Below are 203,793 nucleotides of genomic sequence, written 5' to 3' on the forward strand. Positions count from 1 at the left end.
GGAATTCCATTGAAATTATTTGGAAGAGGATTTTGGAAAATCAATCCGAGTTTGATTGATAATTCAGACATTCATAATAAATTGATAACTGTTTTAAATGACTTAGAAACCCGTGAAATGTTTTCGCGAGATTTGAACAAATGGTGGAATCAAACAGTGAAAGTCAAAATTAAGCAAACTTATAAATCTGAAAGTTTTCATTTGAATCAGCAAATCCATCGTGAGAAAAATTTTTACTATACGTGTTTAAAAGAGATTATTATAGAGCAAAGTAATGGGCGACACGTTTATGATGAAATGATTTTTATTAAATCCAAACTTTTACAAATTGAGCATGATCGTTTAAAAAACTTTTCGTTGAAAATACCTCCAACATCTCTAGCTTCTGAAGAAACTCTCTCGCTTTTTCAAATATCATCCAGTATTAAAAAAAATTACACTGATAACTTACTACATCTTCGTACAACTAAAGGTATTACTTCAGATTACAAAGAACTAAAACCTTGTATTGAAAATTATTTTACAAAAATTTTTGCAAATGAATCTTCCAATAATTCGAATAACAATTTTCCAGTATTAAATAATATCAATAAATCATTAAACTTGCAAGACTCCAACATGTTAATAAGACCAATTAGTAAAGATGAACTAAATACTATTATTAAACTATCAGCCAAAAAAAAGAGTCCCGGTCCTGATGGACTCACATACGAGTTCTACGAACATTTTTTCGATGTTTTGAGTGATCATTTACTTAAGCTATTTAATAGTTATTTGAGGGATGGAGTATGCCCGGAACCAAGTTTTTCAGAAGGAATTATAGCCTTAGTTCCAAAAAATGGAGACCAAACTGACATTTCAAATAAAAGACCAATTAGTATGCTTAACTGTGATTATAAAATTTTCAGTAAAATTCTAGCAAACAGACTACACGCAGTTTTACCAAATTTAATTGGACCTGGCCAGGCAGCCTGTAATCCAGAGAAATCATGTATATATAATCTTCGTTTAATTCGCAATATCTGTCTCCGTGCTGAGCAAACAAAAAGGTTAAAAGGTCTTATATTAAGCATTGATTTAGAAAAAGCATTTGATAATGTTAGCCATGACTTTCTTTGGGCTGTTCTCAAAAGTACGGTTTTCCAAATGAATTCATTACATGCATACAAAATCTTTACAAACACGCTTCATCGAAAATTCTTTTCAATGGATTTTTAACAAATACGATTTTAATATTAAATTCTGTTCGACAAGGTTGCCCTTTGAGCATGGCTCTATTCGCGCTGTACATTGAACCACTGATTCGTTTGATATATGACAATGTTCAAGGTTGTTTCATAGCAAACACTTTCATAAAAGTGATTGCTTACGCAGACGATCTGAACATTTTTGTTTTAAACGATCACGAGTTTGATACTGTGCTGGAGCTCATCAACTATTTTAGTATTTTTTCTAAAATAAAATTGAATGCCAGGAAATCTCATTTTTTGAGATTAAATAACTGTCGTTCCGGCCCTCACATGTTAGAAGAAAAAATGAGCTTAAAAATTCTGGGAATTGTTTTTTATCAGGACTTTTCTAGAACAGTAGATAGTAATTATAATTCAATCATACCAAAATTTAAAAATGTATTAGCACAACATTCAAAGCGAAAATTAAATCTAGTTCAAAAATGCATAGTGTTAAACTCCTACGCTTTGTCCAAAATCTGGTACATTGCCCAGATATTTCCACCCTCGAACAAACATTTGGCAGACATTAGAAAAAGTTGTGGTTGGTTTATATGGACCAACTTTTTCAAAGTAGATAGAAATCAGCTCTATCTTCCATTAGAAAAGGTGGGCTTGGATTAGCAGATCCAGAAGTAAAAGCGCAATCCTTTTTGTTAAAAATATAATTTTTGCATTTAATGATGATAAAGATAGCTTTATGTTAGCACAAACCCGTAATAAATCTCTTACTAGAAACGCACGAGCATGGCTGGATCTCGCGTCAGAGTTGTCTCATTTTAGTTATTTGGATAGCTGTAAATCATTTTATAACTTTCTTTTACAAAAAAGGAATACTATTCCTAAAGTTGAACGTGAGAATCCAGAATTTTCATGGGAAATAATTTGGGAAAACATAAGCAAAAATTTTTTAAGTTCCTATGCAAAAGAGGCGTTATACATGGTGTATAATAATTTAGTCCCAAATAGATCAAAAATGTTTCGTTTAAAAGTTAGAGGAGTTGTAGATAACCTTTGTGAGATTTGTAATAACGTTGACAGTACAGAACACAGGATAAAAAATTGTAAAAATACCAGGCCAGTTTGGGAATGGGTGGAAGAGATTATTAGCAAGAGATTGAAGTTAGTAGTAGAAGATCCAGAAGAAATCATGCAAATGAGTATAGTAACATCAATGAAAAGAAAAGCATGTTTATGGCTAGTAGCAGAAGTAATTTGTTTTAATCTTAAAAATACCAATAACGCAACAGTAAAGGACTTTCAGCACCACATTAGAAAAATCAGATGGAACTTTCGAGAAGTTTTCAAGAAACATTTTGGGAATCTGCTAAATATTTGCTAAGATCGCTATTTTTTGTTGTAAAATATCTCCGTGAAATAAAGACAATCATGTGAAAAAAAAAAAAAAAAAAAAAACATATTTATTTTCCCCCCTGATTTTTCGGGCCGTTGTATTATTTTTGATTATCTACCTCTAAACTGCTTCAAAGTGATTTAGAATTTTTAAATACAAATGAATTTAGTTATTTAATAAGCAATTAACTATTCAAATAGTACAAAAATAGGGTCGCAGCACTCGAATTTGATGTTACAAACAAGAAAAAAAAATGATTCGAATAGGGGAAGGTGGGGCCAGACGACCATATGGGGCAAGAGGAACAATCGCTCGTACAGCCGTAATTTTTACAATTTTGATTTTTTCCAGTATGAGGAATTGTTGCTAGCAATGCAATTAGCTGATTCTACTACCACATAGCCGCCAAAACGACGTAAACGCCATGGGGCATAAGATTTAATGACGTTTTTATCAAAACCTTCGTTTTCTTATAATACTTGGAAAGTACAAAATAAGGTTTTAGGGTTCGTTTTAAGGCTCATTTTATCAAAATGCAATTTTTCCTAGATCAGTAGTGTCCCTACCAATGACTTGCACCTATTATAAAATATGATTTAACTTTTGGTTATTTTTGTTGAGAGCTTTTAAACAATCTTGTTCAGGTGGGGCAAGTGTACCATATGGATTTTTAGTATGGAAAATACGAATTGCTGCATCAACATATTTTATTGGGAAATAAATACATAAAAGTACTTTAAAACTGATAAACAATTGTTTAAAAAAATTGTCCAAACATAATATAGTGATATTATGAAAATTTACTTTTTATCATCCAAGTAATTTTTTTTTCGTAAAACGATCAAACTTTTAGTAAAATATTATTATTTAATCTAAAAATGCAAGAAACGCTTTAAATACATTCCAATCTGATGTATCTAAGTGATAACAATTCAATTGTTAGCAAATTAACATGTTGTTTCGTGCATTGTTCCTCTTGCCCCAACGGGTTGTTCGTCTTGCCCCACTAGTTGAGTAGAACGTACGGAAAATCTAAAATTTTAAAATCATTTTTTTACTTTAAAAACAAGATTTTTTTTAAAACTTTTTCTATAAAAGTCTTAGTCAAGACCTGGAATAAGATGATTATAAAAAATCAGACGGATTTTTTAACGGTTTTAATGGGTTATAACGAGCTTTTCCTTAGTTTCACTTGCCCCACTTTTCCCTATCCGAAGTCCTTCAAAAAAAAGTCTAATCGAAACTTCGAATAATCAAGGCTTCGGATAATCGAGTGTGGACTGTATCGCAGTTTTAATAAGGTTTTTTTTTTGTTTTTTTGGCATTTTTAGCAAAAACAATCTCAAATGATTTTTTCTGCATTGTGTATCATAATAAGCATGTTTGAGCTCGTCTAAACATATTTTGATTTTTTATGAAATTCGGATGTACAGTACCCAAAAAACAAACAACGTCAATATTTTGATATTTTGAAAACTAATCATTGCAAAACAACAAGACAGGTAGGTGATGCATTTTTAAACATTTTTATTATTCAAATGTTGAATGCACCGCTTGTAATTTAAATTTTTATATTTTCTATACTTAGAACAGGCGAGTTGAAACTATTTTTAAGGCTTTGGCGTCCGTGTAAGTTGGACATGCGTTGGACGTTAATAAGAATCGGTGATCGAACGTCAGAGTGCTGAAGAATCAACCTTAGGACAGGTGTAAAGAGCATATTAAAACACTTTTTTAATTCTTGGAACGATGGCTTGTAATTTTAATATTTATATCTTTTTATTTTTTTGCAAAGATTTTTCGATAATTTAACCTTAAAGATTGGCGAAAGTACATTTCGATTTCAAATTCAAACTTAACATAAAAAAATGAATAACCAGATTCAAGTGAAAGAAACAACAGCATGCAAAAACAGCTCCAATGTCAGTGTTCCACTGATCGGAATAAACCAGTGGTTCTCAAACCTTTTTCAATCCATTCCCCCCTAGGATAATTTCTATCTGGAGTTTTTTTTAAAAAGGTCCAATAACCCAAATTTCCAGGTTTTGCTTTTTGGGTGTTTTGAAACCGCCTTGAGTCAGGGGTATTGAAAAACACCCAAAAAGCAAAAACTGAAAATTTGGTTGATTGGACCTTTTCAAAAAAAAAAAACAAAAACAAAAAAAAAGACTCCAGCTATGAACTTTATTCCCCCTTCATTTTTCAACTTATTGGTATCAATGCATAAAATATTTATGTTTGTAGAGTGTTTATTTATATTTTTTCAAAAATAAAAAGGCAAATAATATCTTGTTGTTTGAAAGAAACAAAAAATCGCAAAACATTGTTTGATAACTTTTTTTTACTTATGCTTGGAAATGCTTGTATCCTCACAAATATATAAAAAAAATTAAATGTTAAAAAATATTCATATTTAACCAGATTTTTGAAGGTCTTTTTTGGAAAAATCTAAAACTATCAAAAATGCAAAAACAATCTTTTGCAAAAATTACTACAGAACGGCTCATAAAACTAACATGAATTCTCCTTTAAAAAACGAAACGCATCTCACTTCGTGACAGTTAAGCAACTGTATTTAACAAATCCTCATGTTTCAAACAATATGAAAATCCACATGAAATAGCAATGATTTTTTTAGTTTTTGCCAGCTATAAATTTGAAATCTCTTAAGACAAAATCTAAGAAAAAGCTGTTGACAGTTATTAAATAAATTCACAAATTGCATAAGAAATTAAAATAAACGAATGTATTATAGATTAATAGAGAGAGCCAGAAAAGCATTGGGTGTTTTGGCAAAAACGTTAAAAAATGAATTTCCATTGCATCCTCATTCCCCACCAGAATGGCCAAATTCCTCCCCAGGGGGGAATTCCTCACCGGTTGAGAAACACTGGAATAAACTAAATCAAGATTAAGATGTTTAGTATTTTCACAGCACTTTCGTATGGTACCTTGTTATTGTAATTTCTGGCCACTCAAAAGAATAAATTAACGATGTTCTTTTCATTTGTTCTTATCGTTCCATATCTCCAAAGAAACAATCTTATTTTTGGCTCATATTTTGTTCATTTTATTACCCTGATGTTGAGAGGTGCAAAGAACGGTTCTTCGTATGGTATTGCGTGTGTGTGTGTGTTGGTTGATTCTAGTTGATCACCGCTGGCGGTCGTCGTGGGAGATGTTGTTCCGACCCACCCAGCGGACTTTGTTCGTTGACTGTGTTGACTTAGAGTTGTTGCTGTGGTTGTTGTTGGTTCCGGTTCCGGTGATCCGAGGTTCTCGAAGACACTTCTTACCAGGCGTAGTTGATTCCGAGTCCGTTGCTGTAGGTCATGTGGGCGACGGTCGGGGCAGCCGAGTAGGCAACTCCGAGCAGAGCTGGGGCAGCGGCGACGGCCTTGACTCCTCCGTACACGGCTGGGTGAGCGTAAGCTGGGGCGGCATAGGCCGGGGCGTGGTAGGCTGGGGCATGAGCGTAGGCAGCCGGGTAGGCAGCGGCCACGTGTCCGACGGCCAGTCCGGGGTTGCTGATGCGCACATCGGACTTGCTCACCGACGAGTACGGGGTGTCGATGGTCTTGGAATGGGTCGAGATCTGTCCCAAGTTACCGTAGGTGCGCAGGATGTTGGACTGCTGGCTGGTGATGGCCGGGGTGTGGATTCCGGCGTAGGTCGGACCAGCTGGGTTCAGCGAGTAAGCGGCCTGGCACACGGCAACGGCGGCGGCGAAGACGACGAACTGTGGAAAGAAAGCGAGAGCACGGTTTAGAACTCCACGGTTTTGAGCCCAAAATTCTCCCTCAACTCACTTTGAACATTTTGAGCGGTGTTTTTGTTTGTTAAATAAATAAATAACTTAAGGGACTATGCAGTGCAGAGTGCAACAAGTAACTGATAACTTTATTGCAAAATGTGATCGCTTTATATAGTCGCGCTTTTGCCTCTTTGCGCACACCTTACTTTTCGGGCTGGCACCGTTTAAGCCCGAGTCTGAAAAATGAGAATTAAAAAAAGCAACACCCCGTGCGCGTAGATTCGGAATATCAAAGTCGTCGTACGACACAAACGCGCAAAACAAGAGCATTTTGCGCGCAAGATCGGATGTAAGGCTTAGTCGGGCTTGCAGGGCGGTGGCTGCGTATAGCGCGTTAATGCTGAGTAGGGGAGACAGTTGATCCTCGAATTGAATGCGTTGATAGTAATTGGTTTGATATCACAAGCTGGTGATGATGTCGATTTTTGATTGATGATTATTTTGCTATTTTTAAAATATCATAGCAATGAACTTCTTTTTATTTTGTATCTATATTTATGGAAAACATGCTCAGAAGTTTTTGTTGCAATTTTTGGCAATTCAAGTTTTTTTAGGTAATAACGTTTAAATTTGCATTTTTTATGTGTAATTTCTTATCAATAATCCACAATAAAAGTTTATCGAAAAAAGGTTATATTCAACCACCAAAATTTTCAAACTTCCAAAACTCACCTTTTTTTAATGTGAACTAAAATGGCGTCAAGCATTTTACAACACTTTTTTGTTCGCCAAAAAAAAAAACTTTTTGCGGTGCTGTTTATTGGAATTCCACAAAAAATGAAAATATTTATGATCGATCCCAGACATGCTAAATATGATTTCAAACGCAGGAAATTGCGTTTCTAATTGTTTTCAGTTGGTTAGACTTCTATTTCCTTCAAAATTTTGAAGTTTTTAGAAAAAATATTTAACATTTTTTAGAATTTTGAATTTTTTATATGCAACAATGTAACTGTTACATTGGATGTATCAAAATAAGTGGCAAAATCAAATTTCTATCAATGTCACCCAGGGCTATCAAAGTCACCCCAGTTTACGGCACTTACTTGAAAATTAATTCAAATTTTACATTAAATATTGGTCATCTTAACATAGTTCATGTTTATTTGGACGATTGGACGATAAAAGGATGTGTGATAATTTGATTACTTGAGATGTTTTTAAAGAATCTATGACATTTCCCCGATACCCACATTCTCGAAAAGACATTTCCCCGAATGCCAAATCTCCGAAAAGACACTTTTCCGAAATGTCATATACCCGAAAATCATTTCCCCGAACAATCCATTTCCCCGAATGGCCACATCCCCGAATGGCGACTTCCCCTAAAAACTATTTTCCCGAATGGCCACTTCCCCTAATTTTCCACGTCCCCGAAAATCATTTTCCCAAATGACCATATCCCCGAACGGCCATTTCCCCGAACGCCACTTTCCCGAACCCGGTCAGGCGGGTATGCCCGTTGCCCAGAACCGCGCGGGTTCGGGAAAGTGGCGATCAATGAAGTATCATGTCCACAATTGAACGTTAAAAAAAATCCGAGTTTTTTTTACGAGCGTTTTATTCCAGCTTCACTTAAATTTTGAATATTATCCTGGTTTGTGGAGTTAAAGGATTCGAATTCCGGATTCTGAGATTTAGTTACTCCAACTGCATTTCAAAAAGAACTGACTCCGCCGAATCCAACAAAAACTCCGACTATGACAAATTATGTAGAGAAGGAGAACATCTTGAGCCGAGTACATATTTCTAATGAACAAATCTAAATAGCTGGGTGATGCTTAATACGTTTGCCTATTTTTCTCATTTCGTCGCAGTCGAGCTAACTTGTCGTACGTCGATTTTGGGCCAAATTGAATTAAGAAAGCCATTTTGTGCAGCATGCCTCATCTTTTGACCTACATAGATACCCAAAATTCGATTTCAGTTCTGAGATATTCAATAAAAACCGAAAAATGTCGTCTCGTACTAACTTGACACACTCTGAAAATTGCTGTAAGTGCGACAACAGGCCAAAGAGGTTTCAGATCAGAATGCGTTTGACACACGTACATGCCCGACTACCGTGAACGTTCGTAATTATAACTCGGGACCTCAGCAACCAAATTCAAACAAATTTCAGGACAATGCACAGAATGGTCAATCAAATAAAACGTGTTTGTTATTGTTTACATAGCGTGCTTTATTTTTCGTTTATTCAAGGTCAAACACTAACACGCGTTTTTCTCGGAACGTCAATAAGCGACAAACGACAATATAGCACGACAGCGTCGATTTGATACATTGATCATTTCGCTTTTTATGCATTTAGTTGAAAATCAAAATACACTCCAGACTCGGTTATCCAAAGGCCTTTTCAAAAGTTCACTTCGGGTAATAACCCCTAAACTACTTTAAAGTGATTTAGTAATTTTAATCCCAAAATGGCGGTGATGAAATATTAAAAAAAAATGCATTTTGTAATTCCATAATCAACTATTTAGATTTAACTAAAAAGTTAAACTAAATCTAGAACAAACTGATTCCTGTCCAAGTAACATTATTTTCCAGGAGTTCTACAAGAGCTCTTCAAGATAGTTGAAGAAGTTTTGAAGAGAATTTTATCCTACCGCGGTCCAAACTGCTATGCTGTAGCTATCTTGAAGAGCTCTTGTAGAACTCTTGGAGAAAAATGTTACTTGGGTGCGCTTCGAGTCGTCGCTTAAAGATATCGTTGCTGTGCAATCCTTACCACGTGGATACCGTTTTGAAAAATTGTGCTTTGCTGAAAATTGCCCATACAAAAAAAAATTTTTTTTTTTGAACGGGGATGATCTCAAAACCCCGCTTTTTTTAAGTTTCCGCGTGGCTTATGAATGGCCTTCTACGGCTATTTGTTTTTGTTTTCATATTTAAACACACCTAGGAAAGTTTAATATTAAGGTCATACTTTTGTAAAAATATCCCTAAAAACAATTTAGTTCACCCAAACAGCGGTCGCATGATTGTGATGCATGGCGGCATGAAAGTATATCAGAATCTGCATGAAAACTGTCCTCATGCATTTTTTGCGATATAGGGGTATGACATTTTTGCCCGTTACCGACAATTATCGACATTACCGACGGCTTTTTGGTTGTATTTCACAAAAAAAAACCTTAACAGAACGAGGATTGAACCACCAACTTCTTGGTTATTGATCTGACACGCTACCACCGCGCCATGGACGCTTGATGAAAAGTGAGTGAAAGAGCACCAACATATACTTCTCTTTGGAGTGTTGTTCGGGGATGGGCCAGCGTTATATGTGTTGGTGACAACTGCAGATCGCTGAAATTTTTACACGCGGGCAAAAATGATCTACGGGCTTGCTGCAAAAAATGTTATAAAATATGACATTTTCTGTAGCAAATCCACTGTTGCAGATTTTGAGATATATTTTTCCTTTGGGTGTTTATATTGCGCAATTTTCACTAACCTGGACTTCGCACTAAATTATTGCTATCGAACGCACTATTGCGACTTGTCAAACTGGCTTGGGAAATTTTAATTTTCTCAAAAAATGATCAAAGCGAGCCGATGTTGCTCACCTGTCGATCGCAATTTTAAAGTGCGAATGTCCAGTTTGGTGGAAATTGCGACTGGAAATGTAAATAAATAACTGCTGGTTGCCTAGTTTTTGGAAATTTTGTTGTCAAAAGTACGACAGAAAAGTGCGGGTTAAATCCAAGTTACAGTGCAAGAATCAATATCTAAGTTAATATCATTCGGGAAAATGGAACTTTCGGGGAAACAACCATTCGGGTATGTGTTAATTCGGAAAAACGACAGTTCGGTAAAATGGCCATTCAGGTAAATGACATTCGGGGATATGGATTTTTCGGGAAAATGATTTTCGGGGATGTGGAAATTTCGGGAAAATGATTTTCGGGGAAACGGCACTTTCGGGGAAATGATTTTCGGGAATGTGGAATTTTCGGGGATATGGGATTCTGGAATGTGGGATTCGGGAATAAGGGATAAAACCGTTTTTAAAAACCATTTTTTGTTTATTTTTATTTTCTCTTGCACCATATCATACCTAGCATTGAATACCTTAGACCGATGCAATTTTTTTTTACCCTGAAATAACAAGCCATAATCTCAACATTTGAATGAAAAAAGTGTTTTAAAAAGCATGTTTCACTAGTTCAATTGTTTTGAAAACTAATGATTGTTTCCAAAAAAATGTAAGTTTTAAAGAAAACAAAAATTATTAAGAAAATAACCTTTTTGGGGTACTGTACATCGAAAATTTTCAAAAATTCAAAAGATTTTTGAATAAACCCGAGCTTATTTCTCTGGACTTATTCGAATGATTTGAAAATATTTTTCTTTAATATATTTTTCTAAAAAATAACAAAATTTCAAGTGGTTTTCTAATTTCTAACATTGAAAATCGGTTTTATAGCTTTTGAGAAATCAGCATCTGGAAGTAAATTGCTTTCTGGGAGACATTGAAAATAAATAATACAGACTAGACTCGATTATCCAATGTTTCGATAGTTTGAAGTTTGATAATCCGAAGGCTTTGGAAAAAAAATCCTGGACTCTGTTATATTTTCTCTGCTTAAAGTGGCTGTATCTCTGAGATGAGATTTTATCGCAAAAATTACGTGGTAAAGCAAAACTAATTTTTGCAAAAGAGGTTACGCTAAAATACATTCTTTAAGTATAAAAAAAAATCATATTTCCCCAGTCTCCCCTACCGGCTCGTAAAAGGGGCGCTAGAACGAGAGAACCCCCCAAACAGCGCCCATAATCCCTTCGACCCAGGTGCTGCGCTGACTTGCTCGGTCCCCGCGAAAATAGAGTTCTAGAATATCACCTCCGAGATCGGTGCGTAAGTTTTGATCGAGTCGCGAGACGAAATTTAGTGGTGCAGCACGTGTTTGCCGTTGCACATGCATGCTAACCAGACCTCGCCCGCGTGATTACTTTCAGGAGGCGACCGCGATCGGACAGGTTTTGCAGTGTGGTGACTTTGCCGCCGGGACCACGAGGCAAGACCACACAGACAGACACATCGAGGCTCCGGTATGGGAAAGGGGAGGACATTAAAACAATCAGTTATGCAGAATTAGCATTATTAGACGAGATATTTGTTTATGATTGGTTGCGGCCTGTTTGAATCGAAGGGAGTGTGCTTGAGCAGTGCGTTTTGGGATTTTGAGCGAGAAATAGGTAGATTCTCATCTGGGAGTTGTATGTGTGTGAGTCATAAAAAATATAAATTCAATGGAATAATGTAGAAAGGATCATTTTTTTTAATAATTAAAAAAACTTATTGAATTTAAAGAAAATTTACTCTACCAAAATTGAAAAGCCTAGTGGTAACGCTTCCGCCTCGTATGCGGTAGATCGGAGTTCAAATCCCGGCTCGGACCAACTCAACCGGTGATCTTTTCCCTCCTGGATTCGATTGCTTAGTAAAGGGAAGGTATCATCACAAGCTGGATCTTAGCACGACACCTTAGGGAAGGCGACCTGTGGAATGTTAACATTAAGGATCCACTATACGCCAACATTTTTTTCTAGAGTTAAAACAATTTCCGTGATATGAGTCGAAGTTCGCGTGTAGTGGCCCCAATACTCTTCATGGGTCATGGGAAAAATATGCTATACTTTACATTAAAACTTTCAAATTTACCTATCAAAAAAAATGATTTCCGATTGCAATTAACACTTTTTTGTAATTGGGTAATTCTCCGTCCACTCACACGAAATCGGAAAAAGTTGCCCCAAATCCTCTTCGATTTGCATGAAACTTTGTCCTAAGGGGTAACTTTTGTCCCTGATCACGAATCCGAGCTCCACTTTTCGACATCTTGTGATGGAGGGGTGGTACTACCTCTCCCAAGTAGTAAGAAAAACATCGCTCTTTATTTTGTTGTTAAACAATTGCTGCATAAGTGTTTTTATTCGATAATTATTGAACAAGTGTCAAAAAATGTGGTCAATTGTTCACATTTTGACCAAAAAACCATTGTTCAACATGGCTGTGTAACACAAATGCCAAATCTAGCAACGGATTACGAACAGTTCATTTTGAAGTTTATTCTGACCTCAAAGCAACATGCTTGTAGAACTCGAAAAGCAAAATGACATTTGCAGACATGATGTTTCATTTCAGTTTGCTAAACGTCATAACATAGTAGATTTGACCTTTGGCTTCGGCTGGGATTTCTCGTAAACTAGTTGTTTATGTGAAGTTCGCGTTCGTGTTCTAAACACCGAGCAAGGACATGTTGACGAAACAAGCAAGGATAGTTCTAAAAATAGAAACAGCTTATGTTCGAAAGAAGTTTTGGCAAACTGTTAGTGAACTTGGTAAAACCTAGATGACCGCAGACTTCTTATTTACGTTTAGGTCTGCTCATCCAACATAACCCCTCGTGGAAAGAAGCAGACGCGCGCCCTGGCTTGACATTTGGAGTGATCTTGGGTTCGATACTTGCCGTGAGCATTCTTCATCAAAAAGAAAAACTGAAAATGCAGCACCGGGAACTAGCAGCAGTAGTAGAGTAGTAGTATCAAGCGTCTATCACTCTATCACTCATATTATTATCATTCATAAATGGCGCATCCCTGTCCAAACAAATAAATTACCAAAAAACTAGTAGTAACAGTATCGTAAAGCGACATTACTCACAAATAAAGGATTAAATTAAGAAAAAAAAACTTTTGAGCGAACACCTTGAACGTATTTTATGAAAAGCCTGTTTAACGTTCTTGTCTACCACGACATGTTCTTGAACGGTTATTAAAACGTTTGCCTAACTCCCTCCTGCATCTTAAAGGCAGAATGTTGTTAAACGGTTCTAACGACGTTATCCAACCCGGTTCAGAATCTTATAGTCAAAAGTTCTTATGACATGTTCAAAAAACGTTCTCTATGCAAGTAGGACGTGCGCTGGTAAAACTTAATTAAACCACGCACATTTCTAACAGGTTAAGAGATGTTCAACAACAGAAAAACGTGCGCTTTTTCCAGCGTTCAAGAGTTCTCAGGGACGTTGGGAAAACATAGTAAATGAGTTCAACAACAAGCGTACTCCGAATTACGAAAAAACGTATTTTTCATTGAGAAAAAAATACAAAAATAATTTCAAAAATTCTTCAATTTTTCGTAGCACGACTGTAAACAATGTTGGCATATGTCATTTTGTGGCAAATTTAATGCATTTTTCGAATAAGCAATAACGCAGAAGGGTATTTTGCCTTCCTCACTGAGGTAAGGCTATAATACTGCACGAAAAATGAAACCAAACGAAACCGGTTGAAATCGAGATCTGGCAACCCTGTCTTAAGTTATGACCACTTAAGTTATATTTATGTACTTTTTTAAAACCGGATCGGAAACAATTTTCATCAACCGACCTTTTGTTCGAAAGGTAATCGAGAGACCTTCCAAACGAGTCCGAATCTGGCAACCCTGTTTAAGTTATGACGTACTTTCCAAAAAAATAATAATTCGATGAAAAATTATTACGGATCAATTTTTAGGAATTAGTGAGGAAGGCATCAAGCACATAGGTGGATTAGGTTAGTTTTTTCTTTCAAACCGATTTTTTCCATTTTTAAAGTTCGCGTTTTTTCTAACTTTGCCTGGTTATTGTTTAGAGTGTACAATGTTCTACAAAGTTGTAAACAAATACAAAAAATGATTTGTAAACATAAAGGGTTTTGCGTGTAACCATCACAAGTTATCGTGATTTTACGAAAACATGTTTTGAAAACAGATATTGAAAAATTTACTTTTTTTGTTTCTCTTTGTTTTGTCGTCCGTGTTTGTCACGGGCAATGCTTGAAAAGGGATCGATCACTGAACGGGATTGCTCGATATTCGATAGAGCTTTCTGTCAGCGATCATTTCCCAAAACGATATTTGATCGCTGACACACAACGCCTATCATGAACGTCATTGCTTGGCGACGGTCGGTGAACGTAAACCCGAAGACGAAACGAACGAAAAATGAGCACCACTCAAGCAGCCGCCCGAACGAGACAACGTGCTCTTTCTCTTTCTCTCGTTTTTGTCTCTCTCTTCCTACTGTATGCTGCGTGGTGACAGAAATCATATGATTGCTATCATTGGAGAGATGATCGGAATCTCGGTAGAATGTCAAACGACCGCTCTCTAGTCGATTTTGCTGCTGGAGGGAAGTCAATGATTGTGTAGAACATAGTTACACTCTGAAAATAACCGTGCAAAGTTAGAAAAAACATGAAAATTTCAAAATGAAAAATTTAGTTTCAAAAGAAAACATTACCCTTCTGGGTTTACGCAACTTCGAAAAGTATATTAAATTTCACATAATAAGAAATGATCAAAAAAAAAAAAAATACAGTCGCATGCTTTTAAAAATTCAGAATTCTGATTAAGCTATTAGATTGGGCGTCCAATTGTACATAAAAGTCCCTATGACACCAAATTTCTTAACCATCGCCACTTCTGACTGTAAATCATTGAAAAACACGTCTATTTTCGAATGTTCAAAAATGGAAGGGGTCGTACCGCCCCTCCGTTCCTAGATATCGAAAAATGGAGCTCGGATTCGTGATCAGGGGGTCAAAAATTAATCCTTAGGAGAAAGTTTCACACAAATCGATTTCGTGTAGTTGGGGGGAATTTCCCATTTTGGTATGCAAAAAAAGTGAATGCATTTTATTTAATTTTGTTGCAAGCGAAAAAGAAGTTGTACACTGTTGTGCTTTTTCTCTGTAAAAATATATCATGAATATCATAATCTTGTTAAACAGAAAGTAGGTAGATCAGTTGGATCGTATCATTGAAACCAAAATTAAAACATCGATTATCCGCCCATTTTATTCGATGCAATTTCAATCAACTTCGTCAATTTTCCTTTCTAACAAACTGCAGAAGCATAAATAAGGGCATTAAACTAATTAAGTGCAATTAACTCTTAATACGCTATTCGCTATAAGCTTCGAAAGAGATTAAGAGCGGTGGATGTCATTGAGTCGACGAGAGAGAATAGAACTAAGGAGCCCACGCGGCGCAAGCAACAAGTGCAAAGTGAGCTCAACGGGATTGGAGCGACGAACCCTTTTGCACTTTTGCACTCATAGGGTGGACGCGTGGAAGCCGGCACGCGTGGGATTTGCTACAGAGCAATCGGTTTTGTGTTAGATTTTATCGTGCAACTTGTCGTGAAGTGTCCTGACACGAATGTTTTGTCACCCTTGAATTGAATATGATTAGTTTGATTATCAGGATACCTTATTGTTGCATTTTTTTTTTCTATTTTGTTTATATTTTCAACTTTTGAAAACATTCTATTACTTATAATTTTTTTTCTGCAAAAAACCTAAGTCTCGCTTTTGATATTTTTAGCTTTACTCCATTTTGAATTCTTGAAAGTCAAAATACCCTTCCCTAACCTCCACATTTTACAAGCAGAAATAAAAAAAAATCAGGCGTGGTCCCAATGTAATTCCTAATTCAAAATCTGTCAAAGCCCAAGCGACCAAGCAATTCACGTGCTCACGTGCTTCAATAGCACAGCCTCTCGTTCAATTTCGCATGCATTCGTCCGGCGGGCTCGGAACAGGCCCAAGTTTAGCCGGTGCCACGGGCCGGCTCCACGACACGGTGACGGTATCTGACTTGTTAGCAGACACTGGCGGCTCGAGAGCCCGCGCCGATGAAAGGTGCAACTCAATAAACAATTATTCTCTCGAAAACCAGTCCAAAGCTGCAAGTCTGCAGAGAGAGAGAGAGAGAGAGGAAAAAAAGAAAGAAATAAAAACAATCTGAAATTGCCGTCTGGCTTGTTAAAGTTCAATAAGAGCAAATTAAGTTAAATATTTTTTGAAAAAAAACTTCTTCAAGCATTTTGCTCTAAATATGTTTGTATATTTTTTTTAATGGGCCAACATAACATACACCTACCCTAGTGATACAATATGCAATGCATAGTGATTGGGTTAAGGTGCACTTCTTAGTATGCGTAAGTGTCACACATTTTTGTGCGATATGTTGATATAGATTATTTTTGGGGTAAGTTGGGGTTAAAAGATTATTGCAACGAATGTGTTTTACATTTTCTTCTGAGGGACTGTGGAGAGTTTCTTCAAAAACTATATACTAAACAAGTCGTATCAGCATATTGAAAGTGTGTTCTACGCAAGTTTTGAAAATTATTTTAAAAAACTTAATAAGTTTTCCATCACATTTTGACAACATGATTCATTTTTCTTAGGTCATTAAACATATTTTTTGAAGCTTTTGGATATTTTTTTTTTAATTCTTTTTCCTGAAATTTTACTTCTTTTCCCGATCTGTTGTTATTTTAAAAAATAACAGTTTGTTTGGAAAATATAAAATGATTTACATGTTATCCAATTCAGCCCAACGACCCCGAACCTGATTCAGCTACAAAGCAACTTTCAAGTGCAATCGTCGCCGGCAGTGTTCCTTGGCATGTTGGGCGTACACCAGGTTACGGTGTTCTGTGTCGTTCTCCCTCTCCACAGTCAGCGCCCAACCAACTCTCGATGATCTAAAAACAATTTCCAACGCAATAAAAGCATTAGAACTTAATTCAGCTGCTTGTCGCGCTCCAAAGCCGGTTTGTTGACCCCTAGACATTGATTGAACTGTCGCTGACAGTGGAGCAATTTATCACCACCTCCAGCTCCCAGCATCCCCCACCACTCCTTAAGATCATCCTACGCCCAAGGGCATCATCTGTTTCACTGTTCTACTACTGACCTACACGCAGGAGGTTCCCCGCTGCGGGTCCATCTTAGTTGGAGGTAATAAATCTCAATACTAACCAAGCCCAAAGCGACTTGAAAATGTGCGGAATTGCACATCGCGGTCAGCAGGGAGTTACTTTTTAGGAGAGTTGCTTGCGTTCTGGTTACGGGTCGCGATCAGGTTTAGGGTAGGGTAGTCATCAATGAGACACTTTTGGTTTTCAACTTTCGACGATTTTTCTCATTTTTTCATCAGCATGTTTTAATGAGCTTTTTGTTGCATTTTCTTTCTTTTAGTGTGTTCTAACATTGACCAAAATATGAGATTGATCCGACATCTACAGCCAGAGTTATTCAACTGTCTCATTGTAGACGCACTTGGCAGGAACAATGAGACAGCTGGGGAACAATGAGACACTCTACGAAAATCAATACTTTTCTAGTAAAACATCATATTTTTGTATTGTTCCATTACAGGTGACTTGCCTTGAACAGTTTAGAGCAATTTTGCCAACATGAAACTTTAATAAACAAAAGTTATGCTAAAAAGTATTTAAATTTTGTAAAATCCATACACACTTCGAAAAAATCGTGTAATAGGGGAACTATACCCTTTCTCAGCCTATTTCTATTATCGGCCTATCAGCACTTTGAACATGAATTAAAGCTTTCATAAAGTGTTTTTGACTGTTCCAAAGTATTAAAAAGCTCAAATAAAAGTGAGCAAGCAACTTTTCATTGTTGATACATCTGAAAATGTTGATTTAATAGTGGAAAACGGCAAAAGTGATTAGAATTGGTCGAACGGCTTAGTGTGATTAAAATGGGTATATGTCCCCTATTCCGTCTTTTTGATGCACATAACTGGAGCGTCAAAAAAGACGCAACATTACGTCTGATTTTAAAATTACACGACCCAACCGCCATGGTCCAGTGAGTGTAAAATTACAGCTAACGCAATTTTGTCGGAAGCATTTCTTGTTGGATTTTCAAATGGTTCTTATTGGAATAAAACATCGCGTTGAAGATTATAACTTTTTCTTTATTTGTACTTTATCACTATAAATTATCGATTTTTTCACCTTCACTTTTCTTCACTCACTTTTTTGTCTTTTCGGGCCTGCTTCGGAAAACCGAGAAATTCGTTCTCTTGATCTTGATGTCCGAGAACCTGGCCATCTTCCATGAGGCCGTCTACGCTAATTAGGTCACTTAAATGGAGATTTCTTGCTTGTTGGTTGTGCTGACGGTTCTGGTTCGGTTCACTGCGCGTTTGCTGGTCAACTCCGCTCTTCTTCCGGGTCATTTCCAGTAGAATTTGGTCGGCGGCTATGATGGAACCTCCACTTGTTCAGAAAACTTTCCGGAACACAGAACCAGTATCAGCTTCAGAAGCTTGTACTGGAGAGTGGCTCCGGAGAAGAAAACAGGTCCAAAAACCCGGAAATTCCAATCGGAGCAGGTTTCGAGCCGGGATCTTTCGAGATTGCCTCTTCCACTCTAAAATATAAAAACAACAACAGATATTCTGGTTACAATTTCAATTTCATGGAAAATCGATAAAACTTACCTCAAGAGATGATTTAATTGTCGTTTTCCTTGAATTCTAGCAGGTTTCAATGTGATTTTAGCGTAAAATGAAACAGCCACCTTGACAGCAGCAATTATTTTTGAGTCTACAAACATGGCTGACGTTTCTGCAGAGGCTTTGCACTGTCAAGTGGAACCGTGTAAAGTTCGGATAAATGTAACAGAAAATTACATCAAATAACACGCTCCATCTATGTGCATAATAATTGACCGAAAATTGAGCCATAATTAATTGAATCTTACATTTTTTATGATGTAAAATTGAGTTTCAACATCTACAAGATAATTTTTACAAGCTACGTCGGAAAAAACATAATATTACATCAAATAATTGATTACATGATTAAAAATTACGTTGAAACCATGATTACGTTAAATGTAAAATTCATATTTTTTTAGTGTGTATATTTATAACAAATAACTTTGTATGTTTGGTTGAATGAAGTTAAAACTCTATAAATATGCCAAAAATCACTTTCAATTCATGTTTTGATAGTTTTACATGGATTTTGAAATGTTTAATGAAGAAAAATCAAAGTGTCTCATTGTTACCCATGGGCTAAAATGAGTGAGGAACAATGAGACAGCCCTGGATTCTGGGTATATTCTAAATTTTGGTCAAACCTAATGAAAGGACATTGTAGCCCAACTCAATCCCTACGGAACGTCGAAAGAAATTTGAAGAAATATTAGTTTTGGTGTAAATGGCAGCCTACGAGCGAAAATGTATTTTTTGTCCTTAATTTACTTTTACACCCCAGAATCAAACATTTATGAATAACTTTTCAAGGGAGCGTCCATAACCAAAGCCACTTTTATAGCAGACATGTATCCAGTTGATACACCTTTCCCCCAAATATGAGCCTGATTGATTGAAACTACGACTTGTGAGAGCCATTTTATCATTGTTCCCCGTGTCTCATTGATGACTACTCTACCCTATGTCCGAATTTTAATTGGGATGCGGACGCAAAGCAAAAAAATATTTTTTGGCAATGAAAGTCCAGTGCTAGCCCATAATGCAATGAAATCGTGCTAGCTATTGCATCAGCTTGCAGCACAACTGCATACTGAACGACAACCTTCGACTGATACTGTGTCAACGGATCGACCACACCCTGCTGACCACCAGAAGGGTCTCAATGTTACGTAGCTCTGGTCAGAATGAGATCATCAAAGGTTTTTGGAACGAATATAGGACAAAAATAAGGAGGAGGAGGAAGCGGCTCTGTGACTTCATCTTTTCGCTGAAATCGCGACTTTGAGTTGTTGGTTTGAGATGTGTCGGCCGAACATTTCAGCCTTTTGAAAAATGATATTTTGTCTCTTCAGTCCTGAAACACATTTTCTCAAAATGAATATGGTGCATTTCTAGAGTTTTTTTTTGAATAGGTCCTATAAACATATGAAAGACAATAGTTTATAGGTCCTTTTAAACAAAAACACTGGATTTGCACTATAAACGTGAATATATTACTTCGTGGTTTTCAAATTCATGAACAAAATTCACGATTTCGGGAATCGACTTTTTTCTGTGCACAGCTACAAACATGATTCCCTACAATTTTGCGTATTTTTATCCAACTTTTGTGTAGTTTAACTTCGATTAAATTATAAAAAAATACAAGGGGAAATTTCACCAAAACCTTTACTTTATCCACGTTTTATGTTGCTTGGTGCCTCCACAGTATATTAGGTTGTTACAGTATACAGTTCATTCAATATATTAGGTTGTATTTACAAAATTCTTTTCATCAGAACAGTAATTTTTAATTCCTTTTTAAAACAACCCAATATCCAACGACGGTTCGCAAGATTGATCCGGACATCATTTCCATTTAAATATCTGAGATTCAAAAAAGTTTTTAATTAACATTTAAGTGATCATAACCTTTGATAGGGTTGTCAGATCTTCAATCTTTTTATATATTGTTCCGTATCTTTTTATAGTGATTTCTTACAAAAACCATTATATTTACAATCTTCCGGACTTGGGTCAAAATAGTTTTTTTTCAGCATAACTTTTGAAGTACTTTTGTAAACATCATAATGTTAGTTAACGTAGCTTAGTGGTAACGCTTCCGCCTCGTAAGCGGTAAATCGGGGTTCAAATCCCGACTCGGACCAACACAATTGGTGATATTTTCCCTTCTGGATTCGATTGCTCGATTGCTAAGGTAGTGTATCATCACAAACTGGACCTTATCATGACACCTATTCCCTTGGGAAACAACAATGAGAGAGGTATTCCTCGATATTAGCTCCTGAAAAGTGCTAAAAAGTGCAAAAAATGCTTCACTGCAAGAAAAAGAGGCGGTCCTCACCAGCAGGATCGATAGATTTTAAGAAGCTAAAGAATGCTGATGCGCTACCTGCAAAGCCAGGCAGTTTGAGCAAGGACGCTCAAAATTTGTCTGGAAACCAGTAAGCTACCCTCCCTGTGAACGTGAGCGAGAAGGAACAATTTAAACGACGGGAAAAGTTGCCACCCATTTTTGTGAAAACTTCGTCATCGGATTCGGTGCGAAAGTGGCTGACCGGGTTTATCAAATCTGGTGCTTTACGAGCTTCCATCCGCTTGTGCGCTGATGGACTCAAAACTCTGCTACCTACCAGAAAGGATTACAACTACGTTCAGGATTTCTTAACAACACAAAGATTTAATACTACAGTCATGACGATCTAGGTAAACGACCCATGAAACAGGTCCTCCGAGGCCTGTACGTGCTGAAAGAATAGCTCAAAACTCTTAAGTTGAACGTGATCGAAGTCTTCAAGATGACGAGATACAACAAGGACATCAAGTATCGTGATCAACTGTACCTGGTTAATTTCGAGCAAGGATCGACAACGCCGTCTGAGCTGAAAGCAGTTCGGGCAATTTTCAACAACATCGTGACTTGGGAACGATATCGTCCAGTGCACCGTGACGTGACACAATGTTCGAGTTTGCAGTTTGGACATGGTGGAAGGAACTGTTTCATCATGAGTCGTTGTGCAACCTGCGGAGGTGAGCACAAAACTCAAGCTTGCAACATGATCAACGAGAACATCAAAGCGGAATGCTTCAATTGCGGTGGCGACCATTCGACCAAGAATCGAAGCTGCCCAAAACGAGTTGCGTTTGTAAAAATTCGGCAGCAAGCGACGACGAGGCACCAACCAAATAGCCGCAAAACACCACCAGCATTCACGGACGTGGATTTTCCTGCTTTGGCGTCACCAGGAGCGGGATCTGCTCGAGTGGCTTCCAAATCTGCAGCCATTGCCGTTGAATCAGCGGCAAAAATTTGCAGAGAACACAACACCTCCTGGCTTCAGTCAGCAACCGAGGGAGAACCAACTAGCATCAACGGATGAAGGCAGTAGTGACCTGTTTTCACCAGAAGAACTTCTGAACATTTTCATCGAGATGATAACAACACTGCGTGGGTGCAAAACTCACCAGGAACAAAGTAAGAACCCTTGGAGCATTCATCTTGAAATACAGTTCGTAGTTTACTCGTTCTAATGATTTTGAATAATTCAAAAAAAATATTTTAGTTTTAAGTTTAATCAAACGAAAATACAACAAAGATGAAGAGCATTAAGCCATACCACTTAGAATGTAAATCTGGAGTTTTTTTTTTTTGAAAAGGTCCAATAAACCAAATTTCCAGTTGTTGCTTTTTGTGTGTTTTTTAATACCCCAGACTCAAGGCGGTTTCAAAAGAAACCCAAAATGTAAAAACTGGAAATTTGGTTTATTGGACGTTTTCAAAAAAAAAAAAAAAAACTACCAGAAATGAAATGTAATCGTTATAAGAAAGTTCAATGAGACATATTTAATTTAAGAAAAAATCAAAATATCGTACACAAATTCTGACCTTTTAAAAATCTGCGGAGAGAGTCGAAAATCCGTATGGTAAGGAAATATTCCGTAAGCATGGCTAAATTCCCTCCAGAGGGGAATTCCTCACCGGTTGAGAAACACAGTGTTAGAGGATTCGATTCTTTGCAGGGGGGTAGTGTCAGAGTAAAGGGATACTCTACTCGCCCATCACCATAATCTTGCAATAGTATTAGTGAGTAGCCCCTGTCTGAAAACTAGCCCCCGCATTAGTGTTTGTGAGTAGCCCCTATCTGAAATCGCCTGCTGATGTATTGGTAGGTGAGGCCTACTGTTTACATATAGCAACGTCAAAACGGTCAAACTTTATTTAAAATGGAAAATTGTTTGCAGCAGCGTGGCGAAAAAAAATGTGTTCTTGCGTAATTATTGGGTGACGGAAGTGTCGCAGCTACCACCAAATGTCCGTCGTGGTCCGGAAAACGGTGGTTCATTCAAGATGGAGCACTCTGAATGGTTTTTTGAAGCCGAAATAAAAAACCTCAACCTGCTCGACCTGCACCACTGGCTGAGGCTGATGACGGTTGTTTCGATCCAGATTCGCTGACGGATTGGCTTTGAGGGAACCCGTACTTGAAATTGTCCTCTTTTTAGCCGAAGTTCTTGTTATGTTGTCATTTGAACAAAAATCAGAGTGGATCGAAACACGCGGTTCGGTTTGTTGATATAATTTGAGGAATTTGACAGATGCGTTTTTTTTGTTTTCTTCTTTATCTTCTCTTCAGCGTCAGAAGTTTTGGTTTCAAGAAAATGGCCATCATCACAGGGGCCTGATTCTTTGCGAACGGTTGAGTAATTTTACAAGACTGCACTCAAACAAGATTACCTATCAAATTCATCAAAAACTTTATCAAATCTCGCAACTCCCTTTTCATCTAACCCTCAACACACCACTGCCACGCTCCGTTACCGTAACACGTTCAGCTTCGCCATCCCTCACATGCCACAAGTAACGTGTTCAGCACCCATCCGCTCATGTTTCAAACGTCAATCCACTCTCACCACTACCACTAACATCATAGCTCCCAACCAACGTCTGAGACCGAGCCGAACTTCGGATCTACGTTCAGCTCAGTCCAGTTCGGTGTTCGCTAGTCGCTAGTCGCGCGCGAGGGTGGTTATCGTCACGGTCGTAGAACTCAGTAGCAGTGTGAAGTGCGAGGTGAAGCCAAGTGAAGGTAGAGTTCGTGGCTGACCCCTGTAGATTGGGTACCAATTGGGCCGCCCCCCCTTTGCTAACTGAACCAATACCAACGATATCGCTCTTTGTGGGTTGTGTGGTATTGTCGTGGAAGGTTTTGCAGACTTGGACGGATAGCTGAACGCGGGGATAAGTCTCGTCGCGGGATCGCGCTGGATAAGGAAGTGCTGCAAGAAGTTGTCTCTCCCGCGAGGGGTTCGTGAAGAGTGAGTGTGGAGTTGGCGAGCAGACGGAATTGATGTGTCCGTAGTCTGGTTCCCCCCTGTGTACTGGTACGTGTACGTGAGTGTGTGCAATTGAAAGTAATGGCGAATGCTACTGGTGGTGCTGTGGTGCTTAAAAGTGCACTTTTTCTGCTGATCTTGCTGGCCGACTGCTGTCGTGTGAACTATGCGGAAGGTGAGTTCTTTGGGCGAACGTTTCGTGGGCACGGGGGTTACGTGTAGCTTGCGGCTGTCTCGTCCAGCTGAGGGTTTGCTGAACAAAACTAGCTTCAACGGGAAGTGTGGGAAGCAGCGGATAGTGTGTGGAGCTGTGCAAGTGCACTTTTCCAAACTAGTCTACTGGGGTCGTCTTATTTTCAACCACCACTAGTTGGTTTTGCGTGGTGAAATGTTCTTAAAATATAAGAAGTGTAAAATTTTCTTCGTTTTCTTCTCCGATGGCCAACTAGCTGGCTCAGATGGTTGTTGTTGTTTTGTTATTCGCGCAGCAGTAAAAGCAAAGAAACCAACAAAACCAATAAAAGAGTGTATCGCAATTTGCCAAAGCGAGAAGGAATGTCTCGTACTACGTAACAGCAGCGGACTCGCTGAACGAGCCTACCTTCTTCTGGTCGGTGGTGTGCGCAATCTACGCAATAGTTGGATATAGAGGAATCGAACGCATACACCGGCATCCGCAGCAAGAAAGAGAGGTTTCGGGAGATTCGAGAGTGTATACAAGGCTGAAGGAAACGTGTTGCCTGTGAGCCTGAGAGTAATCGGACAGTCCGTCAACCACCACCTTCAACTCCTCACCGGGAAATGCACCGCCCAACCCCTGCTGATTGTCAGTCGACTGATATCAGGCAAACTCAAAGTCATGCGATACGTATCGATTTCTACCCGTCTCGTCCAGCTATCCTGGCGTGCCGGAAACACGAAATCAAGGACAAACAACAGGGATTGCTGACTGAGATGCATGTTCCATGATAACCCACTATACAGTCTATGGTGTGAAGCAGGGTGGCGTCCCACAGTGATACATATTTTATACCGGAAACGTTGGTGGTTAAATTAGACATGATTTGCGTCTGAAAGAATCGATAAGCATACATTTTACATGATATCTCAACAGATTATTAAGTTTGTCTGGAATAACGTTGTACTTTGTAACACACTCTTAAAACAAATGTTTACAAACATTTAAATGAGAACCTATCAAACTTTTGATTAGAGCTTGAGTTTCACATAAGATCTGAATCATATACTTGATTGAAACAATCTAGAGTCAAAAGCAATCTTATCTCTCTATAATGCTTTCGATTTTCATTGTACAATGAGGTCATTCGTCATACAATCGTGAGAACCTTTTGTTTACTAATTGTGCAGTTGATTCGATATCTGCTTTGCACAGCATTCATCATTTAATTTTTGCCTTCCTCACGTTACTGAGGAAAGGCTATAAAATCACTCGAAAAATGAACTTCTCAATTAGATCTCCTAGACCCACCTTCATATATACCTATCGACTCAGAATCAAATTCTGAGCAAATGTCTGTGTGTGTGGTGGGATGTTGATCAAAAAATTGTCACTCGATTATCTCGACATTGGCTGAACCGATTTTGTCCGTTTTGGTGTCATTCGATCCGTCTTGAGGTCCCATAAGTCGCTATTAAAAATTATGCAGTTAAGTTAAGTACTTCAAAAGTTATGCTAAAAAAACGATTTAAGCAACAGTCCGGAAGATTGTAAAAAGGGTGGTTTTTGTAAGAAAACCCGTCATGCTATACATTTTAAAAAAGGTATTTGAAAGACCTTTCCTACGCGTCCAAGACATTGAAATCTATCAAAAGTTACAAGCACTTAAGTGTTATTTATACGCTTTTTGGAGGCCGGATGTCAGATATGTTGATGAAAACGTTGTCCGGATCTCTCATGCGACCTACCGTTGGATAGGTATTCAAAATAGCTTTCCAAGGCGCCCAAAACATTGAAGATCTGACAACCCTGTCAAAAGTTATAAGCACTTAAGTGTTACATACGCACTTTTTCGAGGCCGGATCTTAGATATTTTGATGAAAATGCTGTCCGGATCTTTCATGCGACCTATCGTAGGATGGGTATTCAAAAGACCTTTCTGACGCATCCAAAACATTGAAGATCTGACAACCCTATCAAAAGTTATAAACACTTAAGTGTTATTAACGCACTTTTTGCATTTTGGATAGCACCCTTTAAATGTGAGGAAGGCACCAACCACCTAAGGTGGATTAAGTAACGTTTTTTTTTTGTCTCGTTTAGGTAGAAGCGCCTTGTAGTTAAACATTTAAGAGAATAAACCTATTGATTGATGCAGGAAAATTAATTACAAGTTATACATATCTCACCAAATAAAAAATCACTTCCCATCATAGTGTTATTCATCTTAAACACACATTTCATACAAAGTAACTAATACAGAGAAACCTCGTTTACGCGGTGCGTTCCGTTTTTCTAATTTGTTGATTTCTTCTGGAACGACTCAACATTTTTGCAATCTTTTTAAAGCAATTTATATGTTTTGTTCAGATCTAAAAAAAAGCTTTTTGAAGCTTGCAAAAATATGGTATGGTTTTAGAGAACTCGACGAACTAAAATGCGTAACGCCACCGCGTAAAAAGAGGTATCTCTGTATATCACCTTATTTAAGCTGATATCTGTTAAACAAACTTAACAACATTTCGAGAATAGTTTTATTTATTGTTTCACGATAAAAAAGCAAAAAGTATTTTTTGTATATCTTGTTTACGTTAATGAAAAAGGCTGGTGGAACAAGATGAGACTCATTATGTACATAGTCCTACGTATAATTGCGCAAGTAATTTTTGGATGCTTCTTTTTTATTTTTGTTATAATTATCAATTATGTAAACTGTTTCCAAAGCACTCTTTCTTTTTGTACCTTTAAATGCCAACTATGATCGTCAGTTGTTAACCACTTACCGCGACACAAAAATTATAATTCGAAATAACTTCAACAATAACTTGAGCGTGGTCCACTGGCCGGCAGCGAAGTTATGGGAAAGTAAACTTTGTATCAGACTTGATTTATAATGAAACAGCTTAGCTTATTGGTCCCAAGTTGCTTTGTTAATTTGATTTTTGTTACCCGCGGTGGATTTTATTGAAATAATTAGTTGACATCGAACTATCAAAAATTTTCTACCACAGTTTTTTGTGTAATCAATGTGGTAGATGCATTGGTGGATTTTTGACAGTTCGAATTATTTCAAGAAAATCCACCGCGGTTAACCAATATCAATTTAACAATACAACTCCGGATTTTAGGTGGTGTTTGCCTTCGCATTGCTTCCAATTACCTACCCTTTCCATTATGGCAGAGAACAGGGAGTTGGGCTGTGACAAATTCACTTATACGACATTTTCATAACTTTTTAACGATGGCACTACCTGAATTGGTGTTTAAAAACACCCTGAACATGAAATTAACACGAAAAGAGTTATACGTGACTCAAGTATAACGACATATTCGACGATTCCTAATGATACATTGTATAAGTAGTAGTCATAAGTAACGCTTGTCGATGGATGATTTATGGGAAGGTAAAAGCACAGACAGTCTGTGGTAAAAGGTCTGGAATATGCTTTAGGCAAGCCATTTTCCCAATTGTATAGAATTATTATTCTCAATTCATTTATGTAATAGATTTTGACTGTTTAGAATCTTCCGCTTTGACAGTTAACAAAAAGGGTGACAAAATTTGATTCATTTTTTTTTAAGAATTAATATTTTTTAGCTCGTTTTAATTGGTAAATATTCATATTATAATTAATTCATTTAGGTTTGGAACTTCTTTTAGTTGTGTGTAATAATAACTTAAGTAGATCATTTTATTTTTAACTTTTTGCAAAAATGGAAACTTGCAACAGACTAGCATACTTGCACTAAGATAAGTCACCCTCTCACGACCAAATCTATCACACACATATCTTTTCATCAACACTGCACATCGCTGTGGCGGCGCTACCGGGTTTCTGCACTCTCCTGCACACTACAGCCAAACCAAATCAGCAGAGTCTGGTTGAGTGTTGTGTATGTGTGTATGAAAAACGTGGAACGTGGTACCTTAATGAAAACATCCATCCACCGACCTGATCAGATGCTAATGAATTCAAAGTCAAAGTGTGTAGGTGCCTCATTTTTTTTCTTCTTTTTGCGCGCTCGTTCAAATCCATACAGAGCCGCACTATCATCAGCCAGGCAGCCCAAGCAAAGCCGGTAGGTACCTTGCACTAAGACAACCACCAAGAACCAAGACGTTGAAGCTGTCATCATCGTTAGAGACGTCCGTCGTCGTCAGCGGTGGCGTTTGCGTTTTAGCTTACACACGTACGACTAAGGTATAGCAAAATGCTTCAACTAAATTGGTTGCTCTCCTGTATTTACCGTTGGTACAGCTGGGGTTTTTGCTTCCGAACCACTTTGAGATGGGGAAATTGAAAAAAGCTAGTTTACTGGAAATATTGAACTAATCGATAGTTGCAGGTTTTCGGGAAGATGGCACAACTAAAGAAAGTGTATGCACTTTCATCGGGCACCTATATTGACTCATCAGTTCTTAGACGTGTCAAAAAGTAACATGTCGCATAACTAATTCTTCCTCAATTAAAATTATGAAGATTCACACGTCGAAAGAGTTGTTAAATGAAGTTTTCAAAAACTAACCTCATCCACCTATGTGGTTGGTGCCTTCCTCACTCCTTACTTAATGATCTAAAGTCATGAAAATGTACAACGTACATGAAGATCACTTAAGTGATCATAACATGAGACAGGGTTTCCAGATATTCTATCTTTTGGACTCGCTGGAATGGTATTTCAATTACCTAATCAACGATGGGTTGTAATTTTACCCACAGGAAAGTGAGATCCGGCTTCAAAAAAATACAAAAATATGTCTTAAATGTTCATAACTTGCGACAGAGTTGCTAGATCTTCCAACTTTTGAACTACTTATCGAAACTTAAAAAAGTGACGTTAGGACCCTAGATCGCGTCGAATGCGGCCCGTTTGAACAAACTAAGAAAACTAAGTGACAATTTTGATAGACAGACAGACATTTGTTTAATTTTTGGGTCTACGAGCTTTTTGTAAAATGTTTTATGAAGGAACTGAGATAGTTTTGTTTTATTTGTATTTATCTGAAAGGCATTCCAAAGACCTTTCTTCGATGTAAGGGTAAAACATTTTTGCAAATATTTAATAATGTTGTGAATGTGCCAAAAACCTATAAAACTTAAAAATTTAATTGAACGCTTCATCGAAACATCTAAACAGCAGTACCTAAGTAACCAAAGCAACGAAAATGGCCCAACAAATCATGTAGAAACCGTAGAAACATACACTAATAATTATAATTAACTAGCCTGGCCCTAGTGATGTCTTACAAGAAGCAAAACAAATCAGTCTTATTACTTCTGTGACACAAGAATTCAAAAGTACATACGGCGACACTCGAAAAACGCAACGACGATGCAGATCTTGGCACACACATAGCGAGCGCACTCGTGCGGTTATTAATTCCATTTCAGCACAACCAGAAGCAAGAGACACAAAAGACAAAGAAGAAGACGCAAAGAAGAAAAATGAAGTGTAATCATCGCACAGATCTCCAGGGTTAATTGAGCGAATGAAACTTTGTACGACGAATACGACCATCAGTATCGGAAAGTCGCGCACAAACACAGACGCAATGCTGTGTAGACTTCTATTCTAGACTTGATGTAGAGACGCGTTTGCAACACTTGAACTTAGTATTAGAGGAGAGAAAAAAAAACATGAATGTAAACAAAAGACAGAGTTATCGAGCAAGAGAGTTGAAAAAAGCGCAGTAATTCAGTGTGTGATGCATCGTAATCGGTCTAATCGTTTCGAGGAAGCTGAATTATGGTGCAAGATTCCTCCTGCTATTAGAGACCACAAGATGCACCACATTGCATTGCGAGGAAGAAAGTAAAAGCTGCATACAATAGAAATTAGCTAGACAGAGCTGCGCTCTGTGTGTGCGATGTGCAAGTCTGAAACACACAGAGTTAATAGACCTACACACACACACTCACACGCGCGGCTAAGATTGATAGATTGGATAGAAAGGAGAAAAAATAATCGTGGATACAACAATAGCACGAACAATGGCCTCAGGATGTGTGGTTGTGTGTATGGAGTGCATATATTACACTGCGGTGAATGAATGCTTTATCGTCTATGAAAATCGAATGGGATTAACGGAAGGCTTGAATTGTGACTGATATTTTTCTGCCTATTTTTCAATTCAGAAATCTTATGGTTTTAATGAAAACAATCATAGTTCAACAAACCTCAATATGTTTGTTTTCTGATTTGTTTATTTATCAATGGTTATATGTTTTTTCCTGTCATTCTTAAACGACGAAATAGCCTACTTTTCTGTACCAAAAATAACAGAATCGAATAGCAACACTTTTCAAAATAAATGCTGAAAAATTCTACTTTTCAGCACTCAAATGGGTGCTGAAAAGTTAAACTTTTCAGCACTTGTTTCGAAAAGTAACACTTTTTAACTTTTTTTTTCATTTAAACGATCTATTGAAAATTTGACATAAAATTTCACTCAGTGTGTGCTTTTTGGAATTGCAAAAAATGTTGTATGGAACTCGTTGCAAAGCTTGATTTTTTCAGCACTCTTCGTATTTATCCAACTCGATGAACCTCGTTGGATAAATGTACGACTCGTGCTGAAAAAATCCTCTTTTTGCAACTTGTTGCATAAACTACTATTTTCATTCTTAGGATTATTCCGCAAAAAAATATCTACGGCCTTTCGTCCCATTTAAACGCGTGTAATGAAAGGCCATAAGAACAATGTCGTACCACCCCTTTCAAATGTTGCTCAAGATTTCCTATATTTTAAGTAAATAGAAGTATACAGTAATTTTTCTAGCGTCACATAAGCATTTTTTAACAATTTATATGATAATGGTGCCATTTTATAGCAGAAAATGTGACCAACAAGAGATACATTGAAATAGTGATTGGAAAAACATGAAAAAAATAGAAAGGCAAAATGTAATGATAGGAGGTGGTATAATAGACTAAATACTACCAAAAACAAACATAAACTAAACAAGATAAATGGGTAATTCTCTACCAACTCACACGAAATCGGGAAATGTTGCCCCAACCCCTCTTCGATTTGCGTGAAACTTTGTCCTAAGGGGTAACTTTTGTCCCTGATCACGAATCCAAGGTCCGTTTTTCGATATCTCGTGACGGAGGGGCGGTACGACCCCTTCCATTTTTGAGCATGCGAAAAAAGAGGAGTTTTTCAATAATTTGCAGCCTGAAACGGTGATGAGATAGAAATTTGGTGTCAAAGGGACTTTTATGTAAAATTAGACGCCCGATTTGATGGCGTACTCAGAATTCCGAAAACACGTATTTTTCATCGAAAAAAACACTAAAAAAGTTTTAAAAATTCTCCCATTTTCCGTTACTTGACTGTAAATTTTTTTGGAACATGTAATTTTATGGGAAAATTATTGTTTTTTTTCGAATCTACATTGACCCAGAAGGACCCTCTGAAAATGCAGCGTCATCAGTGCATAATTGGCAAAGGGAGCACGTGGTCGTAAAAAAATATTCGGAGTGAAAAGTGATTTTTTTTGTGTGTGCCTTTTGTTTCGCATTTTTGTCGTGAATTGTGATCTAGTTTTCGATAAAAACGATCCGAGTTCGTTAGGTTTATCGTGTAACAAAATTATTTTGATTCATTAAGAACGTCGTGTGGTGCGCGAGTCTTTTTTGTGTTGAAAAGACCTTCCCATAGCTCCGTAGCTCGGAGGGCTCGACGTCGGTTGTTTGTGTGTTAAGCCCTCTCCATAGCATCGTAGCTCGAGAGGCAACAAAAATCAATACCTTATCTAGCTAACAGAAAGAAGATCGGAAGGCACTTGATGATTGAGTTCGTCGCTTCTATTCCGTAACAAATTCATGAACTAAATGATTATATAATTAAAAATCAGACTACGCTATCATTGCAGCATTGCGTTTAACACCTCATTTTATAAATAAATATTATTTGGTTTTATCTTTCCACAGCCGGCTGTCTAAGATTAAACCATTTCATTTAAAATTTAACAACAAATAAACGGGAAATGTCTCATCCGCAGCAACCGATTGTTTGCCTTCAGAATAAAATATAATACCTTTCAACAAACACTATGATTTTGGGTCGCATCATCATCTTCTATGATGAATCCTGACCAAACACCCTATCCTACTAACAAGTTTTCAGGTTCCTGGCGCTCGTGGGGTGTAAGCACAGAGTAAATCAGCTGCCCTAGTAGCAACCTGCGCTAACTAACATTCCCGTCCCTTAAAATCGAGATCTACAAACTGACATGGCGGGCGCCGTTGGTGGCCAATGACTGTTATCTATTCGCAACTGATCTTGTTCTGGAAATCATGGTGTTTTATCTTTCTAGCGCATTCAAACATGCGGTTGATAAGGGAAATACCACTTGATAGTCGAAGCCTATGATCAGTAGTGCTGAAAGGATATTACGGTTCTGTTCAGCAACGGAGAAGGACAACCATGGGTGGTCTCTCATGCTCATGCTCATGCTCATCTACATTGGGGTCATTTTTTCATTTGGAACAAAATTTTTCATTTTAAAATTTCGTGTTTTTTCTAACTTTGCAATGTTCTACAAAATTGTAGAGCAGACGATTACAAAATTTTTGATATATAGACATAAGGGGTTTGCTTGTAAACATCACGAGTTATCGCGATTTTACGAAAGAAAGTTTCTTTTTGCGTTTCTCTTTGTTTCGTCGTCCGTGTCGCGGGTGACCATGAACGGCCATGATCAACGACGACCAACATTTTCAAAACTTTTTTTCGTAAAATCGCGATAACTCGTGATGTTTAGTAGCAAACCCCTTATGTCTATATATCAAAATTTTTGTAATTGTCTGCTCTACAATTTTGTAGAACATTGCAAAGTTAGAAAAAACACGAAATTTTAAAATGAAATTTTTTTGTTCTAAATGAAAAAATTACCCTTCTGAGTCAATGTAGATTCGAAAAGTACATTAAATTTCCCATAAAATGACATGTTCCAAAATTTTTTGCAGTCGAGTAACGGAAAATGGGAGAATTTTTAAAACTTTTTTAGTGTTTTTTTCGATGAAAAATACGTTTTTTCGGAATTCTCAGAACGACATCAAATCGGGCGTCTAATTTTACATAAAAGTCCCTTTGACACCAAATTTCTATCTCATCACCGTTTCAAGCTGGGTGCTGAAAAGACAGAATGCGTAACGTGATTTTCGAATGCTCTCCACTGCTCCTCACTAATACATCTGCACTACAGCTGTAAACATAAACAAAGTGGAAGGCTATGTTCAAGCTCAAGCGTGAAATATTTTTTGCTGCGGAAATAACTTGTTTTGATTTTTTTTAAATCTGTTCATGTTGAAATTTTCGTTGAAAAATTAAAGGCTTCGCACTTTTTTTGTTCGTAGACTAATCGGTGGGCGGCCAAAAAAGGCCTTTTTTGATTTCCACGTGACGAAATATTGCGTCAGAAGTGGGTGGAATTTTTGTGAATCAGAAGAACAACCGAATCGAAGTTCCGAGATTGTGTATCTTCACGCAGAAAAAAGAGTTCCCAAAATCGTGAACAAGCGTTCATGAAAAGCGGAACCACGAACAAAGTGTTCAAATTTCATGGTACGTTTTTCAAAATCGTACCATGGGATTTGAACACTTTGTTCGTGGTTCCGCTTTTCATGAACGCTTGTTCACGATTTTGGGAACTCTTTTTTCTCCGTGTTTGAAGCGCAATAATAATGTTGGAGTAATATTATTCAATATTATTTGGCATGCGCCATTCATTGATAATTCGTCGCTAATATTTCAAAAAACGTCATAAACGTAGGTAGACATAGCGCTTATTAAAATGTTAGCGACGAATTTACCCAATCTCGATTTCTACCCTCTTTTTAAGATTTGTTTACGTCGAATACCGCAAAAGCTCGACTCCAGCGACAAAATAAATTATAGATCGATTACAATACTTGCCACTTCTTGGTATCATTTTGCGAACAGTAAATTGGTTCCACTTTGACAGTTCTAAATTGAGGCCGCTTTGCACCCAGGTTTCAAGCTGCAAATTATTGAAAAACTCCTCTTTTTTCGCATGTTCAAAAATGGAAGGGGTCGTACCGCCCCTCCGTCACGAGATATCAAAAAACGGACCTCGGATTCGTGATCAGGGACAAAAGTTACCCCTTAGGACAAAGTTTCACGCAAATCGAAGAGGGGTCGGGGCAACTGCTGTGTGAGTTGGCGGAGAATTACCCAAATGCAAATTAAAATACTATAAATGAAACAAGAAAAACAAGAGAAGTAAAGTTTTTAGTAGAACAAAAGTTGCTCAAAATAACAGAACACGAGAAAAATAAAAATCTTCAAAAACAAATTTGGGCAGTAGAGGGTTAAAGCAGGGGTGCTCAAGCTTTTTTTTTAAATTTCTAATTTTAGTCCACCTAAGGTTGCGGGCCAGATGTCAAAGATTCTCGCTTACTTTTTCAAAAGGTCCTATGTACATAGGAAACCCATTGCGCAATAGTTGTTTTTAAAAAGTAATCGAGAATTGTTTATTTGATAAAATGAAATAACGATATTTCAATCTCTAGAGCTAAAAACGACTATTTCGTCTGATGACATTCCAATTTGTTAAAATTTATAAAAATCAGCATTCCAAAAACAATTGCAAAAAAATGCTTTTTACATTCCTCAACAAACAATAAAATCAGGTTATACAATATATCTGTAAGAAGTGTATATACCTAGGTTTATACCAATGTCTAGTTAAAGTCGTAATTCTACAAATATAATGAGACTGAAAAAAGATAAGATGTTATTTATATTTTAAAATGTGACATATACTTGGTAAAATAACGTATTTTTTTGATTAAGTGCAACTCTTATTATAAATTATTTCAAATTGATTTATCAACTCTCAATTTCAATAAAATTTAATAAAATGATCTGCCTGAATCAGATGTTGGGCACTCAGATTCTTAGTACACATGTCATGAATCCCGAGGTGGAAGGATGATTAGCAAAGTACTCCAAAAGTTATGCTAACAAAATGATTCCATAGAAATTGAAACGATACAAAGAGGGTGTGTTTTGCAAAAAAAAAAAGGTCATGTAATACATTTTAAGAAAGATGTTGGAAATACTTTTAAAATGGTTTTAGAATGTTTTTCAATTGATTTTAGGAGGATGTCATCAATCACCTAGTGTTGCTGTGGTTTAATGTCAATGGCCAATCAATTTAAGATTGTTGCAAATATTTTTTCTGCTATCTACTTTATTATAAATACCTGCAACCTTACTAGAAAACAACAGTTTTTCGATTATTTGTAAAGAATGTTTCCACTAACCAAGTAAATACTTTCTCGGATAACTCTATTCTTCAAATTGGAAAGCACGGGTTGAATTCTCAATTATTGTTACTCTTTTGCCATCTCGACTTTTAGTCGAGAGACATAAACTACAACAAAATAGCAATATCATCATTGAAATGATAAAGTTTCATAAATTATTAATTCATTTAATTTAATCATTTCAATGCAACACATTTGTTTCGTTGTTTAAGCATTTTATACAGTTTCTAAGCTAAGATATGGAACACCTTTCAACAGCTGATTTATTCAACGTTGGGAGAAAAGTTTGCTCGCGTTTAATGGATCTAATAAATCAACTGAAGCAGAATGTTTGTGATAATCATAGCAAGAAAATATGAAAAATCTGACAGAAGATAATGTGTGGAGGTTGAAGATCTATTGAGTGGAAGTATGTATGTATGTAAGTATGTAAACTATGTATCAGAAAAATAAACCTAAAAATAAAAAAAAATAAAAAATAGAGGATAACACAAAATAAGTTTTTTTTTCATGAGTAATTATTTTTTAATTAAATCTTTATCAATCCATTTGACGATAACATCTAGACCGACTTGACTAAACTGTCGCACTTTTTTATGATGTACGCCAACCTTCCCGAAGCGGATATTGGACGAAGTCTTCTTCCTCAGACGTGCATGGCCACCAAAGTCTTCCACGGGTGTCACTCTTTTTTTTCCGTATCGTGCCATCCAGTGGTGATGATGACGAACGTGACCTCTGGTGGTCTTTAATTGAATTCACTTGAAGTTACGCGAACTGTTTTGCCTTGATCCCCCCGTCGTCGTTGTCGGGGGGCACAACACTGATGGTTGAGTAAATACGCCGAGAAAGCAAGTGAAGTTCAAAGCAATAACTCAACTCGATTAGACATTCAAGATCGCACACGTTCGGTGAGAAATGGGAGGCACGTTTGCATTGGTTGTTCCCGTTGAGTGACGATCAATATTCTGGTTGGTTGTTTTATATTTGTTTAGAATCATCATTAACAGCTGAACGCTTGTTTGAAGCCAATTAGTAGCCTATTGTTAAATGTATAGCAAATTTGCATATGGAGACGAGCTCGTCCGGAGTCGATGGAAAGTGAATCTAAAAAAGTCATCTTTGGAATTTCAATGTATTTTCAGCACGTAAAATAATTGTTCAGGGTAAAAAAGCTTCCCAATTTTGATCAACTTCTGGAATTGGGATTCCTTTTCATTCTTTGCTCATGACAGGATTGGATAACAGAGTGGTTCAAATTGTTTTTTTTTTTATTCCAGAGCTAGAAATTGGCAAAATTGAATGGAAATGAACTCGGATTGGGCTGCTCGAGGTTTTGTCCAATTGAGCCAATATTTGAGATTTGGGCTAAGTACACCCATAAAATTCAGCCCTGTAAAGATAGGTGAAAGTTAAATTTGAACCACTCGAACAACTAAACAGTTATTTAATAACTTCATCTGGGCTGCTCCACCCTCAGCAGTTACTTATGTCAACAAAACGAAACTGTTGCACAAAGCTGCTTGAATCCATCATCCACCCGTAATCACCAGGCCAAAGCCAAACCTTTTTACTCAAGCTCAAGCAACAAGGAAGAAACTGTTTATCTGCCCTCCTCCACAGTCCATCCAATTACACCATCACCACTCTACTGACTGCTCGAAGTACTCTACTTTGTGCATTATTTTGCTATCTTGAAACCAAAACAAAACCATTTTCCCCTAATATAACATTCGTTGGCCTTTGCCGCAAAAGTCGCGGCTAATTCGCGCGCAGCTAGTCTCTCGTGTGCCCCTTTTGCCAGAAATCGTCCATTCTTCAAACTCAACTTCATCGCCGCCGGGTTGTCATTTTCGAGCTGGTCGTTGGCAGACCGCGATGAATTGACGAACGGAACGTATTATTGCATCATGGCTCTTTTTTTTTTGTGTAACACATTTACTACTGCTGCTGCCCATCGTGGTCGGCGTCGTTAAAGTTGCACGGTGGTAAATTTTAGGTTTAATTTTGGAAATAATCTTTTTATTAATGTGCATGAAAAGGTAATTTCAGAATGGTTTTTCTTTCAAAATAATAACTTTTTTTTAATTGCTATGAAAAAACCAAAGCTCTCAAAAAAACATCATTAAGGAATCGAAATTTTCATAAATCTAGAGTTTTTTTTCAAAATTTGTTTAAAGTTTAAAAGTGCCCCATTTGATCATACATGCATTTTTATATCGTTTTTAAGACATTATTGAACTGTATATCAAAGCTGTTGCATCGTGTCTAAAAGTGAGTATAGACAAACTAATAGGATATTTAAAGAGCTTTCTGAATAAAATACACTGAAACAAAAATATACAAAATTTCTACGATATTTTTATTATTTTTTCGTATTGAGGTCAAATTTTAAAGTGATTTTTTTGTAGAGTAGCCTAATATCGATGCCTCTGTGCTCTCTTGTACTAAGCTTGCAGTTTTCCTATGTAGTTAGCTTAAGCCAGGGGTGCCCAACCTTTTAGCCCTGCGGACCTGATCTTATGTTTCTGAAGCAGTGGCGGCCCGGTACTAATATTTTATAAAAGTTGAAAAAGTAAACAAACCATTTTTGGATTGTTTTATGATTGTTTTCTTTTAAAGTAAATAATTATAAAAAAAAAACTTATGTTGCAAATAAGATTCATATATCTTGATTTAACTAAAGAATGAAATATTGTTTTTGACGATTGCAATTTAACCCTCTCCCGCCCATGGTTACTCCAGAGCACCAAAACTTTGAACTCAAATATCTCGGAACTGATACAACTTTTCATGGTGCTTTAAGTTGCAGGTGTTCATGTAGAATGTATACTAACATCTCCCCAAATTTCATCAAATTTGGTTAAGCACAAGAAAAGTTACAGTGTGAAATGTAAACAAAAATGGGCCAATTTTAGGGAAATAAATAAGACCTGTTTTCGAAAGCCCGTAAAAATTACCAAACACAAAATTTTATGTAACAAAAAATGTTTTGCTATCATTTGGACCTTGGATAAGAACCCCTGTAAATAAAATTGTGAGTTTGGACCGGTTTTAAGTGTTTTTCAACCTTTTTCATTTGGTGCACCAGAGCACCACCTAGGCATATGAGCAACTAAATATTCAGGAGCACTATTTTCTAAATTACAGAAAAAGCTTATTTTTATGAAAACAAAAGTTTATAAACGTTTTGACTATTCATAAACAAGACAAAACATTGTTATTAGACCAATAGTTTTATTATTTTCCTCATTTTTCATGAAAATGGTTGTTTGTGGGTTTTGAATGAGCCAATCAAAGAAACATGAAAATGCTGAGATTTTAGAATTTGTAGTTAATACTTCAGAAATATGGTCTTACAGCAAAGAATAAGTTGTTTTTAACACATTTCGAAGCGTTTTCAAACAAATGAACCAATAGATTTGAAGAAAACGAGATTTTGTGGTTTAAAAAAAAGTTGCTCATCTTCCTGATGGTGCTCTGGTGCACCACTTCAAATTCTACTTTTTTGCCCCAATTCGATGTTTGTGGGTCAAAGTAAAGTATTTCCTGCATTATTGTACCAAAATTGAGCCATTTACTATTTTTACGATAAGCAAACAGCTCTGGGCGTTAGAGGGTTAATACCTTGAAATATTTTTTTTAATTTAAAAAAATCATTAAAATTTCAATGGTTGTTGTATTTATTTTTCATTTTAACTTCCTCAACACTAGAATATAAAAAAATCAATGAGACATGATAAAATTTATTCAAACGAAATTTGGATTCGAATATGAGCAATTCCATGTCAAATAGGGAATCGGTTGTACCCGACCCTCTCCGATTTCAATGAAACTTTTTAGACATGTTATCCTAGGCATATATAAGCCATTTTTGTGTATATGGAGCCAGTTACACTCGATAATGACATTTGAGAAGGGCGTTAGTGTTTTAATTATTTTTGTATTTCGTAATTTGAATATTTCTGTATCTCGAAGCCGTTGCATCGTATCATAATGTGGTCAAAGACAAACTTGTAGGAAATTTGACGAGCTTTCCGAAAAAAATACACTGAAAGAAAAATACAAGCCACTTTCATGAGATTATTTGATTTTTTAGTTTAAAAGTCAAATTTGAAGGTGAGCCCACGATTTTTTTCGTTCAAAATTTTTGTGAAAATAGCCTAAGATGTTACAAAAAGACTCATGAAAAATGCAGGATGGAGCAGCTCACCTAAAAAAATACAAAAGCATTTACTGAAACTGTTTTTTTGAAAAGTGCTCTAAACATCAAAATTTTCAAAAACCAAACTCAAGAGTCGATTCTCCAGACAATTTTACATAAAAGTCTCCATATTGACCATGGTCCTAAGTCCAATCCTTGTGAAGTTACAGCGGTTTTAAAAATAAAAATGTTGAAAAAATAGGTCTTTTGATGGTTTTTGGCAATTTCTATATGAAAGACTTGATTTTTCAGTCTCGAAAGTATATTACCGGAAAGCTCGTCCAATTTCCCATAAGTTTGTCTTTGGCCACAATTCAATTTTTATTCAAATATTTAAAAAATATTTTAAAATGATTTAAAACACACACAAAATTTAAAAAGTGTCAAAAATATATATTAAATCATTTTCAATTTGTTATTTTTCAAAATTTAAAGTTTTTGAAAAAATATATGTTTTGCTTCCTAATTTCTTGAATCATTTTGAGAAATTTTATAAACATTTTTAAAATATTTGCAGCGATCTATTTTCAGTATTAATTTTTGCTTTTTGAAGCTTTTTTCAAAAAAAAAAAAAACTTTGTCGCTGAAAAGTTGTTTTGGAAAAATACATAAGTTTTGATTACCTATTTATTTGAAAAGTAGAAAACTGATAAAAAAAAACTTCAATGTGAAAGAAATTTAAATTTAGTGTATTTTTGTACATTTTTAGACAACAGTCCAAGTTTTTTCATAAATTTCACAATTTTACGAAATTGATAATTTTGTTTTCTTGTACCATTTTTCAGTTCAAAAATTATAAGAATTAAATTGAAACATGAAGAATGTTGTTATAATATTTTAAAATTTGATCTCAAGCCTTTTGTTTTTAATTTAAATCAATTTATTTATTTAATATTTCATGAACAGTCTTAAGGGCCGTTCATAGAACTATTTTGAAAAGCCGTCGCGGGCTGTATGAAATGGCTTCACGGGCCACGGGCAAACACAGAAGGTCAGGTACAATCCATTTCTGTTTTGGAATGGAATATGATGATGATTATTTTGTTACAGTTTTGCTTAAAAGTCCCCCCTTCCTCTTCAACCTAGACCATGGTCAAGGGAAATCAAACTTTGAACAACATTTGAATAACCCTAATTTTGTCTGCAAAAAGCTATAACTATAAACATTATATAAATATAGTAGATGCATTTTAAAATAAATCTAGAGCTTTTTTGACTTTCTATAAGCTATTGTGATTCATATGTTTATAGGGCCTATTAAAAAAAACCCTAGATATGTTGCAGAAATAAAAAATAGAATTTAATAACATCTTTGTAATTTATTGTTATGTTACGCTTGATTTTTTTGCTTTTAAATACATTTGGCATTTGAAGCTGTCATGATGTTTTTTAACTACCATTGTACAATAAAAAACTAAATAAAATCATACAAATAGTTCAGCAACTCCTATGGTGGCGCTTGCGTCCTTTTTACAAACCAAAACTAGATTTAAAGTTAAGGTGATTTCAATAGAAACATCAGTGCCCCAGTGCAGAAAAAATCTACCTATTCTAGGTTACTCGAGAAGTTTTTGATAAAATTATCATGTTTTCAAACAATCAATTTTTGAATGGGTATCTCAAAAATAAAAATAAAGAAGATATAGAGAGACAAATATCTAAAAATAATGATTTAACTAAAATCAAGCCAACAAATATTTTTACATATTATTAAAGTTTCAATCTTGTGTGAATTTCAATTTTGACCTCCGATTCTACCACAGTGCATCGTCATCGCCGCTGATCCCCTACTGTCTGCCCAGACGTAGAGCGTCTCATTTGGCCACAAAGTCCACAAGGCACTGCAGTGGTGGTGGTGGTTTTATAATTACCTTTCGTCCAAAAACTGGGCCACCCCTCGACCCCCCAAAACCTTATCCCTCCTGCCTACATCTTGAACTGTGGAGATTTACATGCACGCTCTTTTGAATTGCAAGACATGTGCTGGCAATGTAGGTGCAAACAAACAAACAAACATTTACATTCAGAAGTTCACATTCATCCGTCACTGATTCAGCTGGTCCGGAAATGTTTGGCCCGCAGAAAGTGCATCATCGTGTGGACTTGTGGATGGGTCGCACCTGAAGGTTCCAAGCGCTGCTGTTTATTGTTTTTCACTGGCTTTCACCGGGCGGGGAGCCGACCCTTTCAAGTCCCACTATCTATGCAAACTGCAACTGGTTGGTTATGTGGTTTGATAAAAGATGTGCGTTTGTGTGTATGAAATGCAAATGGATGTAGATTGCAAAACAAGATTCTGACATGTCTGGTCACACTGCTCGACTCAGGAAAACTTGCCACCCACATAGAAACAACTCCAGGGCCATCCGAGCTCTGGAATAACCGGACGTGTTCATTATGGAATGTGCAATTGAATTCGGGCTGAGGCTTTCTTCGACAGAATGCACATTATGAGTAGCTCCAGGGCGAGAAAGTGTTCGCAACTAGTTAAGATTTTATGATTGAAGTTACATAAAATTTGGATGATTTGAATTTTATTCGTGAAATGGTTTTTTTTTCACCAAGTTATTTGATAAGCATATTTCCTCAGAAAGAAAGGCAAAAACGTAAAATTTTTTGAAATATTTAAAAACATCCACTTAGTTTTCCTATCGGAAATATTATGCATTACCCGAGCATGTGTTAGAAACAAGGGAAATGCATAATAATATCATTCAATGGTATCAATACCATTTTTTTGTTGAATCTCGAGGTGGGCAAAATAGAGCGAGTCGTTCAAAGATCCGGTTCCCTATAATAAGTGAACGAATCATGACTAACTCTTTCGTTCTCCAATCTTTTGAAGGAACCTTTCCAAGATGAAAAGATTTTTAAACTTGGGTCTATTGCTTAGCTTATAAATGTAATTCATTGTATTTCCAACAAATTGTACTGTTAAATTTGTTTTTGTGAATTGAAAATATATTTTCAAATATTTCTGCTAAATTAATGCCAAACTTGTCAGTATTGTCCCACGGTGTACTTTACAATAAAAACGTTACTTAATCCACGCTTAGGTTGTTGGCGCCTTCCTCACATTTAAAGGGTGCTATCCAAAATGCAAAAAGTGCGTAAATAACACTTAAGTGCTTATAACTTTTGATAGGGTTGTCAGATCTTCAATGTTTTGGACGCGTTAGACAGGTCTTTTGAATACCCATCCTACGATAGGTCGCATGAGAGATCCAGGCAACGTTTTCATCAAAATATCTGAGATCCGGCCTTCAAAAAGCGTATAAATAACACTTAAGTGTTTATAACTTTTGATAGGGTTGTCAAATCTTCAAAGTCTTGGATGCGTTGGAAATTTCTTTTAAATACCTTTTTGAAAATGTTTAGCATGACGGGTTTTCTTACAAAAACCACCCTTTTACAATCTTCCGGACTTTTGTTAAAGTCGTTTTTTAGCATAACTTTTGAAGTACTTAACTAAACTGCATAATTTTTAATAGCGACTTATGGGACCCCAAGACGGATCGAATGACGCCAAAACGGACAAAATCGGTTCAGCCAATGTCGAGATAATCGAGTGACATTTTTTTTATCAACATCCCACCACACACGCAGACATTTGCTCAGAATTTGATTCTGAGTCGATATGTATACATGAAGGTGGGTCTAGGAGGTCTAATTGAGAAGTTAATTTTTCGAGTGATTTTATAACCTTTCCTCAGTAACGTGAGGAAGGCAAATCGGGCAGGTTAAACAGGAGCTATTTGAGAGCTGAATCGAAATGTTTCGTTGGGAGATGAGATTTCAGAAAAAAAAATCAATTAAACAATTATGCCCGATCAAACTTTGGCATTTATAGGTTTTATGGATTGAATCAGTAAGAGTTTGCAGAATATTTGCTCAAAATAAAATATTAGAATCTGTTTAATTTTAACAGAAACAAACGCAATTTCGTAAAATTAATGGATATTTTCTCCAAATTCCTTAATTTGAATTTAGGTACACTTCAAATCCTTATATGCAAACTTTTAGGTTCGTGTAGAAATCTTGACATGGAGACCAATAAATTTCTAGCGAATCTTTTTGTTTTAGTTTTTTTTTCAAATAATTTATTTAAGTCCAGTAAAAACCAATCACACCGTTCTTCAATAAATCTTTTTCATCAAAATTTAAAAAAAAGAGCGAAAAAGCCGTTCAAAAGAGCCTCTCATTTAAATGAGCGAGCAAAAATGAGTGGCTCCTTAAAAATAGCGGTTTTGCCCACCTCTAGTTTAGTCCTATTCAGTTGGAATCATGCATCCTCAAAAATCCCACGAAAAATGCCACGCTGCCCGGGGCTATAGCCATTCTCGTTCAGGTTTAGTTTGTTTCTCTTTCTTATAATTTTCTGATACTTTTGCCTGCAGCTAGAACAAGTTGATGCAACAGCAGCTCGTTTTCATCAAGCGTTGATAGCTCAGTTGGTAAACGGGTAGCTAAAATGGTGTCTGCAGATTACCCGTCATGGGTTAGATTCCAGTAATCCTCTAGTTTTCTTTACCTGATAATTTATGGCTCACCAAGCAAGACTTCGTTTTCCTGCCTGTTCAATTGTAAACTTATAGATAATTTTAATTGTTTTTGCCCAATGAAATTTTTATTCATTATTATTTATTTATTTATTTTATTTATAAATAAGCCGGATAGTTGTTATTTGTCTGATATTAATTTGCCCTTGGAATTGCAGAATTTGTTATTACTTTGGTCTTCACCATAATTTTTTTTGGTATGATTTCAATGTATTTTACCATCTATTACTTGGCAACTAAGGGCACTATTTGGTATTTGTTAATATGCCAAGTAATACCAAAATATGGTATTTCCATGTTATTTACCCCTGCTCGGGTAGTTCGTAAATCAAATTCTCCATATATTTGTAACATCTATCTAACAACAATTGATTCATAGAATATTTGAATTTCAAAATGAGATACTTTGTTGAGACTTAAAAAACAATCAAAAAATGTAAATAGTGTTGCACTTAACTTATATTAACCAAGTTGACAAAAAAATATTAATTTGAATTTTGACAAAGCAAGTTATTTTTATTAAACTATTTTTAAACACATTTGACGTTGAAAAGAACCCCAGTATCCATAATCACTGTCAATAATTTTCACCAGATATTAGTTTTTTTTTTCAGATAAAAATTATATCATGAAATTTCAAAGATCACCCAATTTCGTGAAACGAAGCACCTTTACAGATTTTGCGAAAACCTGAAACTTTCCATCCGCGTCGTAAAACCAGTGACGCAATCACGACTCCTCATTCGCACAAGCCTTCATTCTTTGCTCGGAATAAACTTGAAGCTTCCAGCTTGAACCCCCAACGCTGCGCACTGCACTGAAAGAAACCAACATAGCAAAATGAAATGCTTTTTCACGTGAGCTACTCCAAAAACCAACACGATAATTTCACATGCTTTTCCTTTGACTTTCACATGCTTTTCATGTGAGATGAATGTGGAAATCACTCAGAACCAGCTGATCGCTCGCAAAAAACAAATTCATTCTCATTTCGCATGGTGTTCACATGAGATGCAAATGAATTGCACATCGACTCGCCCCAATCGACTTGTCCATTGATTTTGAAGTGAAAGTCACGTGAGATTCAAATGAATTGAACTTCGATTTGCTCCAAGCGACCTTTCCTTTGGTTTTGAAGTGGGAAGTCACGTTAGAATCATATGTTTATGTTTTGAAAGCTGTGAGCCGAAAAAATCGGTGATTTCATAAAGTAAGATGGCGACAAAGGCAAATGCTCATTGTTTGAGCTCTAAGCTTAAAATATTTTTTGCAATAAAAATCCATCTGTATTATATGTAGAAAATGGAAAAATCATGGTAGGTACTAACAAACCATTATTTATAGTACCGGTAATTTATAAAATAGATATTTCATCACTTTTCCAGGGAATAAAGTTTCGGAATTAAATTCTTAGAAAAAATACGGCCAGCCGAGGAAAAAAGACATTCTGGGACAAGTTCTGGGAGCAGTTTCCGCCAGTGCTGATTCCCACGATGGCCACATGGTACACAACCATCCTGGCTGCTACTCCTATGCGGATTGATGCTTTTTTACGTTGACAAAAAGTGGCCAGGATCCGCACCGTCGTCATCGTCATTAAACATTGTGAAATCAAAGAAGACCAGTGTCGTGATTATTTTCTGTTTTATTGCATGAAATTTCAAAAAATATATAAATTTAAAAAAGCAATAAATAAATTTTATTACGACCAAAAAATCACTTGAAATCGAATAGAATTTCATTTAACATTCACAAGAGCATCATTGTAGTTTCAAGTGTATTGACACGTTAAGCTCACGTGTTTTTCTATTGAATTTACCGCGTCGCGAGATGAGAACTTTCGAAGTGATTTGCACATGACATTCACATGCCAAGTCGTATGGGGCAGATTCACGTGTGAAACATGTGATATTGCTATGTGCCTTTCTTTCAGTGTGGTCGGAGCTGAGTGGTAATTCCCAAAAAGTTTACGACCATACCCGCACCAAAGACAGGTTCTTTCAACTGCTTTGGTAGACAACGGAGCGAATCGACGAAACGTGACTCAGTGTTGAGCAGCTTTCACAAGTTGTTCTTAACTTTGACATAAGTTTCAACATTTTGAAAAATTCTTACAAAACCAGAGTAAAAATAAACTAATTTTCTTTTAGATTTGAAATTCTTGCAGTTCACCTCAATCTCGCTAACGAAACACTTCGAAACCACGAAATGACCCATTACTCGTGAAACAAAGGCAAACAATGAGTTGCTGAAACAAGCCACCAGAAGCCATCTGACGAGAAAGTTGCAAAACTTCAAGCCCACAACCTTCAACTCTTGGCGTTTCGCCGCGGCTCAAACGCAAAGTCTTGTTGAGGCCTTTTCGTCGAATCATTCGCCGATGATTGGCTAACGTTATACGTTAGTCGCTTGAAGGTCGTCACTGCATTCTACCATAACGTAAGTTGGAAATTGGAGGCTTGTTTGAGATCGAAATATCGCCAAACAGAAAAGCTTATTAAGAAAATTTAACAAGAAATAATTAAAGATCCAATAAAAATAAAAAAAAAGTCAGTGATGCACAAACACTAAATTTTCTGAAACAAAAAAAAAACAATACAAAATGGATGGCGACAACAGGTGTTTCCGGGTTCTTCGTGAGTGCCAAAATGGTATCGATGGGAAACCATAACCAATCATGGTTTGATCAATATCCACCAAATGGTGTCGACTTGACCTGTGGCATCAATATCATGGCCACTCGAAACAGCCGAAATGAAAAGTTTGCTCAATGTTGAGGTCAAAGTCAGCCGATTTGATAGTCTGTTTTGCTCAGTTTTTAATCTTTTGCGAAAATCTTTACTTCTTCATTAGAAATTCACGTTTACGATGCAGTTCAGAGACTTTCACTCTCCAGAGCAGCGTTCTCACGGCCTCAAACAAGCGAAATTCATTGAGTTTCGCCGCCACAAATTGATTCGCCTTATCCAACTACAGTGGCGACCCACAATATCAGCTGATCGTCGTCAGTCGCAACAAACAAAAAACCGGTACGGAAGTTGAAGAAAAATTGTCCGCCTCGAAGACTGATTAGTAGAGCAAATTCATAAAACTCTTTAGCGCGCACTTATTGCTTCCGGTAGCAGCAATTTACGCCATCACCAACGTTGCCTGGCGTGCACGCTAAAGTGAAACTAACCTGGCGCGGGAGGGAAAATGGCGAAGGTGTACATTTCACCCGGCAGCTTTTTGAGACAATGGCAATCGGGGGTTGCAATCTTCGCGATGTCTCTAGTTAAGCTTTTATTGCGATGATGGTGTTGGTGGATGGATAAGTTCAGATGGAAAGTAAGTTGCCTTACTTTCAGTAACAAATAGGGGAAATATACCCTTTCTAATCAAACACCTATCTTCGTCATATGGAGAGTTTGATGCTCGATTAAAACTCCAAAAATTCTATTTAGGTTATAAACTTACCAGCAACGGCACCGCCTCGAGTACGAACGCAAATGTATGACCAAAAAGATCAAATTTAATGCACTTTTGATCATAATGTCTATTTTGCGAGACCATTTCTCATCATTTTGTAGGCACAGTATGTTTTCACTTGCGCTAACGTTTTCATAGCGCTTAAGATATAAAAAAAAACTTTCAACTACCAACTAGGGACCCTAAATAGGGAGACTGGTCGAAGTGAATTTGACGTACCCAAACAGACACGAGTTTGACGTATCCAAACGAGCATTTGCCTTTACGCCCAGCAAAACTTGGCAGTGTTGGCCAGCTCAAAACATACGTTGCCAGATCGATTTAGCAATGTTCGACCAGTCTCCCTATTTAGGGTCTCTACTACCAACATGTTCTTTTGAACATTAGTCACTCACTTTAAAAATAAATCTGAAACATGTAAATAATCAGCAAGCGCCATAAAAAAAACAAACGCGCCAAGTCTTTTGACGTTTGACTTTTGACGCCCATTCCAATCGAAGGCTGAAGAAAACCGAGAAGCGAAGGCAAATAAAGAACAAAGGGTGGCCACCAACACCACCAGCAGCGCATTTTGGAGTGAGCCAGTGCTGGGTACTGAATAGTGGTTCGCAAAACGGCCTCAATATTGAACTGTCAAAGTGGAACCAATTTACTGTTTGCCAAAAGGAGAGAGTATTGTTATCGATCATTAAAAATTGTTTATTTTTTTTTTTTGCTGGAATGAAAAATGTATGGCTTTTGAGGACCTGGAGTTGTGGGGAAGAAAAATTAAGAAAATTGGAGATTTTTTATAATTATGAATGGAAGTTGTTTATGGAGTCGATGCGGTTGTGTCCATCCAGAAGCTGTCTTTATTGTTTGATTCCGTTTTTAAACCTACTGGGATTTAGTGAAAATATTCTCTTGTTGGATCAGCTTCGCTAGAATTAGCAATGTTTTTTTTGCTGGATCAGGAAGAGCTGCAAGATTTCAGAATCAGCCAGGGAATATATCTGCGACATCGCAGAATGACACTCTCGCCGCAGTTCTTCGGCAAAAACCTCTTCTAACCGATCGAAACTTGAAAACATACACAATTTTCCACCAAAAAATGTCGAAAACAAGACAAAATAAGACATGTACTACTGATTATAAAACAACTCATTTACCAATAAAAAAAGTCATGCTTGTGCTTGTACAGCCTGCTGCTTTGTAGATGTAAACAAAGTGGGATCATTCGAAAATCACGTTACGCATTCTCTCTTTTCATCACCCAGAGCCAGTGATGCCAGGAAAATTTCTCTATAAATGCTACTTTTCGTGAGTGCTCGCTAAAAAATTTCATCACAAATGGCAGCACTAAACAGACCCAAAAGAGCGTTGGAAGAAAAACGAACTAAGTTGAAAATAGAAAAATGGGCGTGGCGCAATGCATTCTCCTTTGATTAGAATACATTTGGGAAATATTTTTTTTAAATGCTTTCAAAAGGAAAATAATAACTTTTAGTAAAAGTGAATATAAACAGAAAAATTCACAAAAAGTTGCTCTACTCGTTGGTGTACTTGGTTTTGTAAATATCAAGGAACACTCCAGATTATCCAGCATCATTCAAACACGATTGCTTGAAAGGCTTAAAATGGGTATATTTCCCCTAGTTGATGGCATCAATTTTTTATGTCTTCCTTGATTTTGTTAACGAGTAGTGCTCACTACAGATAATTCATCATCGATATACCTATGGCTTGACACTGATTTTTACACTATCCTACAAATATTGACAAGTATGACTGCGAAGGATGCTTTTAAATATTTAATTCAGTTTTGGTGAAACTTTATAATTCAGAAAAAAAATCGATGGATTTCAAGATATAGTATCGAAATTTTCTCATTTTGAGCAGCTTTTGTTCTACGAAAAACTTAACTTCTCCTATGTATTTTTTTTGTTTCATTTTTAGGATTTTAATTTGCATTTATCATGTTTAGTTTACGTTTGTTTGTTTTTGATAGTATTTGGCTTATTCAAACACCTCCTATCGCTATCTTTTGCCTATCTATTTTTTTCATGTTTTTACAGCAGCCACTTTTTTCAATTTTTGGTTTGTTTTCCACATTTTCTTCTATAGAACGATACCATTATCATTTAAATTGTCATATTATTATTTAATGCATAAGTCTGCTTAACTACAAAAACTACTGCATACTTATTTTCATATAATATAGGAGAAATGTTAGTAAAAACACAGACAAAGTTGACCCCATGGTTGATGGTTCTGAAATCAGGGTCCAGAAATAGTAAATTGATATGAAAATATAATCACTATATGTAAAATACTTCTACGAACATCACAAACAAAACCATTTTTTGATTGAAATATTCTGAATCAAGATTTGAATGTTTTTATAAAACAAACATGGCTGACAAATGGCCAATCGGCTTTCAGAGCCATTTTATCCTCTTTCTTCCCTTTGCCTTCCCCACTGAGCATGGTTATAATCCTGATTTTAAACCCTTTCAGGCCTCTTGGGTCATACTACATATAACCCAAAATTGAAAATTTCCAAAACTAACCTATAATTTTTGTATAGTCGTAAGAATCATTTTCCCATCATTAACCCAAAATAAAAAATGTTTTTTTTTTTTTAAATCAGGCCTTTATTGGTCAAAAAAGAACTTTTCGAATACCATATGTGATCAAAAATGTTATGGGTAATTCTCTACCAACTCACACGAAATCGGGAAAAGTTGCCCCGACCCCTCTTCGATTTGCGTGAAACTTTGCCCTAAGGGGTAACTTTTGTCCCTGATCACGAAACCGAGGTCCGTTTTTTGATATCTCGTGACGGAGGGGCGGTACGACCCCTTCCATTTTTGAACATGCGAAAAAAGAGGTGTTTTTCAACAATTTGCAGCCTGAAACGGTGATGAGATAGAAGTTTGGTGTCAAAGGGACTTTTATGTAAAATTAGATGCCCGATTTGATGGCGTACTCAGAATTCCGAAAAAACGTATTTTTCATCGAAAAAAACACTAAAAAAGTTTTAAAAATTCTCCCATTTTCCGTTACTCGACTGTAAAAAATTTTGGAACATGTCATTTTATGGGAAATTTAATGTACTATTCGATTCTACATTGACCCAGGAGGGTCATTTTTTCATTTAGAACAAAATTTTTCATTTTAAAATTTCGTGTTTTTTCTAACTTTGCAGGGTTATTTTTTAGAGTGTAACAATGTTCTACAAAGTTGTAGAGCAGACAATTACAAAAATTTTGATGTATAGACATAAGGGGTTTGCTTATAAACATCACGAGTTATCGCGATTTTACGAAAAAAAGTTTTGAAAAAGTTGGTCGTCATCGATCATGGCCGTTCATGGTCACCCGCGACAGACACGGACGACGAAACAAAGAGAAACGCCAAAAGTAACTTTTTCAAAACTTTTTTTCGTAAAATCGCGATAACTCGTGATGTTTATAAGCAAACCCCTTATGTCTATACATCAAAATTTTTGTAATTGTCTGCTCTACAACTTTGTAGAACATTGTTACACTCTAAAAAATAACCCTGCAAAGTTAGAAAAAACACGAAATTTTAAAATGAAAAATTTTGTTCTAAATGAAAAAATGACCCTCCTGGGTCAATGTAGAATCGAATAGTACATTAAATTTCCCATAAAATGACATGTTCCAAAATTTTTTACAGTCGAGTAACGGAAAATGGGAGAATTTTTAAAACTTTTTTAGTGTTTTTTTCGATGAAAAATACGTTTTTTCGGAATTCTGAGTACGCCATCAAATCGGGCGTCTAATTTTACATAAAAGTCCCTTTGACACCAAATTTCTATCTCATCACCGTTTCAGGCTGCAAATTATTGAAAAACACCTCTTTTTCGCATGTTCAAAATGGAAGGGGTCGTACCGCCCCTCCGTCACGAGATATCAAAAAACAGACCTCGGATTCGTGATCAGGGACAAAAGTTACCCCTTAGGACAAAGTTCCACGCAAATCGAAGAGGGGTCGGGGCAACTGCTGTGTGAGTTGGCGGAGAATTACCCTTATACAGTTTACTTAGCACTAACTGAACCGATTATGGTCAAATTTTGGCATTCGATTCGGTTTAGGGTCCTATTGATTTTTAAGAAGTTTCGATAAGAAATTCAAAAATGAAGTATAAAAATGTGTTTTCGCAAATATCCAGATGTAAGTAACTATTAGTCTCAAACACCATCATGTTATACATCGATAGGTAGACTTTCCCAACAATACAAAAAAAAAACAGAGATCTGGCAACACTGTCTCAAGTTATGACCACTTAAGTGTTCTTTACTTACTTTTTCGAATCCGGATCCGGATGACCACTTAAGAGCATAATTGCATAAAAGGGGTAAATTTACTCCGCAGTTTAAGGCTCTGGAAGGCATCATCGCCAATCGGCCATTTGGCGGCCATGTTTGTTTTAGAAAAACATTCAAATCTTGATTCAGAATGTTTCAATAAAAAAAGGGTTTCTTTGCGTTGTTTGTAGAAGCATTTTACATGTAGTGATTATTTTTCATTTTAATTTACTATTTTTGAACCCTGAATTCAGAACCATCATTGATAGTAATTGCCCCAAAAGTGAAGGACACCATCTACCACCTTAAATATTTGTCAGGAAATCTACAACAAATGGTTTGTTTAGTGTTAAGCAAACACCATGCGATCACTATCAGTTTGCGACATCTTCTCGGACTTTGCCAGCCAACCTTATCGCATTATTATTATTTTCCCACTACAACTTAAGGGGAATAAGCAGCTAATAACTGCATGAGGCGCCACGCGGGTTAAACAGTCAATCAAACAGATTCCAGTTGTTAAAGTCGCCGTCGTCTGTTGATTATTTGCTCTGTCTAGAATCGGCCGGTTCTGCTCGCTGAGGCTCATTACACGCGCCGTCTGTGTCCAGCCAGATAGTTTAATTGTACTGTTGTACTGGCTGTGAAATGGCGATTGATACGTCTCATTATCACATCCAATGGAAGTGACGGCGGTGTCGGAGCCGCTTTTACTGACAGATTGGCGTTAATTACTTGCGGTACTGCGGTACATGTAAAGAAAGCACTTGACATCCTTATCCAAAAAATAAAAAGATCTGGCATCCCTGTTGTGAGATATCGCCACTTGAGTGGAATTCGTAGAATTTGTATGGTTCAGACTTGCTTTCAATTGATATGCTTTTACTAAACAAACTTTTTCTGCTTCCCTTCTAGATTCCCTCGACCGCGTGAGGCGACAATCAGACCCAGCTAAGAAACCCTCCTCGGCAGAGTCCCAAACGCCAGATCCAACACAAATACCGGGCGGTGGTAAACCCGCGCTCAGCGAGAACAAAACCAGCGCCACAAAGCTTAAACTTCAGAATGAAAACCTCACCGGCAAGAAACCGCTGATCGCGGCCAACGGTACGCTGTACACGTCGGCAGACCACCTGCTCGGTGCCAATGGAACCGGCCAGCGCAAGGACTACACCCTGGTGCCGTTCAAGCCGGGCGCGGAACCCATAACCGTGCCAACTCCAACGGCCATCAACACCTCGCTGGACGTCGCCAAGAGCAAACTGCTCACGAAGCTGACGGCCTCCGAAGGATACTCGACGAACACGTCCACGACCTCGACGACCACCGTCCCGGATCCGCTGAGCGATGCCATCAACATCGACACCGTCGAACGGAGCGAAGCCGACCTGAACACGACGCTGCAGAACTTCAACATCACCCAAACCCAGGAGGACTACCACACGTACTACAACAGCGTCTGGACGACCGATAAGAACGCCAGCGAAGCGTACTGGAAGCGGCTGGACGCGATGAACGTGAGCAGTCTGCTGTCCAACTCGCACCGGAGGGCCACGGTGAGTTCTTACGTAACATGGGGCGCGTCACATAAATTACGAGCTTTTGGCTCTGATAGTGCAGTGCAGTGTGGCTTATCTACCTACGGTTGCAATGTGGTCGGTCGGCCGGTCAGCCGCGGTTTGTTTGTTGTAAATTGTACACAAGCCCCCGGGGATTAAAGCTGGCGAGGGACAGACGGAATGGCAAAACGAGTGTGGTGTTTGTTTTGGAATGTTGAACATTGTTTGGATTGGGTTTAATTCAAACAAATTGGTAGCGTTTCGGTTCGGATATCATGTTGTGGAGGTATCATACTTATTTAATGTTTGTTAACAACACCGTTTTATATTAGGTATATAAACTATAAAACTGTTACTTAATCCACCTTGAAGTTTTTGGGGTCTTTCTCATATTTTTGAAATATAGGTATCCATTAAATTTTATCCAGGCTTCAAATGTTTAATAGAAGTGCTCAAAAGTCCAGAGCAGGGTGTCTTATCTTTTGACCCACGGGCCAATTTAGGGTTTTCTGAAGCCGTGGCTGGCTGAATTTTTATTATTAAATTTTTGGGTGAAGAAAACGATACAAAAAATTAAAATAAAACTTATGCTGTGTTAAAGCAACATTTTATTAAATTTTCACAAAAATATAAGTTTGCAATAAAATACCATTTTTTGTATTTTGGACATACTATGCAATGCATCAACATATTCCGCATTGTTCTCCAGAACGGTCCAACTAATTTGGCTCGTTTTAGGATTGTTTTGTGCCTAAATTTATGCTTAACAAAGTATACTATTGAAAACAATTCAACCATTTCATTGTCTTAAGCATTTCAAGTAAAACATTTTTTGTATTTTTGAGACATCGCTGGACCTATTTTCGACCCACACTCTGATTGGTTGAAATTTCGACAACTCGAATTACAGCGGTTTTACGCCTTTAAAATGTTAGACTTGATCTGGGGGTTGAAAAGAGAGAACGAGTAACGTGATTTTCGAATGATCCCACTTTTTTTTTATTCATAACTTATTTTTATTAGGTCCTTTAAGGTTTTACGACCAGGTTAGGACTGAGGATCAGTTTACAATCAAAATATAAAATAAAAATAAAAAAAACTCATTACACTCCATACTTGGAGATCATGTAACTGACGAGGGTTACTTGGTCCAAGCGGGTCTTGCAGGTTTTAAATCTGCCGATGTACTCGGAGAAAATGCCCCACAGCCCAGCAGAACTGTAGAGCATCTCCCCGGCTTCCTCTTTCGTGGCACCACCGTCTCGGGAGCTTCCTTGGCTTCTTCCTGCGGGGCGAGGTCGATCCTTCGATTTTCCGTCCGGGACTGCACCCGGCAACGGATTGAACGCCGGAACTGCTGGACTCTGCTTCTCCGCCTTCCTTGCCGGCGGTTTCTGTTTCGACGCCTGCTGGCACCTCCGGATAAAGTCCACACGCATAGGGCAGCTGCGGTCCGTGGCTTCGTGGGCTCTAGAGCAGTTGGCACACCACTTCGGCACGGCTTCTTGGACTTTGCACTCGTCCGTCTTGTGGGGACCCCCACAGTTGTTGCACCTCCCATTCAGGTGACAGTTCCTGGTTCCATGACCCAGCTGCAAACAGTTCCTGCACTGGGTCACGTTCGGCCGCTTGTTCCGGTAGGCCTCCCACCGGATGATAGTGCTTGCCACAACTTTCATTACAGAGAGCTTCTTCAGATTGGTGTATCCCTTGGGGAAGACCACAATATACGGAGTTTCGTCCTCGGTGGACTTTTCCTTCTGCTTGATGATATGCACCTCCAGCGCGTCCAGCTTGGGATCCCTATTCAGAAGGTACTTGACCTCGTCCGGTTTCAGTTCATCAGGAAAACCACGAAGAACTTTCTTCTTCTTGAGTAGCTCTTGCAACTTGTCAAAATCTTTGACAGAGAAGCAGGTCACCTTGGTTCCAAATCGGGTTAGTTTGTAAATCGGTTTGAAACCATATTTACAACTTTCCACTATCGCCACGAGCTTGTAAAAATCCGTGGTGTTCTTCACCACCAAAGGTGGTTGCTTTTGTTTACCTGCCGACTGGCCGGGTGGTGGATCCGCCGGGGTGTCCCCTCCTCCTGCTGGGCTGGCATTGTTGTTGTTTTTGTAATCCGCTAGCGGGCTGAACTCGAGGCTGAACTTGTTGTTGTTGAGCAGGGTCTTCTCAACTTTTTCTCTTTCGATACCGATTCCAGTGACCTCGCTGGACTTCTTCCGCTTCCGATTCCCGCGGACGGGATGAAAATCTTCCTCCTCGGAGGATTCCTCCACCTCCATCTGTCAAAAACTTCCAAGCAAGCGAGATGACAACACGAGCAAAACACGTCTTAACTTGTCGCTGGCTGGCGACTGAGTGCCAATGATCCCACTTTGTTTGCATAAAAAAAGTAGAAGGTGGTTCAAGCACAAGTGTGATTTTTTTTGTCTTGCACTTCGATAATTTGTTTCGATAGGGGAGTTTGGGGTAATATGGACAGTGGGGGTAATTTGGACACCCCTTTAAAAATCACGTTTTCTTCGGATATAAAGTGAAAACGGCAATTTAAGTGATAAGGCTAGTACTAGTAATGGCCTAGGAGTATGGACAAACCAAAAAAATTGGAATAGGTTAAGTAGTTTTGGTATAATATGTAAAAGTTTCCAAAGGCCGGTTGGCACTGCCTTAAATTCTAATATTTGAAGGTTAGGAAATAAGGTTTTGCAGGAGTTATATGACAAAAAAGTGGACATTTTTTGTTTAAGGAGGATGCTTGGACGATGCCTGAGATATGTACGTATAAAAATTGTGCATTTTATCCATTTTTATCATCAAAAATCGCAATTTATGATAGAATATGCTATGGGGGTAATTTGGACATGGCTTGTGGGGTAATTTGGACATACCTGAAAGTCTACCTGTCAGGCAACAAAAAAGTAACTTTCATGGTTGGATGAGTTTTTAAAGGGATTTAGATAAATTTAGAGGGATTTAATATGTCAAAACAATCAAAAATGAATGTGAGCAAAGAGAACTTTCACAAAACCCTTATTTTTTAATTTAGATAAATTCATTCCAATATTCGAATTGATGAAAATCTGATTACTGTACATTTGGCGTTCAACAAGACTCTAATGTTGATTGCTTTTAATTAATTTCTTTGACATTTCTAATTTCTATGCTGGTTTACAATAATATTTAAATTTGAAGGGCTACAGAATGTAAAATTAAAAAAAATATATTTTCAGGCTAATAAATTTTATATAAATATTGATTTATATAAACATAAACGATACCTTAATTACTAAAAACAAGTATAGTGTGCCTGATCCAGAATCAATGTTTAAATCATTTCAGTATTAATGATTAAATTATATACTACACTGAACTATTTGTTATCTTCCTATTGAATTATAGTTCTATCACAAAATCATTATTTAAACCTTTGATGAAATATTGTGAGCAACACTTCAAAATATAAAGCAATTACCAAACCAGGTTGAAAGATAAAAAACATGCTCAAAAAATCAAATGTTAAACTTATTCTTCAACATGTGTCCAAATTACCCCACAAAAGGTGTTCATATTACCCCACAAGGTATGTCCATATTACCCCACAAAACATGTCCAAATTACCCCACAAGGCATGTCCAAATTACCCCATAGAGGTGTTCATATTACCCCCACGCAAAAATGTGGGGGTAATTTGACACCTTTAACTTTGCGATAAAAATGGGTTTTTCATCAAAATTTATCGAAATGAATGACATTTTTCCATCAAATATGGTCTCTATTATCCTCTGGTGTCATCCACATTCCTTTATAATATCCATACAGCCCGTAACAGAGCAATTTCCTTAGGGTGTCCAAATTACCCCACACTCCCCTACCTGTTGTGCGTATTTTTTCAAGTTTTTGATTTAGTATGAATTGTTTTGCCCGAGGTTTTGCCAGTTTCTGCACATTACTCCAATTGCGGCCGGATAAAAGAAGTTTCTTCGGGGAGACTTCTTTTCGGGAGACAAAGAAGTGTGTGGAGTTTTGCGAAGACGGTTCGAACCAAAATTTAAGCGTGAGCCTTTTGGACATTTCAAGACGTTTTTTTACAAGAATACAGAGCCGTGCTCACCATTCGGGCGGGAATAATTCATGACGACGACCTCCAGATGGGCACTGACTAGGGAATTAACCCTTACAAAAAATTAACAAACCAAAATTGCTTTTTACAATAATTTCTCAAATGATCGAATACAATACTTGCTGCTTCTGGCGAACAGTAAAATGGTTCCGCGTTTGAGCCGCTCTATTCACCTCCCAGTTCTTGATTCAAAAATTTTCTAAATATTGTTTTCAAAAAGATCGAAAAATGTAACGAGTGGATTGAGAATCGAACCATTAGTTGCAGAGATATCGAAATTAGAAAGTGAAAGGTTTTTTTGGGTGAGACTTAACGTGAAAACGTCCATCATTGTCATGATTTTTCATTCAAAGATATAAATTTTGCGTCGCTTTCAATATTTTCACAAAATTTCTTCAACAAGTTGTTTAAAATATTAGTTATGGTTTATTAGATGAACTCAATCGTTTAGACTAATTTGTTAGGGAATGAGAGCAACACAAAAATAGCAAAAAGCTTAAACAAAAACCACCTCACTCAGTTTGAAACATTGTAACATTTTAAAAGACATGAAGTCTTACGTTGCTTAATTGAATATATAAATAAATAAATAAAATAAAAAGTGCCCTACACATGCTGATTCCTTTTGGTAACGATTATCCCATTCCTTGTAAAGTTATGAAAATCGTCATTAATCAATGATTGCCAACTATTAGTCTTAAAGACGTCAATTACTGTGCCACAAAATTATATAAATTTTGAAGCTCCATTGATTTAGATCAAAAATTCTTTCAGTTGCTTCAAGAAGGTAACAACCGGCACATGCTGATTCTTTTTGGTGCTGAAATTCGTTAAATTGAATACAATACAGAATATTTTGTAGTGATGATCAATTTTCTTCGAAAATGATCAACGGCTTCACCTTAAAAACTTCAATTTTCCTGTTTCTTTTTCTTAAAGCCACTGTTTCCCAGCAACCAGACAATTTTAAATTTCACTTAGACAATGTTATTGCAAATTTTCTGAATTAAAAAAAACAATATGTTCAGAAATGGTCACTCATGGTCACTATTTTTAAGAATCGAAAAACTGCAAATATTTCGCTAAAATGAAACTTTCGGTGGCTACAGCTTGAAAACGGATCCCTTAATAAAAAAAACTGTTGATCAGATATTCATTCAAAAGTTACAGATTTCCGAATATTTACGTACCATTTTTGTATGGACAGCAGTGAAAATTGTATGGAGACTTGTAGAGGTGAACCGATGATACAAAATAGCTTCTTTGGTCATAGAGAAGGCCCCCAAAAAGTTTGAGCCAAAAAAAATAAGAGTAAATTTCATTTCCGATTTGGTAGGGAACTGCTGATGTCCAAAACCGCTAAGTTTAACAAAATCATTATCGTATTTTTTAAACAAGTGATTGCATATCAGCTATACGGGTGTCTAATGCGTTTTCCAATGATTTTTTCATTGAAATCATCGACCTCGGCCAGAGTCGAGGGACAATACTTTGAAAAATATTTGCATCGGCCTTATGTAAAAGTGTTCATCATTCCATCATAGTTTTCATCGAATACAAATGGGATCTTTCCATACAAAATGCTATGAAAATATAAAAAAAATCCATGTATTTAGAAGAAATTTTCTGATATAATTCCTGTATTCGAACTTTTGAGAAAAATGAGCGCACGGAAAAAATAATTGGTCGACTTTTTTTACTTCATTTTTATTACAAAGATTAAAAATAATCAATTAAGTTAATTCTAATCTACTTTCTTTTAGACCGTCCTGCTGACATTCGACTTCCCGTACTACGGCTTTCCGATCCGGAACATCACGATCGCCACCGGCGGCTTCCTGTACACCGGAGATTACGTGCACTCGTGGCTCGCCTCGACGCAGTACATTGCGCCGCTGATGGCCAACTTTGACACCAGCCTGTCCACCAACTCGTTCGTCAAGTTCCGTGATGATGGTAGGATGGTTTCTCTTTGAAACCTGTATGAAATTCTAACGAGACTTTTTTTCTTTCTCACAGGTGAAACCTTCACCGTGGTCTGGGAGAACGTGTCGCTGCAGGATCGGCCCGAGAATGGTTCGTTCACGTTTAGCGCCACGCTCAACAAGTCCGGCGACATTGTGTTTGCGTACAAGACCATTCCCATCGACATCCAGCAGATCTACGACGACAAACATCCGGTCAAGGTTGGCCTGTCGGACGCTTACATCATCGACAAGACCATCTTCCGTGAGTTGCTGTTTGTTGCTTGGGTTGAGGCGTAGATTACTAATTGCTTGTTTAATTTTACAACAGGTACTAAGCAGAAAACGATCTACGAGTACCACCGGGTCAACTTTGGCCGGTCAAAGGTCCAGAACGATACGCTCATCACGTTGTACGCTCAGCCCACGTGCTTCAGCTATAAGGACTGCCAGTCCTGTATGAACCACGAGGGTTCGGACTTCAAGGTGGGGTTTTCCGTTTGATATCAAATAAAGATTACTAAGAATAACTTCTCTTTGCAGTGCATTTGGTGTCCGACGCTGAACCGCTGCTCAACCGGTGTCGACCGTAAACGTCAAGACTGGATCCAGAAGGGTGAGTTGACCAAAATTATTCGCAGAACCTCAGCTAATCCCCCGCATCTCGGTTTAAGGTTGCGACAAAACGCAAATCATGGAGATCTCCGTGTGTCCGGCGCTCGGCTCCAAGGGCAACAACTACGGCGAACCGGTCGAGATCAGCACCGAGGGCAACGACACCAACGGAACGTACCGGCACGAAACGGAGATTCAGCTGTCCAAGAGTGGCACCAACAAGAGCGGAGCCCCGGCCGGGGCCGCCAGCCACGATGACAGCGTCAACAGGGTGCCCGCCTTCCACACCGGCATGGAGCACGAATCGTCCAGCAGTAGCCTGCTGGTGACGGTGCTGGTCATCTGCTGTCTGGTGTTGACGTGCGGCGGCTGGGTGCTGTACGCGTACCGGAATCCGCACACCAAGAGCGGCCAGCTGCTGATCAGAGTGAGTTGAATTACTGTGTTAGGGTGATGAGTTACTGATAAAAATGACGTTGTTCTTCTCTCTCTCGTTTTTTTTCTCCTTGTGCAAAACTTGTCGAAATAATAAAAAGATGCAAAAGGTTTGTGATCACATGAAAGGATCATAATTTAGTTTGACTCATTTCATATTTATCTTTTTTTTGTGGTACTGGCGCGTTTGAAACTTTTTTTTTATTATTTGTATATACAATGTCGCCATCATTATTCACTCCCAGAGAAACCGAAAAGTCAATTTTATACAAGCGAAATAAATTCGCAGAACCACATGATAAGAAATTCGGCCAAATTTTGTAAAAGGATATTATTTATTAGATCTTTTATGAACTAACAAAATCTTTGACTAACTAGATGGTGAAATTTAAAAAAAATAATTTTGAAATATTTTTTTACGTTTTGAATTTTACAAGACATTTTAAACAAGTATAGGAGAAGCATGGGGACCATCCATAAACCACGTGAACACTTTATTTAAATTTCAAGCCCCCCTCCCCTTGTATGGACCGTGGACATTCGCCTACTCGGTTGCTATACCCTCCGATATTTTGGTCCAGGAATCGTCAAATGATAGTTTTTTCTATCAATCATTTAAAAAATGATATTTTTAATTTTAATAATCGATGATTTTCAGACATCAGACCTTCAATTTTTTTCTTGTATGGTTATTTCTCAGTCTTAAATTCACCTCTACAAAATTGTACATATTGTTCATTCATCCATTACAGTTATCAATCCTCAACCGAACAATTTAAATGTTATTAACCCCCCTTTTTTTCCTCCACTTCTCAGTACCGTCCCAACAAGTGGTCCTGGCGGCGGGGCGAGGCACGCTACACGGCCGCGACGATCCACATGTGAGACCGGCGCCAGCAATCTCCCCTGCAGCAGCAACGTCACCCCCAGCACCCGGACTACCACCGGCCGCTGCTGCACCTGGTCGGCCACGAGGAGGAACGTCTGCTGAGCTATCTGTACCACCTGGACGAGGCGTCCGGCTTTGGGCCGGACGGCGGTGACCTGTTGGCCGGCAGCGGACTCGAGGTGTCCGACTACAGCTTTGCACCGTCGGCGGCGGCGGCAGACCTGGGTGACTGAGCGGGGGGACCGAGCGATGAGTGAGAACGGATGAGTGTGATTGAGTGTGGATGAGTGCGTGAGAACCTCTTTGTTACGTTTCTTTTAAATTCTACGCGAAGACAAAAAAAATACTTAAAATCCCAAGAGAGAGCGAGAGAGAGAGAGAGAGAGAGAGTGCGAGTGGTGTCCCTCTGAACTGAAGAGGAGGGACGTGTCCATGGGATGCACCCTAAACTAACTTTCCCTGCCCCCTAACATCACCGAGAAAAATGGCAATTATTTAATTTTTATGTGTTTTTCGTTGTCTATTTCCCTATTCTAACACAGTTGTAGTGATATTTACACCTTTATTTTAGCGAAAAATCTGTCCAGTTGTATTGTGTAAGGAATATAGAATTGTAAATGTTCTTCTTTTCTTCTTCCATTTTCTGTTAGGGTAATTTTAAAAACATATATTTTATTTCGAAAACAACCCTACTTTATACGCTGTATTTCCCCACTCTATCAAATAATGTCATTTAGAATGTAGGCGATTAATCAAAAGAAAAGAAAAAAATAGAAACGTGTGAGTAAAATGACATCAGAAAATCGTCGATTTGATTGGAAGAAAGAGAAACTTGTCGAGGTAACAAAGGAAATGTGATACCGATTCTTTTTAAAGACATTTTAAGGGAAGAAAAGAAGTGTAAGTTATAAATTTGGCCCCCATATAATGTGCAGCGTTTGGCAAACCGTTCCCTCCAAAATTATAACCCTACAAAAACAAACACATACTACTGAGGAGCAGTTTTCCTCGAAACGAGCATTTCCTGAAAAGTTAGATTTTTGTGTATTTTTAAAGCTATACTGAGTCTTTTTAGGTTTTCAATTCTCAATCCTGTTGATTTGACAAAGTCAAACGAAAAGATGTTTTTAAATATTATTATTAATATCTTCACCAAAGTTCCATACACTTTTTTCATCGCTTTTTTAATTTTTAATTTTTTTTATTGGTTTTAGAAGTGACAGTTCGTCCATAAAAAACAGTCGACTTACTGGTTTCGATCTTAGCTATCTCAATATTGTATAATCTATCGTTGTTTTTTCAGTCCCTTAAAAAATCCTACATCGAAGCTTTTTGCCTTTCTTACAAAAGAAAGGTTTAAGGTTTGCTTTTGGAAAAACGCTTTTTTCAGAAATCTAAAAAAATTCGTGCACGGCGAGGAAAATCCTATTACTAAATTGAAGGTTTAGATGCGCTCTTTCGATTGAATTTTGGCCCGAAACCCGGAACTCAATGTCTGATTTTTGAGAGCTCTTTTTCTGAAATACATGGCCGATGTCTGTATCCGCTCTTAAAAATTTGTGTCTTCCATCACTGGAAAACCGCTCGTAAAACCCACAATTTTTAAAAGCCAGATCTGTAGCCGTGGGGTCGGAGACGAACATTTTATTTTTCGATTCACAATTTTCGACCAGTAAATGTGGTCAAAGCCATTTTTAGAGGTATTTTTTGGACTATTTTACAGATAACACTATCAAATTTAAAGGATTCAGTTTCAAACAAAAAACCATTCGAAAACATGCGCCATAAACTGTTTGGGCCCAAAATTTGAAGCTTTTTCAAAATGTATTTCCAGAGATATAGCGATTTTAGTGTTTTTCGTCTTATTTTTACCCTATTTTTTCCTATTAATTTTTTGGATTTATACAAAATCATATACTGAACATCAAATTCAAAGTCCCAGCCCATTCTCGATCGAAAGCATTTGGTATGAATTGTATTCGAGTAAATTTTGGTATTGATCAGACGGTTAGTTCAAAAGTTATAGCTGTATGATTTTTCCCGGCTCGTTCTCGCTCGACAAGTCGTCAAGTCGAAGCTTCAACGCCAGCGCTTCAACGCCAGCGCTTCAACGCCAGCGCTTCAACGCCAGCGCTTCAACGCCAGCGCTTCAACGCCAGCGCTTCAACGCCAGCGCTTCAACGCCAGCGCTTCAACGCCAGCGCTTCAACGCCAGCGCTTCAACGCCAGCGCTTCAACGCCAGCGCTTCAACGCCAGCGCTTCAACGCCAGCGCTTCAACGCCAGCGCTTCAACGCCAGCGCTTCAACGCCAGCGCTTCAACGCCAGCGCTTCAACGCCAGCGCTTCAACGCCAGCGCTTCAACGCCAGCGCTTCAACGCCAGCGCTTCAACGCCAGCGCTTCAACGCCAGCGCTTCAACGCCAGCGCTTCAACGCCAGCGCCCAGCGCTTTTACGCTTGCGCGTTTTACGCTGCGCGTGAAAGTGTTTTTTCTGGCTTCTCATAATTGATCGACAAAGTGCAATAGCGATACATATTTTTTTTAAGTAAATCATAGACTAACATTATAGACTGAGTACCCTTTATTATTTTTCTAATAATGTCAATCCAATATGTTTTTCTTAATTTTATTTTTTATGTCTTGCAACAAATAATGTACTTCTGAAATTTAAAAAAATGGCATTTGAGATTTAGCCTTAAAAGATTCGAAGCTTTAGGTAAAATTCTCACTGGATGGTATCATTATGTTTTTGAAAAAATAATTGCACCAATATATTCACCTCTAGTGATATTAAATCGGGTTTTTTTCTTGATTAAAGCTCGATGAATCCCTTTCTCGATGTTCCCTTGGATTCCATTAACATGGGAGTTTGACATCCATTTGTTTTTGTTTTGCTGTACGCTGCCATGACTCTCACCCATAAGGCCTTCTACAGAGTTGTTTTATTTCATCTGAAATCTGCTTTCTGCTTCTCGCAAAAGTTGTTTATCTTGCGATTTCAAGATGGTCACGTGACCGCCTGACATCGAGCCAACATATTTTGCAGGGACTCTGACAGCTGCCACCAGCGGCTGTGGCGACATTTTAACGACGTTTTTTAGGGTTTTTTAAGGTCCAATAAAAAATATGAGTATTTTGTTGCTTGTTGAATGATGATGACTGAATTGTTGCTACTTTGGTAACACAAAAGTTTAAATCATATAAAAATGCTCTAAGATCTATTTACTCGTTTCGAGGAGGGATGTCCAAAAAAACAGACGATTGAAGTCACAATATTTATTACCTGTACAAAATTTGTGCAACACAGAAAAAAGCAACTATTTAACAGGACAGATTACGAAATCCTCCCATTTTTTTTCTAGACCATAAGACTTTGTGCAACAGGAAGAAGACACGGTGTACTCGTTAGGAGAGCGCACTACAAATCGCAATTTAAAACGCATGTGCAACATTTAACAGAGTGGACAAATATACTAATCCACTCTGGTTCTGCTATTTGATCGCGCTTAGCTTAGAAACAAAGCACACACACACTTAACTGTTATGCAAATATAAATCTAAACGTAAATTAAAACTATTAATAAAATCAATACAGAACGAAACAAACCCAAAAACAACCTATAAACTTTTCCGCCGTTGTCTAAACCTACAAACATGAAAAAAGCCTAAAATATCTTTATAGACTGCCTCTTTGTTCGCTATTTGCACTGTTAGAGAGCGGGTAGTTGGCTTAACTAAGCAAAACAATCATTAAAAAACGAATGCTTTCACAAATGCTGCAAATTGTAGATCTGAATGATACTCAAAACTCACAAGATAAATGAAATCAAGAAAATGAAAACCTACTTTAGAAACGCATTTTGCTCGAAAAAGTAGTAAGTGATAAAACTGCACTGAAGCAAATTCACACGTCAAACCCTTTACACGAGCACACAAAAAAATAAAAAAAATAAAGCTTTTTCCAACAATCATCCACTAGCTTGCGTGAGATTTGCGCCCATTTTAAAGCCTCACTAAATCGAATCAAACAACGGTGTCCGTTCAGACTTTCATAGTGCCTTACGATGATAGAAATTTGGTCCCACTAAACGCGGCGTGACGAGCTTGTGCTCCTGCTTTAAACAAAATAATGCCTAGATTTTTTCCCCTCTCAGAGCAGCAGCAACTTGCATCTTACTAGACTAGAACCATATGCAATTGGTAGCCACGCAACAGTGTAGAAACATATTTAACCCGCCCGCGCGCACATACAACACACGTACACTAGTACTGTTCACACACATGAAAAAAAAAACAACAACAGAAAGAAAGAGAGAACATACTCAAATGAAGCAGACACGTACGTGCAGCATAAAAATGTACTATTACACGAAGAAGAGACAAACAATACACGCAATCTATGCCCAGAATTTTACTTTTAGTGACGATGGAAAGTAACATTAGGTAAACATGGATTATGATAGCCGGATACGGTGGAAAATAGCTAGATTTTTTATGTTATCATAGAACGGAAAGAAATCCCGAAAAATCATAGTGCATAAAAAAGTAGAAAATAATGCATGAAGGCCGCTAAAAAGTCAAATTTGAAGCCCACATACACAGCAAAAAAAAGTTGAATTTTGGAAGGTTGAAAATTGGGTAGGCTGAATATTAACCGGTAGGCCGGGACCGTGGTGTAGGGGTAAGCGTGATTGTCTCTCACCCAGTCGGCCTGGGTTCGATCCCAGAAGGTCCCGATGGCAAATTTTGAGACGAGATTTGTCTGATCACGCCTTCCGTCGGACGGGAAGTAAATGTTGACCCCGGACTAACCTAAAAAGGTTAGGTCGTTAGCTCAGTCCAGGTGTAGGATTCGTCTCCCTGGGTCCTATCCTGGTGGAGTCGCTGGTAGGCAGTTGGACTCACAATCCAAAGGTCGTCAGTTCGAATCCCGGGGAGGATGGAAACTAAGGTGTAAAAAGAGGTTTGCAATTGCCTCAACAATCAAGCCTTCGAACACCTAGTTTCGAGTAAGAATCTCGCAATCGAGAACGCCAAGGCAATGCTGTAGAGTGAATAATTTGATTTTGATTTTGATTTATTTTTTTTTGAATATCAACTCTTTTTCGAGTAATATTACATAAATATAAAAATGTTCGAACGCGAATCAGTTGAACACGGAATGTCAGATCGAGGTGCTTTTTGTTGCGTTAGGTTCGTGTAAGCCCAAGGAAGGTTTATATGCTAAAAAATGGCCACTTTGGTCACTCTAGGAACGATTCCGGAGCATCTGCAGATTGCATGCGAATATTTACGTAAACTCAAATTTTGATCACAGGAGGCTAAATAAGCAAACAAGCTATACGTCAAGAAACAAATAAATGCAAAACGAATTTTGTCGAGTTAGGCTTGTATTACATAATTTTTTTTAAAAATGTGAGCCTGATGAATATTCATCAATTCCTAATATAATATTACACATTTTTTTCGACACAAAATCTGTCACCATTTCCTGATGAATATTACCATCATTTTTTTCGTTGTGGTTTATGCACAATCCCTTAGGTACTTAGGAAAAAGAGACAAATATTTCATAAAAAAGTAGTCCGTTTCGATGGAGGAAAAGTGGAAAACTTGGTCTAAAAATAGATTTAGAAATTTGGTGTCTTCGGGACAAATTATCAGGGTCAATAGGGACATTTTTTAGCATGGTGGACAATAGGGTGGCCTGAATTTTAGAGATGTTCAGAATTTTTATTTTTGCGGGATGACGAGATAGCGTTTCGGTGCTTTCAGAAAAATTGTAGGAAACACCATTCTGTCCAACTTTGCCTACACAGAATAAAAATGATGGCAATATTCATCAGGAAATGGTGACAGATTTTGCGGCAAAAAAAATTATGAATTTTACCCCAGAAAATGATGAATTTTCATCAGTTTTTGATGAATATTCATCAGGTTCACATTTTTACACATTTTTTATGTAATATTACTTAAAAATAGAGGTAATATTCAACCTACCAAATTTTCAACATTCCAAAATCCAACTTTTTTTTCTGTGTAAGAGCACAAAGCTCTATCTTCAAACGGGAAGTTGTTAGAGTCATTTTTGTAATTTAGGTTAAGGTGCTATGAAAAAATAGTTTTTTTTAAATTTATCAACTCAGGCTGATAAATTAACGTGTTGATGTCTTCTAGACATTTGAAAAGAGGGTAAAGTTTGACCTCCCTCTACACAGAAAAAAAAGTTGAATTTTGGAATGTTGAAAATTTGGTAGGTTGAATATTACCTCTTTTTTGAGTAATATTACCTAAAAAATGTGTAAAAATGTGAACCTGATGAATAGTCATCAAAAACTGATGAAAATTCATCATTTTAAGAGGTAAAATCTATTTTTTCGACTCAGAATCTGTCACTATTTTCTGATGAATATTACCATCATTTTTTTTTCTGTGTATAGGAAGCATCTGAAAGGACACATTCTAGAGTACATTTGCTTAAAATATATCGAAACAAAATTTAAAAAAAAAACATTGTACAACTTATCATACGTTAAAGTATTACTCGAATATAAAATTTCAGCATTTACTTAGAAAATTTTACCAAAACCCTACTAAATGTTTTCTTTTTCCAATTAATTTATTAAGACCAAAAAATCACACCATTCTTAAAAATAACCTTTTCATCAAAGTTTTGAAAAGAGCCGTTCCTAATAAAAAGCGGTTTTGCTAACCTCTAGTTTTATGGGAACCCAAACTAGACCTAACGCAACAAAATTTGATTCAGTCAGTGCTGAGAAATTCACGTGAAAAAAAATCCCAGAATATGGGTATTTTTTCGGAACCTCGCTTTACCTATTGATAACTCAAAGGTGAAGTTTTATGGGAATATCGAAAAAATGCATGAAAAACAAAATTTCATACGTTTTGTCTGCAGGGAGCGCTACTTTCAAACACGTACGATTTAAATACAAGGGATTGATCGAACGAGAGGAATCACAAATCCGCATAAATATTTCTGTTAACCGAAAAACGATCTAAAATGAAAGTGGCTTATTTAATTGTCGGTGTATAGGACACCGCACTATTTAATCATTTTCTGACTTACATGTAATTTTTCAGCCCAAAATCAGTTATTGAGTTGAAAATTAATGTTCAAATCTGGAGTTTTTTTTTAAAAAAAAGGTCCAATAAACCAAATTTCCAGTTTTTGCTTTTTGGGTGTTTTTGAAACCGCCTTGAGTCAGGGGTATTAAAAAACACCCAACAAGCAAAAACTGAAAATTTGGTTTATTGGACCTTTTCAAAAAATAACTCCAGAAATTTTCTTTTCTTGATTTGTATGCACCTACGTCAATGACCAAGATTGTTTACTTTTTACTCTTTGGCTCAAAATTGCTTAAAATAACCATAAACCGCGTTTTTCATCTTGTGGAAAACGGAGTATTCTTTTCTGGGCACCCTAGTCTACACACATCCTCACAGAAATTTGCTCAGAAAATTATCCAGAGTCGATATGTACAAATACATATTAATAATAAGTTTAATTTTCGAGTGAAAATTACGGATTTATACGATTAACCTAGAGAGGTGACCAGACTATGATTTTAAGAAGCTCATATTAATAGGTAGAATAGCGGAGATAAATAACAAGAAAATATTCTATAAATGACGAGAACATAACAACTTACGATAATGTAATAACAAACTAATAACATCGAATGATATCACATTGCATTGTTATTGCAGTCATGCTATTTCCTACACATGCCTCTTTGCTGTCTTGTACTAAGCTTGCTAGGATTCCTATCTAGCTATCATGACAGACCACAGAGACGTCGCTAATCATCCCAATAACCGTCATCCATGGATGTTGTTATCGCGACGTTATTCTCGCCTGCTCGGATAAGGTTAATTGAGTTTCTTTCATTCAGTAAAAAAAACATGTTCTTGTAACATTATCCTGTGAAACTGGGGTTTTTTATTTATTGGTATATAGCTTTGGAGTGGTATTTAAAAACATGTTTGTTTAGTTTGCCTGGTACTTCCAAAATCTACTCGATTTACGGTTCTCGTCGATTTAACCCTTTCTGAATTTCTTACTTCTTTGCTTGCTCTAAGTTTTTTTTTGTTTTGATTAATAACTTTTGTGTTATCACTATTGACAGATTTTTTTTTTTTAATTTGTGGATAGTTCAAACAACTTGAAATGCTTTTCATTTTAGCGTACGCAAGGGTGTGACTCAAAATGTAAATGGTATTTTGAATTTTCTGCAGATGGATTGGAACAATTTTATAGTAGGTACCTGAGAATGAACAAACTAAATGAAAATTTTGGCAACAGCCACATCTTAATTTGCGTCGTCTTTTATGAATTTTATAATTGTTGAGGGTCTTTAACAAAAAATATTGATTTTGCGTAAAATGATCTTTTTCCAGTTGTTATTCTTTGTTTAGTATTTGATTTTTTAACATTTGTTTTTATTTCCTTACTACTAGAGCTATTTGCGTTTTTACTTGTTTCATTGGAATCGGAATGCTAAAAAAATCATTGTCATATTCAATTAGTTAATTTTCTTTAAAACATTTGTCTTCAAAACCGTTGGACCAACTTTCTTTTCACTTTGCTTTTCTGTTTTCATTTGTCTTACCAGCTTTCCCCTCTAAAATTTAAACTTTCGTTCCGAATATTTACTCATATTACATTTATCTTGTTTTTATCACTTGAATGTAATGCTAAAACACATACACAATATTTAAATAAAAGCAAACTTTTTTGTTTTGTTTTTCCTCCAGCGGGACCGGTATTATAGCCCGAGGAACCTAGAAGGTATACTCACAGTTGAATAAACTTGGATGGATTTAAAAGTACGGCTGCACTTGTTTTGCTTTAAACGCCGGCTGGTTACACAAACTTACGAACGAGGATGAAAAATCACAGATACATAGATCATACCATACGTTTAAAATTGATGTGTGATTTGAAAATAGGATAAATTAAGAAAAAACTGTTTTACGGTAAATATATTTACGATTCACTTTATATTTTGAGCTCATAATGAACGGAACTTGTCAAGATATATATTTTTTTGAATTTCTATCTTTTTTTAAGTTTAATATTTTGTTCTTAAAGAGTACTGGTTTGTCTGCAATCGACGTTGAATGGTCATATTTTTGTAAGAGATTTTGCTTTTTCCAATGACTTCCGTACAGTGTGTTACCTTTCTTTTCTTTTCACAACAGTTTGATCATCTACCAACATCAAATTTATCTAAAATTTAATATCACACTATAGTTTACTAGTACATGTACGCTAGATGTGGGCTGTTTGTAATATTAAATTTCTGTTTGTATCGTTTTTTCAAGGATTTTTCAAAGGATCAGCATCTCTAAAACTTGACAACGTTAGGATGTTTTAAGTACACTGTGACTTTTGTTTTTGATTAAATGATCATCAATCAAATGAAATATGTTTTCCCAATTTTGCCCAGCTTGTACTCACCCCGCTTATCCAAATGACTTCTTCTTGAGCTGCTCGTGCTCGGACTTGGCCTGTCGCAGCCAGTTCTTGAGATCGCGCGTCTTCTCCAACAGGTTCACCGTGTACCGTTGCTGCGTTTGCACCGGTATCGGGTGGGTGGCCAGTCCGGAGCTGCCCAGCCCGCCCGGCGGCTTCGGTGACGACATGACGATATCGCAAAAGTGCTGCGACGGATTGTTCAGGTAGTCCAGCTCCTCGTAGCCGCTGCCCTGGTGGGAGGGATCTACAAAAAGAGGAAGGTATCAAGAGGTTGATGGTTCAAGCGGCAGTCTCATGCGACATACTTAGAATGTTCCAGATGTCCTGAATTTCGTTGTGGAGATGTTCCAAGTACTTGTACGTCTCGATTGAATCGTTTGCTCGGAAGGCGTGACCGCGTCCGGTGCCGTGCTCCGTTGGCACGTCGGTGCTGCTGAAGCCAGAGCTGGAAGGTTATTCTTGTGAATTTATTCGAATAAACTCAATTGGGTACTAAAACCCTATGTAAATTTTTATGTACAACGGTAAAAAACACGATAAAAAACCATTTCTGATCACTTTTTTTCATTTTAATGCAAAATTTTTTTTTGACAAGACAACATTTTTCCGATGGATCAACTATGGTCCCCTTGGAACGAGCTGTCAAGTAGGAGCTTTTCTGTCAAGAAGGACCGCCAGGTTAATTTTTCAAAATTGATTTAAAAATCCATTTTAAACTCTTTGTGCTCGTACAAAGGGTCATTGTACTCAGAAAAATAAGCTTTAACGCTGTAAACAATAATATCAAAAATCTAAGCTTCATTTTAGGACCCAATTCTTCACTTACCTCGAGTACGACGACAGATCGCTGAGCGTCTCTTTGGGTTTGGGCATGCTGATCTCGATGGCTTCCGGCAGCGGTGGCCGCTCCTTTTCCGACAGTTTCTGCAGCGATCGCTCCAGATGCCGCAGCCGAATCACTTTCTCTCCCAGAAGGGCGCGGGTTCGATGCAGCGACACCTCCATCTCCGTGAGCTCCTTTTCTTCCTGCGGAATTTAACCATCTATTAATTTTGGGAAAAATATAGACAATACAACACTTACGCTAAATATCTGATCCATGGTGTGCTTGTTCTTCATCGTGTGCTTCACCGAGATGTCCCGCTGCTTGCTCTTGAACAGGTTCTTCTGCGCCCGCAGCGACTCCTTGGCGCGCATCACCGAATCCCGCTCGAGCAGGATGCGATGCTTGAAAAAGTCCAGCTCCGAGCTGGCACCGCCGTTGTTGTCCAGATCGCTGAACGGATACCGCAGGTGGTAAGGCGCATCGATGTTGCAGTCCGGGATTTGGTCCTCGAGCTCCTCGAGTTTCTTCAGCTGGATGCGCAGATTTTCGACCGGAGTGCATGGACGTTCGCGGTCGTGCTTCGACGAGTTTAGCTTGGACGTAGACGCGGACTTGGTTTTGGTGAAGAGTTTCCGCTTCTGCCGGGACACCGGAACGCTGCCCTTCTCGTGCTGCTTGTCAAACTCCGAGTCGGAGCTGAAGTTTTCGTCGCGCACGTTCGCGAAAATGTTCCGAATTTGGAAGTAGTTCTTCGAGTAAGTCGTCTCGCTTTGGCTTGTTTCGGCGTCGGTATTTTGAAGGCGGTTGTTGTTCAGAATGAATGGCTTGCGTGGCTCTGAAGTCGGAGCGGAAGAAGCGATCTGCTGCTGCTGCTGCTGCTGCTGGTGAGGACCTCCGTTGTACGGGAGAAGCTTGTTCTTGTGCTCCAGCAGGTAGTTGTTCTTGGCGGCGAAGCGTTTGGACGCGGCCGATGGCGGTGGAGTGCTGATCGAGGACTTTTCAGAGTTCATCATCAGCGAAGAGGGTCCGCCCATGTTGGACTTGCCCTCGTACGGGTAGTGCGACGTTGGTTTTGAATGGGTTCGATCGTCGGTTTCGTAGCTATTGCTCAGAAGGCTTTGCTGTTGCTGTTCACGGCGCTTCTTGCGTCGTTCCAATGAAATCCTTACGTCGGTCTTCAACCTGGTGTATTTCTCCTTCAAACATTTGTATTTATCCTCGAGCAGACGCTTCTCACAGCGAATCTTCTCGTACAAACGATCTTCACCGGTTTCACGCATTCTCTGACGTTCAACTTCCAGTTCATGAGCCAGTTTGATCTTCATTTCAGTTAAATTTGTTGCGTGTTCCTTCTTCAACAACTCCTCTTCCGTCTTCAAATCACGCTCAAGTTCTTCCACGATCTCGTCGTGGTTCTTCTGCAGCGTTGCCATCGTTGATTTGTGCTCATCGGTTACCTCCTTTACCCGTCTATCAAACTCCTCTTGCAGTGTTTCCCTGTAGATCCTGTACTCTTTCTCATTCTCCTCCTCGTAATCAGCCTTCATCTCGCTTAACTTTACTTGATAAAACTCCTTTATCTCCTCTATGTTCTTCTGGTGGATATCAGTCAGCTTATCCTTCTCCTTCTCCAACTGCTCCTCACACCTCCTTCGTTCCTTTGCCAATTCGTTCTGAATGTTAGCTTCCTCCAAAATCCTCAAACTATTCAACTCTTCCTCTAGCTTAGTCTTGTATCGTTCCTTCTCATCCGAGATCGAATCCTTCAACAGTCTTATCGAATCATCGCTGACCCGTTCCACCGAAAACCGCCTGACCACAGTTTTCGTCACTTCCGCTTTGCTATCAACCTCTTCACTAACCTCCGAGTCCCCTTCCGAGGTCTCCGTCGAGCTCTTCTTTTCCGATTCTTCCGCAGCTTCTTCATCCCCGTTATCATACCCTTCAACCAGTTCCTCAAAGTTGATCAGCGAGTCATCCCTTACCGCTTCCAACTTGTTCGACTTCAACTCTGCGTTCAAATCGATATCAAACCGCACACTCTTCCGCTCATCCGACAGATCTTCGTTTGGCGTTCCCTTGTTCCTGATGTACGTCAAACTCGAATCCCTCAAGATGCCCTTTACTTCCTCTTTCTTGCCAAACTCCAAGCTATCAAATTCCGGCTTTTTGTTCGACTTCAAAAACTGCGACCCCGTCCCAGTGATCGTAAACCCATGGAACGACCCTCGCGTCCCAAGCTGCCCCTCCGACCGATCTCTCATGCTGGACCCAAGATTGAACGAGATCTTCGGCGACATCGCCAACTGCTCCTCCACCTTCCGTTCCCCCAGCACCATCTCCAACCGCTGACTATTGTTCTCCTTGTTCGAATCTCCACTCTCCTCGTCCTCCTCCTCCTCCTCCTCGTTACCAACCTCCTCTCCAACTTCAACCTCCTCCTCGTCCCCCTCGTCACCAGCGTCTCGATCCTTTTCCGTCTCCCCTCGCTTCCCATCAACCTCCTTCACGCTGTCCTCCCGATCGGATTCCACCGATCCCGAGCCCGACCCCGCGCCAAACAGAACCTTCCTAATGGCACCACCACCAACATCAACATCAACCGGTGGTCCGATCGCACCGGCAGGTGACTCAATTTCGACGCCGACGCCGTCACCACCGCTGGAGCCACCACTTCCGCTGCTGTTGTTGTTACTGTTGGTGCTGGTCGCGGATTTCAAACTTCGAAAGCCGGAATCCGCTAGCGATGTCGAGTCGGACCGGTCTAGCGAGAGGGCCTTGCGCGTGTCGACGACCTTCTGGCGGTACAGGACGTCGATCGGGTGTTCCCACTGGGATTTGCGCGTATACCGGTCGTAGTAGTAGTACGCCTTCACCTGTTTGCTGTAGCTGGAAGGTGGAAGGGAGATGAAGGGATGGTTAGTTTTTATTGACAATGATTTAGTACAAAATTGAAAATTAATACATTTCAACGACTTATCTAAGCGGTTAATTTTACACAATAGGCCTGGCCATTGTTTCCAATACTATATACTCAGAGAGTAATTCTCTAAAATCTCGCTGATTTTTTTTGAGACTTTTTATTTTGTTTTTTTTTTTATATGTAGATGAAACTTTTACAACTTTTACTTTTACTTTTACAAAGTAGGTATTTAACACTCAAACGCTCGGGTAGTCATTTGACTCCTATTTTTTTTTCTTAAAAATCTCATAACATTTGATACAATTGACCAATTTGGATGCTTCCGGGTGCAAAAGATCCAGATTTGTCTATATTTTCAACTGTCAGACGGAGGACAAATGTGGTCCATTTTTACCGGAGATATTCCGGATTCTGTTGGGGTACCTCGGGCCTCCTAAATGGATATTTGGCCAATATAATAAAAACTTTTCATCAGAATAAAATCGGAAATGATGCAAAACTTCAAGGAATCATCCTAAAACATCATCCTGCATAGATACATGACATGCTGAAGACCTTCGGGCACCGGAACAGGTTCTATCCGGAAACGGTTCACTGAGCTGATGTCAATTGTTGCCCAACTGGAACCGGCTCCGCTGCCCCGTAGGACTTAACCATGTCAATTATTTTTGCAGGATGATATATTAGGATGATGCCTTGTAGTTTTGCATCATTTCCGAAATTTTTCTGTTGAAAAGTTTTTATTATATTGGCCAAATACCCATATAGGAGGGCCGAGGTAACAGAATCCGGAATATCTCCGGTAAAAATGGACCACATTTGTCCCCCATCTGGCAGTTCAAAATATAGACAAATCTGGATCTTTTGCAACCGAAAGCATCCAAATTGGTCAATTCTATCAAAAGTTATGGGATTTCTAAGAAAAAAAATAGGGTCAAATGACTACCCGAGCGTTTGAGTGTTAAGTGGCAGTATTTGTAAATTCTGCTCGGTTTGTTCTAGAGGTCGTATCGAGGTGCTCCGATTTGGATGAAACTTTCAGCGTTTGTTTGTCTATATATGAGATGAACTCATGCCAAATATGAGCCCTCTACGGCAAAGGGAAGTGGGGTAAAACGGGCTTTGAAGTTTGAGGTCGAAAAAACATAAAAAAAACTTAAAATTGCTCGCATTTCCGTAAAACTTCATCAATTCCAACTCTCTTAGATGCATTCGAAAGGTCTTTTGAAGTACTTCAAAATGAGCTATAGACATCCAGGATTGGTTTGACTTTTTTCTCTTAGCTTTTGCAAATTACTGTTAAAAATTGATTTTTTTAAAACCTCAATATCTTTTTGCAACAGCCTCCAATACCCATACTTCCATAGGTCAAAAGATAGGTAATTATATCTCGGATTAGTTTTCAAAAAGCCGTAAGAGCCATTGGTAAACAAAGTCCTTTTTGCATCGGTATTCGACCTACTTACGAAAAACCAAAATCAAAAATGCTCAATATGTTCATCTACACGTCCTTCAAGTGCCCCATACTTGAAATAAATGAAATTTTGTTTCATTTTCGAGAAAAACGAAAATTAGTGTCAGAGGTCACAGTGGCTCTTACGGCTTTTTGAAAACTCACCCGAGATATGGACTATAAGCCTACGGTATTAACTTTTTGGCCAATCGCAGTTTTTCTCATAGTTTTTCGATTTTTCTACAACAAACATTTTACAACGTTAGTTTTTGCCCTGTAGGCCTCCATAGCGGCACTTGTTGATCTCAATTTTGTCATATTTGGAATCCTCGGAAAATTTCACGTTAGTTAGAAGTATTGCAGTTGTAAATTTGATTGGAAAAATTGCCATTTAGAATGAATTAATTTTTTTTTATAATTTGTTGGATTAGGGGAAAACAGGTTTTCGCCTACTTGATACAGCATTTGACGCATTGATCGCAGGGTAAATAAAATCAATTTCTTTTTTCAAAAATGTTTTATTTAATTATTTTTTAAATCAAATTCACCACTCCAATACTTCTAGCTAACGTGAAATTTTCCGAGGATTCCAAATATGACAAAATTGAGACCAAAAAGTGCGGCTATGGAGGCCTACAGGGCAAAAACTAACGTTGTAAAATGTTTGTTGTAGAAAAATCGAAAAACTATGAGAAAAACTGCGATTGGCCAAAAAGTTAATACCTTAGGCTTATAGTCCATATACTTACCTATCTTTTGACCTATGGAAGTATGGGTGTTGGAGGCTGTTGCAAAAAGATATTGAGGTTTTAAAAAAATCAATTTTTAACAGTAATTTGCAAAAGCTATGAGAAAAAGTCAAACCGATCCTGGATGTCTATGGCCCATTTTGAAGTGCTTCAATAGACCTTTCAAATGCATCTACGAGCGTTGAAATTGATGAAGTTTAACGGAAATGCGAGCAATTTTAAGATTTTTTCAGTTTTTTGGACCTCAAACTTCGAAGCCCATTTTACCCCAATTCCCTTCGTCGTAGAGGGCTCATATTTGGCATAAGTTCATCTCATGTATAGACAAACAAACGATAAAAGTTTCATCCAAATCGGAGCACCTCGATACGACCTGTTACACATTGGTGAAAAACTCGCTCTTAAGTCATTTCACATCATAAGTTTTTTCATACAATAACGTGATTCGAATTCCCGGACGCTTCGAAACCCGGACACCTCATCTTATTTTATCGATTATTTGAATATAAGTTTGCATAATAATTGTTTGGAATTTTTACATCAACTTTCATTTCAAATTGGTTTAGACGCTGTTAGTCAATGCCAAAACAATAAAATAAAAAAATAAAAAATAAAAATATGAGTTTACCAAAAATGAGAAACATTTCACTGAAATATTTCAGAGGCGTGCGAAGCACCGGGAAGCCAAAGCAGAAAACTATGGTTCTGATTTCCTTAAATTCTAGTGAAATTTTATACAAAGAATCGAATGTTTTGATGTTAACAGCTTTTTTGAGACCTAAAGAATGCCATTTACTCAAATTTCAATTCAAATTTGTGCCGTTTGTAAGAAAAACCAGTGTCCGAATTTCGAAGCAAAAATGTCCGGATTTCAAATCAGCTTCTTTCAGCGTCCGGGATTCGAAGCACATCAAGTCATTTTAATTCTAAAAATTTGCATAATTTCTCTTAAAACTGACTGTGTATACTACATCCTGACGATATTTATACATTTACAACTTATTACATGAATTTTTGCCAGCTAATACAAGAATGATTTGCTACTAAGTGTCCGGATCTCGAATCATGACGTTATTGCGGGCAGGTCATTCAAAGTGAGCATGTGAATATTTAAAAAAAACCCGTTTCTTGACAAAAGGATTTTTTTATGTGGTGTCTTTGGCAAAGTTGTAGTTATAATTTAATTTAGCATTTAAAATATGATTTTTGAAATTTGGTTTATTTTTTCCGATTTTTTCCATTTTTTTCAAATTTGCATATCTCTAGTAATGTACCAGATTTTACACCATCCTAAATTCTTTTAATACCCTGAATCATATAAAAAACCTAAAATAAAAAAAAACGAATTCTGAGTATTAAACTATGAGTGAAACAAATATTATATTTAGGACCTAACTACTTCAGATCTTTTGAACTTAAGTAAACTTTTGCTCTTTGGTGTATTTTAATCAAATCAAATTTGGTGAATTCTACCAAAAGTAACGAGATTTTTAAGAATAAAAATGGTTGGTGCCTTCCTCATTTTTAAACAGTAATGCTATCTAAAATAGTAACAGAATAGCGGACTTTTCAGTGTTCTATCAATTTGACTCATTATTCATACCATCGGATTGGTTATTCAGATCTTCATAATTCAAGGCTCTTATGTGCTTACAACTTTTTTTATGGTTGTAAGATCTTCAATCTTTAAACTCATTGGAAAGGTCTTTTAAATATCTTATTACAAAAGCCACCATTTTTACAATCTTCCGGACTTTGGACAAGTTGCATAAAGAGGAGTCGTATATTTATCCAACGAGGTTCACCGAGTTGGATAAACACGAAGAGTGCTGAAAAAATCAAGTTTTGCAACGAGTTCCATACAACATTTTTTGCAATTCCAAAAAACACACACTGAGTGAAAATTTACGTCAAATATTCATGTATTTTGTCAATAAATCGTTTAAATCAAATTTTTTTTGAAAAGTGTTACTTTTCGAAACAAGTGCTAAAAAAATCAACTTTTCAGCACCCATTTGAGTGCTGAAAAGTAGAAATTTTCAGTATTTATTTTGAAAAGTGTTGCTATTCGATTCTGTTATTTTTGGTATAGAAGAGTAGGCTATTTCGTCGTTCAAGAATGACAGGAAAAGTAAGTAGTTTCACGACGGAATTGCAAAAAAATCGTTTTTAGCATAACTTTTGAAATACTTAACTAAACTTTATAATTTTTAAAAGCGACTTCTGGGACCCCAAGATGGATCGAATGAGACCAAAACAAACAAAATAGGTTCATTCAGTGCCGAGATGACCAAGCGCATTTTTTTTATCAACATACCACCACACACAAAGACATTTGCTCAGAATTTGATTCTGAGTCGATATGTATACATGAAGGTAAGTCTAGTAGGTCAAACCGAGAATTTCATTTTTTGAGTCATTTTATAGCCTTTTTTCAGTGAGTTGACGAAGGCAAAAAGGAAGATATTTTCAGTACGACCCATAAATTTAACTGGAATAACTGGATAACTATGATAAATATGAGAGTGCGGTAAAAATCGAGTTTTGTAAACTTTTGCATAAAAAAATCAATAGTTTAACGAGATGTCAAAAAGAGGTGACGGTGTGTCGCTTATTTCATTGTATATGATCCTTTAGATTTTTTTCTAATGTTTGATTGTGGAAAGAGGAACCGGACCTGGCAGGGTAGGGAACAAATATTTGCATACTCTTCGCACATCCTCTAGCGCAACGACTACCGACTCATTTACCGACAGTCGTCTAGAACTGATGTCCTCATTAAAGTTCATCTCTGTGTGAATGTGCTCTTCCGCAATATGACTTTGTCGAATAGTGTGTTCCTTGCCAAAAAAAAACTTTTTTCATTGATGACTTCCTGAGAAATATTTGCAGTTTTCATCGATTGTAATTTTTTCTTCAATTTTTCATTTATATTACTCGTTTACAATTACATCCCCTCGATGAGTTATTGGGTTGGGTGTGTCGGGCAAAAACCCAACGAAAAACCACTCACCCTGAAAGGGGAAAAAACATGAATAAAAAGGGGCACAGCCCGTATACTATTTCAACTCTGCAGAGGAAAATAGCCTCCACAAATTGCTGTATGCATTTTAGATGCAGCAGCATCCAGCGAAGACAAGAGAGGTCGTATAGACAAAAGTGTGTATCATGTCCTACTATTTGGGCCAAAAGAAGAGAGATTGGGAGGTGGGCTGTTTGTCAGCACCGTTTGTTGAATGGAACAGAAAACATTGCGAAACCGCCTCTAGCCACAAGCCTTTTAGTTCTTGGTGCTGGAGGGATGTTGGAAAATGCTGTAGAACCCACCGGGAAATGCGGACAAATTGTGGTGGTGTCTGGTGCGGGCTTGGAACGACGAAGACGACTGTGGAGCTTTTTATTGTTTTGTGGAGATAGGGATTTGGGACGTGCTTTTTCGCTCTTAGATTGGTGACATCTGAGCGGAAATCGATAAAATGTTGAACATCGTTGGTTAAATAGTTTAAAATTTGCGCTCTTCTAAAACAAATACTGGAAATATGAATTAATTTCTGTCAGGTTATCTCAGAATCTAGTCATTATTTTTATGAAACTTTGTCTTTGCATAATTAGAATTTCCAAAAAGTTTCCAAAAAATTTCTCGAGAAGGTCATGCAAATTCTTTATCTTGTCATGAGAAGGGATTTGCCGAACAATTCCAAATTGGTGTCTTTGGCAACGTTGTAGACACTGTTCAGAATATTCGATATGTTTAAGGGTGTATCTCAGCATCCAGTTCTCTAATCAATAAAGTTCAAACAAGGAAATGTTAGAACATCTTTTGATTTGTTTATCCACAAACACATACCATGCGTCTCCATCAAGTCATTTTTAGTAGTAGAAGCAATGGAGTCACATGGTAGCAATGGTTCAGTTCATTAACTTGACACAATTTTAAGTTTTTTTTTTTTTGCTTAATGAATCAAAACTGATAACAACTTTATTTGGCCAAATTACGATTATTAAACAAACTCAACTCAGCGAACTCGCTGGTAGTACTTCGAATCAAACTCCGTGCAAACTTTGCGAGTATCCTCTCGTAAGGAGTGGGGTGCGCCGTTCCCATTAACACTTTTTACTTCGTTGCGTTCTCAATTAGCGTGCAAATATTTGCCCAACCCCATCCTTTTAGTGGAGAAGCAAAAAAAAAAACATCGTCTGCTGATGGGTTGAGGTCGGCCGGCAATGCGATACCTCCGGGGAGACCTTCAATGTCATTAGTGTTGACTGTATTTTTTTTATAATATTTGCTCGTATTAATGCAACACCCCGCCCTGCGAAACATCCTGCAGAGCCACGATGAGATCATCATCGAGGGATTAGATTTCAGCTGTAGCTTCAAGTTGAGCAAGGAGCTTTAACTGCAAGAATTTCGAAGTTTAGTTGAAGAAATTACCCCAAACCAGCCATCGATTCCGCCGAGTTGAATAACTTTGGCCGGTTTCGCCGACCGGACATGTCGTAGAGCGCACAGGATTCTTATCCGCATGCTCCAGATTTGTTGCTGTTGCTGCTGCAGCTCGATGCCATGCTGCTGCGAAAGGTCAGCTGTACATAGGTTGTCCCTTATGTGCATCGCGAGGCTCACCGGGTCAGATGCATCTCCGGCGCGGATGGTGGCGGCGGTGCATTGACTCTAGTACTGGCGTTTGAATTCGTTTGAATATGTTATATTTAACTGTGGAACTATTTTCCATCGAAAAAAAAACTAACAAAGTTTTAAATACTCTGCCATTTTCCGTTTATAAACTTTACATTTTTTGGAACATGTCAATTTATGGGAAATTTAATGTACTGTTTAAATCTACATTAACCCAGAAGGGTAAGTTTTTCATTTAGAACAAAAATTTTCATTTTAAAATTTCGTATTTTTTCTAACTTTGCAGGGTTAGAATGTAACAATGTAAAAGTCCTTTTGACACCAAATTTCCATCTCATCACCGTTTCAGGCTGCAAATTATTGAAAAACACATCTTTTTTCGCAAGTTCAAAAATTAAAGGGGTCGTACAGCCCCTCCGTCACGATTTGGTGTCTTCGGCAAAGTTGTAGGTATGGATACGGACTGCACTGGAAAAAAAATGATACACGGTAAAAAAATTGGTGATTTTGTATTTAACTTTTTACCACTAATAGGGGAACTATACCCTTTCTCAGCCTATTTCTATTATCGGCCTATCAGCACTTTGATCATGAATTACACTGCCGTTCTACGCATAATTGTCCCATGTTCAAAAAAGTGCAACTGAGAAAAACGCGATTGAAATTTTTCGATCGATTTCTGTATTTCTACGCATAATTGTCCCGTGGGTTCCTATTCGCCCTATGTGTCCCTAATCGCCCCAGTTAGCAGTTTATCACCCTTATTTGTGATTATCTTGCTATACAACTGGTAAACAAGACATAATGCTCAGTAAAACTGATGATTCCGTGTAAGAAAATACTTGGTGGGACAATTATGCGTAGAAGTTCAACGATGGGACAAACAGACTCAGTATTGTTTTTAATGAGTTTGCGAACAAAGTACCAGATTTTATGTGTTTTTCTTAAAGTACACATAAAACTAAACTTAAAAATGTCATAAAGTCAAAATCGTCCAAAATTGACATGGGACAATTATGCGTAGAACGGCAGTACAGCTTTCATAAAGTGTTTTTGACTGTTCCAAAGTAATGAATAGCTCAAATAAAAGTGAGCAAGCAACTCTCCATTGTTGGAACATCTGAAAATGTTGATTAAATATTGGAAAACGGAAAAGTGATGAGAATTGGTCGAACGGCTTAGAGTGATTATAATGGGCATATTTCCCCTACTTGATTTGCAAAAAAAAAACTATTTTTAAATTTTTTTTTATTTTTTGATATGTTTTAGAGGACATAAAATGTCAACTTTTCAGAAATTTCCAGAATGGGCAAAAAATCTTTGAGCGAGTTATGAATTTTTAAATCAATACTGATTTTTTAAAAAAATCGAAATATTGGTCGCAAAAATTTTTCAACTTCATTTTTCGATGTAAAATCAAATTTGCAATCAAAAAGTACTTTAGTGAAATTTTGATAAAGTGCACCGTTTTCAAGTTAAATCCATATTTAGGTGACTTTTTTGAAAATAGTCGCAGTTTTTTATATTTTAAAATTAGTGCACATGTTTGCCCACCTTTGGAAAAAATATTTTTGAAAAGCTGAGAAAATTCTATATATTTTGCTTCTTCGGACTTTGTTGATACGACCTTTAGTTGCTGAGATATTGCAATTCAAATGTTTAAAAACAGGAAAATTGATGTTTTCTAAGTCTCACCCAAACAGCCCACCATTTTTTAATGTCGATATCTCAGCAACTAATGGTCTGATTTTTAATGTCAATATATGAAACATTTGTTAAATTTTCCGATCTTTTCGAAAACAATATTTTCAAAATTTTCAAATCAAGACTAACATTTCAAAAGGACCAAACATTCAATATTACGCCCTTTTGAAATGTTAGTCTTGATTTGAAAATCTTGAAAATATTGTTTTCGAAAAGATCGGAAAATTTCACAAATGTTTCATATTTTAACATTGAAAATCGGACCATTAGTTGCTGAGATATCGACATTGAAAAATGGTGGGCTGTTTGGGAGAGACTTAGAAAACATCAATTTTCCTGTTTTTAAACCTTTGCATTGCAATATCTCAGCAACTAAAGGTCGTATCAACAAAGTCCAAAAAAGCAAAATATAGAGAATCTTCTCAGATTTTCAAAAATATTTTTTTCAAAGTGGGCAACTACGACTATTTTCAAAAAAGTCACCTAAAACTGGCTATAACTTGAAAACGGTGCACTTTATCAAAATTTCATAAAAGTACATTTTGATTGCAAATATGATTTTACATCGAAAAATGAAGTTGAAAAAATTTGCGACCAAAATTTCGATGTTTTGAAAAAATCGGTATTGATTAAAAAATTCATAACCCGGTCAATGATTTTTTGCACAACCCGGAAATTTCGGAAAAGTTGGCATTTTATGTCCTCTAAAACATATCAAAAAATAAAGAAATAAAAATAGCGTTTTTTTTGCAAATCAAGTTTTAATGATTAAAAGTTAAATAAAAAATCACCAATTTTTTTTACCGTGTATAATTTTTTTTCCAGTGTAGTCCGTATCCATACCTACAACTTTGCCGAAGACACCAAATCGATCAAAAAATTCCTTCAAAAGATACAGATTTTGGAATTTTTATCTATCATTTTTGTATGGACAGCTGCCAAATTTGTATGGAAAATTATATGGACAAACTAATGATGCAAAATGGCTTCTTTGGGCATACCGAAGGCACCAAAAAAGTTTCAGTCGGAATAAAAAATACTAAAAAAAATGAATGATCGAAATCCTAGAGAACTGCTCATCTCTAAAATAAATACATTTGGAAAACTTAAAAAATTATCCAAAGTTTTTTTTTTATGTTGTTGATCCGGCCTCTAGTAGTTGAGATAGGCATTTCAAAGAATTGAAATTAGGCTGTTGCAAATATTTTTTTAAGCTTTTTTTCTCTAAAATAATTTTGATTTTTTTTTCAATTCCAACCAATTCTAACATGGCGTTCAAAATGGCGGTGTTCAAATACTGAGAAAATTTATTTGGTATGCTAAAAGGGGACCATCCATAAACCACGTGGACACTGTTGAGGGGGTATGGCGATTGTCCACGATCTTTTTTTGTATGGACAATTGTCCACGAGGGGGGGGGGGGTAACAGATTCCCAAAAAAGTGTCCACGTGGTTTATGGATGGTCCCAAGGCAATCAACAACTATAATTTCACTAAAATGGGTCGCAGAACTCTAATTTGATGTTAAGAGTAAGAATATTTAAAAAAATAGAAACACAATATTTGTTCGTGATTCGATTATCCTAGAGCGTCCAATTTCCCGTCCCGGGAAAAAAATTCCCGGGAATTCCCGGGATTTCCCGGAAAAAAACATTTCCCGTTTCCCGGGAAATTTGTAAATTTCCCGGGAATTCCCGAATTACAAGCAGAAGTATACATTTTCCTACCTTTTTGGCACCAATGTTTTGAAATTATACAAAAAATAATAATTGGAGATTTGATTTTTTTATTTCCATCTACTGTTTATATTAACTAATCAGCTTGTTTGTAAATTTTAGTGGTGGGCAAAACCGCTCATTTCTGTGAGCCGCTCATTTTCGTTCGCTCATTTAAATGAGCGGCTCTTTTGAACGGCTCATCCGCTCATTTCGCTCAAAGTCAGAAAATAGACTGGAATGAACTGAAACATGTGCTCAAGATATTTAGATTTTTTTTTCAAACGACCAATGGAGTGTCCATGAGTGTCACACTTCGTATGATTTTTGTTGATTGATAATTCAAAAATACATGTTTTCATCGCACTTATTCTGAACAGATTGGAGATCGTCCATAAAACATAGAAAACCGTCGATTTGCTTTATCCTTTTTTGGAAAGCATTTCAAATATAAACGTTTTATATGAAAAAAGAAAAACATTGATCTCTGAAATCCACAAATATCGAAAACTTTTTTCATAGAGAGGTAAACAAACTTGAGTTTTTTTTTTCAGATGCAATTAATAAATTAGTCTTGAAATGCAGTTTTTTGTTTAATAAGAACAACTTTAATTCATGACAACAAATGAATGATCAAAACAAGCGTCAAAAAAGAAGATCTAAAAAAATGCCTTAATAAATCTATTGAACAATTACCACAAAAGAGTACCAAGTTTGTGTGATGTGCTGTGGTAAATTACATTTTAAATCATAAACGGTCCAATACATGGATTAAAACCGCAATCTAGCATACGAACTATGTTCGAATGCGTGTAACAACTTCATGTACATAACATTTGAGAAATGTATCGATATTTTCATAATGAGATCATGCAACATCGGGCGACAGTCAGCTGATTCAAAATCACAGGCGCTCCGACACAGGCTAGCAACAAGCATAAAGTGCGCCAAAATGTTGGAATTTGAGGCGACCGGTGAGAACCTAGTTTCCCCTCTTTTCTCCACAGCACCGTCACCACCAGCGCGTGGAAGAACGAACCGAACGAGAGCGAATGAGCGAGAGCGAAATAACGAAAGAGTGAGCGAAAACGACGCCGTTCGACGACGTCGACGACGGCGCGAGCGACGCTTATCAAGCGCTCCGTTCGTTCTTTCCGTTCATTCGCTCTCGCTCATTCGCTCTCGTTCGGTTCGTTCTTCGACTCGCTCTTTGATTTGACGGTTCTTTGAAAAGAACCGGTTCATAAAATGAACCGCCGCTCATTTTTTTTGAGCGGTCGCTCATTCGTTCTTTAGCTTGAGCCGGTTCATAAGAACGGTTCGATCAAAAAAGCCCATCTCTAGTAAATTTCATGTCAAGGTTTAATTCAGATAACATTTATTTCTGAAGCATTCACCACTCGGAATATTGTTTGCTTATATGTTGGACAACAAAACTTACGCTGTTATGGAATGAATATAAACTACTTTATTTTTGACAACCATTTTTAATGTTTTTTTTTTGTAATATCATTTGAAATGAGATATTTACATCTTCCGGCCAAGATCAACATTGAGATTTGTTTGACTTTTTTTTACCTTGAACATGTTGGATGGAAATTGAACTAATATAATTAAATCTTTAAAAAAGGTTTTGTGTAAGAAGAATTTGTTTCTAAGTATTCGAGAAATTACAGTTTGAAGTTATAAATTTATGAAGCATGTGAGCTACCAAGGGCGTAAGAGGGTTATATATGAAAAAAAATATTGTTGAATTTCAACCACTTTTAAATGCTCAAAATTATTTTAATCTAATTGATTTATTAGGCTGAATACCATATAACTAAAGTCATATCATAAAACCATGAAAAACCATTAAAAAACAACTTCGTATCAAATTTTCAAGTAAAAAATTGTGTTTCAAGTTAAAAAGCGCAAGAAATTAGATTTTAAAGGTAAATTCAACAATTATTTATTTATTCACAAGTTGATTGTTTTGATTTTTTTATTTGAACTTTATGGTCACTGAGACAAATTTAAAAGCAATTTTATGGTTGTGGAGCATAGATTTTCACTGTCCAAACACTTTGATTTAAAAAAATCCTTCTCAACAAAAATACTTATAATATTTTCTTTCATTTGGGACGATTTGAAAGATTTCAAAATTAGAAAGTTTATATATTTGCTCAAAGTTGCATGATTTTTTACAAGCAGTCAAGCCATTAATTGATCCTCACACTAATTTTGACTATTAAAGTTGCTGTTCTATACAATTTCGTTGCAAAAGTTTAATCAGAAACAGGTTAGAATAATTTTCGTAAAATTTAAAATTTCCCGGGAATTCCCGGGATTTCCCGGGAAATTTGTTGAAAATTTCCCGTTTCCCGGGAATTTTGTAACCCCGGGAAATTGGACGCTCTAGATTATCCGAAGTCCCATACAAACCTTCGGATAATCGAGGATTCGGATAACCGAGTCTGGACTGTATACATATCGACTCGGAATCACGTTCTGAGCAAATGTCTGTGCGTGTGTTCGTGCACCAAAAAATATGCACTCGATTATCTCTGGGCTCACTGAACCGCTTTTTACCGTTTTGGTCTCATTCGATTCGTCTTGGGGTCCCATAAGACCCATAATACTATGAAGTTTGGAAAAGTACTTCAAAAGTTATGCTAAAAAATGATTTTGGCTAAAGTTCGGAAGATTATAAAAAGGGTGGGTTATGTAAGAAAATCCGCCTAGTTATATATTTTTGGAAAGGTATTTTAAAGGCCTTTCCAATGAGCCTAAAACATCGGAGATCTGGTAACCCTAACAAAAGCTATGAGTACTTAAGTGCTTTCTGTATACTTTTTGGAGGCCGGATCTCAGAAAATTATTTCCAGATCGATCATACGACGGAACTATTTTAAAATATGTATAATAGGGTGGTCCAAATCCGGACTTTTTTGGGGCTACCCCCTGAAATCAAAGATTGACCCATCACTAGGCTAAATTCCAAATTTGACCTCATTCTGACCACGGGAACCCCTCCCTCCAATCGCTTAAAGTTTGTATGGGAAAAATCGTCAAAATGTATGGAGAAAAGCAACTGTTTTACTTTTTTACCTGTGGAAGGCGCCATAGTTATCCGATTCTTACCATTTCTCAAATGTAGAACCTTCATTAAATTTAGAACAACTTTCCCGAAGACACCATATTTTTAGGATTTTTTCCCGCGAAGTTATTAGCGCCCAAAACTGACAATTTTTGCGCGGCCAGCTGTAAGGGGCTACCTAACAACGATGTATATTTCCATATTTCAAATTCGTACACGCACGTGCTCTCTCTCAGGTTCAAACTCTCTCACGAGCTTGCTCGCCTGCCTGCCTGTTTACCTACAAGCGCGCGCTGTTTCTCTGCTTGGATTTTTGTCGTCGTCGTCGTTTTCGTTTGATATCTGCTGCGCTGCGTTCCTGGCATGTTTATTATAATTTTCAAGATATATTTCGATATTTATTTCGAGAAATAAAATTAAATGTAATATGTGATTAACAATAGATATCATATTATCAGGGCGTGTGTGAGAGAATACAAATTTCGATAAATTCCATACAAAATATTTTAATCTGCCGAAAATATAACAAACTTCCTTACAACAAATTGCGGTATATTTTGCCTTTGACGATTATTAGAAGTTTATGTCAGATTCCGAAACATCCAAAAAGTGCAACGATGTCTAAAAGAAAAGCCTCAAAAATAGAGATGTTGAGCTAGCTAGTTTTATATCTGGAATCAAATTGCCTTCGAATGGTCGGATGATATTTAGAGTAAACAATACAAAATTTGTATTACCTGAAGATTTTTTTTAAATAATTGAATCATTCTTTCTAATGAGCATATACGAACAACTGCTTGTAATGCTTGAAAAAAGGCTTGCTTCAATTTTTTAAATGAGCCTTTGCCAAGGCTGCCTTTTATTCAAATTTTATTTTTTCAGTGCACTTTTTATTAAATTTTGACATAATCTAAGAATTTATATGCTAAATATATCTCAAAACAAACCTGCTATTTTATAGGATAGCAAACAAAAACGACGACGACGACAAAAATCCAAGCAGAGAAACAGCACGCGCTTGTAGGTAAACAGACAGGCAGGCGAGCAAGCTCGTGAGAGAGTTTGAACCTGAGAGAGAGCACGTGCGTGTACGAATTTGAAATATGGAAATATACATCGTTGTTAGGTAGCCCCTTACAGCTGGCCGCGCAAAAATGTTCAGTTTTGGGCGCTAATAACTTCGCGGAAAAAAAATCCTAAAAATATGGTGTCTTCGGGAAAGTTGTTCTAAATTTAATGAAGGTTCTACATTTGAGAAATGGTAAGAATCGGATAACTATGGCGCCTTCCACAGGTAAAAAAGTAAAACAGTTGCTTTTCTCCATACATTTTGACGATTTTTCCCATACAAACTTTAAGAGATTGGAGGGAGGGGTTCCCGTGGTCAGAATGAGCTCAAATTTGGAATTTAGCCTAGTGATGGGTCAATCTTTGATTTCAGAGGGTAGCCCCAAAAAAGTCCGGATTTGGACCACCCTAATGTATAACCTTATATTCTATATGAATGTGAGGAAGATACCAATTTTGCCCGTCTCTCTCCACTTTGGTCAGAATCATAGGTCTTAACTTGCTGAGCCGATGGACAAAAACCTATAGATTTTTTTTTCTGATGGCACATTCCTTTGAAAAGCTTGAAAACTAATGTCCCGATATTAAATAGTTAAACTCGTGTAAAATTTTCACATCCTAGTAAAATCTGCCAATAAAATCACTATTACGGGAGCGTTCTTTTATTACGTAACGCAGTTGGGGGTACAGGACCGTAGACAGGAGGGTGGGTTTTGGCTACTATCCTGGGGGGGGGGGAGGTGTGGTTAGAGGCCGTGTTACGCTCCGTACAACAAGGAGGGGGTCTAAAAATACGATTTTATGCGTTACGTAATAAAAGAACCCGCCCTACTGGCCATCATATATGTAATATATAATATAATTATTTTAGTTATTCAAAGATAACTCCACCTTTTGAAAAAAAAAGGGTAAGGTATTTAAAAAAACGACAGTCAAAATTTTCAACGTCATCCAGATATTTATTTAAGGAGTTTAAATCAAATGAAAAATGTTTTTTAATTATTTCGTTGCCTTTGCAATAAATTGTACATCATTTAGAATGGAAAGCATAGATTTTATTTTTAGATTTATTATTAAATGGGGCACTTCAGACTAATTACCAATTTGGATTTTTGTGACCACAGATTGTAAAAAGACGTGAAACTTTAGGAAGCATTTTGTGATTTTTTGATTAAAAAAAAGTGTTTTGTTCCGGAAAACGAACCACTAGGGACCATCCACAAACCACGTGGACACTTTTGGAAATCTCAACCCCCTCGTGGACAATTGTCCATACAAAAAAAACCTTTTTTGTATGGATCGTGGACAATCGCCATACCCCCCCCCCCCTAAAGTGTCCACGTGGTTTATGGATGGTCCCCTAAGAGCATTTAAAATTATTTTCTAAACACTATGTTTAAAGTGTTATGGGAACAGAATTCAAAAATATCTTTAAATTAATATTCATTTTCAGTAAAACAAGTTTCTTAAAAAATATATATTTTATTTGATATTAGACCGTTGCAAATTTTTTTCAAAGTTTATTAAATATTTTTAGCACATTTGGAACTTTTTATTAACTTATGCTCTAATAAATCTCGGATTTTTCATTCAAAAAGATGTAAGAACCATTGTTAACCTTTTGCATCGGTATTCGACCTATTTACAAAAAAAAAAAAAACAATTTTAAAAATGCTTGAGATTGTTCATCTAAGTACACGTCCTTCAAGTACCCTAAACCCTAAAAATTAATGAAATTTTGTTTAGATTTGGAGAAAACGAAAATGAGTGTCGGAGGTCAAGATGGTTTTGACGGCTTTTTGAAAACTCACCCGAGAAATACACATGCATTTGATTAAAGTCATTGAACTTCGATAAACCAGCATTTAATTGTAATTTTTTTTAAATAATTAGAAAACCTTTGTAACGGTTTAATGGTAATGGGAATTGAATTCTCGATCTCCCGCTAACGAAACGGAAGCGATCAAGGATCACAAAAATTCTGACCGAGGTGAAACCAGATTGCATTAAAAAAGGATTAGCACAATAATGAAAATCATATAAAAAAGGGTTCAGCAGCACAGCATACTTCGTAGAAAAATATCTACCATAAAATTAGGTTGATGACATATACCTACGTCATTCCGACGTAAAACGACAGTCCAGTTATTGGATAGAAAGGGTCAAGCCCTGTTTCATCTGTAGTAATTTATCAAATCTGGCAAACTGGTGAGGCAACCCAGAGTCGGTGCCCGTTATTTTAATTTTAATTTACTAATCATTTAATTTCTTCATTAACCCACACTTGGTGTAACTTAATCATTCAAATCACACCCGCTGGGTTCGTTCGTAAATCCTAACTGGTGCAGTGATATGAGCTTCTTTTCCATCAGCATAAATGATTTAAATTCAAGCCGAGCACCAGCATTTCGAGCGTGGGCGAGTGCTGCGAAAAAGTTATAAAAATACACACACACTTTTTGTGCGGTGGGTTTTTATGGTGATTTCACAAGGACACCATTATGACGCAAGATGATGTCCAATAGGTGAAAATACAATAAACCTTCAAGGGAAAAATTGATTTTCGTAAATTTATTTTACACTGGATTCCCAATAACGTTTTTTTTTTTTTCACAAACTGCATCTTACTGTTCAATCTCTGATCTATTTCTGTAACAATTTTCAAGAGAGTGTGAAGTGAGGTAATCCTTGAGAGTAATTCACACCCATGCACCCACGTAAAAGGCAGTGTGATGTTGCATTGGAACAACAGATTTATGAGAAAAGAAAATTTCCTCCCACTTTGCTCCTTGGCAAATCTCCCTCTCAACGGGAAGGGATGTATAATTGTAAGGCCATGTAGGAAGCTGTCAACACGACTCCCACAAACACACACACACTCAATTCTCCAAGGATGTTGAGAGATGACGAGGTCCTTGAGGAGTAGGAGGAGGAGCAGGTAGGTGGTCCCTTGTTTTATGAAACACGCCACCTCGGAATGCACGAACACGGCTCCAATGGCACATGACGGTGCATTTTGCAGGCCGCTTTTCTATTTTTCCCCTGCCGGCGACCGACGAAACACAGAAATAACTTCATCCCTCTCTAAGCCATCACCATCACCGACCGGCCTGGCACAGGATACACTTTGTCAGGAAGTTGTGTAACAGCTCGGGCAAATGCAATTCATTTTGCATTTTCTTCCAGATGAATTGCATTTTGCGTGGTTGAGCGCCGGAATGGGACGGCGACGGAGCGATGGCAAGTGGTGAAAAATTGACTTCCGGCACAAGATTTGTGCTGGAGTCGTGTGGCCCAGTTACGGCCCCCGTTACATGGTGATCCGGGGGAGCACGTTTTGGACATTGGTGTTTTTTCCCTAAGATGTTGGAATATTGACATGACACACGTGGCTGACGTTTATCATAATTATTGCTGATTTCTTTTTTAAGAACATAAAAGAACCTAAAGAACCTAAATATCATGTCTGCAACTATCACAAAATACATCAGACATCATTGCAGTTATGCTAACGTTGAAAGATTGCAAGTTATCTTTAAATTGACGAACATGTTGTTTATCGAGTTTATGTGCCTAGGTCATCATAGTTAAAAAAAGGAAAATAAATAACTAAAAACTCTACTTGTGATATGAAAACAAAAATCGGTTTGATTAAATAAATAAATACCAATTATTTTTTTAACAATTTATATGACAAATTTCGAGTCCTTTTGAAATGTAAATCGAGATTTCGAAAATCTGGAAATGCGTTTTTCAATCGAAAATAAGGAAAACTAGAACATTTTCTCAACCCCTTGGAAAAATAAAAAAAAACCTATACTTAATTTTGCTGTCATTCTGAGCGACGAAACGGCCTACTTTTCTCTACCAAAATTTAAAGAAGACGACCACATGGGGTAAGAGGAACAATCGGTCGTACGGCCGTAGTTTTTAACTTTTTACAATTTTGATTATTTCCAGTATGAGGAATTGTTGCTAGCAATGTAATTAGCTAATTCTACTGCCACATAACCACCAAAAAGACGTAAACGCCACGGGGCATAAGATTTAATGAAGTTTTTTTTTTTCAAAACCTTAGTTTCAGACGTGCATTGGCACGCTCTGCACTGGCACTTCAAATTTAGCACTTACACCAAGTTCAAAGCATGCTACTCCAGCCCAGTGCTAGTGCTATTATTTAGCACTCCCATTTAGCACTCATAGATTTTTTTCCTTTTTAGGGGCCTCAAGCAAATTTGATTAATGGCCAACGGGAATCTATTACAACTGCAACATACCTTATTCCAGATTCTTCCATAAAAAATAAATCTCAGGGTCCGCAAAATCTTCAGAATGTTTAAATTCAATTGTTTTCCCCTTTCAAATGCCAGCCTTGTCACGTCCATTTATGTGTCCAGGCCACCTGGAACTGATTTTCGGGTACTTCCAACGATCAACTTGTTCATTCCATGAAGCATATTTTTTTTTTCAGGACAATAATCTGCATTGATTTAAAAAAAATGTTACGAAAGCAAAAAAAAGTTCACCTTGAAGGGATCAGAACCATGGATCTTCTGCTTACATTCCTTGAACACTAGCACTGCACCAATTTCACAGATGAATTGTGGTTGTAGTTAGTTTCATCATATTCTGGACAATAACAACAGTAAACTTGAAATCAACAAATGAAAAAACAACCTGGTTACCATTTTTGTTCGAGTGCCAGGGCGAGTGCTATGATTGAAAGCGCAGTGCTATCCGTTAAAATAGCACGCGTGCTAACAGCGTGCAGTGCCAATGCATGTCTGCTTAGTTTTCTTATAATATTTGGAAAGTACAAAATAAGGCTTAGGGTTCGGTTTAGGGCTCATTCTATCATAATGATATTTTTCTTGATCAGTAGTGCCCCTACCAACGACTTTCACCTATTATAAAGTATGATTAAACTTTTGGTTATTTTTGTTGAGAGCTTTTAAAAAATCTTGTTCAGGTGGGGCAAGTGTATGGATTTTTAGTATGGAAAAAATACGAATTGGTGCAACAAAATTTTTTTACTGGGAAAAAAATAAATAAAAGAACTTAAAAACTGATAAACAATTGATTAAAAAAAATGTTCATACAAAAATATAGTGATATTATGAAAATTAACTATTTATCATCTAAGTAAAAAAATTTTTTTCGTAAAAACGATTAATTTTTTAATAAAATATTATTATTTGATCTAAAAATGAAAGAAAAGTTCAAATACATTGTAATCTGATGTATCTAAGTTAGAGATGGGCTTTTTTGATCGAACCGTTCTTATGAACCGGCTCAAGCTAAAGAACGAATGAGCGACCGCTCAAAAAAAATGAGCGGCGGTTCATTTTATGAACCGGTTCTTTTCAAAGAACCGTCAAATCAAAGAGCGAGTCGAAGAACGAACCGAACGAGAGCAAATGAGCGAGAGCGAATGAACGGAAAGAACGAACGGAGCGCTTGATAAGCGTCGCTCGCGCCGTCGTCGACGTCGTCGAACGGCGTCGTTTTCGCTCACTCTTTCGTTATTTCGCTCTCGCTCATTCGCTCTCGTTCGGTTCGTTCTTCCACGCGCTGGTGGTGACGGTGCTGTGGAGAAAAGAGGGGAAACTAGGTTCTCACCGGTCGCCTCAAATTCCAACATTTTGGCGCACTTTATGCTTGTTGCTAGCCTGTGTCGGAGCGCCTGTGATTTTGAATCAGCTGACTGTCGCCCGATGTTGCATGATCTCATTATGAAAATATCGATACATTTCTCAAATGTTATGTACATGAAGTTGTTACACGCATTCGAACATAGTTCGTATGCTAGATTGCGGTTTTAATCCATGTATTGGACCGTTTATGATTTAAAATGTAATTTACCACAGCACATCACACAAACTTGGTACTCTTTTGTGGTAATTGTTCAATAGATTTATTAAGGCATTTTTTTAGATCTTCTTTTTTGACGCTTGTTTTGATCATTCATTTGTTGTCATGAATTAAAGTTGTTCTTATTAAACAAAAAACTGCATTTCAAGACTAATTTATTAATTGCATCTGAAAAAAAAACTCAAGTTTGTTTACCTCTCTATGAAAAAAGTTTTCGATATTTGTGGATTTCAGAGATCAATGTTTTTCTTTTTTCATATAAAACGTTTATATTTGAAATGCTTTCCAAAAAAGGATAAAGCAAATCGACGGTTTTCTATGTTTTATGGACGATCTCCAATCTGTTCAGAATAAGTGCGATGAAAACATGTATTTTTGAATTATCAATCAACAAAAATCATACGAAGTGTGACACTCATGGACACTCCATTGGTCGTTTGAAAAAAAAATCTAAATATCTTGAGCACATGTTTCAGTTCATTCCAGTCTATTTTCTGACTTTGAGCGAAATGAGCGGATGAGCCGTTCAAAAGAGCCGCTCATTTAAATGAGCGAACGAAAATGAGCGGCTCACAGAAATGAGCGGTTTTGCCCACCACTAATCTAAGTGATAACAGTTCAATTGTTAGCAAATTAACATGTTTTTTCATGCATTGTTCCTCTTGCCCCAGCGGGTTGTTCGTCTTGTCCCACTAGTTGAGTAGAACGTACGGAAATCAAAAATTTTAAAATCATTTTTTTTACATTAAACAACGGTATTTTTTAAAAACTTGTTCTATCAAAGTTTTAGTCAAGACCTGGAATAAGATGATTATAAAAAAATCCGACAGATTTTTTAACGTTTTTAATGGGTTCTAACGAGCATTTCCTTAGCTTGTTACACTTGCCCCACTTTCCCCTAAACTAGCTTTCAAAGTGACAAATGTCAGTTAACTAAGAATTCGATTAATTCTAAATTTTTGAATTGTTTACTAAAATATCAGTAGATGAAAATTCAGTAAAACAGTTTAGTTGTACAATGCATTTTACAAAACTTTTATCATAAAAATGTTGAAACCACGCCAAGTTATAAAAAAAAATTCTGATAATGTTTACCTAAAATGGCTAAAAAAACGGTACGATTAATAAAAACATCACAATTCAATTAAATTTTACATAGAAAAAATAATTTCGAATTATTTGCGGGAAATTTTCATTTTCGAGATATTTGAAAAAATCAATATTTTTTCAAAAATTTCATAAAGCTCGAAGGTAAAAAGTTTTCAAAATCGAAATTTTTGTGATAAAAAGGTAATAAAAAATAATAAAAGTGCTGTTTTTTAACACTACACGAATCCTAACCTAAAACATTGCCATATACACCATTCGATCACAAAATTCATTCTCAGGCAAGGGTCCTGATTGCTCCAAAAAGCCTCAGTCACTCGCGAGCACAAATCTAGAGCCACGAAAAACTGCTCTGGTGTATTTCTACCATTTGTCACTTCCAAACCAATCACTACCGAATACTGTGATTTGCTCTCCCTCTCATTCCAATCGGGAAGTTCAGCGAATGGGTCAGAGAGATCGATTTCGTTAAGTCGCTCTAAGTTGACTGGGAATAGTTTGCGATCGGCTTTGCCTTGATTATTTGAGAAATTGCTTTAAAACAATGATATAAATAATATTTTGCAATTTTGTTGTTTACACAACATCAAAGACACATTTGGCAGCAATTTCTACCATACCAAATTCTAATTGACGGCAAACTGTGGTAGTGCAGGCCAAATGAGCACCGCGTTAGTATTTATATGGTTCTCTCCTCTCTGAGCATATTCGTTTGTGACTCGGGTTGACGGACGGAGTAGGAAAAGAAATTCACGAAGTAGGTATTTGTTTCGCTGAGTGGAGCGATTGAGCAAGCCGCTGCCAGCCTGTTGTGTTCGCTCGCGAATGGTTGCGCGCTCTGGTCGGCAAAGATTCGTTCGGTGATGAGCAGCGATGGAATAATGGAATCATCATCAAAAGAAAATCATTAGATGTTCATCAAGAGAAAAAAATCCGAAGGGAGCATGGCTCTCCTCTCTCGCGCACGAAAGATCGGTAAAAGGAATCTAAAAAATATCATCATCTTGATTATTCGGCGGAACATCTTTTTCACTACTACACTTGCAAGTGTAACGTCACACGTCGAAAAATGACCTGTCACATTTTGTAGATGGGCAATAGAGTTATCTACGTGCGCATGTATTGCGTGTACGTACACGAAAAAGATTGAGGTTAAATTTTGTACCCACCAGCAAAACAAATGGGGTGCTGGTGTGCGTGAGCTCGGGCTTAGATAACTCTATGTGTGTAAACAAAGTGAAATAAATATTTTTGAGTGGTGCTGACTAGGAAATTCACAAAAAATCATCAGCAAATTGATTTTCTTGGAGAATTTCGAAGCGATTTTCTTTTGCGTGATTTGCCTCCTCTCTCTTTCGCGGGTGAAGAAAGTTCGCAAGCGAAATTGATTTTTTGCGACTATTCCATCCCTGGTGAGTGAGTGATTTCTGATCTTTGAACTGAAAAACAGGACCCTTGTTCTCAGGATACAAACTTTTGGCTAAAATGTTTTTTTTAGAAAAGGTCCTATAAACATATAAAAGTTAATAGCTTATAAGATCATTTTATAAAAAAAACTCTAGAATTATAAAAAAATAATTATTTGAAGACTTCTCATTGCACGCATCTTGCACCAATGCACGCACCATGCGTCTCCTTTTAATAGCTCGTTCAAATAAATTATGGAGAAGCATGCTTGAAGATATTTGTTCAATCGTAGATTTTATTTAAACATTTCATTTGATTTTGACAATTTTCTCGTTTTCTTTCCATGATACCAGACAATAGTTCAGCAATAATGATTTATCCATACTGCGTGTAAGCCAGCTTCGCAAAAAAAATCCAACCTTGCATTAATCATAAAAGAAAATCTCGCCCAAACAATCTTCAAACCGATAAGAAGCTTTTCGCAAACGACCCAAGTGACAGCGCGAATTCTACCATGAACCCATCATCCCAGCCTATAGAAGGTAAGTTTCGTACTAGAGGTAGAGGCCAAAGAAAGCAACATTTCATCCAATAAAAATATACATCGCTGAATACTTTTTTTTTTCATTGTCGGTACCGCACCCCATGTCAAACTCAGCCCGTAATATATTCTCTTTATTATATAATTTCTATAACGGAGCGAGACTGCGACGAGTACAACAACCCCCCCATCGACAAGAAGAAGATGAAGAAGACGATTTTCCCCGAATCAGGTTACGTACGTGAATCGGTAGCTTTTTTGAGCGGTGACTAAATTTCCCTTTTTAGAACAAAAAGGCAGAAGGCCCCGGTTGAAATCTAATTAAACTTTGCAGCATCCCTTCCCTCGGGGGAAAATCAACTTTTTCATAGAAAACTAATTTTAACCTATCGATATTTTTCTACATTTCCCCGTGTGTGTGTGTGTTTGTCTGTGTACTCACCAGGGTTTCCAGTTTTCCGGCAGTGGATGCAGCAGCCCCTGGCGAGCCAGATAGATCAGGTTGGTTTCGTTTTCCGGATCGATGCCAATCTTGACCGCATACTCGAGGATTTCTGTGGGCGAAATTTCCAGCCGGGGCAGCAGCAAAAAATTGGACGAAAAAAAAGAAATGGAAATTGTTGGAAAAGTGGCCGGCCGTGTGCAACAGCGAGAGAGTGCCGAGCTGGATGAGTGGACAGATTTTCTTCGCGGAGATTTGTGGGGGAAAAAAGAAGGCAATTTGCGTTCACAAAGGCAAGAAAAGCAAGCAAAATCTGTGCCCTGAAAAGGCCTATCTCAACAGGACAAAGAAAATGAATGAACAGAAAAAGATGAGCAATATATCGCATATATCCTTAAATCATTGATTTTTCTCGATTCAGGCTTGGCTCTAGAGGGGGGTTGGGCCATTTGTCCTCCTTTCCCGAAGGGGGGCCGTACCTTCCTTCGACGGCTCGTACGTTGAGAAGAAGATTTCCTCCGGGTTCGTTCCGTCCAGCGATCCAAACGAAGTCATAGTCCTGGCAGGATTCGAAACCTCTCGAAGTCCACTTGGAATTGTGTGTCTCACGCTGAAGAGGTCCTCCGATTCTCTTCACACTTCACTGCACTCCATGTTGGGTCACTCCGACTTCCACGAAGAAATCCCGCAGGTCACCGTAATCCGGCGATCCTAGACCGAACTCCCTTGGTTTCTTCCCTAGACACTGTTATTTTTAGCTTTTCAAAATTTTGCTCTTCTTTTTTTCGCATTAACCCTCAAGGGGCGAGGACATCAACGCAATATACACACACACACAGACACAGCTCACACATACACACTCACGGCGGCGGCAGCTCGGAAAAAAGCACGTCCTGTCGGGTCGAATGCTGAGAAATTTGTGTGAAAGCTGCTGCTGCAGGAAGGAAGCGAAGCACATCAGCACAGATACATTTCGGAAAGCTACGCGGGCAGGGGACATGGCACACACGCAAAGTGTGCGACTTCAGCTGGTGCAGAAAGGATGTATTTGGTAAGCGAGCTGGTGCGCATGTGCCCTCTCGCCACCCCTCCCCCGCTCGGCAAAAACATATGAGACACCCGACGAAACCACACAACCCGTTTGGCGTTGGTCCTCGGTTTGGTTTGAGGGAGGTCGTCACGGAAGAGATGGTGGATGCTTTATTTTGAGGGGGGGTTCTGGCGAAATTATGAGTCTTTGAAGGAATTTTCTTGCAGCATGGCCAATACTTTTGAGGAACTTTAATTCTTCTATTAAATTTAAGCTTGTTATTTATAGTCTGGTAATTGCAAGCTTAGTTAAGCAACTTTTGCTTTTCAAAAACTTGACACTTGGTTTATGTTTGACTTAACTTTTTTTTTCTGATAGTGTACTGCCGTTCTACGCATAATTGTCCCATGTCAGTTTTGGGCGATTTTGACTTTATGACATTTTTAAGTTTAGTTTGATGTGTACTTTAAGAAAAACACATAAAATCTGGTACTTTGTGCGGAAACTCATGAAAAACAACACCAAGTCTGTTTGTCCCATCGTTAAACTTCTACGCATAATTGTCCCACCAAGTATTTTCTTACACGGAATCAATAGTTTTACTAAGTATAATGTCTTGTTTACCTTTTGTAGAGCAAGAGAATCACAAAAAAGGGTGATCAACTGCTAACTGGGGCGATTAGGGACACATAGGGCGAATATAGACCTACGGGACAATTATGCGTAGAAACACAGAAAACGGTCGAAAAATTACAATCGCGTTTTTCTCAGTTGCACTTTTTCGAACATGGGACAATTATGCGTAGAACGGCAGTGTAAACGAAACTATTGGCACTACGCCCCCCGGGGCATGGCCTTCCTCTAACGTGGGATTTCTGCTCCAGCGCCTCTGACGAGACAGGGGAAACCGGGACCGACGTTTTACTTCACCATCCGATAGAAGCTCAGTGGATAAGGCGGGAATCGAACCCGCGTCTCATAGCATCATCGGGATCGGCAGCCGAAGCCGCTACCCCTGCGCCACGAGACCCACTGAACGGCAGTGTACCTCTGCCAAAACCTTCAAGGGGTCGTGCATAAACCACGTGGCCTCCTTAGGGGGGGGGGGGGTTGAAAATCTGACCAAAAAAACCACGAAAAGCCATGGGGGGGAGGGGGGGTCGACGGCTGATCACGTGGCCTATCAAAAAAATATTTTCTATAAAAATAAACATCAAAAACTGTGCTAATTAAATTTGTTGACATGCATACACTTCAATCTCAAGATACCTTGTATTGTCTTGTGAATCAAAAAAAAAAACAATTTCAGGATTATCGCGCAACATGTCGGTTTCACTACTACATTTGCAGGTGAATCGCCTATCATTAGAAAATAACCCGTCACGATTTTTCTTTTCAAACGATACTTATCTACTTTGAAATTCACCGAAAAATTGATTTCTGATTGATATTCATTCGTATGAGCGAAAGCCATTTTCTTCTCCCCGAGAAAAGGACTAAAGTGAATATGAGCTTGGCATTTCGATCTAAGAGATTGTCCATACTCATGAGTTACATAATTTGGGGTGTTATAACAATTCATTCGAACGAATTTTAGAACAGCTTTTAAATTTAGAAAATGTATATATTTTCCTGAAACTGTAAGTTTTATTTTACAAGCAGTCAAGGCACTCATTGATCCTCACACACATTTTAACCAATTAAGTTGCTATTCTGTACAATGTTGTTGCATAATATAAATCAGAACCAGGATCAGATGAATTTTTGATAAATTTCAAATTTCTCAAGAATTTCCGGGATTTCCCGGGCAATTTGAAACCCCGGGAAATTGAACGCTCTAAAAAGCCTCCAACACCCATTACTTTGTTTAGAAATCAAGAGGAAATCCATTTTATTCGCAAAAATTTAACACGTAGCCTTATGTGTGGGACAAACTTCAAAAGCGTTTTTCTCAGCATGCTGTTTTTGCATATGGGACATTTTTGGGAACATGGGCAGTATTCGTGAATAAAATTTTAATGTAACGTCATTAAAGATCAATATAAATAAAAAATATTTATTAATATTAAAAAAACTCATCTTTCATTTTTTTTTTTTCAACATAAATATCTCAGCAACCAAAAGTATGACCAAAATTGTAAAATTATAAAGAATTTCCTGATCTTTCAGCTAGTTATGTTTTCAATTAAAAAAAAATGGATAAATCATTTGCCAAATTTAACTTTTTGAAAAATTTATATTTAATAATAAATTAATGCGATCGATTTTTTTTATATATGCAGGTATATTTTTGAAGTCAGATTTTTCTAAGGATCTTATGTGACCATGAAAGATAGATTGAAAAAGGATAAAAAAACTTGAAACAATATTTAAGAAACAAAACTTTAATTTTTTTCTTAACTGTTTATTTTTGGAAGATTGGATTAGTCACTAAAATATTCCAACAATTTTTTTTATAAATAAATCAAAAACTTACAAAATATTTTAAACGTAGTATTTAAAAAAAGAACTGCTCATATTTGAAAGAATGGCAAAATTCTCAAAAACATTACAACAGTCAAGAATAGGTTTTAAAAATAAAATAAAAAATATTTTAGAACTCAAACTTTTTTTTTTTTTTGAAGAACTGCTCATATTTGAAGGAATGGAAAAACTCACAAAAATATTACGACAATGAAGAATATTTTTTTAAATAAAATAAAAGCTTAATGATATTTTCAGAAATCGAACCTTTTTTAAAGAACCTTAAAGAATGGAAAAAATCACAAAAACATAACGACAGTCAAGAATAAGCTCTTTTATAAAAATATAAAACTATTTTAGAAGTCTACTTTTTTTTAAGAACTGCTCATGTTTGAAAGAATGGAAAAACTCACAAAAATATCATGACAATCAAGAAAAGGTTGTTGTTAGAAATAAAAATAAATTTCCATCATATTTCAGAAGCGATTTTTTTTCAAAGAACCGCTCATGTTTGAAAGAATGGAAAAATTCACAAAAATATTATGACAATCAAGAATAGGTTGTTTTAGAATAAAAAAAATGAGAAGTCGCCTTTATTTCAAAGTACTGCACTTGTTTGAAAGAATATTATCCCATTCTCATACTCACAATATCTCACTCACAGAAAAAAATCGGATTTGTTAGTAAGAAAATATGTTTTTCAAGAATATTTAAGAAGTTTATAATTATTATTATTTGTTTCATTTTTTCACATTCGACCTTTTATTTCTACGACGTTTTGTCCAGTTTACCTTTTGTCCATTCGACCTTATGTCTTTCGACCTAATGTCTTTCGACCTTATGTCTTTCGACCTTTTGGCATTCGACCTTTGGTCCATTTGACCTTTTGTCGCACATCCGAGAAATAATGGTACAAAATTACTTTTTTGGCCACATGGAATCAATGCTCACTTGTTTATGTAATATTTTTATCCGTTTATTTGGTTTGATTTTTTGAGCCCAATTCATAGTCTAAAAGCATTTATATTTGATATGCATTACATTGTTTGCAACTAAATAATTTTGGTTTTCAGTTTGTAATCGAACCACTGGTAGGAGACAAACTTTTTCTCAAATTTCTTGTTTGATAGGGTTAACAAAAAAAAAGTTTTGATAATCTTTTTTTCTGTAACATTACAATTAAATTGTATATTGTAAAATAAATGTATTTAGTGAAAAAAGGAGGTCAGATTGATGCAGACAAATGCATCGTAAATTTAATTTTTGAATTAAACAAGTTTTTTCTGATTTTTCAGATAAATAAACCACGTGCCCATAAGGGGGTTGGCGAGAAACCACGAAAACCATGGGGGTAGGGGGTCAAAAATTCAAAAAAAGGCCACGTGGTTTATGCACGACCCCTTATAAGTATCTTTTGACAGAATTTTTAAGAAATTTTTACAATATGGTTGGCAGGTTAACCACTCGCTCCTAACTTCATTCAATTTGCTGATTTTCACTATAGTCAAACAACTTTTTTTTTGTAAGACTGTTGATAGAAACTTGCTTGTCAAAGTGCTGGCTGATATGCCAATATTAGAGGCACGATGGAGTTAGATGCTGTTCTCCTTAGTCAAACGAGTAACATAAAGTTTTGCAAACTTTTTATTTTTGAGACCACAGATCCGATAATTACGTGCAACTTTAAAAAGAAAATTATGCTCAAGAATTTATTGAAATTTTGCAAATTTCTGGTAATTGCATAACTGTATCAAGTATTTTGTTGTACTTTCTGAGTAAAAAAATATTATTAGAAGTTTTGGCTTGAAGTTTGAAAATGAGCAGTTCTCTACGGAATCAGTCTTTTACTTTTCTTACTAAAGAAAGGTATAGGGTTTGCTTTTGGCTCCGACTCCAAATCAAGCTTCGTTCTCAAATCGTTTCTCGAGAAATATTCATTCTATAAAACCCACAGGTAAGCGTGGTTGCTTCTCACACAGTCGGCCTGGGTTCGGTTCCATTTTTCGAGACGAGATTTGTCTGATCACTCCTTCCGTCGGATGGGGAAGTAAATGTTGGCACCGGTCTAACCTAGAGGTGTTAGGTCTATAACTCAGTCCAGGTGTATGAGTCGTCTTCCTGGATCCAGCCTCGGTGGAGTCGCTGGTAGGCAGTTGGACTAACAATCCACGGGTCGCGTCAGTTCGAATCCCGGGGTGGATGGAGGTTTGCAATTGCCTCAACAATCAAGCTTTCGGACACCTAGTTTTCGAGTAGGAATCTCGCAATCGAGAACGCCAAGGCAATGCTGGAGAGCGAATAATTTAATTTTTTTTTGCTATCCAAAACTCTACATTTTTGGCATTTGTTTAGCAAAATACATTTTGACAAATACAACAAAAAAAATGATTTTTTAAAACATTTAATGAAAAAATGCGTACTTTTTAAGGGTTTACATAGATATAGATCGGCAAAAATGTCAAGAGTTGGAATAAACATACACTCAAACTTAGTTTAAGTCTGTTTTCATGACCTTAAAGTACAGTACATGTTCTGGAACTGGGCTGAGAACGTAGCCCAGTCAGCCCACTGAACAAAACATTACGAAGGGGGCCACCAATGGACAATATTTTCCTGATGAAATATAAGAATAAAAGTCACTCAAATGTATTTACAATGCTTCAAGACATTTGGTTGAATCATTGCCGAGATACAGTTATATAGGTACGGGGGGTCACGTTATCTTAACACTGCTTGGACCAAATCGGTTCAAAATGTTGGTGAAGACTCATAAGGCTGCTGCAAATATTTTTAGAAGTTTATGTCCCTCGACTCTGGCAAATTCGTCGGGGGAAGGCAAACAAAATATAAAAATTGAAATTTAAAAAAAATGCAAAAAATGCATTTCAGATTGTTTTCAGTTGATTAGACTTCCAACTCTATTAAAAAATTTTGAAGTCACTCCCGTAATACGAACTGACGAGCTTTGGATTATGAGTCCAACTGCCTACGAGCGACTCTACCGAGACAGGATCCAGAGAGACGACCTGGTCTGTGCTAACGAACTAACCTCTAGGTTAGACCGGCTTATGGCTTATGGCTTGAAATCATGAAAAATACTAGTTTTCTTATGTTTAACGTTTACTTCAATAATAACCCGGTTCTGTACAAAATCTAAAATACACGTAGAGCTGATATCTCTCACCTCAAAAGTTCTCTCCTTGTAGGAAAAGTCCTCAAATATCTACCACCCCTTCCGGACGTTAGCATAAAACATAACAGTTATGCACACACACACATATACACAAAGCACTCGCACACACAACTCGCCGAGCTTTCGTGAGCAAAGGAGAGAGAGAGAGAGTTGTGCACCGTTACCATGCCACCCACCTCGTGAAAACTTTCCCTGAACCGTAGAAAGGATCTCACTTTTATCAACTTTTATTCAAATTATACTTGTATTAGAACTTTAACCTTATGTTTCACTCAATTATATTCACTTGTCACATTTGCACACTAATTTACAAATCGTTTTCCCGTTGTTTTCCTCGCAAAAACACTCATTTTCCACGCAGCACACACCCACTAGAGAACCTTCTCTAACACCCACGAAGGACACGTCTAGAGAACCTTAAAGAGAAGCGACAAGGCACTCAAGTAACTCACTCTCCCTGAAAAGTAACTCAAGAACTCGGGCGAAAAGAATATTTTTGTTCTTGAAAAGCAAGAAGTATTGTAATCGTATGAATAAAAAATATTGGTTTTAAATAATAGTTATTAAACATTTTCAAGATCAATTTGTAATTTGTTAATAAAAGTTGATACACCCTTACCAAAAATCATGATTTTTTGAGTTCCAAATCCCACTTTTCATACGATTTTTTGAGTTCAGGTACTACAACCATAAAAATGGTTATATGGGTTGAACCGAAAAATTCGTATGAAAAGTGTGATTTGGAACTCAAAAAATCATGATTTTTGGTAAGGGTGTAGGAGATAAACGGTTCGTTAATTAAATGTTGTGATTTAATTTATATTTTTTGCATTCGCATTGTGTGGGTGAACAAGGTGAACAAATTCGGCCATACTCTGGGACCTCGAAACGGTAACCGGGGAGTCCGATGGCTTTTGTGGGGAAGTTCCGCGGTGGAGATGACCCTGGCCAGGGTGGCAGTGTCAACGGAAAGGAACAGATCGCGGACGCGGAATCCGAACGAGCCGCATTATGCGCGGAACACGATTCCGGCCGAGCGTGTCAAACGTCACGGGATTTATTTCAAGGCACCGTGCGTGTCGAAGGCGTTTTCGATCCGGGACCAAGTCGCAGATGTTGGGCTACATCGATCATGGCTTGTCTGAACGCTAGTGTGTCGATTCTTGCCGCAGCTAATCCGGCGTACGGCCGTTACAACTCACCTCACACTATCTAGCAGAACAACAACAATCTTCGTCTGGCCAAACACATCACCTTCGTCCACAGCCATGGAAAGCTGCCGGTCATCCCGCCGGAACTATCCGAGAACATTGTCAATGTGTACGTAGACACAACCACCGCGGCATGACCTTCACCTCGGACCGAAACTTGCTGAGAATTCTGCGCCTCTTGACCGCCCTTACCCGGCTCAGTCTGGCCGACGAAGTCGACAAGGATGACATGTCCGTCTGTTGGAAATATCCAAGGACTCGCTGTACCAAACCGAGCAGAAAAGACCACTCAGTAAGTTACTTTATAAATGACTCCAATTACGCCCGTACCAACAAATCTTTCTTTATTCACAGCGTCCTTAACACGTCGGACAAGATCTTTGCGCTGATGCGGAAGTTGGTCGGTGCGATCAAGACGGTCAAGATCTCGGACGTGATGAAGCGCTGCACGACAAAAGGCTACAAGCTGGCTTCAAGAATACGAGTAGGGGCAGGGGGGGGGGGGGGCAGAATGGACCGCCTAAGGGAAATGCACCAAAAACCATAGAAAAACATAAAAATTTATGAATCCAGTGTAGTAGGCTTAAGCTTTGGAATGTTCCCTTCTATGTTGTATACTCACGGGACCCCCACAGACCGTTATTATGCAGAAAAAATTTCCACCCAAACCAATGATTGGACATGGTTTCTGGGACCATTCTGCACCTCTGAGCCAAGTTTCAAAATATTTGCCGGCAGAAATTTCGAATACGGTCAGTTTTAGTATTTTTAGTTGAAATTAAGGGGAAATCGCATGTAAAATGCATAGGAAAATTTCAAAGTATCAATGTTTTAACTCTAAAACGTTACTGGTCATGGTTTTAAATTGTACTTACATGTAGTAGAATGATATAAAACGATTCACGGAGCTGACTTAGCCGGATTAAGCCTTAGTTAAGTGACTTAAGTGCATTATTTATAACTAAAATGGGGTAACTTTGAGCCAAGGGGTGACAATGTACAAAAGATTGTTTTGATAAGCATTAAGTTTATGCCAATATTTGTTTGTAGACTGCTTAATTTGGTCTATTTGGTTCCCAACCCCAACAATAATTTGATGATATTGCTTCGCAAATCGCAAATTGATATGTTTAAAAAGGTCTATAGATTTTAAATCACCTATAAGTGACAAATTTAAAAATGATGCGCACATGTTCCAGTTCTGAATTGATTCTTTCTGAATACAAATAAAAGAAAAACAATTATGTGACGTGGCAAGTTTGTAGCATTGCATTAATAATAAAATTGTTTTTTTTTTTTTGTTTTAAAACGTTTAGAAACTTGAACCATACCAACGAAATGTAGTGAGTATTTCAGCTATCATTTAGCCAAACATTTTTGTTGCCCTGTGTAATGATTATAATTAGCAAAAGTTTAATGGCACAACTTCCCAAAGGATTAATATTTCAAACCAATTATAAATTTGCAAAATTAACTTTTGTTGCATTAAACGTGATTTGTGATGCTACCAGGAGTGAAATAATCCATTTAGCTCAAATTTTTTAACTTTTGATTGTTTTTATAAGGCAGGAAAAGGGTGGTCCATTCTGCCCCCAAGTGGATTTTAATTTAACACTTCCACCACCAAGCCTCTAAATGTTTTTTAAGGTTCCGTTGTTGTTTGTATACCTTGGTAGTAGCATCTAGTAACGTTATAAGCATTGAGCAAACTTTTTCAAACAATCCAACTTTTCAGAAAGCTTATTTCAGAACCTCGAAATAAACAACATTTGCGTGGTTTTGTCACTAATTTAAATTTTTGCTTATAATTCGAAAAATACAATGAATTCAAACGTCGTTTTCGGTATGGCGATGCTATTTAACGTCCTTTATAAGACCCTTGCCTTACAGTTGGTCTAAATCCATTCCAAAGCCAAAAACCAAGGGTGGCCCGTTCTGCCCCCATGGTCCATTCTGCCCCCCTGCCCCTACGCCTGCATCGAGGAGTAAGAGCTGGCAGGACAACTAGACGCGGATGAAAATTACGTTTATCTAAACGAGATTTGTGTACATGTACGTACATGTACATGTTTTTATACTTACTCTAGAATTTTTGTTCATTAGTTAGCGACGAAATGCATTTTTTAGTAATTGTAATAGTAATTTTATTTGGCAACGATATCCTGTTAGTTAGACTTTTTATCAGGGCAAGGATGAATGTATTCGCATATTTTATTCACCTACAAATCTAAAGTTTTTTTTCTTAAAAGCTTTAAACGTATGAAACACAATAGCTTATAGGATCGCTAAAAAAAACTCTAGAATTAAGTTTCAAAAGCAGTAAATCTTGCCTTTTAATAAACTTTATTTGATCTTTAAACCTCTAACGCCCAGAGCAGTTTTCTTAGCGTAAAAATAGTAATTGGTTAAATTTAGGTACAATAATGCGGGGGAAAAATCAAACCATCCACATTAACGACCCCCGGGTCTTTTGTGGTCTCTATTGCAAGTTTCTGCTCGAACCTAGGAGTCCGAAGGCTTGAATGGGGAGAGCACCCAAACCTCTTTCTACTCCAAGGAACCTTCCACCCCAGTGTTTGAACTGACGACCTTCGGATTGCGAGTCCAACCGCCGCCAGCGATTCCACCGGAGTAGGCTTGGTTTGGTGTGTTGTTTGTACTTATGGCATGGAGACGACTCCTACACCTGGAAAGACTTAACGGCCTAACAACCAAGGCCGGGACCGACATTTTACTTCCTCATCCGATGGAAGGTTGCAGCAGATGGGAATCGAACCCAGAATCATCCGCTTACAAAGCGGACAGCGTAAACATTCGGCCCGCACTGGGGGAAAAAATATCTTGGCCCAAAAACAATTGATTGATTGATTGATTGATTTTTTATTCGGTAAGAAAAACCACCAAAGCAGTAGCACCAAAAACCTAGAATGATAGAATGATTTGTTAACATACCAGGAGCGACATAATCCATTTAACCAAAATTTCATAACTTTTGATTATTTTTATAAGGCAGGATAAGGGTGGTCCATTCTGCCCCCAAGTGGATTTTAATTTAACACTTCCACCACCAAGTCTCTACATGAATTTAAAGTTCCGTTGTTGTTTGTATACCTTGGTACTAGCATCTAGTAACGTTATAAGCATTGAGCAAACTTTTTCAAACAATCCAACTTTTCAGAAAGCTTATTTAAGAACCTCGAAATAAACAACATTTGCGTGCTTTTGTCAATAAATTTACATTTTTGCTCATAATTCGAAAAATACAATGAATTCAAACGTCGTTTTCGGTATGGTGGAGTTATTTGACGTCCTTTATAAGACCCTTGCCTTACAATTGGTCTAAATCCATTCTAAAGCCCAAAACCAAGTGTGAGGGACCCGTTCGGACTACTCTTCAGAATTAATACCTTTAATCAGCCTTTGATCACAACGTTTATTTCCCGCTTGTTAACTTCGCGTCCGTCGCTGCTAACTGCTCTCTCATGACTCCCTTCGCCGTTCCCTCAGTCGCTCCTCTTCTCCCTCTCCATATTCTTCCTCTCCTCATGGCAGTGCTGCCAGAAAGCAGTACACTCCCCGCGCTGAACCCTACAATCTCCCCTTGTTTAAAATTTGAAAAGCTCAATGAGCCACATAGTCCCGGAACTTCGTCGGTTCTCTTCTTGCCCGTTTCGAACTGGCAGCCTGCTCGAACGACGTGTTCTGCTCCTCATGGTTGATTGGGTACTCTGTCGATCCGGATTCATCTTGACCTTCGTCACCGCTCGCTGGATGGAATGTTTGATCCTCGCTTCCTTTAAGGATTCTCTTGAGATGTCGGACATTCCTGCGGTATTGCACACCATCCTGCGCTGAACTCACCGTCACATCTGCGCCACTCTTCCGGATAACTTCAAATTCTTCCGGCCCAAAATCTGAAGATAGTTTGTTGTCCTTACGCATCCGTTTTGCCAAAACTCGGTCCCCAACCTCAATTTCACTCGTGCGCGCCTTACGCTTCGTATCTGCATAAACTCTACCTTTCTCCTTCTGCAGCTTATCATGATCGCGTACCTCCTCATCAAAGCTCGCTTCACGTGGCAGCTGTGGCAACTTAGAACGGATCTTACGACCAAACATGAGCTCGGCTGGAGAACGCCCAGTGGTTGGATGAGGTGTGGCGTGGTACGAGAGAATATATTTGTTAAGCTCCATTCTCCAATCGCGACCCGCCTCATGAGCGATTTTCATTCGTTTTAGGAATGACCGGTTCTGTCGCTCTATCTCACCATTATGCTGTGGCCAGTATGGTATAGTGTTGACCAACCTTACCCCGACCTCACCACAAAAATTGGTGAACTCCTCACAAGATGCGTTCAATTGAGGACCATTATCGGCTCGCATGGTATTGGGCACACCAAACCGACAGAAAATCTTACTCAACTGTGCGATGGTTTCCTTCGCGGTGGTAGACTTCATTTCACAGACTTCAACGTATCGACTGTAATAGTCAACGACCACCAACAATGTCTCCTTGTTGGGCAGGGGTCCGAGGAAGTCGATAGCGATGTCCTCCCAAGGTCCGCTTGGCAACTCCTTCCTGACCATAGGTTCGGGTGGATCAGGAGAGGAAACGAGAAGACAATCTCGACATCTCTTCACGTATGACTCAACAGCCATATCCATCTTGGGCCACCACGCCGCACTCCGGAGATGAGCTTTCATAGTTCGAATGCCCAAATGTCCTTCATGAGCGATGCAGACAACTCTTTCCCGAAGCGCAGTCGGAACAACAATCCTGTCCGTACGCAGCAGTACGTCTCCAAATCGGCATAACTCATTTGCGACAACACGGTATGCTATTGGCATCTGGTAGATGTTGCCATTGTCAATGCACTCCAGAACATCCTGAATCTCCGGGTCCTCCAGCGATGCTTTCGTGATTTCTTCCCAGCGTAAAGCAACAGCAGTGGCGGCTGACAACGAAATCTGCCGAACGAACAACTCCTCCCTGATGTCAAACGGAACCGGCACTATTGTACTCAACCGTGACAACACGTCTGCTAAGTTCCTGTTTCCGGCAATATGGCTGACCAGATATTCAAAGGCTTGAAGACGGAGTACCCAGCGCTCTATTCTAGCACACGGTCGCGATCGTTCCGTAAACAGATACACTAACGCCTTGCAATCCGTCAGAATATCGAAACGTCTTCCATACAAGTACATCTGGAACCTTTCGACAGCCCAAACAAGAGACAAAGCCTCCTTCTCGGTCTGGCAGTATCTCCGTTCCGTATCGGTCAAGGACTTCGAAGCACAGGTAACTACTCTGCTGTTGCCAGCATCGTCAGTTTGAATCAACAGAGCGCCCAGCCCTATTGGACTTGCGTCAGCCATCACCGTCGTTCTTTGGTCTTTGTTGAAGAATCCCAGTTTCATTACGTCCGCAATTGCATCCTTGATGCGGTCGAATGCCGTTTGGTGCACCACCGACCACACAAATTTGCTGTCCTTCCGTGTTAGCATGCGCAGCGGTTCGTCCAATGTGGCCAGATCGGGTATAAACTTGTTAAGGTAGTTGGCCAGGCCCAAAAAACTCCGAACTTCGGCTTCGTTTTCCGGCCGCCGGAATGATTTTATGGCCTTCACCTTGTCGTTGGTAGGCACGATACCGTCAGCAGTTATACGATGTCCCAAGAACTCGATTTCTGTCAACCCAAACTCGCATTTGTCCCAGTTCAACTCAACGTTTCGTTCCTTGAATCGCCTAAGGACCTAATGAAACAAAATAATAGAAATTCATCGTTTATTTGTCCTGTTAGGTTGATACAGTCATTTCAAGAAACGCGACTAGCACACAAAGTCACATTACCTTTGCAACACGTTCTTCGAGTTCTTCACGACGACTGCCTTCGATTATGACATCGTCCAGGTACCAGAACGCCCCTTCGCAGCCGACAAGAATTTGATCCATGACCTTTTGAAAACACTCCGGGGCATTCACTAGGCCAAATGTGAGACGTTTGAAACGAAATAACCCCTTGTTCGTAATGAACACGGTGATGTCGCGTGACTCCGGGGCCAGCTCGACCTGCAGGAACGCATCCTTAATGTCCAGTTTCGTCCAGTACTTCCCTTTTCCCAACCGTGCCAAGTAGTCATCTACGACCGGCATCGGATGTCTCTCGCGGAGCACCGCTTCATTGACGCGACGCAAATCGAGGCAAATTCTCGGTTCTCCGTTACTTTTTCCCACCACTACCAACGGAGAAACCCAAGGCGCAGGACCGTGTTTGACTTCGATTATATCTTTCGCTAGAAGCTGGTCCAACTTTTTGTTAACTGCGTCTTCAAGTGGGATTGGGACTCGACGGATGGGTTGACAAACTGGTTTCACCTCCGGGTTCATCAAGATCTGAACTTGCACGTCCTTGATCTTGGTGAACGGTTCCATGGCGCTGGCCACGCTGCAAACATCGACTCCGATTCTCAAAATCCTCAGCTCCTTCGATGTGCGATCACCCAGAAGAGATCGCTGACCTCCAGCAACAACATGGAACTCCGCTTGTACTGCTCGTTGTCCAACCTTCACCTCAGCAACAAATGAACCGAGAATTGCCAACGGGGAGTTGCTCGCGTAAGCTTTCAACACCTTCGTGCATCCTTTCACACACTGACGAACTTCCACCGACTTTTGCTTCAAGGACTCCCATACGGTATCTGGAATCAGGTTAACATCCGACCCGGAGTCAACGAGCAGGTCGAGTTCAACACCGCCAACGGTGCAAAGCACAACGTTCGTTTCGTTCCCGGAGAAGAACGTGTAATAAGTCTTCGTTGAGCCGTTGTGTTGTTCCGCTTCCGCTTTGACCTTCGTTTCTTCGACCAGGTGCACCTTCCGAGATGATGCAGTATCCTGGTGGGTATCCTGTCGCCTGATGAACTTCTTCTCTCGCTGACGACAGTAGGGTTCGTAATGTCCCATCTGTTTACATTTGCGGCACCGAATGTTCCTCGCCGGGCAGTTTCGGTCAGTGGACAGGTGGTCGGGTCTTCCGCAACTGAAACACCGGATAACCCGTTGAGGGTATGGAGATGCTTTGTTGCGTGCAAAGTTCCCGCTGTTGTGGTAGGCCGGTTGAAAGGGCTTTGGCCTAACTGTGACTTTGAACGCCTTCTGCTCCGTGACGGGTTCCACAGGCTTAGCATTAAAGTCCTTAACCTGCAGCTCAGCACCTTCCAACGCAACTCCGAGCGTTTCAATTTCGGACAGCGTACGATCTTGCTGGAGAATCCGTCGACGCAACTCAGGCGATGTGCAACCCTCGACGATGACATCAATCAAGAAGATCTCCACGAGAACATTCTTTGTTTCCGGAGCGTACTTCTCGAACCCGCAGTCAGCCACCTGCTGGCGCAACCGCAGCAGAAAATCTGCAAACCTTTCGCCCTCTTTTTGTCTCAGTTGTCTTAGCTTGTGCCGCTCCAAACAGTCTTGACGACACGGTTGAAAGAAACCGTCGAGAGCGTTTATTGCGACGGTGTACCATTTCTTCTTTTTGGTGGATACCACCGGAAAATTCTCACGATCGGGTAGGTTTTCGAATACGCGCTGTAGTTGTGGTCCTCCAAGATGAAGAAGCTTAGCCCGCATCTTCTTTTGATCCTTAATGTCGTACGCATCAAAATAACACTCGAGAGCTCTTTTCCAAATTTTCCACTCGTTGTACAAACGGTTCTTCTCGATCTCCTCACAGCGAAACTGTGGTACCGGCCGAGCGTCCTCCATCTGGAAAAACACAATAACTCCGATTAATGATCGTTTTAAATTCACTTGTATTACAACAGCTTTTGCTAATTCAATAAAAATTCGACATTCTAAATGTCTACGAACGAACATCTGTAACACCCGTCACAGAAACACCCGTGAACAACAAATTGTTGTCACCACTTGTAAAATATTACAAGGACATCTACCCGTGAACAACAATATGTTCACCACCTGTAATGACAGCTACAGGGACATTCTACCCGTGAAGAACTTCAATTCACCACCCGTAACGATTGTTACAGGGACATTATACCCGTGGACAACTTAAGTCCACCACCTGTAACTAATGTTACAGGGACATTATACCCGTGAACAACTAAGTCCACCACCTATAACGACTGTTACAGGGACATTCTACCCGTGAACAACGTATGTCCACCACCTATAACGACTGTTACAGGGACATTCTACCCGTGAACAACGTATGTCCACCACCTGTAACGACTGTTACAGGGACATTCTACCCGTGAACAACGTATGTCCACCACCTGTAACGACTGTTACAGGGACATTCTACCCGTGAACAATCGTTTTGTCCACTCCCTGAAAAGCATCAGGAATCAAACTATTTAAAATAAACACCAAATTCTTATCCTACGTCAAAACGTTGTAGTCATACGTCAACAATAAAATAAAAACAGAGCTTTGAATTGATTGCATCACTAAACGCACTCCAAGGAATGACATTCCGTCACTCAGAGTCTGCTGTCTACACCAGGGAGAGAAAACGAATACATTTACGTCTCTCTCTCCCCTTCTTTTGAAAACACACCAACACACCTTTATGTGAAGAAATCGGCATCTTCAGCCCGAGGCAGCCATCTTGGCAAACCTCAAGCGACCAGAAAAACCGTTCTAACATTCTTAAAATCGAACAAATTAGCTCACCTTTAGTTCACCCTCGTCGCCAGAATTGTGAGGGACCCGTTCGGACTACTCTTCAGAATTAATACCTTTAATCAGCCTTTGATCACAACGTTTATTTCCCGCTTGTTAACTTCGCGTCCGTCGCTGCTAACTGCTCTCTCATGACTCCCTTCGCCGTTCCCTCAGTCGCTCCTCTTCTCCCTCTCCATATTCTTCCTCTCCTCATGGCAGTGCTGCCAGAAAGCAGTACACTCCCCGCGCTGAACCCTACACCAAGGGTGGCCCATTCTGCCCCCCTGGTCCATTCTGCCCCCCCCCCTGCCCCTACAATAAATTTTAGGGTTTACAATTAACATTTAAATATCCCGTCAAACTCCATTGGTTTCCACCTGTGAAGGAGTTTGGTTGATCCTGGCAAGAGAAATCTGAAATGATATAAAAAAGTGCATAGATTATGGCGATAAAGGCAAAATTATAGAATAAAGATAATTGTGTCGGAAAACTAACTTTTTAAACTGAGTTTTAGAAGGGAGCAAAAGTGAAAAAAGAATGAAAAAAAGATTGGAAAACAAAATAGTCTACTATGTAACAAGAGAATCAAAGGATTTAAGGATGTGTTCAATAACAGTGGGTTCATTCAAAAAATCTATTCCAAAAATAATTATATAATTGAGCACCTTTGAAAGATATGCATCTTTCGCCGGCTAATGTTGAAATATTGGGTCGGTCTAATAAATTATGGCTTGTTACGTCACGTTTTTCAACGTACCAATTTGTATGACCCAATCTCACCCCCCAGACCCAATGTCACCCCTGATGACGGTACGTTGTTTTCTTGGAATTCCCGACTCATTGGCAAAAAAAAAACGATTTTTTCCGTTTTTTTTTTTTTGCAAATTATAGGTGAATTCCCAACTTTTACCCGACTAGAGCCCTGTAAACAAAAAATAAATAACAAACGAACCTTTAGACTCCACCAGCAGCACATGGCTTTTCGGAAATGTTCCGGTTCTCCCGTTTAACAAGCCCGTCCACCACTCCTTGCCCGGGTCCATGGACAAGATCGTAATCATGTCCCCCCGTTTTATCTGTAACTTGTCGCCGGTGGCCGGGGTAAATGCGCGCATCGCAAGACACTTTTTGTCCTGCTGCACCAGTGGTGGCCACTGGTCCATCGGTGGATCGATTTGTGGCCAATCTTCGGCAGACTCTTCCTTCGCTTCAACGCCACCGGTGGCAACTAGTTGAGCGTACGTAAACATCGATTTTTTTGGGAAAAAAAAGGCTCGGAAAACTGTTTTAAAATTTACTTGCTCTCACTTTAGGTTTGTTTTGATTTATCGAACACGTTGATTAAAACCTGGAGAAATATGGGTAATATATCTTTATTGAGGTGGATTAGCATGGGGCGAAAATTTTAACAAAGTCATGTACAGATTTGAGCGCGTTGCTCAGGCTCTCACAATTTGACAAGTAATGGAAGCCTCTCAGTGAGCTACGGCACTTCTCTTTAAGGTTCTCTAGTAAACAACATGTGCGTCGCGCGTGGTGGCGGCGCAGAGTTTGTTTTGTTTTGCTTCAAAATCAGCTGCGATTCTCGCCGAAAGAACCGATCTCCATGGCAATCCGGCCGTTCCGGTAGTTTGTTTGGAAAAGTTCACTGCAGTTGTGCGGTAAAATTTGGTAAAGTTCCAGAAATCCCCTCAGAATGTCCTACGTGGCCTGGTTGAGCCGGATTCGCGGCGCGGACAAGTCCTCCGCGATTCAGGGCACGGTCCGCAAGGTGCACTACAACTTCCCGGACGGGGCCGAAATGCTGGAGGAGTACAGCACCGAAACGGGCGTGGTGCTGCGGCGAGCCTGGAAGAACCGGTCGGACCTGCTGCGGAAGGACGATTGGACGGTGGAGTTGGGAGATCCCATCCCTCAGGGATTGAAGAAGGGCGGTGGCGCCGCGGACGGTGGCTTCCTGGTGCAAGAATCTTCAACGGAACCGTTTCTCTCCAAACGTGTCACGCGGAACGCCATCGAGTGGCGCATCCGGAATCTGCCCTACCCGCTGTCCACGTACACGATCAGCTGTGAGGGCGATCAGCGCACGATTACGGTGCGGACGTCCAACAAAAAGTACTACAAAAAGATCGAGGTGCCGGAGTTTCAGCGGTGCGGCTTTGCCCCCAGGCAGGAGGATTTGACCGTGCGGCACCAGAGCCAGACGTTGATACTGTCGGTGGGTTTGCGTTGAGAATCGTTTGAGATTTAATTGAATTTAATCGACTTTGAATCTTATTTTAGTACAAAAAGCCTCCGATTCTGGTGGAGATGGAGAAAGCGGTTCTGGTTGAGCTGCAAAATGTGGAAACTGTTGAGTATGATAACAGTCTTCAGTGCGAGGACCTTCTGAAAGGGTTAATTGGTCAATAAGATTAATTTTCTAGCGGAGAGATACGATTTCCTTTTGTTTTTCGATGATGATGACAGTACCATTTTTTGTATGGACCGCCGCCAAAGTTGGACTTCTATTCGCGAACCAATGCAAATCAATTTTAATTTTAAGGGAATTTCGAGTTTATTTTTGATTCACTTCAGAGATCTCCTTTTCCTAAGTGGGTGGCAATTTTGCGGCCAGCGCCCAAACCGTTTCTTTGACCAGGTGAGGATGGGTTTGGACCATCGTTTTCCAACCAGTCGTTTTGGTCACGTTGACGGCGACGCTACCACTGAGAAACTGCAGCGTTTCCTGCTTCATCTCGTGGTCGTTGTGCATGTCCGCCAGCACCAGCGTGTCCGCCGCGGTCTTCCATCTGAGCTTGGCCATGATGTGGCGCCGGCACAGACTCTTCAACGTTGCGATGTCATACTTATCAGCTGCCGTGTACATTAGTTTGTACCCCGTTGGTTGGTCAAAGTCAAACTAAAAAGTGACGAACTGTCACTTTTTACACGGCGCTCACGCACACTATCAAAACAAACGTTTAGTAGTGTGTGTGAACTCCGTGTAAAAGGGGTGTCAAACTAAAACGTGACCCCGTTCGTTTGACAACAGTTGGTGTCAAACCATCGGGGTTTGAGTGTATAGCATGTAACGTGGATTTGATAAATATCATAATTCAAAAAAATGGTTTTCCCCATACAAATGTATATGGAAAATTAAATCGCTTTGCGCAATATGAGGACTAAACCAATCGGTCCCAAATTTTGGGGAGTTGTTTAGGACCCCAAAAGGTTCTGAAAAAGTGCTGTGCTGGAAAATCGATTTTGATATTACACTCTATTGACGAATTGTACGATCAGTTCCTAGCTGGACTCGGTCACTGGAAACAACCGGCGACCAGTGATGTCAACCATCGCGGCGCTCATTTTTGGTTCGCGGCACATCAGTTACGGAATTCGACAAAATGGTGATCGAAGCATTTGTAGAACTCACCAACAGCAACATTTCTTCAGAACATTGTATAGCTTTAAAATTCATACGCAAAAAGTTACAAGAAGATTTCAGACCTCAGGACCAATGGTTCGCGATGCTTTTGTTTGCCTAACGCATTTTTGATTGTAACTTTTTTTGTATTCATCAAAAATTAACACAATGTTCAGCAAAGTTGTACGATTTGGTGTGTTCTACAAGTCCTTCATACACAACTTTGTCAAATTCCGTAACTGAAAAGCACTACAAATAAAAAATGTGCCGCGAACCAAAAATGAGCGTCGCGATGGTTGACATCACTGCCGGCGACTCAGTCACCGACGAAATAGGCGGCGGGTCAGATGCGGGCATAAAAATGTCAAAATCTTTCCCCCCTCACTTCGGGTCACCATCCAGCTGCAACTTTGTTGACAAACAAACGGAGCACGCGGTCGCATGATGGCGGCATCGAGCCAGAATTAGGGGTGATCATGTGATTAAAAATGAAAGTTTTTTCAAGAAAAATAATATTTTTCCGACCGAATAAAAAAATTGCGAGCATGTTCAAACAATTATTCCTGATGTCGGAGAAGTGATAAAAAAGCAAAATTTTAATCCATAATTTTTCTATAAATTGAATTTTTTCACTCCAACTGGGAACCCCTAGGTCTATCCACGACCGTTTCCAATGACCGTGAGAAGATGCCAAAAAATCCAGCTACGAGCTAAATCCACAATACTTTTACGCCTAGCAAAAGTTATCAGTGCCACTCAAAAATAAAGTTACCGGTTGAAAGGGTTAAAAGTATCCTTTTAAACGGTAGTCGAGGTTTACCCTTTGCAAAAGGGTACATTTTATCCTTTTAAAAGGGTTAAAACTATCCGTTTGATTCACCTCATTGGCGTTACCCTTTTAAAAGGGTAACTTTCTTTACAACAGGTACCACTAGCGCCGCCCTAGTTTCTAAATTCGGTACTTAAATCTGTTTGACGTTTTGGATCGTGCTCGTGCGTGGTGCGTGTTTTTTTAAAGTTTTTTTTAGTTTACCGGTGTTGTTCCAGATTTTGGCCAATTTTGTCCATCTACCACCATTCCGTCGTAGAAGACTGTGACATCCGCACACAGGGGGCATCGAAAATCGCTTGCAATCAAGTTTGTTTTGGTCGGTTTTGTTTTTGTCATTTTGGTTACAGGCGTTCTTATTGCAGAAATATGCCGGTTTCCCGGATGGCTGAATGTGCAACATCCGGCCGGATAGCACACAAGGTGCGTCATCTAACCATTATGATTGACCACATGTCCCAGCCGGCGGAAAATGTCAGCGCGAAGGTGCGCCAGTTGGACGGACCTGTTCGAAATTCTCTTCGAATTGGATGAAGTCCTAGTCGACGTTCATCCCGCGGCGAGCCGATTACGTCGTGATCGCGAGTGCATGGTTTAAACCGAACAGCGCAATACTCAAAGCATGTGATTTACTGAGGATTACTTTTTATTTTGAACTGTAAATATTAATTTAAAACAATAAAAAAACTTTTTCCTGATAAAATCTAATGTTTAAAGAAATTATGAAAAATTACAATAGATGGCAGCACTGTTTCAACAAAACAAAATTGACTCATAGATGTCGCTAGTGAGCGCGCCGCTCCATGACCAGTATCCTTTTAAAGGGTACTGGGCCAGTACCCTTTTGAAGGGTTTCGCCCTCGTACCCTTTCAAAAGGGTGACGACGGGTAAACTTGAAAAAAGGATAGAAAGTACCCTTTTAAGGGTTATTCTGATTTTGAGTGTGCATTTAAATTTGAAATTTATCAATATTTTTTTTTTATTTTAAAAATATTGTAAGATCAGTTTTTAACTGGACTCGGTCGTTGGAAACGACGGTCGGCTCAACGACCGACGAAATAGGCGGCGGCCCAGATGCGGACATAAAAATGTCAAAACCTCTCCTCCCTCAGGGGGCTTCTACGAACTGTCAAACCAATACAAACGCAGCGTTATTGTTATGGAACCAGCCTGGTACCCACTTTTTGGATCGTTTACCCCAAAAAAGTTTGAAATAGGGCAAATGTAACACTTTTTGTCGCACCCTATTGTTAGAAATTCAATTTATAAATAATTTGTTTTTGCCTATTTTTCGAAGAATTACAGTTCGTAAATGAAATGCTTAGTTTCGTAGGTGTTTTAATGGTGGGAAAATCGAATTTTCGGCACTTGTTGTTCGGTCGTAGAGGACGAGGTGCGGCTGGTGCACCGGGTGATTCTGGCCGTTCACAGCTTGTTTTTCCGGGAGTTGTTGTAAGGTGTCATTGTCAAATCAGATCTGAACGCGGCCGAGTTGTTTGGACAGAAGGCCGCTGGGAGAATTCTGCAGAACGAGCAGATTCGAGCGCTTCCTGAGGACTTTGTCTGCAGCTTTCTGTTACGTATATCCTTTTCAGCCTGGTAGTGCTTATCAAGCTGTGTACGGAAAATGCAGGTGCAAGCTCGGTCAACATTGTTCAAAAGACTTCAGATTTCATTGTTTAGAAAAAAGGTTATGAAATAGTGATTAAAATATATGTATGTATGTATGTATGTATGTATGATCCCCATACCCGCAGGCAACTTGGTCCTGGAACACATGTGAGCGCTAGGTGAACAATTCGATCATCTTTTACTCTGTAATCTGTACAAGTTATGAAATAGTATGAAATAGTGATTAAAATATTGAAAAATTGAGAAAAATGCTCGTCGGCTCTACTAGGGGGCCCACAAATGGTTAAAATACCCTAATAATCCAAGCCTCTACTAAACCCGCGCTTCCATGCGCGCCGGATGTTGTCAAAATGGGTTTGACAGCTGGTCACATAATAAAAGAACACTCCCCTAAAACGCGAAACGTCAACCGCACGCCATCTTGCGCTCTCTCCATCTCTTTTTCCGGTTGCCCTCACAAGTGCACGGTACGGTTTTCACACTTAGAAGCGTAGTTTTTCGGCAAAAATTGCCCGTAAATCCGCCCGGACAAGGTAAACTTTTGGTGGAATCGACGCCGTTTGGGGTGGGGATCGTGTGATTGGTGGAAAATTGTGTGATTTTAGTGATTTTTGCGGGATTTTCGTGCGGTCCACCAAAAGTTGCGCTTGTCGAGGTTAGAACCGAATTTTGTACACAACAAAAACTGACCACGGATTTGTTTCTGCTTGGTTCGTTCTCTTCCCCGTACAGATGCCAGGAATCACCGTCAAGGACGTCGACCAGGACAAGGTTGTCCAGGGTGTTGCCCTGTTCCTCAAGAAGTAAGTTTGGCGAAAATTTGCGAATGCTTCTGTTTACTAACGGTTCGTTTTGCCCTTTCAGGTCCGGCAAGCTAAAGGTCCCGGACTACATCGACCTGATCAAGACGGCCAAGTACAAGGAGCTGGCCCCGAGCGATCCGGACTGGTTCTACGTGCGCTGTGCGTCGATCCTGCGCCGCCTGTACCACCAGAGCCCGTCCGGCGTCGGTGCCATCACCCGGATCTACGGTGGCCGCAAGCGCAACGGTGTCCGGCCGTCCCACTTTTGCCGTGCCGACGGTAGCGTCGCCCGCAAGGCCGTCCAGGCGCTCGAGCAGATCAAGCTGATCGAGAAGCACGCCGACGGTGGCCGCAAGCTCACGAGCCAGGGCCAGCGCGATTTGGACCGTATCGCGGCCCAGATCGTGACGAAGCAGCGTGCCGCCCTGAAGAAGGAAGCGGCCACGATTGTGCTGGCGTAAAAATAAAGAAAAGTGGTGTCGGAGTGTACGCGCGCGCGTGAAGGATGTATTCGATAAGTTAAAACCATTAAAACGCTGAAATCCACACAAATCTCTGGCGTTGTGAGTGTTTAGTGAGTTGGAGAAGAAAGAAAGAATTCCATCAGGTGGGTTGCTCTAGGTGGCAGTGGAGTCAAGGAGTTACCGAGGATCGGTGGATTAGTGCGAAGTGTTGCGCTTCTTGGAATAGTTTAGGGTTAAATTAGAATGCTTCTGATAGCATTAATTACTCTTCGGATGGTAAGCTAGGTTTGTGGTCTTAACATCGAATAGGGTGATGCAATTGGTTACAAATTCTCCATTCAACTCAGATAAGCTTCGATCAAACTGTGCAGCTTTAAGTGATGTTGGTAGACAAAAGGCTTTTCGAAGTAATCAACTCAACTCCATACGACATAACATGCTATAATTTAAACCTCTTCGTCACACTCACACGACACTGTCCACAGTTAATATTTCCTCCTGGTCCCGCGTCTACCGCTTCCCCCCATCCACCGTCACAATCGACGCCATCTCCGCCGCGCTAAACTTCAACACGGCCGCGATCGCGTTGATCATGTGCTTCTTCCCGTCGGCGTCCTGCGACGTCAGGAAGCTCAACACCACGTTCTTCAGATACTCCAGGTTGGCGCCTTCGCGGGACTTGCAGCGCTCGAGCCGATCGATTTGCTCGTCCAGGTGGGCGATCCGATCGTGCAGTTCCTCCTGGGACGCGATCTTGTCGTGCAGGGCTTGGCGGAGCGCCGCTTCGGCGTTGTTTTTGGCGGTCCTGAGGGCGGTTATTTCGATCTCTTTGCGGGCCAACTCGTGGGCGTAGTGCAGGATGTGATGCGTTTCGGGGTTCGAGTTGGCGTCCGTTTTGAAGACCGAGTTGAGGGCGTTGATCTTTTTCGAGAGGGCCACTGGGAGGTTGTCGACGAGGTGGTCCGGGTCGGAACCGTTGGAATGTTGCTGCTGTTGGCCGCTGGAATCGTGCATTAGAATGTCGAAGGACGTCCGGAGGGACTTGATCTCTTCCTCTTTTTCCTCGAGCAGTTGAAGTGATCGTTCGCGTTGTTTCTTGAGCTGCTGCTCCAACTGGGACAGTTTGGACTTGAAGTCGGACTCGAGCGCCGTGATCAGCTCCTGCGTGCGAACCTTCTCCGTCTTGATCGCGTTGTTATGCTCGATTAGCTTGTTTTTATACTCCACCTCCAGGTCGTCAATGTTCGCGTTCAGAACTTTGATCTTCTCCTGCAGCGTCTTCGTGTTAGTCTTGTGAATCTGAATGTTTGCCTTCAACACCTCGTTCTCCTTCAAGCAAGCTTCAAAATTCCTTTCCAAACTCCTAAAATCCTCCAAACTCGTACTCTGCGCCGATACCACACTCTCCTCCACTTGCACCGTGAACAAACTCGACAAATCCAACGGATTCTCCAGCTTCGCATTCTCCGCCAGCAGCAAGTTCTTCATGTACCCGATCTCCTGCACGATCCGCTCGACGTTGCTCTCCTGGCTGATCCGCCTCGTCCCGCCTGCACTACTATCAACCGCAATCTTCGAAAGCTTGTCCTTCAACTTGCAAATACTGTCCTGATCTTGCTGCCGAAGCCGGTCGTACGTGCCGACGACCTCGCTGAGTTCGGCCAGCCGGGCTTCCAGGTTGGCGACCCGTTCCTCGTGCACCTGCTCGAGCTTCTTGCTGCGGTCCTCCGCCACCAGGACACGTTTCTGTTCCGAGCGGATCGCAGCCGCGTGTTGACGCTTAAGATTCTCAATTTCGCCCTGAAATTGATGCAACAACGACGACAACGCCGCATTCTCCTTCTTCGAGCTCTCGAGCAGCTCCGAATGCTGCCGGACCCTCTCGGACTCCGCCTGTGGCATCTCGTTGACCCGCCTGTCGGAATGTTTCTGGTTAAACTGAATCTTCAAATCACGCAGCTGCATCTCCAGCGTTTCGTTCAAATGTCGCTCGTCCAGCAACTGCTTCTGCAACTCGCAAATCATCACCAACTGACCGTTACATTCCTCCTCGCGGTCCTGTTTCAACTTGCTCTTGCAGTTCTCCAAATCCGTCTTTATCGTGTAGTTCAAACCCTTAATCTGCTGCTCCAAGTCCCGGATCGCGCCCTCCTTCTCCGCAATCACGTCCCGCAGCTGCTTCCGGTCACTTTTAAACGAGCTCTCCATCCGTCCCTTTTCCGCCGTTAGCGTCGCGAGCGAGTTCATCAGCGTTGCGACCTGCTCCCGCAGGGCATCGTCCCCGCCATCACCAGCCACCGACTGCTGTTGCTGAGAGGAGGAGGACACTTGGCCGGAAGTTGCGGACGAATCGGTGGCGACATCCTTTCCGCTGCCGGTGAACGCGGCCAAACTGGACTCGAGGGCTGTTTTCTCCTTCAGAAGGCCCTTGTACGCGGTGACCACGTCTGGGAGGTAAATTAAATTATTGCAAATTTTGTTGTAATTAAGTATTTATAAGTACCTTTGAGGCGTTTTTCGTAGCGCGAAAGTTGCTCTTTTTGGGAGTTGACGACGGCTTCCAGGTCTTGGCGTTCCATTTTGCCACTCTCGTTGGAAGGAATGTTTAGCAGAAATAATAACTCAATGTATTACAGCACATTCTCAAACTTTCGATAAGTTTTTACGGTCTAATTTGGTTTTAAAAACTGGAACGTAAAATTTTGCACTATTTTTGTACACGCAACAACATTATTATTTACTTTCGGTTTGACAGCTACCAGTGATCCCGTCCCGCTCTGAAAAAAATCTGCAAACTTTTGGTACTGAATTCGAATTCAAGTGGCAAAGGGGGAGGACACTTTTCATTAATTTATGCCAGTTGTTTTGGCCTGGATAAAGACCGAGTCTAGAGTTATTTTTTCCTTTATTTGAATTTGAATTTTATTCACGCAGATCAGGCGCAAAATAAGGCATATTGCGCGTATTCCCGAAAAAGACACGCGGCAAACCAGCCTCAAAACGACGCGCCGCACTTTCGGCAAATGCGCGCTGTCAAATCCCATACTGTGCGTTTTGTTTTTGTTGATCTTCTTCTTCGAATTGCATGGCATTGTTGCCGGAAATGTTCTTTATTGCACCAAAAGTGTAGAAAAACGTTGGCAACAGTGTCTGCGGCGTGTACCTTCGAAAGAAACGGACAATATTTGAAAAAAAAAAAAACAAAACGTTTTGTTGATTTGAAAATCAAGATCTGTTTAATCAACGCTAAACGTCAAATCAACTTTTTCAAAAGAACAAAAGATTTTTGTGGAATTGAGAAAATCAAGGTTTGTTTCAACGCAAAATCGGCGTTGATTATGTTCTGTTGAGCGAGTTGTGGCGCTATAACCACGGCAAATAGTGTCCAGGGCATTCGTGGAAATACAATGTCCCATCCTAGAGGGTCCCGGAGTACCAAACCTTCTTAGCATGGTGCTCCCAACGAATACAACCAAATCTCGGAGCGTATGGTGGTGTGTCCCCACGCTTCTTCCTCCCCTGTCGATTCAGAATTGTGTTGTTGTTCGAACACTCCGTGCTCAAACTCAACCCAATTACGAGTCATCTCTGCGATACGGCTTTACGTAGTAGGCCTGGCCGCTTTAACGCTTGTGTTGTTTCAATGCATTCCGATGCAATGGCGCACTACAAATGTTAATAAATGACAAGGCTAGGCGTCATCTAACCTAAGGCACTCTCCAGGATCCCTTCGAAAGATTGGCTGCGCTAGGGTCTGATTAGATTAGATTAGATTAGAAAATCGGCGTTGATTATGTTCAACAAAAATGTTGTTGAATCAAACCTCGTACAGGCTGATTCTACAAAATATTTTTCTGCGTGTTAAACTCAAACTATACTCAACCCCCGGTTGGTCACTTTTTAGTTTGTACATACCACGTTGGTTTGACAAAGTCAAAATAAAAAGTTACGAACAGGGTTGTTAAAATATCAATATATCAGCTCTCAGCAACTACAATTATCCTGCCTGAAAATTCCTGCTTCAAATACAACTGCTCTTCTCTCCTCATTGAAACTCTCAGCGCCGAACAGAGCCGAACACGTTTTCGTGTTTACCCACTCGCGATTGACATTTTCCTTTTCTATCTCATTCCCGCTTCCACGATCATCCTACCGCAACAGCGTTTAACCACAAAAGCCGCCACAAAACCAATTTCGCAAACGCAGTTTAACGGGACATCATGCGTGGTCGGCTCCTAATCGCCATCTCGCGGTCTCTCATTGCAGTTTTGAAGTTTGAAGTTTGAACGTCCCAGATGTCAAAATCGCGCAGTAGCACCAACATTAGAAAATAAAATGTGGATGTCATACATGGCATACTTTCTTCGTAATGTTGGCACCACTGCGTGATTTTGACATTTCGGGCGTTCATCATTCGAACGCCATTTTCGCTTAAAAATCTGGATAGAGATTCACCAGTGAGAGCGCATAGTTGAGGAAAAGGGGAAGAGTGATAGAGAGAGAATGACATCGCTGAGAATCACGAGACACAAGCTATAGTGACGGCCGCTATACTCTCGGATATTTTTGGTGCAGAGATAATCTATTGATAGCTTTTTTATCACTCATTTGCAACACTGGTTACGAACTGTCACTTTTTACATGGCGCTCACGCACACTATCAAAACAAACGTTTGGTCGAGGGGAATAGAGTTATCTACGTGCGCATGTATTGCGTATACGTACACGAAAAAGATTGAGGTTAAATTTTGTACCCGCCAGCAAAACAAATGGTGTGCTAGTGTGCGTGAGCTCGGTCTTAGATAACTCTATGGCACGCGTTTGGTAGTGTGTGTGAACTCCGTGTAAAAGGGGTGTCACACTAAAAAGTGACCCCGTTCGTTTGACAACAGTTGGTGTCATATCATCGGGGTTTGAGTGTAGTTTATAGGACCTTTAAAAAAAACTCTAGCTTTGAATTTCGTTTAGGAACCATACACAAATCACGTGGACCTAGACGTGGACACTTTTTGACAAAGGACTTTGTCTTAAAGCTCTATCTGCGGTGTCAATGCAAAATTTTTCGAAAATGTAGCGTTACCGTCGCAAGCCCCCGGCGTGACATTCTGTTTCTGTTGCGTAGATGCCGTGAAAACTATTTAAGCTAAAAGTTAGCCTCTGGAGGATTTAGTGTCCATCAGACTTTCATCAAAGACGGACCTTACGTTGGGAATTTTATTGCTCACACACACACACGCAGGTGGTGCACGAACTTGAGAGGAGGTCCAAGAAGTTATTGACGGTAGCCAGAACGGTCCCCGGAATACTGAAATGATCGGGAACAAATTGGTAGGATATCGGCCACACCCGGAGTGGCCAATGCCCTGTGCCATTTACGGAACCATACAAATTTGGGCAATATGGGTATCAAAATTCATGGTGTTTGATACTGGTAATGAAAATGACCATTTTGGCAGGATTGGCCACACCCGGAGTGGCCATTGCCCTGAGGGAAGGTTCTACCGGGAGGATATTTACGGAACCATACGACTTGGGGCAATATGCGTATCAAAATTCATGGTTTTTGATACTGGTGATGAAAATGGCCATTTTGGCAGGATTGGCCACAACCGGAGTGGCCATTGCCCTGAGGGAAGGTTCTACCGGGAGGACATTTACGGAACCATACGACTTGGGGCAATATGGGTATCAAAATTCATGGTTTTTGATACTGGTAATGAAAATGGCCATTTTGGCAGGATTGACCACACCCGGAGTGGCCATTGCCCTGAGGGAAGGTTCTACCGGGAGGACATTTACGGAACCATACGTCTTGGGGCAATATGCGTATCAAAATTCATGGTTTTTGATACTGGTGATGAAAATGGCCATTTTGGCAGAATTGGCCACACCCGGAGTGGCCAGTGCCCTGAGGGAAGGTTCTACCGGGAGGACATTTACGGAACCATACGTCTTGGGGCAATATGCGTATCAAAATTCATGGTTTTTGATACTGGTGATGAAAATGGCCATTTTGGCAGAATTGGCCACACCCGGGGTGGCCAGTGCCCTGAGGGAAGGTTCTACCGGGAGGACATTTACGGAACCATACGTCTTGGGGCAATATGCGTATCAAAATTCATGGTTTTTGATACTGGTGATGAAAATGGCCATTTTGGCAGAATTGGCCACACCCGGAGTGGCCAGTGCCCTGAGGGAAGGTTCTACCGGGAGGACATTTACGGAACCATACGACTTGGGGCAATATGCGTATCAAAATTCATGGTTTTTGATACTGGTGATGAAAATGGTCATTTTGGCAGAATTGGCCACACACGGAGTGCCCATTGCCCTGAGGGAAGGTTCTACCGGGAGGACATTTACGGAACCATACAAATTTGGCCAATATGGGTATCAAAATTCATGGTTTTTGATACTGGTAATGAAAATGGCCATTTTGGCAAGATTGGCCACACCCGGAGTGGCCATTGCCCTGAGGGAAGGTTCTACCGGGAGGAAATTTACGGAACCATACGACTTGGGGCAATATGCGTATCAAAATTCATGGTTTTTGATACTGGTGATGAAAATGGCCATTTTGGCAAAATTGGCCACACCTGGAGTGGCCAGTGCCCTGAGGGAAGGTTCTACCGGGAGGACATTTACGGAACCATACGTCTTGGGGCAATATGCGTATCAAAATTCATGGTTTTTGATACTGGTGATGAAAATGGCCATTTTGGCAGAATTGGCCACACCCGGAGTGGCCAGTGCCCTGAGGGAAGGTTCTACCGGGAGGACATTTACGGAACCATACGACTTGGGGCAATATGCGTATCAAAATTCATGGTTTTGACAAAAAACTTTGTCCAAAGGGCACTGTCTACGGGTGTCAATCCAAAATTTCGCGAAGCGAAAGTGTAACGATGTGTGTAATTGTTTAAACGCTTATAGCTTCCACCCAATTCAAGCAATCTGCATGCTTTATCCACCAAACGAAAGGGGAAGTCTTGAATTGCAAGTAGACTATTTCACAAAGTTGATAAAACTTTGTTAAAGTATTCAAAAGTTAAGATGAAAATAAAAAATGAATGCAGGAAAAATACCGGCTGCTGATTGGCTGAGAGCACTTAGCAAATTTTGCATCCTCTCCTGTTTTCGTGGAACTGTCACGCGAGAATGTTGCACCACTGTTGCCACATTTCATGCGAACTATTTAAGCTAACGGATAGCCTCAGAAAAATTCAGTGCCTTACGAGGTTTCGACAAAAGCGGATCCACGGTGGTAATTTTATTGCTCACACACACACGCACACATTGAAAGACACAGTTTGTGCACTAAATTGGGAGGAATTCTATTCTTATGAAGATTGTAAGGACGGTCACCGGACCAGAATGATTTGGGGCAATGGGCTTGGGACCACATTTATAGGATATTGGCCACACCCGGAGTGGCCAGTGCCCCCGGGAAGGTTCTACCGTGGAGACATTAATCGAACCATACGACTTGGGGCAATATGGGTAGGGACCATCCATAAACCACGTGGACACTTTAGGTGGGGGTAATGGCGATTGTCCACGATCCATACAAATTTCTTTTTTTGTATGGTCAATTGTCCACGAGTCAGTTTCAAAAACCATGAATTTTGATACCTATATTGCCCCAAGTCGTATGGTTCGATTAATGTCCCCCCAAAAGAACCTTCCCCAGGGCAATTGCCACTCCGGGTGTGGCCAATCCAGTCAAAATGGCCATTTTCATTATCAGTTTCAAAAACCATGAATTTTGATACCCATATTGCCCCAAGTCGTATGGTTCGATTAATGTCCCCCCGGTAGAACTTTCCCGAGGGCACTGGCCACTCCGGGTGTGGCCAATCCAGTCAAAATGCCCATTTTCATTACCAGTTTTAATAACCATGAATTTTGATACCCATATTGCCCCAAGTCGTATGGTTTGAATAATGTCCCCCGGTAGAACCTTCCGAGGGCACTGGCCACCGGGTGTGGCCAATATCCTATAAATGTGGTCCCAAGCCCATTGCCCCAAATCATTCTGGTCCGGTGACCGTCCTTACAATCTTCATAAGAACAGAATTCCTCCCAATTTAGTGCACAAACTGTGTCTTTCAATGTGTGCGTGTGTGTGTGTTAGCAATAACATTACCACCGTGGATCCGCATTTGTCGAAACCTCGTAAGGCACTGAATTTTTCTGAGGCTATCTGTTAGCTTAAATAGTTCGCATGAAATGTGGCAACATGGTGCAAATTTTGCCTCCTCTCCTGTTTTCGTGGAACTGTCACGCGAGAATGTTGCACCACTGTTGCCACATTTCATGCGAACTATTTAAGCTAACAGATAGTCTCAGAAAAATTCAGTGCCTTACGAGGTTTCGACAAAAGCGGATCCACGGTGGTAATTTTATTGCTCACACACACACGCACACATTGAAAGACACAGTTTGTGCACTAAATTGGGAGGAATTCTGTTCTTATGAAGATTGTAAGGACGGTCACCGGACCAGAATGATTTGGGGCAATGGGCTTGGGACCACATTTATAGGATATTGGCCACACCCGGAGTGGCCAGTGCCCTCGGGAAGGTTCTACCGGGGGGACATTATTCGAACCATACGACTTGGGGCAATATGGGTATCAAAATTCATGGTTATTAAAACTGGTAATGAAAATGGGCATTTTGACTGGATTGGCCACACCCGGAGTGGCCAGTGCCCTCGGGAAGGTTCTACCGGGGGGACATTAATCGAACCATACGACTTGGGGCAATATGGGTATCAAAATTCATGGTTTTTTAAACTGGTAATGAAAATGGCCATTTTGACCGGATTGGCCACACCCGGAGTGGCCAGTGCCCTCGGGAAGGTTCTACCGGGGGGACATTGATCGAACCATACGACTTGGGGCAATATGGGTATCAAAATTCATGGTTTTTGATACTGGTGATGAAAATGGCCATTTTGACAGGATTGGCCACACCCGGAGTGGCCATGGCCCTGAGGGAAGGTTCTACCGGGGGGACATTAATCGAACCATACGTCTTGGGCCAATATGGGTATCAAAATTCATGGTTATTGAAACTGGTAATGAAAATGGGCATTTTGACTGGATTGGCCACACCCGGAGTGGCCAGTGCCCTCGGGAAGGTTCTACCGTGGGGACATTAATCGTACCATACGACTTGGGGCAATATGGGTATCAAAATTCATGATTTTTGAAACTGGTAATGAAAATGGCCATTTTGACCGGATAGGCCACACCCGGAGTGGCAATTGCCCTCGGGAAGGTTCTACCGGGGGGACATTAATCGAACTATTCGACTTGGGGCAATATGAGTACCAAAATTCATGGTTTTTGATACTGGACATGAAAATTACCATTTTGATTGGACATTTTCCGAACCATACTTGTTTTGGCAATTTATTTCCACAGAGGTGCCAAAGATTGAATACATTTTATTGGAATAAATTATTTAGGATTAAATACATAGGCAATGTTTTAAAAATATAAAATAAAATAGAATATTTTTTAGGAGTTTTGTTCAAAGTTCTTTGTCATATTGGTCATGTAGAACATAACCACCTGCACCTTTTTTTTTGAAAATCTCAACCCCTCCCCCTTTGGGAACAATTGGGTACTAAAGCCCTATGCCAATTTTTATGTACAACGGTAAAAAACACGATTAAAAACCATTTCTGATCACTTTTTTTTATTTTAATAAGGCTTTCTAGTCAGAAATTTACCAACACATTCAAAGTATGTTTACATGACAGCTGGACGTTTGTTTGCATCAGGTTTCCTATCTCTTTCTAGCAATTTTTTTTGTCAAGCGACTTCTAGCTGGTTTATTTGACTGACTGCCCGATATGTCAGCCAACATACTTCGCAGGGCTGTGACAGCTACAGCTCGATCATTGTTTGCATCAGGACACTGTGACGAGGAGTTCGTCATTTTTGAGTTAAATTATATTTTTTTCACTGGGCCTAGAAAGCCTTATGCAAAATTTTTTTTTGACAAGACAACATTTTTTCGATGGATCAACTATGGTCCCCTTGGAACGACCTGTCAAGTAGGAGCTTTTCTGTCAAGAAGGACTGCGAGGTTAATTTTTCAAAATTGATTTAAAAATCCATTTTAAGCTCTTTATGGTCGTACATAGGGTCATTGTACTCAGAAAAATAAGCTTTATCGCTGTGAACAATAATATCAGCAATCTAAGCTTCATTTTAGGACCCAATTGGGTACTAAAGTCCTATGTCAATTTTTATGTACAACGGTAAAAAACACGATTAAAAACCATTTCTAATCACTTTTTTTCATTTTAATGGCCTATCTACAATCACTTAGCTTAGAAAATTTCACTTAGCTTAGGAATTTGAATCAATGGAAATGAATCTGAGTTCCTACAATGGAAAAGTAATCAAATTAAAAACTGACGTTTGGTTTGGAAAATTTCAAAATCTACGGTAAGTTGACGTTTCCATATCAAAGGTAAACAAACAACTGCATAGCAACGTATAAGGCTTTCTAGGCCCAGTGAAAAAAATATATTTTAACCCAAAAATGACGAACTTCTCGTCACAGTGTCCTGATGCAAACATTGATCGAGCTCGAGCTATCACTGCCCTGTGAAGTATGTTTTCTGACATATCGGGCGGCCAGTCAAAAAAACCAGCTAGAAGTCGCCTGACAAAAAACTTTTGCTAGAAAGAGATAGGAAACCTGATGCAAACAAACGTCCAGCTGTCATGTAAACATACTTTGAATGTATTGGTAAATCTCTGACTAGAAAGCCTTATATCAGCCCAGCAAGTTTTCTAAGTTGATTGTGGATGACGAACGTAATGGCCTATCTACAATCACTTAGCTTAGAAAATTTCACTTAGCTTAGGAATTTGAATCAATGGAAATAAAGCCGAGCTTCTACAATGGAAAAGTAATCAAATTAGAAACTGACGTATGGTTTGAAAAATTTCAAAATCTACGGTAAGTTGACGTTTCAATATCAAAGGTAAACAAACAACTGCATAGCAACGTATATCAGCCCAGCAAAATTTCTAAGTTGATTGTGGATGACGGCCGTAAGTTGCGTACTTTCCTAAGTAACTACTTTACTTAGATGTTCTAAGCTAAGTGATTGTAGATAGGCCATAAGTTGCAGACTTTCCTAAGTAACTACTTTACTTAGATGTTCTAAGCTAAGTGATTGTAGATAGGCCATAATGCAAAATTTTTTTTTTGACAAGACAACATTTTTTCGATGGATCAACTATGGTCCCCTTGGAACGAGCTGTCAAGTAGGAGCTTTTCTGTCAAGAAGGACCGCGAGGTTAATTTTTCAAAATTGATTTAAAAATCCATTTTAAACTCTTTGTGCTCGTACAAAGGGTCATTGTACTCAGAAAAATAAGCTTTATCGCTGTAAACAATAATATCAGCAATCTAAGCTTCATTTTAGGACCCAATTGTGCATAGAAAAAAATTTTTTTTTGTATGGAAGGTGGACAATCAACATACCCCCCCTTCCTAATGTGTCCACGTGGTTTAAAGATGGTCTTTTATTGTGGATTTAGCTCGTAGCTGGATTTTCTGGCATCTTCTCACGGTCATTGGAAACGGTCGTGGATAGACCTAGGGGTTCCTAGTTAGAGTGAAAAAAAATTCAATTTATCCAGCTTTTTAAGCGAAAATGGCGTTCGAATGGTGAACGCCCGAAATGTCAAAATCACGCAGTGGTACCAACATTACGAAAAAAGTGTGACAGCCGCATTTTTTTTCTAATATTGGTGCTACTGCGCGATTTTGACATTTCGGACGTTCAACATTCGAACGCCATCTTCGCTTAAAAACCTGGATAGAAAAATTATGGATTAAAATTTAGCTTTTTCATCACTTCTCCAACATCAGGAATAATTATTTGAACATGCTCGCAATTTTTTTATTCGGTCGGAAAAATATAATTTCTCTTGAAAAAACTTTCATTTTTAATCACATGATCACCCCCAATTCTGGCTCGATGCCGTCATCATGCGACCGCGTGCTCTGTTTGTTTGTCAACAAAACTGCAGCTGGATGGTGAGACGAAGTGAGGGGGGAAGAGATTTTGACATTTTTATGCCCGCATCTGGCCCGCCGCCTATTTCGTCGGTCACTGAGTCGCCGGCAGGGATCTGACTGGCATGCAGTTTCCTGAAGTCCCCACCAGAGGCGCTGTCAATATTGTTTACGTATGGTTTTTGAAAAGGTCGTATGAAATAAATACATAATTTTTTTCTCAAATTATGTTTTTTGTTAGTTTCTACCTCGGTATTTAATTTTTTGCATATATATGCGAGATAGTTACAAGCATTACGTTATTTTTTTACATTTAACATTTATTAGATCAATAAAAAAAAGTTCTACTTGGCCATCCAATAAAGACAACACAACACACTGAACTGAACATAAAACTGAATAGCTGCAGTTTCCTTGAAACAAAATAAAATTTGTTTGATATTTCCTGTCCGTTGTATTAAAATGAATTACGCTTTCAGAATACTAACTAAATTTCTGCCTAAAATGCTTTAAACTAGCTGTAACTGAACACCAAAGTGCTGATATGCCAGCATTAGTTTCTCGATGAAATTATATGCTGTTCCCCTTGATAAAATTTGAGATTAAACATAAATCTTCCTAAAGAAAAAAAACTGAAAAAAGTTATTATTTATGTAACTTATGTCCGATGCGCATACGACCTTTTCAAATGCCACGCGCTAAAAACTTGGTTCGATCTTGGTTCGATTTTGACTTCACTCGCTTTGTATGTGGATGACAGTCGTGTCATAACCGTGGTCGCCGGTCGTTTCCAGTGATCGAGTCCAGCTAGGAACTGATCGCACAATACTTAGTGCGTTTATAAACGCACTAAGTAAAAAAAAACTCTTGATTTATTTTTAGTTTGGGGCACTAGCGTGGAAGGTGGGGCAAAAATATTGGAGTTTTCAAAAATTTCGTCGTTTATGGACACCCCCTGCCCAATTTTAGAACAAATTTCCGAGGATGGTGGGGCAACTGCCCCATGTTGCCCCACCCTGGGCACGCTAGTGGTTTGGGGCACTTGAAGGACGTGTCGATGATCAATCTCAAGCATTTATTATAATAAATCTCGGATTAGTTTTCAAAAGGCCGTAAGAGCCATTGATAGACAAAGTCCTTTTTGCATCGGTATTCAATCTAGAGATTCTTAATAGGGAGACTGGTCGAAGTGAATTTGACGTACCCAAACAGACACGAGTTTGACGTATCCAAACGAGCATTTGCCTTTACGCCCAGCAAAACTTATCAGTGTTGCCAAGCTCAAAACATACGTTGCCAGATCGATTTAGCCAGCTTAGACCAGTCTCCCTATTTAGGGTCTCTAATTCAATCTACTTATGAAAAACCAATTTCAACAATACTTGAGATTGATTATCTACACGTCCTTGAAGTGCCCCAAACTAAAAATAAATCCAGAGTTTTTTTTAAAGGTCCTATAACCTATTGTCTTTCATATGTTTATAGGACTCGAGATAGGACCTAGTAAAAAAAAAGTCAATAAATGAAATTTTGTTTCATTTTGGAGAAAAACGAAAATTAGTGTCGGAGGTCACGGTGGCTCTTACGCGTGCTCTTACGGCTTTTTGAAAACTCACCCGAGAAATTTGTAAATATTTTATACACTCAAACCCCGTTGGTTTGACACCAACTGTTGTCAAACGAACGGGGTCACTTTTTAGTTTGACACCCTTCTTACACGGAGTTCACACACACTACTAAACGTTTGTTTTGATAGTGTGCGTGAGCGCCGTGTAAAAAGTGACAGTTCGTCACTTTTTAGTTTGACTTTGACCAACCAACGGGGTACAAACTATTGTGAAGGCAGACAAAAATCAAAATACGAGCGCAACCTGTCAAAGCCTGTTGCGCCACGGGCTGATGTACACGCTTACGACAAACCACTCAGTTTTTGTATGGCGCAACAGATTTTTTGCGGAACAGAAGAGATGCGCACTTCGGTTTGGTGGTGCGCGGATAATAAAAAAGTGTCAAACGAAAAAGTGACCAACCACCGGGGGTTGAGTGTACAGATTTTTTCACAAATCTGTACTTTTCCTCTCAAATCCTGCAGTTTTTCACCCTGGTCACCCTATCAACATCAAGCCAAGAGCTAACCTCGCGCTAAAAAGTGTTTTTGTTTACGTTTTTATCAGCCGGGTTTCGCGCGAGTGTTTCGATATCAGATTTAAATTTTTAAAGTAAACTTTGTGAAAAGGAAACGTGTTGATTTTGTGAGAGATTTATCACAGGATGGCCACCCCAAAAGAAACTCCCGAGGTTCGTATCAAATCAATTAAATTGTGAGTCAATTTACTGATTAGTTCCATCCAGCAACTCCAAGCCCAAAACATCATCGTAATCCACCCGGGTTCATTGTACCTGCGGATGGGCCGCGCCTCGGACGTGAACCCTTGCCGAATGCTGCACGCCATCGCGCGGCGTCGCAAACCGGGTGGCCTCGCCCACCGCGATCCGGTCCTGCCGGTGGCCGTTGCTTCCGTGCCCATGACGGGTTCCAAGTCCTCGAAGGATTCGCTGCCGGAGTTTGAGGAATGTCGGCTGGCGGTGTCTCACACGCTGCAGTCGTGCGTTCAGTCCGATGGCCGGCGACGGTACGCGACTCCACCGCAGCAGATCTCGGCGTTCAATCGACGGTCCCAGCCGGAGACGGTTGACGGGCCGAAGACGGAGTGGCGGGACGATCTGGTCGGGGACATGGTTTTTGGGGAGGAGGTGCTGTGGTTGAACCCGGGCGGGGAGTTTAATTTGCACTTTCCGATTCGGAGGGGCGAGTTGAATCTGCACCGGAGTGTGGGCGGATCGATTTCAAGCGTGATGAGCGATCTGCAAGCGATTTGGGAGCACGTGCTGCAGCAGCGACTGCGCGTTGATCTGAAGCAGCTGCGGCACTACAAAGCGGTTCTGGTCATTCCGGACATTTACGATAGGGGACATTTGAAGGAGTTGACTACGCTGTTGCTGAACAGGATCGGATTCGGTAGCTGTTTTCTCGTGCAGGACCACGTGGCCGCCACGTTTGGCGCTGGAGTCGGTTACGCCTGTGTTGTGGACGTCGGCGACCAAAAAACCTCCGTGTCCTGCGTTGAGGACGGAATCTCCCACCCTAGCACGCGAGTCCGCCTGGATTACGGCGGCGCAGACGTTACGCAAGCTTTCTACTGGATGCTCCAAAAGTGCGCCTTCCCCTACAAAGAGTGCAACCCGGCAAGGCCACACGACGCCTTCCTCCTCAAGCAACTCAAAGAAGAGTACGGTCACGTCAACCTGGACGTGTGCGGTTCCCTCGAGAAAAGCTTCTCCGTCCAAAGCCCACAACAGCAAAAACGACGGTTCACCCTTCAAATCGGGGACGAAGCCATCGTCGCTCCGCTAGCCGTATTCCACACGGAACTATTCTCCGTAACGGGTGCGAATCGCGCCCTCCCAAAAACCCAGAAACCATCCGCCGCCGACCCAAATTCGGAAGACTGCTTCGACGCGGAATATCTCCGTGAAACGGGACGTCGCGGGAAGGAGAATCTCGAGCAGACGGCCAACGAGAGTGGACTGTTGGGGGCAGGGGCGGGAGGGGACAACCCGGACGAGGATATGGTGGCGGAGGGATTGGAGCAGGAGACGAAGGAGGTTGGAAGGATGGCGAATGAGAAGGACTTTATGCTGCCCGGTGGGCAGATTATTGGGATCGATCAGGCGGTGGTGCAGAGTATCGAGCGGTGTCGTGAGTACATTTTTTAAAATTGTTTTGTTTTAACATGTATGTTTTAGGAAAACTATCGAACATATCAACATTTCAAAAGGCATCATGTACATTTTGCAACTTTCTGGGTTATTGCATATTCTGAAAGTACTCCTAATAAGCTAAATCTCCACCAAAATTGAGCAAAAGCAAGTCAGTAAAGTCTGTTTAATCATGATTTTAAATAAGGGACCATCCATAAACCACGTGGACACTTTTTTGAGAATCTGTTACCCCCTCGTGGACAATTGTCCATACAAAAAAACTTTTTGTATGGATCATGGACAATCGCCATAACCACCCCCTAAAGTGTCCACGTGGTTTATGGATGGTCCCTAAAGTAACATAAACAAAATCTCTGCCATCAGCAGTCCCTGTTTATATACTGCCGTTCTACGCATAATTGTCCCATGTCAGTTTTTGACGATTTTGACTTTATGCCATTTTTAAGTTTAGTCTGATGTGTACTTTAAGAAAAACACATAAAATCTGGTACTTTGTTCGGAAACTCATCAAAAACAACACCAAGTCTGTTTGTCCCATCGTTGAACTTCTACGCATAATTGTCCCACCAAGTATTTTCTTACACGGAATCATTAGTTTTACTAAGCATTATGCCTTGTTTACCTGTTGTATAGCAAGAGGATCACAAATAAGGGTGATAAACTGCTAACTGGGGCGATTAGGGACACTTAGGGTGAATAGGAACCCACGGGACAAGTATGCGTAGAAACACAGAAATCGGTCGAAAAATTTCAATCGCGTTTTTCTCAGTTGCACTTTTTTGAACATGGGACAATTATGCGTAGAACGGCAGTATAGCCCTGTCAAACAAAAGACTACATAAACCTCGTGACGAAAAAAAAGCAACATGAAAAAAGCGCCATGTACATTCGGCGAAGAAAAACGAATCATAACAAAGCGCCCCCCTCAATGACAGCAGGGTGATATCGACGTTGGTGATTTCAAAAGGAGTTATGTTTGTTTTACTCAAATAAAATTACGGAAATAATGTTTTATTGAATTTGGATGATCAAGCATCAATAAAAGCAACGTTTTTCATCGTTTGTTATCATTAGAACATCTTATTTTGCTTTTATATTAAAATGGGAATTGAAAATACATGCTCAACATTCAAATGCGTTTTTCTCAAAACGCATAGTTTGTACATGATGCTTTTTGAAATGTTGGCATCGAATATGAGCAATTCTCTACTAAATCGGCCGATTTTCTGATGAGGCATATCCAGGAAAAAATAGGTACACGGATTTTTTTTTTGCCGATGTTATTAACTTTTTTTTCACAAAAACTTAATTGGGTCCTAAAATGAAGCTTAGATTTATGATATTATTGTTCACAAGGATAAAGCTTTTTTTTGCTGAGTACAATGACCCTTTGTACGACCGCAAAGGATTTAAAATGGATTTTTAAATTAATTTTCAAAAATTAACTTCGCAGCCCTTCTTGACAGAAAAAGTCCTACTTGACAGCTCGTACCAAGGGGATCATAGTTTTTTTTTGTCAATTTATTTTTATGCATTAAAATGAAAAAAAAAGTGATCAGAAATGGTTTTTAATCATGTTTTTTAACCGTTGTACATAAAAATTTACAAAGGGTTTTCGGACGCACTTTCCAAAAATACGTATTTTTTGATTTTCGAAATTTTTAAACATGTTTTAGTAGACCAAAACCCGCAACTTTTAAGCCATTCTTGTCGCGATCCCCCTTTCTCAAGAAAAACAGTTCGGTTTTATTCTAAAATTATAAAACCAAAAAATCCAATTTGCTAATTTTCACAAATTTTGCTCACATCTTATTGAGCTATTTATCACTCGGTTTCAGTTAAGCGCTTTTGATGAGCTGTAATTGAATGTCAAAGTGCTGATATGGCAACATTAGAGGCATGCTGGAATTGGATGCTGTTCCCCTACTCTAGAATTTTAAAATTCTGAAAGTTTGCTACTCTAAATGCTAAAATTTTTATAGTCCAGTTTTGGTATAAAATTTAAAAATTATAAAATTCTAAAAAAACAGATTTGAAGTTATTTTTCGAACATGTGCTGCAAATATTTTTCAAAGTTTAAGTCGTTTCAAGGAGGAATTAGACAATGACAAACAAACTCGCATTGTTTCGTGTAGAGGTGGGCAAAAAAGAGCGAGCCGCTCAAAGAGCCGGTACATTGAAAAGAGCGAACGAACCATGGCTCACAAAAAATGAACCGTGGTTCTTATTTAAACTCAGGTCTTGTGAAAGAACCGTTCAAAGATGGAATAATTTTTAAACTTGTTATAAATATAATTAAGACTGGTACAAATTCAATTAAAAGTTTTTGTCTCCCCCCCCCCCCCTTCAAAGTTGGCCCGAAAAATCAGGGGGCAAGAAAATATATTTTTTAATCACACAGTAAAAAAATTGTGTTAATTTGGAAGGTGTAATTTTGGAAGGTTGAATATTACCTCTTTTATAATGTAATTTTACCTCAATTTAGACTGAAAAGATTACAACAGAAAAGTGGAAAAATTACACATTTTCAGAGGTAAAATTACAAATTTTTTTCTGACATAAAAGATGTACCCCTTCCCAGATGTAATATTACCATGATTTTTTTTCCTGTGCAGCTAAAATTTATTTAAAATGCATTCCCCTGCGTTTCGAATCATTTTTAGCATGTTTGGGAACAAGGAGTCGTACAAACAGTTGCGAAGACAGCAAACCCATCTCTTTCGGGACAAGAAGCGCCGCCTGGAAGAGTTGGAGTGCCAGGACATGGAACAGCTGTATCGCTCCAACGAAACGCGTAAGTTCTACAAGAAACTTAGTCAATCCCGGAAAGGCTTCATGCCGCGGGCCGAAATGTGCCGGGATAAGGACGGAGGCATCTTGACGGACGAGCGCGAGGTGATCGAAAGGTGGAAGCAGCACTTCGACGAGCACCTGAACGGCCCGGAGGCGGAGTACCAGGACGACAGGGGAAACGACGTCAGCGGTATGGTGGACGGCGGGGACGAGCCAGCACCCACGATGAGGGAAGTTAAGGATGCCATCAAGAAGCTGAAGAACAACAAAGCAGCGGGTAAGGATGGTATCGGTGCTGAACTCATCAAGATGGGCCCGGACAAGCTGGCGGCCTGCCTACACCGGCTGATAGTCAAGGTCTGGGACACAGAACAGCTACCGGAGGAGTGGAAAGAGGGATCTATGCCCGATCTACAAGAAGGGGGACAAGTTGGAATGTGAGAACTATCGAGCCATCACTATTCTCAACGCGGCCTACAAAGTGCTGTCTCAGATCATCTTCTGTCGTCTGTCGGAGCGAGCAAAGGATTTCGTAGGGACGTACCAAGCCGGTTTTGTGGAGGGGAAATCGACGACGGACCAAATCTTTTTGCTACGCCAAATCCTCCAAAAGTGTCGCGAGTACCAGATCCCGACGCACCACCTGTTCATCGATTTCAAAGCCGCGTACGACTCGGTCGATCGCGAAGAGCTATGGAAGATCATGTACGAGAACGGCTTTCCCGGGAAGCTGATCAGAATGGTGAAATCAACGATGGACGGAGCGCGGTGCAGCGTGAAGATTTCGGGTGCTATGTCCGCCCCGATCGAATCGCGCAAGGGACTGCGACAAGGCGACGGTATCTCCGTATCTGCTATGCCGACGACATGGACATTGTCGGCAGAACGTTCGAAGAGGTGGCTAAGCGGTACACCGAATTGAAGCGGGAGGCGGATAAGGTTGGATTGAAGGTGAATGTTGCGAAGACGAAGTATCTGCTGGCAGGAGGAACCGAGTCCCTTAGGGCTCGCATAGGACCGAGCGTGACGATCGACGGGGACGAGTTCGAGGTCGTGGAGGAGTTTGTGTACCTCGGATCGTTGGTTACGTCGGACAACAACTGCAGCAGAGAAATTCGGAGGCGCATCATCACCGGTAGTCGTGCCTACTATGGACTCCACAAGACCCTACGGTCTGGCCATCTTTCCCGGCGTACAAAGTGTACCATGTACGAAACGCTGATAAGACCGGTCGTTCTCTACGGGCACGAGACGTGGACGATGCTCGAGGAGGACCTGCAAGCGCTCGAAGTTTTCGAACGGCGAGTGCTTAGGACGATCTTTGGCGGCGTGCGTGAGAACACTGTATGGAGGAGAAGGATGAACCACGAGCTGGCGCAACTCTACGGCAAGCCAAGTATTCGGAAGGTCGCCAAGGCTGGCCGAATCCGGTGGGCCGGACACGTCGAATCCGGTGGGCCGGACACGTCGCAAGCCGGCGGAGCCGGCTGGAACGCGGCGGAGGGGGGCGCAACGTGCACGGTGGTTTAACCAAGTGGAGGAAGATCTGGGAAGTGTGGGAGTTCCGCAGCGGAATTGGAGAGTAGCAGCCCAGGACCGAGTCCAGTGGCAGCGCATCTGGAGACAGCTCATGACCCGGAGGTTGTACGAGCAGTAAAAGTAAAGTAAGTATGTTTGGGTTGATTTGAAAATCTTTTGAATATTTCGATGTTTAAGTTTATTTTTATGAAGAAATCGTGTGTTGTGTAGCAGCGCTGTTTCACATTTTCGTGATATTATATTATGAAAAAAACTTTAATTATGATTACATTTCTTTTTGAAAGCCCTTCCCATAGCACCGTTGCTCGGATGGCACGTCGGCGGTAAGAAGTTAAAAATACGCGATTGAATAAGTCTTTTTAATACCATCGCAGCTCGGAAGGCAACGATTATCTTTCACTTTCTGGTCATAGCATCCACCAAGACGAATCGGGGTTTTCTCTTTTTCGCGTGCGGTTGATTTGACTTTACATTGCTTATTGAATATTTTCTCACTTTTCTCTACGGCTTAAAAATATATTGTTTTTCCGCGAGATAATTTAAAACGGTCGTTCAATAAAAATGTTGCCCAATCACATCATTCTTAAAAATAACCTTTTCATCCATATTTTGAAAAAGCCGTTCAAAAGAGCGGCTCTTTTCAATGAGCGAACGAAAATGAGCGGCTTTTAAAAAAGAGCGATTTTGCCCACCTCTATTTCGTATGTGACAGTTTGCCAAACTCGCCGACTGACGTTTCTGCAAACAAACAACTGTAAAAAAGTGGGAGTTGGTTTGTCATAGCCTAATACCTCCTTAAGCTTGTTCACATTTTGAAACCGTGGCTCGTAATTTAAATTTTATATTTTTCAAATATTTGCACCTCCCCACTCGACATAGATGCGACAAGAGACATAAACTTCAAAAAATATTTGCAACGGCCTTAACATCTAGTCTGACCATCTCAATAACTGTTTATGTTCTTGTAATAACCAGAAATGAACATGCCAGGTTATTATTCAATGTCAAAAAACGTTATTTCCAGGTTATTTCCGTCTCATCGATTGGTTGGGAAATTATGCGTACACAGAAAAAAAATACTAAATTTACACAACACGTAGTTGCTGTTTCTTTTGTAAACTCACTTAATGTAATGTTGAATCTTCCCATTCCAGCCAACGACGAGCTGAAGCGCAAGATGTACAGCTGCATCCTGGTCGTCGGTGGCGGCATGAAGTTTGTCGGCATCAGCAACTGGCTCCAGAATCGGGTATCGCTCAAAATCCCGCTCGTTTACCGCTCCGAACACAACATCGTCACCAGCTCGAAGGACATCGACGCGGAGATTACCGCGTGGAAGGGCGCCGCCATCATGTCCTGCCTGGAGAGTGCCGGCGAGTTGTGGCTGACGGAGCCCGAGTGGACCCGGCACGGACTTCGGATTCTGCGCGAAAAGGCCGTGTTCATGTGGTGAATAAAGAACGTTCTTTATTCTCATGTAAGTTTTGTTTTGTTTCTTTTCTTTTTTTTCTACACAATTACTGGAAGAACGACAGCGAGAGGGAGTTTAAGTTGGTTTAAATCTGCTTAAAACTGGATATTGCTACTTGCTGAGACGAGCAATTCAGTAATCTCGTAATAAATTCCTACGTATATCGGTGGACGCGAAGCTTATCAACTAAGAAAAAAGAGATACTAAAGCTAAAACTGTGGCTAACAAAATTCAACTCTCCGTTTTGGTTGGTCCACCGAGAAAAAAACACACACCGACACGATGTATACGCGCAATTCAAAGTCTTTGGACGAACGCGTCTAAGGTTGACCGGAAGTTGATCCTGCGGTGGAATCAACGACCACCTCCGGCGGTTCCTCCGCCGCGTGCTGCGTCTTGAGCTTCTTCTTCGCCTGAATATCAGCCATAGTTTGCTCGATCGAGCGAACGTCGCGTTTGTTTTCACTAGGAACTACAAAAAAAGAAAGCCCTTTTTAGATGTTTAAAAATTACTTAACAAATTGATGACCTCCTCACCATAACCGTACGTCTTGTTGGACTCTGTCTTCTTAGCTGCCTCCAGCGCCGCGTCCTGTCCAATCAGATGAACGTATTTGTCTTTGTAGTTGCTGACCGGAGTGGCGACCTCTTTCTCCTCGAGTGGACGCTTCCGTAGTTCCTTTTCCAGCATTTGCTGTTGCTTTTTCTTCTCGCAGTACTCTTCCGCCGTTTGCTTGTTCCACGGTTCGCCGCTCCGTCGGACAGCGAGTTCGTCCTCCGAGGGCATGCCTTCCTTTTTGTACACCACGATGTACCGGTCGACGCCCTCGACGCCGAAGCTCATCGCGACCATGCCGGCGATCTCGGCGATGTCGTGGCTGAGGGAGATTGAGTTTTTAGTTTTGTGTTTGCCTTGAATTATTTTGTTAAACTTTGCTATTAATCATTGAAAAGTAAGTTCTATTTTTTTCAAGTTTCTATAAAAAAACTACCCCAATTATCACACTCTTTATCAGACTTGAGAGTTACTTGAAACTTTTTTGGATCTTATATTTAAATATTACTTTCAAACTTGTACAAAAACATCAATAGAACTATAAAATAATTTTTCAATTTTCATGCAATATCAATATCGTTTGACCTGAAACTGTCTCTAAAATATCAATATTTTAATTTTTGAACAAATGAAAATTCATATTGTGAAAATGTCAAAATAAATTCAAGAAATTTTCATTTGGGCCATTGAGGATATAAAAAATAGTCTCTAGAAGCATTTAAAAAAATCCCAAATGTATTCTAATCAGACGAGAATGCATTGGGCCACGCCCATTTTCTATTTTCAGCTAGTTTTTTTTTCTTCCTGCGCTCTTTCGGGTCTGCTTTGATGCTGCCAATTGTGATGAAATTTTAAGCGAACACTCACGAAAAGTAGCATTTATAGAGAAAGTTTCCTGGCATCACTGGCTCTCTCTAACAGGCGCTGGTGGTTTTCTTCAGCCTTCGATTGGAATGGGTCCTCAAAAGTCAAACGTCAAAAGACTTGACGCGTTTGTTTTTTTGATGGCGCTTGCTAATTATTTACATGTTTCGGGATTATTTTTCAAGTGAGTGACTAACTAATGTTCAAAAGAACATTTTGCCGGTAGTTGGGAGCAATTTCATATCATAAGCGCTTTGAAAACGTTAGCGCAAGTGGAAAGATTTTGATGACGACTTTCGTTTAGCAGTTAAGCTCTCATCGTGTGGATGTGTGTGCCAAAAAATAAAAAGGTGAGAAATGGTTTAGCAAAATAGAAATTATGATCAAAGGTGCATTAAATTTGATCTTTTTGACCAGTAAGTGGCATACATTTGCGTGCTTACTAGAGACGGTGCTGTTGCTAGTAAGTTTAAAGACTAAATAGTGTTTTTGGAGCTGTAATCGAGCATCAAACTCTCCATATGACGAAGATTGGTGTTTGATTAGAAAGGGTTTTTCCTCTAGTATATAAAAAAAAACCAAGTGAGATATAGGGTAAGACCATTTAAGTTCACTCAAAGAGCATTTAAGAAGTTCTTCTTGAGAGCTTATGAGAACAGTTACATAGAAATATACCTAAAGTCTGTTTTTCTAAAGACCAATGTTTTCTGCACATTATTCATGTTAAAATCAAGTCGTTTACAACGGGCAACATGCATAACACAACTTTTAACGCCATCTAGAACAAGCTGAGTGACGTTAAGATTAGCTCTTAGTTCCAATGCATGTCTGCTGAAGTGAATTTCGAGACATTATTGTCCTGAAAATGTCTAGATGTTTACTAAACTAACAAAAATTACGTTATTCAACACCATTCCGGTTATGTCTACGACCAGAACGACTTTTAAAGAACCACGATAACTTACACAACCGATCTGTGCACCTTGTCCAGTGGCTGAAACTCCATGTACGTCCTCACAGGATCCTTCACCAACCGACCCAACCTCTCCTCGGCGTACTTCCGGAACCGGTTCAGCTCGTCGCGTTCCTTGTTGCGCATCATTTCCAGCTCCTTCTTTTGCTCTAAAATTAGATATAGCGCGCATTTTTTCCCCACTTTTCTACTTTCATAAATCCCCATTTCCGCGACTTACTTTCGATCATTTCCTTTTCCTTTTTGTCCCGGGCCGGAGGTTTGTCCATGGCGCCCAGGATGGAACCTAGCAGATCCATCGCTTTTTATGTTCCTGTTTTCGCGGGTCCTGTGGAAGGAAGTTATGGAAGTTGATGTGTGCTTCCCCTTTTCGCTTGCTCTGTTTATCACACGAACGGGTTTGACAGTTCGGTGTTTGCTGCTCAGCAGCAGTCAAAACAAAAATAATGTGCTTATTTATAAACACGCGCGCGTGGTGGACCGGGCAAGAACTTTTGGCTAGGGTTGGTGGTTTGATAGTGGATGGAGTTGAGTAACTCAACTGTTTTTGAATGGCGTGAAAATTTACATTATGGCGAACTACAATCACTTAACATATAATAGGTAAGTTGATTAAAATAAATATTGGCCTATCTACAATCGTTTAGCTTACAAAAGTTATGTAAAGTAGAATAGATAAGTTACTTCAAGCAAAACATTGTAAAAGGCCCCAAGTCCATTTTCAAAACATTGAGAGAAATCAAGTTGAAATTTGCGAAAAGTTTTTTAATTCTAGCAAAACATTGTAATAGGGCCGAAGTGTAAACAAACAGTTGGCAATTACATCTCGTGAGCAACAGACGTGTTTTCTCTGCTGTGCTATCGCTATTGTTCGCTTTCAAACAAAGTTCGCGTTGTGGCAGACTCTGCAAAATGAGTGCTGCCCGCAAAAACGTTCTCGTTGTGGACTTCAGTGTCCTCCCGGAACGCCCAAAGCTGGAAGTCGTGCAGCGGTTTGTTGAAAAGGGTCTAGGAATAACATCCTCCGACCTGAAAAGCATCCAGCTTCACAACATCCGCCATTGCGTGTTCATCGAGATGGCGGACCCTGCAGCCGCCACCAAGATAGCAACGGAAAACCACTGCAAGTACGCGTTCAAGACACATCCAGCTATAAAAATCCCGGTCTACGTCGACGACAACACCGTCGACGTTCGGGTCCACGACCTCCCGCTGGACCTGCCAAACGCTCAGATCGCCGATGCAACGAAGCAATACGGGGAAGTACTCACCATACGGGACGAAGTTTGGAGAAATTTCTTCGCCGGTGTCCCAAACGGGGTGCGGGTGTTGAAAATGAAACTTTCCAAACCAATTCCCTCGTACATTTCCGTGTGCGACCTCTGTACCCTTGCCACATACACGGGTCAAATTGCCAGCTGCCGACGCTGCGGAAAAAAACGACACGTGTCAAAGAGCTGCTCCGAAGCAGCAAAAACATCACATGTGAACAAGCCACAACAATTAATCGCCCCAACCAATCCAGCCGTCCCGATTGTTTTGCCGCTAATCGAACCGACAGTAGTTGAATCTCAAGTCATTGCTCCACACACTGAGGACAATGGTAAGGACGGATTTACTACTGTTGGGAAGAAAGGAAAGGCAAAAAGGCAGTTATCTGAGAAAGAAGTTTCAGCAGAAAAAAGAAGCTGCGTGGAGGAGAACGACAAACAAAATTTCGAAATCGAACAATGCAATAACCATGGACAACGAGATCAACCAATTCTACCACCAAACACGCCGAAGAGACGACTGTGCAAGCCAGCCGTTTGACGGTTTGACGGAGGACTACGCCAGTCAACTTAATTTTATTATTATTATTATTATTTTGAATTGTTCTAGAATTAGACAAAACTTGGCTGAATTATGTTTACAAAGGCCAGTTAGTTAAATAAAAAAAAAAAAAAAAGTGTAAACAAAGAGTCTATCCTGCTCGTTCCTAATGTAAACATCAACTGACTTGAGCAGGATAGACTCTTTGTTTACTCTTCGGCTTCGGCCCATTTACATTGTTTTGCTTGAATTCCCAACTCAATAAAACTAGGATAATTTCAAAGTTTATTCACAACGGGTGGAAAACTGTTGCTATTCTATCGCCTTGTGGTAAAGTTACCAATCAATGTATTTTATTCGATAATATTGATGAAAAAGCTTCATAGGCCCCTTCGAAAAGTTTTTATTCCACGAGATATGCCCTTTGCACTTAAGCTCCTTTGTAAACAGGGAAAGTTTCACTGAAACATCACAAACGTTTAAGTGGCCAGGCCTACTGTGTGAAATTTAACGCAAAGATGATTCATTGAATTGGATCGAGCTTGTTTAAGTCGAATGTTCAAATATCAAATACCTAATTATTTTTCGTTATTATACGAAGCATAAATTACATCGTGTCCTAGGCATTTGTAGAAATAGGATGCCTTATTCCTTAGGATTCCAGAAGACTCAAATTTTTTACGTGATGTTAACATGATAAACATGATGTTAAACATTTGGGTTTTCCGAAATCCTTAGGGATAAGGCAACTTATTTCTACAAATGCCTAGGACACGATTTGTCGTGAACGCAAAAGTATCCATGGAACATAATGTCGCCCTCCCTCTCTTCTACTCTATAAAGAGATGGAAAAGACTATGTTCATAGCCTAAACACTAGTCTATCGAGTGCTTCTTTTCTCCGTCGTGTAAACTGCAGAAGAATAAGGGAATAACAACAAAATCATCGATAGCTTCTATAGTAGAAACAAGCAGTAAGTACAACCGCTTTATAGCGGATGTGAAACCTTAAATTGTTAAAATCTCATCAATATTTTAGGAAATTGTTAATCCCGATGGATCAACTCTGCCGAATATGTTTGACCTCCATCGCCGATTTGAACTCCACAAATCTTCTCACATCACCAGTCTCAAGCGAGACAACTCTTATGGATATGCTTACCGCAATCTGCAGTCCGGTATTTTCCTCAATCTCAGAGGCTGAGGATTCTAAAAAGCTACCCCTCGATGTCTGCCTGGAATGCACTGAAAAGATCCTGTCTGCGTATGAACTGTTCCAGCTGTGCATCGCTTCCAACAAGAGGCTGCGCGAGATGTTACAGGAACAGAACAAACCGATTGAAGTAATTGATGTTTACGATACGGTGGAGGATGAAGTAGAACCTAGTGAGGGGCCTTCGATGAAAGTTGATAAATCTTGCGAAATTTGTCATAGAGTGTTGAAAACTTCAAAATCTTTGTCTAGACACATGGCAAAGATTCACCAAATCAAAGCTCTTACCTGCGACGATTGCCAGGAAGATTTCTACAGCGAAGAATCGCTTAAAGAGCACAAGCTGTACCATGAGACGGAACAGGTCTACGACTGTCCTAACTGTGACTCGCGATTCCCCACCAGCAGTGCCTTAAAAGATCACCAACAGCAAGTTCACACCGCCGGAACCACCTTCCTCTGCACGACCTGCGGGAAGTCGTTCAACAACCGAAGCAACTTGCGCCAGCACTCGGTTCGCCATTCGTCCCAAAAGCGATTCGCTTGCGGCGAGTGTCCGGCCCGGTTCCACTCGAAGGGGTCGCTCAATAATCACCAGATTGTTCACACCAAGGAACGCGCCTTCGGTTGCGACGTCTGCGGGACACGATTCACCATGAAGCACTCTCTGGTGAAGCATCGCCAGATTCATTCCGGAGAGGCTCGCCCATTTGGGTGTTCCATGTGCAAGCAGCGATTCCGGAACAAACACCACCTGGACCGTCACCAGCGGGTTCATTCCGGAGAAAAACCGTTCAAATGTAAGCTCTGCGACCGGGCGTTTGCCCAGAGCAACGATCTGGTCAAGCACAGTCGGACGCAGCATTTCGGGGAGAATCTGTATCCGTGTAGTCGCTGCGAGGCTAGCTTTCGGTTGTTGGTGGAGTTGAAAGATCACTATCGAGTTCATTTTCAAGGGGAGAAGGACCAAATCGTGGAGGAAGCCGGCGAAGAGGTGCGTTTCACCAGCGTCAGTATGATCGAGAGGAGATTGGAGCAGGAGAAGATGCGTGATGATCAGGGGTTGAGGCGGCGACAGCAAAAAGAAGGAAAAAGTCAGATTCGGCTGGAACAAGTGGTGGCGCCATCGGTGGATATCCCGACTCAATAGAATGGAGTGGACGAAATTGTGAATAAAATGAACATTTTATGCTAAAGTTTTATTCTTATTTACATTTTGCCGGTAGCAGGAACAAGTTTAAATAGGATTTAACCCGTGGACTGTCCATAAACCACTTGGGCACCTTAAGGAATAATTTTATTTTTAAATTTTTGAAATTAAATATATCTTTAATGGCACAAAGCAAAAAATAACGTCATGATTCGAAATCCGGACACTTAGTAGCATATCATTTTTGTTATAGCTGGCAAAAAATCGTGTAATAAGTTGGATATGTAGAAATATCATCCGGACGTAGTATAAACAGTCAGTTTCAAGAAAATGCATGCGAAATATGTCTTTTCTAACAATTTTTCATCAGAATTTGAAAATTAAAATGACCTGTTGTGCTTCGAATCCCGGACACTGATAAAAGCTGATTTGAAATCCGGACACTTTTGCTTCGAATTCCGGACACTCGATTTTACTTATGAATCGCACAAATTTGGACTGAAATGTTAGTGAATGGCATTCTTTAGGTCTCAAATAAGCTGTTAACATTAAAACAATCGATAGTTTATATAAAAATGGCTTAAATTTAAGAAAATCAAAAACATAAATTTCTGCTTTGCCTTCCCGGTGCTTCGGACATCTATGAAATATTTCACGTGAAATGTTTCGCATTTTTGGTAAACTTATAATTTTATTTTATTTAATTGTTTTGACAATAACTACAGCGTTCAAACAAACTTTAAATGAAAGTTGATGTTAGAATTCATCAAATAACATAGTTTTGACATTCATAATGCGAACTTATATCCAAGTAATTGATTAAACAAGTTGAAGTGTCCGGGTTTCGAAGCGTCCGGGAATTCGAATCATGACGTTATTTAAATATTTTTTTTTCAAGAAATGCCTGAGGACGGCTTTATTCTTTCAATAAAATCGCATTTTGTTTTAAATCCGGTTTAAGGTTTGTTTATTTGATATTTAATGCTTATGTTAAATTTTTAATTTCTCAGAATTTCAATGTTTTCAGTTTTATTTTAATGAAAAATCCAGCTTTAGAACTTTCCCTCAAATTTTATGCAAAATTTTCCGAGAGACTTATTATTTAAACATATTTGTAATGGTCTCAATTGAATGAACGTCTTAAAAGTTTTGAAGTGAAGAACGGAAGATTACATTTTTCTAATCAATCGATTCAAAATTTAAATCCAAAAATATTAAAATACTGAAAAGAACATTAAATTTCTTGTTAAGTGCTCACAAAGAATGGAGTGCAGGCCAAGAGTGAATGATACTGATATGATGCCTCTTCAGTTGACGCTCAGGCGAGGAACATCCTGGAAGGAGCGTCACTGACTACGCCCGTAGTCCTGTTAGATCATTCTTGATCAGAACAGTATAGCTCTGGTTCCTTACAAGTGTCCTATTTTCTTACCTCCACGTTGGCTTGGTTTTCATGATGACCTAGCTGGTGGCCTGTGGAAACGGATCGTAAACCTTTGACCACCGCGGGTCAGAGTCGAGACGGCTAGAAGAAAGGGGCGCTACAATGTGGGAAAGGGAAGTAATTTGTGATTGTAGACGGTATTGTTTTGATTCGCAGTATGTTGAGTCAACTGCTGTGGATGTACCTGAGCATCGCACAACGGGGTTTCTCTTCTTTCCATTTCAGCTAACAGCTATCTTCTGTTTATTTTGTTTCACTGATTTTCTAAAACGGCTTCTGTTTACTATCCTCCATTTGATTTCGATTTTACTTATTTGATTCTCTTATTTCTCAACGCTTTTCCACTCTATTTTAACAATTGATGCTGCTGTAACAAACTGTCTGCTTTCCCTTAATTTGGCAGCGATGTCAATTTTGTTTATCATGTGCCTTTTCTTTATTTATCTATTTGAATAATTTCTCATCTTCCTGAAAATTGCCCTCAATACAATCTAAGCTTGTTTGTTACCTCTATTTATTAACTATTGTTAATTTCTTTATCTACTTCATAAATTACTATCTTTCTTTTACTATTGATTCTTTACATAGTATATTTCCTTCACTGTCCATTGTTTTGAAACTTCACCTTTTTCTTATGCAAGTGAGGTTCGAGCCCTTACTCAATTTAGGATAGACACAAATATTACTATTGTACTTTTTAAAAACTTTTCAAAAATGCTTAGGACCAAAATATTGTAACAAAACACCGCGACAAAAGAAATAGCAACAAATAAACACGACTCAACATTAGGGAAGATTTCAGGAGAAAACAATACACAGTAAATAACAATTAGTTTTTGAATTCAAACTAAAATAAAACAGTTTTTGCTTTAATGAAAGTTGATAGGCACACTATAAATGGCTAGGCGCTTATACTTACATCAAACCCTACGTAATGTACCACCCCCGGCCGAGTTAAAATGCGTAACCGGAAAAGAAGGTGTGCATGCCTGGCACGAACACTCAAAGCGTGTTCTAGCGTGCTGCTCGTACTGACTCAGAGCAAGGGTGAGATGTAGGTGTAAGGGCAGTGCGTGTTCGTCGGGAACCTAGTGCATAAGATCGGTCAAGGCCCGTTCGTACACTGAAAATTGCGAATTGCGAATTGCGAAGTGCTCACAAAGAATGGAGTGTAATTGAATGATTTTTTTCTGCTCCTGTCATTTTCATGGAGTTTTCCGAAAAAAAATACGAAAAATGCTTTATCCGTGCTTTAAAAGAAAGTGTTCAAATCTCCGGCCATTTCGTCGCGTGTGTTCGATAAGATTCCCATCAACCGGATGAGTGCCTACATTCGCGTTACGGGCAGGTTTATGCCGGAAGTGTGCCAAATGCCGATAGCCATCAAGTTCTGGATCAAGAATGTCTCAATACCTCTGAAGCCCAGCGGAAGTATGAATCCATGGAGCCTCTTGAGAAGAACATCTTGGATGGATCGTGGGAATAGTACTAGGAACCGCGGACGGAGAAGAAGAGCATCTCAAGATTGAAGATTTAAACTCTTGATTAACATTTTTGAAGCTCGTCTCAGATGTGAAGACTCCGTTGTTTGGTGAGAGCTTTCCATTATTATTTTCAAACAACTCTTACATCCACTCTATCATTCATACACTTCACTGAAGACAACTACGCCAACCATATTATATACGCGGTAGGGTGTTCCCTTAGTCGTTCGTTGTGAGTTGTGGATTGCCTGCTTCTCTAATGAAGGTTCGACTGGGAGGCATGCTTATTAATTTCTCGTCGCTCCATACCCTCAGTGACGTGATGGGAGCAAGGGCGTCTATGCAAAGTGTCCCTACACCCGCTACAAATTTCCGGCGCTTGGGGAGGGAAAAGGGAAATCATTTTGTTTTATGCGCCGGTATTTGTAGCACTAAAATTCGTGCAAAAAAACTTATTCACGTGGGTGTACAGATGACGGAGTAAAAGATGATCGAATTGTTCACCTAGCGCTCGCATGTGTTTCGGGACCAAGTTGCCTGCGGGTATGGGGATCATACATACATGCAAAGAATGGAGTGTAATTGAATAAATAAAAATAAATAAAATATAACAAAATCATTCAAAAGCCATTGTTCTCTGTCTTTTGAATGATTTTGTTATATTTGATTCATTTTTATTTATTCAATTACACTCCATTCCAGGCTTTTCGATTCCAGGATTTTCCAGACTATTCTTAACTTTTTGTCAAAAAATCACAAACTTTTTTCTCGATATTCTTTAGATTTTGACGAATTCCATTTCCCACCTTGAGGCCAATCTTTTAGATTTCACCTTGTACAAGATAATTTTTAGAATCCACTAAAAAAATGATTTTCAATTTCTCCTGAAAGTTTCATGAAGATATTACATGATAAAACTGAGTTAGAGACGATTTCAAGTTCCACATTTTGCCGTGCGCAAAGCGGATTGCCACACTTTCTGAGAGTTTTTCTCGAAACACCTCGTTATTTTACGGGTGCCACGATATCTCGAGATTGGATGGACCAAATTGACTCAAATTCAGGGTGAAGACTCTCAAGACATATCCCGTGTGCATGACGAAGCCCGATTTTAAAATTTTGCTTTTTAAAAAAATGAAAAAAATCAAAGAGTGACGATTTTTTTATATGAAAAACACAAAAAAAAATATTTTTTTTAAACATTTTTTGAAAATCGGCCTTCGTCATGCACACAGGACCGTTTTAACGAGTCTTCACCAAAATTTTGAGACGATTTAGTCAAGGCAGTGTTGACATATCGTGGTACCCGTTTTTTGAAACTGCTATCTTCAAATAGCTAACGTCATGATTCGAAATCCGGACACTTAGTAGCATATCATTTTTGTTATAGCTGACAAAAAATCATGTAATAAGTTGGATATGAAGAAATATCATCAGGATGTAGTATTAACAGTCAGTTTTAAGAGAATGCATGCAAAATATGTCTTTTCTAACAATTTTTCATTAGAATTTGTAAATTAAAATGACTTGTTGTGCTTCGAATCCCGGACACTGATAAAAGCTGATTCGAAATCCGGACACTTTTGCTTCGAATTCCGGACACTCGTTTTTGCTCATGAATCGCACAAATTTGGACTGAAATGTCAGTGAATGGCATTTTTTAGGTCTCAAATAAGCTGTTAACATCAAAACAATCGATATTTTATATAAAAAATTGCTTGAATTTGAGGAAATCAAAACCATAAATTTCTGCTTTGCCTTCCCGGTGCATCGGACGCCTATGAAATATTTCACGTGAAATGTTTCGCATTTTTTGTAATCTTATAATTTTATTTTATTTTATTGTTTTGACATTATTACAGCGCTCAAACAAACTTTAAATGAAAGTTGAAGTTAGAATTCATCAAATAACACAGTTTTGACATGCATAATGCGAACTTATATCCAAATAATTGATAAAACAAGATGAGGTGTCCGGGTTTCGAAGCGTCCGGGAATTCGAATCATGACGTTATATCTCGGAAATTATACAACCAAATGTCTTCAAGTTTATTTTGATAATAGATGAAAATGTATATTTCAATGCCCTGAAAACAGATTTTAAATAAAATTAAGTGTGTGCTGACACCAACCTCTGACTTTTTTGGCGACTTACATGTAAGTAACCCCTTAACCAAATTTGACCGCGCCGAGATTTGAATCCCGATCTACGGCTTACAAGCCGAAGCGTTACCGCTAGGTTACATGGCTTGGTCTTGGCAGTTTGGATGGAATAGGATGGAAATCTTTATAATACCCTACTTTCAAGATGGCGCAGGACTGTAACAAGAACTGGCACGTAGGACATCGTCTGAGCATTTTTAGACACTACGAACAGTCAAACGGCTATTTCTTATCTCTACTAAGAGGAAAAGAATCCTATGACTAATGTTGTTACCTGTTGCTTCCAAACCCTTATGTTTTGTTTTCTTTTATGCTCCTAACTGACTCATAACCACACGTTGACAAACCTCCATGTACACGATTTCTTTAGGCAGAAAGTAAGTATAAGTTTTGGATCTGCCTAACTCCACAAGCTACTACGATGCTCAAAAGATTCCGTACACTTCGCTGGATCCATCAGTATAGAACAACGTCGCCGTCCATCATATTACCAGCATAATCTACTAACTATAGAACAAACCTTTGTCAACGCTACTACTGTGTACGTACATAGCTGAGCCGTACATCATTGTAGTAGGTAGCCAACAACTGAAACCCCGAAAAACGACCTCTCCTAACCGCACCTATTCTCGCCAGTAGAATCCAATATTCCAATATATCCAACGGACAAGCACTAGAGAGTGAGATGGAGAGAGCGAGCACGGAACAAAACGAGAGCAACGTCGACTTATGATGCGCTCGATTGGCAGGCCCAGCTTCCTGCAGGTCGGTTTCGGTTGGTCAGATTGATCTGGTGCTCCGGTCGGATAACATCCCTTCTCGCGCGCTTCACAGTAGTTTGGCGTCGGTCGTCGGTTGGTGCGGTTGTTCCTCCGGACATTGTGGAGACGACAAAGCTAGTCGGTGGTGGTGTCCAGCTGACTTCCCAGTGCTGTCGTGTGACCGAGACCGAGACGGAGACGGTGCCACGGGTTATAGATAGGCCCGCAAGTTGGGATTGGCGCTTCAGTTGGCTCTGGACTGTGATTTGATCAACATGAACGAAACGACGGACTATTGGGATCTTACGAGAACTAATGGTAATACAGTTCTGTAATACGGCGGTAATCTGTTGGAGATGTCGTGTAGAAGTAGGTTGGAGGATCATGCTAGGAACAGCTAATTAGTCGTGATTGGAGTTAATAACTCAATTCAACGGATCATGAGAACAAAACCAGCGCATTACAGCGGCGGCAGCAGTGATTGTATCGAAGATATCTCCAAGATCTTCAAGTGCGCTCCTCCGGGCGCGCGGCTGATTGTCATAGACGAGAATGTTTCACTTAATTCGGGAAGATGAGAAGATTAAATAATAAAGTGGTTCAACTGTTGAGGAGCTGCGCCGTGTGTAGTTGTGACCCTTGGGGGATGCTGTATTTGTGAAGATCTTGGCGCGTCAGATATGTGTGAGGAGTGCCTTAAATTGACCAAAGAGTGACCCGCGTAACTACTGCGGCTGTAGAGTGTATGCTAAGTGCCTCCAAATGGAAACTGTATCACGGCGACTCAAAAAATTGAATAATACACAGAACACGCAAATACAGCCGAACCTCAATGTGTGCTGGTCGTTGATAACCTGCTGTCCCGCGGGGGAGATTCCGGAGATCGCCGCTGTTGTTGTGTGATTGTATTTGGGATTGTGGGGCCTTTTGTGGTCTCCCCCCGCACACCTCACGTATGTATATTCAGAACGTACACACAATACGCCAACATCACAGCCACACACCACGAGGTGATCCGAGATATGGTTCTTGGACCAGGCGTAGAAATCTTGGTTCGAGATATCAACAGAGAAGCGGATAATAAGTTATTCATTTGATAAATAAGCGCTGAATTAATCAACAATAAGATTCAATTAATTCCTCGTTGTACATGCCAGCCTGGCCGGTTGACAGATTTGTGTCGCGGAGGTATTTGAAGTGTAGTAAAACACGTTCTACCAGGGAATCGTTTTGGGTTGTTGGTGACCTGTCAAAGGTGGTGATTTATAGAGATTGCAAATGTTGAATGTATAACAAATCGCGGATCTTTGGTTTCGATAATATTGATCATACCATACTATCAGTTGATTGAAAATACATGTTGAAACGATTATTTCAGTTAAATGTATGCATTGTTTGCATTTGATTTCAAATTTAATTGATAACAAAATGCGTTAAAACTTTTAGATTTTGAACAAATATGTTTCAGGAGACCATAAAATCCATCTTATGAGATTTAGTTCAGGATGCTACAAAATGTGGAATTAAAAGAATTGTTAGCGCAAAAACGCAAATATGGTAAATTATATCAATATATTAAAATACATATTTCAATGTAAAATCAAAGTTGTCATCAAAAATGACCAATAACAATATTTTAATATGCGATGATTCCCAGCATTTTAAGCAGGGCTGCGGAGTTGGGTCATATTTCAAGCGACTCCGACTCCGACTCCGGCTCCGGCTTTCAGATCCAACCGACTCCGACTCCGACTCCAACTCCGTTCCACCAACTCTAGCCAACTCCGACTCCGACTCTAGCTTTCAAAAAATGGTTGGCTCCGACTCCGACTCTACATATTTTTAAATATTTCATAAGTTAGTATTCTATCATTTCGAAAACATTGATAAATATGATTATTTAAAAACTCTTTAAGTGGAAAAACCGGAAAAAAGATTCCAGTTTTACAAGTTTTAGACGTTATTGAAACATAAATAAAAAAACGCCAGTTTTGAAGGCATTTTCGACGAACAGTTTTTTTTAATTTAACCTCAAATTTTCATTAAATTGATTAAAAGCTAAAATATTAAATTGTTATTTTTTTAATGATCATTAAAAGAAAGCAGGCCTTAATGATTGATTTAACATATAAATTCAATTTGCTCACTTTTAAGTTGACACTTATAAGAAGCACAGTGACTATCATAGTCACCTCGTATTTTTAAATAACAATTTTAAACGAAACTATTTTTTAAAGCTCCATTGAATTTTTTAAGACATACATGGATATCACGCCAAGGCTCAAGAAGTTTATTATTACAAATCAATGTATTTAAAAAAATCTTCGTGGTAAGAACGCTTAAGGGGTCCTTTTCAAATATCCGAGACCTACACAATATTTTACCTCGTAATTTTGGATTTATTTGATTTTTTTAATTTTTTTTTTATATTTAAAAGGAGGCGCGCGATAGATTTGTTCAACGATAATTTGCAACAATATCAAAATAGTTTGCCTAAGGATCAACATTCTCAGACACTTTTAATTTTTGTACAAAGTTATAAACAAAATGCGCATGTTGAGTTTCAAGTAATAGATTGTTATAATCGTTGCATATTTGTTGGAAGAGTTATCCTGTCAGTGATTTTTGCCTTCCTCACCTCACTGAGGCAAGGCTATAAAATCACTCGAAAAATGAACTTCTTAAATACGACTCCTAGATATACCTTCACGTATACCTATCGACTCAGAATCAAATTCTGAACAAATGTCTGTGGGGATGTGTGTAGACATGATTTTTTTTCCACACGATTATCTCAGAACTGGCTGAACCGATTTTGGCCGGATCCGCCCTATTCTGTTCGTTTTGTGGTCCCCAAAGACCCTATTAAATTTTATTCTGTTTAGTTAAGTATTTAAAAAGTTATGCCAAGAAAAAGATTTTTGTAGATACAAAAAAGGGCGATTTTTTGCCTAACCTCAAAAGGCCGGGTCTTTTTGTTTACGTGCGAGAGTCGCGCCAGATGCGAAACGCCCGGTTGCCACATTGCTTCAAATGAGAGTCTGCATGTTTTCTGGAAAAGTCTGTATCAGGTATTTATTTTTTCATAAACTTATTTTCATTATTACTTTGTAAATGTGAGGAAAGCACCACCCACCTAATGGTGGATTAAGAAACGTTTTTTGTTTTCGGTTTCCATAAATAGTGATTATTATTTATATTTTTTGATGAAGATGATGAAGATCTGTAAGGATAAACGCATATATGAGCTTGACTTTTCGGTCAAGTAGGTTTCCCATACTGATGGGCTACATATTTCAGGGTGTAATATTACACAGAATTTCATAAAATAATGCAAAATTTATTTTACACCTAGGCCTTTTACACGCAGCTGGATTACTACTTTTTTAGCTGTGTACAATTTCTCGGGAAATCCCGGGAATTCCCGGGAAATTTTAAATTTATTAATATTATGCAACAAAATTGTATAGGACGTCAATTAACAGCTTGAATGCATGTAAAAAATCATTCAACTATGTACAAGAAAATGTATTTTGATGTTTTTTGATGAGAAATTTTAAACTTGCCGCTGTGACCAGTTCATTGAAATGAGAAAAAACATGCAGAAATAATGTTTTTCATGACAGATACTGGTTTCAGCTTTTGAATAATTGGAAAAGCTTTTAAGTGTTGGTTTTACTCCAAACAACCCAATGTTTTCAAATATTTTAAGCAAGCTTTCAATATATTTTTGTATTTTTTGAGAACAAACAATAGAAAGTATTTTTTCAATATTTTTTTTTGTATTATTATGCAACATTTAAATTATACGATAATTTAACACCATTCCACAAAAAGTCTTCTATTTTTTCACATTTAACCCTCTAACACCTGTAGTTGCACCAGTGCTGCATAATTCTTTTGCTTCAAATTCGATTTTCATCTCATTTGGTCATGGTAAACAAAAACGCTAAAATATCACAATTTTAATTTGGAGGAAATAACATCAATCAGTTAGAAGCTTACCTAATTGTAATAATTTAATACTCATTAAGCAAGATCTATTCCCAGTTGCAAGACCCGCTTGGACCAAGTAACCCTCGTCAGCTACATGATCTCAAAGTACGGAGTATAAAGAGTTATTTTTTTGTGTTATTATTACATATTAATTTTTAAACCGATCCTCGGTCCTAACCTGGTCGCAGTACCATAAAGGATCTAATAAAAATAAGTTACGAATAAAAAAAACCCTCCCTCTAAGTCGATGAAGTTTATATGGGAAAAATGGTTAAAATGTATGGAGGAAAGCAGCAAATCCTAAAAATATATTATTTCGGGAAAGTTGTTCAAAATTTGTTGGAGGTCCTACATTTAATAATTGATAAAAAAAGAACTATTGCGTTCTCCACAGGTGAAAAAACTGGAAAGTTGCTTTACTCCATACATTTTGATGAATTTTCCTATATTATCTTCAAGCGATTAGAGCAGTGGGTCTCAACCTTTATTGGTCCATTCCCCCCTTGACTGAATTTCAAGAACTACATTGCCCCCTTTAATATCTAACTAATTGGTAATATTGCAAACAAGTCATTATTTCAACATTTATGTTCGCAGAAAGATTACATTTTTCAAAACATTTTTTTTCACTATCAACAATTAAATAAAGTATTTTTTTATAAAGGTTCCTGTATGTAGCAAAAGCAAACACTCACATTTTTATTTTTCATCAATCACAGACAGAAATTTGATGACAAATAACATGTACAAAATATATTATTTTAAACTCGATTATTTTTCAAAGCAAAAGAACTTTGCTCAAAAAGATGAAAAAACTCCTAGAAATTATTGTAAATAATGTTCTCAAAAATTCGTATCAAGGCAAAACCTAAAAAAATATATTTCTCAAAAGCTGCTCAGTTTAAATAATTTAAAATTTTCGATCATGATCAAATAAAAAAAACTCGAGAAAGGTGTTTTTTGCAATTCCGTCTTGAAACTTCCTACTTTTCCTGTCATTCTCGCGTGACGAAACAGCCTACTTTTATCTACTAAAAATAACAGAATCGAATAGAAACACATTTCAAAACAAATGCTGAAAAGTTCTACTTTTCAGCACTGAAATGGATGCTGAAAATTTGAACTTTTCAGCACTAGTTTTGAAAAGTAATACTTTTCAACATTTTTTTGATTTAAACGATTTATTGACAAAATACATGAACAGTCGACTTATAATTTCACTCAATGGGTGTTTTTCAGAAATGCAAAAAATGTTGTATGGAACTCGTTGAAAACCTTGATTTTTTCAGCACTTGTCGTATTTATCCAACTCGGTGAACCTCGTTGGATAAATGTACGACACGTGCTGAAAAAATCTTTTTTTTTGCAACTTGTTGCATAAACTACTATTTTGCAATTCCGTCGTGAAACTAATTACTTTTCCTGTCATTCTTGAACGACGAAATAGCCTACTTTTCTGTACCAAAAATAACAGAATCGAATAGCAACACTTTTCAAAATAAATGCTGAAAAGTAACACTTTTCAACATTTTTTTTGATTTAAACGAAGTATTGACAAAATACATGAAAATTTGACCTAAAATTTCACTCAGTGTGTGTTTTTTGGAATTGCAAAAAATGTTGTATACTAGGGTGGTCCAAATCCGGACTTTTTTGGGGCTACCCCCTGAAATCAAAGATTGGCCCATCACTAGGCTAAATTCCAAATTTGAGCTCATTCTGACCACGGGAACCCCTCCCTCCAATCGCTTAAAGTTTGTATGGGAAAAATCGTCAAAATGTATGGAGAAAAGCAACTGTTTTACTTTTTTACCTGTGGAAGGCGCCATAATTATCCGATTCTTACCATTTCTCAAATGTAGAACCTTCATTAAATTTAGAACAACTTTCTCGAAGACACCATATTTTTAGGATTTTTTCCCGCGAAGTTATTAGCGCCCAAAACTGACCCTTTTTTCGCGGCCAGCTGTAAGGGGCTACCTAACAACGATGTTTATTTCCAATTCGTACACGCACGTGCTCTCTCTCAGGTTCAAACTCTCTCACGAGCTTGCTCGCCTGCCTGCCTTGCCTGCCTGTTTACCAACAAGCGCGCGCTGTTTCTCTGCTTGGACTTTTGTCGTCGTCGTCGTTTTCGTTTGCTATCCGCTGCGCAGCGTTCTTTACATGTTTATTATAATGTTGAACTGAAAAACCAGATTTGTTTTGAGATATATAATATAATGTAATATGTGATCAACAAAAGTTATCATATTATAAGAGCTTGTGAGAGAGAATACAAATTTGATGAATTAGTTCATCCATGAATCGTCATCTGTTCTGATCCAAACCTAATTGCAAACGTTTTGGATTTTAATTTATCTGCTTTTGTTACAAGAAATACCGTGCAGTTTTTTTATAAAAGGAAGGAATTTTCTTTAGTTTTTTTTAAACTGAATCCAAATGAGTTACTTTAAGGAAGGCCGCAACTGCAAGATCTGAAGGTAGTTAACGATTGTGCAGAAAGAGATGTTTCCTGAATCGAAAAATTTACAGGTAAACTGACAAAATATGATAAGACCGATTCTTCGGCTCCTTTTCGAAAAATTCCCAATTTTTTTCAGCGTTTTGGCTGTAGTGGCACAATTAAAGAAGAAACCCCCCAATGTTATTACATATTTGAAAAGATAATTGATTTTCCAACATAGAAATGACATGCATAATGAACACTATTATACCTGTGCTTCTCCTGAAATGAAAATGTAGCGTGACGGGACAACATCGTAAAACTGGAATTTTAAAAGGCACACCAAAAAAATCGACACAGTTTTGCCAAATTGATTTTTTTAAACTTTTGCTCTTCTACACATTATCACAAATTGAAAAACGAATCTTTTGCTCCTTGAACTGAAAGATTTGCTTGAGATTTGAGTTTTTGCCAGTCATTTCTTTTCGTGACGGGACAACGCAAGGAGCAAATTTATGAAAAAACTCCTCTTCCATTCAATGACTTGCAGACCTTATTTGGTCAATATTTTTGGCATTTTAGATAAGAAAACGCATTTAAAGCACATTGCAATTATAAGATCATAATTAAAATGAAATTTTTCATATAAAAAATCACATTGAAAATTGAAAAAGTGACATTTTGGTGTAGCTTCGCAAAAAATCGGTCATAAACAGTTGCAATATTTGTTGCAGGTGGTCTAGGAACACAGAAAGAAATATCCAGAAAGAATAAAAAAATAATTTAATTAAGTATATTTTTGATAAAGCAAACTACCTAAAGGAACAACATTTATATTACCTGAAGATTTTTAAATAATTGAATCATTATCATGTTTCTTTAGCATATACGAAAAACTTCGTGTAATGCTTGGAAAAACAAACAAACACTGTTCTCATGACATTTGCTGTAATTTTTTAATCGAGCCTAAGCTGTCTTTTCTTTAAACTATTTTTTAAGCGCAGTTTTTTTTTTTATTTTTGTCATAATTTAAAATTCTTTGTGTAAATATGGGTATTCGGCGCCGTCGCTCCGTGCCATACTTTCATACACTTAGGAGCCCAGGGCGGCGAAGTCCTTGTAGATAAAAAGGAAGACACTAGTGGTTGGTACCAGCAATGGTGGCCGACAGCTATAAAGTCAACTTCGTTTTTTTTTCATAATTTAAGAATTTATATGCTAAATATATCTCAAAACAATCCTGCTATTTTAGTTCAACATTATAATAAACATGTAAAGAACGCTGCGCAGCGGATAGCAAACGAAAACGACGACGACGACAAAAGTCCAAGCAGAGAAACAGCGCGCGCTTGTTGGTAAACAGGCAGGCAGGCGAGCAAGCTCGTGAGAGAGTTTGAACCTGAGAGAGAGCACGTGCGTGTACGAATTGGAAATAAACATCGTTGTTAGGTAGCCCCTTACAGCTGGACGCGCAAAAAGGGTCAGTTTTGGGCGCTAATAACTTCGCGCGAAAAAATCCTAAAAATATGGTGTCTTCGAGAAAGTTGTTCTAAATTTAATGAAGGTTCTACATTTGAGAAATGGTAAGAATCGGATAATTATGGCGCCTTCCACAGGTAAAAAAGTAAAACAGTTGCTTTTCTCCATACATTTTGACGATTTTTCCCATACAAACTTTAAGCGATTGGAGGGAGGGGTTCCCGTGGTCAGAATGAGCTCAAATTTGGAATTTAGCCTAGTGATGGGTCAATCTTTGATTTCAGGGGGTAGCCCCAAAAAAGTCCGGATTTGGACCACCCTATTGTATACTCTTCGTATTTATCCAACTCGGTGAACCTCGTTGGATAAATGTACGACTCGTGCTGAAAAAATCCTCTTTTCGCAACTTGTTGCATTATCTACTATTTAAAAACTGCTCATTTTGTAATTAATAAAAATTGAATTAATAAAAAATAGAACAGCTCAGTTTTGAAAACTAAATAATAATGTGAAATTTCACCGAAATTGATTTAAGGAAATCCATTTTTCAAAAACTTTTTCTGTATTCGAGAATTCGAAAACTATCTTATCTTATGAAAGAGACAGAAAAAATCGGAAAAATATATTTATAACACTTTTGCCTTCCTCACTGAGGTAAGGCTATAATCCTGCTCTAAAAATGAACTTTTTATATAAAACGTCGTAGACCCACCTTCATGTATACATATTGACTCAGAATAGAAAACTGAACAGATGTCTGTGTGTATGTGTGTGTGTATGTGTCCAACTAACTAGCACTAGCTGAACCGATTTGACCCGAACCTGTTGCATTCGACTTGGTTTAGGGTCCCATAGATCGAGTTTTATACAGATTGAAGTTTCGATGAGTAGTTCAAAAGTTATGTATAAAAATGTGTTTCACGTTTATCCGGATCTCACTTAAATGTATGTAAACTATGTCCAAGTCCATCATCCGACCCATCGTTGGTTAGGTTATCAAAAGACCTTTCCAAAGAGTGCAAAACATAGAAGATCTGGCAACCCTGTCTCGAGATATGGCCACTTAAGTGATATTTATGCACTTTTTTATTCTGGATCTAAAAAATAGATGAAATTTGTGTACAGGTAATGAGTGAGGAAGGCCCCAACCACATAGGTGGATTAAGTTAGTTTTTTAATCTAATCTAAGGAAAATGCTGCTGTTTCTTATCAAAGATATTTACATTCATTCAGAAAAGTATTGTGTGCTTTATAGGTTTAAAAAGATAAGATTGTTTAAAATATATAAAGATTTATATATTTTACAAAAACGCATTGGATTTCTATTGTATCGCCATTCCCCCCCCCTCCCCCCCAGGGGGGAATTTCTCACCGGTTGAGAAACACTGGATTAGAGCCTTATGTCGTATTTTAAAATGTTTTCTATTTTCAAATTACAATAAACCTTCAAAAAAGGATTTATGAGCAATTCTCTACCAAAACCGGAAATGGATTTCATTTGTATTTTTTGATTTGACTCAAACTTTGTGGGGGCCTTCCCTATGACCAAATAAGCTATTTTGCGTCATTGGTTCACCCATACAAGTCTCCATACAATTTTGGCTGCTGTCCATACAAAAATGGTATGTAAATATTCAAACAGCTGTAACTTTTGAGTGAATTTTCAGATCAATTTGGTGTCTTCGGCAAAGTTGTAGGTATTGTTGAGGACTTTTGAGAAAAAAATAGGTACACGGAAAAAAAATTTGCAGATTTTTTTATCAACTTTTTTCACTAAAACTCAATTTCCCAAAATACGTATTTTTGATTTTCTAGATTTTTGATATGTTTTAGGGGACAAAATCCGCAACTTTTGAGCCAGAGAAACATGGTCAAAATCTGCCGCCGAGTTATGATTTTTGAAAAAATAGTGATTTTTGTAAAAAATCGAAGTTTCATGCAAAAACAAGTTTGACATAATTTTTTAATGCAAAATTGAATTTGCAATCGAAAAGTACTTTACAGATTTTTTGATTAAGGGCTCCGTTTTCAAGATATAGCCACCGAAAGTTTGATTTTAGCGAAATATTTGCAGTTTTTCAATTTTTAAAAATAGTGACCATGAGTGACCATTTCTATAAATATTTTTTTTGAAAAGTTCAGAAAATTTGCTATAAAATTGTCTACGAGACGACCTCTGGTTGCTGAGATACAGCGGCTTAAAGAAAAGAAACACAGCCCACCATTTTCTAATGACGATATCTCAGCAATTAATGGTCCGATTTTCAATGTTAATACATGAAACATTCGTAAAATTTTCCGATCTTTTCGAAAAAAATATTTTGAAATTTTTTAAATCAAGACTAACATTTTAAAAGGGCCAAATATTGAATATTACGCCTATTTAAAATGCTAGTATAGATTTAAAAATTTTCAAAATATTTTTTTCGAAAAGATCGGAGAATTTCACGAATGTTTCATGTATTAACATTGAAAATCGGGCGATTAATTGCTGAGATATCGTCATTAGAAAATGGTGGGCTGTTTGGGCGAGACTTAGAAAACTTCAATTTTCGTGTTTCTTTTTCTTTAAGCCGCTGTATCTCAGCAACCAGAGGTCCAATCTTCAATGTCTCGTAGACAATTTTATAGCAAATTTTCTGAACTTTTCAAAAAAAAATATTTATAGAAATGGTCACTCATGGTCACTATTTTTAAAAATTGAAAAACTGCAAATATTTCGCTAAAATCAAACTTTCGGTGGCTATATCTTGTAAACCGAGCCCTTAATCAAAAAATCTGTAAAGTACTTTTCGATTGCAAATTCAATTTTGCATTAAAAAATTATGTCAAACTTGTTTTTGCATGAAACTTCGATTTTTTACAAAAATCACTATTTTTTCAAAAAATCATAACTCGGCGGCAGATTTTTTGACCATGTTTCTCTATGGCTCAAAAGTTGCGGATTTTTGTCCCCTAAAACATATCAAAAAATCTCGAAAATCAAAAAATACGTATTTTGGGAAATTGAGTTTTAGTGAAAAAAACGTTTCTTAATCCACCATTAGGTGGGTGGTGCCTTCCTCACATTTACAAAGTAATAATGAAAATAAGTTTATGAAAAAATATATTCCTGATACAGTCGACTCTCTGGCTGTCGATCTTCTCGATATCAATAATTCTCCATCTATTGATGAATTATTCAGTCCCTTCAATCTGCATACTTCAATTATCTTCATTCCTCGATATTTTCCCTTTCTCGAAGGATCTCTTCCTCGACGGTCCCTTGGATTCTGTTTGCTTTAAAAATCTCTTCCGGTTGTCAATAATTTCACTTTCTCTTGGCTTGCATAGACATTTTTCTTTGCGAAACGAACCTTTGAAGGGTGTTTGACATTAGTCTGTTTTTGTTTGATGGACGTTGCCATGATTCTCTCCCATAGCTGGGTATCCAGAAAAAAATATTTTCAATCGAGTCTTCATTTTGCATCGTTCTGTAAACTGATGATTCTCTTCCTCGACGGTCCCTTGGATATTGACAACCAGAGAGTCGACTGTACAGACTTTTCCAGAAAACATGCAGACTCTCATTTGAAGCAATGTGGCAACCGGGCGTTTCGCATCTGGCGCGACTCTCGCATGTAAACAAAAAGACCCGGCCTTTTGAGGTTAGGCAAAAAATCACCCTTTTTTGTATCTACAAAAATATTTTTCTTGGCATAACTTTTTAAATACTTAACTAAACAGAATAAAATTTAATAGGGTCTTAGGGGACCCCAAAACGAAAAGAATAAGGCGGATCCGGCCAAAATCGGTTCAGTCAGTTCTGAGATAATCGTGTGGAAAAAAATCGTGTCTACACACATCCCCACAGACATTTGTTCAGAATTTGATTCTGAGTCGATAGGTATACGTGAAGGTATATCTAGGAGGTGTATTTAAGAAGTTCATTTTTCGAGTGATTTTATAGCCTTGCCTCAGTGAGGTGAGGAAGGCAAAAAGTTGATAAAAAAATCTGCAAATTTTTTTTTCCGTGTACCTATTTTTTTCTCAAAAGTCCTCAACAATACCTACAACTTTGCCGAAGACACCAAATTGATCTGAAAATTCACTCAAAAGTTACAGCTGTTTGAATATTTACATACCATTTTTGTATGGAAAGCAGCCAAAATTGTATGGAGACTTGTATGGGTGAACCAATGACGCAAAATAGCTTATTTGGTCATAGGGAAGGCCCCCACAAAGTTTGAGTCAAATCAAAAAATACAAAAAATAAAAATAGTCGAAATCGGCCGATTTCGTAGAGAGTTGCTCTTATTCATTCATACTTTTGATTTTTTAAGTATGAAAAAACACGATGTTAGCAAGCAGTACTGTTTAAATCTAACATCGGACAAAACATACTTGTGACTAAAGTTAGTTAAATAGTTTGAAGCAGCAAGGATTTGAAATAAAACCATATAAATACAGTCATCCCACATATTCGGAAAAACACAAAGTTCAAAAAATCACTGAACAAAATTTGGTTCTCTCCAGGAGTGCATTTTTTTTTTGCAAAAGGATGACTTCAAGTGGTGAAACCAATGAAACATAAGCTTTTTAATGCTTTTATGAATTGTTAAATAGTCTTTAAATGCAGTTTTTCTTTGAAAAAGAACTACTTGTACTAGTCAAATAGCAAGACAATGTCCAAACAAAGCTCCTTGAAATAATGTGGGATGACTGTATTTTTGCTATCTATTGTTGTAACCCCGTCTAGAAACGCGGTTGTAAAGGGGTTAAATATTGCAATGAATATTTGATTAGAATTTGATCACATTCTGTAACTTTTGACACGCCATCAGTATATTCGATCAATCAAAAATACATCTCCAAACATCTAAAATCGTATCAACAGGTCGCCCCAAAAGTCAACGCTGGGTCATCTGCGGGTCTTGCACGTCAAGCCTCTTATATTTATACGCTGCTACACACAGTGAATATCACTTTAATTCAATTAAAGCTATATTCCGCCCAATAAAAATATGAGTGGAAGTGAAAGAATAAGCAAACGAATGCACGAATGGCTTCATCTCGGAACCGGTGTCGATGTGTGAATCTCGGCTATAGAATTGATCAAGTGTGTGCTAGTGCAACAATTTTACACTTCCGATCAGCTGAAGACAAGACTGAGGAGTTATCAAATATCCATTTGAGTTAGTTTCATTATCATCAAAAAAATACATATATTTGTAGAATATATATTGACCCAACCTTCACTCACAAACATCTCCATTCACATTTTTATCTGTCGTAAATCACACATGTGACTTTCTATCAATTAATTGTGCTCCTCACTGCTGGTTCACATGGAACGACCGAAACAATAACCGACAAGATCGTATTGATATATCCACTCACGAAACGAGCTAAGGTACTCATCGTCACGACCTTAGGCCCTAACTCTCGTAAGATATGGACTGACCCTCCTCAAACTAACATGTGTTTTTGCTAACGTGTGACAAAATGGTTGAATTAATGGCGGAATCTGCGGTCAAACGGTGGGGCTTTAGACGCCATGCCATCTTTCAAAACGATCTGTACGACGACTTCCGAGAATAGAATCGCCGCTCGCATGTTCTCGTGACTTGGCTCTCGTGTGCTCACTTTCCGGCAAAAGCAGGGAGTGTTTTCCTTTAAAAAAGCTTTAATTTCAACACAGACACACGAAGAGGGGGTAAAATGTGTGTGCCCTGGGTCGATTCACAGCTGATTAGACTGATTGTGCCGGCAGTTTTGATGTTGATGTTGATGCTGAGTCGTGCAACCGGCGGCGTTTGAGCACAAAGATGGTGATTAATAGTTAAAAGTGAGATTTAATTGCACGCTTTGGTTGTTTATGAATGGAACAGGCCGGAAAAAATATTTCATGCATTATTGGAACCGAACACGCAACTTCCCGATCATTCACGTGATGTGCGAAAAGATTTATCGTTTATCGTTCGTGATGATTTGTGAATCAGAATGTTCTGTTGGTGTTGTTTGAGGAGGGCAGATGCCCCCTAAAAGCTCCTAGTCGAATTGAGTTGAAATCTTGATCCCCGCTCGTGTGGATCAATCGGACCGCGCACTGGATTCACAATCCAGAGGTCGCCGGTTTGAATCCCGCGGCGGGCGCTCTGAAATTCTTTGTGTAAATATGGGTATTCGGCGCCGTCGCTCCGTGCCATACTTTCATACACTTAGGAGTCCAGGGCGGCGAAGTCCTTGTAGATAAAAAGGAAACACTAGTGGTTGGTACTAGTAATGGTAGCCGACAGCTATAAAGTCAACTTCGTTTTCTTGATGAAAATCTTTTTTCCCTGAGTTTATAATTTTGTAATTTTTTCACTAAAATGTAGATAACTCCCTTCAGATTATACCAATCAGAATGGGACCATCCATAAACCACGTGGGCACTTTTTATGGTAATCTCAACCCCCCTTTCCCATCGTGGACAATTTCCATGAAAAAAACTTTTTGTATGGAGAAATGGAGCGTTTTTTTATTGCGGTTCTATGGAAGCATCTGAATTGCTTATTAGTTTTATTTCGGCATTAACAGCAACCACTAACCATGGGCTGATTTATGTCTTTCATTAAGGTTTAATGAATGTTTTAAGAGAGTCTTGAAAACCTGATGGCAATGCCATGCCAAATGGTTTTATCACATGCTTCATTAAACCCAAGGGTATGTAGCTGTCAAATTCCATTAGGCATGCAAAAAGCTCACTAAAATCCATAAGCTCCTACAAAACATTTATCGCGGCCAAATAGCATTGCATAAATATGGTGCTAAACGCGTGGTCAAACTAATTGAATGTGATTGAGCAATGCAACTTGATTTTTTCCACACCCGTCGTTTTTATCCATCTAATATAGACCTTGTCAGCATTTATTTTGAAAAGTTTTACTATTCGATTCTGTTATTTTTGGTACAGAAAAGTAGGTTTTTTCGTCGTTCAACGATTACAGGAAAAGTAAGAAGTTTCACGACGGAATTGCAAAAACATTAATGCAATAATCAATGACTACTAGGTTGGAACAGTCGTTGAGTAGATTATACGCAATGAGTACGGATTTTGAAAAGTTATCAGATCAAGTTCTGTTGTGGTTCCCCTTGTAGGGCATACCCATAGGGACTCTCACGCCAAATTTCAGCTTATTTGGTTGAAAACTGGCTTGTCTCAAGCGAGTTCAAGTTTACATGGGATTTACTATGGGAAATTTTGAATTTTCGTTCATTCGCTCCTACAGGCCTGGGGAAAACATGTAGAAACTTCTAGGATGGCTAGAAATAAGCGGAATCGTCTGGAGAACATCTTTCCCTAATAATAAGAGACCAGGTCGATTCGTTCAACCCCCATCGAGCTCAACGGCAATAACGTCATGATTCGAAATCCGGACACTTAGTATCATATCATTTTCGTTATAGCTGACAACAAATCATGTAATAAGTTGGAAATGAAGAAATATCATCAGAATGTAATATAAACAGTCAGTTTCAACAGAAAGCATGAAAAATATGTAATTTCTAACTTTTTTTCACCAGGATTTGAAAATAAAAATGACCTGTTGTGCTTCGAATCCCGGACACTGATAAAAGCTGATTCGAAATCCGGACACTTTTGCTTCGAATTCCGGACACTCGTTTTTTCCCATGAATCGCACAAATTTGGACTAAAATGTTAGTGAATGGCATTCTTTAGGTCTCAAATAAGCTGTTAACATCAAAACAATCGATATTTTATGTATCAATTTGCTAGAATTTAAGAAAATCAAAACCATAAATTTCTACTTTGCCTTCCCAGTGCTTCGGACGTCTATGAAATATTTCACGTGAAATGTTTCGCATTTTTGGTAATCTTAGAATTTTATTTTATTTTATTGTTTTGACATTAACTACAGCGTTCAAACAAACTTTAAACGAAAGTTGATGTTAGAATTCATCAAATAACACAGTTTTGATATTCATAATGCGAACTTATATCCAAATAATTGATAAAACAAGTTGAAGTGTCCGGGTTTCGAAGCGTCCGGGAATTCGAATCATGACGTTACATCCGGGGTTTTCGGAACCAACGGTTTTCCCCAGAAAAGCATCAAATTTTCCTTAGCATGCTATGAATGTTTGATGAACACCGCGACGACAGCTACCACGTGGACTAGCATCGCCTATAAAAAATGACTTTTTATTACTTTTTGAACTGTACAATTATCATTTATGGTGATCCTGATACTATTTAGCTGTATTATAAACAATAACTGTTATGGTGCAAATTTTACAATCACGTCCTTAAAAAAATAAAAGTTAAAAAAATCTTCGATTCACATTTATTGAAAATCAAGTTCGTTTCGAAGGAAACTTGATGACACTAGAAAAAACAGCTTCTTAATTTTTTAACTTTCATTTTTCAAAGGGCTCAAATGGATGAAAATTAACATTTTTATGCATGTTTCTATTGTGAAATTGACTCAGAAACACGAATATGATAAAATTATCGCCAGAAAATGGGATCTAAGGGGTCCCCCGAGCAAAAATTTACAATCAAAAAATTCACTAAAAGTTAAAGTGTCTATTTAAAATGTTAAACTGCCTTACCTAAAGCGTTCTCAGTCTCAGATGGTAGTCCCAGATGTCCCCTACAAGCTGCAGGTCGAACCGAGTTGATATCTGGATGGAACACTTTTTTATTTGAGTATGAAAATTGTGCTATTTTTTCACTAAAATGCCAATAACTCCCTTTAGATTTAACCAATTGGGATGCTTCTCTCTGCATTTTGTTGCATTTTTTAAGCTCTTTCAGATGCATTTAGAATTTTGAAAATAAATTGAATTTTGCCTAAGATACAGCCTTTTTAAGATTTTTGACGTTTTTGAACCTTCAAACTTTGTGTCCCGATTTGCCCCACTTCCCGTTGACCTAGAGTGCTCATATTTTGGCTAGATGCTAGTTTTATGTGGACAAACAACCCCTGAAAATTTCAGGCAGATTGGTGAGGTCCAAACGACGTCTCATACAAAGGGGTATGCCCTGTTCGTGGACTCGCTCTTAAATGCATTTTCAGTAGAAATTTTTTTATATGAAATATGAAAACTTTTGATTCTTACATCTAATGCAGTGTAAAATGCAATATGAATCGATAAACAAAACTACAGTGAACTCTCTCACTGTCGATATTGAAGGGACCGTTGCGAGCGGGAGTTATCAAATAATAAAAAAAAAATCATAGCAATCTATTTGAAGGGACTGAACAATTTATTGACAGCTGGGTCATTATTGGTATCGTGAAGATCGACACCCAGAGAGTCCACGGTATTTATAACGACTTTCCGGCAAAGTTCAGACTTATTGACAATTTTACCTCTGAGCAATTCTCTACGAAACCGTTTTTTTTTTATTTTTTTTAATCCGGCTGAAAGTTGTATGATGCTTTCGGTATGCCCAAAGAAGCCATTTTGCATCATTAGTGTTTTCATATTATTTTCAATTCAAATTTGGCAGCTGTCCATACAAAAAATATGTATGAAAATTCAAAAATCTGTATCTTTTGAAGGAATTTTTTGATCGATTTGGTGTCTTCGGCAAAGTTGTAGGTTTTGGATAAGGACTACACTGAAAAATATGATACACGGTAAAAAAAGGTGATTTTTAATTAAACATTCAGTATTACGCCCTTTTGCATTGTTAGTCTTGATTTAAATAAATATTGTTTTCGAAAAGATCGGAAAATTTCACGAATGTTTCATATTTTAACAATGTAAATCGGACCGTTAGTTGCCGAGATATCGACTTTAGAAAATTATGGGTTGTTTAGGTGAGACTAAGGAAACATCAATTTTTCTGCTTTTAAACCTTTGCATGGCAATATCTCAGCAGCTAAGGGTCGTATCAACAAAGTTCAAAAAAGAAAAATATAGAGAATTTTCTCAGCCTTTCAAAAATATTTTTTTCAAAAGTGGGCAACATGTGCACTAATATAAAAAAAATGAAAACTGCTACTATTTTCAAAAAAGTTACCTAAAAATGGCTTTAACTTGCAAACGGTGAACTTTATCAAAATTTCACTCAAGTACTTTTTGATTGCAAATTTGATTTTACATAAAAAAATGAGGTTGACAAATTATTGCGACCAATATTTCGATTTTTTGAAAAAAATCAGTATTGGTTCAAAAAATAATAACTCGGTGATCAACCCGGAAATTTCTGAAAAGTTGACATTTTATGTCCCCTAAAACATATCAAAAACTAAAAAAAAAATAAAAATAGTGTTTTTTTTTTGCAAATCAAGCTATAGTGACAAAAAGTTTAACTTAAAATCACCATTTTTTTTTACCGTGTATCATATTTTTTCAGTGTAGTCCTTATTCATACCTACAACTTTGCCGAAGACACCAAATCGATAAAAAAATTCCTACAGAAGATACAGATTTTTGAATTTTCACACATCATTGTGTATGGACAGCTGCCAAATTTGTAAGGAAAATTATATGGACAAACAAATGATGCAAAATGGCTTCTTTGGGCATACCAAAGGCACCAATAAAGTTGCAGCCAGATTAAAAAATACAGAAAAAAATCAAATTACCGAAATCTGAGAGAATTGCTCCTCTGCTCTGCCTCTTTGGATAAACGTGACGAGTATACTGAAAAAATAACTTATGCTGAAAAAATCGGCTTTTTGCACCTTATTGCATGAATCACTATTTCAATAAATCTTTGAAATAGAGCCATAAGTGAGTGGAAATGAGCGGCTCCTAAAAAGAGTTGTTTTACCAATCTCTACCGAGAACCAAAACCAGATTAATGTCAAGCTATTGTTATTTCAAAATGATTTATTCAATATTCAAAATGTCTGTACTCTTCTACGCCAAATGTTCCTCGGCGTCCGAGTAGAACGACGTATCAACGCCGGAGGTGGACAACTCCCGCGAAAAGCTCTCATTGGTCGTCGACAGCACCGACACATCCGGTCCGGACGCCGTCCGCGACACTTGACGGCGCAGTCCGGTTGGCGTCACCGTGGTCGATGTCTCCGTCAGGCTGTACGCATTTCGTTCGTTTGGTTTGCCCATGCGCCGATTCATCGCGACATCCGCCACGGTCGTGTTCCGGCCGTAGGTCTTTCCGTACGCTTGCTCCCAGGCCTGGTCCTCTTCGTAGTACTTGGTTCCCTGCAGAAATAAATCATCCGTACCGTCCTCGTAGTAACTGCCTTGTCGCCGCCATGGACTGGCGGTCGGTGAACCGAGCGTTCCAAAGACGCGTTTGCCGCTTACCGGGGTGGACACTCGCAGCGGAAGACTGCGGGGCGTTCGTGGACTCATCGTACGCTGCGGTGTTGAAGGGCTTCTCGGTGACGCCGGAACGGTTCGGGGTCGTGGAGGTGTTGCGGCCGCCGCCGCTGAGATGTTCTCCAGCTCGTACTGGATCGGGATGATGAGGCTTTTGAGGAAGGGCTTGGAGATGTCTTCGCCGCTGATGAGCACTTTGAAGCCGTTGTAGGCCAGGTTTTGACACACGGTGATTAGCCTGACTAGGGCCTGGGTCGTCGGGGGACATTGGTGGTAGTTCATGGTAGAAAGTTGAAGGACACTTGAGGATTTCGGAACAGTGAAAACGGGTAATTTAGAGTGACCTGACAGGTTTTCTAATTTAAAATGAAATTTTGTTTCATTGATTTCAACCAGGGTGCTTTGATTGATTGACTTAGTATTTATTTGACCAGCTCTCTAAAGTTTTTTTTTTAATATTTATTTGAACTCAGATGGACATTAGCATAGAATATGAAAGGGATACACTCAATGTTTACATTTCTTTATAGGATCTAATCAAGAAAAAGCCCAGATGTGTGTTATTTTTTATAGTTGTGCGGAAATTTGGGATATTTTCTTTAAAAATGTAAACAAAACAATCTTCAAGTGTTTTAATTTATGCCTGATCTTAGAACGCGTAAAACACAACGTTGACTGAAGTTATTTTTGAAAAAAGCCCATGTGTTTATTAAGCGTTTCCATCATTTTTACAAATCGACCTTATGTTATACGTAATAGGGAATATACGGAATAGGGAAATAAAATGTTCTGGGAGAAATTTAAAACCCCCAAAGTCATTCAAATTTAAGGTTGAAAAACTTGTAGTTTTTCTTTGGTGTTGGCACTTTTCATGTACCGAACAAGCACAAACATAATAAAAGCTACCAGATTATTATGAACAACAGTTTTACAATACTTGTAATTGTTATAAGTCTCGTTTTTTGCCAAAATTATTTTAAATTGATTCCAACCTTGTTCTTGCATGATCTTGTTGCTCCATTGGAACCCTGATTTCACAGTTCGATTGGAACCCTGAGAGTGACATTTCGCCTCTCCGTATAGGCTCTCTAATACGTACGCTATAATTATAGTTTATCAAATGACATGAATCAGATTCGCAGTCTTATTCTCTCCACTTCGAGGTAAACGAACATTTCCTCGATGTCACTAATTACACGATCAAGTGTTAAAACAAACAAATAGGCATACTTAAGTGATGCTGAGTGACACAATTTGATTTTATCTGCGAGATAAACGGCCAAAATAGCTGGCAAATCCACATGATTAGCGCAAAAATACGAATTGTTGCGTCGTTTGCTGACGATTTATTGGAGGAGGAAAGAAGTGTCGGATGTTGTTATCGGTTTCCCCAAGTAAACGTTGTCGCGTGTATCTTTGTGAGGGCGCGATGCAGTGCGAGCTGTATTCAAGATTAATTTACACATGTTCACTGCGAGACGACTCACGCAAGGCCACTTTGCAGCATATGTGCAACATTGTTGCGGTTCATTCACGTGGGGGTTGGCTCATAGCGTATTGATGAACGTTTTTTTTTAAATAAAGATATGAAAAAACCAAATCAAATCAAATTATTCGCTCTATATCATTGAATTGGCGTTCTCGATTGCGAGATTCCTACTCGAAACTTGGTGTTCGAAGTAGTAGACGAAATACGTATCTGTCAAGATATTAAAATATATAGTGGAAGATAAGATTTCACTCGATAATGGCATTTGAGAAGGGCGTAAGTGTTTTAAATATTTTTGTATTGCGTAATTTAAATATTGATGTATCTCTAAGCCGTTGCATCATATCAAAAAGTGGTCAAAGACAAACTTGTAGGAAATTAGACGGGCTTTTTGAGAAAAAAAATACACAAAAAAAACATTTATGAGATTTTTTGATTTTTTAGTTTAAAAGTCAAATTTGAAAGTGGGTAATTCTCTACCAACTCACACGAAATCGGGAAAAGTTGCCCCGACCCCTCTTCGATTTGCGTGAAACTTTGTCCTAAGGGGTAACTTTTGTCCCTGATCATGAATCCGAGGTCCGTTTTTTGATATCTCGTGACAGAGGGGCGGTACGACCCCTTCCATTTTTGAACATGCGAAAAAAGAGGTGTTTGTCAATAATTTGCAGCTTGAAACGGTGATGAGATAGAAATTTGGTGTCAAAGGGACTTTTATGTAAAATTAGACGCCCGATTTGATGGCGTACTCGAAAAAATACAAAATTTCGAAAAAACGTATTTTTCATCCAAAAAAACACTAAAAAAGTTTTAAAAATTCTCCCATTCTCCGTTACTCGACTGTAAAATTTTTTGGAACATGTCATTTTATGGGAAATTTAATGTACTTTTCGAATCTACATTGACCCAGAAGGGTCATTTTTTCATTTAGAACAAAATTTTTCATTTTAAAATTTCGTGTTTTTTTCTAACTTTGCAGGGTTATTTTTTAGAGCGTAACAATGTTCTACAAAGTTGTAGAGCAGACAATAACAAAAAATTTGATATATAGACATAAGGGGTTTGCTTATAAACATCACAAGTTATCGCGATTTTACGAAAAAAAAGTTTTGAAAAAGTTGGTCGTCATCGAAACAAAAAGAAACGCAAAAAGTAACTTTTTCAAAACTTTTTTTCGTAAAATCGCGATAACTCGTGATGTTTATATACAAACCCCTTATGTCTATGTATTAAAATTTTTGTAATTGTCTGCTCTACAACTTTGTTGAACATTGTTACACTCTAAAAAATAACCCTGCAAAGTTAGAAAAAACACGAAATTTTAAAATGAAAAATTTTGTTCTAAATGAAAAAATGACCCTTCTGGGTCAATGTTGATTCGAGAAGTACATTAAATTTCCCATAGAATAACATGTTCCAAAATTTGTTACAGTCGAGTAACGGAAAATGGGAGAATTTTTAAAACTTTTTTAGTGTTTTTTTCGATGAAAAATACGTTTTTTCGAAATTCTGAGTACGCCATCAAATCGGGCGTCTAATTTTACATAAAAGTCCCTTTGACACCAAATTTCTATCTCATCACCGTTTCAGGCTGCAAATTATTGAAAAACACCTCTTTTTTCGCATGTTCAAAAATGGAAGGGGTCGTACCGCCCCTCCGTCACGAGATATCAAAAAACGGACCTCGAATTCATGATCAGAGACAAAAGCTACCCCTTAGGACAAAGTTTCACGCAAATCGAAGAGGGGTCGGGGCAACTGCTGTGTGAGTTGGCGGAGAATTACCCAAGTGAGACTTTCACGATTTTACTATGTTAATTTTTTTTATGTGGAAATAGCCTAAGATGATACAAATTACCCACTAAAAATTTAGGATGGAGCAAATCTCCTACAAAAATATAAAAATCAATTACTAAAAAAAATATTTTTAAAAGTGCTTTAAACGTCAACATTTCCCAAAACCGAACGTGGGAATCGATTCTCCAGACAATTTTACATGAATGTCTCCAGATTGCGATCCGTTGTTCTAAGTCCAATCCTTGTGAAGTTACAGCGTTTTAAAAATAAAAAAACGTTGAAATACAGAGGTTTTGGCCATTTTTTGGCTATTGGCTATATAAAAGACTTGATTTTTCAGTTTCGTCAATATTTTTACCGAAAAGCTCGTCTAATTTCCACTAAGTTTTTTTTCTTTCAGTGTATATTTTTCAGAAAGCTCGTAAGATTTCCTACAAGCTTGTCTTTAACCACTTTTTGATATGATGCAACGGCTTAGAGATACATCAATATTTAAATTACGCAATACAAAAATATTTAAAACACTTACGCCCTTCTCAAATGTCATTATCGAGCGAAACTGGCTCCATGTGCACATCTGACAGAAACTCCATTTATATTTTTCCATTTGTTCGAGGATGAGGTTTAATCAGGTTTATCAACTTTTTGTATTTCCCTGTCTCAAAAATGTTACACTCAAACCCCGATGGTTTGACACCAACTGTTGTCAATCGAACGGGGTCACATTTTAGTTTGACATCTCTTTTACACGGAGTTTACACACACTATAAAACGTGTGTTTTGATAGTGTGCGTGAGCGCCGTGTAAAAAGGGACAGTTCGCCACCGTGACCTCTGACAATAATTTTCGTTTTTCTTCAAATTGCAACAATATTTCATTGTTTTTAGCTTAGGGAACTTGAAGGACGTGTAGATGAACAATCTCAAGCATTTTTTAAATTGGTTTATCGTAAGTAGGCCGAATACCGATGCAAAAAGGGCTTTGTTTACTAATGCACAGTGGTCCAGATCGCAAAATTAAGTGGAAAACGGATTTTCCGAAAAATGGTGAAGTTTTTGAGCTTTGGTGTCTTCAGAAGAGTTGTTTTAAATGGAAAGGGTCAACTTTTGGTTTTGTTGAAAATTAAGGTGGTTCACTATTAGGGTGATTTTGAAAATCTAACTTTTCAGGAATATTTTTGGGATTTTTTGTCTTGTAGAAAGTTGTTGAACTTGACAATCCAAGCAACTTTGTCGAAGACACCAAAATTTTAACTTGTAATCTAAGCCTTCTACGACCAAATTAATAGAAAGCATCTAAGCAAACCTTCAAAAGTCAGTTTTTTGAATGTGGCAATTCAGGGTTAAGTTTTAGAGAAAAGTGATGTTCGGGGCACTTTTAGAGCTCTAAAAAATAAACAATTTTATTTTTTGACAGGTCAATTTGGACTTAAGGGTCAAAAGTTACAGCCATATTAATGTAAAAAAGATGCAAATTTAAAACTTAAATATCTCAACAAAGCGCAAGCCAAATTTTAAGCACTAGGTTGCATTTGAAAGAGGAGATCCAGCACTACTATTGCTGAAAAAATCCCAGGGGTGTTTTTCTTTAAACTCGAGATATCTTCATTTGAAAAGGGCTAATTTTCAAGGGTCCAATTTCAAAAATTGTCCAAATATATGTTTTTCCATGTTATTTTGCCCGCTGAATCTGAATCTGCCCTCATAATCGACCTAAAGTGTCGCAAAATCGATTTTCGGTCATATTTTTTGTTCAAATGATAATTTTACATGGAAACCGAAAATATGACCAAAAATCGATTTTGCGACACATTGGGTCAATTCTGAGGGCAGATTCTGATTCAACGGGCAAAATGACATGTTTATAACACTTTTTATTTTGATCATATTAAAAAAAAGATTTTGCATATCGACGCAGTCGGGCTATCTTATCGTACGTCGCTTTTTGATGTTCCGAGAAAAAACGCGTTTCAATGTTTGAAACGAGAGCACGTAATGTAAACAATAACAATCATGTTTTGTTTGATTTCGTTTGGTTTAACAGATATAATTGAAAATGATCACGGTAGTCGAGCTCGTACTTGTGTCAAACGCCTTCAGACCTGAAATCCTTTTGGTCAATTGTCGCACTTACATCAATGTTCAATGCTGTGTCAAGATAGCACGACAAGATTGAAACTTTATTTATATGGAAAGTGACAAAAAGTGAAATTATTTTGGGGATCAGTGATGGTCACAAGATGAGGCATTGTCAGCTTCACAAAATGGCGTTCTTAACTCAAAAAACTTAACCCAAAAAGCACGTGCGACGATGACGATCTTTCTTTTAGAATCGAACTTCTTCCGGTCTTCTTTTCCCACGTAGCAGAGCAAAGAACCGGCACCTTCAATTGTTGTTAATTCTTCTCAATTATAATTGATATAGCGCCATCTTGACCAAGTGACAACTAGCTGCTCTAATTAGTGATAATCAACGGACAACAACAGGCAAGGCGCGCACTTGGTCAAGTGACGTGGACCACGTTGGAGAAAGTCTCGCTACCTTATCCCTGCTTTGAAAGATCCGATCTGGGAGCCGCTTTGTTGTTCTAGAGTTAGTTCGCGTCCCGGTTGGAATTAGATTACCAACTCCTACACGACATCTGCTGGATTCGCCGTAATTGAGCTCATTTGCCTGCGACTGTGTGCCCCCGACATTAGTCATTCGGTACTCGACTTAACAATTTTGCTTTTTGTTTTTTTTTCTTGTATCGTTCCAGGGCTGAATTGTACACCACCTGCGATAGAGGACTTCCCGCCAGATCTGTTCACGGTGGAGCAGAGACAGAACGGGGCCGTAGTGTTACACGCAATCGCTAGTTTATATTTATTTGTAGCTTTGGCTGTAGTTTGTGATAAGTATTTTGTACCTGCCGTCGAAAAAATATGCCACGGTGAGTCATGCCAATTTTGTCGACTTGAATAACCATGCGTCCCCATGCCTTACAATACAATTTTGATTGATATCCTTATGAATTGAATTTTATTCTGCCAGCGCTGAACATGTCCAACGACGTCGCAGGAGCGACCTTCATGGCGGCGGCCACGTCAGCGCCCGAGCTGTTTGTGAACGTGATCGGAACGTTCATTACGGAGGGCGACATCGGCGTCGGCACCATCGTGGGCTCTGCCGTCTTCAACATCCTGGCGGTGGCCGCCTGCTGTGGAATCGGTGCCGGAATGGTAGGTGGCCAATATCCTCCGGCAATCGCAATTCGCTAGGAGGGGGTTTGTCCCCGTTGGTTGGTTGTTTTTAATCACGATTCCTTGCAGGTAGTTCCCCTCGATTGGTGGCCCCTGACGAGGGATTGCCTGGCGTACGGCATTACGGTGGCCATCCTCATCTGTATCATCCACGACGAACGGGTCGAGTGGTACGAGGCGTTGATTCTGGTGCTGCTCTACATCGTGTACATCGCCGTCATGTACTACGACAAGTCGTTCCAAAAGTGTGCCAGAGGTAGGGCCGAAACTAAACGTAGTACTCGTAGTCACTAACTAGTTGTTGTTGTTGATTTGTCGATCACATGCTGGGCCGGAAACGGCTTCATCAATGTAGGTTGCTGGCTGGTGATGGGGACCAATTGTTAATCAATACTCGAATTTTTTTTACTTTTATACATTTTCTCTTCTCGGTCGCACCTACAAACTCATACACAAACAACATAAAAAATACGCACCTCATTTTTCATCTGCGGTGTTTTGGGGGAACTCTCGCACCGCAATCCAGGTGGACTGAAGCACGCGAGAAATCGCAGATCACACGATGCGGCGTCCAGTAGTAGTAAATCGGTGTCCAGTAGAGAGCAAGGTAAACAGGGTAGAACATATTTTGGTGTTTGGTTTCAGCAGGTGGGTCAATGTTTAGTTTGGTAGCGCAGTGAAAATAACTTATATAATGTTATCATCAAACCACATAACTATTTCCTATATTTCCTATAATGGGTGGTACAGTAGCGTTACGGTAACTGGGCGTTGTTTAACTGGGCTGCTTTTTAACCTTCCCTTGGTATTAGAAAAATCACTCATAAGATATTGGGGTCCTTTTCGACCCCAAACTTTAAAAAATCGTCAAAAATGTTTGACCGAGTCCGGTTCTTTAGGTCACAAATGAAAGCTTAGGAAGTCCTCTTTCCGAAACTGACCCTGAAACCCGGATTTGGTCACTGTGGCCACCGGGAATCGGCTACAACCGAAAAAAATACATTTTTGAGACCACAACTTTGACGACCTGTTCTTTGACCAAAAATATTAATATCAGGGCCAGATGAGCTACCGGTTCCGGAAATCCGGAACATCCGGAAAGTTCATGTTTTGCTATTTTTCACGTATATGAAATCAATGGGGGCTCAATGGGAATCCAACCAGAGTTCCAGAGTAGTCAGAATGGGTCAGCGCACAATGGGATTACCGTAGATTGACATATCTTTCAATTTCATGAAGTTTTATGTGCAACATGATGGGTTTTAACTAAAAAAGCCAAGATGGCCGTTCATCGGGTACCCGGGAACCGGTTGGTTAATAGGATGTAACAAAAATGACTTTTTGGCGGACATTCAGGGGTTTGTTCCGGTTCGCATACTGAGCCCAAATCCCAAATATGAGCTTGATTGGACGTACCGTAAACTGGGGTGACTTTGATAGCCCGGGGTGACTTTGATAGGTTTTTCAAATGCCCGTCAAATTAATATCTAAACATTTTTGAGAATTTTTAGTATGTAAGCTTAATGCTTAATGGATAGCTTATTACCGAACATATATGCAAAAATGTGACTGTTAGATTGGATGTATCAAAATTAGTGGCCAAATCAAATTTCTATCAATGTCACCCCGGACTATCAAAGTCACCCCAATTTACGGTAACAGAAACTGACGCTTTGCATTTGAATTTTAAATGGGATTTAATCCATTCAAACAGATTTTTTTTTCAAATATGTCACTTTTTGCCACTGGAGCGTTTATTTTCAACATCATTGGCGTGTAGGCCAGATTCTTGTGAATCTTTTGGTATAAATAACATTGAAGTTTGGAGCACCCTGGAGCTCGGTACAGACCTTCAAAGTTTGACATTTTTTCGACAGATTGACCCCAGCAAAATCAAATGGCGTCTCGGGCGTCGCGAGGTGCGACGCATATCTTTTTTGCCGGGGACAATTTTTCTATAAAATGCCAAACTTTGAAGGTCATCACTGCCACTCGTGAATCCTGACCTCATACCCATCTACTAACCCCCTCAAAACTCATGTGATACTTTGTCGGAGATGCAGTCGATTGGGCGGTCTCTATCACTCAAGTATCGGACTAACATTCCCATCCACTTCCCCGTGACCCTACCACTGGTCGTGGCCGGCGCCGGTATTGATCAGCATGATAGGGGCCTTTGAGAAGTTGCGAAGCGAGGAAAGATAGCTCCCACTTATCTTCCACGGCTCGTGGATGTAACTTCTGGAGGTCCTGGTCAATAACGGAGTAGCAACTGCGGGTGGGCACCTATGCTTATGCTTATGCTTATGCTTAAAATGCCAAACTTTGGAGGTCTGTACCGAGCTCCAGGGTGCTCTAAACTTCAATGTTATATATACCAAAAGATGCGCAAGGATCTGGCCAGTGCCAGTGATGATGAAAATAAACGCTTTAGTGGCCAAAATGCCTCAAAAATTGACATTTTGAAAAAAATACGGGTTAAATCCCATTTAAAATTGAAGAGCGGAGCGCCAGCTCCTGTATCGTCCAATCAAGCTCATATTTGGGATTTGGGCTCAGTATGCCCACCGGAACCCCTGAATGCTCGCCAAAAAGTGATTTTTGTTACACTCTATAGAGTTATCTAAGCCCGATCTCAAGCACACTATAGTATAGCTATAGCTTACCATTTGTTTTTGCTGGCGGGTACAAATTAAAACCCTTCGTGTACAAACACGCAATACATGCGCACGTAGATAACTCTATTGGTTAGCCCAGTTAAAAAGCAGACAAACGCCAAAAACCAAAACAAACCGAAATGACCGAGGAATTGATGGATGCATATCATCATGTTCAATAAATAAAAAAAAAATAGTATATACAGAGTAGTATTTGATGACTGGCCTACTATGTGACTGGTGACTGGAAACTATGTTTTCATTCCAACTTTTGTGTAGCTATTGCAAAGCTTTTGCCTTCGATTTTTTTTAACAAGCTCAAAAAAACGGATTTCAATACGGATTTGATCGAATCGAGTTCTGTAAAATTCTTGAATCATCTAGACATTCTTAAAAATCTCTGGAAAAAAAGTATCGTCTCGATTGGTTGAGTTTTGGCCGAGATCTAGCGAGTCGAAGTTACCGCCTCAACTTTTTGGGGGCTTTGGTGCTGGGATGTTTTTTGAAATATTTGAATGAACTCAAACAAATTTGTTGATTTAATAAAGCCATTGCGTTGTAATTTGAAGTTTTTATCCTTCTAAATTTTTTTTTAGTTCTGGAAAAACATCTTGAATAAATTTGTAATTTCTGCGACCGGAAACATCGTTCCACCTTTTTTAAAAAGAATGCCTCCGTGGATTTTTTTAGATTTCCAAGAAAGTGTCCACGTGGTTTATGGATGGTCCCTGTATATACACGTTTTCGATAAAAGATTGTACATTTTGAATATTTATTGATTTTTTCTTTGGTCCGATCATTAATCGCAGCTTGATTAACAATAAAAAATGTTATGTATGTAAAATATGCTGCTAGCAAAATTCTGCCTGAAAGTGTGCAAATTAAACCAATTAATTTCAAATTGACAATTTGCAACGTTTTTTTCCTAACATTCTGTTTATTGGGTCCTTTTCGGTACTGGGACCTGGTTAGGATCGAGTCGGCTTTTGTAATTATATTTTACTTGAAGCTAAGAGTAATTACAGAGGATCTTGTGTGTAAATGTTAGTGGGAGGGGAGCCGATTACCCGCGGGCTACTCGGGGTTAGTAGGGAAGAAAACATTTGCAAGGTTACTTTGAATGTTTTATTGAAAAATGTAATCAAATGTTTGTTTAACTAAGTTCAACTCAACTTTTAATAAAATGTATACAAAATTGAGGTTAAGTAAGTTAAAAGATCCAACTTTGATCAAAATTCTTTAGAATTGATTTTTCCAAAAAAAACTATCATAGCTTTTTGCTACCTAAATCAAAATTTCTGCATGAATTAAGGTGAAGCCGTTGATCATTTTCGAAGAAAATTGATCATCACTATAAAATATTCTGTATTAAATTACATTTAACGAATTTCAGCACCAAATGGAATCAGCATGTGCCGGTTGTTGCCTTCTTGAAGCCACTGACAAAATGTTTGTTCTAAATCAAATGTGCTTCAAAATTTATATAATTTTGTGGCACAGTCATTGACGTCCTAGTTGGCAATCATTGATTAATGACGGTTTCCATAACTTTACAAGGAATGGGATAATCGTTACCAAAAGGAATCAGCATGTGTAGGGCACTATTCTAAAGATCTTGTTGAAGGAATTTTGTCAAAATATTGAAAGCGACGCAAAATTTATATCTTTGAACGAAAAATCATGACAATGATGGAAGTCTTCACGTTAAACCTTTTTCAAGTTTGCTATAAAAGTTTTTCTATTGAAAATGCCTATAAATCAGAAAAAATGTTTTATTTCTGTTCCAAAAATACCTAAAACTTGTAATAAAAGAACTAATTTAAACTGTTTTTTTGTGTGTTAAATTGTCCTAAGAATCCGATTGTGCAGTTCGTTTTCCGATTCGAACTAATTTTCATTAGTTACTTCTTGTAGAAAATTTAATTTATAATTCAAAACTGTAACAACATTTTAGATTTGAAATGATTTTAATATAAATGGTTATATAAAGATGGTGTTTATATCATACTTGAAACCAATTCCCTGAAAGGATACCAATATCCTAACCTTGAACCAACAACGTGTTACTCACAATGCGACAAGGCGACAATTTGTTTGAATCAACCCGCAATGTACGTCATGTCCCTGATAACTTTAATGAAAACTCATTACTCGGACCCCATCCCCCCTCAAACTCCTAATTTCCCTTCCGATACCAAGTTCTTCTGTTTTCGCTGCGCTAATCAATTTGCATTGACCTTAATCTAAATTGTCTTTCCGAGGCTTGACTCACATGGCGACTTTTCTTTTTCTCTAAACTCTGTCAGAAGCGGCCGAGGCCCACCTCCCGTTACGTATCAGCCACTTCCAGCAGAACGGCAACTTGAAGAACGTTACCCACATCGACGCGAGCAACAATGAATTGACGTCATCGGATCTGGAGATGCAAATTAAGGCGATCAGTGCGAGCGGAGGAGGTGCTGGTGGTGGGGGCGGAGTGGCACTGGCAGCGGCGACCGCCGTCGCACTCAAAGATCAACAGCAGCACCCGGTCAAGCGTCACAGCGCCGGTAGCGTCAACGGGACGACGCTGGATGACGATCAACCTCCGCCGCCACCCAGCCCCACGACTCCTCCGCAGTCCACGGACAGCAGTGCCGAATCGGTGCAAGTAAAACAGTCCTTAAACGGTGCCGATCGGGGTCCAAAGGACGTCGAGAATGGAACCGGAGCGCCGGACGGAAGTGACGAACACGTCCCGGAAGAGGACGCCGAATCCGTCAAAGATGAAGAGTTCCAGCTGTTCAAGTATCCGTCGGGGCAGAGTGCGTTCCGGCAGTTTTCGTGGTTCATCACGTGGCCGATATATTTGCTGTTTTCGTTTACGATTCCAAACTGCGAGAAGCCCCGGTTCAAGAACTGGTTCCCGCTGACGTTCATCATGTGCATCGTGTGGATCGGATCGCTGTCGTACGTGGTCGCGTGGATGATTACAATCATTGGTAAGTGAAACTGCCTGCGTAATTTTGAGTTTTGTCTCAGATTTAATAATAAAGGAGGCCGATTAAGTTGATGATCATGCCATGGAGCTTTTTAAATTTTATTTTGGTTGAAATATTGACAGTAGTATTGATATTTTGTAGGCAAAATAACAATGTTATCAATTTATTTATACAGCAGATCCATATGAAACTTAAAGAAAAATATAAAAGTGCTTCGATTTGGCTCAAAATTGGAGTGGGGGTTCTTTGGCCGAAATAATGAGACCCATATTTTTTGTTTGGTCATTACGGTGACCTACGACGTGTTAGGGTGGTTAGAAAAATATTCATTTTCGTCGATACTCACAAAAATCACTTTTTTCAAAAAGTAATAACTTCTCGCCATTTCAACTGATTTTAGCTATCTTGGGCGCAAATGAAAGATGATAAATTTGACTTTCAAGAAAAAATAGTTAGGAATTTCAAAAATCTAGATTAACAGTTGAAAAAGTCTTATGAAAACTTGACATGCCGTTTTGACGGTGTCTGGACCAAAAAAAAAAAAACGGGTCTCATTATTTCGGCCAAAGAACCCCCACTCCAATTTTGAGTCAAATCGAAGCCCATTTATTTTTTCTTTTCTTTAATTTTTATATGGAACTACTGTATATGTAAACCTAGGCTTTTTTTAATTCAGGGGTTCTATATCCAGAAGCATCGCACCTCCTCCACCTTAATTTTTTTAAATTGCACCTTAGGCAGCACCTAATGTAGCACTGACTGACAGACGATTGAAGGAAAAAAGATGCTGAAAGATCATCTGAAACAGGACCTTAGTAGTATAGATTTCAACGATGGCCTTTTCATGATGTCAACCAGCTGTTGGTCCTGCCTTTCTTGCTTGCTCTTGCTGGTGGAGCAACTCGGTCAAGGGCATTTGGATATTGAGCAATTCTCTACGAAATCGGTCTTTTTTCTTAAATTTTATTTTTTGTAATTTTTAATCCGACTGTTTTTTTTGGTGCCTTCGGTATGCCCAATAGGGTGGGTACGGATTTTGAAAAGTTCTCAGATCAAGTTCTGGTGTGGTTCCCCTTGTAGGGCATACTCATAGGGACTCTCACGCCAAATTTCAGCTCATTTGGTTGAAAACTGGCTTGTCTCAAGCGGGTTCAAGTTTACATGTAAATTACTATGGGAAATTTTGAATTTTCGTTCATTCGCTCCTACAGGCCTGGGGAAAACATGTAAAAACTTCTAGGATGGCCAGAAATGAGCGGAATCGACTGGAGAACAACTTTCCCTAAGAGACCAGGTCGATTCGTCCAACCCCCATCGAGCTCAACGGCAATACATCCGAGGTTTTCGGAACCAACCGTTTTCCCCAGAAAAGCATCAAATTTTCCTTAGCATGCTATGAATGCTTGATGAACACCGCGACGCTACATGTCAAACAGCTACCACGTGGACTAGCATCGCCTATAAAAAAATACTTTTTATTACTTTTTGAACTATAGAATTATCATTTATGGTGATCCTGATACTATTTAGCTGTATTCTAAACCTCCAAATAAGAAAAAAAAATGTTATGCTGAAAATTTTACAATCACGTGTCCATGTAAACTTGAACCCGCTTGAGACAAGCCAGTTTTCAACCAAATGAGCTGAAATTTGGCGTGAGAGTCCCTATGGGTATGCCCTACAAGGGAAACCACACCAGAACTTGATCTGAGAACTTTTCGAAATCCGTACCCACCCTAATGCCCAAAGAAGCCATTTTGCATCATTAGTTTGTCCATATAATTTTTCGCAATTCGCAATTCGCAATTTTCAGTGTAAGAACGGGCCTTGACCGATCTTATGCACTAGGTTCCCGACGAACACGCACTGCCCTTACACCTACATCTCACCCTTGCTCTGAGTCAGTACGAGCAGCACGCTAGAACACGCTTTGAGTGTTCGTGCCAGGCATGCACACCTTCTTTTCCGGTTACGCATTTTAACTCGGCCGGGGGTGGTACATTACGTAGGGTTTGATGTAAGTATAAGCGCCTTACCATCTATAGTGTGCCTATCAACTTTCATTAAAGCAAAAACTGTTATATTTTTAGTTTGAATTCAAAAACTTATTGTTATTTACTGTGTATTGTTTTCTCCTGAAATCTTCCCTATTGTTGAGTCGTGTTTATCTGTTGCTATTTCTTTTGTCGCGGTGTTTTGTTACAATTTTTGGTCCTAAGCATGTTAAAAAGTTTACCAAAAGTACAATAGTAATATTTGTGTTAATCCTTTAACCATTCCATAAATTGAGTAAGGGCTCAAACCTCACTTGTTTGAAAAAAAGGGTGAAGATTGAAAACAATAGACAGTAAAAGAGAATTTATTTTATAAAAATCAAGTATCAATAGTAAGAGAATGATGAGCGTATTTTGAAGAATAAAAATGAGAAGCTAGATGTATTAGATGTTAAATTAGACAATAGTGAATAAATAGAGATACAAAACAAGCTTAGATTATAGTAATGATAATTTATAGGACAGATAAAGAATTATTCAAATAAATAAATTCGCAATAAAATCAAAAAAGATTAGGCGAATGATAAATAGACTTGATATTACTAGTACATTAAAAAAAAAAAGTATATTTTAAGGAGAAAAAACAAAACAAAGTTTGTTACAGCAGTATCAATTGATAGAAAAGAGTGGAAAAGCTTTGAGAGATAAGAGAATCAAAAGTTAGTGAAATTAAAATCAAATGATGGATATTAAATAGAAGAATCAGTGAAGAATTGGGAATCAGAAGAGCAAAATAAAAATAGGAGATAGGTGGTAGCTGAGAATGAAGAGAAGAGAAACCCCGTTGTGCGATGTTTCAGGTACATCCACAGCAGTTGACTCAACATACTGCGAATCAAAACAATACCGTCTACAATCACAAATTACTTCCCTTTCCCACATTGTTGCGCCCTTTCTTTTAGCCGTCTCGACTCTGACCCGCGGTGGTCAAAGGTTTACGATCCGTTTCCACAGGCCACCAGCTAGGTCATCATGAAAACCAAGCCAACGTGGAGGTAAGAAAATAGGACACTCGCAAGGAACCAGAGCTATACTGTTCTGATCAAGATAATTCGGATGATCTAACAGAACTACGGATGTAGTTAGTTACGCTCCTTCCAGGATGTTCCTTACGTGGACGTAAACCGAAGAGCACGCAACAAGGTCAGTGCCATTGCATGCTCTTAGGTATCAATCCTTGGCCTGCAAGTTTGTCCATATAATTTTCCATACAAATTTGGCAGCTGTTCATACAAAAATGATATGTGAAAATTCAAAAATCTGTATCTTTTGAAGGATTTTTTTGATCGATTTGGTGTCTTGGGCAAAGTTGTAGGTATGGATATGGACTACACTGAAAAAAATGATACACGGTAAAAAAAATTTGGTGATTTTTAATTTAACTTTTTGTCACTAAAACTTGATTTGCAAAAAAACACTATTTTTATTTTTTTATTTTTTTATTTGTTTAAGAGGACATCAAATGCCAACTTTTCAGAAATTTCCAGAATGGGCAAAAAATCTTTGACCGAGTTATGACTTTTTGAATCAATACAGATTTTTTCAAAAAATCGAAATATTGGTCGCAAAAATTTTTCAACTGCATTTTTCGATGTAAAATCGAATTTGCAATCAAAAAGTACTGTAGTAAATTTTTGATAAAGTGGACCGTTTCCAAGTTATAACCATTTTTAGGTAACTTTTTTGAAAATAGTCGCAGTTTTTCATTTTTTTAAATTAGTGCACATGTTTGCCCAGTTTTGAAAAAAATATTTTTGAAAAGCTGAGAAAATTCTCTATATTTTGCTTCTTCGGACTTTGTTGATACGACCCTTAGTTGCTGAGATATTGCAATGCAAAGGTTTAAAAACAGGAAAATTGATGTTTTCTAAGTCACCCAAACAACCCACCATTTTCTATCGTCAATATCTCAGCAACTAATGGTCCGATTTTCAATGATTATATATGAAACTTTTGTGAAATTTTCCGATCTTTTCGAAAAAAATATTTTCAAAATTTTCATATCAAGACTAACATTTTAAAAGGGCGTAATATTGAATGTTTGGCCTTTTTGAGATGTTAGTCTTGATTTGAAAATTTTGAAAATATTTTTTTCGAAAAGATCGGCAAGTTTCACAAAAGTTTCATATATAAACATTGAAAATCGGACCATTAGTTGCTGAGATATTGACGATAGAAAATGGTGGGTTGTTTGGGTGAGACTTAGAAAACATCAATTTTCCTGTTTTTAAACCTTTGCATTGCAATATCTCAGCAACTAAAGGTCGTATCAACAAAGTCCGAAGAAGCAAAATAAAGAGAATTTTCTCAGCTTTTCAAAAATATTTTTTTCAAAACTGGGCAAACATGTGCACTAATTTAAAAAAATGAAAAATTGCGACTATTTTCAAAAAAGTCACTTAAATATAGCTATAACTTGAAAACGGTGCACTTTATCAAAATTTTACTAAAGTACTTTTTGATTGCAAATTTGATTTTACATCGAAATATGAAGTTGAAAAAATTTTGCAACCAATATTTCGATTTTTTTAAAAAATCAGTATTGATTAAAAAATTCATAACTCGGTCAATGATTTTTTGCACAACCTGGAAATTTCTGAAAAGTTGGCATTTTATGTCCTCTAAAACAAATCAAAAAATAAAAAAAAATAAAAATAGTGTTTTTTTTGCAAATCAAGTTTTAGTGATAAAAAGTTAAATAAAAAAATCACCAAATTTTTTTTACCGTGTATTATTTTTTTCCAGTGTAGTCCGTATCTATACCTACAACTTTGCCGAAGACACCAAATCGATCAAAAAATTCCTTCAAAAGATACAGATTTTTGAATTTTCATACATCATTTTTGTATGAACCGCTTCCAAATTTGTATGGAAAATTATATGAACGAACTAATGATGCAAAATGGCTTCTTTGGGCATACCGAAGGCACCAAAAAAGTTTCAGTCGGATTAAAAAATACAAAAAAAAAAATCGAATGACCGAAATCCTCATATACAAAAATATTTCTTGGAAACCCAACCATGTTCATAATTAGTTATTTTTTATCAATTCTATTTCTAGCAATTTTAAACATTTTATAAAGAAAACTTTTTCATTATTTTACTAGTAAACTTGACATGAAGACTACTAAGTGGGCCGGGTGCCATAGTAATTTCTGAACCAGCTCGCGGGCCGCAGTTTGGTGACCACTGCATTAAAATCTCATCCAGACACTTCCACCGCAATCACTGGCACTTGACATCAACTTGCCATCATTGAATATAGTGACTACATTTAACTAAGTAGTACTAAGTATTCCTAAAGTATATTTTTTCCTGATCCTGACTATTGGTTCAAAGGTCAGAAATCACTCATTCATCGCTGAGTAAATATTTGCCGACTGCAGCACGCAACCATACGCGAGTGAACACTTAGCGATACAAATAATTCGTGAATGTCTCTGCCTACCTTGTCCGTCGACCCGAGTCACAAACGAATATCATGCCTCTCTGTGCTCTCTTATGCTAACTGGATAGGAATCCCAGCAAGCTTAACACAAGAGAGCACAGAGGCATCGATATGTTCAGAAAGGAGAGAATCTATCAAAATACCAGCTCGGCGCTTTTTTGGTCTGCAAAAAAAATGATAGCATTTGTTTTCAGCAGTTTATTAAATGATCAAAACAAAGCCGATCGCAGGCTTTTGAAGTCAGCTTTGAGCGACAAAACACAATCATCCTCTCTGAGCCATTCGCTGTACTACCCGAGTGAGAGGGAGAGCAAAGAGAGAATATTCAGTAGCGATTGATATTGAAGTGACAAACGGTAGGAAACGGTCAGAGTAGTTTCCAAAATTGGCAGAAGTAGTTGGTAATTCTTAAGAGATTTAGGGTGGTGGTTTTTTTGGTGGTGGTCCAATTCAATACCCGCTAACCGGTAGCGATATTATGGAAAAGTATAGTTTGTATCAGGCTTTGTATATACCGAATGCTGATACACCTTATCTCAGTCCCGGGTATAAGGTGGTGATAGCCCTCGCGCTGCTTCCAACGACCCATTTCAGAATGACAGAGCTCCTTGCGGTCCAATTCCGAGGTCGCTGGGCATTGTTCGGCCCCGCCTAAACATAGAAGCAAGCATCTGAAGGAAACTCGATCTACATTTAGACTTCCAATCCCGTCAGGCAAATCAGGGATCAGCGCGAATTTAATATGAGAAGATAACATGTTTCAACACTACGGATCAATTCACTTCTAGAGTGTAAATCTTCTGATGGCTGACTGCTTAGCGTCCCAGACCACCAATCCAGAGGTGTGATTTCGAATCCCACCTGATTCATTTTCGTTTTTGTTCATATTCAAAGTTCAAATTCCTGATTCCAAATTTCAAAGGCCGGGATTTGATCCCCGAACCTTCTGCTTATGAGGCAGAAGCCGTATCCATTAAGCAACGGAACCGGTTCAGTTAGTAATTCTTAAGAGATTTTGAATCAGTTTGTGCTAGCCTGTTTTATTTTTCTTCATTTAAAAATATATGAAAATTTAAAGGCGCACGAGATTTCACTGAAAACCACTGACTTTCTAGCATGTTTTTATTGGATTGGCTGCGTCTGTGCTAGATTAGATCAGATATGTAAACCATTAAAACAAGTTGAGCTTTTTATGTATAAATTAAAAGCAATTTCTTGCACTTCTTGCAAATATTCAGCAATTCATCGTGACCAATGATTGCCAGCAAATGATTTACAGTACCGTCAGTGGGGGTGACTATGGGTCAAAAAACGATACACCTCTCGTATTTTCTGAATAACAAAAACAATTTAAATAACATCGAAAATCTTTCAACGTAGATTTGTTCTTAGATAGTTTACTAACATTTTCCCAAAATATGGTGGATTTTGATGAACACTACCTTAAATGCCAATTGTTTGAAAATTGACCCAATCTCACCCCTTAGAGGGGGTGACATTGGGTCAAATGAAACTAAAATGATGCTCAAATACAACGACATGGTAGAAACAAGTCATCCAACAGTGTTTCTTGTTCGAGGGAATCGTATTGACACGCTACAATGTTTAAAGTGGAGATTTTCAAACATTTGGGTAGTTTTTGAGCAATTCTAACAATAATATAAGAAAAATCATTTTTCGAGAGGTCATTTTGAGCATGAGCATGAGCATGGTTGACTGCCAATGAGCTGCTACTCCGTTATTGACGGATCAGCTGAAGTTAAACAATGAATCAAAAATGATCAGTGGGAGCCAACCATCGGTTCACTGTTTAACCTCTGAAGATCCCTACTTTATTAGTCAATACCGGCGCCCTCCCAAGAAGCCTGCAGTTCAACGAAAGGGAGGAATGTTAGTCCGATAGTTGAAGTTGCATACTCATCAAGCACATAGTTTTTCGCTATATACTTGTTGATACCGCTTGAGACCGTTGAATCCACAGCATCTCCTTCAAGCATCACGTGATTATGTTTTTTTTGGTTAGTAGGATAAGGTATTGGCTCTTCGATGCCTCCCGAGCTACGACGCTATGGGGAGGACTTTCATAACAGTCCCGTCGGCGAGCCTTCCGAGCAACGATGCTATGGGAAGGTCTTTCTGGTTAACACACAAAACCACACAGTTATTTTGCTCCACTATTAACTCGACGATCCAAATTGTCAGTGCGTCTTTCGATCATTATATAGAAATAGCTTTTTCACCGTAAAAAAATAAAACCTTATTCGAAAAATTTAATCACAGTCAACCCGACGCCGTGCCTTCCGATCAACGATGATATAGGAAGGGCTTTGAAAATTACAAAACATCACTTTTCACTCTGAATATTTTTTTTACGACCACGTGCTCCCTTTGCCAATTATGCACTGATGACGCTGCATTTTCAGAGGGTAATCCTCTCCTCGCAGCACACAATTCCCGACAAAAATGCGAAACAAAAGGCACACACAAAAAAAATCACTTTTCACTCCGAATATTTTTTTACAACCACGCGCTCCCTTTGCCAATTATGCACTCACCCGAACAGCGACACAAAAGAGACGGAAAATAACACGAAAAAACAGGACTGCGCGTCCACACAGGCACCGCACTACTGATCAGAAAAAATCATTTTTCGAGAGGTCATTTTGGGCCAAAAACGTACCCCAACTTTAGACAGCTGCCAAAATAACAGGGTGTGTTCTAGGAACGAGATTTTTTCAGCGAAGTCATCTTAAGATGTCCCCTACACAACCCTTTCAACAGAATTCATTTTCATTGAGAAGAACATGAGAAATGGTAAAATCCGTAAAAAATCACTTTGACCCAATCTCACCCCCCAGACCCAATGTCACCCCCACTGACGGTATGTAAAAAAAGTATTTACACCCCTTGGGCACTATGCACATATTGTGATGAAACATCTTAACAAGTTAATGTTGACAGAAACCTAGTACTACGTTTTGTTCAGAAACTCATGCCAGACATTTTGCTACAAAAAGCTCATGAAAACATGATTTCTATAAAAAGTTCTATAACAAATACTGTTACGAAAATAAAAGAGGTGCAAAAAAAGTTTGTACAGCTTTCGAAAAATTAACATAAATAATGTTATTTGTTGACAAATCACCATAAATCCAGTCTCCCAACTTCAAATAGGCATCCTTGACTGATTAAAAAAATAATTTGGATTGAATATAAAGTTTACTAACTACTTAGTATAAAAGTTTATATAACTCTGGAAATTCTATATAAAACTTATCTAAACTTAATTTTGCAAACTTTTCATTCAACTAAATGTCAATATATTACCATAGCATTGCTAAATAAACATTTTGGAGTGGGTATAACACCGTTTTGGGGGTATTTGTATCGATAGAATAGATTTTTCGTTGGAATTTCGTACCAACCCGGAATTACGTCATCGGAAAATCCGCCGGCATCTGAACTGGTCCACAACTCACAAGTCCTGTCAAACTTTAAATTATTTACATGTTTCATCACAAAATGTGCATAGTGCCCAAGGGGTGTAAATACTTTTTTTACATACTGTATGAATTGCAGTTACGTGACAATCATGTTGCGGTACCTTAAACAAAAGTAATGTCATTTATCATTCAGTTGTACTTGGATCCAATGTAATCGATTCTATATACGTACATTGTCATGAATCTACAATCTAAGGAACTGCTTAAAGTTTAGTCATCAACCGCCTTTTGGTTGCGGCGTAGATTCGGTTCATCACATTGCAATTAGTTGGCTTTAAATGATAAAGCAATGTTTATGTATTTATTCAAAAAAGCCGATATCATACTAATACGTCAGACCTAATCCGTAACCTTTACGCGATAAATGCCTCTTTTTCATGTTTTCCATTTATCGACATTGCGCCATTATCTAAAAACCCCCGACAACAACCCAGCGCGCGCTGGCACTAATCGGTTCTGCCTCTGATAAAAAAAAACCAAATCCAATTTTAAAAAGTAATATCTTTTTTCGCTTATTTCCTCTTTTTCGTCACAGGTGACACGCTCAAGATACCGGACTCGGTGATGGGCATCACGTTTCTGGCGGCAGGCACCAGCGTGCCCGAGGCCGTCTCCAGCGTAATCGTCGCAAAGCAGGGTAAGTCCGGGAGAATCCCAGACGCGTACGGATTATCGTAATGATGGGGTGTTGATCAATTTCAGGACACGGCTCGATGGGCATCAGCAACTCGATCGGTTCGAACACGTTCGACATCCTGCTCTGTTTGGGGCTGCCGTGGTTCATCAAGGCGTCCTTCTCGCCGATCAAACCGGGCCACCACTGGGTCGGGATCAACTCGGCGGGGCTGGAGTATTCGGCCATTTCGCTGCTCTCAACGCTGCTGATGCTGTACATTGCTTTCTCGTTGAACAAGTTCAAGCTGGACCGGCGGGTTGGCAATGCGTGCCTCATCATGTACGCCGTGTTTCTCATCCTGGCCAGCCTGATCGAGCTGAACGTCTTCTTCCGGGTGAATCTGCCCACGTGCGGGCGGTGAGACGGTGGCCTCAGCTGAAGTGTAGTTTTGTTTGGACTTTGAACTGTTTTTTGGAAAGCCCAGGTTGATCTTCCTCAGTGGACGAGAGGCTTGCGGGTGTTGTTTGTTGTGTGCCGCGGACTTTGATGCAACCTCCTCCCTCCCGGAATCGGTTTTATCACGTTCCGGTTGGTTGCAATGCGAGGAAAATGATAAGAAATTTAGCAGAAAAAATGAAGAAGGAAAAAAAGTCAGCACGAAGAAACCGAAAAATTGGGCGGAGCCAACGCGGCATCCGCAACGATTTAACACGATTTTAATTGATTTATGAGACGAAGCTTGCGCAAACCAAAGATTGTATTTGACTTAATCCCAGATCGCAAAGTCGAAGAAGAAGAAGAAAAAATACAAAAATATGTGAATTTTTTGAACGAAAGGAAAAATAGTATACCGGAAACCAAAAAATAAAAGTTGTGTTAACAGTAATCTCAAAAGAAAACATTCCTACAAGAACTAGGAATGCCGTTAAAGTAAGCATCAACTAGACAAAAGTGGACTATGTTTAGGCTACTTGTTTTGCGCGCAGAGTTTTAAAAGTGCAGAATTTTAAAAAGTGAAAGGCAAGGAGAAGAAAACAAGTGACATGCATTCTTTCCCTTTCCCGCTGTAAATAAATGTGTGTTTTCAAATGAATCTGTATTAGCTGCTAGAGTAATAAATAGAATTTCTGTAATTATTGCATTGCATTTTGATTAAAATCCGAATTTCTTTCATTGTTTGAAGCATTACCTTCCATGTGTGTGTATGTGTTCCAAACCAATAACCTCTGGCCGGCAACGAAATTATGGGAAAGTATAGTTTGTATCACATTTGGATTGCACTGCAAATCAGAGGAGCAGAGAACCTGGCGGCCAAATTCCCATGGCATTGGGCATTGTCAGGCCCGCGTAAAGAAAGATCAAAACCAGACGTGTCCTCGACCTATCCTTTAAAGGCAGTATTTGTAGATTTTGCTCGGTTTGGTTGAGGCCCCGATTTGGATGAAATTTGAAGCGTTTGTTTGTCTATACAGTGTGCAAAATTGAAAAGGGCGGTATTTTGACAGCTAGAAATATTTTGCAAGTTCCGAGACAACTGATAACTTTTTCACAAAACTCTAAGTGTAAAATAATAGCTGGCCTCACCCAGCTACCTTTCAACATGGTGAGTTTTGTTAAATAGTTGCCTGTTGTCTTGGGGTTTGCAAAAAAATTCCAGCTATCAAAATGCTTATGCTTTTCAAATGTTACCCCAGAAATGAACTCATGCCGAATATGAGCCCCTAGGATTTTTCTATAGCAAAATGTCAACGCCTTTAGCTTTTTATGATTTTGGATGACATTTTTTCTTGACCACTGTCCGTCCATACAAAAAGGCATTTTAAAGTTTCCAAAAATATGTATCTTGAAAACGGATTTTATGGACTAAGGACTTCTCAGAGAGAAAATACTCTAAAAAAATATTTCATTGCGCAAAATAAACTTTTGTGAAAATTTCCATCAGGAGTTTTATTGATCAGTAGTGCGGTGCCTGTGTGGACGCTCAGTCCTGTTTTTTCGTGTTATTTTCCGTCTCTTTTGTGTCGCTGTTCGAGTACATGGTTTGATTGGTCATTATAATTAAATAATGGCATCAGTATTGCGGTGCCTGTGTGGACGCTCAGTCCTGTTTTTTCGTGTTATTTTCCGTCTCTTTTGTGTCGCTTTTCGAGTGCATGGGGTGATTGGTCATTATAATTAAATAATGGCATCAGTAGTGCGGTGCCTGTGTGGACGCTCAGTCCTGTTTTTTCGTGTTATTTTCCGTCTCTTTTGTGTCGCTGTTCGAGTGCATGGGGTGATTGGTCATTATAATTAAATAATGGCATCAGTAGTGCGGTGCCTGTGTGGACGCTCAGTCCTGTTTTTTCGTGTTATTTTCCGTCTCTTTTGTGTCGCTGTTCGAGTGCATGGGGTGATTGGTCATTATAATTAAATAATGGCATCAGTAGTGCGGTGCCTGTGTGGACGCTCAGTCCTGTTTTTCGTGTTATTTTCCGTCTCTTTTGTGTCGCTGTTCGAGTGCATGGGGTGATTGGTCATTATAATTAAATAATGGCATCAGTAGTGCGGTGCCTGTGTGGACGCTCAGTCCTGTTTTTCGTGTTATTTTCCGTCTCTTTTGTGTCGCTGTTCGAGTGCATGGGGTGATTGGTCATTATAATTAAATAATGGCATCAGTAGTGCGGTGCCTGTGTGGACGCTCAGTCCTGTTTTTTCGTGTTATTTTCCGTCTCTTTTGTGTCGCTTTTCGAGTGCATGGGGTGATTGGTCATTATAATAGACAAATCCAGCGAAAGCTCAACGCTGCTTTTTGATGGTGAGAGATTTGACAGCTCCCATACTAAATGTCTCGATTTTCATACTTTTTGTTAATTTTCTTCTAAAATAAAACACTTATCATATGAAAACTATATATTTTTGGTGCTCAAAATTCCTGCTGAATCGAATGGTGTACTTATCTCAATTGCAATTTTTTCGAACAGTTTTTATTTTAATAATATTCTAGACACATTTTGTGCACCTAATCAATCAATACTTTTATCATAAATAATCATTTTATCGCTTAAAAGTTGAGTTTTCCTGAGCTCCCATATTCAAATACATGGAAGCTGTCATTTTTAACACCATTGGCCACCTAGCGGCCATTTCAAACTGGATACGTCTATTAAATAATGGCATCAGTAGTGCGGTGCCTGTGTGGACGCTCAGTCCTGTTTTTTCGTGTTATTTTCCGTCTCTTTTGTGTCGCTGTTCGAGTACATGGTTTGATTGGTCATTATAATTAAATAATGGCATCAGTATTGCGGTGCCTGTGTGGACGCTCAGTCCTGTTTTTTCGTGTTATTTTCCGTCTCTTTTGTGTCGCTTTTCGAGTGCATGGGGTGATTGGTCATTATAATTAAATAATGGCATCAGTAGTGCGGTGCCTGTGTGGACGCTCAGTCCTGTTTTTTCGTGTTATTTTCCGTCTCTTTTGTGTCGCTGTTCGAGTGCATGGGGTGATTGGTCATTATAATTAAATAATGGCATCAGTAGTGCGGTGCCTGTGTGGACGCTCAGTCCTGTTTTTTCGTGTTATTTTCCGTCTCTTTTGTGTCGCTGTTCGAGTGCATGGGGTGATTGGTCATTATAATTAAATAATGGCATCAGTAGTGCGGTGCCTGTGTGGACGCTCAGTCCTGTTTTTTCGTGTTATTTTCCGTCTCTTTTGTGTCGCTGTTCGAGTACATGGTTTGATTGGTCATTATAATTAAATAATGGCATCAGTAGTGCGGTGCCTGTGTGGACGCTCAGTCCTGTTTTTTCGTGTTATTTTCCGTCTCTTTTGTGTCGCTGTTCGAGTGCATGGGGTGATTGGTCATTATAATTAAATAATGGCATCAGTAGTGCGGTGCCTGTGTGGACGCTCAGTCCTGTTTTTTCGTGTTATTTTCCGTCTCTTTTGTGTCGCTGTTCGAGTACATGGTTTGATTGGTCATTATAATTAAATAATGGCATCAGTAGTGCGGTGCCTGTGTGGACGCTCAGTCCTGTTTTTTCGTGTTATTTTCCGTCTCTTTTGTGTCGCTGTTCGAGTGCATGGGGTGATTGGTCATTATAATTAAATAATGGCATCAGTAGTGCGGTGCCTGTGTGGACGCTCAGTCCTGTTTTTTCATGTTATTTTCCGTCTCTTTTGTGTCGCTGTTCGAGTGCATGGGGTGATTGGTCATTATAATTAAATAATGGCATCAGTAGTGCGGTGCCTGTGTGGACGCTCAGTCCTGTTTTTTCGTGTTATTTTCCGTCTCTTTTGTGTCGCTGTTCGAGTGCATGGGGTGATTGGATTTCTTCTTCTTCTTTTTTTATTTATTTTTTGATCTCGCGTTCGTTGGCCGATGAATTTTATTTTTGTTCTCTTTATATAGTTTTCGATAGAAACGATCCGATTTTTGTTTTTGAGACAAGCAAGTCGTATTGCTGGATTAAGTCCTTTCCATATCATCGAGGATCGGAAGGCACGTCGACGGATATGTTTTAAGGCTTATGATATAAAATAATTTTAATGAATGAAGCCCTTCCTACATCACCGTTGATCGGAAGGCACGCCGACGGAGTTTTCGGGAGAATCGCGGTCGAATTAATACTATATTTAAATCCCTAGATAGGTATCTTTCCGCAGCCGGCTGCCTAAGATTTTAAAATTTCAACCGATAAACAAATTGCTCATGGTCGCATCACCTACCACAGTGAATCCTGACCTCATACCCATCTTACTAACCCTCAAAACTCATGTGATACTTTGTCGGAGACGCAGTCGATTTGGCGGTCCCATCACTCAAGTATCGGACTAACATTCCCATCCACTTCCCCGTGTCTTACCACTGGTCGTGGCCGGCGTCGGTATTGATCAGCACGATAGGGACCTTTGAAAATTGCGAAGGGGTGATGATTGGTTCCTACTTTTCATCTGTGGTCCACGGAGCAATGTTTGGGGGTTCTGGTCAATAACGAAGTAGCAGCTACGGGTAGACACCAATGCTATGCTATGCTAATTTCCATCAGGAGTTTTATCTTTTGAGCTAAGGCACAAGTTGATTAAAATTCATTTCGTAGTGTTGCCTTTTTTTCATAAAAAATAATTTGGTTTAAGCGTAAAAAATTTATTTATTTTTTTATTTTTTATCTCACCCAATGTTACCCCTGCCGACGGTACATTTAAATGTAAAATCAAATTTGCACTTTTATTTACTCAAATTTGTGCATTTAATCAATTTCGGTATTGTGCACCTTTTACAAGATATAGCTACCAATAACTGTTTTGCCTTCCTCACCTCACTGAGGCAAGGCTATAAAATCACTCGAAAAATGAACTTCTTAAATACACCTCCTAGGTATACCTTCACGTATACCTATCAACTCAGAATCAAATTCTAAACAAATGTCTGTGGGAATGTGTGTAGACATGATTTTTTTCCACGCGATTATCTCAGAACTGGCTGAACCGATTTGGCCGGATCCGCCTTATTCTGTTCGTTTTGGGGTCCCCTAAAACCCTATTAAGTTTTATTCTGCTTAGTGAAGTACTTTTAAAGTTATGCCATGAGAAAGTTTTTTTTTTGTAGCTACAAAAACGGTTGATTTTTGCATAACCTCAAAGGCCGGGTCTTTTTACTTACCCGCGAGAGTCGCCGGTTGCCACATAGAGTTATCTAAGCCCGATCTCACGCACACTAGCACGCCATTTGTTTTGCTGGCCGGTACAAAATTTAACCTCAATCTTTTTCCTGTACGTACACGCAATACATGCGTACGTAGATAACTCTATTGCTTAAGCAGTGTTTGCGTCTCTTCTGGAAAAAGTCTTTATTAACACTGGAACGCCCAACGCATGTCCAACTTACACGGACGCCCAAGCCTCCCAAAAAAGGTGGAACGGTAACTACAACTCGCTGGTTCTCGGGCTTTACTAAACCAATCGGGACGATTCTTGTTTCCAGTGATTTGTAAGAATGTCTAGATGATCCTAAAATTTTGCAGAACTTGATTTGATCAAATCTGTAATTTCTGCGATCAAAAACATCTTTCCACCTTTTTAAAACGACTGCCTCCGCGGAATTTTTGGCGAATTTTTTTTACACGCGAAAAAAAAGTTGGAACGATGTTTTTGATGTAGATTCGAAAAGTACATTAAATTTCCCATAAAATGACATGTTCCGAAATTTCTTACAGTTGAGTAACGGAAAATGGCAGAGTTTTTAAAACTTTTTAAGTGTTTTTTCGATGGAAAAAACGTTTCTTCGGAATTCAGAGTACGCCATCAAATCGGACGTCTAATTTTACATAAAAGTCTTTTTGACACCGAATTCCTA

At 38.8% G+C, this 203,793-nt stretch overlaps 11 protein-coding genes and 1 long non-coding RNA gene across 20 annotated transcripts; 7 read left to right on the top strand and 5 right to left on the bottom strand.

The window, feature by feature from the left end:
• Positions 1-5,628: 5,628 nt before the first annotated feature.
• LOC6035953 (cuticle protein 76) lies at positions 5,629-6,473 on the bottom strand. Its single transcript, XM_001846009.2, has 2 exons — positions 6,393-6,473; positions 5,629-6,322 (listed from the first exon to the last, which is right to left on the bottom strand). Exons 1-2 carry the CDS (start codon positions 6,399-6,401, stop codon positions 5,876-5,878), a joined length of 456 nt encoding a protein of 151 aa, XP_001846061.1. The 5' UTR covers positions 6,402-6,473; the 3' UTR covers positions 5,629-5,875.
• A 17,202-nt stretch (positions 6,474-23,675) lies between these two features.
• On the top strand, positions 23,676-62,451 carry LOC6035954 (plexin domain-containing protein 2). Of its 2 annotated transcripts, XM_038258338.1 has the most exons (9): positions 23,676-24,219; positions 52,983-53,623; positions 59,519-59,711; positions 59,775-59,984; positions 60,051-60,205; positions 60,263-60,335; positions 60,394-60,761; positions 60,871-60,879; positions 61,586-62,451. In XM_038258338.1, exons 1-9 carry the CDS (start codon positions 24,126-24,128, stop codon positions 61,652-61,654), a joined length of 1,812 nt encoding a protein of 603 aa, XP_038114266.1. In that variant the 5' UTR covers positions 23,676-24,125; the 3' UTR covers positions 61,655-62,451. The 2 variants fall into 2 exon arrangements, with proteins under 2 accessions (XP_038114266.1, XP_038114267.1); XM_038258339.1 differs by lacking the exon at positions 60,871-60,879.
• A 7,134-nt stretch (positions 62,452-69,585) lies between these two features.
• Positions 69,586-105,763, bottom strand: LOC6035956 (centrosomal protein of 164 kDa). Of its 2 annotated transcripts, none has more exons than XM_038258336.1 (7): positions 105,545-105,763; positions 99,162-99,616; positions 98,683-98,794; positions 72,242-74,873; positions 71,985-72,184; positions 71,464-71,603; positions 69,586-71,402 (listed from the first exon to the last, which is right to left on the bottom strand). In XM_038258336.1, exons 2-7 carry the CDS (start codon positions 99,235-99,237, stop codon positions 71,146-71,148), a joined length of 3,417 nt encoding a protein of 1,138 aa, XP_038114264.1. In that variant the 5' UTR covers positions 99,238-99,616; positions 105,545-105,763; the 3' UTR covers positions 69,586-71,145. The 2 variants fall into 2 exon arrangements, with proteins under 2 accessions (XP_038114264.1, XP_038114265.1); XM_038258337.1 differs by having other exon boundaries at positions 105,629-105,762.
• A 4,224-nt stretch (positions 105,764-109,987) lies between these two features.
• On the bottom strand, positions 109,988-115,520 carry LOC119767931 (uncharacterized protein K02A2.6-like). Its single transcript, XM_038257953.1, has 3 exons — positions 115,278-115,520; positions 112,431-114,347; positions 109,988-112,333 (listed from the first exon to the last, which is right to left on the bottom strand). Exons 2-3 carry the CDS (start codon positions 114,345-114,347, stop codon positions 110,201-110,203), a joined length of 4,050 nt encoding a protein of 1,349 aa, XP_038113881.1. The 5' UTR covers positions 115,278-115,520; the 3' UTR covers positions 109,988-110,200.
• A 1,263-nt stretch (positions 115,521-116,783) lies between these two features.
• LOC6035958 (protein DPCD) lies at positions 116,784-117,698 on the top strand. Of its 3 annotated transcripts, none has more exons than XM_038257951.1 (3): positions 116,784-116,894; positions 116,946-117,486; positions 117,552-117,698. In XM_038257951.1, exons 1-3 carry the CDS (start codon positions 116,875-116,877, stop codon positions 117,678-117,680), a joined length of 690 nt encoding a protein of 229 aa, XP_038113879.1. In that variant the 5' UTR covers positions 116,784-116,874; the 3' UTR covers positions 117,681-117,698. The 3 variants fall into 3 exon arrangements, with proteins under 3 accessions (XP_038113879.1, XP_001846066.1, XP_038113880.1); XM_038257952.1 differs by having other exon boundaries at positions 116,786-116,911; positions 116,964-117,486; XM_001846014.2 differs by having other exon boundaries at positions 116,785-117,486.
• A 1,904-nt stretch (positions 117,699-119,602) lies between these two features.
• On the top strand, positions 119,603-120,206 carry LOC119767408. Its single transcript, XR_005277499.1, has 2 exons — positions 119,603-119,812; positions 119,869-120,206. It is a non-coding gene; the product is annotated as an uncharacterized LOC119767408 (long non-coding RNA).
• Positions 120,207-121,509: 1,303 nt separating this feature from the next.
• LOC6035960 (40S ribosomal protein S19a) lies at positions 121,510-122,491 on the top strand. Of its 2 annotated transcripts, none has more exons than XM_001846016.2 (3): positions 121,510-121,603; positions 121,869-121,939; positions 122,001-122,491. In XM_001846016.2, exons 2-3 carry the CDS (start codon positions 121,869-121,871, stop codon positions 122,398-122,400), a joined length of 471 nt encoding a protein of 156 aa, XP_001846068.1. In that variant the 5' UTR covers positions 121,510-121,603; the 3' UTR covers positions 122,401-122,491. The 2 variants fall into 2 exon arrangements, with proteins under 2 accessions (XP_001846068.1, XP_038108164.1); XM_038252236.1 differs by having other exon boundaries at positions 121,593-121,669.
• A 337-nt stretch (positions 122,492-122,828) lies between these two features.
• On the bottom strand, positions 122,829-125,152 carry LOC6035961 (GRIP and coiled-coil domain-containing protein 1). Its single transcript, XM_001846017.2, has 2 exons — positions 124,907-125,152; positions 122,829-124,850 (listed from the first exon to the last, which is right to left on the bottom strand). Exons 1-2 carry the CDS (start codon positions 124,980-124,982, stop codon positions 122,914-122,916), a joined length of 2,013 nt encoding a protein of 670 aa, XP_001846069.1. The 5' UTR covers positions 124,983-125,152; the 3' UTR covers positions 122,829-122,913.
• An 11,461-nt stretch (positions 125,153-136,613) lies between these two features.
• On the top strand, positions 136,614-144,310 carry LOC6035962 (actin-related protein 8). The gene is made up of 3 exons (XM_001846018.2): positions 136,614-136,754; positions 136,809-138,216; positions 143,726-144,310. The coding sequence occupies exons 1-3, from the start codon at positions 136,728-136,730 to the stop codon at positions 144,022-144,024; spliced, it is 1,734 nt and encodes a 577-aa protein (XP_001846070.1). The 5' UTR covers positions 136,614-136,727; the 3' UTR covers positions 144,025-144,310.
• LOC6035963 (sperm-associated antigen 7) lies at positions 144,013-156,268 on the bottom strand. Of its 2 annotated transcripts, XM_038250133.1 has the most exons (5): positions 155,975-156,268; positions 146,656-146,763; positions 146,428-146,584; positions 144,580-144,920; positions 144,013-144,514 (listed from the first exon to the last, which is right to left on the bottom strand). In XM_038250133.1, the coding sequence occupies exons 2-5, from the start codon at positions 146,732-146,734 to the stop codon at positions 144,363-144,365; spliced, it is 729 nt and encodes a 242-aa protein (XP_038106061.1). In that variant the 5' UTR covers positions 146,735-146,763; positions 155,975-156,268; the 3' UTR covers positions 144,013-144,362. The 2 variants fall into 2 exon arrangements, with proteins under 2 accessions (XP_038106061.1, XP_001846071.1); XM_001846019.2 differs by lacking the exon at positions 155,975-156,268 and having other exon boundaries at positions 146,656-146,875.
• LOC6035965 (zinc finger protein OZF) lies at positions 149,119-150,661 on the top strand. Its single transcript, XM_001846021.2, has 2 exons — positions 149,119-149,220; positions 149,286-150,661. The coding sequence occupies exon 2, from the start codon at positions 149,302-149,304 to the stop codon at positions 150,607-150,609; it is 1,308 nt and encodes a 435-aa protein (XP_001846073.1). The 5' UTR covers positions 149,119-149,220; positions 149,286-149,301; the 3' UTR covers positions 150,610-150,661.
• A 186-nt stretch (positions 156,269-156,454) lies between the features above and the next one.
• On the top strand, positions 156,455-198,597 carry LOC6035966 (sodium/potassium/calcium exchanger 5). 3 transcript variants are annotated; one of them, XM_038250130.1, is made up of 8 exons: positions 156,457-156,779; positions 181,719-181,892; positions 181,994-182,181; positions 182,272-182,458; positions 182,729-182,809; positions 187,166-187,840; positions 197,381-197,482; positions 197,548-198,597. In XM_038250130.1, the coding sequence occupies exons 1-8, from the start codon at positions 156,737-156,739 to the stop codon at positions 197,880-197,882; spliced, it is 1,785 nt and encodes a 594-aa protein (XP_038106058.1). In that variant the 5' UTR covers positions 156,457-156,736; the 3' UTR covers positions 197,883-198,597. The 3 variants fall into 3 exon arrangements, with proteins under 3 accessions (XP_001846074.2, XP_038106058.1, XP_038106059.1); XM_038250131.1 differs by lacking the exon at positions 156,457-156,779 and adding an exon at positions 157,352-157,414; XM_001846022.2 differs by lacking the exon at positions 182,729-182,809 and having other exon boundaries at positions 156,455-156,779.
• Positions 198,598-203,793: the final 5,196 nt, after the last annotated feature.

Source organism: Culex quinquefasciatus, chromosome 2 (assembly GCF_015732765.1).
Source record: "Culex quinquefasciatus strain JHB chromosome 2, VPISU_Cqui_1.0_pri_paternal, whole genome shotgun sequence".
Taxonomy (NCBI): Eukaryota; Metazoa; Arthropoda; class Insecta; order Diptera; family Culicidae; genus Culex; species Culex quinquefasciatus.

Coding starts and splice junctions, on each gene's coding strand:
- LOC6035961 (XM_001846017.2), bottom strand. CDS start 124,982: ATGGAACGCCAAGACCTGGAAGCCGTCGTCAACTCCCAAAAAGAGCAA. Junction 124,851..124,906: donor CTACGAAAAACGCCTCAAAG/GTACTTATAAAT, acceptor TTTACCTCCCAG/ACGTGGTCACCGCGTACAAG.
- LOC6035954 (XM_038258338.1), top strand. CDS start 24,126: ATGGCGAATGCTACTGGTGGTGCTGTGGTGCTTAAAAGTGCACTTTTT. Junction 59,985..60,050: donor CATCGACAAGACCATCTTCC/GTGAGTTGCTGT, acceptor ATTTTACAACAG/GTACTAAGCAGAAAACGATC. Junction 60,336..60,393: donor TCAAGACTGGATCCAGAAGG/GTGAGTTGACCA, acceptor TCTCGGTTTAAG/GTTGCGACAAAACGCAAATC.
- LOC6035963 (XM_038250133.1), bottom strand. CDS start 146,734: ATGGATCTGCTAGGTTCCATCCTGGGCGCCATGGACAAACCTCCGGCC. Junction 144,921..146,427: donor AAGGTGCACAGATCGGTTGT/GTAAGTTATCGT, acceptor AATCTCCCTCAG/CCACGACATCGCCGAGATCG. Junction 144,515..144,579: donor CAACAAGACGTACGGTTATG/GTGAGGAGGTCA, acceptor CTTTTTTTGTAG/TTCCTAGTGAAAACAAACGC.
- LOC6035956 (XM_038258336.1), bottom strand. CDS start 99,237: ATGACTTCGTTTGGATCGCTGGACGGAACGAACCCGGAGGAAATCTTC. Junction 98,795..99,161: donor GTACGAGCCGTCGAAGGAAG/GTACGGCCCCCC, acceptor TTTCGCCCACAG/AAATCCTCGAGTATGCGGTC. Junction 71,604..71,984: donor GATCTGTCGTCGTACTCGAG/GTAAGTGAAGAA, acceptor ATAACCTTCCAG/CTCTGGCTTCAGCAGCACCG.
- LOC6035958 (XM_038257951.1), top strand. CDS start 116,875: ATGGCAATCCGGCCGTTCCG. Junction 116,895..116,945: donor ATGGCAATCCGGCCGTTCCG/GTAGTTTGTTTG, acceptor AATTTGGTAAAG/TTCCAGAAATCCCCTCAGAA. Junction 117,487..117,551: donor GCCAGACGTTGATACTGTCG/GTGGGTTTGCGT, acceptor ATCTTATTTTAG/TACAAAAAGCCTCCGATTCT.
- LOC6035960 (XM_001846016.2), top strand. CDS start 121,869: ATGCCAGGAATCACCGTCAAGGACGTCGACCAGGACAAGGTTGTCCAG. Junction 121,940..122,000: donor GTTGCCCTGTTCCTCAAGAA/GTAAGTTTGGCG, acceptor TTGCCCTTTCAG/GTCCGGCAAGCTAAAGGTCC.
- LOC6035962 (XM_001846018.2), top strand. CDS start 136,728: ATGGCCACCCCAAAAGAAACTCCCGAG. Junction 136,755..136,808: donor CCCCAAAAGAAACTCCCGAG/GTTCGTATCAAA, acceptor AGTTCCATCCAG/CAACTCCAAGCCCAAAACAT. Junction 138,217..143,725: donor GCAGAGTATCGAGCGGTGTC/GTGAGTACATTT, acceptor TTCCCATTCCAG/CCAACGACGAGCTGAAGCGC.
- LOC6035966 (XM_038250130.1), top strand. CDS start 156,737: ATGAACGAAACGACGGACTATTGGGATCTTACGAGAACTAATG. Junction 181,893..181,993: donor CGTCGAAAAAATATGCCACG/GTGAGTCATGCC, acceptor TTATTCTGCCAG/CGCTGAACATGTCCAACGAC. Junction 187,841..197,380: donor GTGGATGATTACAATCATTG/GTAAGTGAAACT, acceptor TTTTCGTCACAG/GTGACACGCTCAAGATACCG.
- LOC6035965 (XM_001846021.2), top strand. CDS start 149,302: ATGGATCAACTCTGCCGAATATGTTTGACCTCCATCGCCGATTTGAAC.
- LOC119767931 (XM_038257953.1), bottom strand. CDS start 114,347: ATGGAGGACGCTCGGCCGGTACCACAGTTTCGCTGTGAGGAGATCGAG. Junction 112,334..112,430: donor TCGAAGAACGTGTTGCAAAG/GTAATGTGACTT, acceptor TTGTTTCATTAG/GTCCTTAGGCGATTCAAGGA.